The 288,358-nt window shown below is 35.1% G+C and overlaps 6 protein-coding genes and 1 non-coding gene across 9 annotated transcripts in view; 3 read left to right on the forward strand and 4 right to left on the reverse strand.

The window, feature by feature from the left end:
- Positions 1-6,228, reverse strand: part of LOC139864360 (uncharacterized) — a 13,443-nt gene extending 7,215 nt beyond the window's left edge. Inside the window, exons 1-5 of the mRNA XM_071852940.1 lie at positions 5,833-6,228; positions 4,661-4,877; positions 2,868-3,773; positions 2,560-2,618; positions 2,265-2,460 (exon numbers count right to left, since the gene is read on the reverse strand). Of these exons, the coding sequence (XP_071709041.1) occupies positions 2,265-2,460; positions 2,560-2,618; positions 2,868-3,773; positions 4,661-4,847 (1,348 nt within the window). The 5' untranslated portion in view covers positions 4,848-4,877; positions 5,833-6,228. The remainder of the gene's footprint in view (positions 1-2,264; positions 2,461-2,559; positions 2,619-2,867; positions 3,774-4,660; positions 4,878-5,832) is intronic.
- A 16,013-nt stretch (positions 6,229-22,241) lies between these two features.
- On the reverse strand, positions 22,242-132,468 carry LOC139864361 (uncharacterized). The gene is made up of 3 exons (XM_071852941.1): positions 132,094-132,468; positions 130,001-130,058; positions 22,242-22,702 (listed from the first exon to the last, which is right to left on the reverse strand). The coding sequence occupies exons 1-3, from the start codon at positions 132,466-132,468 to the stop codon at positions 22,242-22,244; spliced, it is 894 nt and encodes a 297-aa protein (XP_071709042.1).
- A 3,644-nt stretch (positions 132,469-136,112) lies between these two features.
- LOC139862954 (putative recombination initiation defects 3) lies at positions 136,113-141,787 on the reverse strand. 3 transcript variants are annotated; one of them, XM_071851585.1, is made up of 12 exons: positions 141,616-141,787; positions 140,248-140,425; positions 139,417-139,567; positions 139,170-139,304; positions 138,689-138,741; positions 138,393-138,587; positions 138,226-138,291; positions 138,091-138,137; positions 137,402-137,549; positions 136,977-137,058; positions 136,785-136,890; positions 136,113-136,343 (listed from the first exon to the last, which is right to left on the reverse strand). In XM_071851585.1, exons 1-11 carry the CDS (start codon positions 141,675-141,677, stop codon positions 136,790-136,792), a joined length of 1,218 nt encoding a protein of 405 aa, XP_071707686.1. In that variant the 5' UTR covers positions 141,678-141,787; the 3' UTR covers positions 136,113-136,343; positions 136,785-136,789. The 3 variants fall into 3 exon arrangements, with proteins under 3 accessions (XP_071707686.1, XP_071707685.1, XP_071707684.1); XM_071851584.1 differs by having other exon boundaries at positions 136,789-136,890; positions 137,402-137,558; XM_071851583.1 differs by having other exon boundaries at positions 137,402-137,558.
- Positions 141,788-203,280: 61,493 nt separating this feature from the next.
- LOC139865030 (signal peptide peptidase-like 4) lies at positions 203,281-209,466 on the forward strand. The gene is made up of 14 exons (XM_071853585.1): positions 203,281-203,579; positions 204,921-205,079; positions 205,236-205,347; positions 205,452-205,571; positions 205,753-205,904; positions 206,001-206,183; positions 206,277-206,311; positions 206,918-207,080; positions 207,213-207,266; positions 207,449-207,541; positions 207,629-207,771; positions 208,656-208,726; positions 208,827-208,910; positions 209,049-209,466. The coding sequence occupies exons 1-14, from the start codon at positions 203,430-203,432 to the stop codon at positions 209,156-209,158; spliced, it is 1,629 nt and encodes a 542-aa protein (XP_071709686.1). The 5' UTR covers positions 203,281-203,429; the 3' UTR covers positions 209,159-209,466.
- Positions 209,467-210,628: 1,162 nt separating this feature from the next.
- LOC139861245 (probable glycerol-3-phosphate acyltransferase 8) lies at positions 210,629-212,935 on the forward strand. Its single transcript, XM_071849562.1, has 2 exons — positions 210,629-211,350; positions 212,479-212,935. Exons 1-2 carry the CDS (start codon positions 210,712-210,714, stop codon positions 212,707-212,709), a joined length of 870 nt encoding a protein of 289 aa, XP_071705663.1. The 5' UTR covers positions 210,629-210,711; the 3' UTR covers positions 212,710-212,935.
- Positions 212,936-212,947: 12 nt separating this feature from the next.
- LOC139861246 (protein transport protein SEC13 homolog A-like) lies at positions 212,948-214,736 on the reverse strand. Its single transcript, XM_071849563.1, has 2 exons — positions 214,611-214,736; positions 212,948-214,078 (listed from the first exon to the last, which is right to left on the reverse strand). Exon 2 carries the CDS (start codon positions 214,031-214,033, stop codon positions 213,128-213,130), a length of 906 nt encoding a protein of 301 aa, XP_071705664.1. The 5' UTR covers positions 214,034-214,078; positions 214,611-214,736; the 3' UTR covers positions 212,948-213,127.
- A 71,610-nt stretch (positions 214,737-286,346) lies between these two features.
- LOC139865113 (small nucleolar RNA R71) lies at positions 286,347-286,453 on the forward strand. Its single transcript, XR_011764639.1, has one exon. It is a non-coding gene; the product is annotated as a small nucleolar RNA R71 (small nucleolar RNA).
- The last annotated feature ends 1,905 nt before the right edge of the window (positions 286,454-288,358 follow it).

Raw genomic sequence — 288,358 nt, forward strand, 5'->3', positions numbered from 1 at the left:
GATTGGTTAACATTCAAATGGTGAATGTAGGGCAAGGTTGCAACCAAGGTTCATAGATATTTGTGGGACACAAATATTGGAAGACCCGCTCTCAAGATTACTATATGGAACCTTTGTGGTTGATCACATGTAATCTTGAGTAAAGGAGAATATCATTATATCCTCTGACCTGAGACACATATTGGGTTCAGATATTCACCGAATATTGTGCCTTGATTCTTTCCTTCGCTATTCTGAAACATGGTAGTACATAAGGGAGGTTTCAGGTATGGTACGAAGTGTAATGTCTAGGACGTATGTAGTCAAGATGGAATTTGTCCCTCTTATTCGTTGAGAGTCAGATGTCTAAGGCCTGACAAAGTTAAATCTATAAGAGAGTGATCATTCTATGTCTCTTGGATTTAACATGACATCTAGGGCAAAAGGATATATTGAAAGATTCACCTAAATCATATTCGAAATGGAAACTCGAAAGGGATGATGTTATTGAATGGCACTAAGTCATAACATGTTGGGGGTGATGGACGGTCGTTAGGTGGTATCTGTCACTTGCATTAATTCCTTATGTTTCTCGTGCAAGTGGGAGATTGAAGGATTTTCTTGTGCCCGAGAGACATAATAAATTAATGTGGCTTACATGTTGTGATCCAAGTCGGGTCATACCCAATAACAAGCTATCAACACTTTATGTATTTGTTTTGACAATCGGATCATTAAAGCAAATACACGACACTTGAATTTTAGAAATTGGTTTTCTAAAATAAATGCTAGATATAATTATTTGGATAATTATAAGTTACTACATGTTGTATATTATTTATATAGGTTATAAATAATATAAAGTGTATGTAACATATGTGTGTTGCATTTTATTTTATAAAAGGCTTATAAAATAAAATACTTACAACTAAATGCATGTATGTTTTATAAGTATGTAATAAAATATAAAATAAATGGAAGGGGTGGGGGGCCATTTTTTTGAAGGCTCCTAGGTGCCAACCACCCTTCCTTGATTACTCCATATAATTATGACTAATACACATGCATTGGTGCAACTTTTAACACACTCTTTGACTCTAGCATTTTGAAAATAATACTTGCAATTTCCTCTCCTTTTCTTGGTTGATTTTTGCAAGTAATTAAGTGTCTAAAATCCTAACCAAGTCTTGGGTGTTGATTATTGCTTGTGGGTATCAAAGATTTGAGGCTTCAAGTTAGAAGTTTTCTTCATCTACATCATCTTCTTCATCCTAGTTCTTCACCTCCATTTTTGAGTAGGTATAAACATCTAACTAGCTCTATTTACATTTAAGTGTATTTTCAAGACTAGATCTTTAATGGATTTCAAATTTAAAAGGGTTAAACTTTACATGCATAAACTTGAAATTGCTTCCGCTTTATATATACATATACACACGAATTTATATGTAACAAAATGGGTTTGTGACTTTGTTTATGTATTGAAATCCATCAACTAGTACCCTTAAGGGGGCAGCTGCCCCGTTAGACCATAACACTAACGGTGACGTGTAGTGACTGTGACGTGGCAATGAAGTTAAACAGTGGCGAGTGTTAGTGGCAAGTGTTAAATTGAGTGAGTAAAAAGATTTTGGATGATGTGGTAAAATAAGATTGAAAGTTGGCATAAAATAAATAAATTAATAATACACAAAAGTATTTGGTGCATTCTGATTGGCTGAAAAAAAAAAAACACTAACGCTCACCTTTTTTCCGTTAGAGGCGTGACTGACGCCCCGTGGGCGTCAGATCTAACGCCGCGTCAAGCAGTGGCGAAAACAGAAAGAAAAAAAATTCATCGGGGGCGAAATTTTTTTTAAAGCTTAGCAACTTTTTTTAGGTAAATTATGGAGGTTTTGAGGAAAAAATATGGTGATTTTTGAGCAAAATGTGGAGGTTTTTAGGCAAAATATGAAGGTTTTAGGGTAAAATATAGAGGTTTTGGGGCAAAAGATTGAGGTTTTGGGGCAAAAGGTGGAGGTTTTGAGCCAAAAAAAAAAAAAAAAATCCACCGGGAGCAAAATCGAAAAACCCAAAATTTTTACACTAAAAATTGCAAATCGACTGGGGGCATCTGCCCCCTTGCCCTATGCTATTTCCGCCACTTGCGTCATGGGCGTCAAGGCGTCAAATTTTATGCCACCTCACATGCCAACTCAGATTTAGGGGCGTCAGCTTTCACTTTTGACGCAAGTCTTATAGATCTGCCTCTAATTACAATGAAGCAACAAAACAGGAAGACTTACTAGATCGAGAAATGGTTCTAGCAGGGCTAATATCATCATCTGAGTACAACGGCTCGAGAACAGATACAGGACTTGGTTTGCCATTTTTATCGTCTAAGGTACTCTCAATTTCTTCGATCTTTCTACTAATAGTAAGTGAACTTGATGAAGGAGATGCTATTGGAGAACAAGGTAACTCATCTTCAGTAATCAGTAAAATCCTTTATAGCAAAAAGGATATTTGGTTTAATTTTCAAAAGACAAAGCTGAAATAAGCAATAAAGCTGCTGCTTAAGAATTTTTTTTTTTTTTTTACCGTTGCATTAAAAGCTTCATTCTTTTCTGATGAGTGTGCTTCGATGATCTGTATAATACCTGCATATAGTCAAACCAATATGAATTTGTCAACATTATGTTCCTATTTCTAGATATTCAGTTTAGTTCAAATTTTGATAGTTTTGACTTTTAAGTCAAACTGATATAGTGATATTTTGAATTTCAAATTAAGGTTAACTTCATAATTGTTACTGTATTAATTATATCTAGTACGGAGTAGTAAATAGCTATTCAAGGGACTCTTTAGCTCAAACTGATAAAATTAAGCTAAATTGTTACTAATGGTACCTTCAGCCTGATGAACATCATCTGAAGTTTCTGATTCTTGACGATTGTCACCCTTCACTAACGGTTGACTTTCATCGACCATCAATGAATTTTTACGAGGTGAGTACTTGTAATTTGGAAAAGATAGAAGCTTTCCTAGACTTCTTGAATGACTCAACACCGTTAACTCCGTTTCTTCATCTCCATTGTTAAGCATCTCGGATAAATGTTTCTTTGCGTCCACATAGATGTTAGATATTCTATCACTCCTATCTCCAAATTCAACGCTAGATTTTCTTTCTGACTTGCATAATCTTGAAACCTCGTCCTTTTCGATAAACCCGTTAGAAATTTTAGAAAATCTTTCGGAATAAAAATGGTTTGTATTTGGTGAACTCCATCCACTATTTTTGTCAACAACAAGTTTCTCTTGACATTCTGAATATTTTGGAGATCTTCGAATAGCATTTTTGAGTTTTTTCTTGATTTCCATGAATGAAAAATTCGAAACACTTCTTTCGTGATGAAATTCGTTGGTTGTATTTGAAGGTAAAGGAGTACTATTGTCGTTTAACGATAAGCATTCGTGCGACTTGCTCCTCCTTTTAAAAAAGTTTCCATTTTTCCCTTTGAGCGGGTCTTCTGAGCTTGGATTGTTTCTTTTATGGTCTAACGAGTTTGATCTTTCGAGTGACTTTGGATTTTGTTCTTCATTTATTTGATGAATTACTAGAATCTTGTTAACGAAATCTTTAAAATCACAATCTTCGTGATCACCCGTTTGATCACAATGCATATCCTCTTCCATAAGTTCCTTTACTCTTGTACGTGTGGTTTCACTTTCCTTATTTTTTGACGAATCGTTATGTTGATGCAGTTCTTTTAAATCCATGAGTGAGGTTACTTCAGATGAGGAACAAGAAGGACCTGCGAAAAACCAAGATTGTAGTGAGCCATGGTTCATGTTTTCGATCCTGGTGCACTTTACAAAGCTAGATGGCTAAGCCACACCCTAGCATGTTCGTAATAGCTCTCCAACGCCAATACCAAGTTTGTCAAACGTAAAAAAGTTCGATTTTTTTTTTTTTATTCAATAACATGTCTGAACCTAGTATATAGAGGAGGCACGCAGTTGAACCGTTTGGCCATTTATGCAGAAATTTGTTGATATGGATTCTCCATTCATCTCAGACAGATTAAAAGATAAACCTTAAAGAGTTACGGTTTTGAAACAGAACGAATGGGTTAACAATCCGAAATTCGCCCAAGTTTTATTTCAAATGCATAAAGTTTACAAATTTATATATGTATAATGGATTTATATGTAAAAACATATAGCATATTTAATAAATTACTATATATGAAATACAATATAATATTTGTTGGTCAACCTGACTCCACACATATTGAATCACACTAAAAAGCTAGTCATCTTTACTGAACCCATTTCCAAACCCTGTACAACTTATTACCCAAACCATCAGTGGCGGAACTTGACCCCGACTCGAGAGGGGGCGAAACTAATTGAAGAGGGTAAGAAACTAATCGAAGGGAGGTAAACACTAAAAAAAACCTTATTTTTTCGTAAATTTTTTTTTTTTAGTGTAAATTTTTTTTTCCCGAAATCGAGGGGGGGCGGATACCGCTTTTGTCCCTTAAATGTTCCGCCCCTGCAAACCATTTCACCATGTCACATGGTGCACCAAGTTTAAGTTCCAGTAAGAGAAATCGAAACAGGCTCGAATTAATGAACCAGCAGATTTGCAACCAAAAATTCATGTTATACAACTAAAGAATTGGAGCAAGATAACTACCTATACTACTTTCAGTCAATTGTGGGCTATGATCCTCAAGCATTCGTCTTGTAATTCTGCCATGTCGGAAATCAAATACGCTTATGATTCCTGACATGCAACCTGATCTATCGTTATTATGTTGATCAAAACGTCGTTTTAGTCTTTTCGCCATTATAAAGTCACATTTTTTCAACTTCATGATCATTGTAGCGTATCAGGAGAACAACTGCAATGACTGTTAAGAATAAATACAAAAGAAACTGAGACTCTAAACAAATACGAGTATATATCAAAATATGAATATCAATAATTTATAATTTATCAATGTTACATTTAATCTATAAGCACAAAATTTTGTTATAAACAAACACATATAGTAAGATAAACATCAATAATGGGACTCAGATAGTAGCTTCCTTATTTTAAGTCAATAATAACCTTTTCTATTGGGAGTTGATCCGTACACCACCTTATTTTTGCCATACACCACCAAAACAATTATTTGGACATTTCTACCCTTTCTTTGAGAAGTTAAGGGGAGTTGGTGAATAAAATGAAGGGTAAAAATGTCCAAATAATTGTTTTGGTGGTGTATGGCCAAAATAAGGTGGTGTACGAATCACCTCCCTTCTCTATTTAAACTTACTTCCCTTTTCATATGTACAAACAATTATATATATATATATATATATATATATATATATATATATATATATATATATATATATATATATATATATATTCATTTTATGCATGATTTAATATAATTGTTTGTCCAGTGATTATGAATTATATATATATATATATATATATATATATATATATATTAAATAATTAACTCATAATCACTGACAAACAATTATATTAAATCATGCATAAAAAGAAATGTCACATTTTTTTCTTTTGAAATATAAAATAATAAACATACTCTGTTTTGCAAATGGATTGTTACTTTACTTTCAAGAATCAAAACTTCAATCATTTGTACAAATTTTAGATGGGCAATGATTTATGACCATCATGAATTGGTATAAGTGACTCTAAAAAAAATGTACGTTGTGCATTGAATTTTGTACACTGATCACATTCATCAGTTTTTTATCTATTAAAAAGAGGTTGATATTAAATAAGACAAAATTTAACTTAAATAGATTCACAAAATACAAGGATATATACAAACAAATGCATACCTTATATCAAAGCCTTGTGATGATATCATACAAGAAATGCAGTAAAGAAAGTCAAAATAACTTCCAATTTTGACTTTTCAGCTCTCAAGATGTCCAACTGAGCAAAGTCAAAATTTGTTTTCCTTTCCTTTATTGATCTAATATGACATGATTATTAGCCTATTAGGTCTAAATGATTGAAGATTGTAGTCACCAAGATTGAATATTTCAGAACTTTAAAAGTCAAGTTGTGGAAATATCTGACATGAATGATGAACATGCAAAGATTATTTTCCAAATTTCGCAGAAATTGAATCTTAATTCAATGTGGGTATCTTAAAGTTACAATCTTTATGTGAAAAAACAATAGCCTGATGAAACTTTAAGCAAAACTATAAGACTTGATGTTAAAAAGATAGAAGCTTTATGGTTTATGGATAAACACATACAAAAAAGAGATAAAAGGGTATCTTAAACAGACCAAAAAAAGAGACCCCAGATCGATTAAACAACAGCCCACTTATTATACACAAAAAAGTAGTTAAATTTATGATGTGGAAGCTATTAAAGATTGTGGAATTCAGTAATGGTGGTGGAACTGAAACAGAGAGAGGAAGAAAGAGTAATGGCAGATGATAAAGGTGTGAGTTTGAACTTTTTGTAAGCGAGTATGAAAGAATTAAGATGGTGATGAAAATGGGAGATGAAAGTTGACACCTGGGATGGTGCATTTGGTGGGACCAAGAAAACATAATAATACACACACTAAAAACACACACACGTGTACATTGTATAGTACAGTTTATTTGTATTTGTATATTGTATATACTACTACTATTGTTGAAAAAGAGGAAATTTTGGAATAAAGTTTGCAGTGTTTTAACAGCCTGCTTGTATTTGCAGATTCCCATGTTCAATCATCATCAGTTTCAACACCACCACAATCACCCCGGCCACTACCACTTTCAAGCTACTTTTTTTTTTTTTTTTTTTTGCGAAAAAAGGATTGATATGTATTGAAAGAGACGTCTTCATCAAACCAACGAAGAGTCAAAACAAGATACAATGACGGAGACAAGCTCGGTCACAAGAAAGGAATACAAGGAAAACATTAAACACCTAAAAACAAAAAAAATGAGTTTTGATCCCATACGTAAGCGTGAAGCTCGTTACAATAGTTGAGGTTTGTAGCTCAAAAAAATACCAATAGTTGATGATATTCAAGATTTCATTAGTCTTAATTGGGCTTCAATTATGGTTTGATTAATGAGACGAGGCAGAAAAATCTTGAGTTTTGTCATCCAATATAGCCAATGGAATCGAGAGTATACTCTTCTTTATGATTCAACACGAATCATCACATGTTTTTTGAACTTTTATTGCTCTGCTAATTCGGCAAAATCAATACTTGACAGAGCACGGTACCTTTATCAGTTTTTTAAACGTTTGATTTCATCAATACACAACATGATGTTAGGATTGTCTACTCATATTTGTGATAAATACACATTTATTATTAGTATATAAACATTTGAGGACATACATAATCATTTAAGAGTCAAGAAAGGGAATTGTGCATATGCCAAAATAAGTGGGAGAAAGGCCCCTACCAAAAAATTTATTTGATTGATACCAACATCATTTTCTCTTAATTACTAATATCAATACAAAACTACACTACTACGTCATCACCGTTGGTCGATCATAACTAACAGCATTAAATTTCACGGCATGCCGATTTGATGCCGGATCCATCTGTCACAAGGTAGATCTATCATTTTTCGTGGAATCTGCTAGTACCCGAATTACGAAGTACATGTTAAGGTTTAATTTATCACAAGGTTCTAGATGAAGATCTTAAGACCGCAACAACTCTCAGGTTAGATCTGAAATTCGAAACCTCTAGATGAAGATCTTGAAGATCCAAAGTGTGCCTTTGATTAAAAAAAAAAAAAAATCGATCTTGCATTTCTTGATTATTAGAACGGTTTCTCTTATTGAATTCTGATTAATCTTTTCCTCCTTAGTAATCGGCTTGTTTTTAGATTCAGATCCACCATTACTGTGACATGCGTTTCTATTTCTGTTGTTAGATTTTTTTGCTTTCTCTTTGGTTTGTTCAGGAACCTTATTAATAGCACCTTCTCTGTTTATCTTTTGATTTAAATCGAAATACTCTTTTATCATGTCAAACATACCGACATCCCCTTTTACACCAAAAGCATCGAACAACCAATCCCAGTCGAAACAATCTTTCTTTGCTGATAACAAGCATATCCGATATCAGCCTATCAATCAGGGTATTTGGGTTAAAATTGATCATAATAAGCAAAACTCACCTTCAAAAAACCCTAACCCTAATTACAATAACCAGCAGAATCCAACCCACCTTGTCCGATCCAAATCTGGTCTCAATCATCACTCGACAAGGTTAAACTCATCCTACAATCAATTATACAACAACTTCAAAATACGGGAATCAGCCACCAACCTTATCAATCGTTATGGCAAGCCTTTTCCAGATGCGAATAATTCTAAAACAAATCAATTGCCAAAACCGATCGACAAGTCTAGAATTACTTCATACCTCTTCCACAACTTTCCCGAACACTGGTGTTCAACGGACTTATGGGATGTTTTCAAAAAATATGGCAATATCCACGAGGTTTACATCCCCAGGAAGACCTTAAAAAACGGAAGGAAGTTTGGTTTTGTTAGATTCTTAGACGTTCCAGATTACCACAAAGATTCTCTTGCGAGGAGACTAAGTCTCATTGTTGCGGGTGACAATTTACTCAAAGTATACAAGGCCCGTGATCCCGAAGGAAAGAAACAAGCTCCACAGCCTAACAATGCAAAATCGGGTTCTAGGAACAATGTTAAGGTTGCATTTAACTCACCTGTAGACGAAAGGAATTTCAAAGAAGTGGTCCTAAACAAGCAGGCTACAAACTACGGCATCCCCTCGATTAAGGTAAATTCTAATGATGATCTTATCCAAATACTTGGTCAAGCGGTTATTGCCAAAGTTAAAGATCTTGAATTCCTTGAATATTTTAATGAAATATGTGAAAGTGAAAACCTTGGTGGGTTTACTATCAAATACCTGGGCGGGCATGATCTAATGCTTATATTTGAGGAACCCAACCCGGCCCTAGACTTGATTAACAATTCGGAACACCCATTATGGAAATGGCTTGAAGATATAAACCCATGGGATCCCGAAATTTACAAAACCTCTGGTAGACTTGTTTATGTTAACATATTCGGGGTACCTATTACTTGTTGGTTAGAATCCACATTCATTGACATAGCAAAAAATTGGGGCGAGGTAATTGAAACGTTTAATTGCTCTATAACCAATGAGAACAACCAAGATTTATCGCATGGCTCGGTAATTATCAAAACAAACAATTTCTCACCGATAAACGGCCAAGTTATTATCAACCCCGGTGACGTCAATCAATCTAAGGCTTACATCATTGAAGTTCAAAACTTTTCTATGTTTAACACTTATGGTGATATCGATAATTCGTCGAATTGGGATGATGAAATTCTTTCGGACAATCACATTTCTGACGAAGAGTCCCACTTGGATTGTGAAAATCGAGTTGAAGGAAACGCTGAAAAGACCACCCGTAACAACAACCACGATCCCACGCCTCCTCACCAAACCTCCTCTAATTCCTCTAAACGAATGGATACTCGTCCCTTTAATAATAATGCCGATAACCAATCTCTCCAATCTCCTAGCATATCGAAACCCATCAACCACTTTGACACCACAAACCCTCACACCCATAATCCTTCCAATCCCGAAACTGTTTTAAATAATACTAGCTCTACAAAAGAAACTAGCCCATCGAATGAAACTGATCCAATTGAACCACCTCCTATTCCTGATTTTAATACAGCAAGGCCATATAATACCACCTCATATCAACCAAAACCAAAAACCATCCCTTTGGAGTCCACTGTAATCACGCAGTCCATTACCACCAATACCCCCCCAAACCCACCAAGAGAGGATACCCTTGCAATCCCGCAGCCCAACACTGTTATTAACGGCCCATCGAATCATGTAAATGATACCCCTGTTACACCTAGCCACATCTCGGGTAAATCTAATATGGACAGCTCACCTCAACACATTCTAACAAATGATTTATGCTCACCAATAGTGACACAAGAACATGCAGATTCTGTTCCCGAAACCCTCCCTCACCATACCACAAACGACACCCCCTGTACTACCCCTTTAAACCCTCAATCCAACTCTCCATTAAATTTTATGCCTGCCCCTAACGCTACACAACAAACAAATTCCGATCCTTTCAACCTCGAACCTTTACTTTATACGGGTAAAGAAATTTCTAAAAAGAGAAAAATTTCTAGCACAATCGCCAAACCTATCATTAAGTCAAAAAACACCTCTCAAAACCCAGATTTTAAAAGACCTAGATCCAATATGCTTTACTTCAAACATCTAGCTAGAAGTGGCCAAAAGCTTAGAATCTCTCAACTGGCTAAACGTTGTAAGTCCTCGTCTAACGGTGGTGGTAGCACATCCTACTTCTCGAAGGGATCTCATATGGACATGGTACATAACAAAAAGACTAAAAAGACAGGTTCTACCTCTAACAAAAGCTTGGATACGTTCGAATTCGGGAAAAGCATCGGGATTCGTCGCAACAACCCATGAATCCACCTCCGTCACATCGATTCTGTAAGTTTTTTCTCATGTGTACGATTTCTCTTAATATTCGGGGTATTGGACAAACGGGTAAAATAAGCTGGCTTAAACGTATTTGCTATAAAGAAAAACCATCAATTCTAGGCCTCCAGGAAACCAAATGCGGCCAAACACGTGACAACACCATTGAATCTTTCTGGGGTAATTCTGATTTTAAATTCGTCCAAAAGGATTCGGATGGTGCTTCCGGAGGTATCCTAACTATTTGGGATACTAATATCTTTTCGTTCAACTATGCTATTGAGGGTGAATTCTTTCTTGCAATTTGTGGCACGTGGGCGGGTCATGACTCTGAAATTGCCTTCATTAATGTTTATGGCCCCCATTCCCATTCAAAAAAACTTAGACTTTGGAGCGAACTCTCATCCCTTACTAACTCCCTTAATTTCCCACACATTGTTTTTGGTGACTTCAACGAAGTAAGAAACAAAACAGAACGCATGAACACAGAGTATAATCAAAATTGGGCAGATAATTTTAATAACTTTATAAATAACTCTGGATTAATTGATCTTCCTTTAGGCGGTAAAAGGTTCACAAGGATTTGTGAAAAAACAATGAAGTTTAGTAAACTTGACCGATTCCTCATTTCCGATGGCATCTTCACTATCTGGCCCAACACATCCTCCAAAACTCTTGATCGGGACCTTTCTGACCACTGTCCCATTATCCTAAGAAATAACCTCCTCGATTCTGGCCCTAAGCCAATACGTGTCTTTGACACATGGCTAGATTTAAAAGATGCCGACACCATCATAGAAAAGGCTTGGTTGATCCCAATTAGTGGGAATAGGCCTGACTGCATTTTCCGTAACAAACTAAAAAACGTTAAATTAGAACTTAAAAAACATAGTAATCAACTTGATAACTTAGACTCCCAAATACGTGATCATCTTACTGAATGTAATAATTGGGAACAAACCGCCGAAACTAGACCTTTATCCGAAACTGAAAAACAAAAATGGATCGATGAAAAAATGCATCACATCGTCAAAGAAAAAAAGAAAACAAACATGCTTAAACAAAAATCTAGAATCAAATGGGCGCTTGAGGGTGATGAAAATTCGAAATACTTTCATAACTATATCAAAAGAAGAACAAGTAAAAACAACATCCACGGGCTTTCAATTAATGGTACATGGACTGAAGATCCTAATCTAATAAAACAAGAAGCATATTCCTATTTTAACAACATCTTCCGATCCAAACACTTACGTGACGAATGCCCTCTCGATCATGTTTCACATCTTGAATACATTTCTTCCTTGGACAATCAACTCCTAGAAGCTAAATTTAACGAAAAAGAAATATGGGAAGCCATATGTAATTGCGATAGCTCTAAAGCTCCTGGGCCGGACGGTTTCAACATGAGATTCTTTAAAAAACATTGGGAACTGATTAAAACCGACCTCATTAAATCTCTAGATTGGTTCTGGGAAAACTCAGAAATCTCCAAAGGATGTAATGCATCTTTTTTCACATTAGTCCCGAAAAAACCCAACCCAATCGGATTAAATGAATATCGCCCAATATGTCTAATAGGTAGCTACTATAAAATTCTCACCAAAATACTCTCCAATCGCCTTGCCATGGTCATTCATAAAATCATTGGTAGTGAACAAACAGCTTTCCTCAAAGGTCGAAATATCCTAGATAGTGTCCTAATTGCAAACGAAATAATTGATGAATTAAAACGTAAAAAACAAAAAGGTTTAATCTTTAAAGTTGACTTCGAAAAGGCATTTGACTGCATTGAGTGGGACTTTCTATTTAAAACCATGCACTTCATGGGTTTTGGTCCAAAATGGATTGGTTTCATTCGGGCATGCCTTTGGTCATCATCTATTTCTGTACTAATCAATGGCTCTCCCACCAAAGAATTTTCCCCTGAAAGGGGAATTCGACAAGGTGACCCCATTTCGCCATTCCTGTTCATCATTGTTGCTGAAGGTCTTAACATACTTGTCAAAAGAGCATTAGCCAATGGTCATTTGCAAGGATTAAAGATCGGACATGACAATCTCAATATTTCACACCTCCAATATGCTGATGATACAATCTTCTTCGGCGAATGGAATAAAAGAAACGCCAAATATATCTCCAAACTACTAAAATGTTTTGAAAATATTTCAGGCCTCAAAGTTAACTTCCGTAAAAGCAAACTTTACGGTATAGGTACATCTACGACCGAAACCGAACAAATGGCTTGCTACATGAACTGCTCTGCGGGTCATACCCCGTTCTCCTATCTTGGACTTCCTATTGGTGTACCCACATCTCACGCCTCCTCGTGGCAGCCGATCGTTGAGAAATTCGACAAAAGGCTTTCAGATTGGGCTGCTAAATCTATTTCTTTCGGAGGTCGACTTACGACCATCAAATCAATTCTTAGTAGTATCCCATTATACTACTTCTCCTTATTTCATGCACCATCCGCTATCCTTAAGGTACTTGAATCTAAAAGACGGAAATTCTTCTGGGGAGGATCTTCAAACGATAATAAAATTAATTGGATCAAATGGGACCAAATAATTTTGCCATACGATTGTGGGGGTTTAAACGTGGGGTCCCTCTTTGCTAAAAACATATCATTACTTTGTAAATGGTGGTGGCGTTTTAAAAACGAAGATAATGCATTATGGGTAAAAATAATCAAAAGCATTTATGGGCCGGGGGGAGGGTTGGATACTAACTTTTTATGCAGGAACATTTCAGGTCGCACCATTTGGAAAGAGATTATTAAAGCTGGAAAAGTTGCTGACAATATAGGCACAACCTTCACATCCTCGATTTCAAAGCGCATAGGAAATAGCACATCAATAAGCTTCTGGCATGATATATGGATCGGATCTGAGTGCTTAAAAGATACATTTCATAGACTATTCATGTTGGAATCCCGCAAAGAAGCAACTGTTGCTGATAGAATAATCAACGTTAACTCTACCTCGATCGGTAATTGGGATTGGTCCCGCCCTCCTAGTGGTCGTGCAAAGGATTATCTCACGGAGCTCAACAACCTAATAACATCTGTTATTATTTCAGATCGCCCCGACTCATGGAAATGTTCCCTTGACACATCCGGCATCTACACTTCAGCAGCACTGTCAAATCTGATCAATAAGCTTAAATACGGCACAAACTCTAGAAACCTTTCACTACCTCAAAACAAATTCGTTCCACAAAAGATATTCATTTTCTCATGGAGGGCCGTTCAACAAAAAATCCCGGTTAGAAGCGAACTCGATAAAAAAGGAATTGACCTTCACACCATCTTATGTCCCTTATGTGAGCACCAAATTGAAACCATTGATCACGCGTTGTTAAATTGTCAAAAAGTATCTTCAATATGGATACAATTTCTCGATTGGTGGAATCAAAACAACATAAGTATCTCTAACATCAATGATGCCATCATCTCGGATCAAGGCATATCACATAATTCCATTGGTTCTTCAATATGGCAAGCTGCTAAATGGATTGCGTGCTACATTATTTGGAAACATAGGAACTTAAAGATTTTTTCCGGAAAAATATGGAACCCCGCTGTGATAATCTCCGAGATCCAATCTCAAAGCTTTAGCTGGATCTCAAATCGTTCACGGAAGAAAACACCTATCGATTGGCATCAATGGCTACTCAACCCGTCATTTTACGTGTCACCTCCTTCAAACCGCATAGGCGTCGGTTAACATAACTTAATTCAAATCGGGATGGTTTCGTTATTCTATATAGCCTATGTGGGTTAGATTAAATGGGTTGGTAGTGTGTCAACTTTGTAGTCGCTTGATCGGCACGGTTGTCCCCTCCTTCCCCGCTTGTTGTTCTTTTACGCAAGTTCGTCCCTCGTAGTGTTATCTAGTCTACGTCTCCCCCGATCATAAGTCCAGATAATTATTCCATATTTTCTCAGCTGATCCGTTTCGTTTATAGCATTGTATAAAAGCATATAGGGACTTGTATTGTAATATTCCATATAATAATAATAATATTTTTGCTTTTCAAAAAAAAAAAAAAAAAAACTACACTACTACAGTACTATTTAAAGAAAATATATTATTTACACCAATATAAACAGATGGTGACGATATGATGGTGTAAACAGCCGTAGTAGAATTAACCGATTTCCGTTCTACTGGATTATGGTAGAATGAAAAACCCTAAATTGATTAACTATTTGTGTCAAGGGAGAGGTATTTTCTTGAAACGTTTCAATATCCATTGGAAACTTTTAAGTTGTACTTCATTGATGTTTATACGAAAGAGTTTCATGTTTCTGTATTTCCATAGTGCGTATCCACATATCCACTTTGATGCTTGCCAAAATGTTTTTACCAAGACTGAGCCGATAAGGCTATATTCGGATGGGAAGGCTTTTTCGATACTTTGAAATCTAGTGTTATTAACGTCCCACCATTTCATAAAGACATCTCATACTATTTTGACTTGATTTCAGTTGACTAAAATGTGATATGAAGTCTTTAAATCGTCATTGCAAAGTGAACACCAAACTGAATCCAAATTTATTATGTGTTTGTCAAGTTCAACCTGTACGTGAATTTGGATAGTCTTGCTTTTCCAAATAAAGATTTTAACCATTTTTGGTAGTTATGAATAGTTTCCAGTGGTGTAACCCTTGCGCTCAGGATGTGATCATCAATAATGTTAACTAGTACTTTTACGGACACAAGTTAATAATGTTAACTAGTGCTTTTAAGGACATAAGTTAACAAGAATTAATGATGTTTAATTCTCAAGAAAAAATTGTGCTAACGGTCCCTGTGGTTTGCTTAAATTCCACCAATAGTCCTTGACGCCTTGGCAGTCCATGTAGTTTATAGTTTTTGTGTCGACGGTCCAACCACAAACGTCTATAAACATTTAACATCCATGAACATCATGTGTTGGTCACGTGAGGTTATTTCCGTCTTAGTCTATGCAAACCACATATTATGTATTACAAATCACCTATCATTGTTACATCCAATTAAAAAAAAACCGACTTTTCAATTCCTTTAGTTTATTCCTACACTGTTAACCCTGAATCACGATCAAGGAATTAATGATGTTAACTAGTGCTTTTAAGGACATAAGTTAACAAGAATTAATGATGTTTAATTCTCAAGAAAAAATTGTGCTAACGGTCCCTGTGGTTTGCTTAAATTCCACCAATAGTCCTTGACGCCTTGGCAGTCCATGTAGTTTATAGTTTTTGTGTCGACGGTCCAACCACAAACGTCTATAAACATTTAACATCCATGAACATTATGTGTTGGTCACGTGAGGTTATTTCCGTCTTAGTCTATGCAAACCACATATTATGTATTACAAATCACCTATCAGTGTTACATCCAATTAAAAAAAAACCGACTTTTCAATTCCTTTAGTTTATTCCTACACTGTTAACCCTGAATCACGATCAAGGAATTTTTTGAAATCTAGCAGTTAATAAATAAAAAAATAGTCATAATGCCGTTGAATTTAAAAATAACTTTTTTATTTAAGTACAACCTATTTCATTCAACTATTTTTACTCAACTATAAATACAATCATTTCATATAGCATTTACACAACCATTTCATCAAGGGAGGTGATCCATACACCCTTCCTTTTATTCACTACCAACTCCCCTTAACTTCTCAAAGGAAGGGTAGAAATGTACAAATAATTATTTTGGTGGTGTATGGCAAAAACAAGGTGGTGTACGGATCAACTCCCTTTCATCAAACTTTCTACACAAAAACAAACCATTTCAACTAACTTTGTACATAAAAACAATTAATTACATCCAACTACTTTTCCAATTTAAAAAAAAAAAAAATGTCTCAACCCAACAACAATTCACCTAACGACTTTTACAACTATATGTTAAACAATCTTATCTTGACACCGAATAATTCGTTTTCCAATCAAGATAGCAATTCATCTCAAAGTCAAACAAGTTTTTTATAATTTGCACCAAATCAACATTCTATCATCAACCATCACCTTCAACCATCACAACAAATACAATCTTTATTTCACAATAACCCATACTTCTCACAACAACAACCATTTTCATTTAACCAACAACAATTTATCCACAACAATGGCATACATTCCACCACTACCAACCAAATATTGAATCCGTACCCGAAACACAACTCGAAATCAAACAACAAATAGCAAAAAGAAAAGGAAAGAAAAAGGCAAGTTAAACAAATAAACGCCCAAAACGTAAGTTATGCTTTAAACATCGGATGAAAAAAAAAATTGGTGGAAGGTTGGCACGATGCTTTGGAAATCCATCAATTGGAAACTAGCAAACTTACGACTCTTTTTGGAATACGGTTTTAATCCAACTATAATCGTGTGGTTGATCGCAAAAGGAACCTTGACCAACTAACGAGAAATGGGAGAAAATGTCAAAAGACGTTAAATTATTTATTTTTATTCGCAATAGCTATAAAAAGAAATGGCGAAGTGGAGCTAGCGAGTAGCAACTTGAACATCATGGAAGCTACATGTGCCGGATTTCGAAAGCGATCTCAGTTTTACGCCTGAAGAAGCATGGAAAGTACTTCTCGATTGTCCAAAATTTCACAGTCTGGAAGGCATAATGGACAACCTAAGACGTGCACAACTGGAGCACCGATCACTTTGGAAGATGGCGAACAAAACCCGAATCACGCAGATTTATTCGTGGATCACCCGATCCGTCGTCCATCCTGTCGAGGAGTTAACTGAAAAACTCATAAAAGTTCTGGTTCTTCCAACGCCACTTTCTCACGTTGCTCATCTGACGACGTTCGTTCTCAAATCATGTTAGGCCAACAAGAAATTGTTAAAACTGAACAAGAAAAACGTCAATAGTTAATTATAAGATGAAAGAATCGCGAGTTAAAAGTGCTCAATACAATCATCAATCCGAACTTGCCTACAAAAGAGCAAAAAGTTCTTAAATATTACCGCGACAAGCCTAAATCCGTATTGCCACCACCACTACTAAGAAGACAAAGACGAAGAATGCACGAATATTGACTAGTTTTATTTTGTTGTAAGTTTCGTATGGAGTATTATTTATTATTGTCTTTAATTATAATTATTAATCTAATATTTTATTTATTTATATAATGGTTTTTATTAGGGGGATGATTCTAACACACTCTTTTTTTATCCTCACACACCTATTTTAACCTTTTACTCTTCTAATAATACTCCATTTCTTTAAATTGGTGTGTGAGGATCAAAAAAGTTTGTGTGAGAATCATCCCCCTTTTTATTATTAATATAAAGTTTATTTAAATTAATGTAATGTTTAAGTTAAGAGAAGTTAAGTTAAAAAATACGAGTAGCTAAGTACTATTTCAGTGTCAACTCTCACACCACAATGTATTTAATAAATTCACTTACTTTATGTATTAACAGATTGTACTGTACAATCTATCGATGCAATGAGTGGATATTATCATATCACTACTAAAAAATTAATCACTCGATCTAATAGATAGAAGGAAATGAAATATCAATCACTCAATCTAATCTTATAGATAGAAAGTAATGATATATCAATCACACGCTAACACGTTATTATATATGAAAACAAATATTGAAAACTTGATCTAAGAAAACTGGATTTGAGGTCACTTTGTAAAGATGGTAAAAGTTTGATAGAAGGTTGTGGGTTCCTTGAAATTGAAGGCATTCTTTTTGACTTTTTGTTGTTAGGTAGTACACTATCAAAGTTGGATGCTCCTATATTTTTGTTAAAAAGCCTCCACCACATCTATAAGACTACGAGGATAATAAAAAGTACTTTAAAACACTTCTATATATATATATATTTTTTTTTTTTACTTCTGATTTGAAAAAAATCATCATCATATATTATAAAAAAGCTATTTTTTTAATTTTTTTTTTTGCGAAAACATAATAATATTATAATCGATCTGAAAATCAACAACTACAATCAATACAATGAATCTAAAACGAGTCATAACCAAACCAAACAGTCCTAAACAAAAACGACATCGCCAACATAGTGAGAATCCGTTTAACTAGGATGTAAAACAAGCAACAACTATAACATATGAAAATAATATATCGATTATACTAAACTACAAAACTAATAAACAACAACCAAACGGCGGTGACCCGGAGAACGCCAACCACCCCGTTACCAAATAAACTAAACTAAATCAAACCGCCATCCACCCACCCGTCATAGAACCGACAACCACCATCAAACATCAACAATGACCACAAGCCCAAAGAGGTCATAACAGGAGCCAAAGAGGAAGGTGCTAAATAGGACAGTCGCCAACCTCTGGCCAAAAAGAGGTCGGCCAAAAGCAACTCCGACAACAAGAACTGGTTAAGAAAACGGCCACCAGAGCCCTAAATATCATTTGGGAACTAGCCAACCACAAAAATCTAGCCATAAACACCACCATGATAGCATAACATCACAAGATGCTAGCCGAATGAAGCACGAAAGAGAGAGAGGCTGAAAAAAATGAACTCGGACAAGGTAAGCAGAATTCCGGCGAGGTATCCTCTAACCAAACCAACACACCGAGATCAACCAGAGTACTAAATAAGAGCCGAACACAGAAACACAAGGAGGCACGATACCTGCAAGGCTGCAAACACACTGAGAAAATCAACAACAAGGTTCTCGAAGTGAACTCGGTCGATAAAGGAGGAAAGAGTCAAACACTTTCAAGCTGTGATTCCTTCATCAATTAATGATATCAAGCTGTGATTCCTTCATCAAAGTTGTTCAAAATCAATCCATAAACACTCGTGAATCATTAACTAAAGCTGAATCATCACATAATTCATGAATTAATGATGAACACAAATAGTTGACTTTTTTCTCGAACCTTTGACCTTGAGTTTCTATTTCGTTTCTTCGATTTAGGAACTGAGATTTTGCAGATAGTTTCACGATGAGATTGTGAACACTTCTACATTTTCCCATTTCCTCAATTCGTTTCTGGTTCATCCGGAGACCTAATCGCCTTGACTTTTTAAAGAATGAAGAACACGAATCAAATAGCTTCAAATCTGTTGTTGTTGATTCAATTTGATGATGAACGGGGTTTAGGATTATGATATAGATCATGTATTTCAGCTCACTTCATTGTAAGAATCATCATGAGAATAAATCACAATTTGAAGGTGATGAAGACATACTGTTGCAGTCTGTTTGTGTAATCTGAAATGAATGGCTGAGCTTTATCTCTTAGATCTCAACTTAAATTAAGGATTCAAATGAATATTCCCCAACAACAATAATCAAATGCAATCATTTAAAAACACTTGATAACACAAAAAAATGACATGGTTGTTCACGTGAGAAATTGCCTACGGACTACACGTATTTAATTGTTGATATGTTGACGAATTTTGCTTGGTCAAGACAAACTAAAGACTGTCAAAGACATGAAAGACCATTAGACCACCAAAGTAGGGATGAAAAAAACCTCCAATGGAAAAATCCGAAACCTGATATTTTTGGGCCGGGTAAATGGGTATAGGGCCCGGTATGGAAATGGGTTCTAATTTTTCCGCTGGTCCAGGTCCGGGTCCGGGGATGGTTTTAGATACAAACCTGATTACTCGGTCCGTATACCCGAAAAAATCAGAGTCCATATACCCAGCCCGTAAACTTGATTACTCGGACCGTATACCCGATTACCCGAGCCGTATACCCTAAAAAAAACTCGAATACCCGAGGAAAAACTTGTTTAATGGGACCCGGATACCCGTTAGAAAACCCGTTTACCAGCTAGTTAATAACTAAATGAAGACCAGACATGTCTAAATTTAGGACGGGTTTTTTAGTCGAGTTCGGAGTTGAGATTACTTAAACCCGACTTAAACCTGACCTGACCTGATGTCATCCCTACACCAAACACATGCTAAAGATATGTCAAAGACATGCTCAAGATATGTCAAAGACATGTCGTTGGCTCTGAGCATAGAAATCCGAACACTTTTTATAAAATTGTTTATCTGCTTATCTTAAAAGAAATGAGCACTTAAAATGATAAAATTTGTTTATTTTTAATTGATACATGAGTTTAAATAAACAGCTCTAAACATGTAAAGTTAGACCTCATATTTAATGTTGTATTTACATTCATTGTCAGAGTTGAAGTCAAAATTTAGCAATAGGGGATGTGTCCCAAAATAATTAAATACAACAATAATTTTTTCACACGAGAATGTATTATTATTAATAAATAAATAATAATAACTATAAACATCTATGATAAAAACGATAAGGGGTATATATATACTCCATACATAAGTTTATTCAAAAACAGATTTCAAGAAAAGTAATATAGTATAGTATCAAATAAACCGCCAAATCAATAAAGAACTATACGAACTTGATATCACTAGTTGTGTTGATAATAAATTTTTAATGAATAGGGTTTCATGTAATGAATGTGAATTGCATTAAATTTTAATAATAAAAAAAACTAACCTTGTAGTTGCACTCGTATTTTTTCCTACGGAGAGTTTATGCGAATATGATATAAATGTGGCTAACTGCGACTAAAATACTGAATCGAGGGTTTTTGCAATTAATATAATTTTTTTTGTATGGGGCTTTTATTTATTTTGGGCCAATTAGGGAATGTTCCTTAAATTTTAGACTTAATAACATATACTAAATATGTAGATACTGAGCTTATTAAATATGTTGGGGGTGACATAGCCTCCCTTGGCTACCCTATTCCCTCCGCCTCTATTCATTGTTACGTGTGAATATGTGATAATCGTCTTGTGTAAAATGAGAAAAAATTAAACCAAGAAAAAAGGCAAGAAAATCAAATTACAATTTAATTTAACAATTACGTAAATGTAAATGTGAATAATGATCACTAATTATGTGTTTAAGGAAAGTTAGAAGCAATGGAATGATGTTGTGATCTTTAGCTCATCATGAAGATCCAACAACCATTTTGAGATTTCAAACTGAATTCCCTCCTGCATTTGACTTTGTAGTTGTTAGTTACAAAAATAAGTACTCATATTTTATTGTATTTCTTAATCATATGTTTATACATTATAAATAAATAAGAGTTTGACTAACTTATACCTTAAAGACACACAGGATCATTAATAAATTATAAATTTTTAAAATTAATTTAATGTATAATTAATATTTATGTATAAATGGAAATAAATGAGTTTAATAACTGTATTTTAAATTAAAAATGAAAATATATAAAGTATTTTTAATCCTCTTTATATTGTACGTTAGTATTTTGTGCCGTTAGGGCACAAGTGTTCAATTACATATGTACGCATTTACAATCTCATATCATACATGTATAATTAATTATAATAATCACTATATTTGATCTTACATAATATGCATATATATGTATTGGATATATCGGGTTTGAATGACTACGGGAACTTTTAAATTACATTATTTTTTCTAGTGTAAACCTAACGAATTATATATTAATGCTATATTATGTTTTCTTTAATGTTTATTTATTTTTTATTTTTGAAAAGCAAAGTAATTATATTATATAACTTCAAGAATACAACACTGATATATCCACAAGCATCGGATATATCCAAAACCGAACAAAACGAACCTATTTACAATTTAGAGAGCAAAGATTGCAACCTATGCGATTAATCAATTACATACAACCAAGGACTAACTAATCAACTATGCCAGTCGATGGTGACGCCTTTGATTCTAGCCGAGATCCAATCGAAAGATTTTACTTGAATCTCATTAAGAATCACCGGCGAGATACTACTTTTGCCTTGAAATACCAAAGAATTACGATTCCTCCATATCGAATAAGCGCATGTCCACTCCACGGCTTGCCAAATTTTTGAGCCAAAAGGAGACATATTAAGAGGATATTTCCCCCGAAGTAAATCACACGAGTTTATGTTGATATTGGAATTCCACCATTTGAAAACTCGAGCCCACACATCCGAAGAGAGCTTACATTCAAATAACGCATGATGAACCGATTCAAGATCATTATCACAAACGGGGCATCGAACACTATGCAAGTCAATGCCTCTTTTGTCAAGTTCAATCCGAATCGGTAATCTTTTTTTCAAGACCCTCCATACAAAAACTTCAAGTTTCTTTGGTGAGACGACCCGTCCTAATCCATAAGGACGAATACAATAACATATGATTACATCGCGAGGTATTTAACCTCTATATGATACATTTTACAAACATTGCATTCGTTTTTAAAAGACAAACTTTCATTACATCGAAAGTTGACGGCATGCATACCATTTCGTAATATATCCAACTATAATTGACTTAATAATAATCTTGATGAACTCAACGATTCGAATGCAACGTCTTTTGAAATATGTCATGAATGACTTCAAGTAATATCTCTAAAATGAGCAAATGCACAGCGGAAAATTTCTTTCGTACCTGAAAATAAACATGCTTTAAAGTGTCAATCAAAAGGTTGGTGAGTTCATTAGTTTATCATAATCAATCATTTTCATTATTTTAATAGACCACAAGATTTTCATTTCCATTTCTCATAAATATACGTCCCATGCATAGAGACAAAAATAATCATTCATATGGATTGAACACCTGGTAACCGACATTAACAAGATGCATATAAGAATATCCCCTATCATTCCGGGACATCCATCGGACATGATAAAACAACATCGAAGTACTAAAGTATCCGCTACAACGGATGGGGTTTGTTAGGCCCAATAGATCTATCTTTAGGATTCGCGTCAATTAGTAGACTGGTTTTCTAATTCTTAGGCTACCAAGCAAAAGGGGCATATTTGGCTTCGATCATTCAACCATATAATGTAGTTTCGATTACTTGTGTCTATTTCGTAAAACATTTATAAAAGTAGCGCATGTATTCTCAGTCCCAAAAATATATATTGCAAAAACATTTAAAAAGGGAGTAATGAAACTCACCATACTGTATTTTGTAGTAAAAATACATATGACGAAACTGAACAATGCAGAATTGACTTCAGATTCACGAACCTATATCATTTATATGTATATTAACATATATCCTTTAATCTCCATTCGGTAAAAAGCGGGCTGTTTTGGGTTGGGAATTAAAAACCTATCTTAGACTTTGAGTTCGAAGCTAAGACTTTGGAAATATGTTAATATATGTAAATAAGACTTTCAGTATTTTTTTCATGATTTTAGACAAAGTGAGAGTATTTTATCAAAAATAATATATTGGGTGGATGCCGGGATTTTTCCAAATCTGTCCACCGACACAAAAAGAGGGTAAAGCTCTAACAATTACTACTTAGGATGAACTTTTCGAATTGGTTTTGTAAAATTAACTTCTTAATGAATCCATAGCAATTTGATTTACTTTAAACGGAGTTGTAATGAATATTTAGCGAGCAAAACAAAATCTGCTAAAATTAACGTTGTATGGACGAAATTTATATTATAAAAACTATATTAACCATATCTTTGTTAACTTTTCCTATATCCTATATATATATTTAGACATGTTATCAGTAGTATAACAAAATATTATAATCTTGGTTAATTCTGTGATTGTATATATGTATAATAATATTCTTGGTACGTCCTAACACAATAAGTATACAATACATTTTGATAAATCCTAAGACAATACGTACACAATACGTCTTAGTTAATTCTAAGACAATACGTATACAATACGTCTCTGGGTTGATGCAAAGACAATACTATACAATACGTCGTGGGGTAATTCTAAGATTATATATATATATATATACCTATTATTGGACTATTGGACTTTTCGGACTATTTTGGACTACTAACATAAAATGTTAAAAATTATTATATAAGTATTCTATGAACTTGCTTTATTTTATTCATATGTCGTATTATTATGTGAATCGTTATTATTGTTATAGGTTCGTGAATCCAAGGACGACGGTCAAATTTTTAATAAGTTGAAACTTATTATTAATATACTTTTACTACTGTGAGTATATAGTCCCATTTTTAAACTCTAAAAATATTTTGGGATGAGAATACATGCATTTTATGTTTTACGCCATGGACACAAGTACTTAAAATATATTCTACGTTGAGTTGTACCACATTGCATATCTTCCCTAATAGTTTGGTAACTAATATTTACATGTTGTAAGAACATGTAAGCGCGAATCCTATTGATAGATCTATCGGGTTTGGCAACCCCAACCGGGCTAGTCGCTCTAGTATCATAAACGGTTGCATAGTACTTCATTTTTACTACACATGGTACAGTGTAGAGAGATTTCATAATAAAGAGAATATGCCACATTAATGGTTAAGTATGGTTACCGAAGCGCTCAACAAACTTTTAGAATACTTTTATACACTTGCGAGTGTACATATATTTATAACTATGAAATCTTGTGGTCTATATTTATATCGATGATAAACCTATATATCTCACCAACCTTTGTGTTGACTGTTTACGCATGTTTATTCTCAGGTCCTTAAGAAAGTCTTCCGCTGTTGCATTATCTGAGCAAGCTATGCATGGAGTCTCATACTTTTATTTAAATAAAGTGTTGCATTCAATAAAACCTTTATCATGTATTATATTCGACTGTTACTTCACGTGTGTAGTATTTGGAAACCGATGTATTTTGGGGATTATTTCTTAAATAATCGCCCACTTGTTTAAAACATGCATTATGTATAATAATGATGTGATTTTTATGAAACGAATGCAATATTTTCTAAAACGTATCATATAGAGGTCAAATACCTTGCTATGGGACCAATGAGAACGTACTGCGTTTATAGTAATATGGACAGGTCATTTCAGTTGGCATCAAAGCGGTGGTCTTAGCGAACCAGGTCTTGCATTAGCGTGTCTAACTGATAGTTGTTAGGATGCATTAGTGGGTCTGGACTTCGACCTTAGCTGTATGTCAAAAGTTATGCTTATCAATTTTTGTCGGAAATTACCTGCTTATCATCTTAAGTCTAGACGCGTCGTACTGAATTCATTGCATAGATAGTGTATAGACAAATTCATATCTTTGCATATCTATTACAGTAAACTTTGTCTGACATCTTTCGAAAAATCCTCCGTAACTTATGGGATTCTGGTATTATAAATACATATGTAAATTATGTATTGAGGAATACCAAACTAGTTCTATACATTATTTCATTTCAAAAATCTTTTCCCTACTCTGTACGAGATGGATCCTTCAACTGGTTCAAGTTCATCGGATTCCGACAGCTATTCCGATATGGATATTCATCTGAGCTCCGAAAGCAGTGTAACCAGAATGGATCAACCGATTAGCCATCATCTATTCTGGATGGATTGGGGATGGGTTCGTAGCTGACTCAGTCAATGGAGACGAGAAGAAGGCGATCCTTTCCACCCACCAAATTTCCCTCTTGGCGAAGAACCTGAAGCACTTACCGGTGAACCAGTCCGAAACACCATTTTCACCCTCATTTCTAGAGTATCTCGCCACGATTATATATTATCTAAACTTCTAGATCTTATTCATCCTCTCGTTCCAACCGCCAATCATCCCGGTGTACTAGAAGAAGTCAACGAGCTTCGCGCTAGAGTGATGGCTTTAGAGAATATGATGCAGAACTTACAAGCATCACAAGCCCCACAAGCACCAACTGCACCACCTGCATCCACACCAATGGTACCATTACCACCACCAACAACATCCGCATCGCAAACCCCAACATCACAATCTGTCCCACGAGCATCAACGTCATATGCCCTGTAGATATCAAGGAATACCAACAACATCAAACGATGAAGTATTGATTCATAACTTCATCGGAGAAATATTCTACGGTGATTATGTAATCTCTAAAGTTTTAGAGATTATTTATTCTAATCATAACCGTAAATCAAGATGAGTGGATGGATAGAGATGATAGAGGGGAGAATAGAAACCCTGACAGGAATGGTGCGTGCGTTACAAAATAGACTTGTTTTACAAGCAGCACCAGCAGTACCGACAACATCACCAGTACCAGCAGCACCTACAACATCACAAGCTCTGCCAGTTCCATAATCACCGACATCATTACAAATCAAGAACGAGCATATTGTATCAACGAGTTATGAAGTATTAACTCATTCCCTCTAGAAAAAAAAATTTATATGTATATTATATATATATATATATATATATATATATATATATATATATATATATATATATATATATATATATATATATATATATATATGAGTTTTTAAACCACAATATATCTTTTCTTACTAAGCTATTACGTATGAATGTTAAAGGGTAGATACTACTCGGTTAATTCATATTACTAATATGCTATGATGTACATCCTTCGTTAATGACTTAACAATCATTAATTATAATCTCTGCTTCAACTCAATAGATTCCATTTCATAATAAACCAAGTGTATTGTTCGAGTACGTATTAGATTTCACACTTTCATTTTCGATGTACTCGAAACTTTCTAGAAAACGTCATTCGTGTCTTGCGAAGTTCACAAGAATTCTACGAATACCAACATCAATCACCGAGGAAATATCAATAAAAATGAATAATGAAGTATTGATTCATAATTTCATTTATGTTGAAGAAATACTCCGCAAAAATTATGTAATCTCTAAAGTGTTAGGGGTTATTCATTCTAGCTCCAGCAAAAATCAAATGAGTTTAATAGTATATTAACTCATTAAATCTATATTACATCTGCAGAAAATATAAAAACATATATTTTTATAAAGACTGTAATAAAAATTCTCTTGTACAAAATATTACTTGTGAAACTTTAACGGGTAGGTAATACCCGAGAATTATACAAATTCACAATTAATATGTTATACTGTACATTCTTCAATTCTGATTCAATAATCATTAACCATACTCAACAATATACATTCTTTCATAGAAACCAGAATAACCATTCTCATTCAAATTCAATTACATATTCTAGTTTTGACATATCAGAATCCAAGTCAAGATTAAACAGACGACATCACTCTTAGATTCCTACATCCTTCAAAATCATACTTTAAATTCAAACTATACTAGAACATCACTTTCATTCACAAAACTCATAAAGATATTCGTATCATTCAAGATTCACGACGAATTCATTATACGGATATTGACGATGACAGCCTGCGTCTAAACCCTTCAAAATTCTTGAAAACACCTCAACTAAGGAACAATCGAGAGAATGAACCAATCACACGATACATACGAAGAATATATGCATATAGATATGCATCCGGAGGACACTTGGAACCTAAGCAAAGGTTCAACACATATCCGTGTGAGATCCTTTAGCATTATTATTACCCAAAATAATTATACAATCCCTTTTCAAAATAGCGAATTTTGTCACAGCTCCAACAAGACAACTTCGACTTTTCATCCGGAGTAGCCTTATTATAACCTTGATATATACGTTGTCTTTTCGCCATCGTTACCGGGGAACCTTTTATATTCCACCACATTAGTAGTAAGCTTGCCAGTAACTTTATTGCTCTTTGATCTCTCTGAAAGATCACTATAAAACCTTGTCATGTACCCACCTACATCTTGTAACAATAATTATCATACCAAACCCCAGGAAGCATCAATAATTATTCTTGAATCTCACATCATTTATGCATATACATATAACGTTATTTCCTGGAATTATAATTCTGAAATCTGGAATAGCACTTCAGCCTACGAATCAGTACTATGAAGTTTTAAAAAAGCTGAATGAAGCAGCAGAAACTGTAGACAACCGTAACACTCAAAAGTTGATGATAAAGAATATTGTGTTAGCAAAGCACAGAAAAATAGAAGGTTTGGAACTGGAAAACGGATTGAGCAAACCCTGAAGGAGGCTGTGGACAAATCACAAGGACGAAATCTACCTTCAAAGAATCCAAATGATTCCGTGTCTGCTAAAATCCTTAGCAAATACCTTGCTCCTTACTCTAAAACCCTTGCAGACAATATTCTTCATCATCCTCTTATCTTAAATATTCTAAGATATCATCGTATCTTCCATTATAAATATCCTTCATATTTCTTAAGATATTTTCATCACCATTCTTATCTGAAATCATTTATTCCTTCGCGTTATCTGTATCACATCATAAAGAAAACTGTTTTAGTTTCTAAATATCTGAAACCTCTGAGTGTAAAGTATGAATGTTTTTGAAGTAATGTTGGGAACTGAAGCATGAGTTAGTATAATATAATGACACTTGATCAACGTGATTATATTACAGTAAGTCATGCTGAGTTTCTAAATGGAACGTAATGATTCACAGACCATAACGTCATCATGTGCCATGTTACATGACTCTTACATTCAATCTAATCTCTAAACATATCAAGAACATATTCTATTGATAGTTCTATCTTTTCCTTTGGATTATGGTAATTTCACACGTCAAATTGTGCTATTACAATTTCTCTCTTAGAGCATTAGCTATGTTCATTCCGAATTTCATATCTATGAATTCTAGACCATTATTCGCTTGACTTGAAGTCGGAAAAAGAAGACGAAAGCATGAAACTCCAAAATATAAGGAAAAATATAAGCACGAAGACAACGCAGAAATTACAAACCGTGTATATTGATGCGTATAGCAATATAAAGACACGGGAAAACTAAGAACACTATAAACCCAGGAGCATAGTAGAAATTAACGAATTCCTCCGGTGGAAGATGAAAAAGAAGAATGACAGATGTGATAGTCAAGAATATATCAAGAATTAAAATTAGATGGAGCATATTGATGAATGTTTTGAAAGTACGAAGAAAGGAAGAAAGTATAAAAGATGGGAGATGTGGAAATAAGGAAACGTAGGAGGTTGATTTATAGTAAAATATCTGACACAGAAATCGAGACAGATTATTGCATTAAATCGAAGAGGATCATAATTTCATTAATCGCCGAAGAATCAAATCTTATATAGATTACAAAGATTTTCTGTAATTCGGAGATCAACCGTGATGACGTCAAAAGATAAGACGAATCCATATTTTCTCATTTCACTCTTTTATGATAGCTTTACTCATACGTTTGGAGTAATCAAATTATTTTATCCATATTTCTCAATCATGATAAAACCCTATGAATCAACTTATATTCGTCATAATAACATTCTTATTGTTAGCCATGACGACCTCGAACAAATTTCGGGACGAAATTTCTTTAACGGGTGGGTACTGTGACGACCCGAAAATTTCCGACCAAATTTAAACTTAATCTTTATATAATTCCGACTTGATAAGCAATGAATTTTAATAAATCTTGAACCTTCGGAAAGAGTTTTACACAACTTTTATTCCAACGATTCACGAACGTCATAATCTGATTTAATTGTTTAATTGTTTAATTATTGTGTATATATATGGATTTATATATATTTAACTTGAAAATATGATAATTAAAAATCTCATTAAGTATACTAACAAAGTATTATATATATATATTTTCATACTACTAATTTAAAGAGTTTTCAAACAATATATATTACTATTTAAACGACGTAATTAACTTATGTTAAAATGTATTTACATATAATGTATTACGAGTGTAAATACATCCTTACAAGTATTGAATACACTTTATAATATACCAATACATATAAAGGATAGCTATACTCGTATTTTCGTTCAATTTCCTCAAGAATTCTACTCGCATTCATACGGTATTTTTACCCGTATTATACACAGCTTCTAGAAGTATTTACTATTGGTATATAACAATAGCAATCTGCAATTATTTGTGTAATATGTCATCCATGACCTAATTAATTTAATATGTCATGCATGACTTAATACAATTCAACTTATCTTAGATATTTTCACTAAAATCCAAAATTATAAGCTTATAAATAAGGACCATTTTAACTCATTTTTACTCCACATTTTCTTAAACTAAAAACACACACTTGAATGCTCTCATATCATACTTTAATCTCAGCAACTTTCCTCTTCATAATCAAGGTAAAATAATTCTCAAAATCCTTGTTCAATTCCTTGTATAGTTGCTATCTTATTATACTTATAAAACTTGTAAAAACTAGAACATGTTTTGGTGAACACCAAACTTGATTGAAAAACTAATATAATCTTTCTAAATTAACTCTAATAACACTTATTTATATGTATTATGATGTTATATTAAGTTAATATAAGAACTTATAACTTGTACATATGAAGAACACCTTGAAACTTAACATATATCCTTTAATCTCCATTCGGTAAAAAGCGGGCTGTTTTGGGTTGGGAATTAAAAACCTATCTTAGACTTTGAGTTCGAGGCTAAGACTTCGGAAATATGTTAATATATGTAAATAAGACTTCCAGTATTTTTTTCATGATTTTAGACAAAGTGAGAGTATTTTATCAAAAATCATATATTGGGTGGATGCCGGGATTTTTCCAAATCTGTCCACCGACACAAAAAGAGGGTAAAGCTCTAAAAATTACTACTTGGGATGAACTTTTCGAATTGGTTTTGTAAAATTTACTTCTTAATGAATCCATAGCAATTTGATTCACTTTAAACGGAGTTGTAATGAATATTTAGCGAGCAAAACAAAATCTGCTAAAATTAACGTTGTATGGACGAAATTTATATTATAAAAACTATATTAACCATATCCTTGTTAACTTTTTCTATATCCTATATATATTTGGACATGTTATCTGTAATGACCCTGGATTTTCCAACGTTAATTATTAATAATTATTATTATTAATACGTGTGATAAAACGAATGTATGTTATTACATTTACATGTTGCCATGATTGCCCGTACTTGACTTTAATTACCCGAAACGTCTTTGTGACACGCGAAACTTTTACGAATAGTATTTTTGAATATTATTTACATTCATGATTAATTTATTAATCATTTTAATTAACTATGGTTATTAGTTAGTTACTTGGGCTTTAATTGGATTTATTTGTTAATTAATTGAACTTGGGCTTTATTAGTGTAATGGACTCATGATATTGGGCTTATAAGCCCACCCTACATTTTAAGTGGACTAACTAGCCCACTCTTGCATGTAAGTATCAAATTGAATGGAAACTAGTTAGTTAAGAACAATTGGAATCTTGTTAGCTCATAATCCCCATGAAACCCCATCTATTAACCACCCTTTTGAACTTTAACATGCTAGTAACCATAAAACATTTCCCTCCCCCTTTTGAACTTTAACATGCTAGAAACCCCATCTTCTGCCTAATGTTTTCTGGGTTCTGTAACATACCAGTACACCTGAGCTACTGTAACCTTGATTTTCAGATAGATCTTTTCGAGTCGATAATTTTTCATATAGGACTCGTCTTAATCCGAGTTACGGTTTAGGATTTATGGCCGTCCGATCGTCACTATGTCCATTTAACGTTGTGCTGAAAATTCTGACCTACTCGCACTTAGACCGTCGCCACGGTCAAACAAAGACGAGTTTGCTTCTGTAATTTTTTCCACAACTAAGGGACTCATATACGGAGCCATGGCCACTGGTCTCACCTTATTTCAGTAGGTATAGAGGCCGTGGTGACTGACCGAACTCAGCCTTTGTTTTAAACTACTTTCATGAACGAAACTTAGTTTACGCCTTTTCTTTGATGATGAATGATGATGACCCTTTAGACCTTATTTACATACTTTTAAACCTATTCGGATGATTTACTGACTTAGTACTATTTGACTTAGGTTGAGGACCCGTTTGGACAACCTTCATTACTTGCTTACTTTCTGAGTCATACTTTACCGCTACTTTATCATTGTGAGTTATAGCATTCCCTTTTTACTCTAAACTTATTTTGGGAACTGAGAATACAAGCGGATTTTATGTTTTACATACTAGGCACGAGTACTTAAACTTATATATGTGTGGGTTATATAACGGCAGAAACATTCCCTTTAGCTCGGTAACGTTTAGTCATTAGTTTTTGAACCGGTGAACGCGAATCTTAGATATGGATCCATAGGGTTTGACATCCCCACTCGGGCTAGTAGCGCTAGCATTTAACGAGTGTTTAATACTTCGTAAACATACGCACTTGCCAAGTGTACTTTCAGGGGGTATAAACGTTAAGTTAGTTACCAAGTGCCCACGGTTAACATATACTTTATCATACTATTTTGAAACGCTCTTTGTAGCACTGAAATCTCGTGGCCTACCTTACATACTGTTATACTTAAACTATAGCTCACCAACCTTTGTGTTGACGTTTTTAAACATATTTTTCTCAGGTGCTTAAGGTTATTTGCTTCCACTGTCGTGCTAGTCTTGCCGTAGACACCCGCTGCTCTAGTGTTATCACCGCATGAACTGTTTATCTTGCATTCAAACTTTAATACTTTTGAACTATGTTTTGTAACGACCTAAGGGTCACATACATTTATTCGTGCTTGCTATTCATAGAAGCATACTGTTGGTGTAAAACAATTGACGTCGGTTATGACGTCATCTTTTTATCGTGAATGCAACTTCTTTTATTACAGCATATAGTACTTAACCTTGTAATGATCCTGTTGTTGATGATTTGTACACGATGGTTTTGTACGGGGCATCACATTTGGTATCAGAGCATTGGTTGTAGGGAATTAGGATGCATTAGTAAGTCTAAGACCGACCCGAGTAGGATTCACTAATAGGACTAATCTACAACTTGCTAGTTTACTTGTTTCCGCTGAACTTACTGCATGATGCTGCTTATTTTTACTGCTATATGCCGTATGCTATTACATGATTTCACTACTGCATGATATTACTTGCTTTCGATTGCATGCTACTTCTATACGATTCGTTATTATTGCCATGCTACTTATTGTTATACATGATTTAAACTGTTGGCCTAATACGTGCTTGCTTTATGACTTACTGACATGGAAAATTTATTTTTCCTTGTTCAGATGTCGGATGTTCCACCTGCTATCGTTTTGGGCAGTTTAGACTCGTCAGCCACCCCACCTGCTGCTGCTGCCGACACACCGATCCCGCTACCCACGAGTGACCCCGGCGCTTCATCTTCCGGGACTAGCAGCTAGGCGCCTACACCAGTGGCTACTATTGACGGACACGTGGACCCTACGGAGATTCCAGCTCCGTCTGCTCCCGGATCCTCGGAGCCACAGCCCCGCGTCGGTGGTGTTGTGATTCCCACGGAGTTCGGGGAAGGGCCATTTCGTAACCATATGCGCATGCCGTGTCGACGCGCTCCTAATGGACGTTTAGTGCCGATTCCACCATTCAGATACAGACAGATGATGGCCGCCCACGAATGACCAGTTCAGCCACCCGTGCAGCCACCACATGATTCGGATGACTCATCATCCGCTGATTCTTCATCAGATGACTCTTCCTCAGATGACTCCAGTGATGATGAGGACCCTGCTGATATACCTATTCAGCCACCCTCCACCCCTCCGAAGAAGCGGTATCGCTTCGATGGTACCATCATTCCGGGGATCAACGGAGGCCGTGCTTTCACTGACGCATTTGGTCGGCATCGTAGGGTTACTGCTCGTAAGCGGCTTGTGCCGTACCCTGCCGACCCACAAGTGCGTAAGACACCCCGTTACGTACTGACTATTTCTGGAGCCGGAACGTCTGCACCCCGTTTCGTGCGGTCTGCACCACCCGTACCACCGGCACCACCCGCACCACCCGCACCACCTACACCGCCTGCCCCACCATCTCCCTCTAACGAGGAACTGAGGAGGGAGGTGGAAATCCTCCGAGCTCGGGTTACTGAGCTCGAGGAGCAGTTGGCTCAGGTTTTAGACATCCTACACCCACCTTCACCGTAGGACCTTTTGTATTAGATTTCATGATGTAATCTAGTTGTAGTTTCATATTTCACTTATGTATTGTACGAATCTATCATGATGTATGAAACTTATTATTAATGAATGGAAACTTTGTGATGTTACTTTTTGCACAAGTGTTCTATTTACGTTACTGTATGGTGTTTTGCGGTACTTGTATCAACTTGCGTTACTTAATTAACATGTATTGTGCTGTTTACATGTTGGTTGTTATATACTATATTATTATATATTGAATGCTGGATTTTGACTTGAGTCAAAATGTTTGTATAGAACACCATGGCTAACGGTCGATCCACACCTACTGCTGCTCAAATTGAAGAGATGATCCAAGAACGTGTAGCCGCAGCCATTGCAGAAATGCAACCCCAAGCTCCACCGCCACCGCCACCACCACCGGTTATTCAACCCATTCGAAATGGGTGTACTTACAAGGAATTCCAGAGCTGTAAACCACACAACTTCAGTGGAACCGAGGGACCGGTTGGTCTCACCAGATGTTTCTAGAAACTTGAATCAGTATTCCGAGTTAGCAACTGTTCGGAGGACAACAAAACCAAATTTGCTACTTGCACGCTGTCTGACGGTGCGCTCACGTGGTGGAACACAATGGCACAGGCACAAGGCATTGATGAGGCGTATGCTACACCATGGGAGGAATTTAAAGCGGCTATGATTGATGAGTATTGTCCGAGAACCGAGATACAAAAGATGGAAATGGAATTCATGCAGTTAAAGGCCGTTGGGAACGACCTTGATGGTTACAACAGGAGATTTTTGGAACTAGCCCTGATGTGTCTGACAATGGTCACCCCGGAATTTAAGTGAATGGAGAGATACTTCTGGGGACTCCCTAAGAGCATTAAGGGAAACGTCACCTCATCCAAACCACCAAATGTTCCCGAAGCGATGCGCATGGCGCATACTTTAATGAATCAGATAACCATCGATGAACCGGAGAAAACTAAGTCTGAAGCAGGTACTAGTGAGAAGCGCAAATGGGATAACCACAACAACAACAACAACAACAACAACAACAACAATAACAGGGGAAGAAACTATGAACAGAACCCGGCGAAACGACATGAGGGTTTCAGAGGAAACAACAACGGTGGAAACCCCAACCCCAACAACAACACCAACTCCAACCCGAACTACAAGGGAACCCTACCTCAATGCAAGAGGTGTTACAAACACCACACTGGGTATTGCAATGTTGTCTGCGAGAAGTGCCAACGGTTTGGGCATGTTGGAAAAGACTTCAAGGTCACCACTTTGAATGGGAAGCCGAACACCAACGGGCCGAAGAAATGTTACGAATGCGGGCAGACAGGCCATTTCAGAAATGCGTGTCCAAATAAGCGAAAAGATGGCGGACCACCGCGCGCTAGAGCTTTCAATGTTAATGCAAGGGACGCATGCAAAAACCCCGACTTGGTGACAGGTATATTCAAAATCAACAATCTTTTAGCTTCTGTCTTGTTTGATACTGGTGCGGATAGAAGTTATATATGTAGACATTTTTGCGATAAGATTAATTGGTCATTAGTCCCGTTAAAAGAAAGTATGCTTGTCGAGGTCGTCAATGGAAAACTTGAAAAGGTTGACCACATTAGTCGAGGAGCTATTATCAACATAGCTGGTGCATATTTCGAAATTGATTTGATACCTATCAAACTGGGAAGTTTTGACATGATCGTTGGTATGGATTGGTTGAGTAAGATAAGGGCCGATATTATCTGTGGAGATAAAGCACTTCGCATACCACAAGGAGATGGCGAACCACTGGTTATCTATGGAGAGAGATGTACCTCGAAGTTGAACCTCATTAGTTGCGTGAAAGCGCAAAAGATTATGAAGAAGGGACGTTTTGCTGTCCTAGCACATGTGAAAGCAGTAGAAACTGAGGTGAAAAGCGTGAATGACGTTCGAATTGTGAACGAATTTTCCGATGTCTTCCCTGAAGAATTGCCTGGATTACCGCCGCCAAGAGCAGTAGAGTTTCAGATTGATTTAGTACCAGGAGCTGCACCTGTAGCTCGTGCACCTTATAGACTCGCACCTTCCGAGATGCAAGAATTACAAAGCCAACTACAAGAACTACTTGATCGAGGATTTATCCAACCAAGTTTCTCGCCTTGGGGCGCACCTGTGTTGTTTGTAAAGAAGAAGGATGGATCCTTCCATATGTGTATCGACTACCGAGAGCTTAACAAATTGACTATCAAGAATCGGTATCCTCTCCCCAGAATTGACGATCTTTTTGACCAACTACAAGGATCGAGAGTTTACTCAAAGATCGATTTACGATCCGGTTATCACCAGTTGAGGGTGAAGGAAAGTGACGTGATGAAAACTGCATTTAGAACCCGTTATGGTCATTATGAGTTTCTCGTGATGCCATTCGGATTAACCAATGCACCTGCCGTGTTCATGGACCTCATGAATCGTGGCTGCAAGCCGTACTTGGATAAGTTCGTTATCGTTTTCATAGATGATATCCTCATCTACTCTAAGAGCGAAGAAGAGCATGAGCAACACCTCTGACTAGTACTTGAACTCTTGAGACAAGAGCAACTTTTCGCCAAATTCTCAAAGTGTGAATTTTGGTTGAAGGAAGTACAATTTCTGGGTCATGTTGTGAGCGACCAGGGTATCAAAGTTGATCCCACCAAGATTGAAGCTATCAGCAAGTGGGAGACCCCCCTACTCCGACGCATATTCGCCAATTTCTAGGTCTCGCCGGTTACTACCGAAGGTTCATTGAAGGATTTTCTCTGATTGCGCGTCCTTTGACCGCACTGACTCACAAGGGCAAGAAGTTCATTTGGGAACCCGCACACGAATCAACATTCCAAACTTTGAAGAAGAAGTTAACCACCGCACCTATCCTATCACTTCCCGAAGGCATTGACGACTTTGTTGTTTATTGCGATGCGTCGAAAAGTGGTTTTGGTTGTGTATGATGCAACGATCAAAAGTTATTACCTATGCCTCCCGACAATTGAAGATTCACGAGCGGAATTACACTACTCACGATCTTGAACTTGGAGCCGTTGTCTTTGCGCTCAAATTGTAGAGACACTATTTGTATGGAACTAAGAGCACTATCTTCACCGATCACAAGAGTCTCCAGCATATCTTTGATCAGAAGCAACTGAATATGAGACAGCGTCGATGGATCGAGATGCTCAACGACTACGATTGTGAACTTCGTTATCATCCTGGCAATGCCAATGTTGTAGCTGACGCTTTAAGCTGAAAGGAGAGGATGGCACCTCTTCGTGTTAGGGCTCTGAATATCACCATCCATTTGAACCTCAACAGCCAGATCAGAGTAGCCCAAGATGAGGCTCTCAAGGAGGAGAATATATCTCACGAACATTTGAACATACTTGTCTCTCGATTCGAGGTTAGGGAGTCTGGACTCTGATGTTATGCCGGAAGAATTTGGGTACCTCTTTATGGAGATCTACGGAACCTTATACTTGACGAAGCACATAAATCGAGATATTTAATTCATCCCGGAGTGGGCAAGTTGTACCACGATCTTAAAGAACAGTATTGGTGGCCGAATCTTAAGAAGGACGTTGCAACTTATGTTGGTAGTGTTTGACTTGCTCGAAGGTTAAAGCCGAGCCTCAGAGACCTTCTGGGTTACTTCAGCAACCAGAAATCCCACAATAGAAGTGGGAAAGGATCACAATGGATTTCATCACCAAGCTACCAAAGACGGTGGGCGGATACGATACCATCTGGTTTATCGTTGACCGTCTTACCAAATCTGCACACTTCTTGGCTATGAAGGAGACGGATACAATGGAGAGACTTGCTCAACTATACATCAAGGAGGTTGTATCTCGTCATGGTGTACCTTTATCGATCATCTCAGATCGTGATCCCCGTTTTGCTTCTAGATTTTGGCGTTCTTTACAAGAAGCCATGGGAACTCGTCTCGACATGAGTACAGCATATCACCCACAGACCGACGGGCAAAGTGAACGAACAATTCAGACCCTGGAAGACATGTTGTGTGCATGTGTCATCGATTTCGGAAAGGCCTGGAAAAGGCATTTGCCACTCGCCGAATTCTCGTACAACAACAGTTATCACTCGAGCATTAATGCTACACCTTTTGAAGCATTGTATTTCCGCAAGTGCCGATCTCCTATTTGTTGGGCCGAAGTAGGTGAAAAGCAAATCACCAGACCCGAGGTAGTCCATGAAACCACGGAGAAGATTGCTCAGATTCAAGCTAGACTTAAGACTGCCCGCGATCGCCAAAAGAGTTATGCTGATCTTAAATGTAAAGACTTTGAATTCAATGTTGGTGACCGTGTAATGTTGAAGGTTGCACCTTGGAAGGGTGTGATTCGCTTTGGAAAACGCGGAAAGTTAAACCCGCGATACATTGGTCCTTTTGAAATCCTGGAACGTGTTGGACCCGTTGCTTATCGTTTGGATCTACCAGCACAATTGAGCTCAGTTCATCCTACCTTCCACGTGTCAAACTTGAAGAAGTGTCTTGCTGCACCCGAACTTATCATACCACTCGAGGAACTTACGATTGACGACAAACTTCACTTTGTGGAAGAACCTGTTGAAATTATGGATCGTGAGATCAAAACTTTGAAACGCAACAAGATTCCGATCATCCGAGTGCGATGGAATGCCAAACGAGGACCTGAGTTTACTTGAGAGCGAGAGGATCGAATGATGCAGAAGTATCCTCACCTTTTTCCGACTCCTCCATCTACCTCAGCTTAAAATTTCGGGACGAAATTTTCTTTAACAGGTGGGTAATGTAACGACCCTGGATTTTCCAACGTTAATTATTAATAATTATTATTATTAATATGTGTGATAAAACGAATGTATGTTATTACATTTACATGTTGCCATGATTGCCCGTACTTGACTTTAATTGCCCGAAACGTCTTTGTGACACGCGAAACTTTTACGAATAATATTTTTGAATATTATTTAGATTCATGATTAATTTATTAATCATTTTAATTAACTATGGTTATTAGTTAGTTACTTGGGCTTTAATTGGATTTATTTGTTAATTAATTGAACTTGGGCTTTATTAGTGTAATGGACTCATGATATTGAGCTTATAATCCCACCCTACATTTTAAGTGGACTAACTAGCCCACTCTTGCATGTAAGTATCAAATTGAATGGAAACTAGTTAGTTAAGAACAATTGGAATCTTGTTAGCTCATAATCCCCATGAAACCCCATCTATTAACCACCCTTTTGAACTTTAACATGCTAGTAACCATAAAACATTTCCCTCCCCCTTTTTTTCTGCAGAAAACCGTGGCCTTTAGGCCTTGGGATGGAGTGTTTGGTTTCAATTTTTCATTACTTACTTCATTCTCATTTACTCACTCTCAAAACACACACATACTTGCTTCATCTTTTCTCTCATTTTTCTTTCTTTCTTGTAAGTGAATGGAACTTATTTTCTCTTCTTCTTTCTTACAAAAACCGAACCACATACGCATGTATCATCATCATCTTTTGTTACTTGATTATTGTTTACTTACTTGTAATTGTTAGTTCTAGTTGCTTACTTTGTTGTTGTTTATTTACTTTTTTTTTCTAAGAAGCAAACTTGTTAGTTTGATTCTCCATCTAACTTGTTCTTACAAGGCATACAAGAACATAAAGTTTCTAGCTTATGTTCTTCATTTATTGTTTCAAAAGTTTGTAAGTTCATAGTTGTTAAACTCATACTTGTAAGTCATGTTAGTAAACTTTAAAGTTTACTCTCTTAAAGATCAAACTTTGGTTTGAATCTTTAAAGTATGAACAACCATGAACCTTTTACTTGTTTACTTAGTTATTTCTTTGTATTATGTACTTTAATTTCATGTTTGTTGGTTGTTATTGGTCAAATGTTACTTGTTAACTTTGATCTCATTAATCTTGAACTAAAGTTAACTTTAAAAGTTCAAGAACATGTAAGTAAGCTTTCTTTAATTATAACTTTGTATACTTATGCATGATCTAGACTTTTGAGTCTTCGATCTTCAAGATCTAACTAAGAACTATGTTCTACAACTTAAGATCTTGATTTCATAAGTTCACTTTCAAGTTTGTAACTTATTATTAGTTTTAAAGTTCATGTATGTGTTAGATCTAAGACTTTGATGTAACTTTGGTTCATCAAAACACTTGCAACACTTAAGTGAGTTGTGCTTCATGTCTTAGACTTACACTTGGGTTATGATGGTCAAACCTTGGTAAAAATGATGCAAACAGATCAACGAGTTGTACACCTGAAGCTATATGCAGCAAGGATGAGAACCGTGATAAGCATCGAGCACGAAGACCACCGGAACCCACTATTTTTCTATTTTCTGTCTTCTGCCTAATGTTTTCTTGGTTCTGTAACATACCAGTAGACCTGGGCTACTGTAACCTTGATTTTCAGATAGATCTTTTCGAGTAGATAATTTTTCATATAGGACTCGTCTTAATCCGAGTTACGGTTTAGGATTTATGGCCCTCCGATCGTCACTATGTCCATTTTACGTTGTGCTGAAAATTCTGACCTACTCGCACTTAGACCGTCGCCACGGTCAAACGAAGACGAGTTTGCTTCTGTAATTTTTACCACAACTAAGGGACTCATATACGGAGCCATGGCCACTGGTCACATCTTATTTCAGTAGGTATAGAGGCCGTGGTGACTGACCGAACTCAGCCTTTGTTTTAAACTACTTTCATGAACGAAACTTACTTTACGCCTTTTGTTTGATGATGAATGATGATGACCCTTAAGACCTTATTTACATACTTTTAAACCTATTCGGACGATTTACTGACTTAGTACTATTTGACTTAGGTTGAGGACCCGTTTGGACAACCTTCATTACTTGCTTACTTTCCGAGTCATACTTTACCGCTACTTTATCATTGTGAGTTATAGCATTCTCTTTTTACTCTAAACTTATTTTGGGAACTGAGAATACATGCGGATTTTATGTTTTACATACTAGGCACGAGTACTTAAACTTATATATGTGTGGGCTATATAACGGCAGAAACATTCCCTTTAGCTCGGTAACGTTTAGTCATTGGTTTTTGAACCGGTGAAAGCGAATCTTAGATATGGATCCATAGAGTTTGACATCCCCACTCGGGCTAGTAGCGCTACCATTTAATGAGTGTTTAATACTTCATAAACATACGCACTTGCCAAGTGTACTTTCAGGGGGTATAAACGTTAAGTTAGTTACCAAGTGCCCACGGTTAACATATACTTTATCATACTATTTTGAAACGCTCTTTGTAGCACTGAAATCTCGTGGCCTACCTTACATACTGTTATACTTAAACTATAGCTCACCAACCTTTGTGTTGACATTTTTAAGCATATTTTTCTCAGGTGCTTAAGGTTATTTGCTTCCGCTGTCGTGCTAGTCTTACCGTAGACACCCGCTACTCTAGTGTTATCACCGCATGAACTGTTTATCTTGCATTCAAACTTTAATACTTTTGAACTATGTTTTGTAACGACCTAAGGGTCACATACATTTATTCATGCTTGCTATTCGTAGAAGCATACTGTTGGTGTAAAACAATTGACGTCGGTTATGACGTCATCTTTTTATCGTGAATGTAACTTCTTTTATTACAGCATATAGTACTTAACCTTGTAATGATCCTGCTGTTGATGATTCGTACACGATGGTTTTGTACGGGGTATCACATTATCAGTAGTATAACAAAATATTATAATCTTGGTTAATTCTGTGATTGTATATATGTATAATAATATTCTTGGTACGTCCTAACACAATAAGTATACAATACATTTTGATAAATCCTAAGACAATACGTACACAATACGTCTTAGTTAATTCTAAGACAATACGTATACAATACGTCTCTGGGTTGATGCAAAAACAGTACGTATACAATACGTCGTGGGGTAATTCTAAGATTATATATATATATATATATATATATATATATATATATATATATATATATATATATATATATATATATACCGATTATTGGACTATTGGACTTTTCGGACTATTTTGGACTACTAACAATGGACTACTAACATAAAATGTTAAAAATTATTATATAAGTATTCTATGAACTTGCTTTATTTTATTCATATGTCGTATTATTATCTGAATCGTTATTATTGTTATAGGTTCGTGAATCCAAGGGCGACGGTCATATTTTTAATAAGTTGAAACTTATTATTAATATACTTTTACTACTGTGAGTATATAGTCCCTATTTTTAAACTCTAAAAATATCTTGGGATGAGAATACATGCATTTTATGTTTTACGCCATGGACACAAGTACTTAAAAAATATTCTACGTTGAGTTGTACCACATTGCATATCTTCCCTAATAGCTTGGTAACTAATATTTACATGTTGTAAGAACATGTAAGCGTGAATCCTATTGATAGATCTATCGGGTTTGACAACCCCAACCGGGCTAGTCGCTCTAGTATCGTAAACGGTTGCATAGTACTTCATTTTTACTACACTTGGTACAGTGTAGGGAGATTTCATAATAAAGGGAATATGCCACATTAATGGTTAAGTATGGTTACCGAAGCGCTCAACAACTTATAGAATACTTTTATACACTTGCGAGTGTACATATATTTATAACTATGAAATCTTGTGGTCTATATTTATATCGATGATAAACCTATATATCTCACCAACCTTTGTGTTGACTGTTTACGCATGTTTATTCTCAGGTCCTTAAGAAAGTCTTCCGCTGTTGCATTATCTGAGCAAGCTGTGCATGGAGTCTCATACTTTTATTTAAATAAAGTGTTGTATTCAATAAAACCTTTGTCATGTATTATATTCGACTGTTACTTCACTTGTGTAGTATTTGGAAACCGATGTATTTTGGGGATTATTTCTTAAATAATCGCCCACTTGTTTAAAACATGCATTATGTATAGTAATGATGTGTTTTTTATGAAACGAATGCAATATTTTCTAAAACGTATCATATAGAGGTCAAATACCTTGCTATGGGACCAATGAAAACGTACTGCGTTTATAGTAATATGGACGGGTCGTTTCAGTAGTAAACAGTTAATTGGGTGACGGTTTAGATGGGTTTCGATGGTTACATGAAAAAGAAAACGAAGGGTAGCAGCAGGTTTCTTGGTAATGGGGGTTTAGCGAGCATGTAATTAATGAAGGTGGTTTAATGTACCTGTCAGTGGATGTCGAACAGCTGCAGTGACAGGAACAATATTAGGAGGTGATGGTAGCTGTGATTAATCAGGAAGAAAATGTAACAACCCAAACCAAACCGCGACCAGAATACAAAATAAAAAAAAAATTGTTGTACAGAGAAGTGGCGCGGCGCGCCATTCGGGCCTGTCCGGAAAGTTTCAAAATGCGAAAAAGATCGACCAGTTCCCGACATTTTTAGACGACACGCTTTTAACCACACATTCAAATATGTAAAACTAACACAATTCAAACGTAAAATAAGTTTTACAAAGCGGGGCCCACTTCGGCCGTTTTACGAGTTTAATACAAAATATGAGTTTCGACCGCCAAAAATTTTAAGTACCAAACTACACTACGAGCATGGCGTTTTGGATTAAACTACCCAAGTCTCGGTCAAACTCCAAGAACTAACACTTCCAAAAAGCGTCCCCTAATCAACAAGCGGGATCTCTAATCCATGATAATGCCCTTACCCTTATCCACAACCGAACCTATAAAAATAGTAAACAACGAGAGGGTAAGCAATGCTTAGTGAATGCAATAATTATACGAATATATATATAATTATACCTACTTGCATACACTTACACAAACCGCAAACATGATAACAAACACAATTAGCGTATCGTCGCAATAACAAGCTATAAACCTCCAATACCACAAGCTAGCATAACAACCGCATATAAATATAACTCGAATAATATAATATGCTTACCACACAAATAACCATGGTTAACCAATAGTACAAGGGAACGGCGCTCGCGAAAACGCCATCGGTGTTCACAACATCCGTTAGGGCACTTAACACCTCGCACCACTAACCCCTAGGGTGGCACCTTAACACCTCGGCACATCACCCCGAGTGGCATCTTAACACCTCGATGCATCACTCATTAATTTACGGAGTGGTATCTTAACACCTCGACACTACACTCCTAGGTGGCATCTTAACACCTCGATGCTACACCCGAGTGGCATCTTAACACCTCGATGCTACACTCTTCACGTGAAACATGGTGTCTTAGCACCTCGACACTACACATTTCACGCTACAACAAATAGATACATTATATACATACTCATATAATTATTCCACTCACCTCAAAGTCTTGTGAAAAGATACCCGAGCTTGCGAAACCTCAAAGTAACGTACCTATTACATTATACATATAATCAAACGCAAACTTAAGTCGGTCAACCAAACCCTTTCACCATTCTAAGCCATTTTGACCCAAGGTGCAATTTCAACCCATTTGCACCCTTAACCCTAAATTGGGTCAACACACACCAAAACCCTAATCATTCGTCAAGATGGGTTTAAAACACACTTAGGTCACAAGGCTAACTCGTTTTCATACTTGCTAGGCCGCTTAGGTCATTAAAGACTCATTTGACCCATTTCAAAGTCAACACACCCATTTGGGTCATCCATACCCAATAACACCCATTTATATATCATTAAAGTGTTCTAGTACTTTAACTAACCAATTAAGTTCATAATCATCAATCTAACACTTAAAAACCCTAGTTAGTCATCTTTGAGTCTTCATGACCCAAATTCATCCAAAAACACCTCATTCACCCACAAATGGGTTTTAAGTTCATCATTAACCCTAACTCTAACCCTTTCACAAATTAAACAAGGAAATCAAGATTAGAGCATACCACTATGATCAAAACGTAGCTAGAGGAAAGATGAACAACTTTAATACCCGCACTTTGATCCTAAATCGCCTCCTTCTTCCTTGATTCAAGCTTTCCCTCACTAAGAATGTAGTGACCCGAACTTTTCCATGTTTATATATATTAATTGAGATTGATATTTAAATGATTAAATGTTTCCAACATGTTAAGCAATCAAACTTGTTAAGACTTGATTAATTGAAATATGTTTCATATAGACAATTGACCACCCAAGTTGACCGGCGATTCACGAACGTTAAAACTTGTAAAAACGACATGACGATATATATATGGATATACATATGGTTAACATGAGATTATGATAAGTAAGTATCTCCATAAGTATATTAACAATGAGTTATATACATATAAACAAGACTACTAACTTAAGGATTTCGAAACGAGACATATATGTAACGATTATCGTTATAACGACATTTAAATGTATATATATCATATTAAGATATATTAATATATCATAATATCATGATAATATAATAATTTAACATCTCATTAGATATAATAAACAATGGGTTAACAACATTAATTGAGATCGTTAACTTAAAGGTTTCAAAACAACACTTACATGTAACGACTAACGATGACTTAACGACTCAGTTAAAATGTATATACATGTAGTGTATTTAGATGTATTAAAATACTTTTGGAAGACTTCAAGACATATATCAAAACACTCATACTTAACGAAAATGGTTACAGTTACTTTTCCATTCTTTTCTTTCATCAAGAATTCTAGTCGTATTCTTATTCGTATTATACACAGCTTCAAAACGTACTTACTATGAGTATATACCAATAGGAACTAGCATGGGATTCCACTCTTGATTATGTCATGTATGACTAATCAATTTTAACTTCTACCATGAGCTAGTCAACTAACTAGAACTCCTTTTAACCCCACTCACCACTCACCAATTACCACTCATCATTCACTCCATTTCACTTCCAATTCTCTTTCTAATTCTCTCTCAACATACACACACTATTATGAACGTATTTTTCCAGTAGTTAATCATCATATTCATCAAAAATCACTTCAAGGATCAAGCTATAATCATCATAGGAAGAACACTTCAAAAATCTCTTCAAGTTTACTAATTTACTTCCAAGCTTTCTAATCCATTCCAAGTAATCATCTAAGATCAAGAAACCTTTGTTATATACAGTAGGTTATCTTTATTATTCAAGGTAATATTCATATTCAAACTTTGATTCAATTTCTATAACTATAAACTATCTTAATTCGAGTAAAAATCTTACTTGAACTTGTTTTTGTGTCATGATCCTACTTCAAGAACTTTCAAGCCATCCAAGATCCTTTGAAGCTAGATCATTTCTTGTCACTTCCAGTAGGTTTACCTACTAAACTTGAGGTAGTAATGATGTTCATAACATCATTCGATTCATATATATAAAACTAACTTATTCGAAGGTTTAAACTCGTAATCACTAGAACATAGTTTAGTTAATTCTAAACTTGTTCGCAAACAAAAGTTAATCCTTCTAACTTGACTTTTAAAATTAACTACACACATGTTATATATCTATATGATATGCTAACTTAATGATTTAAAACCTGAAAACACGAAAAACACCGTAAAACCGGATTTACGCCGTCGTAGTAACACCGCGGGCTGTTTTGGGTTAGTTAATTAAAAACTATGATAAACTTTGATTTAAAAGTTGTTATTCTGAGAAAATAATTTTTATTATGAACATGAAACTATATCCAAAAATTATGGTTAAACTCAAAGTGGAAGTATGTTTTCTAAAATGGTCATCTAGACGTCGTTCTTTCGACTGAAATGACTACCTTTACAAAAACGACTTGTAACTTATTTTTACGACTATAAACCTATACTTTTCTGTTTAGATTCATAAAATAGAGTTCAATATGAAACCATAGCAATTTGATTCACTCAAAACGGATTTAAAATGAAGAAGTTATGGGTAAAACAAGATTGGATAATTTTTTCTCATTTTAGCTACGTGAAAATTGGTAACAAATCTATTCCAACCATAACTTAATCAACTTGTATTGTATATTATGTAATCTTGAGATACCATAGACACGTATACAATGTTTCGACCTATCATGTCGACACATCTATATATATTTCGGAACAACCATAGACACTCTATATGTGAATGTTGGAGTTAGCTATACAGGGTTGAGGTTGATTCCAAAATATATATAGTTTGAGTTGTGATCAATACTGAGATACGTATACACTGGGTCGTGGATTGATTCAAGATAATATTTATCGATTTATTTCTGTACATCTAACTGTGGACAACTAGTTGTAGGTTACTAACGAGGACAGCTGACTTAATAAACTTAAAACATCAAAATATATTAAAAGTGTTGTAAATATATTTTAAACATACTTTGATATATATGTATATATTGTTATAGGTTCGTGAATCAACCAGTGGCCAAGTCTTACTTCCCGACGAAGTAAAAATCTGTGAAAGTGAGTTATAGTCCCACTTTTAAAATCTAATATTTTTGGGATGAGAATACATGCAGGTTTTATAAATGATTTACAAAATAGACACAAGTACGTGAAACTACATTCTATGGTTGAATTATCGAAATCGAATATGTCCCTTTTTATTAAGTCTGGTAATCTAAGAATTAGGGAACAAACACCCTAATTGACGCGAATCCTAAAGATAGATCTATTGGGCCTAACAAACCCCATCCAAAGTACCGGATGCTTTAGTACTTCGAAATTTATATCATATCCGAAGGGTGTCCCGGAATGATGGGGATATTCTTATATATATGCATCTTGTTAATGTCGGTTACCAGGTGTTCACCATATGAATGATTTTTATCTCTATGTATGGGATGTGTATTGAAATATGAAATCTTGTGGTCTATTGTTACGATTTGATATATATAGGTTAAACCTATAACTCACCAACATTTTTGTTGACGTTTAAAGTATGTTTATTCTCAGGTGAATACTAAGAGCTTCCGCTGTTGCATACTAAAATAAGGACAAGATTTGGAGTCCATGTTTGTATGATATTGTGTAAAAACTGCATTCAAGAAACTGATTTCGATGTAACATATTTGTATTGTAAACCAGTATGTAATGGTCGTGTGTAAACAGGATATTTTAGATTATTATTATTTGATAATCTACGTAAAGCTTTTTAAACCTTTATTTATGAAATAAAGGTTATGGTTTGTTTTAAAAATGAATGCAGTCTTTGAAAAACGTCTCATATAGAGGTCAAAACCTCGCAACGAAATCAATTAATATGGAACGTTTTTAATCAATAAAAAGGGGACATTTCAGTTGGTATCCGAGCGTTGGTCTTAGAGAACCAGAAAATTTGCATTAGTGTGTCTTATCGAGTTTGTTAGGATGCATTAGTGAGTCTGGACTTCGACCGTGTTTTCTTTAAAAATGATTGCTTAACATTTTTGTTGGAAACTATATATTTTTAACATATGAATATTATGTGATATATTAATCTCTTAACGTGTTTGATATTATGTGATAGATGTCTACCTCTAGAACAAGTCCCATTGACTCACCTAATAATAATGAAGAGTCAAATGTAAATTGGAATGATTCGTGGACTGATTCACAAGTTCCCGAAGAGGAACCGGAAGAAGAGTCGGAACCGGAAGAAGAATCGGAACCGGAAGAAGAATCGGAACCGGAAGAAGAAATAGAACCGGTGGGGGAAATAATAAAACGGTTAAGTAAAAGAGAATCCTCAACCAACCGACCAAGGTTAATTATGGTCAATGGTGTTTCCGCCAAGGAAGCAAAATATTGGGAGGATTACCAATTCTTCGATGAATCGGATTCCGACGAGAATTCCGATGATGTTATAGAAATTACCCCAACTGAATTTAAAAAGGTAAAAGAAAATAATAAGGGAAAGGGCATAAAAATAGAGAAATCTAATTCCAACCCCGATGAACTTTATATGTATCGTCAACCCCCGAAGTCCTTAAGTTGTAACAATGACCCGGGAACCTCTAAACCACCAGGTTTTTCTAAACCAATGTGGACAACGACGGCTCGTATTAGGGGAACATCATATATCCCTAGAAAATTGGCAAAACGAACCAAAACCGAACAAGAAGAAACGAGTGAGTCGGAATAAGATAGTTGTATTCGTGTGGTGTAATATATGTAATATAGTGTGCTTATGCTTTATGATATATGTTAAAATTGCTTGTATTAATAAGTATTTTTTTTATGAATCTAACTCTTGTCTATTTTACAGTATAAAAACACAAAATGGATAGACAACCCAATATTTTAAGAGACCTACCCGGAGACATGATTGATGAAATCTTGTCTAGAGTCGGTCAGAATTCCTTGGCACAACAATTTAAGGCGAGATCAGTTTGTAAGACATTCAAAGAACGTTCCAAGAATGCCTTGGTTTATAAAAGGCTTTCGTTCGAAAGATGGGGGATATCACATTGGGAAATCCATAAGTTACGATGTGTTTACTTTGACGCATATATTGCGGGGAACCCAAATGCTATTTTACGCAACGGGTTAAGAAATTATTTTGACTCAGTATATCCGAATATAGGACTTCGTGATTTAGAAAAAGCAGCTAACATGCAACATAAAGAAGCATGTTATGCTTACGGGTTAGTAATGTTCGCTTCTCACCAAAGTGAGAACAAGAACATCGGGCTACAACTATTAAACAAAACGTTCCCACAAGTGACGGAGTCGGTAATTGGGGTAAGAAATGAGGTTTTTAGGTTATTACGAGACTGTTGGTCATTACGTAACCCTCGTCCCTTTGACGACGTTACGACACGCTGTCTTATCAACGGCCATAACGGTTATGTTCCACAAGACCAAGGATGGGAAGTAGTCCTAGTAAAACCAGAATGCATGACTTGTTTCTGGACGTATGAATTACGTGTCTTTATTGCCTTTGCTGAACGACTTGTGTACTAGCTAGAATTATCTTCACAACTATCTTGTATCAAAGTTATTGTGTGCTATATTTCATGCTTTATGTAAAATAAGCGGTATTGTAAGTTTGTAAAATATTGTATAAAAGTTTGAACGCGAAATATTATTACAATCAGTTTTTCATATAGAATTGTAGTAGTTGAATTGTATATTAGCTACTAAGTATGAACTTAACGGGTAGGTACTACCCGAATTTAAACTTATAAAACGCTAATATGAAGAAAAAGCTTTTATAAATGAGTTCATATTATGCTACGAAATACTATTAACTACTCTTAATATTCTGTATGATTAACTTGTTCCATTTGACTATTTTGAAGGAAATGGCACCGACTACTCGACACACCGTGAATATGAATGAAGAGGAATTCCGTACTTTTCTAGCTTCAAACATAGCCGCAGTACAGCCTGCGCTACATACCAACAATAACCTTGGATCTAGCAGTACAGGAAATCGTGTAGGATGCACCTACAAAGAATTCACTGCCTGCAAACCTTTGGAATTTGATGGAACCGAAGGACCGATTGGATTGAATCGGTGGACCGAGAAGTTCGAATCGGTGTTTGCCATAAGTAAGTGTACTGAAGAGGACAAAGTGAAGTACGCTACGCATACCTTCACAGGTTCTGTGTTAACATAGTGGAATACCTATCTAGAGCAAGTGGGACAAGATGATGCGTACGCACTACCGTGGTCAGCATTCAAGCACTTGATGAACGAGAAGTACCGTCCCAGAACCGAGGTCAATAAGCTCAAGATAGAACTTAGAGGGTTACGAACCCAAGGATTTGATATTACCACGTACGAAAGACGATTCACAGAATTGTGCCTATTGTGTCCGGGAGCATTCGAAGATGAGGAAGAGAAGATCGACGCGTTTGTGAAAGGATTACCGGAAAGAATCCAAGAAGATATAAGTTCACACGAGCCCGCCTCCATACAACAGGCATGTAGAATGGCTCACAAACTAGTGAATCAGATTGAAGAAAGAATTAAAGAACAGACTGCTGAAGAGGCCAATGTGAAGCAAGTCAAAAGAAAGTGGGAGGAAAACGGTGATAAGAATCACCAATACAACAACAACAGCAATTACAACAATAATCGCAACAATTATCCTAAAAAATGGAACATCAATCACAACTACAACAAACGGCCCAACAACAACAACAACAACAACAACAACAATCATCCCAACAACAATAATAACCGCAATAACAACAACAATCAGAAGCAGCTATGCCAAAGGTGTGAAAAGTATCACTCGGGGTTCTGCACCAAATTTTGCAACAAGTGTAAAAGAAATGGTCATAGTGCGGTGAAGTGTGAGGTCTACGGACCAGGGGTTAATAGAACGAAAGGAACAAATGGTGTCGGAACGAGTAATGGCGGAGCAAGTAGTGTCGGAGCAAGTTATGCCAATGTAGTTTGTTATAAATGTGGAAAACCGGGCCACATTATTAGAAATTGCCCGAACCAGGAGAACACGAATGGACAAGGCCGCGGAAGAGTTTTCAATATTAATGCGGCAGAGGCACAGGAAGACCCGGAGCTTGTTACGGGTACGTTTCTTATTGACAATAAATCTACTTACGTTTTATTTGATTCGGGCGCGGATAGAAGCTATATGAGTAGAGATTTTTGTGCTAAATTAAGTTGTCCATTGACGCCTTTGGATAGTAAATTTTTACTCGAATTAGCAAATGGTAAATTAATTTCAGCAGATAATATATGTCGGAATCGAGAAATTAAACTGGTTAGCGAAACATTTAAGATTGATTTGATACCAGTAGAGTTAGGGAGTTTTGATGTGATAATCGGTATGGACTGGTTGAAAGAAGTGAAAGCAGAGATCGTTTGTTACAAAAATGCAATTCGCATTATACGAGAAAAAGGAAAACCCTTAATGGTGTACGGAGAAAATGGCAACACGAAACTACATATTATTAGTAATTTGAAGGCACAAAAACTAATAAGAAAAGGTTGCTATGCTGTTCTAGCACACGTCGAGAAAGTACAAACTGAAGAAAAGAGCATTAATGATGTTCCCATTGCAAAAGAATTTCCCGATGTATTTCCGAAAGAATTACCGGGATTACCCCCACAGCGATCCGTTGAATTTCAAATAGATCTTGTACCAGGAGCTGCACCAATAGCTCGTGCTCCTTACAGACTCGCACCCAGCGAGATGAAAGAACTGCAAAGCCAATTACAAGAACTTTTAGAGCGTGGTTTCATTCGACCAAGTACATCACCGTGGGGAGCTCCTGTTTTGTTTGTCAAGAAGAAAGATGGTACATTCAGGTTGTGTATCGACTACCGAGAGTTGAACAAACTTACCATCAAGAACCGCTACCCACTACCGAGAATCGACGACTTATTTGATCAACTACAAGGCACGTCTGTTTATTCAAAGATTGACTTACATTCCGGGTATCATCAAATGCGGGTGAAAGAAGATGATATTCCAAAGACTGCTTTCAGAACACGTTACGGTCATTACGAGTTTATGGTCATGCCGTTTGGTTTAACTAATGCACCAGCTGTGTTCATGGACCTTATGAACCGAGTGTGTGGACCATACCTTGACAAGTTTGTCATTGTTTTCATTGATGACATACTTATTTACTCAAAGAATGACCAAGAACACGGCGAACATTTGAGAAAGGTGTTAGAAGTATTGAGGAAGGAAGAATTGTACGCTAAGTTTTCAAAGTGTGCATTTTGGTTGGAAGAAGTTCAATTCCTCGGTCACATAGTGAACAAAGAAGGTATTAAGGTGGATCCGGCAAAGATAGAAACTATTGAAAAGTGGGAAACCCCGAAAACTCTGAAACACATACGCCAGTTTTTAGGACTAGCTGGTTACTACAGAAGGTTCATCCAAGACTTTTCCAGAATAGCAAAACCCTTGACTGCATTAACGCATAAAGGGAAGAAATTTGAATGGAATGATGAACAAGAGAAAGCGTTTCAGTTATTGAAGAAAAAGCTAACTACGGCACCTATATTGTCATTGCCTGAAGGGAATGATGATTTTGTGATTTATTGTGACGCATCAAAGCAAGGTCTCGGTTGTGTATTAATGCAACGAACGAAGGTGATTGCTTATGTGTCTAGACAATTGAAGATTCACGAACAAAATTATACGACGCATGATTTGGAATTAGGCGCGGTTGTTTTTGCATTAAAGACTTGGAGGCATTACTTATATGGGGTCAAAAGTATTATATATACCGACCACAAAAGTCTTCAACACATATTTAATCAGAAACAACTGAATATGAGGCAGCGTAGGTGGATTGAATTATTGAATGATTACCACTTTGAGATTCGTTACCACCCGGGGAAGGCAAATGTGGTAGCCGATGCCTTGAGCAGGAAGGACAGAGAACCCATTCGAGTAAAATCTATGAATATAATGATTCATAATAACCTTACTACTCAAATAAAGGAGGCGCAACAAGGAGTTTTAAAAGAGGGAAATTTAAAGGATGAAATACCCAAAGGATCGGAGAAACATCTTAATATTCGGGAAGACGGAACCCGGTATAGAGCTGAAAGGATTTGGGTACCAAAATTTGGAGATATGAGAGAAATGGTACTTAGAGAAGCTCATAAAACCAGATACTCAATACATCCTGGAACGGGGAAGATGTACAAGGATCTCAGGAAATATTTTTGGTGGCCGGGTATGAAAGCCGATGTTGCTAAATACGTAGGAGAATGTTTGACGTGTTCTAAGGTCAAAGCTGAGCATCAAAAACCATCAGGTCTACTTCAACAACCCGAAATCCCGGAATGGAAATGGGAAAACATTACCATAGATTTCATCACTAAATTGCCAAGGACTGCAAGTGGTTTTGATACTATTTGGGTAATAGTTGATCGTCTCACCAAAGCAGCACATTTCCTGCCAATAAGAGAAGATGACAAGATGGAGAAGTTAGCACGACTGTATTTGAAGGAAGTCGTCTCCAGACATGGAATACCAATCTCTATTATCTCTGATAGGGATGGCAGATTTATTTCAAGATTCTGGCAGACATTACAGCAAGCATTAGGAACTCGTCTAGACATGAGTACTGCCTATCATCCACAAACTGATGGGCAGAGCGAAAGGACGATACAAACGCTTGAAGACATGCTACGAGCATGTGTTATTGATTTCGGAAATAGTTGGGATCGACATCTACCATTAGCAGAATTTTCCTACAACAACAGCTACCATTCAAGCATTGAGATGGTGCCGTTTGAAGCACTTTATGGTAGAAAGTGCAGGTCTCCAATTTGTTGGAGTGAAGTGGGGGATAGACAGATTACGGGTCCGGAGATTATACAAGAAACTACCGAGAAGATCATCCAAATTCAACAACGGTTGAAAACCGCCCAAAGTCGACAAAAGAGCTACGCTGACATTAAAAAAAAAGATATAGAATTTGAAATTGGAGAGATGGTCATGCTTAAAGTTGCACCTTGGAAAGGCGTTGTTCGATTTGGTAAACGAGGGAAATTAAATCCAAGGTATATTGGACCATTCAAGATTATTGATCGTGTCGGACCAGTAGCTTACCGACTTGAGTTACCTCAACAACTCGCGGCTGTACATAACACTTTGCACGTCTCGAATTTGAAGAAATGTTTTGCTAAAGAAGATCTCACTATTCCATTAGATGAAATCCAAATCAACGAAAAACTCCAATTCATCGAAGAACCCGTCGAAATAATGGATCGTGAGGTTAAAAGACTTAAGCAAAACAAGATACCAATTGTTAAGGTTCGGTGGAATGCTCGTAGAGGACCCGAGTTCACCTGGGAGCGTGAAGATCAGATGCAGAAGAAATACCCGCATCTATTTCCAGAAGATTCGTCAACACCTTCAACAGCTTAAAATTTCGGGACGAAATTTATTTAACGGGTAGGTACTGTAGATACCCGAACTTTTCCATGTTTATATATATTAATTGAGATTGATATTTACATGATTAAATGTTTCCAACATGTTAAGCAATCAAACTTGTTAAGACTTGATTAATTGAAATATGTTTCATATAGACAATTGACCACCCAAGTTGACCGGCGATTCACGAACGTTAAAACTTGTAAAAACGACATGACGATATATATATGGATATACATATGGTTAACATGAGATTATGATAAGTAAGTATCTCCATAAGTATATTAACAATGAGTTATATACATATAAACAAGACTACTAACTTAAGGATTTCGAAACGAGACATATATGTAACGATTATCGTTGTAACGACATTTAAATGTATATATATCATATTAAGATATATTAATATATCATAATATCATGATAATATAATAATTTAACATCTCATTAGATATAATAAACAATGGGTTAACAACATTAATTGAGATCGTTAACTTAAAGGTTTCAAAACAACACTTACATGTAACGACTAACGATGACTTAACGACTCAGTTAAAATGTATATACATGTAGTGTATTTATATGTATTAAAATACTTTTGGAAGACTTCAAGACATATATCAAAACACTCATACTTAACGAAAATGGTTACAGTTACTTTTCCATTCTTTTCTTTCATCAAGAATTCTAGTCGTATTCTTATCCGTATTATACACAGCTTCAAAACGTACTTACTATGAGTATATACCAATAGGAACTAGCATGGGATTCCACTCTTGATTATGTCATGTATTACTAATCAATTTTAACTTCTACCATGAGCTAGTCAACTAACTAGAACTCCTTTTAACCCCACTCACCACTCACCAATTACCACTCATCATTCACTCCATTTCACTTCCAATTCTCTTTCTAATTCTCTCTCAACACACACACACTATTATGAACGTATTTTTCCAGTAGTTAATCATCATCTTCATCAAAAATCACTTCAACAATCAAGCTATAATCATCATAGGAAGAACACTTCAAGAACACTTCAAAAATCTCTTCAAGTTTACTAATTTACTTCCAAGCTTTCTAATCCATTCCAAGTAATCATCTAAGATCAAGAAACCTTTGTTATATACAGTAGGTTATCTTTCTTATTCAAGGAAATATTCATATTCAAACTTTGATTCAATTTCTATAACTATAAACTATCTTAATTCGAGTAAAAATCTTACTTGAACTTGTTTTTGTGTCATGATCCTACTTCAAGAACTTTCAAGCCATCCAAGATCCTTTGAAGCTAGATCATTTCTTGTCACTTCCAGTAGGTTTACCTACTAAACTTGAGGTAGTAATGATGTTCATAACATCATTTTATTCATATATATATAACTATCTTATTCGAAGGTTTAAACTCGTAATCACTAGAACATAGTTTAGTTAATTCTAAACTTGTTCGCAAACAAAAGTTAATCCTTCTAACTTGACTTTTAAAATTAACTACACACATGTTCTATATCTATATGATATGCTAACTTAATGATTTAAAACCTGGAAACACGAAAAACACCGTAAAATCGGATTTACGCCGTCGTAGTAACACCGCGGGCTGTTTTGGGTTAGTTAATTAAAAACTATGATAAACTTTGATTTAAAAGTTGTTATTCTGAGAAAATAATTTTTATTATGAACATGAAACTATATCCAAAAATTATGGTTAAACTCAAAGTGGAAGTATGTTTTCTAAAATGGTCATCTAGACGCCGTTCTTTCGACTGAAATGACTACCTTTACAAAAACGACTTGTAACTTATTTTTCCGACTATAAACCTATACTTTTCTGTTTAGATTCATAAAATAGAGTTCAATATGAAACCATAGCAATTTGATTCACTCAAAACGGATTTAAAATGAAGAAGTTATGGGTAAAACAAGATTGGATAATTTTTTCTCATTTTAGCTACGTGAAAATTGGTAACAAATCTATTCCAACCATAACTTAATCAACTTGTATTGTATATTATGTAATCTTGAGATACCATAGACACGTATACAATGTTTCGACCTATCATGTCGACACATCTATATATATTTCGGAACAACCATAGACACTCTATATGTGAATGTTGGAGTTAGCTATACAGGGTTGAGGTTGATTCCAAAATATATATAGTTTGAGTTGTGATCAATACTGAGATACGTATATACTGGGTCGTGGATTGATTCAAGATAATATTTATTAATTTATTTTTGTACATCTAACTGTGGACAACTAGTTGTAGGTTACTAACGAGGACAACTGACTTAATAAACTTAAAACATCAAAATATATTAAAAGTGTTGTAAATATATTTTAAACATACTTTGATATATATGTATATATTGTTATAGGTTCGTGAATCAACCAGTGGCCAAGTCTTACTTCCCGACGAAGTAAAAATCTGTGAAAGTGAGTTATAGTCCCACTTTTAAAATCTAATATTTTTGGGATGAGAATACATGCAGGTTTTATAAATGATTTACAAAATAGACACAAGTACGTGAAACTACATTCTATGGTTGAATTATCGAAATCAAATATGCCCCTTTTTATTAAGTCTGGTAATCTAAGAATTAGGGAACAGACACCCTAATTGACGTGAATCCTAAAGATAGATCTATTGGGCCTAACAAACCCCATCCAAAGTACCGGATGCTTTAGTACTTCGAAATTTATATCATATCCGAAGGGTGTCCCGGAATGATGGGGATATTCTTATATATATGCATCTTGTTAATGTCGGTTACCAGGTGTTCACCATATGAATGATTTTTATCTCTATGTATGGGATGTGTATTGAAATATGAAATCTTGTGGTCTATTGTTACGATTTGATATATATAGGTTAAACCTATAACTCACCAACATTTTTGTTGACGTTTAAAGCATGTTTATTCTCAGGTGAATACTAAGAGCTTCCGCTATTGCATACTAAAATAAGGACAAGATTTGGAGTCCATGTTTGTATGATATTGTGTAAAAACTGCATTCAAGAAACTGATTTCGATGTAACATATTTGTATTGTAAACCAGTATGTAATGGTCGTGTGTAAACAGGATATTTTAGATTATCATTATTTGATAATCTACGTAAAGATTTTTAAACCTTTATTTATGAAATAAAGGTTATGGTTTGTTTTAAAAATGAAGGCAGTCTTTGAAAAACGTCTCATATAGAGGTCAAAACCTCGCAACGAAATCAATTAATATGGAACGTTTTTAATCAATAAAAACGGGATATTTCAAAGAATCTCTCTCTCTCTCTAGAAACTAAATTGGAAGAAGTGAAGTAGATGAAAATGGAGTTATGAGGCTCCCCAAAACTGATCTAGGGCCTTAAGGTCGGCCCTCAAGTGAATTTACCCAATTGCCCTCAAAATATCTAATTAAAAACAAAGTGAGCTGTCAGCCCGTAATGGCGCGGCGCGCCAAATGCCCAGTTCAGCTTCTTTTGCCTTTTAATTAAATACAACCTAAACCCCACAACTTGAATAACTTATACACACATAAGTACAATAAAATATTCGGGTCTTACAACTCTCCCCCACTTAGATTGGATCACGTCCTCGTGATCCGCACCAAATACTAGAAGTTAAGCACTTTACCGTGAACATTTCCGTCTCCAATGCGGAATTACACTTGTAGAAATCACTCATCCGGGTTCTCACTTCGTACACTAACGCATCATAATACAACAACCGTACTTCACACTTCCATTCGATCAAAATTCTCACCAGTCACTCGGAAATACACCGTGAAAACATCATAATATATCTTTCCAAAAGCCATAGCACTCCATCATTTCACGATATCGGGTAATCAACCCACGAGACCCAATAACTACAACCGTTTGCTCTTACGCCGAGTATCCAAACTCGTACCCTACACTCCACAATCATCCTAAAAGTAGTACAATCCACCGACAATCATTGTCGTCACGCCTATCAATCGTGGAATATTCGGGAATCATCCCAACACTTTTCGAAAATCTCTCGTATCCCTCTATCGGGAACTTCGCCATACCGTCTCACGTCGCTAACTACCTTCGCAATTAACTCCAAAGTCCAACTTGGGACTTTTTCGAAGACCATCGAAGCTTTCCTTTCCTAAATGAGCGACACCCGTTCGCTCATCACGTCTACTAGATAGGAACTTTTCCGCATTCTCCGGCATTGGTCATACTAAATAATCCTTCCAAGGACTCGCTATAAGATATTCGAACCTCGGTCTTTCAAATCATTTGAGTGTCAACGCTCGCTAAAAATCACACTATACCACCGTTGTAAATTCGAGTTTCTCACCGGTACCCAAAATCAAAGCAATCACATCATCGAGGTCAAAAGTTACACTAGTAGGTATAAGGAGGCACCTGACGTTGTGTTATCCAACTCCGATTACTAACACCGAGTCTCCCAGACTCGACCCTTACGGGGTCTACTCCTGATGTCACACGTCACCTAACTACACGCGGTCACACAAATCTAACGAACCTTACGGCTCGACACCCATGACTTCCTAGCGGCACCTGCTAGTCACTATCCACCTAGGACGCATAGCTAGTCTACTTATATTTCATCTCAACACTAAGGAGACACTTGGAACACCAAGGCTTACACCTTTCCAACTTGGTCCTAACCATTAACCCGGTTACCTACATACATAAGGATAGTTAACCACCAAGACTCTACTCGCACACGAACGCGATTAACGAAAATGCCTCTAGAACGGCACACCGCGTACACCCCCAAAATCATAAAAGAAAAGAGTGGCCGTCAAGAGCGTACAACACTCGCCACACAATCACAAAACCGCCATTGAAATCGAATCGTCAATTAATCATTAATTCGAAGATTATTCCAATAACTAAATACACACTTGCACGCATTACGAAACGTGCAATACACACAACATCCGAAGTCTATAATGATCACTTAGAATACACGAAGTCGTCCCGTATTCTTCCAACTTCTCTAGGCAATCATTCTCTAAGAGTCAACATTAATAACCAAATTGTCACCCGCAATTTACTAAAGTCTACAATTCCGAGCACAAAGTTTGCTCAATCCCTTATATCGGGAAGAACTTAACTTATCTCGTGCCAAGATATCAATCCCCTAGCGTACCCTTACCAAGTACAATGCTAAAAACCACCAAGTCTCAACCTAATGTCAACAACCTAAAACATGAAGGCCAAGTAAAAATGAATCCTTACGGATAACACCTTCCACCTAACACCCCTCTTAGTACGCATACACGGCTAATACGCATCTACCGCAAGTATTTGATCAGAACACGACTATTGTATCACTAGTCACACAACATGGTCCTCATGACTGAACCACCGGCGTATACAACCAGTAGTTTTCAATACTAACAATAAGAAGGTTATTCAATACAAAACTCAAGGTGTACAAAAACGGCTATCGTGATATATCCGTAGTGCGCAAAAACGGCTATTGCAACACTACCAATAATATGTGAGTGAAACACGGCTACCGTACTATTAATACCAATGTGTGAGTAAAACCGACTATTACTCACAACCATGTGCACAAAACGGCTATGTGCACAATTCCTACGGGCAATTAAAATCATAAATATACAAGTAACGGTTCTTCCCGAGAGCCGCTTGCCATCCATCACAACCAAGGGTGGTAACGAAGAGTTAATCCTTCCGGATATCCCTCATCACCTATCACAAGTCAAACGCGGTCAACAGAGAGATGACCCCAAATAAACATATATATCTAATTTCCTCGTAGTACACAAAATGGCTATTTTGTAACTACTACCCAAAGTATAAGACAATGAGGCATCGTACCCTTTCTCAAATCCCATTACGCTTCCTCGGTAGGAATATAAATCTTAATAAAGTCGACACAATTTCTTTGATGTAACACTACCAACTTCCCAACGTAGAACCTCGTTCCTAAATGAAATCGTCAAGATTACAAAGTCAAACGATTTCGCCATTTACCGTCGTACACGACCATACTTGGCGTCGGTCCCTCTTCCTGAATTCTCGAGAGCTCAATTCGATAATAATAAATACTAACATCTACCGTCACCCGATTGCACCACTAAAGTGATGACACAATGTCAACATAACACGTATCCTTTTAGAACGAAATTACCGCTACCCGCAAGGTAGACTTTTCCAACTATCAAATCCTTTCTACCCGTTACCACTACGAAAGCATCCGGTCAACGATACACACATGCTCTCAAGGGTTTCACCCACTTCACTACAAACGCGAACACGCGCTCACAACCTAACGCCAAAGTTCATTCTCATGGCTTAGTGGATTCATTTACCCTATCAATAAGAAATGCTTGGTTGCACCAAGTCTTACGCCCTCGTCCGTCAATACAAATGTCATCATAGGGTGTTTCCATTAGGAATGTCACCCGCATCAATACTACGTATTACCACTATGCATTCGTCCCAGGGCACGTTTCCATGAGTCAACGACTTAGGCGCTACCCCGGTGCACTATCATCAAAACCATCAACAAACCGAATCTTCACCGAGTTCACTTGAGTCTAAATAGATCTCGAAGCAAAGTTTAAGTCCCTAATACATACACGAATCCATCGGCACAAATAAACAATAATAAGGCATATTTGTACCAAAGACGAAAATACCTGAAACATCATCGTTGGACCCTTGCGCTCTACTGATCATCAGATAGTCACGCTCTAACCTCCTAACCCGATCTACAAATGATTCGGAATACTCCGACTTACGGTGTCCCTTCTTTTGGCAAATAAAGCACTTGATCGTGCTTAAAGGTACACTCGTACAATCCCGTGCAAAATGACCTCGTCCTCCACACCGAAAGCACGTAGGCCCATAACCTGTCTTACTCCTCTTCTTCACTTTTTCAACACCTCCGGGCGTACTTCTCGCCCTTTTACTAGGAGCACCTCTTGATTCTAACTTTCTCTTATCCAAAGAGTGATCAGCAAATTTTGAAGCATGAGATTCAGTCCCCATAGTTGCTCCTTCGTCACCGTCACCTTGAGGTTTAGGAAACCTCTTTTCTAACTCTTCCTTCACGACTTTAGGCACTCGGTCTCGAACCATCTCGGTCACTATTCCCTCGAACGACTCTTGGAGAACTTGCTTAACCTTGTTGGCGAAAATCAAGATATAGCGTTCGAACTCCGCCTCAATCCTTAATGTTAACTCATCCTTCCCCTCATGAATAGGCGCGTCCGTTCCGGTTCCATCTTCCGTCTTTATTCTAAAGAATGCATATAGATTAAACAACGAAACGAAAAGGAACGACCTACATATACCACACCGCCCCATCTTGGTTGATACTCGTCGTACATTGCTTGTTTGACACGTCTTGAACCCGTAACAATGGTAGCTAATCATTGTTACGCGAGCACGTCGCATTAACTTGCTAGTACAACGTCTATCTTGCTTGATGATTGCTAAAACAACACAAAACGATTAGTGCAAGGTTAGTTCACATAGACCTAAGCACTAACCAAATCCCCGGTCCGACCCGTCTCCTACAAGTCCCGCAAAAAGCGCATACACATTAAAGTCTAAGTCTAGGCACCTATCTCAAGTCGCCTAAATCCCTTAGACCATGCTCTGATACCACTTGTAACAACCCAAACCAAACCGCGACCAGAATACAAAATCAAAAAAAATTTGCTGTACAGAGAAGTGGCGCGGCGCGCCAGGATGGCCGCGCGGTGCGCCATTCGGGCCTGCCCGGAAAGTTTCAAAATGCGAAAAAGATCGACCAGTTCCGGACATTTTTAGACGACACGCTTTTAACCACACATTTAAATATGTAAAACTAACACAATTCAAACGTAAAATAAGTTTTACAAAGCGGGGCCCACTTCGGCCGTTTTACGAGTTTAATACAAAATATGAGTTTCGATCGCCAAAAAGTTTAAGTACCAAACTACACTACGAGCATGGCGTTTGGGATTAAACTACCCAAGTCTCGGTCAAACTCCAAGAACTAACACTTCCAAAAAGCGTCCCCTAATCAACAAGCGGGATCTCTAATCCATGATAATGCCCTTACCCTTGTCCACAACCGAACCTATAAAAATAGTAAACAACGAGAGGGTAAGCAAAGCTTAGTGAATGCAATAATTATACGAATACATATATAATTATACCTACTTGCATACACTTACACAAACCGCAAACATGCTAACAAACACAATTAGCTTATCGTCGCAATAACAGGCTATAAACCTCCAATACCACAAGCTAGCATAACAACCGCATATAAATATAACTCGAATAATATAATATGCTTACCACACAAATAACCATGGTTAACCAATAGTACAAGGGAACGGCGCTCGCGAAAACGCCATCGGTGTTCACAACATCCGTTAAGGCACTTAACACCTCGCACCACTAACCCCTAGGGTGGCACCTTAGCACCTCGGCACATCACCCCGAGTGGCATCTTAACACCTCGATGCATCACTCATTAATTTACGGAGTGGTGTCTTAACACCTCGACACTACACTCCTAGGTGGCATCTTAACACCTCGATGCTACACCCGAGTGGCATCTTAACACCTCGATGCTACACTCTTCACGTGAAACATGGTGTCTTAGCACCTCGACACTACACATTTCACGCTACAACAAATAAATACATTATATACATACGCATATAATTATTTCGCTCACCTCAAAGTCTTGTGAAAAGATACCCGAGCTTGCGAAACCTCAAAGTAACGTACCTATCACATTATACATATAATCAAATGCAAACTCAAGTCGGTCAACCAAACCCTTTCACCATTCTAAGCCATTTTGACCCAAGGTGCAATTTCAACCCATTTGCACCCTTAACCCTAAATTGGGTCAACACACACCAAAACCCTAATCATTCGTCAAGATGGGTTTAAAACACACTTAGGTCACAAGGCTAACTCGTTTTCATACTTGCTAGGCCGCTTAGGTCATTAAAGACTCATTTGACCCATTTCAAAGTCAACACACCCATTTGGGTCATCCATACCCAATAACACCCATTTACATATCATTAAAGTGTTCTAGTACTTTAACTAACCAATTAAGTTTATAATCATCAATCTAACACTTGAAAACCCTAGTTAGTCATCTTTGAGTCTTCATGACCCAAATTCATCCAAAAACACCCCATTCACCCACAAATGGGTTTTAAGTTCATCATTAACCCTAACTCTAACCCTTTCACAAATTAAACAAGGAAATCAAGATTAGAGCATACCACTATGATCAAAACGTAGCTAGAGGAAAGATGAACAACTTTAATACCCGCACTTTGATCCGAAATCGCCTCCTTCTTCCTTGATTCAAGCTTTCCCTCACTAAGAATCTCTCTCTCTCTAGAAACTAAATTGGAAGAAGTGAAGTAGATGAAAATAGAGTTATGAGGCTCCCCAAAACTGATCTAGGGCCTTAAGGTCGGCCCTCAAGTGAATTTACCCAATTGCCCTCAAAATATCTAATTAAAAACAAAGTGAGCTGTCAGCCCGTAATGGCGCGCCGCGCCATAAGGCCGCGCGGCGCGCCAAATGCCCAGTTCAGCTTCTTTTGCCTTTTAATTAAATACAACCTAAACCCCTCAACTTGAATAACTTATACACACATAAGTACAATAAAATATTCGGGTCTTACAGAAAAACTGGAAATTTAAAACACGTGTGATGGTGGTGGTCGAGTGTGCTTGGGGTAGTTCAGCCGTAAGAAAAAAAATATAACATAAGTAAATATGATCAGTTTTCATGGTGGTGGGTTGTCGTGATGGTGGTGTTTAGTGTGGTGATATGGTGGTCTTCGTTCAATAAACTGAAAGTGATGATTCATAACAGCGAAACAGGAGCTCCACATAGTTGTTTGAATTGCAAATGGTAGTCGAGCCGTTAAATGGGTTAGATGGTTGTTGTGTTTGATATAATAAATAAAAAGAACCGAGATGGTGATGGTTCAACGATGGAGTGCAGTTTTGTTGGGTGTCGAAATAAAGAAGGTGGTTTGTTAGATGGTTCCTGGACAGAAAAACATGAAGTAAGAAGATGGGTTGTTGATTTGGTTGAAATCATGCCTATGTATATATAGTATACATATATATATTATATATTCATATGATAGTGGATGGAAGAATATGAGCTGAAGTAGCAGTTTACACGAGCAGGTTGATTGTTATCAAGTAGCTAAGATTATTAGTGATAAGATGATAGAAAATGGAGGTGATAGGTGGTTGTACGTTTGTAAATATATATATAGAATGAGATGGTGATCGAAAGTGGTAACCGGTGGTGAAGTGGTAGTGTCCGGTTGATGATAACACGAAGGAATTAACAGTTCACGATGATGGTTGATCACGATGGTGAGGCTAGGATATCAAGTGGGCTGGGTGGTGATGATGGTTTTATATTTCTATCCATCTGTATGTATGTAGATATAGTATATATATATATATATATATATATATATATATATATATATATATATATATATATATATATATATATATATAATGGATGAAGATAGAACACTGATAATAATTTACAATAATAATATAATAATAATTAAAATCACACAATAATCAAAAGTAGTACATGAAACGTGGGGTTCTTATTATCTTTCTGAATATGTCTTAATAATATGTGTGTCATGTGTCTTCATTCAATGATATGTATGTATATATTACAATTATAAATATAATATACATATCTCTCAAGTGGTGAGGCAAAGAAAAATATGACACCATAAATCACGGCTGTTTATCCATCAATTTGAAACAAAATTTCTTTATATAATAATAATAATAATAATAATAATAATAATAATAATAATAATAATAATAATAATAATAATAATAATAATAATAATAATAAACGTGTAAATATATATTAGCCGTCATCTTTCACGGACTGAATTTCGTACCCGTTATTACATCAGTGGAGGATAAAAGTGTTCAGAAAAATCTCATATTTTTAAATTAACTATATTTATTTATTCTGGTCATTATGGTATAAAATTCGATAATTAACTATTAAATAAAATTTACATTAATTATTCACTCCTAACCCCAAGTAAAATATAAAAAGTTTTAAAATTCAACAAATAGTTCCTAAATACATTTTTGGTAAGCCTAAAATTTATAAAACCCATTTTCGAATCACCGTTTATTTTAAAATCACATAAGTTTGTATTTAACTTGCTTAATAGCGATCGACTGACAAACGAGTGCTGTTATTGTTTACTAAATAAATTCGAAACCATATAAATATACATTCAATATACCTAACATATATATATATATATATATATATATATATATATATATATATATATATATATATATATATATATATATATATATATATATATATATATATATAGATTTATTTTAATATCATATATTATTTTATTTACATTATTAATTACTTCATATAATATTTTTAATTAATATATATATATATATATATATATATATATACACACATAATGATTCGTGAATCGTCAGGAATAGTCGAAGGGTAATTGATTACATGAACACAGTTCAAAGTTTTTGAAATATCAACATTACAGACTTTGCTTATCGTGTCGGAAACATTAAATCATATAAAGATTAAGTTTAAATTTGGTCAGAAATGTCCGGGTCGTCACAGTACCTACCCGTTAAAGAAATTTCGTCCAGAAATTTGATCGAGGTTGTCATGGCTAATAATAGAAATGTTTTCATGACGAATATGAGTTGATAAATAGAGTTTTATCATCATTGAGTAATACGGATAAAATAATTCGATTACTCGAATAGTACGAATGAAGCTATCACTAAATAGTGAAATGAGAAAGACATGTTTCATCATAACTTTTGACTAGTCATGGTTGAATTCCGGAATTCAAGGAAAAAAATAGGACTATCAAGAAAATATGTTTAGAGATTAGATAGAATGTAAGAGTCATGTAACATGGCACATGATGACGTTATGATCTGTGAATCATCACGTCCCATTAGAAACTCAGCATGACTTACTGTAATATAATCACGTTGATCAAGTGTCATTATATTATACTAACTCATGCATCAATTTTCAACACTACTTCAAAAACATTCATAGTTTAAACTCGAAAGTTTACAGAATATAGAAACTAGCAGTTTCTTATATGATGTAATACTGATAGTGCGAAGAGATAAATGATTTCAGATAAGAATAGTTATGAAAGTATCTTCAGAAATATCGAGGATATTTATAATGAAAGATACGATGATATCTTAGAATTTCTAATATCGAAGGATGTTGATAGTGCTCCAAATGAACATATATTTAGTATCAATATCCTTCCAATATGTAAAGTTTTCAGTTGCAACTGTTCTATTTTCAAGTAATATTCGTTTAAATAAATAAGTGCAAAGACAAAAGGCGAAAACGAAGATTTGAAGAAGCAAACGTCCAAAAAGCTCAAATGTACAAGATACCATCCAAGTGGTTCAAATTATTGATAAGAAACGTCTAAAAATGACAAGAGTACAAGTTTCGGAACGCAAAGTACAAGATATTAAATTATACGAAAGGACGTTCGAAAATCCGGAACCGGGACCTGAGCCAACTATCAACGCCCGACGCAACGGACCAAAAATTATGAGTCTACTCTGCACAAGAATATAATATAATATTTAAATAATTATATAAATTATTTATTTATTATATATTTAATTAAATATAACGTCGACAAGCTAACAAACAAAGCAATTGGGCATGGCAAGGCTGGCCATGCGATCGCATGAGATTAACACTGAGAACTCATGCGATCACATGAGCCTCAGGATCAGACCACATCTATAAAAGGCAACGAGTTTTGGCCAGAAAAAATATATTGTAACACCCGTGTAATTATTGTACATAATGTTTGTATGTGTAATTATATGACTAGAGTTGTGGAGTTCATGTTTCATACATTTAAAAAGGGAAAATCATTGCTGAACTGGGGTCTGCGCGCCGCGCAGATGAGGCGCGCGCCGCGCAACGCGGCTGCCAGCTATTCCTTGTTTTTATTTAAATTTAAACGTGGGTATTTTGGTAAATTCACATCAAGGCCGAGTTTAATGCTTGGTTCAGTAGTTTGGGAGCTCATTTACTCCCTTGTTCACCAACCTTATCACCTCCCAATTTATTTTAGTGAGAGAGTGAGTTTTAGAGAGGGAAAGCTCACTTTGAAGAGGAAGAAGAGGGTTTCTTGCTAAAGTCCAAGTTCTAAAGTTGTTCATCTCGTCATTCGTTACATTTTGATAGTTGTGGTATGCCTTAACTTTCAATTCTTGTTTTGATTTCGTGTATGGGTTAGGGTTTGTGTGAAGATGAACATTAAGACCCATTTTTGGGTAAATTGGGTGTTCTTGGGTAAATTGGGTCATGTAGGCTCAATAATGGGTTAGCTAGAGTTTTAAAAGTATTAATTGTTGTCATGAAACCCTAATTGGCTAATAATTTGTTAGGACACCTTAAGGAAGAGTAAATGGGTGTGATTTGGGTATAAATGACCCAAAATGGGTGTATTGACTTTTATTGAGTCAAATGGGTCAAAATTGGACCAAGGTTGGTAAATGGTTGTGTTTTGTGATAAAACCTAGTAATCTAATGTGTAGGAAGGCCTTGAGTGCCAAGCGTTAGGGTTTTTGGTGAAAATGACCCAATTTAGGGTTAAGTGTCCAAATGGGTCAAGATGACCTAGGAGGGTGTGGGTTGTAAGATTAGACCAAGTTGATTGATTATATGCTTGTGAAAATAGGTACGTTACCTCGGAACTCAAGCTTGGTTTAATAATCACCGAAGGCATAAGGTGAGTGGAATAATTATGCGTATGTGTATATAATGTATTTATTTGTGTCGTATGAATGTGGCATTGTCGCGTTGTTTAAGACACCACATGGTAAAGAAGTGGATGTCGCGTTGTTTAAGACACCACAATGTAATGGAGGGGATGTCGCGTTGTTTAAGACACCATCCATCGTATTGAATGGCATGTGGAATCGTCGCGTTGTTTAAGACGCCACATTGTAAAGGGTGAGTAAGTCGCGTTGTTTAAGACATCACCCGGGGGATTAGTGACTACGCGTTGATTAAGTAGCACTAACGGATGTTATGAACTCCAACGGTCTTGTATGTACCGTTTCCCTTGTTCGAATTGGTTAACCAAGGTTGCGTGTGTTATGTATTGAAAGTATTTATTTATGAATCGTATGCTTTTGTATTATTAGCTACTTGTGGATTTGCGGTTTATGGTATATGCATAATATTGTGCATGATTGTCGAATTGTTGAACCGAGTATGATGTTGTGTAAGTGATGCAAGTAAGTAGATTATATATGTGTATGTATAATTATTGTGCTCACTAAGCTTTGCTTACCCTCTCGTTGTTTACCTTTTTATAGGTTCGTGTGTGGATAAGGGTAAGGGCATTACCTTGGATTGAGTTTCCCGCTTCGATGATTAAGAAGCGCTTTTGGTTTTGGCTTGGAGTTTGACCGAGACTTGGGTAGTTTAACCCCAAACACCATGCTCGTTGTGTCGTTTGGCAATTAAACTTTTGTGGTCGAAACTCTAATTTGTATTAAACATTGTATTTTAAACTTAGTGGCGTTTTGGGCACGTGTGGGCCCCACCTTGTAAAACTTGTTCATACCTTAGTTATGTGCTAGTTTTACATATATGAATGTATGGTTAAAAGCGTTTTGGCTAAAAATGTCGAGAACTAGTCAAACATTTTCGTTAAATTGACTTCCGGGGACAGCGGGCTGTCCAGGTGGTTTGGCGCGCCGCGCGGCCACCTGGCGCGCCGCGCAGATGGACTGCACCAGAAAATTTTTTTTTTGTTTGAAATTTCGTCGTGTTTGGTCGGTTACGGTTTGGGTTGTTACAAGTGGTATCAGAGCATGGTCTAAGGGATTTAGGTGACTTGAGATAGGCGCCTAGACTTAGACTTTTGTGTGTGCATTGTGCGGACTTGTAGGACTTTGGGTCGGACCGGGTCTTGGTTAGCGCATAGGTTTATATGAACTAATCATGCGTTATTGTTTGTGTTGTATAGCAATCATCGAGCGAAATGAACGTTGTACTAGCGAGTTAACGCGACGAGCTCGCGTAGTAATGATTAGCTACCCTTACTACGGGTGCAAATCGTGTCAAACAAGCGATGTACGACGATTGTCGAGCGAGATGGAGTGGTATGGTGTATATGTATATATGTGTCATGTCTTTAGTTTCGTTGTTTAATCTTTTCCGTTTTATAGAATGAAGATGAGAAACGGACACGACACCGATATTGGGGGCACGAGCGAGGACCCCGAGTTCACGGCCAAGGTTGAGGCCATCTTTCAACGCCAAAAGGCGGAGTTTCGCGAAGATGTTAAGAAGATGTTTCTCGAGACGATTGACGAACAAGTCGTCACTTTGGTTAAGGAGCAAATTAAGATTGCTCTTCAAGAAGAAAATGGAGGAAGGCGTGACTTTTTCTTCAAGAACTTTAGGGATGCTCAACCTCCTACTTTTGAGGGCGATCGGGACCCACTCAAGAGTGCCCGATTCATCTCCGATATGGAGGGGGCCTTCCGTACTTGTGAGTGTCCACCCGACAAGAAGACTAGGTATGGTTGTAGCATGTTAAGGGGTGACGCGAAATTGTGGTGGGATGCTAAGATCCAACTCTATGGTGAAGAACAATGTATGGACTTCACTTGGGAGGAATTTAAAGCGGAGTTCTTCGATGAGTACCGAACTTCGGCCGATCTTACAAGACTTAAGGACGAGCTACGTACCTTGAGGCAAGGGTCGATGGACTTGAACACTCTCAAATCCGTGTTCTTGTCCAAGACGCAATTTTGCCCGGAGTATGTCGGGAATGATAAAATGTTGAAAGAAGATTTCTATCGAACCTTGAATGATAGTTATCAAGAAAAGATTAGCGTAAATGTGGTAAAGAGCTTCGATGAGTTGTTTAATATGGCGAAAGGGTTTGAAGCGATTGTGTTAAGGAAGAGAAAGTTTGAAGGTTCTAGTCATTCAAATTTTTCAAGCAAGAAGTCAAACTTTTCAAAGAAGGGTGCAACCGAGAGTGTCGGAAGTGTCAAGAAGAGTGCGCCGGGAGAGTTTCGTTATACTTGCCATAATTGTGGGCGAAAGGGACATATGGCCCGTGATTGCACCAATCCCTCTACTACACCCAAGTTTACTTGTTTCAATTGCGGTAAAGAAGGGCACAAACGGCCCGAGTGTCCCGAGTTGCGTAATGATAATGCTAAGCGGATAGAGAAGACAGCGGGTACGGCTAGGGGTCGTAACTACTTGATGTCTAATGAAGAAGCTAAACAATCCAATGAAGTCGTTTCAGGTACTTTCATGGTTAATTCTAATCCGGCTCGGATACTTTTTGATAGTGGTGCTAATTTGTCTTTCGTATCTCCAAGATTTGTGCCTAAGTTAAATAAACCGCTAGTAAAGTTGAGTCGTCCGGTAGAAGTTGAAATAGCGGATGGCAAGACGGCGCTAGTGGTTGATGTGTGTAAAAATTGCAATGTTGTGTTTGGCGCCGAAAGTTTCGAAATTGATCTTATTCCGATGACTTTGGGTGATTTTGATGTTGTCGTTGGTATGGATTGGCTCGATCGTTATAGAGCCGATATTGCATGCCACGACAAGTTTATTCGTGTAAAGACACCAAGTGGGGGAGAGATGATTATTCATGGTGACAAACGAAGGAGATCGGTGCCGATATGCACTTTTGCTCGGACACGACGTCACGTTGTTACCGGTGGTATGGCTTTCCTTGCTCATGTTGTCGACACTCGTAATGAGCCACCACCAATTCGTGAAATTCCGGTAGTTAATGAGTTTGTAGATGTCTTTCCGGATGAGTTACCGGGTGTCCCGGCGGAAAGACAAGTCGAATTTCGCATCGAGTTGGTTCCGGGGGCTACCCCCATTGCTAAAACTCCTTATCGTTTAGCACCAACGGAGATGCAAGAGTTATTGAATCAAATTCAAGAATTGCTCGAGAAGGGTTTTATCCGACCGAGTGCTTCGCCATGGGGCGCTCCGGTCTTATTTGTGAAGAAGAAAGACGGTAGTATGCGTATGTGCATCGATTACCGTGAGTTGAATAAAGTGACGATCAAGAATCGTTATCCGTTACCTAGGATCGACGATTTGTTTGATCAACTTCAAGGCGCAACGTATTTCTCTAAGATCGACTTACGGTCCGGCTATCACCAAATGCGGGTCCGTGAGGAAGATATTGAGAAAACGGCTTTCCGAACGCGTTACGGGCATTATGAATTTGTAGTTATGCCCTTCGGTCTTACGAATGCACCGGCGGCATTCATGGATCTTATGAACCGGGTGTGCCAACCTATGTTGGACAAGTCGGTTATTGTATTCATTGACGACATACTAGTCTACTCGAAAAGTATGCACGAACATGAACGTCACTTGCGTGAAGTTTTGAAGACGCTAAGAAAAGAGAAGTTGTATGCAAAGTTCTCTAAATGTGAATTTTGGCTAAGGGAGGTTCAATTCCTTGGTCACATTGTGAACGAAAGCGGTATCCAAGTGGATCCGGGGAAGATTGAGACGGTGAAGAGTTGGGGACGACCGACTACGCCCACGGAGATCCGAAGTTTTCTCGGATTGGCCGGTTATTATCGTCGGTTTATCCAAGACTTTTCTAAGATTGCTTCTCCATTAACAAAGTTGACGAGGAAGAGTGCTAAGTTCAATTGGGAAAACGAGCAAGAAATTGCTTTTCAATTATTGAAAGAGAAGTTGTGTCAAGCTCCGGTGTTAGTGTTACCGGAAGGCGTCGAAGACATGGTGGTTTATTGTGATGCTTCCTTAAATGGGCTCGGGTGCGTTCTTATGCAAAGGGGTAAAGTCATTGCTTATGCCTCTCGACAATTAAAGGAACACGAAACGAGGTACCCGACTCATGATCTTGAAATGGCGGCGGTTGTGCATGCGTTGAAAATTTGGCGCCACTACTTATATGGTGTCAAGTGTACGATATATTCGGATCATAAGAATTTGAAACACCTTTTTACTCAAAGGGATTTGAATTATCGTCAACGTAGATGGATGGATGTGGTGAAAGATTATGATTGTGAGATACTTTACCATCCGGGTAAGGCGAATGTGGTCGCGGATGCGTTAAGTCGGAAGACTCAACATCCGGCGATACGTGTAGCATCGTTACGTTTGATTATCACTAATGACTTTCTTGAAAAGATGGGTGAAGACCAAATAGAGGCTTATGTTCACGATAAGCACGCAGAACGAATTGTGGGCCAATCGGAGTTTATTACTATGGGCCCGCGGGGTTTATTGTCGTTTCAAGGAAGGGTGTGGGTGCCTAAGACGGGTGATTTCCGACGGGTGCTACTCGATGAAGCACATAAGTCGAAATATTCCATTCATCCGGGCGCGACGAAAATGTATCATGACTTGAAGAAAGATTATTGGTGGCCGGGCATGAAACGCGATGTTGTAAAATACGTCGAACGATGTGTTACTTGTTTGCAAGTTAAAGCCGAGCATCAAAAGCCGTATGGTAAGTTGCAACCGTTAGAAATCCCGAAGTGGAAATGGGAGCACATTACCATGGATTTTATCACTAAGTTACCTAAGACGGCGAGAACTCAATACGATTCGATTTGGGTTATAGTGGATCGATTGACGAAAAGTGCTTTGTTTCTTCCCATTAAAGAAGCAATATCGTCGGAGGCCTTGGCTAAGTTGTTTATCAAGGAAGTGGTCTCGCGGCATGGCGTTCCTATATCTATTATTTCGGATCGAGATACCCGTTTTACATCTCGATTTTGGGAAAAGTTTCATGAAGATATGGGTACACAATTAAAGCTGAGCACGGCGTATCATCCTCAAACGGACGGTCAAACCGAGCGTACGAATCAAACTTTGGAAGATATGCTACGGGCGTGCATCATTGATTTTGGTGGTAGTTGGGATGAGCATTTACCTTTGGTAGAATTCTCATACAATAATAGTTTTCATACTAGTATCGGGATGCCACCTTACGAGATGCTTTATGGCCGAAGGTGTCGAACTCCCATTTGTTGGGGAGAAGTGGGTCAAAGATATATCGGAAGTACCGATTTGGTTTTAGAGACGAATAACAAGATTGATATTATTCGGGAGCATTTGAAGAAGGATCAAGATAGGCAAAAGTCGTATGCCGATAAACGTAGACGAACGATCGAATTCCAAGAGGGCGACATGGTTATGCTTAAGGTTTCGCCATGGAAGGGTATTATTCGATTTCGAAAACGGGGAAAGTTAGGTCCTCGGTTTATTGGACCGTTTAAAGTTTTGGCTCGTGTTGGTGAAGTTGCATATCGATTGGAATTGCCCGAAGAGCTTGCGGGGATCCATAACACGTTTCATGTTTCTCACCTCCGTAAGTGTCTTGCGGACGATTCCTCATGGATGCCTTTAGATGAGATCGAACTAAACAATAAGTTGGAGTATATTGAAGAGCCGATTGCCATACTTGATGAGAAGGTCAAACGATTGAGACATAAGGAGGTTAGGACCTACAAAGTTCAATGGCGACGGAATAAGGGTTCCGAGTTCACTTGGGAACCTGAAGAGTTTGTGTTGGTTTATCTTCCCGCTTGTCATGCGGCATGGATTGCGAGGACGCAATCCGAATAAGTGGGGGAGAGTTGTAAGACCCGTGTAATTATTGTACATAATGTTTGTATGTGTAATTATATGACTAGAGTTGTGGAGTTCATGTTTCATACATTTAAAAAGGGAAAATCATTGCTGAACTGGGGTCTGCGCGCCGCGCAGATGAGGCGCGCGCCGCGCAACGCGGCTGCCAGCTATTCCTTGTTTTTATTTAAATTTAAACGTGGGTATTTTGGTAAATTCACATCAAGGCCGAGTTTAATGCTTGGTTCAGTAGTTTGGGAGCTCATTTACTCCCTTGTTCACCAACCTTATCACCTCCCAATTTATTTTAGTGAGAGAGTGAGTTTTAGAGAGGGAAAGCTCACTTTGAAGAGGAAGAAGAGGGTTTCTTGCTAAAGTCCAAGTTCTAAAGTTGTTCATCTCGTCATTCGTTACATTTTGATAGTTGTGGTATGCCTTAACTTTCAATTCTTGTTTTGATTTCGTGTATGGGTTAGGGTTTGTGTGAAGATGAACATTAAGACCCATTTTTGGGTAAATTGGATGTTCTTGGGTAAATTGGGTCATGTAGGCTCAATAATGGGTTAGCTAGAGTTTTAAAAGTATTAATTGTTGTCATGAAACCCTAATTGGCTAATAATTTGTTAGGACACCTTAAGGAAGAGTAAATGGGTGTGATTTGGGTATAAATGACCCAAAATGGGTGTATTGACTTTTATTGAGTCAAATGGGTCAAAATTGGACCAAGGTTGGTAAATGGTTGTGTTTTGTGATAAAACCTAGTAATCTAATGTGTAGGAAGGCCTTGAGTGCCAAGCGTTAGGGTTTTTGGTGAAAATGACCCAATTTAGGGTTAAGTGTCCAAATGGGTCAAGATGACCTAGGAGGGTGTGGGTTGTAAGATTAGACCAAGTTGATTGATTATATGCTTGTGAAAATAGGTACGTTACCTCGGAACTCAAGCTTGGTTTAATAATCACCGAAGGCATAAGGTGAGTGGAATAATTATGCGTATGTGTATATAATGTATTTATTTGTGTCGTATGAATGTGGCATTGTCGCGTTGTTTAAGACACCACATGGTAAAGAAGTGGATGTCGCGTTGTTTAAGACACCACAATGTAATGGAGGGGATGTCGCGTTGTTTAAGACACCATCCATCGTATTGAATGGCATGTGGAATCGTCGCGTTGTTTAAGACGCCACATTGTAAAGGGTGAGTAAGTCGCGTTGTTTAAGACATCACCCGGGGGATTAGTGACTACGCGTTGATTAAGTAGCACTAACGGATGTTATGAACTCCAACGGTCTTGTATGTACCGTTTCCCTTGTTCGAATTGGTTAACCAAGGTTGCGTGTGTTATGTATTGAAAGTATTTATTTATGAATCGTATGCTTTTGTATTATTAGCTACTTGTGGATTTGCGGTTTATGGTATATGCATAATATTGTGCATGATTGTCGAATTGTTGAACCGAGTATGATGTTGTGTAAGTGATGCAAGTAAGTAGATTATATATGTGTATGTATAATTATTGTGCTCACTAAGCTTTGCTTACCCTCTCGTTGTTTACCTTTTTATAGGTTCGTGTGTGGATAAGGGTAAGGGCATTACCTTGGATTGAGTTTCCCGCTTCGATGATTAAGAAGCGCTTTTGGTTTTGGCTTGGAGTTTGACCGAGACTTGGGTAGTTTAACCCCAAACACCATGCTCGTTGTGTTGTTTGGCAATTAAACTTTTGTGGTCGAAACTCTAATTTGTATTAAACATTGTATTTTAAACTTAGTGGCGTTTTGGGCACGTGTGGGCCCCACCTTGTAAAACTTGTTCATACCTTAGTTATGTGCTAGTTTTACATATATGAATGTATGGTTAAAAGCGTTTTGGCTAAAAATGTCGAGAACTAGTCAAACATTTTCGTTAAATTGACTTCCGGGGACAGCGGGCTGTCCAGGTGGTTTGGCGCGCCGCGCGGCCACCTGGCGCGCCGCGCAGATGGACTGCACCAGAAAATTTTTTTTTTGTTTGAAATTTCGTCGTGTTTGGTCGGTTACGGTTTGGGTTGTTACATATATATATATCAATATCCCTCTGTAGTATATAATAAATATATAATATATATATATATATATATATATATATATATATATATATATATATATATATATATATATATATATATATATATATATATATATATATATATATATATATATATATATATATTGTATAGGGTAGATTTATATTAGATTAGTTTGGGTTATGTAAAAGTTATTTTACGGGTTTTGAAGTCGAAGTTCTGTCCGTGTAACACTACGCGATAAATAATCAATGTAAGTTATGTTCTTTTTTTTTTTGTAACTAAGTTATTATTATGCTTATTTAAGACGAAGTAATCATGATGTTGGGCTAAATATTAAAATTGGGTAATTGGGCTTTGTACCATAATTGGGGTTTAGACAAAAGAACGACACTTGTGGAAATTAGACTATGGGCTATTAATGGGCTTTATATTTGTTTAACTAAATGATAGTTTGTTAATTTTAATATAAAGATTTACAATTGGACATACCTATAAATAACCATATACACTCGATCGGACACGATGGGCGGGATATTTATATGTACGAATAATCGTTCATTTAACCGGACACGGGAATGGATTAATAGTCTATGGAATTATTAAAACAGGGGTGAAATTATGTACAAGGACACTTGGCGTAATTGTTAACAAAGTATTAAAACCTTGGATTACACGCAGTCAATATCCTGGTGTAATTATTAAACAAAGTATTAAGACCTTTGTAACGACCCTGGAATTTCCAATGTTTATTTATTAATAATTATTATTATTAATACGTGTGATTAAACGAATGTATGTTATTACATTTACATGTTGCCATGATTGCCCGAACTCGACTTTAATTGCCCGAAACGTCTTTGTGACACCCGGAACTTTCACGAATAATATTTTTAGATATTATTTGCATTCATGATTAAGTTTATTAATCATTTTAATTAACTAAAGTTGTTAGTTAGTTACTTGAGCTTTTAATTGGATTAACTTGTTAATTACATACATACTTGGGCTTTTATTTGAACTTGGGCCATAATTAGTATTAGTGGACTTTAGAAGCCCACCCTACACTTTAATGGACTTATTTAAGCCCACTCATTCATGTAAGTATCCATTTAGTTATAACTAGTTAGTTAAGAAGACTAGGAATCTAGTTACCTTATAATCCCCATGAGACCACATCTAATATCCATCTTTTGTAAGCTTTTCATCCAAGTATCCAACAAACAAACTTCTCCCTCCATTTTGTTGCAGCAAAACCGTGAGGTTGAGGGCTCCATATGGGGAGTTTTGATTTCATTATTCATCACTTCATTCATTTGCATTTCTCTCTCAAAAACACACACACATACTTGCTTCATTTCTCTCTCAACTCTTTTTGAAAACGCATATAGTACTTAACCTTGTAATGATCCTGTTGTTGATGATTCGTACACGATGGTTTTGTACGGGGCATCACATTTGGTATCAGAGCCTTTGGTTGTAGGGAATTAGGTTGCATTAGTGAGTCTAAGACCGACCCGAGTAGGATTCACTAATAGGACTAATCTACAACTTGCTAGTTTACTTGTTTCCGCTGAACTTACTGCATGCTGCTGCTTACTTTTACTGCTATATGCCGTATGCTACTACATGATTTCACTACTGCATGCTATTACTTGCTTTCGATTGCATGCTACCTTCGTACGACTTGCTGTCATTGCCATGCTACTTATTATTATACATGATTTAAACTGTTGGCCTAATACGTGCTTGCTTTATGACTTACTGACATGGAAAATTTATTTTTCCTTGTTCAGATGTTGGATGCACCACCTGCCAGCGTATTGGGCAGTTCTGACACAGACTCCACCACACCACCTGCTACTGTTGCTGATACACCGGTCCCGTTACCCACTAGTGATCCCGGCACTTCGTCTTCCGGAGCAAGTAGTAGTGCGCCGGCACCTGTGTCTACTTCTGACCCTACGGAGATTCCAGCTCCGTCTGCTCCCAGACCCTCGGGGCCACAGCCCCGCATCGGTGGGATTGAGATTCCCGCGGAGTTCGGGGAAGGGCCGTTTCATAACCACATGCGCACGCCGTGCCGACGCACTCCCGACGGACATTTAGTGTCGATTCCGCCAGGCAGACACAGACAGATGTTGGCCGCCTTCGGACTACCAGCTCAGCCGCCCGTGCAACCACCACATGATTCGGATGACTCATCATCCGCCGATTCTTCATCAGATGATTATTCATCAGACTCCAGTGATGACGAGGACCCTGCTAATATACCTATTCAGGCACCCTCCACCCCACCGAAGAAGCGGTACCGTCCTAATGGCACCATCATTCCAGGGGTGAATGGAGGTCGTGCTTTCACTGACGCTTTTGGTCAGCATCGGAGGGTTACTGCCCGTAAGTGGCTTGTGCCGTACCCTGCCGACCCACTCATACGTAAGGCACCCCATTACGTATTGACTATTCCTGGAACCGTACCGCCTAGATTTTGATACAGACCTTTCCCATCTAGGGACGTACCGTCTACATCCAAAGCTGGACCATCTACTTCAGCACCACCCACACCACCGGCACCACCCGCACCATCTGCCCCACCATCTCCCTCTAACGAGGAACTGAGGCGGGAGGTTGAGACTCTCCGAGCTCGGGTTACTGAGCTCGAGGGGCAGCTGGCTCAGGTTTTGGACATCCTACACCCACCTTCACCGTAGGACTTTTGTATTAGATTTCATGATGTAATCTAGTTGTAGCTTCTTGTATTACTTATGTATTGTATTCAGATGTATGAAACTTATTATTATTAATGGAACTTTGGGTTATTTAATTCTTGCACGATGTTCTATTTACATTACTGTACGATGATTCTGTGGTATTTGTACCTAGATGTGTTATTTAATAACATGTGATGTTTTGATTCCATGTTGGTTACTATATACTGCATTATTACTATTTGCATACTGGATTTTGACTTGAGTCAAAATGTTTGTTTAGAATACCATGGCCAACAGAAGAACCACACCTACCGCAGCCCAGATTGAGGACATGATCAACGAACGGGTCACTGCAGCCCTAGCAGAAAGAAATCTCCAAGCTCCACCGCCACCACCACCACCACTAGTTATCCCACTCGTTCGAAATGGGTGTACTTACAAGGAATTCCAGAGCTGCAAACCGCATAACTTCAGTGGCACCGAGGGACTGGTTGGTCTCACCAGATGGTTCGAGAAACTTGAATCAGTATTCCGAGTTAGCAACTGTTCGGAGAACAATAAAACCAAGTTTGCATCTTGCACGCTATCTGACGGCGCGCTAACATGGTGGAACACGTTAGCTCAAGCGAAAGGCATTGACGAGGCGTACGCTACGCCATGGGAGGAATTCAAGGCTGCTATGATTGATGAGTATTGTCCGAGAACCGAAATCCAAAAGATGGAGATGGAATTCATGCAGTTAAAGGCCATTGGGAACGACCTTGATGGTTACAACAGGAGGTTTCTTGAGTTAGCTCTTATGTGTCCGACAATGGTCACCCCGAAATTCAAGCGTATGGAGATACTTCTGGGGACTCCCTAAGTCCATCAAAGGAAACGTCACCTCATCCAAACCACCGAATGTTCCCGAAGCAATGCGCATGGCGCATACCCTCATGAATCAGATTCTCATTGATGAGCCAGAGAAGGCTAAGTTTGAAGCTGGAAGTAGTGAAAAGCGAAAGTGGGATAATAACAATAACAACAACAACTACAACAACAATAACAACAACAGGGGGAGAACCTATGACCAGACCCCCGCCAAGAAGCAAAACAACAACGGTGGAAACCTCAACAACAACACCAACTCCAACCCAAATTACAAAGGAACTTTACCACAATGCAAGAGGTGTTACAAACACCACACTGGGTATTGCAATGTTGTTTGCGAGAAGTGCCAACGGTCTGGGCATATCGGAAAAGACTGCAAGGTCACCACTTTGAATGGGAAGCCAAACACCAATGGACCTAAGAAGTGCTACGAATGTGGACAGACGGGCCATTTCATAATTGCGTGCCCAAACAAGCGAAAAGACGGAGGACCACCCTGTGGTAGAGCTTTTAATGTTAATGCAAGAGATGCACGCGATAACCCCGACTTGGTGACAGGTATATTCACAATCAACAATCTTTTAGCTTCTGTCTTGTTTGATACTGGTGCGGATAGAAGTTATGTATGTAGACATTTTTGCGATAAGATTAATTGGTCATTAGTCCCGTTAAAAGAGAGTATGCTTGTCGAGGTCGCCGATGGAAAACTTGAAAAGGTTGACCATATTAGTCGTGGAGCTATTATCAACATAGCTGGTGCAGATTTCGAAATTGATTTGATACCTATCAAACTGGGAAGTTTTGACGTGATCGTCGGTATGGATTGGTTGAGCAAGATAAAGGCCGATATTATCTGTGGAGATAAAGCACTTCGCATACCACAAGGAGATGGTGAACCACTGGTTATCTATGGAGAGAGATGTACCTCGAAGTTGAACCTCATTAGTTGCGTGAAAGCGCAAAAGATTATGAAGAATGGACGTTTTGCTATCCTAGCACATGTGAAAGCGGTAGAAACTGAGGTGAAGAGCGTGAACGACGTTCGAATTGTGAACGAATTTTCCGATGTCTTCCCAGAGGAATTGCCTGGATTGCCGCCGCAGAGAGTAGTAGAGTTTCAGATTGATTTAGTGTCAGGAGCTGAACCTGTAGCTCGCGCACCTTATAGACTCGCACCTTCCGAGATGCAAGAATTACAAAGTCAACTACAAGAACTACTCGATCGAGGATTTATCCAACCAAGCTTCTCGCCTTGGGGCGCACCTGTGTTGTTTGTGAAGAAGAAGGATGGATCCTTCCGTATGTGTATCGACTACCGTGAACTCAACAAATTGACTATCAAAAATCGGTATCCTCTTCCACGAATTGATGATCTTTTTGATCAACGACAAGGATCGAGCGTTTACTCAAAGATCAATTTGCGATCCGGATATCACCAGCTGAGGGTGAAGGAAAGTGACGTGATGAAGACTGCATTTAGAACTCGTTATGGTCATTATGAGTTTCTCGTGATGCCATTCGCATTGGCCAATGCACCTGCCGTGTTCATGGACCTTATGAATCGTGTCTGCAAGCCGTACCTGGATAAGTTTGTTATCATCTTCATAGATGATATTCTCATCTACTCTAAGAGCGAAGAAGAGCATGAGCAACACCTCCGACTAGTACTTGAACTCTTGAGACAAGAGCAACTTTACGCCAAATTCTCCAAGTGTGAATTTTGGTTGAAGGAAGTACAGTTTCTGGGTCATGTTGTGAGCGACCAGGGTATCAAAGTAGATCCCACCAAGATTGAAGCTATCAGTAAGTGGGAGACCCCCACTACTCCGACTCATATTTGCCAATTCCTAGGTCTCGCTGGTTACTACCGAAGATTCATCGAAGGATTTTCTCTGATTGCGCGTCCTTTGATCGCACTGACTCACAAGGGCAAGAAGTTCATTTGGTAACCCGCACACGAATCAGCATTTCAAACTTTGAAGAAGAAGTTAACCTCCGCACCTATCATATCACTTCCCGAAGGCAGTGATGACTTTGTTGTTTATTGTGATGCATCGAAGAGTGGTTTTGGTTGTGTATTGATGCAACGATTAAAGGTTATTGCCTATGCCTCCCGCCAACTGAAGATTCATGAGCGGAACTACACTACATACGATCTTGAACTTGGAGCCGTTGTCTTTGTGCTCAAATTGTGGAGACATTATTTGTATGGAACTAAGAGCACTATCTTCACTGATCACAAGAGTCACCAGCACATCTTTGATCAGAAGCAACTGAATATGAGACAGCGTCGATGGATCAAGACGCTCAACGACTACAATTGTGAACTCCGTTATCACCCTGGCAAGGCCAATGTTGTAGCTGACGCTTTAAGCCGAAAGGAGAGGACGGAACCTCTTCGTGTTAGGGCTCTGAACATCACCATCCATTCGAACCTCAACAGCCAGATCAGAGTAGCTCAAGATGAGGCTCTCAAGGAGGAGAACATATCTCATGAACATTTGAACATACTTGTCTCTCGATTCGAGGTTAGGGAGTCTGGACTCCGATGTTATGCCGGAAGAATTTGGGTACCACTTTATGGAGATCTACGGAACCTTATACTTGATGAAGCACACAAATCGAGATATTCGATTCATCCTGGAACGGGCAAGATGTACCACGACCTTAAAGAACAGTATTGGTGGCCGAATCTTAAGAAAGACGTTGCAACTTATGTTGGTAAGTGTTTGACTTGCTCAAAGGTTAAAGCCGAGCATCAGAGACCTTCTGGTTTACTTCAACAACCGGAAATCCCACAATGGAAGTGGGAAAGGATCACAATGGATTTCATTACTAAGCTGCCGAAGACGGTGGGTGGATACGATACCATCTGGGTTATCGTTGACCGCCTTACCAAGTCTGCACACTTTCTAGCGATGAAGGAAACATATACAATGGAGAGACTTGCTCAATTATACATCAAAGAGGTTGTATCTCATCATGGTGTACCTTTATCGATCATCTCGGATCGCGATCCCCGTTTTGCTTCTAGATTTTGGCGTTCTTTGCAAGAAGCCATGGGAACTCGTCTTGACATGAGTACTGCTTATCATCCTCGGACTGACTGGCAAAGTGAACGAACGATTCAGACCTTGGAGGACATGCTGCGTGCATGTGTCATCGATTTTGGAAAGGCTTGGGAAAGGCATTTGCCACTCACCGAATTCTCGTACAACAACAGTTATCACTCTAGCATTAATGCCGCGCCTTTTGAAGCATTGTATGGCCGTAAGTGCCGATCTCCTATTTGTTGGGCCGAAGTAGGCGAAAAGCAAATCACCGGACCCGAGGTAGTCCACGAAACAACGGAGAAGATTGCTCAGATTCAAGCAAGACTTAAGACTGCTCTGTGACAACCCGGAAATTTCCAACCAAATTTAAACTTTATCTTTATATTATTCCAACACGATAAGCAAAGTTTGTTAAGTTAAATCTCAAGAATTTTAAATTGTGTTCATGCATTCATTATAACCTCGACCAAATTCCAACGATTCACGAACCGTTATATATAAATAAATATGTATATATATGTATATATATTATAACTTGAGAATATTAATAAAGTATTAAACGTATAATACTTTACATGAACGTATTTGTTTCAATATGTTTATCGATGGAATTAGAAGATAATATCAAATGATTAATTTATCAGATACATTGTGATATGATTACGGGTCTATGTTATGAGGTCCACTGTGATTTAAGAAATCTATTCTTTTTTTACAACATTCGGAAAATGGTAAAGTGATTTATAAGTAAGAACGTGAAGTGTAACTAACTTAGATGTTGGATATCGACAAGTAAGTAACTCGACATTTTTCATTAAGATGATTTCATACGTTTATTTAACCTTTGAACTTTATCCCATGCTTCACCAACAGACTGTAATTTAAAAACTTGAAACCTATTATGAATATATATGATTCTACTTTTCTAAAACGTTTTATGATATAACGATTTCCATTATTTTAACCTTTAAACAAAATGATTCTTAAAAATATATTTGGTTTTGGAAAACAAAATTATTATATTTATTTGATTTAGTTTCAAACGTACAAAAACGTTTTCAGTTTAAAAAGAACTTTATTATTAAAACGTATATAACTTTTATAAATATCTAGAACCACTTTTGACAACTCATTACTTAACCAGTATGATAAAGATAACGATATTTATATTTTATTTTATTAAATATATATAACGATTTAAATTAATATTATATATATTTATACGCGTATTATACGTACAGAGTTTTATACTTTTACTATACTTAAACTTTACCTTTACTTTATTTTTTACTTTACTTTGACTTTAATAATTCACTTTAATAATTCATACTTTAATAATTCACTTTAATAATTTATACTTTAATAATTCACTTTAATAATTCATACTTTAATAATTCACTTTAATAATTCATACTTTAATAATTCACTTTAATAATTCATACTTTAATAATTCACTTTAATAATTCAAAAATCTATTATAAATAGAATTCAATAGGTTTCATTATTTCATAGAAACTTGAAAATATTTTTCTCTAAACTCTCTCAATCGATTTACATATATATATTTACTCCGTATTATTTCAAGATATTATTAGTATACATAAAATATTACGTCGGAGTGCGGTCCGGGTGATTTTGAAATTGTTTTTTGAGTGGGATTGGATTAAGGAAATTATGGGTTATAGCTATGGAAGTGATTGGGTATGGTTCATGGGTATGCTCATGAGGTCAATATAGTGTTTATCATCTCCGTTGCGTCTACGTACCTTTCCTGCAATATTGAATCTCAATATTGATACGTGAGTACTCATAATTTAACTTTTACATACTAATAGTGTATCCCTGACTAGTGCTCGAGTATATAGGATTATGCATGTTTGTACTTTTGATATTGCCTTTAGTTAAATTATGTTGAATCCTGAATTAGTTATATATGCGACTGAGATAAGGTATAAGATATGCATGTCGTTGGAAAGCTAGCAAAAAATTAAGAACTTTTTATTTAGATATCGAATGATTTCGATGAACGGATTTGAAGTTATAGTCCATCGAATTTTTGTATTATTATTAAAAATGATTATTATTATCGTCGTTATTATCGTCGTTCTAGTTTTATCTTATTATTATTATTATTATTATTATTATTATTATTATCTTTATCAATAAAAGGATTTATCATTAAAAATTGTTTTTTATTATTAATATTACTATCGTTATTATCATTAAAGTTATAATTAGTATTATTATTATTATTATTATTATCTAATTATTATTATTATTATCTAATTATTATTATTATTATTATTATTATTATCATTATTATTATTATCATTATTAATATATATATCATTATTTAAAAATGGTTATTGTTATTATTATTATTATTATATTATCATTATCGTTAATAATGTCATAGTAATTATCATTATTAGTATTATTGTAATTAAAACTAATATTAGTAACACCTAATTATTTTGATTACTATTATTATCATTATTATGAGCACGATATAAAAGACGATTAAAAGCTATTAAACGAAACGATTAGGAAATAATGAGTAAGAATATCATGATAAAATTAAAATATTATAAGATATTGATTTACATAAAATTATCGTTCTTATTATTTTTATCATTACTATTATTATTAAAAGTATCGTTAGTATCAAAACTATCATTTTAACAAAAATTATCATTTTAACAAAAATTATCATTTTAATAGAAATGTCATTGTTACTATAAAATATCATTTTTATTATCATTTTAAATAGAATTATTATTTTAAAGATAATATTAAAAATTATCATAAATATTAAAGTTATCATAATTAGAATTATCGTTTTATCATAATATCACCTTAGTAATTATAAATATTGATATTTTTATAATAATAATTATTATTACAAAATAATACAACTTTTACTTACTAACATTATAGATATTATTTATCAAATAAATATGTAATACAAACATATTTTACTACGTGTAATAAATTACTTTAATAATACCTATCATATTATCTTTATGATATTAAATGAACCCTATAAATTTTATTACTTAATATATATAAAAGTATATTTTATTATATAAATTTTAATATAAAATTTTATTTATTAATAAATGAATTATATTATTTACTCTAATAAATCTTTTAAAAATATTTAAAAATATAAAACGACGATATTTAAAATATATTATAATCATGTATAAATTTTGGAAATCATTTTGAGTCAAATTGACTTTTGTTGACTTTTGCATATTAGTCTCGAGCATTAGGATTGTGGTACACTATGACCTGACCTAATTGTTAGACAAATATTGACCAACATATAATTATATATAATTAATTTAGGTTCGTGAATCCGAGGCCAATCTTGCACTAGTTCAATGACGTTATATGTATTTTCACTACGAAATACAGTATGGTGAGTTTCATTTGCCTTTTTACCCTTTATATTTTTGGGCTGAGAATACATGCGCAATTTTTATAAATGTTTTACGAAATAGACACAAGTAATCGAAACTACATTATATGGTTGAATTATCGAAATCGAATATGCCCCTTTTTATTAAGTCTGGTAATCTAAGAATTAGGGAACAGACACCCTAATTGACGCGAATCCTAAAGATAGATCTATTGGGCCCAACAAGCCCCATCCAAAGTACCGGATGCTTTAGTACTTCGAAATTTATATCATGTCCGAAGGAGGATCCCGGAATGATGGGGATATTCTTATATGCATATTGTGAATGTCGGTTACCAGGTGTTCAATCCATATGAATGATTTTTGTCTCTATGCATGGGACGTATATTTATGAGAACTGGAAATGAAATTCTTGTGGTCTATTAAAATGATGAAAATGAATGATTATGATAAACTAATGAACTCACCAACCTTTTGGTTGACACTTTAAAGCATGTTTATTCTCAGGTATTAAAGAAATCTTCCGCTGTGCATTTGCTCATTTTAAAGATATTAATTGGAGTCTTTCATGGCATATTTCGAAGAACGTTGCATTCAAGTCATTGAGTTCATTAAAGATTATTATTATTAAGTCAATTTATAGTTGAATAGTGGATATTATGAAATGGTATACATGCCTGTCAATTTTCGATGTAAAGAAAGTTTGTCTTTTAAAAACAAATGCAATGTTTGTAAAATGTATCATATAGAGGTCAAATACCTCGCGATGTAATCAACTATTGTGAATCGTTTATAATGTATATGAACGGGTCCTTTCAGTTGGTATCAGAGCGGTGGTCTTAGCGAACCAGGTCTGCATTAGTGTGTCTAACTGATAAGTCGTTAGGATGCATTAGTGAGTCTGGACTTCGACCGTGTCTGCATGTCAAAAGTTTTGCTTATCATTTCTAGTCGGAAATCATCTACTTATCATCCATAGGAAATTACCTGCTTATCATTATTAGTCTAGACACGTCTTGCTACATTAATTGCATGCGTAGTGTATAGACAAAATTCATATCTTAGCGTATCTGCTAAATCATATCTTATCGTATCTGTTACTTTAAACTTTGCCTGACATATCCCGCAAATTCCTCCGTAATCTATGAAATCTTTTGATCTCTATATATAGATATCCTAGGTAAATAGAATACCACCCGATAGCCGAAAAATCATTTTATATCGAAAAATCCTTTATCCAATCGTACGAAATGGAATTTGTCATCAGTTCAAGTCACTCGGATTCCGAAATAGAATCTCACTCAAGCTCCGAAAGCAGTGTGACCGAAATGGATCAACCAATCAGTCATCACCTATTCTGGATAAATTGGGGATGGGTTCGTAGCCTCCTCAATCATTGGAAACAAGAAGAAGGCGATCCTTTCCATCCACCACATTGCCCTCTTGGCGAAGAACCTGAAGCACTTACCGGCGAACCTGTTCGAGACACCATTTTCTCTCTCATTTCCAGGGTATCTCGTCACGATTATATACTACATCAAATTCTAGATTTTATTTATCCGCTCGTTCCGACCGACAATCATCCTGGAATAATAAAAGAAGTCAACGAACTTCGCGCTCGGGTAGTGGCTTTGGAGAATATGGTTCAGAGATTACAAACACCAGCAGCAGCATCAGCAACATAACCAGTACCACCATCATCAACGCCAACAGTACCATTACCACCTCCAACCACAACCGCGTTGTAAACCTCAACTTCACAATCTGTCCCACGAGTATCAACGTCATACGTACCATAGATACCAAGGAGTACCAACAACAATAACTGACGAAGTATTAATTCATAACTTCATTGGAGAAACATTCCGCGGCGATTATATAATCTCTAAAGTCTTAGAGATTATCTAATCTAGCCCTAACCATAAATCAGTTAAGCGAACCAAAATGATAGAAGGAAGAGTAGAAACCCTGACAAAAATGGCGTGTGATTAACAAGTTAAACTTGTTTTACCAATAGCATCAACAGTACCGTCAGCGTCACCAGCATCGTCAGTACAGTCAACATCAGAATCAACAACACCTATAACATCACAAACTCCGTCAGTTCAAGAATCACTTTTTACATCATTACGAATCAATAACGTGTATATTGTATCAACAAGTTATGAAGAATTAACTCATTCCCTCTGAAGAAATTATATATATATTTTATATATATATATATATTTTGAAATAAAAAAATATATCTTTCCGTGTTAAAGCTATTGTGTGTGAATCTTAACTACTCGGTTAATTCATATTACAAATATGCAATAATGTGCGTCCCTCACCCGCGAATTAACCATCGTTAACTACAATCTCTGTCTCAATTCAACAAATTCCAATTCCTAATAAATCAAGTATATATTTGATTTTACACTTCATCATTGATGTAACCGAAACTTTTCAGATAACATCATTCGTACTTTGCGAAGTTCACAAGAATTTAACAAAAACCAGCATCACATCTCAACAAATAACGAAGTATTGATTCATAATTTCAATATTATTGAAGAAATACTTATGTAACCTCTAAAGCCTTAAAGGAATTATTCAATTCTTGTTCCAACCGTAAATCGAATGAGTTTAATTTAGTATTAACTCATTAAAATCTATGTTACATCTGAGAAGAATATATACATATATATTTTCATAAAGACTGTAATAAAATTCTTATGTACAAAATATTAATTGTGAAATTTTTTTTAACGGGTAGGTAATACCCGAGAGATATATATAAATTCACAATTAATATGTTACATTCTTCGAATCAGATTAAGCAAATTATCAATTATACTTCCTACTTTCACAATAATATACATTCTTTCATAGAAATCAAAACAACCATACTCATTCAAACCCAATTACATATTCTGATTTTAAAATCTCAGAATTCAATTTGAGATATAACCGGTACCATCACTTTTAGATTCCTACATCTTTCAAAGCTATACTTTGACTTCAAAAGTGTGTTAGAACATCAAATGTATACAAACGATTACAATCTGTGTTCAAACCCTTTGAAAATCTCTGAAGACACTTCAAATAATGAGCAATCGAGATGATGATCCAACCACATATTACCCACAGTTATGTACTTAAAAAGCTCTCGAAACCAAAGTCATAATTCAACACATATCTGTGTCAGATCTTTTGGCATTTATTAGCAAAAATAACCTTGCAATTCCTTTGCAAAGTAGCAAATTATATCACAGCTCCAGCAAGACAACTTCGATTTTTTCATTCGGAGTAGCCTTATCATAATTTTGATATATGTGATTACCCTTTTGTTACCGGAGAACTTTTCATATTCCACCACATTAGCAATAAACTTACCAACAACTTCACTGATCTTGGGCATTCTGAAGAATCATTATATTTATCGAAACCTCATCATTTACTCATCTGCCTCTTGTAACAAGAATTTCCATATGAATCACTGGGAATTAGAAATCAGTATTTTGAAATCTCACAGCATGTTGACGCCAACAGTTATACATAACGTCTATTTCCAAGGCTTACATACTTCGAATGTCAAGTTTCTGAAAAACACTCTGAACCGCGAACTAGTTCTCGAAATGCTGATGAAGTAACAAAAACTGTAAATGACCTTAGCAGTAAAAAGTTTGATGATAAAGATTAATGTATTAGCAAAGCTCAGAAATAGAGAAGTTTTGGAACTGGAAAACAGATTGAGCAAAGTATGAAGGAGGCTGTGGACAAATCACAAAGACTGAACTTGCCTTCAAAGAATCCAAATGATTCAGTGTCTGTTGAAGTCATTAACGAATACCTTGCTCCTGACACTAAACCCTTACAGACAACATACTTCATCATCCTCTGATATTAGAAATTCTAAGATATCATCGTATCTTTCATTATAAATATCCTCCATATTTCTGAAGATATTTCCATAACTATTCTTATCTGGAATCATTTATCTCTTTGCGCTATCTGTATTACATCAAAAAGGAAACTGTTTAGTTCCTATACTCTGTAAACCTTTGAGTTTAAAATATGAATATTTTTGAAGTAGTGTTGGAAACTGAAGCATGAGTTAGTATAATATAATGACACTTGATCAACGTGATTATATTACAGTAATTCATGCTGAGTTTCTAAATGGAACGTGATGATTCACAGATCATAACATCATCATTTGCCATGTTATACGACTCTTGTATTCTATTTAACCTCTAAAATATCAAGAAAATATTTCTTGATGATTCGGCTTTTTCTGAGGTATTCTGGTAATTTGACAAGTCAAGATCGTGCCATTACAATTTTCTTCCTAGAACATTAACAATGTTCATTCCAAAATTCACATCTGCAAATTCTGGACCATTACAAGCGGTGCTTAATCGCAAGAAGAAGAAACGAAAGGACAAAACTCCGAAATAGAAATTGGAGTATAAATTGCAGCAAATAAAAGAGAGCATTAACTGTGGATGACAATGATTATAGAAGATAGAAACAGAGACTTTGAAATATAAGGGAAGATATAAAGCCCAACGACAAACCAAAAGTTATAAACCATATATATCGATGCATATAGTAATATAAAGACACGGGAGAAGTAGAAACACTATAAACCCAAGAGTATAGTAGAAGTAAATAGATTCTTCTGGCGGTAGATGAAAAAGAAGAATGACCGATATGAAAGTTAGAAGTATATCGAGAATCAGAACTGGATGGAGCATATTGATGAATACTTTAAAATATGAGTTGAGGGGGAAAGAATAGAATGTGATGAAACATGATTAGGAACTTAGAAATCAACAGATTTAACTCACACAATGACGGAATAAGTGAATCAAACCCTCTAGTGAATAGGTTAAGCTTTTTGGGATTAATTTAGTCATACCATAACTAAATCAATTGTGATTAGATCAACACTTAGAGCTATTATTCACCACCTGGGTGATTTGGGTTGAGAGAGAATCGGAGGAGCTCACCAGATCTGAGTGTGTGTAACAAATGAGAGGCTTAACCTAAAATGAAGAACATAAGACTTTATATACCCCTGCTATTGACTCACCCGCACGATTCATCCATCACACATATGAGTTGGCTTCATCAGCCGTACGGGTGATCACTCACTCGTGTCTTCTCATTTAGGTTGTGATTGTGACTTAGCTCAGCATCAACCGTGCGTATGAGCCTGTCAGCCGTACGAGTGAGGCTTCACTCGAACATCTGACTAAGTCTAACATAGTCAAACATCCAAATCTCGTTCCTGCAATTCCTGTTACCACATACAAACATGGATAGGATAATAACGAACGATCATGGTGGCCTTTAAACTGTTGTACCTGCAATGGACGTGGGTAGATGTCTAGGGACTTGCATAAAATGCATCAACAGAAGGTGTGAGTTGTAAGAAAATGAAGGAGGTGAATTTATAAGAAAATTTCCGACAGAACAATTAAAATGGACGATCGCATTTAAAGCGGATCCTAATTCCCTTTGTTACCGGAGAATCAAATCTTATTACAAAGATTTTCTTCAAATCCCTTGAAATCTGGAAATCAATCATATCTACGTTAAATGATAAGATGAATCTACACTTACTCATTTCACTCTTCTATGTTAGCTTCATTCGTACTCTTCATATAAATGGATTGTTTATCCAAATTATTCGCTGATAATAAAACTCTAATTTTCAGCCTGTATGCATCATGAAAACATACTTATTATCATTCACGACCTTTCCACTCAAATTTCGAGACGAAATTTCTTTAACGGGTAGGTACTGTGACAACCCGGAAATTTCCAACCAAATTTAAACTTTATCTTTATATTATTCCAACATGATAAGCAAAGTTTGTTAAGTTAAATCTCAAGAATTTTAAATTGTGTTCATGCATTCATTATAACCTCGACCAAATTCCAACGATTCACGAACCGTTATATATAAATAAATATGTATATATATGTGTATATATTATAACTTGAGAATATTAATAAAGTATTAAACGTATAATACTTTACATGAACGTATTTGTTTCAATATGTTTATCGATGGAATTAGAAGATAATATCAAATGATTAATTTATCAGATACATTGTGATATGATTACGGGTCTATGTTATGAGGTCCACTGTGATTTAAGAAATCTATTCTTTTTTTACAACATTCGGAAAATGGTAAAGTGATTTATAAGTAAGAACGTGAAGTGTAACTAACTTAGATGTTGGATATCGACAAGTAAGTAACTCGACATTTTTCATTAAGATGATTTCATACGTTTATTTAACCTTTGAACTTTATCCCATGCTTCACCAACAGACTGTAATTTAAAAACTTGAAACCTATTATGAATATATATGATTCTACTTTTCTAAAACGTTTTATGATATAACGATTTCCATTATTTTAACCTTTAAACAAAATGATTCTTAAAAATATATTTGGTTTTGGAAAACAAAATTATTATATTTATTTGATTTAGTTTCAAACGTACAAAAACGTTTTCAGTTTAAAAAGAACTTTATTATTAAAACGTATATAACTTTTATAAATATCTAGAACCACTTTTGACAACTCATTACTTAACCAGTATGATAAAGATAACGATATTTATATTTTATTTTATTAAATATATATAACGATTTAAATTAATATTATATATATTTATACGCGTATTATACGTACATAGTTTTATACTTTTACTATACTTAAACTTTACCTTTACTTTATTTTTTACTTTACTTTGACTTTAATAATTCACTTTAATAATTCATACTTTAATAATTCACTTTAATAATTTATACTTTAATAATTCACTTTAATAATTCATACTTTAATAATTCACTTTAATAATTCATACTTTAATAATTCACTTTAATAATTCATACTTTAATAATTCACTTTAATAATTCAAAAATCTATTATAAATAGAATTCAATAGGTTTCATTATTTCATAGAAACTTGAAAATATTTTTCTCTAAACTCTCTCAATCGATTTACATATATATATTTACTCCGTATTATTTCAAGATATTATTAGTATACATAAAATATTACGTCGAAGTGCGGTCCGGGTGATTTTGAAATTGTTTTTCGAGTGGGATTGGATTAAGGAAATTATGGGTTATAGCTATGGAAGTGATTGGGTATGGTTCATGGGTATGCTCATGAGGTCAATATAGTGTTTATCATCTCCGTTGCGTCTACGTACCTTTCCTGCAATATTGAATCTCAATATTGATACGTGAGTACTCATAATTTAACTTTTACATACTAATAGTGTATCCCTGACTAGTGCTCGAGTATATAGGATTATGCATGTTTGTACTTTTGATATTGCCTTTAGTTAAATTATGTTGAATCTGAATTAGTTATATATGCGACTGAGATAAGGTATAAGATATGCATGTCGTTGGAAAGCTAGCGAAAAATTAAGAACTTTTTATTTAGATATCGAATGATTTCGATGAACGGATTTGAAGTTATAGTCCATCGAATTTTTGTATTATTATTAAAAATGATTATTATTATCGTCGTTATTATCGTCGTTCTAGTTTTATCTTATTATTATTATTATTATTATTATTATCTTTATCAATAAAAGGATTTATCATTAAAAATTGTTTTTTTTATTATTATTACTATCGTTATTATCATTAAAGTTATAATTAGTATTATTATTATTATTATCTAATTATTATTATTATTATTATCATTATTATTATTATCATTATTAATATATATATCATTATTTAAAAATGGTTATTGTTATTATTATTATTATTATATTATCATTATCGTTAATAATGTCATAGTAATTATCATTATTAGTATTATTGTAATTAAAACTAATATTAGTAACACCTAATTATTTTGATTACTATTATTATCATTATTATGAGCACGATATAAAAGACGATTAAAAGCTATTAAACGAAACGATTAGGAAATAATGAGTAAGAGTATCATGATAAAATTAAAATATTATAAGATATTGATTTAGATAAAATTATCGTTCTTATTATTTTTATCATTACTATTATTATTAAAAGTATCGTTAGTATCAAAACTATCATTTTAACAAAAATTATCATTTTAACAAAAATTATCATTTTAATAGAAATGTCATTGTTACTATAAAATATCATTTTTATTATCATTTTAAATAGAATTATTATTTTAAAGATAATATTAAAAATTATCGTAAATATTAAAGTTATCATAATTAGAATTATCGTTTTATCATAATATCACCTTAATAATTATAAATATTGATATTTTTATAATAATAATTATTATTACAAAATAATACAACTTTTACTTACTAACATTATAGATATTATTTATCAAATAAATATGTAATACAAACATATTTTACTACGTGTAATAAATTACTTTAATAATACCTATCATATTATCTTTATGATATTAAATGAACCCTATAAATTTTATTACTTAATATATATAAAAGTATATTTTATTATATAAATTTTAATATAAAATTTTATTTATTAATAAATGAATTATATTATTTACTCTAATAAATCTTTTAAAAATATTTAAAAATATAAAACGACGATATTTAAAATATATTATAATCATGTATAAATTTTGGAAATCATTTTGAGTCAAATTGACTTTTGTTGACTTTTGCATATTAGTCTCGAGCATTAGGATTGTGGTACACTATGACCTGACCTAATTGTTAGACAAATATTGACCAACATATAATTATATATAATTAATTTAGGTTCGTGAATCCGAGGCCAACCTTGCACTAGTTCAATGACGTTATATGTATTTTCACTACGAAATACAGTATGGTGAGTTTCATTTGCCTTTTTACCCTTTATATTTTTGGGCTGAGAATACATGCGCAATTTTTATAAATGTTTTACGAAATAGACACAAGTAATCGAAACTACATTATATGGTTGAATTATCGAAATCGAATATGCCCCTTTTTATTAAGTCTGGTAATCTAAGAATTAGGGAACAGACACCCTAATTGACGCGAATCCTAAAGATAGATCTATTGGGCCCAACAAGCCCCATCCAAAGTACCGGATGCTTTAGTACTTCGAAATTTATATCATGTCCGAAGGAGGATCCCGGAATGATGGGGATATTCTTATATGCATATTGTGAATGTCGGTTACCAGGTGTTCAATCCATATGAATGATTTTTGTCTCTATGCATGGGACGTATATTTATGAGAACTGGAAATGAAATTCTTGTGGTCTATTAAAATGATGAAAATGAATGATTATGATAAACTAATGAACTCACCAACCTTTTGGTTGACACTTTAAAGCATGTTTATTCTCAGGTATTAAAGAAATCTTCCGCTGTGCATTTGCTCATTTTAAAGATATTAATTGGAGTCTTTCATGGCATATTTCGAAGAACGTTGCATTCAAGTCATTGAGTTCATTAAAGATTATTATTATTAAGTCAATTTAGAGTTGAATAGTGGATATTAAAAAATGGTATACATGCCTGTCAATTTTCGATGTAAAGAAAGTTTGTCTTTTAAAAACAAATGCAATGTTTGTAAAATGTATCATATAGAGGTCAAATACCTCGCGATGTAATCAACTATTGTGAATCGTTTATAATGTATATGAACGGGTCCTTTCATGCTCGTGACCGTCAAAAGAGTTATGCCGATCTTAAACGTAAAGACTTTGAATTCAACGTTGGTGATCGGGTAATGTTGAAGGTTGCACCTTGGAAAGGTGTGATCTGTTTTGGAAAATGTGGAAAGTTAAACCCACGATACATTGGTCCTTTTGAAATCTTGGAACATGTTGGACCCGTTGCTTACCGTTTGGATCTACCAGCACAATTGAGCTCAGTTCATCCTACCTTCCACGTGTCAAACTTGAAGAAGTGTCTTGCTCCACCTGAACTTATCATACCATTGGAAGAACTTACTAATGATGACAAACTCCACTTTGTGGAAGAGCCCGTCGAAATTATGGATCGTGAGATCAAAACTTTGAAACGCAACAAGATTCTGATCGTCCGAGTGCGATGGAATGCCAAACGAGGACCTGAGTTTACTTGGGAGCGAGAGGATCAAATGATGCGTAAGTATCCTCACCTTTTCCCGACTCCTCCATCTACCTCAGCTTAAATTTCGGGACGAAATTTTCTTTAACAGGTGGGTGATGTAACGACCCTGGAATTTCCAATGTTTATTTATTAATAATTATTATTATTAATACGTGTGATTAAACGAATGTATGTTATTACATTTACATGTTGCCATGATTGCCCGAACTCGACTTTAATTGCCCGAAACGTCTTTGTGACACCCGGAACTTTCACGAATAATATTTTTAGATATTATTTGCATTCATGATTAAGTTTATTAATCATTTTAATTAACTAAAGTTGTTAGTTAGTTACTTGGGCTTTTAATTGGATTAACTTGTTAATTACATACATACTTGGGCTTTTATTTGAACTTGCGCCATAATTAGTATTAGTGGACTTTAGAAGCCCACCCTACACTTTAATGGACTTATTTAAGCCCACTCATTCATGTAAGTATCCATTTAGTTATAACTAGTTAGTTAAGAAGACTAGGAATCTAGTTACCTTATAATCCCCATGAGACCACATCTAATATCCATCTTTTGTAAGCTTTTCATCCAAGTATCCAACAAACAAACTTCTCCCTCCATTTTGCTACAGCAAAACCGTGATGTTGAGGGCTCCATATGGGGAGTTTTGATTTCATTATTCATCACTTCATTCATTTGCATTTCTCTCTCAAAAACACACACACATACTTGCTTCATTTCTCTCTCAACTCTTTTTGAAAACGCATATAGTACTTAACCTTGTAATGATCCTGTTATTGATGATTCGTACACGATGGCTTTGTACGGGGCATCACAACCTTGTTACAGTTTAAGTCCCCAATTAGTTGGAATATTTGACTTCGGGTATAAGGATAATTTGACGAGGACACTCGCACTTTATATTTATGACTGATGGACTGTTATGGACAAAAATCAGACGGACATATTAAATAATCCAGGACAAAGAACAATTAACCCATGGGAATAAACTAAAAATCAACACGTCAAACATCATGATTACGGAAGTTTAAATAAGCATAATTCCTTTATTTTCATATTTAATTGCACTTTTAATTATCGCACTTTTATTTATTGTTATTATATTTAATTGCACTTTTAATTTTCGTACTCTTTAATTATCGCAAGTTTAATTATCACAATTTTATTTATCGCAATTTCATTATCGTTATTTACTTTACGCTTTAAATTAAGTTATATTTATATTTAATATTTTACATTAGGTTTTAACTACGACTAAAGTTTTTAAAATTGACAAACCGGTCATTAAACGGTAAAAAACCCCCTTTTTATAATAATAATATTACTTATATATATTTGTATTTTTATAAATTAAAACTAATATAGCGTTAAGCTTTGTTTAAAGATTTCCCTATGGAACGAACCGGACTTACTAAAAACTACACTACTGTACGATTAGGTACACTACCTATAAGTGTTGGAGCAAGGTTTAGGTATATCCATTCTATAAATAAATAAATATCTTGTGTAAAATTGTATCATATTTAATAGTATTTCCTAGTAAAATATAAGCAATTTCATATACGCCTCGCATAACATCAAGTATTTTTGGCGCCGCTGACGGGGACAGTTAAACGCCGAAAGCGCAACGCTATAAAAAATAGATTTTTATTAATTTTTAAGTTTACTTTTATAAAAATACGTTTTTGTAAAAATACGTTTTAAAATATAATATTTTCAAAAATATAAAAAGAAAAATAAAAATTATATATTTTTAATAGTTTGTTATATATATATATATATATATATATATATATATATATATATTATAAAGTTTCTTTATTTTTATTTTAGTTTTTAAAATACAAGTTTTTATTTATATAATTATTTATTAAAACTATTAAAACAGAAAGAAAAAAAAAACTCTCAAGGCCCGGTACTGTAGCAGCCCAACCCTGGCCCGAAATCTTTATCCATGCGATCGCATGGATTTTGAACGTGAGGACCATGCGATCGCATGGCCCTGTCTGACACGCCACAGTTGACTTCCCAACAACAATAATTACGGAGTATATATTATTATTATTATCTAAACCCTAATTAGGGTTAGTTAGTTAAATATTTAATTTAGTTTTTAGAATTAATTTGTAAATTAAGTTTAATTAGTTTTAATAATTTATAAAATTAATACTTTTATAAAATAAATAATATAAAAATAATATTTTTATAAAAATTGCACTTTTTACAACTTTAAGTTTTATTTTTATATTTTGTATATTTTTATTTGTTTTAGCGTAATATTTGTACTTTTCACTCGTTTTTAGTTCTAAGTTATAGTTTTTGCCATAGTCATTTTTATTTCTAGATTTTTAGATTTTGCATTAAAATCCCTTAAGTACTTTTTCTTTAGATTAAGATTTAGGCGCTTTGGAATTTTACGATGCCATTTTTTGCTTTAGTTTTAAATAGATTTTAGTGCCTTTAAGTAATTGCCGTTTTCTGAATAAAATTGCATTTACCTTTAGACCTTTAGGCGCAACTTTTTAGATATAATTCTAAGACTTTTAAGTTTCGACGTTTTTCTTTCTTATTTTTATTTTTCGACGCACTTCTTTTTCTTTCTTATTTCTCGACGATCTAGTTTTTAGGACATAGAATTTTCTATTTCTTCTCTAAAATTTCAAAAACGAAAAATTATTTTAAGCAGTTAAATTGATAGACATCCAAATTTTCTGCTTCGTAGTAATAGTTGGATTTGTTAGTGGCTGAGTTGTGAGCTTCCGATTTAAAGGGTTCTGGATCCCTGCTGCATCTATTGGCTATTCGAAACGTGGGCAAAAGCAGAAAAGTTTATTAATTTGATAACTTATATAATTTTTATTTTTATAACTAATAGGATAATTAAGTAAATGCACCACATTGTAGCTAAAATTTGGTAATAAGCACATTATGGAAAATCTCGAGAATATTTTGGAAACTCTTTATGACATCCGAAATCAATTTAATCAATACTCTAAAACGGATGTTAATGACAATTCGTTCGGTCAATCTTGGATCACGAATGATGAAACAATAACTGGTTGTGAAATCTGTGGAGATTATCACTCAACATGGGAATGTTATTATTATGTTCCTATGGAAAATTACGCACCCACGGAACCTGAATGGAACGATTGTGAAGAATACAATTCAAATTGGGATTATTCCCAAGAATTTATCCAAACACAACAACCAGAAGACGGGGAGAATTATGTGTCTGAAAATCTTTTAGACAATATGAAAATCAAACTCGAAGAACTCGATGCTCAAAATGAACAAATGAGAGAGTTTGTAAATAGGCAAGCTGAAACTCTATCAGATTACACACCTGTTGATCTGAGGAGTATTGTTCAAGAAAGTCTCATATCATCGAATTTTGATGAATTCGAGAGCTCCGAAATCACCAACTATCCCGATGAAACTTTTTATTCAGCTTTACCAATTTCACAACATATCAACACATTAGCCTCTACCGATGAAATCATCGATCAATCAATGAATGAAGAAGAAGTAAGGGTGACAAATTGGTACTCTTGGGAAAATGATAACGTTGAAAACTTTACCCCCGAGACCAAAGTGGTGGGACCGATAAGTACCGTTAATGAAAAAGAATCTACTTCGATCCCGAAATTCACCATTCCACAACCTTCCAACCCATTATTCTCAATAGACGAGTCATCTACCGAAGATGAACTACGAGCTGTAATAGATAATGACACCTCGGATTTCACCCAATTGGGTAATAGAGGTGAAAACTTTGATCCAGAGAATAAACGAAAGGAAATGTTAGGAATTGTCCAACCTATAGAAATATGTATATCGGTGTATATCGATCCATTTGACCAAGAACCAGAAAAGAGACATATCCATTTACTAAAAGCTACACTTAAAAAAGAATTAAGTAGTGACGATCGGGTGGTTCTAAACTTTAAACCCATTGATATATTATACACCACCCGAGATGTAAATAACTGGCTCACTATTCTAATTCGTGGAACTTATTCTACCGACTTCACATGTCGTCAGCTAAGTGTGGGGAAGTCTAACCCCACTTAACGTTAAATTAGGGGTTCGGGTTAGTGCATAACTCGTCAACAAAAATGCATGATAAGTTAGGGTAAAATACGCATTTTCAAAGATTAGCAAACAGTTCAGAAAACAACCGTTTTTGAAAGAAAAAAAACATGTGTGATAAAACAAGAAGGAATGAACGTTGAGGCGCGCCATTTATCATTCGACGAGCTTTGTAATTACAAACTGGGTATTTTCAATCACTTTTCTACACTAATCACCCTCATGAATTTATAATTAGAGTCTGATTTCATGCAAATGAGGGCATTGCATGATCTCAAGTGTGGGGAAGGGTTATAAATTCTCTCGGGTTTATACTTGGCTTATTTTCTAAATATTGTGAAAATTTTAAAAAAAAATTCAACTAAATGAATTCAAAATCATGTTTATACATATTTATGAACGATAAAACTAGGTGTTAATGCCGAAATTATTGTTATCTCGGAAAGGACATAAATTGAGAAACAACTAAAACGCTTGAATTTATTTATTAGGATATAAAAAGGCAAAGAAAGAAACTAAGTGTGGGGAGAATGTACCAAGTTATTCAATTAAAAACTATCTATCACATGTTTCTGTAAAGTTATTGCAGGTACTTTTGTTTTGGACGATTTTAATCAGTTTTACCCGATTTACTGTAATATATTTGAAAGAAAAGATGGATCTACACGATGAATCAATTCCATCATTAAAAGGAAGTAAAGTCTTCCGGAAAAAAAAACACGCGCTTCTTGATTTAGGTCAAGAAGTTGTCGTCCAGACCAGCTGTAGGTTGACGAAAAATCTAGAGAAGTCATCTCTAAAATCAGCAGGAAATCCACGGACCTCAGCATCAAACAGGGTCGCCAAGTGGTCAGACTTATCCTAACCATGAGAGGATCTGTCTCGTAAAATGGGGAGGACGTCGTGCAAATTAGCTTGATAAGACTAATGAATCAGACCCCCAGAAAAGGATAATCTCATTAAAAGATCAAAAATCAGCTTTTAAGCCTGATATTACTCAATCCTAGAGATTGACCTTAAAGATTGAGAATTACAAACTCATGGAATTCGATGATATCTAAACTCGAGCTTGAACGAGAAAATATTTTGATCAAAATTACAAACCGATTTGTTTTCTGAAAAACTATTTTCAATGCGTTCATTACCATTGAACGTAAAATCCTAGGAATTCACCTGGAATTCATTAGGTCACCTGAACCAAATCGGGTGTCAACCGTAAGAACGGTGGTTGCATAGCATGGTCGAAGACAGGACCTTGTGCCAGACCGGAAAAAAAATCATAGGGTGAGCTTTACTATTGCTCCTACCAAGGATAGTAATTGCATCCGACACGTTATAGACCATAATTAAAAGCATGTCATGGGACATTGCCTTAACAGTTGCTTGTTCAACGCTTTCCTTTACAACCGGACGGTAGTTTACCAAAAGGTAATATACGGAGCAAGTATACTGGACGTGTTGCTTTTCCAATACAAGGTTAGCAAGTGGGTGACACAAAACCGCAAGTTTTGAGCTAAAATTTTCAAATCTGAAACCCACTAAACCCACAAAAATAATTTGAAAACACCGGTGAAGAGTTATTCCGGAAAACTTGTCTAAGGTAAAATCTAGCTTGAATTTTCAAAAGATCAAATGTTTTCATAAAGATCCAATTTCCTTAAGGATCTAACTTTTGATAGTCATGTTGGACTGTAAACCACATTGTTACTATCATTGTTTATACCGCCATATCAAAATCACTGATGTACAAAGTGTGAAGAATAAAGAATGATTCATGTGATGTATTATATTATTTCAAGTTCTGTATTGCTTGAGGACAAGCAACGTTCAAGTGTGGGGATATTTGATAGTGCTCCAAATGAACATATATTTAGTATCAATATCCTTCCAATATGTAAAGTTTTTAGTTGCAACTGTTCTATTTTCAAGTAATATTCGTTTAAATAAATAAGTGCAAAGACAAAAGGCGAAAATGAAGATTTGAAGAAGCAAACGTCCAAAAAGCTCAAATGTACAAGATACCATCCAAGTGGTTCAAATTATTGATAAGAAACGACTAAAAATGACAAGAGTACAAGTTTCGAAACGCAAAGTACAAGATATTAAATTATACGAAAGGACGTTCGAAAATCCGGAACCGGGACCTGAGCCAACTATCAATGCCCGACGTAACGGACCAAAAATTATGAGTCTATATGCACAAGAATATAATATAATATTTAAATAATTATATAAATTATTTATTTATTATATATTTAATTAAATATAACGTCGACAAGCTAACAAACAAAGCAATTGGGCATGGCCAGGCTGGCCATGCGATCGCATGAGATTAACACTGAGAACTCATGCGATCGCATGAGCCTCAGGATCAGACCACATCTATAAAAGGCAACGAGTTTTGGCCAGAAAAAATATATATATATCAATATCCCTCTGTAGTATATAATAAATATATATAATATATATATATCAATATCCCTCTGTAGTATATAATAAATATATATATATATATATATATATATATATATATATATATATATATATATATATATATATATATATATATATATATATATATATATATAGTATAGGGTAGTTTTATATTAGATTAGTTTGGGTTATGTAAAAGTTATTTTACGGGTTTTGAAGTCGAAGTTATGTCCTTGTAACACTACGCGATAAATAATCAATGTAAGTTATATTCTTCTTTTTTTTGTAACTAAGTTATTATTATGCTTATTTAAGACGAAGTAATCATGATGTTGGGCTAAATATTAAAATTGGGTAATTGGGCTTTGTACCATAATTGGGGTTTGGACAAAAGAACGACACTTGTGGAAATTAGACTATGGGCTATTAATGGGCTTTATATTTGTTTAACTAAATGATAGTTTGTTAATTTTAATATAAAGATTTACAATTGGACATACCTATAAATAACCATATACACTCGATCGGATACGATGGGCGGGATATTTATATGTACGAATAATCGTTCATATAACCGGACACGGGAATGGATTAATAGTCTATGGAATTATTAAAACAGGGGTGAAATTATGTACAAGGACACTTGGCGTAATTGTTAACAAAGTATTAAAACCTTGGATTACACGCAGTTGATATCCTGGTGTAATTATTAAACAAAGTATTAAGACCTTGTTACAGTTTAAGTCCCCAATTAGTTGGAATATTTGACTTCAGGTATAAGGATAATTTGACGAGGACACTCGCACTTTATATTTATGACTGATGGACTGTTATGGACAAAAACCAGACGGACATATTAAATAATCCAGGACAAAGAACAATTAACCCATGGGAATAAACTAAAAATCAACACGTCAAACATCATGATTACAGAAGTTTAAATAAGCATAATTTCTTTATTTTCATATTTAATTGCACTTTTAATTATCGCACTTTATTTATTGTTATTGTATTTAATTGCACTTTTAATTTTCGTACTCTTTAATTATGGCAAGTTTAATTATCGCAATTTTATTTATCGCAATTTCATTATCGTTATTTACTTTACGCTTTAAATTAAGTTATATTTATATTTAATATTTTACATTAGGTTTTAACTGCGACTAAAGTTTTTAAAATCGAAAAACCGGTCATTAAACGGTAAAAACCCCCCTTTTTATAATAATAATATTACTTATATATATTTGTATTTTTATAAATTAAAACTAATATAGCGTTAAGCTTTGTTTAAAGATTTCCCTGTGGAACGAACCGGACTTACTAAAAACTACACTACTGTACGATTAGGTACACTGCCTATAAGTGTTGTAGCAAGGTGTAGGTATATCCATTCTATAAATAAATAACTATCTTGTGTAAAATTGTATCATATTTAATAGTATTTCCTAGTAAAATATAGGCTATTTCATATACGCCTCGCATAACATCAGATGTTAAAGAAGATTTGTCTATAAAGATTTAGAGTCAGGAGTAAGGTATTCATTAATGACTTCAGCAGATACTGAGTCATTTGAGTTCTTTGAAGGCAGGTTTAGTGTTTGTGATTTATCCACAGCCTTCTTCTTAGTTTGCCCAAATCTATTTTCCAGTTCCATCTTTTTTGAGCTTTGCCAACATACTATTCTTTATCATCAATATTCCGACGGTTAAGGTTGTTTATGGTTGTCTACAGTTTCTGCCGCTTCATTCAGCTTTTTCACAACTCAAAAGACTGATTGCTAATTCTTGATATTTGGTACAGTAATTCTTGTTATCAGATGCAGATGAGTAGATGATAAGGTTTCAATGAATATAATAACTTTTCAGAAAGTCAAAGATCAATGAAGTTGCTGGTAATTTTACTGCTAATGTGGTAGAATATAAACGGTTCCATGGTAATGTTGATGAAAGGTAACTTATATATCAAAGTTATAGTAGGGTTTATTCGAATGAAAAGTCAAAATTGATTTGCTGAAGCTGTGACAAAATTGGCTACTTTGTAAAGGGATTGTAAAGTTATTTTCGGTAATACAACGCCAAAAGAGCTAGCACAGATATGTGTTAAACGTTTACTCAGGTTCCGAGTGTTTTCAGGTGTATAACTATATGCATCAATCTTTCCTTCCATAGATGAAGTGCGGTTGGTTCATCCTCTTGATTGAGGTGTTTTCAAGAATCATGAAAGGTTTGAACGCAGATTGTAATCGTCAAGATACAAATGAAGTTTAAAATGAAATCAAGTGGCAAACTTGAAGAATTGTTTAGTTTCATATGTTATAATCAATATTTTAATTCATTTTAATTGTTCAATGTTATTAGTCCACAGTTAGCAATTCAATAATTCATATATAATTTAATATATAATATTTGAATTAATTAATACGTGTCGTGACCCGTGTACATGTCTCAGACTCGATCACAACTCAAAGTATATATATTATTATAGAATCAACCTCAACCCTGTATAGCTAACTCGATCATTACTGCATATAGAGTGTCTATGGTTATTCCAAATAATATATATAGATGCATCGATATGATATGTCAAAACCTTGTATACGTGTCCCGATATTTAAAGTGCGTAAAATAAATAACGGAAATTAAATGACGATAAATAAAATTGTGAGAATATAAATTGCGATATTTAAATTGCGATAAATAAAATGTAATCAGTTAGCTAGGAACAGTTAGCTAGGAACAGTTAGCGTGGATTCTTAACAAATTTTTTTTTCATAGTTAATTTGTTTGTCCAATGTTTTCTTCATTATGCCACTTGTTGGATTCTGATAGGTCAAAATCCAAATATAAAATTGAATGAAAATGGTTATTCTGCGGTGAACGGATTCGTATCTTTGTAGATGTAAGTAAGATAGTAAATGAATGTTGAATCAGATTTGAAGAATGTACATTGTAACTTATTAATGTGAAATTTAAATATTCCTCGGGTGTTACCTACCCGTTAAAATATTTTCACCATTAACAGTTTGTACAAAAGAATTTTTAATTACAATCTTTATGAAAACATATATACATATATATTTTCTTCAGATGTAATCATGGATTTAATGAGTTAATATGATATTAAACTAATTTGATTTACCGTTAGAACAAGAATATATAATCTCTAAAACATTAGATATTACATAATCGCCATGTCGTACGAAGATAAATGATGTAGAACGTCATGTAGAACGAAGATAATCGATGTAGGACATCATGTAGTATAATGATTATGCTGGAGGTACAGACTGTGAGTTTGAGATGTGTAGTGTTGAGGCTTGTGCTGTGGATGTTGTTATTGGTGGTACTGGTGTTGCCGGTGGTGTTGCTGAAGCTGGTAGGTTTTGCACCACGTTTTCCAAATTGATTATTCGAGCGCGAAGATCGTTGAGTTCTTCCATTACTCCGGGATGATTGTTGGTCAGAACGAGCGGATGGATAAGGTTTAGAATTGTGGATAGAATATAATCATGTCAGGCTACTCTAGAAATGAGGCTGAAAATGGTGTTTCGGATAGGTTTGTCGGTAAGTGCTTCAGGTTCTTCACCAAGAGGTGAATTCGGTTGGTGGAAAGGATCACCTGCTTTTTGTCTCCAATGATTAAGTAGGCTACGAACCCATCAGATGAATTAGTTGATTCATTCTGGTGACACAGCTTTAAAAGCTTAGGTGAAACTCCATATCGGAATAGCTGTCGGAATTTGAGGAATTCGAACTGGTTGAGGGATTCATCTCGTACGATCAGATGAAGGATTTTCGATAAGAAATAGATTATAGGATGTAGATTAGTACCCTGCAATACATAATTTACATATGCATATATAATACTAAAAATCCCATAAGTTACGGAGGAATCTACGAAAGCTGTCAGGCAAATTTATAGTAACATACGCTAAGATATGAATTAACAGATATGCTAAGATATGAATTTTGTCTATACACTATTCATGCAGTCAATGCAGTAAAACGTGTCTAGACTAAGAATGATAAGCAGGTAATTTTCTAAGGATGGTAAATAGATGATTTCCAACTAGAAATGATAAGCAAAACTTTTGACATGCAGACACGGTCGAAGTCCAGACCCACTAATGCATCTAAACAACTATCAGTTAGACACACTAATGCAAGCCCTGGTTTGCTAAGACCACCGCTCTGATACCACATGAGACATCATGTGGGGACAACCACCGTCCCACCCAGTGCCTTCCCAGCTAACCGCCTGGTGACCACTGAGTGTACCTCATATTTACTGATTTTAGAGCCTGTCTCTCGGCAATTGCCAACCCTCGTAAGGGATCGCAAGGAGTAAGAGCCAATGCTTCGTCACAGGTAACACTGTGAGAACCTCCTTTACTACTAACCCGCACCAACATCGTTAAACCAGCTCTGATGCCACATGAGACGACCCGTCCTAATCCATAAGGACGAATAAAATAACATATGATTACATCGCGAGGTATTTGACCTCTATATGATACATTTAACAAACATTGCATTCGTTTTTAAAAGACAAACTTTCATTACATCGAAAGTTGACGGCATGCATACCATTTCGTAATATATCCAACTATAATTGACTTAATAATAATCTTGATGAACTCAACGACTCGAATGCAACGTCTTTTGAAATATGTCATGTGTGATGACCCGAAAAATTCTGACCAAATTTAAACTTAATCTTGTATGATTAACGTTTTTGACACGATAAACAAAGTCTATGAAGTTAAATTTCAAAATTTTGAACTGTTCAATTAATCTTCGATTGTTCTCAACGAAAAGCGAACAATTATATATAGATACATATACTATAACTTGAAAACGTAACAAAGTGTTGAGGATATGATACTGTGCATTAAACTTATTGGTTTAATTATCTGATTGATATATTTAACTACAGAGTTAAAAGATTATGCCAAACGATTCAAGTAAAAGATATTTACCGAGTCTCTTAAGAATTATGATATTATTACGAGTCTCTGTTGAGAGGTCCACTTGATTTGAGAAATCATTCATTTTAACGGTATTCGGAATAAATGGTGAATTATTTGTTTAAATAACGTAATTTGGACACATACAATAATAAGGAATATTAACTGTTAAGAATTAATTATATGAATAATTTGCGATACGTATTTTAAAACGTGTTTATAAATATTGAGAATAGATATTAACTTGGTTATGAAACGTTTGATAAATACTATTATATTAATAAATAACGAGACAATGATTTATAGAAGTAAATGACCAAAATACTCTAAAGTTTAAGATATACTCTGGGTGGTATAATTTAGGGATAATTTAAGGCTATATTTTGACAAAGGTACGTGTCTCAGAATGAAAATTACAAGTTTTCTCAGCGTACGAAGGGACACTCGAAAAACCGGAACCGGGACATAAGTCGCGTAACAACGTACGACTTATCGGAACAAAAATTACAAGTTAACTATGCATGTGAATTTAATATAATATATTATTAATTATATAAATTAAATATATTATATATATTATTAATTATTATGTCGACAAACAAAAAAACAAAAATATGTGAGCTGGATCTGACGGCCATGCGATCGCATGAGAAATAGGCATAAAACCCATGCGATCGCATGGGCATCAGAATCAGGAATTATGCCTATAAACACCAGGTTTCTGCGCGAGTTGTTTTACACATATATTACTATGTGTAAATTTATTTATTTAAATTATTATTATTATTATTATTATTATTATTATTATTATTAAGATTATTATTATTTATTTTATTATTATTAATAGTATTATTATTATTATTAATTATATCACTTAAAATACTACGACGAGGTCATGAGCGTGTCACTTTCAAAATGGGTTTTCAAGTGGGATAGAGCTAAGAAAACTATGGGTTATTACTAAGGAGGTTATGGGTATTGTTTGAGGGTTTTGCTCGTAAGTCAAACCTAATGTTTATCATCTCCGTTACTTCTACGTACTATCCTACAATATTGAATCTCAATATTGATACGTGAGCACTCATATTTTATCTTTTATATATTAATTGTGTATCCATGTCTAGTGCTCGAGTATATATATTTATACATACGTGTATGCTAAATTTCGTCGTTAAACAGTTTATAATAGATCATGAATTAAATACATATATTACTGGTAAAAGGTATATGATATACATGTTTTTGGAAAGCTGGCGAAAAATCAATAACTTTTCATTTAGATATCGAATAATTTCGATGAACGGATTAAAAGATATGAGCAACTGAATTATGATTGAAGTTAATTGAAATTGCTTTTGAATCTACAATTAAGATTTAAACAACTTGTTTACGAGATTGATAAATTGGATTTTTGAATATTACCAACCGAGTAAATGAATCCTTATATAAGGTACGTCTCGTTTTGTTAAACTATTGTCAAAATTGACTTTTTGAAACGACTTTGGATCACTTTTATATGTCGATCTCGAGCATTAGGATTGTGATACACTATGACTTGACCTAGATTGATAGACATTTATTGACCAACATATGTTCTCTAGGTTGAGATCTACGATTCTTTGATATACCGAGTTTCGGTTACATTACGATGAACAACTGTATGTGCTGCTAAGGTGAGTTTCATTTGATTCTCTTTTACTCTTTACATTTTTGGGACTGATAATACATGCGCTACTTTTACAACTGCTTTATTAAATGCTTTTGAAATACATTTTGAACTGCGAATACATGCAAATGCTTTATTAACTGATTTACAATATTTATATGTGTGAGTTTCATTTGCTCCCTTTTTAATTGCTTTTGCAATCTATATTTTTGGGCTGAGAATACATGCACTTTATTTTAAACGCAATGGATACAAGTACATACTAAATTCTACACTGAGTTTGAACCGAAAATCCCTTAGCTTTGGTAACTGTTAACTGCCAGTTATAAGAACTGGTGGGTGAGAGTAGTAGTATATGGATCCATAGGGCTTGATATCCCCGTCCGAGCTAGAGCACTAGCCTTTTAACGGACGTATGCTATTTGAGAAGCGTACACGTTGGTTTGCGTGTATTATTAAGATGATTATACAAAGGGTACAAATTATATATACATTAAGTTTAGTTACCAGGGTGCTCAATTTCATAGAATATTTTGATAAACGTTTCTGGATGAAACAACTGAAATCTTGTGATCCATCTTTATATACAGATTATGCGAAACATACAAACTATGAACTCACCAACTTTTGTGTTGACACTTGTTAGCATATTTATTCTCAGGTTCCCTAGAAGTCTTCCGCTGTTTGCTTATATGATAGACAAGCTATGTGCATGGAGTCTTATATGGCATATTTTTCAAGAAAACGTTGCATTCACCAATTCATCATCATGTACCTTATTTTGACTGCATTGTCAACGGAAGTACTATTGTAAACTATTATATACGGTGATTGTCTATATGTAGAAATTATCAGATGTCGAAAACCTTTGATTTAAATATTCATTTATGGTATGCCTTTTCAAAAGAATGCAATGTTTACAAAACGTATCATATAGAGGTCAAATACCTCGCAATGAAATCAATGAATGACGTGTTCGTCCATATGGATTTGGAGCGATCGTCACAGTTGGTATCAGAGCGTTGGTCCTAGCAAATCAGGTCTTGCATGAATGTGTCTAACTGATAGTTGTTAAGATGCATTAGTAAGTCTGGACTTCGACCGTGTCTGCAAGTTAAAAGTTTTGCTTATCATTTCTTGTCGAAAATTACATGCTTATCATTCTTAAGTCTAGACACGTTTTCCTGCATTTATTGCATAAATAGTGTATAGACAAAAATTCATATCTTAGCGTATCTGTTACTGTAAACTTTTCCTGATATCTTCCGAAAATTTCTCCGTGATTTATGGAATTTGGTATTATATATACATATGTAAATTATGTATTGAAGAATACCAAACTAAATTCTATAATCTAATTCATATCAAAAATCATCTCCCTATTTATACAAGATGGATCCCGTATCTAGTTCAAACTCTGACAGCTATTCCGATATGGATATTCACCTGAATTCCGAAGACAGTGTTACCGAAATGGATCAACCAATTAACCATCATCTATTCTGGATGAATTGGGGATGGGTTCGTAGCCTACTTAATTATTGGAGACAAGAAGAAGGCGATCCCTTTCACCCACCACATTACCCTCTTGGCGAAGAACCTGAAGCACTTACCGGCGAACCTGTTCGAGACAGCATTTTCTCTCTCATTTCCAGAGTATCTCGTCACGATAATATACTATCTCAAATTCTGGATCTTATTCATCCGCTCGTCCGAACCGCCAATCATCCCGGTGTAGTAGAAGAAGTCAACGAGCTTCGTGCTCGGGTAGTGGCTTTGAAGAATATGGTGCAAAGGTTACAAACACCAGCAGCATCACCGGCATCAACAGTACCACCGACAACAACACCAACAGTACCATTACCACCACCAACAACATCCGGATCGCAAACCTCAACTTCACAATCTGTTCCACGAGCATCAACGTCATACGCACCGTAGTTACCAAGAAATACCAGCAACAATAACCGATGAAGTATTAACTCATTTCCCCTGAAGAAATTTTATGTATATTTAATATATATGAATTTTGAAATCAAAATAAATATTTTCGTACTAAGCTATTACGTGTGAATCTTAACTGGTAGGTACTACTCGATTAGTTCATATTACTAATATGCAATGATGTACATCCTTCATTAACGGCTTAATCATCGATAACTACAATCTCTGTTTCAATTCAATGAATTTCATTTCATAATAAACCAAGTGTATTATTCAATAACATGGTTGATTTTACACTTTCATCTTCGATGCACTCGAAACTTTCTAGAAAACATCATTTGCACCTTGCGAAGTTTGCAAGAATTCCACGAATATCAACACCCTTCACCAAGGAATATCAATAAGAATAAATAATGAAGTATTGATTTCATTAGTGAAATACTCCGCGAAGATTATGTAATCTCTAATGTTTTAGAGATTATTCATTTCTAATTCAAGTTAAAAATCAAATGAGCTTAATATGATATTAACTCATTAAATCTGTATTACATCTGAAGAAATATACATACATATATTTTCATAAAGACTGTAATGAAAATTCTTTTGTACAAAATATTAATTGTGAAATCTTTAACGGGTAGGTAATACTCGGGAATATATAAGTTCACAATTAATATGTTACACTGTACATTCTTCAACTTTGATTCAAAAATTATTAACTATGCTCACAGCAATATACAATCGTTTCCATACAAATTCAATTACATATTCTGATATTGACGGATCAGAATCCAAGTCTAGATTTAACGGGTGACATCATTCTTAGATCTCTACATCTTTTAAAGCTATACTTTGACTTCAAAAATGTGAAAGATCCTTTAGCATTGTTATTACTGAAAATAATCTTGCCATCCTTTTCAAAGTATCCAGTTTTATCACACTTTCAACCAGTCAACTTCGACTTTTCAGATTAACCTTATTGTAACCTTGACATATACGTTTTTGTTACCGGGGAACCTTTTATGTTGTAGCGACCCCGACAAATCGTCAAGTGACGGCGTCATCTACGTATGGTCCCATTGCATGGTCATAAGCAATTATAACAAAGTTTGACCGAAAATATGTCGCATTCATTTCATAAAAGGATGTTTCAATGTTTACAAAAGTAATTCCCAAGACAAGTACATATCAAAAGTTATAGTTCATATGAAACACGTGCGACATAGTTTAAAGTAGCCAAAAAGATGCTCCACGTATGCAAGTATACTCGACATCCAATGCAAGTATCAAAAGTATGAGCGGAAGCATGTATCACTTAAGTTCAAGGACCTGAGAAAAACATAGAGAATCTGTCAACGAAAACGTTGGTGAAATCATAGGTTTAGTAAGTAAGTAAATGAGTAAGTAAGTTGAACCACAAGTGTTGTCACGTTGAAATAATAATAAACCATTCTAAAAGTTGATATCACGAGCACCCAATTATCAAGGCTTAACTATCACGAAACCCCATTAATATAGTGTCAGAACATACACTTATCCCCGAAAATATATTTCATTCGATTAACGGTAGCGAACCGTCCGAATGAGGGTTTGTCAAACCCGTATGGCCACACAACATAAGTTCTCGCTTACACCCTGCAAGTGTAACTAATGATAATTGAATTAAGGCTTTTTGTTCCAACTCGTACGTAGAATGTTTGTTTTCGCACTTGTGTTCACTTTGTAAAATGAAACGTTTATGTTTTCTCATCCCAAATATAAGTATAAAAGAGTAAAAGTGGGACTATGATCTCACCTTTGATTGCAAGAGCAAATAAGTACTTCAACAAGTAATGTGCGCTAAGGACAACGCTAGTCTCGACCTAAACAAATAGGTTGTGTCAATAACGATAGTCACGGAGGGTCAAAGTTGTTCAATTAGTCCTATGGCTCAATACGACTCGATTATGAAGCATGTGAAGCAAATAGTCAAGTTTCATGCAAGATACATGTATAGAAACAAGTTAGAAAGATTGCATAATCAATTGGTTAAGTTTGACAAAAAGTCAAACTTTGGTCGGTCAAAGTCAACGAAAAAGTCAACATGTTCGGGTCGGGTCCCGAACAAATTTTCTATGCTAATTATTCATATATAAGCATGTTAGAACAAATTGCATGTGAATTGGAGGTCTAGAACGTGCCAAACATTTTTCACATTTGGGACAAGGAGGTCAGAACCTGGCCCCCTTATATGTCGCGCCGCGACAGGAAGGGGCCGCGCCGCGGCAAAGGCCGGGTGCTGGTGCCTGGCCAGTCCCAAATGTTCAAGTCTCAATCCAAAACCTTTTTGTGCATAAAACACAAACCGCTAACACTTAGGACTCGCACCTTATATCGTTGGAAAGCTCTTTTGACGTAGAATGCAACTAAACACAATTCATCAATCAAAAACCTCATTTGTAACAACCGAGTTTTCAAACCAAGTGATCATTCAATGCACACATTAATGCTTCAAACTCACCAATGCACATTTAATGATTCGGGCATTCAATGCATACATATGACATGCCATTTTGTAGGTAATTGAGCATACAATACAACTAACAACTTACTAACAACAAATTATGGCAATCAATGCATCAAATAATCATTTCAAGTTCATTAAACCCTAGCTCAATTCCACCAAAAATCACTAAACAAGTTCTTAGAGTTTTCTCATGCAACCTATACATCAAAATGAAGCTAGTAACACTAGGAACACATTTAATACATGCATTTATAACATTTAACAACATTTAATCATCTAAAACTCAAGATTAAACACACCCATTTTGCTAGTTCATGCAAGTTACTTCCAAACAACAAATCAAGCAATTCAAACACATAATCTTGTTAGACTAGAGCCATAGACACTAATTAACAACCTTGTAACTCAAAAATCTCAAGAACACAAAAATTAGTGATTTTAGAAAGTTACCCAAATGCAATGAGATTGGTATGGAATCGAAGAGGAGATCACGAGGAGTTCAAATATGTAATTTGTTTGGCTCGAAGCTTGATCGATTTATTATGGATGATGATTTGCTTTATGGAGAATTTAGAGAAAATATGTAAGTAGTGAAAGAAAAGAAGAAAGAAATGAAAAGGAAGAAGATAAGGAGGTTGACTTAGTCAAAGCTAGTCACCTCTTTGTCTTGTTGGCGAAACTAGTCCCTCAAGTTATAATCGGGTGCGTTAAATTACCTAAACAAGATAATTTGAAACGCGTGTTAACGGGAGATGTTATAAACATATAACGGAGTTTAAAGTAGTATAAAGGAAAAGTAAACGGAAATAGGCGGAATGTTACATTACCTACTCCTTAAAAGAAATTTCGTCCCGAAATTTAAGAAGGCGTAGTAATCGTTGTTTCTTCCTCGGAATCCGACGATTCCGGAACCGGGAATAGATGAGGGTGTTTCTTTCGCATTTGATCTTCTCTTTCCCAAGTAAACTGGGGTCCCCTTTTGGCGTTCCAACGGACCTTAACAATCGGGATCCGGCTTTGTTTTAATTCCTTCTCGACGTAGTCCACAATTTCAACCGGTTCCTCCACAAAATGGAGTTTGTCATTAATAGTAAGTTCCTCGAGAGGGACGACGATATCGGGCTCGGCAAGACATTTCTTCAAGTTAGATACATGAAATGTAGGATGGACGGAGTTTAGTTGAGGCGGGAGATCTAAACGGTACGCGACGGTTCCAACACGCTCTAAGATCTCGAAAGGACCAACATACCGCGGATTCAGTTTCCCACGTTTCCCAAAACGAATGACACCCTTCCAAGGTGCGACTTTTAACATGACGCGGTCACCGACTTGAAATTCGAGGTCTTTGCATCTTTTGTTGGTATAGCATTTTTGACGACTCCGGGCCGTCCGAAGCCTATCTCAGATTTGAAGGATCTTCTCGGTGGTTTCGTGAATGAGTTCGGGCCCAAAAATTTGCACGTCACCCACTTCGGCCCAACAAAGAGGAGAGCGACATTTTCGACCATATAACGCTTCAAAGGGTGCGGCCTTTATACTCGCGTGATAACTATTGTTATAAGAGAACTCGGCGAGAGGTAAGTGCTTGTCCCAAGCTTTTCCAAAATCAACGACGCAAGCTCGTAACATATCCTCTAAGGTTTGTATGGTACGTTCACTTTGCCCATCGGTTTGGGGATGATATGCGGTACTCATGTCTAAACGCGTTCCCAACGCTTCTTGTAACGTACGCCAAAATCTAGAAACGAAACGGCCATCTCGGTCGGAGATAATCGATAAAGGTACACCGTGTCGGGCTACAATCTCCTTAATGTAAAGTCGTGCAAGTTTCTCCATTTTGTCGGTCTCTTTCATGGCGAGAAAGTGCGCGGATTTGGTGAGGCGATCGACAATGACCCAAATAGTATCATAACCGCCCGACGTTTTTGGTAGCTTGGTGATAAAATCCATCGTGATCCTTTCCCACTTCCATTGTGGGATCTCGGGTTGTTGAAGTAACCCGGACGGTCTTTGGTGTTCGGCTTTGACTTTAGCGCAAGTCAAACATTTGGCAACGTATCTAGCAACTTCCTTTTTGATGTTCGGCCACCAATATTGTTCTTTAAGGTCATGGTACATCTTATTGGCGCCGGGGTGAATCGAGTATCGTGATTTGTGGGCTTCGTCTAAGATGAGGTTTCGTAAGTCGCCATATCTAGGCACCCAAATTCTTCCGGCGTAATATCGAAGTCCGTTTTCCTTAACTTCGAATCGGGAGACGAGGATGTTTAAAAGTTCACGTCCGATGTGGTTGTCCTTAAGAGCCTCCTCTTGAGCTGCACGAATTTGGCTATTAAGGTTGGAGTGGATGGTGATGTTTAGTGCTCGGATGCGAAGAGGTACCGTTCTTTCCTTTCGACTTAAGGCATCGGCCACTACATTTGCCTTTCCAGGATGGTAACGAAGCTCACAATTGTAATCGTTCAAGGTTTCAATCCACCGTCGTTGTCTCATGTTTAGTTGCTTTTGATCGAAGATATGTTGGAGACTTTTGTGATCGGTAAAGATAGTACTCTTGGTGCCAAGAAGATGATGTCTCCATAACTTAAGTGCAAAGATGACGGCTCCGAGTTCAAGATCATGTGTCGTGTAGTTTCGTTCGTGAACCTTGAGTTGTCGAGAGGCATAAGCAATGACTTTCTTTCGTTGCATTAATACGCACCCATAACCGTTCTTCGAGGCATCGCAATATACAACAAAATCATCATTGCCTTCGGGAAGTGACAAGATAGGAGCGGTGGTTAGCTTAGTTTTCAAGATTTGGAAAGCGGTTTCTTGTTCGGATGACCAAATGAACTTTCGTTCCTTGTGAGTTAACGCGGTTAGAGGGCGAGCGATTAAGGAGAAATCCTTGATGAATTTACGATAGTATCCGGCGAGACCTAAGAATTGACGAATTTGAGTAGGAGTAGTAGGAGTCTCCCATTTACTAATGGCTTCGATTTTTGCGGGAACAACTTTAATGCCTTGATCACTTACAACGTGACCGAGGAATTGAACTTCCTTCAACCAAAATTCACACTTGGAGAACTTGGCATAGAGTTGTTCTTTTCTCAAGAGTTCAAGCACGAGTCGGAGATGTTCTTTGTGTTCCTCTTCGTTTTTAGAATAGATCAAAATATCATCGATGAACACGATAACGAATTTGTCGAGGCAAGGTTTGCACACGCGGTTCATGAGATCCATGAACACTGCCGGTGCGTTAGTGAGACCGAAAGGCATGACAAGGAACTCATAACTACCATAACGAGTCCGGAAGGCGGTTTTGGAGACATCTTCCCCTTTAACCCTTAGTTGATGATAACCCGAACGGAGATCGATTTTTGAATATACACGAGAACCTTGTAGTTGATCAAAGAGGTCATCAATGCGCGGAAGAGGATATCGGTTTTTAATCGTCAATTTGTTTAGTTCACGATAATCAATGCACATTCGTAGGGATCCGTCTTTCTTCTTAACGAACAAAATCGGAGCGCCCCATGGTGAATGGCTAGGTTGAATGAAACCACAGTCAAGTAACTCTTGGATTTGACTTTGCAATTCTTGCAATTCGGATGGAGCGAGTCTATATGGTGCACGCGCTATGGGTGCGGCTCCCGGAATAAGATCGATTTGAAATTCAACCGGTCGATGAGGTGGAAGACCCGGTAATTCGTCGGGGAATACATCGGAAAAGTCACTAACAATCGGCACATCATCGATGCGCTTCTCGTCGGCCTCGACTTTCTTAACGTGAGCAAGAATCGCGAAACAACCCTTGCGAAGTAGCTTTCGAACTTTAAGGCACGAAACGAGATTGAGTCCGGTGCAATTCTTGTCGCCATAGACAATCAATGGTTCACCATTCTCGATAGGAATTCGGATTGCATGAATATCGCAAAGAATGTGAGATTTATTTTTGACCATCCAATTCATACCGATTATTACATCAAAACTCCCTAGTTCCATGGGTATCAAGTCAATTTCAAATTCATTACCCAAAATATTTAAAGTACACCCCCGGTAATATGTGTCGGCACTTAAGAGTTTTCCATCGGCCACCTCGATGGAGTAAGTAGTATCTAAAGGGTGTGGTGGAGCGGAAAGAGTAGGAGCCAAAGTCTTAGACACAAAACATTTATCGGCACTCGAATCAAATAAGCAAGTAACATAAGTGTTGTTGAGAACAAACGTACCCGTGACTAGTTCATTGTCATCTCGGGCTTCCTCGGTGTTGATGTTAAAGGCTCGGCCTCGGTGGTTGGGGTTGGCTTTCTTTTTCGGGCATTCGTTCTTATAATGGCCCGTTTGGCCACATTCATAACAAGTGACCGTCCTTAGAGGATTGGGCCCCTTTCGAGCGACGGGGGCGGCACTTCTACAATCATTGGCCACATGACCATTCTTTTGGCACCGGTGACAAAATAAATTGCCACATTCCCCGTAATGATGTTTGTGACATTTGTTGCAAAAGGGTTTATTTCCACCATAACTTTTCTTGCCGTCATTGTTGAAAGGCTTATTGGTGAAGGTGTTGTTGTTGTAATTAGTTGATGGAGTGGCTTCCCATTTCCTTTTGTTGCCACCCGACTTGTCCTCGGCCTTAGGAGCCGGCACTACAATTTCGTCAAACGTCTCAATTAATTGGCGGGCCATGTTCATAGCGGCTTGATGAGTAGTGGGTTTGGATGACATCACCCCTTGTTTGATGCTTTTTGGAAGACCGTGCATGTAGAGCTCAATCCTTTGAGATTCGGGGCTAACGAGATTGGGACACATCAAAGATAGTTCGGCGAAGCGTAGATTGTAAGCCTTGAGGTCGTTCCCGACCGCCTTCAAAGCTCTTAACTCTTGCTCAAGCTTGCGGGTTTCTTCGCGCGGAAAATATTCAACAATCATCTTTTCCTTCAAATCGGCCCAAGAAAAGGCATGAGCTTCATCAGTACCCACCGATTGAACATAGGTGTTCCACTACGTGAGGGCGACGCCGGAGAAAGTGTGAGTGGAGTATTTGACCTTGTCTTGATCCCGACAACCGCTTATGCTAAAGACGGCCTCGGTTTGTTCAAACCAACGAGTAAGCACAACCGGTCCCCCGGTTCCATCATAAGTGTGAGGTTTGCACCCCGTAAAAGCTTTGTAGGAGCACCCTTCGCTAGAGTTACCGGCTCCTTGGTTGTTATTGTTGTGGTTGTTGTTATTGTTGTTGTTGGACGAGTGACCGGCCATGGCCGCATCCACGGCGGTGGCTATCATGCATTGCAAGGCTTGTTCGGGAGTTTCACGACGTGGCGCACGACGAGGAGGCATTGTTCCTTCAAAACAAAAGAATACCGTTGGTTAGTATTCTAAATGATACTAACCGTGATATGGAATAAAGATAGAGAGAAAATTATCCTTGACTCGCCTTAAATTCTTTATGTCATAATGTCGGCATGTTCATATGAGTCACCGTAATATAATCCCGAAAATTATATTACCCTAATTCATATGTGCATTCGACATTACCACATATAGTCAAGGTGGCGTGTCAATTAAATTATACAACGCAAGATTTAGATAGAATAAGAGTAGATATGAGTAAGAGAGCTCGAGTATAAATGCACATGTAGTCAAGTAATTCCTATGTCAAGTCTATATGCCGGTTGTAGTCTAGACCCACCAATGTACCCTATGACTCGGGGTTGACACCAATGAACTCTAAATCCCTACAACCAAGGCTCTGATACCACTTGTAGCGACCCCGACAAATCGTCAAGTGACGGCGTCATCTACGTATGGTCCCATTGCATGGTCATAAGCAATTATAACAAAGTTTGACCAAAAATATGTCGCATTCATTTCATAAAAGGATGTTTCAATGTTTACAAAAGTAATTCCCAAGACAAGTACATATCAAAAGTTATAGTTCATATGAAACACGTGCGACATAGTTTAAAGTAGCCAAAAAGACGCTCCACGTATGCAAGTATACTCGACATCCAATGCAAGTATCAAAAGTATGAGCGGAAGCATGTATCACTTAAGTTCAAGGACCTGAGAAAAACATAGAGAATCTGTCAACGAAAACGTTGGTGAAATCATAGGTTTAGTAAGTAAGTAAATGAGTAAGTAAGTTGAACCACAAGTGTTGTCACGTTGAAATAATAATAAACCATTCTAAAAGTTGATATCACGAGCACCCAATTATCAAGGCTTAACTTTCACGAAACCCCATTAATATAGTGTCAGAACATACACTTATCCCCAAAAATATATTTCATCCGATTAACGGTAGCGAACCTTCCGAATGAGGGTTTGTCAAACCCGTATGGCCACACAACATAAGTTCTCGCTTACACCCTGCAAGTGTTACTAATGATAATTGAATTGAGGCTTTTTGTTCTAACTCGTACGTAGAATGTTTGTTTTCGCACTTGTGTTCACTTTGTAAAATGAAACGTTTATGTTTTCTCATCCCAAATATAAGTATAAAAGAGTAAAAGTGGGACTATGATCTCACCTTTGATTGCAAGAGCAAATAAGTACTTCAACAAGTAATGTGCGCTAAGGACAACGCTAGTCTCGACCTAAACAAATAGGTTGTGTCAATAACGATAGTCACGGAGGGTCAAAGTTGTTCAATTAGTCCTATGGCTCAATACGACTCGATTATGAAGCATGTGAAGCAAATAGTCAAGTTTCATGCAAGATACATGTATAGAAACAAGTTAGAAAGATTGCATAATCAATTGGTTAAGTTTGACAAAAAGTCAAACTTTGGTCGGTCAAAGTCAACGAAAAAGTCAACATGTTCGGGTCGGGTCCCGAACAAATTTTCTATGCTAATTATTCATATATAAGCATGTTAGAACAAATTGCATGTGAATTGGAGGTCTAGAACGTGCCAAACATTTTTCACATTTGGGACAAGGAGGTCAGAACTTGGCCCCCTTATATGTCGCGCCGCGACAGGAAGGGGCCGCGCCGCGGCAAAGGCCGGGTGCTGGTGCCTGGCCAGTCCCAAATGTTCAAGTCTCAATCCAAAACCTTTTTGTGCATAAAACACAAACCGCTAACACTTAGGACTCGCACCTTATATCGTTGGAAAGCTCTTTTGACGTAGAATGCAACTAAACACAATTCATCAATCAAAAACCTCATTTGTAACAACCGAGTTTTCAAACCAAGTGATCATTCAATGCACACATTAATGCTTCAAACTCACCAATGCACATTTAATGATTCGGGCATTCAATGCATACATATGACATGCCATTTTGTAGGTAATTGAGCATACAATACAACTAACAACTTACTAACAACAAATCATGGCAATCAATGCATCAAATAATCATTTCAAGTTCATTAAACCCTAGCTCAATTCCACCAAAAATCACTAAACAAGTTCTTAGAGTTTTCTCATGCAACCTATACATCAAAATGAAGCTAGTAACACTAGGAACACATTTAATACATGCATTTATAACATTTAACAACATTTAATCATCTAAAACTCAAGATTAAACACACCCATTTTGCTAGTTCATGCAAGTTACTTCCAAACAACAAATCAAGCAATTCAAACACATAATCTTGTTAGATTAGAGCCATAGACACTAATTAACAACCTTGTAACTCAAAAATCTCAAGAACACAAAAATTAGTGATTTTAGAAAGTTACCCAAATGCAATGAGATTGGTATGGAATCGAAGAGGAGATCACGAGGAGTTCAAATATGTAATTTGTTTGGCTCGAAGCTTGATCGATTTATTATGGATGATGATTTGCTTTATGGAGAATTTAGAGAAAATATGTAAGTAGTGAAAGAAAAGAAGAAAGAAATGAAAAGGAAGAAGATAAGGAGGTTGACTTAGTCAAAGCTAGTCACCTCTTTGTCTTGTTGGCGAAACTAGTCCCTCAAGTTATAATCGGGTGCGTTAAATTACCTAAACAAGATAATTTGAAATGCGTGTTAACGGGAGATGTTATAAACATATAATGGAGTTTAAAGTAGTATAACGGAAAAGTAAACAGAAATAGGCGGGATGTTACATATGTTCCACCACATTAGCAGTAAATTTACTAACAACTTCATTAATCCTTGACCTTCTGAAAAATCATTATACTCATTAAAACCCTATCATGTACTCATCCACATCTTGTAACAATAATTGCCATACCAACTACCGGGAATTAGCAACCAGTATTTTGAATTTCGCAGCAATTCTACGCCAACAGTTATATATATACATATAATGTCTATCTTCTAGACTTACATACTTCGAATGTGAAGTTTCTGAAAAACACCCCAAACTACGAAACTAGTTCTACGAATTTTGGAAAAATGCTGATGAATCAGCAAAAACTATAAACGACTTTAACAGTCGAAAGTTTGATGATAAAGAGTAGTGTGTTGGAAAAGCACAGAAAAAGAGAAGGTTTGAAACTGGAAAACGGGTTGAGCAAAGTATGAAGGAAGCTGTAGACAAATCACAAGGACGAAATCTACCTTCAAAGAATCCAAATGATTCAGTGTCTGCTGAAACCATTAGTAAGAATCTTACTTCTTATTCTAAACCTTCACAGACAGATTTTCTGCATCATCCTCCGATATTAAAAATTCTAAGATATCATCGTATCTTCCATTATAAATATCCTTCATATTTCTGAAGATATTTTCATAACTATTCTTATCTGAAATCATTTATCTCTTCACGCTATCTGTGTTACATCATAAAAGAAACTATTTTAGTTTCTAATTTCTGAAAATTTCGAAAAATGGATGTTTTTGAAGTAGTGTTGGGAATTGAAGCATGAGTTAGTATAATATAATGACACTTGATCAACGTGATTATATTACAGTAAGTCATGCTGAGTTTCTAATGGAACGTGATAAAGGTTCAAAGATCATACCCTCATCATGAACCATGTTACATAACTCTTTCATTCTATATAATCTCTAAAAATATCAAGAAAATATTTTCTTAATGATTCGGTCTTTTTCAAGGTATTCTGGTAATTTGACAAGTCAGATTGTGCTATTACCGTTTCTTTCTTAGAACATTAATTATGTTCATTCCGAAATGTATAGCTACGAATTTAGGACCATTATTCGCTTGACTTAAAGTCGGGAAGAGAAAACGAAAGCATGAAGCTCCGAAATATAATGGAAAATATAAAGCCCGAAAACAACCCCGAAATTTACAAACCGTGTATATCAATACGTATTGCAACGTAAAGACACGGGAAAATTAATAACACTATAACCCCAAGATAAAAGTAAAAGTAAATAAAATCCTCCGGTGGTAAATGAAAGAGTAGAATGACAGATATGAAGGTTAGGAGTATATCAAGAATCAGAACTGGATGAAGCATTTCACAATCTTTTGGAAGTATGAAATGAGGAAGAAGATGTGGGAGTGGTGAAAATAATGAAACGGAAGTGGGCAATTTATAGCAAAATATCAGACATAACAATCGAGGCAGATTACGCAATTAATCAAAGGAAATCTTAATTTTCTTAATTCCCGAAGAATCAAATCTTATTTAGATTATGAAGATTTTCTATTCCTTAAATTCCGGAAATCAATCGTTACTACGTCAAGAGATAAGACGCATCTCTATTCTCCATTTCACTTTATTACGACGGCTTCTCTCATACGCTTCAAGTAATTGGATTGTTTTATCCATATTATTCAACGGTGATAAAACTCTATTTATCGACTCATATTCGTCATAAAAACTTTTTTTTCATTGTTAGCCATGACAACCTCACTCAAATTTCGGGACGAAATTTCTTTAACGGGTAGGTACTGTGATGACCCGGAAAATTCTGACCAAATTTAAACTTAATCTTGTATGATTAACGTTTTTGACACGATAAACAAAGTCTATGAAGTTAAATTTCAAAATTTTGAACTGTTCAATTAATCTTCGATTGTTCTCAATGAAACGCGAACAATTATATATAGATACATATACTATAACTTGAAAACATAACAAAGTGTTGAGGATATGATACTGTGCATTAAACTTATTGGTTTAATTATCTGATTGATATATTTAACTACAGAGTTAAAAGATTATGCCAAACGATTCAAGTAAAAGATATTTACCGAGTCTCTTAAGAATTATGATATTATTACGAGTCTCTGTTGAGAGGTCCACTTGATTTGAGAAATCATTCATTTTAACGGTATTCGAAATAAATGGTGAATTATTTGTTTAAATAACGTAATTTGGACACATACAATAATAAGGAATATTAACTGTTAAGAATTAATTATATGAATAATTTGCAATACGTATTTTAAAACGTGTTTATAAATATTGAGAATAGATATTAACTTGGTTATGAAACGTTTGATAAATACTATTATATTAATAAATAACGAGACAATGATTTATAGAAGTAAATGACCAAAATACTCTAAAGTTTAAGATATACTCTGGGTGGTATAATTTAGGGATAATTTAAGGCTATATTTTGACAAAGGTACGTATCCCAGAATGAAAATTACAAGTTTTCTCAGCGTACGAAGGGACACTCGAAAAACCGGAACCGGGACATAAGTCGCGTAACAACGTACGACTTATCGGAACAAAAATTACAAGTTAACTATGCATGTGAATTTAATATAATATATTATTAATTATATAAATTAAATATATTATATATATTATTAATTATTATGTCGACAAACAAAAAAACAAAAATATGTGAGCTGGATCTGACGGCCATGCGATCGCATGAGAAATAGGCATAAAACCCATGCGATCGCATGGGCATCAGAATCAGGAATTATGCCTATAAATACCAGGTTTCTGCGCGAGTTGTTTTACACATATATTACTATGTGTAAATTTATTTATTTAAATTATTATTATTATTATTATTATTATTATTATTATTATTATTATTATTATTATTATTATTATTAAGATTATTATTATTTATTTTATTATTATTAATAGTATTATTATTATTATTATTATTATTAATTATATCACTTAAAATACTACGACGAGGTCAAGAGCGTGTCACTTTCAAAATGGGTTTTCAAGTGGGATAGAGCTAAGGAAACTATGGGTTATTACTAAGGAGGTTATGGGTATTGTTCGAGGGTTTTGCTCGTAAGTCAAACCTAATGTTTATCATCTCCGTTACTTCTACGTACTATCCTACAATATTGAATCTCAATATTGATACGTAAGCACTCATATTTTATCTTTTATATATTAATTGTGTATCCATGTCTAGTGCTCTAGTATATATATTTATACATACGTGTATGCTAAATTTCGTCGTTAAACAGTTTATAATAGATCACGAATTAAATACATATATTACTGGTAAAAGGTATATGATATACATGTTTTTGGAAATCTGGCGAAAAATCAATAACTTTTCATTTAGATATCGAATAATTTCGATGAACGGATTAAAAGATATGAGCAACTGAATTATGATTGAAGTTAATTGAAATTGCTTTTGAATCTACAATTAAGATTTAAACAACTTGTTTACGAGATTGATAAATTGGATTTTTGAATATTACCAACCGAGTAAATGAATCCTTATATAAGGTACGTCTCGTTTTGTTAAACTATTGTCAAAATTGACTTTTTGAAACGACTTTAGATCACTTTTATATGTCGATCTCGAGCATTAGGATTGTGATACACTATGACTTGACCTAGATTGATAGACATTTATTGACCAACATATGTTCTCTAGGTTGAGATCTACGATTCTTTGATATACCGAGTTTCGGTTACATTACGATGAACAACTGTATGTGCTGCTAAGGTGAGTTTCATTTGATTCTCTTTTACTCTTTACATTTTTGGGACTGAGAATACATGCGCTACTTTTACGACTACTTTATTAAATGCTTTTGAAATACATTTTGAACTGCGAATACATGCAAATGCTTTATTAACTGATTTACAATATTTATATGTGTGAGTTTCATTTGCTCCCTTTTTAATTGCTTTTGCAATCTATATTTTTGGGCTGAGAATACATGCACTTTATTTTAAACGCAATGGATACAAGTACATACTAAATTCTACACTGAGTTTGAACCGAAAATCCCTTAGCTTTGGTAACTGTTAACTGCCAGTTATAAGAACTGGTGGGCGAGAGTAGTAGTATATGGATCCATAGGGCTTGATATCCCCGTCCGAGCTAGAGCACTAGCCTTTTAACGGACGTATGCTATTTGAGAAGCGTACACGTTGGTTTGCGTGTATTATTAAGATGATTATACAAAGGGTACAAATTATATATACATTAAGTTTAGTTACCAGGGTGCTCAATTTCGTAGAATATTTTGATAAACGTTTCTGGATGAAACAACTGAAATCTTGTGATCCATCTTTATATACAGATTATGCGAAACATACAAACTATGAACTCACCAACCTTTGTGTTGACACTTGTTAGCATATTTATTCTCAGGTTCCCTAGAAGTCTTCCGCTGTTTGCTTATATGATAGACAAGCTATGTGCATGGAGTCTTATATGGCATATTTTTCAAGAAAACGTTGCATTCACCAATTCATCATCATGTACCTTATTTTGACTGCATTGTCAACGGAAGTACTATTGTAAACTATTATATACGGTGATTGTCTATATGTAGAAATTATCAGATGTCGAAAACCTTTGATTTAAATATTCATTTATGGTATGCCTTTTCAAAAGAATGCAATGTTTACAAAACGTATCATATAGAGGTCAAATACCTCGCAATGAAATCAATGAATGACGTGTTCGTCCATATGGATTTGGAATGATCGTCACATCATGAATGACTTCAAGTAATATTTCTAAAATGAGCAAATGCACAACGGAAGATTTCTTTCGTACCTGAGAATAAACATGCTTTAAAGTGTCAACCAAAAGGTTGGTGAGTTCATTAGTTTATCATAATCATTCATTTTCATCATTTTAATAGACCACAAGATTTTCATTTCCATTTCTCATAAATATGCGTCCCATGCATAGAGACAAAAATAATCATTCATATGGATTGAACACCTGATAACCGACATTAACAAGATGCATATAAGAATATCCCCTATCATTCCGGGACATCCATCGGACATGATAAAACAACATCGAAGTACTAAAGCATCCGCTAAAACGGATGGGGTTTGTTAGGCCCAATAGATCTATCTTTAGGATTCGTGTCAATTAGTAGACTGGTTTACTAATTCTTAGGCTACCAAGCGAAAGGGGCATATTCGGCTTCGATCATTCAACCATATAATGTAGTTTCGATTACTTGTGTCTATTTTGTAAAACATTTATAAAAGTAGCGCATGTATTCTCAGTCCCAAAAATATATATTGCAAAAACATTTAAAAAGGGAGTAATGAAACTCACCATACTGTATTTTGTAGTGAAAATACATATGACGAAACTGAACAATGCAGAATTGACTTCAGATTCACGAACCTATATCATTTATATATATATTAACACATATAATCGTAATCGAATAAATATATATTATTATTAGTGATGTAATTTATATATTTAATAATTTATAAAATCCATTATTTATATATTTTCATTATATATATATATATATATATATATATATATATATATATATATATATATATATATATATATATAATTGTCAATATAGTTAAGTTATGTGTATTAAGTACATTTATATATATATAATCTTTACTTATAACCTTATTAACGTCATTAAAACCTTTATTTTCATAATCAATATTATTTTAATAAATGACATAGATATTACTTGATAATATAATTAATGATAGTTTTAATGGTAATAAACTAATAATTTTTTTTTTTTTGTAAAAATGATAATAATAATAATAATACTAATTTTTAATAATAACCATTTTAAATAATAATATTCATACTTATGTTAATAATAATAATAATTATAATTATGATAATAATATCAATATTAATGATAATAATAATGTAAATTCTAATACTAATGTTAGTAATAATAAAATAACTTTTATTAATCATTTTAATACTAATGATAATATTAATAATAGTAATACTAAATAATAACACTTGATAATGATAATAGTATTAGTAATAATAATATTAGTAATAATTTACTTACTATACTCATAATAATAATATGAAGTGTTTATTTAATAATACTAATAATTATAATACTAATAATATTAATAATAATCAAAACAATGATAATAATAATGACAATAATTATACTAATAATGAAAATATCAATAATAATAATAATAATAATAATCCTAATATTCATAACATTTAATAATAATAATATCAACAAATAATATTTAATAATAACAATGATATTAATAATAATGAATTTTAAAAATGAAACTACCTTTAAAACTAGCTTGTAAAAATAAATATCCAGAATGAGACTCGAACCCTTGAACTCCCATTCTCCTACACACGCCCAAACCATCACGCTGTCTGTTTCTTTCGAATTTAATACCTAAACTAATTAATATAACTCGTACTTCCTCAGCTTCTTTCGGCCCAAGAGCAGGTTCTTAAGCCCAACTGTCCAACCAATACTTAGCCCAATATTTCACCCAATTCACGGCCCAAACTTATTAAGTGATCCAATTAACTTAATCCTTAATCCAGTAAGGAGAATAAATCGTAACTGATAATGGTAGGGTTTAATTTAATATGTAAGAATAAAATAAGATCATAGTGGCAGACAAAAAAAAAAGGAACTTCGTTTCTTCTTCATCATCATATGTCGTTATTGTTAAATACTATTCATCGTCTTCTTTATAAATCATGTTCCCATAGTAGCAGCAACAAGGGTTTCGATTTTTATTATTTCTCGCACAGGAACAGAAATAAAGCAACAGCAATTTCGTTCGAGATGGTTAAGGTTTTTAAATGGATCATGAAAAGAAACGGCTACAGCATTGCTGTTATCCTTTACAGAATAGAAACAAATCAACAATAAAAAAAAATATAGCAACAAGTAGTTTAAAGGGGTGACGTTTTGATGGTGGTGATGTGGGTTTTTTGTAGGTCAAAACAAAACAGAAATTGACAGAAACGAGCAGCAGCAGTAAACAGTTAATTGGGTGACGGTTTAGATGGGTTTCGATGGTGACATGAAAAAGAAAACGAAGGGTAGCAGCAGGTTTCTTGGTGATGGGGGTTTAGCGAGCATGTAATTAACGAAGGTGGTTTAATGTACCTGTCAGTGGATGTCGAATAGCTGCAATGACAGGAACAATATTAGGAGGTGATGGTATCTGTGATTAATCAGGAAGAAAAACTGGAAATTTAAAACACGTGTGATGGTGGTGGTCGAGTGTGCTTGGGGTAGTTCAGTCGTAAGAAAAAAATATAACATAAGTAAATATGATCGGTTTTCATGGTGGTGGGTTGTCGTGATGGTGGTGTTTAGTGTGGTGATATGGTGGTCTTCGTTCAATAAACTGAAAGTGATGATTCATAACAGCGAAACAGGAGCTCCACATAGTTGTTTGAATTGCAAACGGTAGTCGAGCCGTTAAATGGGTTAGATGGTTGTAATGTTTGATATAATAAATAAAAAGAACCGAGATGGTGATGGTTCAACGATGGAGTGCAGTTTTGTTGGGTGTCGAAATAAAGAAGGTGGTTTGTTAGATGGTTCCTGGACAGAAAAACATGAAGTAAGAAGATGGGTTGTTGATTTGGTTGAAATCATGCCTATATATATATATATATATATATATATATATATATATATATATATATATATATATATATATATATATATATATATATATATATATATATATATATATATATATATATATTATATATTCATATGATAGTGGATGGAAGAATATGAGCTGAAGCAGCAGTTGACACGAGCAGGTTGATTGTTGTCAAGTAGCTAAGATTATTAGTGATAAGATGATAGAAAATGGAGGTGATAGGTGGTTGTACGTTTGTAAATATATATATAGAATGATATGGTGATCGAAAGTGGTAACCGGTGGTGAAGTGGTAGTGTCCGGTTGATGATAACACAAAGGAATTAACAGTTCACGATGATGGTTGTTCACGATGGTGAGGCTAGGATATCAAGTGGGCTGGGTGGTGATGATGGTTTTATATTTCTATCCATCTGTATGTATGTAGATATAGTATATATATATATAGATATAATGGATGAAGATATAACACTGATAATAATTTACAATAATAATAATTAAAATCACACAATAATCAAAAGTAGTACATGAAACGTGGGGTTCTTATTATCTTCCTGAATAAGTCTTAATAATATGTGTGTCATGTGTCTTCATTCAATGATATGTATGTATATATTACAATTATAAATATAATATACATATCTCTCAACTGGTGAGGTAAAGAAAAATATGACACCATAAATCACGGCTTTTTATCCATCAATTTGAAACAAAATTTCTTTATATAATAATAATAATAATAATAATAATAATAATAATAATAATAATAATAATAATAATAATAATAATAATAAACGTGTAAATATATATTAGCCGTCATCTTTCACGGACTGAATTTCGTACCCGTTGTTACATCAGTGGAGGATAAAAGTGTTCAGAAAAATCTCATATTTTTAAATTAACTATATTTATTTATTCTGGTCATTATGGTATAAAATTCGATCATTAACTATTAAATAAAATTTACATTAATTATTCACTCCTAACCCCAAGTAAAATATAAAAAGTTTTAAAATTCAACAAATAGTTCCTAAATACATTTTTGGTAAGCCTAAAATTTATAAAACCCATTTTCGAATCACCGTTTATTTTAAAATCACATAAGTTTGTATTTAACTTGCTTAATAGCGATCGACTGACAAACGAGTGCTGTTATTGTTTACTAAATAAATTCGAAACCATATAAATATACATCAATATACCTTACATATATATAGATTTATTTTAATATCATATATTATTTTATTTACATAATTAATTACTTCATATAATATTTTTTATTAATATATATATATATATATATATATATATATATATATATATATATATATATATATATATATATACACACACACACATAATGATTCGTGAATCGTCGGGAATAGTTGAAGGGTAATTGATTACATGAACACAGTTCAAAGTTTTTGAAATATCAACATTACAGACTTTGCTTATCGTGTCGGAAACATTAAATCATATAAAGATTAAGTTTAAATTTGGTCAGAAATTTCCGGGTCGTCACATTTGGCACAAGATTGTTTCTTAAAGTCTCATGTGATGATTGAGACTCGCTACCAAGTACCTCCAAATCAATGAGTTTCGATAATGTTTTGACCGCAAAAATACTGTTACTTGCAAGAGACCAATTCCATGATACTTGACGATTAAAATCAAAGGAGATTGACCTCAATAAGTTACACAATTCCTCAAGCTCGCCCGCCGTACGCCCTGTGGGTTTTCTTGACCATTCCCAAACCAAACGAATCAAGGACCTGCTCGAATTATCCAAACTGCCTGAAGGTTGAATTGTCCGACTGTTATGAGCTGTACCTGACTGACCAGTTGCCCCTTCTTCGCCTACTGCCTCAGAAACTTCACCCAAACGAACACCTCGATGCTGACCCCTGGACCCGAGAAGAAACTCGTATGACCCATTTCCAATTCGTGCTGCTGCCATTGTTTGACCCGTCCAGAAACCATAACCTCTTTATTTTTCTCGAGCCTGTATAGCCTAGGAAAAATGTTTTTGAGGCTATCCAAACCGCACCACACTTCGTTCCAAAATTCCGTTGAGCTGCCGTCACCTATGGATTTCCTGAACGAACTTATGAAAGGGATATTTACTCCTTCAATTTGAGATCCTGCAAAAATAATGTTGTTCCACGTTCCCGAAGTCGAGAGATGAGCAAGCCCACCTCCCGGCCTCAGTCCACCGTCAATTCCATAAATACTTCGAATAACATTGACCCATAAGCAATTGGTTTCGGTTTTAAACCTCCACCACCACTTGGTCAAAAGAGCAAGATTTTTACTTTTAAACGACCCAATGTTCAAACCCCCCGCCCATAAGGTAAGCAAGTAATGTCCCATTTAACCCATGACATTTTAGAACCCGAAAGATCCCCGCCCCAAAAGAAATTTCGCCTTACACTCTCAAGAATTTTAAGCACACAAGGCGGAGCACGGAAGAGCGCGAAATAATACAATGGAAGACTATTAAGAACTGATTTTAGGAGAACCAACCGACCATTAAAGGATAACGAACGCATTTTCCATTCCGAAAGTCTCTTCTTATCTTGATGATTACCGGATACCAATCTTTTACCTTCTTCATTTTAGCACCAATGGGTAATCCTAGATAAAAAAAAATGGGAATTTACCGGCTTGACACCCCATTCATCTAGCTAGACTTTCAATTTCACCCGATTTGACCCCCACTCCATAAAGACAACTCTTGTTAAAGTTCACTTTCAAACCCGAAGCTAATTCGAAGCATTTCAAAATGTAAGTGAGATTACGCGCATTAACTTTAGACCATTCACCAAGAAACATCGTGTCATCCGTGTATTGCAAATGTGATATTAAAACCTTGTCCCTCCCAATTTCCACACCATTAAAGCGACCTCTAGATACCACGTCTTTGGTGAGTATGTTAAGACCTTCCGCGGCAAGAATGAAAAGAAATGGGGATAATGGATCCCCTTGCCGGACGCCACGTCCAAGACTGAACTCACGAATTGGAGATCTTAATGAGAATGGAAATACTAGCCGATTGTAGGCAAGCAAGGATCCACTTACACCATTTCTCACCGAAACCCATACATCTCATGACTTCAAGAAGGAAATCCCAATTCAAACTATCAAACGCCTTTTCGAAATCAACCTTAAAAATAAGTCCCTTCTTTTTATTAGATCTTAAGTATTCAATACTTTCGTTTACCACAAGAACGCCATCAAGAATATACCTCTCCCTTAAGAACGCGCTTTGCTCCGCACCAACAAGTCTAGGAATGAACTTCCGTAACCGGTTGGAAAGGATCTTGGCAACTATTTTGTAAAAACTACCAATTAGACTTATAGGCCTATAGTCGCCAAGCGTGATGGGATCATTCTTCTTAGGAATTAGAGTAACAAACGAGGCATTACAACCCTTCGAGAACTCCCCTTTTTCCCAGAACCACGAGATTGCCTTAATCACATCTCCTTTAATAACATCCCAGAACTTCTTAAAAAATCTCATGTTGAAACCATCCGGACCCGGTGCTTTCCCACTACCACAATCGTTAATTGCCTCTACTATCTCTGATTCCTCAATGGCCACCTCTAACCCGTATGCCTCCTCGGTTGATAAAGTCGGATAGTTTAAATCATCAAGGCTGGATCTGGCTCCCGATTGTTCACTAAAGATGTTTTTAAAATGATTGAAAGCCGCCTCTTTAATTTCAAGAGGATCCTCACACCACACGCCATTAGTATTTAGACCCCTAATATTGCACTTATTGTAACCTCTTTTTATTACCGAATGAAAATATTTAGTATTCTCATCACCCTCGAGAAACCAACGAACCCTCGCCTTTTGTTTCAACATGTTAGATTTGATTTTCTCCCTTTGAAACCATTCCTTCCTAACATTCAACCAATCAACTCTTTCCTCATCATTTAATTGACCCAATTCGGCCCGAAGTTCATACATGTTGGCCACTGATCTGAATAACTCTATCTCACCCTCTAAGTTGCCAAATTTTTGCGAACTCTTTGTCTTTAAGACTATTTTGGTTTTTTTAAGCTTGTTCCTTAAACGACAATCTAAACGAGAACCACCGCCAACATCTTCGGCCCAAATATCTTTTATACACTCCTCTACACCCTCAATTTCTAGCCAATCATTAAACATCTTAATCGGTTTCGGCCCAAAATTCCTAATATCATCTTTTAAAATGATCGGGCAATGGTCTGAATTCCCCCGTTCTAATGCAACCACCGATAAGCACGACCACAAATTATGAAACAAATCGTTTACAAGAAATCGATCAAGCTTACTGAATTTGAGACTGTCATCTTTAATGTTTATTTTTATTTTTTATTTTGGCAAAAAAACAATGGAGTTGAATATAAATCAAAAACGGCTAGCCATCAAAAAATGACTTGACCCATTACATTTTTTTAATGTATATATTATTGACAAAGAAAAGTTATTTAATGTACAAAGAAAAGTTAAACAGTACAATTGATTGATAAATTATACTCCGTATATTATAAGAGATGAGATGTTCGCAGAACAAATTTGTCTATTTTCGGAAAAAATCATAAATGTATATGTAATTTTTAAAGGTAATTTGAGGTGCAAATGTAAATGAAAGAAATAACATTAATCTATACTATAAATCAATTTTCTAATGTGAATCTACTCGTGTATGAAAACCTCCATAATTTAAGAGTTTGTATAGTTCTCTCGCAATTTTGTTACTCCGTAGTTCTTATTGATTTCATTTTTTACTCAATACTCCATGGAATGATGGTTTCATTTTTTTTTTTTTTTTATCTCAAATTTGTTTTATATTTTCAATATACTCCGTATTTTAAAAGTTACAATATTCATTGCAGTTACTAAGGTTAACGCTATAAGATGTTTATATGCAAAGAATATAAATATAATTTTAACTTAATTTTACTGTTTCATGAACCATCAAGTTTCTAGTCAGTCAGTATCATGTTTAAATGTATCAACTCATATACCTAGGACCACAATGGAATCCAATAAAGCTTACAACTTTCCTCAGCCACGTGAAATGTACATTTCGCAGGTGCCAAAATGGTTAGAACAACAATGCCAAATGTCATAATTGTCGACAAATGAAACAATATTGCTGTAAAAATAGACCAATTATAGTGACACTCACTCAAGTTAGATACTCATTACAGGCAAAGCCCATAATTTGACACTCACACGCTCTTGTATGCACATGAATTACTAGGTCCAACAGACCCAGAGGGACATGAAGATAAAAAACCCAACTATACAAAAGAGATCAATGAGATTTATTTGTAACTCCTGTAAATCTATCTTAATAGATATATCAACACTATAATTTTTATTTTCTATTTCTATTTCGTACTTGATCATCAAAGGATAACGTAGTGTTTAGGTCTTAGGTCTTGATACTGAGGTCTCAGGTTCAAATCTTACAGAAATAAAGTCGGAAAATTGATCAACCAGATGTAGGAGCTGACATACCCAATCCAGTTAAGGACAAAATGGTCAACGAGTTATAAACTCATAAAAGTATATTGCTGAGTTAATTCCAAACTGGCAAAGTAGAAATCATTTAGCAATGAAACTTGGTGTCATAGGTTCAAGTTACATAAGTAGTATCTTAGCTTATTAATAACTTGAAAGAGTATTTTGTCCACTCTAAATCTTTAAATGATCGAAACTATACGTAAGCTCTAAACTACCGTATCCAATATACGCTTATTCTGTCATTCACAGAGTATATCTCTAACGTACCTATAGGCTATAGATATGAGCATCGATGCATCCCACTTATACACCTGAAATAAAGACACCAAAAGCAGCAAACCAATTATATAACGATCCAAAAAGTTAATGATACCAATGGGATTGGTTACTTTGCAGCCAAATAAGGAAATAGAAAGTGTACTTAATACAACCTTTACTCCTTCAAAATCTCAAATAACTAGAGCTATAAATTCCACTACAAGTAACTACAAAATAAAACTTTTCAAAGCCAAAATCCACAATTACAATTATCGTTTTTGAGGTGTAGCTGTTTTCCGTAACATCTCATAGGTTAACACAATAATCAATTATCAAGGAAAGAAACTTAACACGACTTACATATCAAAGGGGGATACTAATATTGGGACAAAGAAATATAACATAGAATATGATTCATTGCATGCTATAAGGCAGAATAAACGTGTTCTAGTTGACATGGTAATTTAGTATAATAACAGAAAGTTTAGGCTTACCAACTTCAATTTATAATTATAGTATTGCAGTGTTTTCTTTTTCGTCTCCTTGCTTTCCTTAGCATACGTTCAGTTTCTTCCTTTGCTTTATCAATCAGAAACTTCCCTATATCATAACAGATAATGTATGTTAGCAGAACACAAGTAGTACATTAAACAGTACTATTCTGGTTTCAGAAGATGTGTACTGACCTGTTTCGTTTTCATCTGAAAAGAAGGTGAAACCTCCATTGATATCTTCATCAGATTCAATATCAACTCTCAGTTCTCTTTCCTACATCATATAAACGTTAATTCTTGATTAATCATGTGTGCAGTATGCGAATAATAATGTGTGGATGTATGTGTATATGCAACAGTATATGTAAAGACATACATGTATTATCGATTTCTATATTGTCAGCAGGATGCTCTCATACAAACCATCTAATTTCTCATATAATGACTAAATATACCAATTATTATCAATAAAATATTAATGAGATTGTCATGTAATTGTGCAACTTATCACAACTCCTGAGAACAAGATATAGAAAGATTTATATATAAATAAGCATGAATCTGTAACCTGTCTAACTCGAGTGCATTATTACTGAATGCAGAAAGACTGTATATACCAGTTCAGTCTGAGATACTGGGTTGCATTTGTGTTCCTCGTTGTAAACTCTACTTTTAAGATTAGCATGTTCACGTTTAACTGAGTTCCAGCTGCCCATTTCTACTTTAATCTGAGTTCCCAGCTGGACCTTAGGAGGCACTGCAGGACTGAAATCCCTAAACAATTGTTAGCCCATTTCAGTGTTAGGAAAATAATACCGACTTAATAATAATTACTAGTAGAAGATGAAATTTCGACCCGCTTATTTATGAATGGATCAAGTTGGGTTTAATATTATCTCTATAGGCAAGAAGATAAAAAAAGGGTTCAAAGGAAATGGGTCAAGATTTAATGCACAAGACCCCGTAAATCATTTTATTCAGAAAATAAGACAAATATTAAAGTAACAAGACTTAGGTATATCATATTCAGAAAACAGGACACATATAAAAGTTGCTATGATTTGTTGATTAAACAATGTTAGTAGTAGCAGGAAACAGATGACATGATGAAAACAGCAGGTTATATAATAAAAAAAAGAAGGTAGTAACTTGTCAATAAAACTAGAATATTCTTCAAGATCGTATGAATGGAAGTTGCTACCTATTAATTTAGATGAATCTGTTGTATTTATATATTTCATTTTTTTTCTTCTACTTAGTACAGAATGAGATACCCGAAAATCAAGAAATAAGAACATGAACATACTTCTTTTGAGGGAACATTCCCTGAGGATTGACACAATTGCTGACAGCCTGCATAGGAACACAACATATGTTGTAAGCCATAATTTGTTGTCCTATCATTATATGAAACAGAAGGGGCTAAATATTGACACGCTACCCTTGGTGGGAGAAAAGTGGGTGGTGGATTTGTATGGTCCAACGCTTTAAGCTTGCATCCCAGTGCCTGTAAGTAGTTAAATGATCATTTGAAACGTTATTATTAGAAAATATGATTATCTACTACCCATTTTTTACATGAGAAACGCATATAAGATTTTTGCATACCCGGATTTCATTAGTGAAAGACTTGGACAGATCATTACGTAAGTTTAATATGAATACACCAATTTTTTCTTGTAAACCAGAGAGCATGTTTGATATCTCTTGTGAGTTCTGGTGACGTATATCTTGTTTGAGTTGATCAGAAATCGACTTCAATTCCCCATGAAGGCTAGATTTTACATCTTCTTGCCCCTTGTTCTGGTTATAATAACTCACTTGAGTTAGCTACATATCAATGTTTCAATGAATTGAGAAGTTGAAAAAAAACATATTTCTAGGGAGAATATAAGTAATCTAACAATTGTCTGCAGGGAGTTGTCTTGTGCAATCAACTTCTGACGTATGCTTTCCACTGAGTATCAACAAAATAGAGAGAAGAATTTCAGTATGCCATACGATACCACCTCAAATTTCCACATATCTAAATCTAAACTATAAATAAAACAAAGAATTTTATTTGGCATCTTTTCATTTCTCCGTACTTGGTCACTATGATCTATTGTTTATGCAAGTCCCAAAACACATTATCAAAGCAAAGACAAAGGTTCGCTAAGACTTATGTGATATAAGTTATTTGCTTTTTACATGTGTTGAGTGTGGCTCTAACAGTATATGTTCAAAGAAAACCAAGAAGCATTCAAGAACCATATAGTTACAAACTTAATTACTATTACAGATTTGCAATCTGCTAGTTAGTTCATACAGAAGTATTGGAAAGTAGAAACTAACAATAATGTTCCACTCTTGGGATCCCTTAACTTAAAAGGTTAAGGTACTTACTATCAATTGCTAATTCCTTTGTTCCTTTATTGACTTGCAATATATCTGTCTGAAGAGATTCTAGCATCATCCCAAACTTGCTTAGGGAGCCTTCCATTGTTCCTATTCTGTGCTCAAGTTCTTCACTCATCTGACCTGCACATGCATTTCGAAACATAAGCAAAACCTTGGACCAAAAGGCATGATTCTGAGCGCCATACAAACTAGTGGCAGATAAGCGAAATTTTACACTTAATTAATAACTTACTTTTTTGTTCAGAAATACCTGACCCCCATTTACGCATTAGACCTTTAGAAGATCGGGACATCTGCATTTGATTTTCTTCACGTGTCTGATTGACAAGGGGTAAGCTTGAAAACCGTTTCACCGAATTCTCTCTATCTTGAGAAATAACCAGCTGTAAAGAGTTTAGTTGGAGAAAGTAGAATATATTAACTTCTCTTATGTTAAGTAAAATGTTGAAATAACATTGTATTCTTTAGGGAACATGAAATGAGGACAAGCACAAATGTTACAACCATATAGATCAATCTATATTCATGTATGGTTTAGAAATTTATTCTTTACTGTACAAATCAAGTCTAGTTCTATTCATCTCGGTTACTGTGTTTATAATGTGTGAATTGTAATATTTTATCTTAGAAGTGAACTACAAAAACGTGGAAGAATCAATATACATATTTGTCAACAGTCACAATGTCTCATGTGTTGCATTTTTGATAAAAAAGAATACTCCATCTCCTATTTTACCATTGAGTACAAATATCACAGAACATGATGAGAATCTAATAAACAATGAAGGCCACATTAAATGGTATGTCATGATTTTATGCTCCTTAAAACCTGACGCAGAGAAATATGCACAAAATTGAGGTTATATGAATTCATATGTACTCTTTTCAAAATAGATTCATAAAGAAACCATTGATCACAAGCTCAGCGATAGATATTTCTGACAGTGTGCACAAGAAAGAACTTAAAGAATCAAATGCAGTGTCAAGGAAACATTTCAGACAATAAAAACATGAAAATACACCAAGCAATGTATATAATATCCCTATCTAATATCAGATAAACCTGGTCATTTGTCAACGTCTCATCTTGAGAATTCTGCGAGAACTGAGAGATAATAGCATTGTGCTGAGACGAAATTCCCTGAGAAAATGATTGTTGTGACCGCTGCGGTTGTGATGGTGGTTGGCTGTTCCTTAAAGTCGAAGACATATCTCGCAGGCTACATGAGACACCTCTTCGTCTGGATTTCATAACATCACCAAATGAAACACGAATATTTAGCGCGCACACACAAGACAATATCATATGACAGTAATCCATGCCAGTCTCAACTCTTCACATGGATAATAAATTCTTTCAACATCACCCAAATAGACTATATTGCAAGCACATATATGTCATCCAGTCACCCAAATAGATACAAATATAGCTGATATCACATTAAACGCACACACAGCCCATGCATCACAAACAGCAATAACTATACACAGGTCAAACTGTAAAAGTATCCTAAATGTTTCAGAATTTGACAATTTGTACAAAATCTTCTACATTGATTTTAGTTATAATCTAATCATTAAATTCCACATATAAAGCCTTTTAACACTAAATATCAGTTTCGTACAAGCAAAAAATAATATTGTGCAGACGAACATAATAAGTCTCAGCGGGATTGGGTACTGTCGCCTACATTCTAAACATATATACAGCTGTTAGCTGTTACAGATCAATATAATTTACATTTCACCAGAAACACACATATACGAATAAGATAATACAGAGTATATACTTATACAGATCCGAGTAATCAACATGCCGAGACTCGATTCCTTCACATAACAGATGGATAAAAAAATCCTCCTAATATCACACTCACACATAATGCGACTCACGTGTAAATACTTAAACATCAGTATAGATCAATGACCGTATACAGCCATACCGAAATCAGTTTATTAAGCACATGTATTAAGTATTTTAGTACGCAATGTCAGTTTATTACACAAGAAACCGAAATTTCACACAAACGAACCTTATTCATATACAGCACACAATCATTCATTATCAGTTTATTCCCTTAATAATCACAATTTAATCCTGGAATTATTTACAAATTACAATTCAGGCATAAATACAGCTGTATATATAATTTAGATCTCATCACTTCCACGTAATCATAAATCAGACAGTGCTAGCATGTGAAATCACTCGATTCAACTCATACACACTTAAAATTCAGCTCCATCACACACAGAGCAGAGTTTGGTACAATTAGGTCACAAATAAATGAACATTCACATGATTACAAGTTGTTCAGTATGACGCACGAAAATACAGATCGTATAACACGCATAGTTGCATACTTTCGTATTCGATAAAATGTATTGAGCAGACCTACGGTAATTATGAGAATTAAAAGTGAAATTGAACCTTGATTGAGGTGGAAGAACAGAAATTGAGCTTAGATCACACGCCTTATTGATCTTCATCATTTAGGTTTTAGTTCAATTGCTGAATTGGTATTTTGCTACCAGATGTGCCGTTAATCGAAACGGTGTTTTGTTTTGAATTTGAGGGAAAGTGACTGTGCAGATTTTGAGTTCGAGCCTTATATAGTGTGATGATATACTCCGTTTTTTATGTGTGTAAAAAATGTGTTTACTCCCCTTCCTATTATATAAAATAAATACACACAAGCCGCTCAACTTTCAATTATTGTCATTAACACCCTTTCGTCAAATTATTCTTTGTTTTGCAATATTTATTAATAAAATAATAACAGATGATATTTTTTCAACATAACTTTTATTTCTTCCACCATCATTTTATAATTTTTTTCTAAAATATCTCTTATTAAATTATATTAAAATATTTTTAAAAGTTAGTACAAGTGTATTGTTAAGGTCAGTTTAAACATTTTAGGTGAAAGAAGTAAAAGTGATGGTGAAATTATTAATCTCCAAAAATAATAAGGATTATTCTGTTTGTAGTGCTAAGTGCTATGGAAAAAATTATGCGAAAATATTTTGTACATTAGGTTGGTTTATGAAAGTTAATTATAGAGAGTGAGTAGGTAAACATGGTGCATGTCATAATTTTTTTTAAAGATAGTTCCTTAAGGATATTTTTATATAAATTCTAATGCTAATTACCCCTTATATACTAAAAGTGGTGGTGTTTTATACCCTTATATATTATAAGTGGTGGTGTTTTATGTAGTTTCAGTTATAATTGATTGTAGTTTTGAATTTACGTTCACATTACAAACGGTCCCTCAACTCCGGCTATATTTACACAACAATCTCTCAAATTTACACTTTTTTCAAGGGTACAAAGTGTAAATATATAATTTTATTAAAATAAAAAAAAACTAATTCCACCCGAATTTATAACGGGCCCTATCTTCTCGCTCGGTGCGAATTAAATTTTTCCGAGACCACCTTTCAACTCGAAAAAGTCTTACGAACCCAACGGGACTAACTATATGCGAAACGACCACTTCTCAAAAAACGCCAAACACGTCGGGTTATCTCCAATACATTTCTTTCTGTTAGCCGCGAGTTAAAATTTTCCGACAGCACCGTTACACTCGAAAAAATTTATTGAACAAAACAAAATTAACTACGTTCAAAACGGATACTTTTTAAAAACGCTTAACACAACGACATCTAAAACGGCGCTTAACACATTGGCCGTGTTCCCCTTCGTAAAATACACAACGCTACGTTAAATATTAATACACAGGCCGAAATCCTCCGCCGCAACGCGCGGGCCGGTCCGGATTAGTTATTTATATAATAACTATGTAATTTGATTTGATATGCACACCCTATGAACTTATTATATAAAAATTACAAAATTCTTATTCTACAAAATACTTTTAATCATATGAAACGACGAATTTTTTTTATCACTATACTTGTTGCTTTTAAAAAAAAAAAACGTTTTCTATAACAATGTCAATTCATCAAAAAATGAAAAGACGAACAAGGATAAAATCGAATAACAAGCAACAAGGCTCGAGACTAGTAAAACTAACCAAAAAACTATCTGAGCAACATCTAACTAAAGCCGAGCCAAGCACACCAGAACAATAAGCAAACCAAACCTATCATACTAACCAAACCATCTGATATGTGAAATCGTACCTTAAAATAACTAGCTAAAAACTTAACATTTATCACACACTTACAGGCAACTATAACCCGATCATGCGTAATCTATAAGTAATTGACCAGTTCGTTCCACAGAGAGCAGTTTAATCAAGATCTTCACACTAATAATTATCCTAGAATTCAGTTTAAAAGTTTTGGTTTGTATTTCAATTCACGCAATCAACGCGAAGTAAAACGAAATAAATTAACAATAAAGATAAAACAGTGTCCACTTGAATGATTCACTACTCGTATGGATTGTCCTTGCAATTATTACCGATTATTATGTTTTGAATATAGTTGTATGACTTTTCACAAAGTACTAATCAATCAAAGCCGGTAAACTCACATAAACTCACTTCAATAGATTAAACTATATTTGATAGAAACTAATGAGACTTGATTTGGACTAAATTCACATAAAGTCCTAATTGTCACAATCACTTGTAACAATTTCACTTTCATGCAATTCACTAGTCTTTCAATTACTAATTAAATCAATGACACAATCACTTGAAATCACCTCTTTAATTGTCTAGATCACCTAAGTGTTGAAGCATATATTGCATCTCAAATCTAACTCACATTAAATGATTAACAACCTATGTAATTGAATATATAACTAAGAACATGCATAAGAATAGATCTTTAACCAAACAGAATCAATTTCAATCATCAAAACATTAAATCCATAAGATAGAACAATCCAATACTTGTAGTTTCACATTCAAGCAAACACTAAACTAATTTAGCCTAGCATATTAAAATAACAAAGAACAATCAAATAATAAAAAGCAATAGTATTCATGATTACAAGATAAACTGATGATAAAAACGAGTACCAATTATAATGATTAACTGAATAGAAGTAAATAATGAGCAAGTCTTCAATGGTAGGGTTTAGATCTTCAAAGAACCCTTCAATTCGTAGCTGAAAAACTGCACACCCCTTTAGGGTTAAAAACCTCGAGTATTTATAGTAGAACAAAAAGTCACCAGTTCGAGCCCGCATCGCGATCGTGATAGCCTTATCGCGACCGGGATCCACAAACAGCATCGCGACCGCAATGCATCTATCGCGACCGTGATCAACCAATTTCAAATTCTGCCAATCCCTGCCAACCTATTACAACTGGGACACCACCTATCACGGTCGTGATACCCTCCAGACTCAGCAAAACTTCATTTTTTTGCATCTAAACGTACTTTAAACTCAAATATCACTAATACTTAGCAAGAAATCACAAAAAAAACTAACCCGAAGACCTCTGGAGCTATATTTATCATTTTAGCTCAATAAATAACAAAAGTCTTCACATTTCTTCGAATAAACAACAATAAAGAACCGATATCGAGATAATAAATATGTATAATTTGAGCGATATCAAATCTCCCACACTTGAACCTTGCTTGTCCTCAAGCAAGTCTATCTTCAAATAAAATCAACTAATGTAGGAATAAACAAACTTGGACAAGTCTTCAAGAATTAAGAAATCAAGACATACCGATATCAAACTTTAGAAGCAATAATTCAATACCGCTTAGTCTTCAGCATAACAAACACAAGGATCAAGTCTTCAACAAACCATCAAATTAACTACAATTCAAGCCTAAATCTACCCATCACAACCATTCCCCCGGTCAAAGTCAACTCCTTCTTCACAAAGGTCATCAAAAACATCAATCATCAAATATAAAATATCAAAAACTCAAGCTTTTGACCTCCTTGACTTTGACCAATTACGTAGGATTCACGGGATAGCCATCAACTCACAAAAATTAACTCAAAATATCAACAAGATATATATCATAAGCTCCAATCACCATGAAATCATAATGTAAAATCCCAAGAATGAACAAGAGTCATAAATATCATAAAAATTACCGTTCACCAAGGAATCTATCGTGCATAAGGTATACGCCATCAAAAAGTATGTTCCTCTCATCAACCCCGGTATGGCTATCCCTCTTTCACCTCCATGCCCCCGAAACACCAATGATTATTCCATATATAAACCGTCAATTCCAGAATTTGGGTTAAGGTGGGTGCGCCAAAGCGTAGGGGACTGGTTACCCCTATCTTTATGGTCAATCCGGGCACAGGATAACCGGCAGTCATCAAGCTTTCTATCACAACTCTATGGTTTCTCTCATAGTAGGGCGAAAGCATTGACGGAGGTTCGTGGAATTAGTGCCCCACGTGGCTAATTAAGAGGTCCATCAATTCCATGATTTGTCTTAATAGCCGGTGTGCATACAAGCCTTCCCGATTATGGGACAGCCGCACGGGTAGTTGCACTTAAGCGACCTACCTTGGGTGTAAATTTTCGGTGGGTCTATTGCACGAAACCTGAAAGACTTTACTTTCAAGCAATGGTCTTTTGAAACAAACTTAACTTGCAAGACTTTACTTACAAGTTCGGAAGACTTTACTTCCTAAGAACAACATGGGAGGACTCGATTCTCCCGGAAGTGTTTAAACACTTTTAATTTATTCAAGGTCCTTGGACCCCACTTCCCACGCATCTAGCTTTTATGCTAGTTTTAAGAAAATGTAGGAAGCAGATACTACATTTCCGTATTTTAAAGGGTACCATGGCTTTTGGCCATGGCGTGCGTTGTCTAGACAAACGCTAGTACAAAGCCATTGCTCTTACATAAAAAGACAGCACGGTTGAAGCTCAAGGCTCCTCTTCTCACAGTATGAAACATCGGTGTAATACATCGTGAAATGAAGTATTAACCAATGCCAGTATGAAATGATGTAGATTAGGAAGTCTCCTACACCAAGTAAGACGGGCATTTGGAAGACTTGACTTCCTTTATGGATGGACTTGAATCATCCTACAATTTGGATTTTAAAATCCTGGAAGACTTTGCTTCCTTATTTTTTTTTTTTTTAACAAAAACTTAATCAAAAAGTCCATAAAATTTTCAAATTGGCGAAAAATGTCCACGAGGATTTATCTCCCCCCCCCCCCCCCCCAAACACTTAAGATCATGTAATGCCCTCATTTACATAAAATCAGATAATCAAAGATAAATTCAAGAGGAAAATAGTGAAAAGGGAAAATAAAAATAAAAACCCGAATTTTTAGATCCGAAGATCATGGAGAGACGGTGCACGATGGCGCTGAACTCACTGCCAGCATAAGAACATCAGCATCCACTCGAACATCAACCACACAATTATCATCAAATGCAATAAATTGCTGAACTTAATGTCATCTTTGAAATTTAACAGCACGCGAAATATCATAACCTGCAAATAATCAAAACCACGCATGCAAGGATGGGGTGGTACCACCGCGGTACCGAAACACCCCATCAAAATAACCAAGTACATAGTTTAAAAATATCAAAAACAGTTATCTAAAATAGAAACAGACAGCAGTGACTAAGATAAAACAAGTGACTTTCTCATCCCGCAAATGACTAAGATAAAACAAATCAGCAATGCTGACTTTCTCTGTATTCTGCCATCCCTGATTAATGGTATTTGCAATAAACCGCTGGATGATACGAAGACGATTATCTTTTATCAATGTGTAGGAGCTGCTACTCGGTTTGTAACTGTGCTTATGAGTCATGTTGTATCAAGCTACCTCATGCTGAAACGAATTAGTGAACCGCTTACACCTAGTAAGATAATAACCCAAAGTATCAACATCCACCTCGGCATCTTCATAAATCGTAAGTGCATTAGCCATGTCCATAATAGTCATGGCGCGCATTTGACCACCTAACTGAAAACTTAATAACACATCATCATAACGTATGTGTAACGACCCAACTACGTTTTACCAAAAACACGACTTAATTTTTTTTTTAACAGACAATCTGGACGGCGTCCAGTTATCTGGACGGCGTCCAACAGTGAAGACCAGGACGGCGTCTAAATGAACTAAAAGTTTCTGCTCAGTTTTTCAAATTCACGCTGGCGGAAAACCCGCTTCCCAACACTTTTAAACGAAACGGTTTTCACAACACATTAGTATAATTATAATTAAGAGATTTCCACAATAAAATTGAGTTTTACAACACCGGGCCCACATCGATCCAAATTACGAACAAGTGACCATTTCGACCCATTTATATATATTGACGGATCAGGACTCTACAACCCAACCCGATACCATGAGCATAATCCCGGGGACTACCAAATCCCCCATCCGCGCTCAATTATCCGAAAGCTACCCCATCAGGCCCAAGCGCTCCAGCACGTCTAGTCTAACAACTAGCTAGAATCAATAACACAATACCTGTAAAAAGGTAAACAACGAGAGGGGTAAGCCTAGGCTTAGTGAATGCAATAATTATACACATACATATATAATATACCTACTTGCAAACACTTACTCACATACAGCATACATGCTAGCAACACAATTAGCTTATCATCACAAGTACAAAGCTATTAACCTCCAATACCACAAGCTAGCATAACAATAGCATATATATATCCCGAACAATATAAAATGCTTACGCTACAACACAATAACCATGGTTAACCAATAGCACAAGGAATGGTACTCGAATTTCCCATCGGTGTTCATAACAACCGTTAGAGTACTTAACACGTCGTACACTAATCCCACGGGTGGCATCTTAACACGTCGATACTTCACCCTGGGTGGCGTCTTAACACGTCGACACTTCACCCCGAGTGGTGTCTTAACACTTCGACACTTCACTCTTCATTTTACTTGAGGTGGCATCTTAACACGTCGATACTTCACTTCGAGTGGCGCCTTAATACATCGGCACTTCACCCTTCATCTTACTTGGAGTGGCATCTTAACACGTCGATACTTCACCCCGGATGGCGTCTTAACACATCGACACTTCATCCGTTAATTTCTTGGACTGGCATATTAGCACATCGATGCTTCACTCCGGGTGGTGTCTTAACACATCAACACTTCACCCCGAGTGGCGTCTTAACACATCAACACTTCACCCTTCATATTACTTTGAGTGGTGTCTTAGCACATCGACACTTCACTCGTCACGTGAACGTGGTGTCTTAGCACATCGACACTTCACATCTCACGCTACACAAATAAATACATTATATATCTACGCATATAATTATTCCACTCACCTTGGAATGCCCGCACAAGTCATGTACAACATGATCTTCGTCCTCAAATCCGAGCAAGTAACCACCTATATCACATGTAGGTACCATATACACATAAATAGCCATTCTCTAGAAGAGAACTCGACACAAACATCCCTTAGCCGAGGGATCACACCTTGCTCGTCAAAACCCGCCCATTTAACACCTAATGGACACAAACCAATTACCACTTCGGGTGGTAATTCAAATCAACACAACAAAGTACAATTTAACCCAAAATCATACTTTACCCCAATTAGACCAAACCTAGATCTTAACACTATATTACTACTTAGGTAGTAATCATTTCAAACGCCAATTGTACCAAAACCCCAACACGTGCAATATTGACCCATATTGCTTTTGACCACGTTTGACTTATGTTAAAAATATCATTTTAATCCAAAATCACTTTTCGCGAGTAATTACATCCAAAAACATCATTTAACGCTTAACAAAAGCATTTAACATTCATTTAATCCAAATTAGTGTCATCCTCAATTTTGACCTAATTCAAATTACTCATTTTGACCAAAGTCATAAAACGCCCCATAATCAATAACAACTAGTGGTTATAATTCCAAAACATCAATTAACACCTAAATCAAGTATTTACATACTTGATTCACCAAAATTTGACTCCAAACTTAATTTGACACCGAATCAAGCTTACTTGACCCAAAATACCCATTTGACCCATTTTGACCTAAATTAGGGTTTACACCCAAAAATCAAGTCAACACAAGTGTTCTAAGGTTTAACCAACACATGCAAGGTCCAAACTAACAATTTCATCAATTGAAACCCTAAGTCACCCATTTAGGCTTACTTACATGAATCTTACCCAAAACCCCCATATTTCACAATAAATGGGTTTATAACTCTAACTAACACAAACTCTAACTCAAACAAGAAATTAAACACTACAATTCGGATTAGGGTTTACCTCAAGCACCAAAACGAGCTCTAATAGCTAGAATCACCAACAAGCACCAAGAACCACTCCAATTTGGGCAAAAATCACCACCTTCATCACTAATCCAAGCTTCCTCTCTCTAGAAACTTCTCTCTCTCTAGGGTTTGGTTGGGAGTGTTTGTGGGTGAAAATGAGGATAAGGGTGAGTTTAGATCAGTTTTGATGGCCCAAACGACCCCCAAGTGAAAAGACTCAATTACCCTCTTTTAAAAACTTCAAAATATCACAGTTGGCCCATCAGGCCTTTTGGACGGCGTTCAAAAAGGTTGGACGGCGTCCAGATTAACTGAATCAGTTTTCTGAACTTGTTTTGGTCGTAACTTTCAAACCGTAACTCCGTTTTCGATGAATCAAATATCGTTAGAAACGTAATGAGATTTCCTTTCTAATGGTAAGGTTTTGAAACATCAACTCAAACTTTATTTGGGATCCAAATATACGCTTACATGCCTAGTATTTCGAATGACGTTCGAAATAATGCGTAACTGAAAAACAGGGTGTTACAACTCTCCCCCTCTTAAATTGGATCACGTCCTTGTGATCCGCACCAACACTAGAAGTTAAGCACTTCTCCCTCGAACATTTCCGCTTCCAACGCGAAGTCACACATGTAGTAATCAAGCACCCGAATTCTCGCTTCGTGCACTGACTCAACATTTAACAACAATATCGGGTAATCAACCCTCGAGTCAAAACAACTGCAACCGTTTGCTCTTACGCCGAGTATCCAAACTCGTACTATACACTTCACAATCATCTTAAAAGTAGAGCATTTCACCGACAACCATCATCGTCGTGCCTTTCAATCCTACGAAACACAACCAAGCCCGACATCCATACCATCTTCCTGAATTTTAAGATCTCACCACATGCTAATAATCACTAGCGTGCACTACCGCAACAAGCGATATCTCACACACTCAACGTCCAGAATTTCCATTTAGGAAAATACAAAAAACACCACATATCCCTTCAGGTTCTCACTACAACTCGCAACAAGCTACATTCGTAACCATATCACTCAATTAATCAATCCGCACACGACCATCCGTCACTGGATTAATCCAGGATGACAATAATACACCACATGCTGAGCAAAACATCAACACTCGACGCATGGTTCCTCCTCTAAACCCTACCACACAACCACACAAGACCGCTTCCTAGTACTAGCATGGAGACTAATCGTATACTAGAATCCCGTCAATGGCAAATTATCATCACGAAATTTCTGCAATTCGCCACACGACTCACAGAATATTTACCAACGCCGGGTGAACCTTCCTACCTAGACCGTCCGTTAAGGATGACCTCGACATTTCAATGCAACCTACGGGTCACATCACTAGGGTACACACTCTCGCAAACAAACAACATCCGCGTGTCTCTACGGGAGACAGTCAGAACCGACACTCTCCGCCTTACAATCGTCCATAAAGTGGAATGATCCATTGACAATTTCTAAGATCACTTTTCTCGACAGGGAAAATACAGTATTCGCCACAATATCGAACTCGTTCCCATCCACTAATCCTATCCAGGTTTCATGACAACCCAGATTTTTCACTACGAGAGCACCCGCAATGACAGCTTCCTTTTCTCACTTCCGTGGTCTCCAACTGCATACTTTGTCTCATACTTTGTCTCACACCACGCTCGATTCTAACATCCCAATCTCCACACATATCATTCCGGAATCGTAACTCACAATCGTAAATACACGATCTCGAGTCGACATCACCAACCCGTCACTCTTATTCGTTAGGAAATCCGAATTCCTGCTGAGGCCTAGCACGGTACACCCAGCCATTTCACTATACAAACACCTCCGAAGCTTCCTCGGGCGGCAGTAAAAACTCCCCCACTAAGGATTCAGCTCCACATTCTCACCGCCAAGATGATAACATCCCGCGAAATTGTCGTTCCACGGAACACATGATCATTCTCATCGTTGGTCACATACTCCACATTACTCCAAATTCACTTCAGGCTCTCAGAGCCAACATCCACATTCACTTGGAATGTCGTACACGCAACGACATCACACCTTCTTACCACAATTCACAGTCAACTGCCTTAATCGTTCGCAAAGCGAACTCCACCAAAGTCCCACATACGCCTCTAAGCCTAGGCATATGCCACTCCGCTTAATCAGTCGTGCATCTCAGTCGAGATCACCCGACCTTCCACTCAACGAACCTTTATCAATAATGGCTCGCTCTTATGATGAAGAGTGACCAATCCGACACGATAATTGCGTCGATCGCAATATCAACAATTCATCGAAATCTTCGGCCTAACCGAAGATTAAGTACATCACCGGCTCACCGGTTATCTTTACCCATCCATCACTTAAGAGCAACAAGATTCACTCATCCGTCACTTCATAAGAAGTATTCATCACAATGCTCTTAAACTTCGACTTTCGCAACCGTCAAATTACTATCACCCGTCGATCACTATTATAATCTCCGATGCTTCCAAGGGTATTTCACGGGCACCCTAAGCACAAAGTGATCACACCACTACCGGAGTTGAACATTACACTAGCAGGTATAAAAAGGCACCTGACGTAGTGTCATGCAGACTCCCACCACAATCAATCGAATTTTAGAAAATCGATCTTTAGGTTCCATACACCCGATGTCACCCATCTCTCCACAATAATGACCCAAAGTCATACCTACCTGACAAACCTTACGGCCTATTGTCTTATCAAAAGTTCCTAGCAATCACATGCTACCCACAATTTCCACAAGGCCAAAACGATATAGCCTAACGAAGCCCTTCATCTAACACTAAGGAGATGCTTGAGAACACCAAGTCTTACACCCTTCCACATATCGGCACAATCACAACAACAGGGGTATTCCGTTAGGAATGTTACCCTATAATCCACAACACACTAACACACTATCGTAAACATCATCATATGGGTCCCACTCCCATGAGTTTAATGACCTGAAGACTCCTCGATTTGCCAATTCCAAGGCGACTCAAAATTAGAATCCTAACACGATTCTCTAACCACACACACTCTACCGAGTGTAGCCGAACTACAATCATTAGACTCATCGCATTCCTTTACGGAATTCAAGTCCTCGACGCACACACGCACGCACATAAATCGGTCATCCTAGTTACGATATATAACTACAACCAATGACAATCTCAATAGTGCACCCACTACATAGGGTGACTAAGTACGCACCAAACTTGTGAGTTGGTCACTCACTTAACTAACCGAATCCATCGTAACACTTCCCGGCTCGCAATGAACCCAATGTGACTACAAGCACATCACCCGAGACAACCATACCTTAGGAACCAATAAAAGATTCCTTATTTATCCCGAATCTACCCCAACCATGCCACGTTTCCTCCGTTCGGTACTTGTCATGTCATGCTTAGTGTCAAGATACACTTTCGTAATAATGGTGATCGGTCATTATTACAAATGCGTACCTTACCATTTCCACATGGTCACGCAACGTACATTACCCGGACTGACGCAACATTCACACAAAATAACACGCGATAACTCCTAGTACCCGAATGACCAAAGTCCTTACCGTGAACTTGATCACTCAAAACCGCCAAACATACGAATCTCTCCAATAGATTCATCCCTAGGATACCGCACAAAAGATACCTGTATATATATACACATACATATATACAATATAATAATAAATGTACACAAGTACACCGCAACCACAAGTCAACCTACATCCTAGGTGACTATCGCTAAAACAATGTCCAAGTTCGCCTACTTACATTAGGCACTAGCTATCTAAGGTACTAATTCACACACGAAATAAGGCCCCACATAATCACACTTTGGACAAAAACAAGTCCTAGTTAGTCACCTACTCTAAGGCACTAACAAAGCTCAATCCGACCTGTATTCCTACAAGTCCCGCAAATAACGCACAACCGCCAATAAGTCTAAGACTAGGCACCTATTCCAAGGTCACCTAATTCCCTTAGACTATGCTCTGATACCACTTGTAATGACCCAACTACGTTTTACCAAAAACACGACTTAATTTTTTTTTTTTAACAGACAATCTGGACGGCGTCCAGTTATCTAGACGGCGTCCAACAGTGAAGACCAGGATGGCGTCCAAGATTCTTGGACGACGTCCAAATGAACTAAAAGTTTCTGCTCAGTTTTTCAAATTCACGCGGGCGGAAAACCCGCTTCCCAACACTTTTAAACGAAATGGTTTTCACAACACATTAGTATAATTATAATTAAGAGATTTCCACAATAAAATTGAGTTTTACAACACCGGGCCCACATCGACCCAAATTACGAACAAGTGACCATTTCGACCCATTTATATATATTAACGGATTAGGACTCTACAACCCAACCCGATACCATGAGCATAATCCCGGGGACTACCAAATCCCCCATCCGCGCTCAATTATCCGAAAGCTACCCCATCAGGCCCAAGCGCTCCAGCACGTCTAGTCTAACAACTAGCTAGCATCAATAACACAATACCTGTAAAAAGGTAAACAATGAGAGGGGTAGGCCTAGGCTTAGTGAATGCAATAATTATATACATACATATATAATATACCTACTTGCAAACACTTACTCACATACCGCATACATGCTAGCAACACAATTAGGTTATCATCATAAGTACAAAGCTATTAACCTCCAATACCACAAGCTAGCACAATAATAACATATATATATCTTGAACAATATAAAATGCTTACGCTACAACACAATAACCATGGTTAACCAATAGCACAAGGAAGGGTACTCGAATTTCCCATCGGTGTTCATAACAACCGGTATGGTACTTAACACGTCGTACACTAATCCCACGAGTGACATCTTAACACGTCAATACTTCACCCTGGGTGGCGTCTTAACACGTCGACACTTCACCCCTAGTGGTGTCTTAACACTTCGACACTTCACTCTTCATTTTACTTAAGGTGGCATCTTAACACGTCTATACTTCACCTCGAGTGACGCCTTAACACATCGGCACTTCACCCTTCATCTTACTTGGAGTGGGATCTTAACACGTCGATACTTCACCCCGGATGGCGTCTTAACACATCGACACTTCATCCATTAATTTCTTGGAGTGGCATCTTAGCACATCGATACTTCACTCCGGGTGGGGTCTTAACACATCGACACTTCACCCCGGGTGGCGTCTTAACACATCGACACTTCACCCTTCATATTACTTTGAGTGGTGTCTTAGCACATCGACACTTCACTCGTCACGTGAACGTGGTGTCTTAGCACATCGACACTTCACATCTCACGCTACATAAATAAATACATTATATATCTAAGCATATAATTATTCCACTCACCTTGGAATGCCCGCACAAGTCATGTACAACATGATCTTCATCCTCAAATCCGAGCAAGTAACCACCTATATCACACGTAGGTACAATATACACATAAATAGCCATTCTCTAGAAGAGAACTCGACACAAACATCCCTTAGCCGAGGGATCACACCTTGCTCGTCAAAACCCGCCCATTTAACACCTAATGGACACAAACCAATTACCACTTCGGGTGGTAATTCAAATCAACACAACAAAGTACAATTTAACCCAAAATCATACTTTACCCCAATTAGACCAAACCTAGGTCTTAACACTATATTACTACTTAGGTAGTAATCATTTCAAACGCCAGTTGCACCAAAACCCCAACACGTGCAATATTGACCCATATTGCTTTTGACCACGTTTGACTTATGTTAAAAATATCATTTTAACCCAAAATCACTTCTCGCGAGTAATTACATCCAAAAACATCATTTAACGCTTAACAAAAGAATTTAACATTCATTTAATCCAAATTAGTGTCATCCTCAATTTTGACCTAATTCAAATTACTCATTTTGACCAAAGTCATAAAATGCCCCATAATCACTAACGACTAGTGGTTATAATTTCAAAACATCAATTAACACCTATATCAAGTATTTACAAACTTGATTCACCAAAACTCGACTCCAAACTTAATTTGATATCGAATCAAGCTTACTTGACCCAAAATACCCATTTGACCCATTTTGACCTAAATTAGGGTTTACACCCAAAAATCAAGTCAACACAAGTGTTCTAAGGTTTAACCAACACATGCAAGGTCCAAACTAACAATTTCATCAATTGAAACCCTAAGTCACCCATTTAGGCTTACTTACATGAATCTTACCCAAAACCCCCCAAATTTCACAATAAATGGGTTTATAACTCTAACTAACACAAACTCTAACTCAAACAAGAAATTAAACACTATAATTCGGATTAGGATTTACCTCAAGCACCAAAATGAGCTCTAGTAGCTAGAATCACCAACAAGCACCAAGAATCACTCCAATTTGGGCAAAAATCACCACCTTCATCACTAATCCAAGCTTCCTCTCTCTAGAAACTTCTCTCTCTCTCTCTTTCTAGGGTTTGGTTGGGAGTGTTTGTGGGTGAAAATGAGGATAAGGGTGAGTTTAGATCAGTTTTGATGGCCCAAACGACCCCCAAGTGAAAAGAGTCAATTACCCTCTTTTAAAAACTTCAAAATATCACAGCTGGCCCGTCAGGCCTTTTGGACGGCGTCCAAAAAGGTTGGACGGCGTCCAGATTAACTGAATCAGTTTTCTGAACTTGTTTTGGTCGTAACTTTCAAACCGTAACTCCGTTTTCGATGAATCAAATATCGTTGAAACGTAATGAGATTTCCTTTCTAATGGTAAGATTTTGAAACATCAACTCAAAATTTATTTGGGATCCAAATATACGCTTACATGCCTCGTATTTCGAATGACGTTCGAAATAATGTGTAACTGAAAAACGGGGTGTTACAATATGGCAGTTGGGACAAACTTAGCAGTTGAGAAAAACTCCAAACACCACACTTTGTAGATCGGACGATCCAGGTGAAAGAACTCATATCAATAACTAAAACTAATACGTTCCCCAGGACCTATCCTATACTGTTGAACCAACATTTAGCGTACCTCCTCAGCTAAACCAACCTCCTCGAGAGGTTCCCAATCAGGATAACGCGTAGATATAAACTTACCGTCCTCTATTTCAGTTAACACATCCATCCATTCTGTATAATTTTCATTAGTACGCTCCCAAACCAAGTAAGGATGCAAATCCTTAGGGAGCTTATGAGCCCTTGGATGAACGGGTGCCGTTGGCACATTTTGTGAAGAACTAGGTCTTTTTGGTCCCTACAAAAACAAGCACAAACACAAGAAACAAAATGGGAGAAAGAAAATGTTAGCGTTAGTTTAAAACCAAATAATATCTCATCTTCCACAATTTCTTGCATGTTTAACAAATAACCTCCATATTCAAAAACTCAATTAACAAAAACCTACATCATCATATAAACGCATAAAAATCATCCTCACATAATGCCAATATCATATTTCATGAAATAATAGATAAAATCAATTTAACGAATAACACATGAATTAGGCATAGTACATTCTCACAATTCAATCTCAAATCAAAGGTCAAACTGAGTCAAACTTAGTCAACTAGTTCAAAATAACCCAAATTGACATGAACCCTAATTTTTAAAATCAAGTAATCACATGATTCATGACAATTAATAACCAACAAACTTGATAACTAGCATAACTAACACCAATTCATAACAATTAATAAACAAAATCAAAATAAAGGCCAAACTTCCACATACTCAAAACCCTAGAATCAAAACTAACAATTTAGGATCAAATAGCATATGAAACTAGATTCTAGCATGTTATACAATCATAATCCAAATCAAATTCGGCCAAAAACAAACAACCAACACCCCCACACTTGATTTCAACAAAACCCATATGAACACCCAATTAGAAATCAAAATTAGAAGAAATTGCACATAGAAAGGATGTTAAAATCATTACCTATGTCTTAGGAGGCATGATTAATGATGGATTTGATGTTGAATTGAAGTGAAAATCGATTAGGGTTTGGTGTGGGAGCTCAAGAAATTCGGCGGGTGTATGTGTGTGTGTTTTTTTGAAACCAAAACAGTAATTAAAAGAAAAAACGATTTTGAGCTGGGCTCAAATCGCGATCGCGATAGTTGGTGTCGCGGTCGTGATAAGCACATACCTGGTACCAGTTTTTTCTGATTCCTGGATCGTGATCGCGATGGGTCCTATCCCGGTCGCGATAGACCAATTTTCTGGTAGTCCAATCCCTGTCATTTGACCGCGGTTGCGATGGGTATTATCCCGGCCTCGATACACCTCCCAACTTTTTTTTTTCAAAGTTTTATACTTTTTATGTTTTTTCTGTTTTAAGAGTGTATGCAAAAATAAAAATAAAATAAAAATAAGAAATAAAAACAAACTTACATATGAACAAAAGGTACAGATGTGAAAATTTATTATAGAGTCTATCACATGACTCGTATCCACGTTAGTTAACTCTTCGGGTTAAGGGTGATGCCATCATACTTATCGACAACAACTCCATCAAAATAGAGTTTAAGACGATGACCATTCACCTTAAACTTATTGCCGTTCCCTACTAACTCAACATACCCTGTTGGAAATGCTCTCTTTACTTCATAGGGTCCCGTCCAACGAGACTTCAACTTTCCGGGGGAAAACTTAAACCGCGAATTAAAAACAAGAACCTTATCCCCCGGAGCAAACTCCTTCCTATCTCTTAAATGGGCATCTTGCCATCGTTTAGTCTTTTCTTTATTTAAAACGGAGCTTTCATATGCGTCTTACCTTAATTCATCCAACTCATTTAATTACAACATCCTACTTTCACCTGCTTTTTCTAAATCCATATTACAATTTTTCAACGCCCAATATGCTCTATGTTCTAATTCTACCGGAAGATGGCACACTTTTCCATAGACAAGTTGAAACGGAGTGGTTCCTATAGGTGTTTTGAACGCAGTTCGGAAGGCCCACAACGCGTCATCTAATTTGCGTTGCCAAATTTTCGGATTATCACTAACCATTTTTTCGAGAATACGTTTTAGAGCACGATTAGTATTCTTCACTTGCCCACTCATTTGCGGGTGATAAGCGGTGGAGAATATATGAGTAACACCATACTTTTTTAACACCTTTTCAAGGAGGTTGTTAGCAAAATGGGTGCCACGATTGGAAATGAGCGCCCTTGGGATTCCAAAACGCGCAAAGAGACTTTTTAAGAAGTTCACCACCACCCGCGCATCATTAATGGGTAGAGCTTTGGCCTCCGCCCACTTAGACACATAATCGACGGCTACTAAGATATATTTGCAATTATGAGAACTCGGGAAAGGACCCATAAAGTCAATTCCCCACACATCAAAAACTTCACACACTTGGATGCCGATTTGAGGCATCTCATCACGTTTTGTAATTGTGACCGCTCTTTGGCATGCATCACAAGTGCGTACAAAAGCATGAGCGTCCTTAAAGATGGAGGGCCAATAAAAACCCGCATCAAAAAACTTTCCTAGCGGTATGGTTTGGTCCGTAGTGACCACCGGTGGGACCTTGTTGACAATGCTCAAGAATTTGCTGAGCTTCTTTACCGTATACACACCGACGAATCACTTGATCCACACAGACTCGAAAAAGATGGGGTTGATCCCAAAAGTAATATTTCAAATCCGCGAAGAATTTCTTCTTTTGCTAATAAGAAAATCCTTTCTGAACAACACCCGAGGCTAAATAGTTTGCGTAATCAGCAAACCAAAGAATTTCTGAGTCATTATCGACCTGCATTAAGAATTCATCAGGAAACGTGTCTTTAATATCCGACACATTTATCTTTTCCAAATTAGGATTCTCGAGTCGAGATAAATGGTCAGCAGCGAGATTCTCGGCCCCCTTTTATCACGAATCTCAATATCAAATTCTTGCAATAGAAGAACCCAACGAATGAGACGTTGCTTGGCATCTTGTTTAGCAAAAATATACTTAAGGGTCGAGTGGTCAGTATAGACTATGGTCTTGGACAACACCAAATAGAGACGAAATTTATCAAATGCGAAGACAACCGCGAAGAGCGCTTTCTCAGTTGTGGTATAATTAATTTGAGCTCCCGTTAGTGTCCTACTCGCATAGTAAATTGGACGAAAATGATTATCATGGCGTTCTCCTAAGACGGCTCCCAACGCATAATCGCTTGCATCACACATAAGCTCAAAAGGTAAACTGAAATCCGGTGATACAATTACAGGAGCTTGTGTAAGATTGGTTTTCAAAATGGAGAAGGCTTTCTTGCAATCATCATTAAAATCAAAAGGGGTGTCCTTCTCAAGAAGTTTGGTCACGGGGCGAGCGATTTTCGAAAAGTCTTTTATGAAACGCCTATAGAAACCCGCATGACCAAGGAAACTACGAATGGCCTTGACATTTGATGGTTCAGGTAATTTAGATATGACCTCTAATTTGGCTTGGTCTACCTCAATCTGTGCACGAGATATTTTATGGCCTAGAACTATGCCTTCTTTTACCATGAAGTGACATTTTTCCCAATTTAAGACCAAATTGGCCTTCTCACATCGAATTAGCATACATTCAAGATTGGAAAGGCATGCATCAAAGGAGTTCCCGAAGACAGAGAAGTCATCCATAAAGACTTCCATACACTCCTCAATCATATCATGAAAAATCGCCATGATGCATCTTTGAAAAGTTCCAGGTGCATTGCATAACCCAAAAGGAATGCGGCGATAAGCGAAAGTACCAAACGGACAAGTAAAAGTTTTCATGATAAATCCCCTCAACAATTCTTCCAATGGAGGCATCTTATTTTCTGATTGTTGTACTGGTTGTATCGGTTGCTGAAAATTTCGAGGCAGGGCTTGCTGATTTCTGTTGTTAAACCCAGGCGGCCTGTACGGATATACCTTCTGATTACCTTGATAAACCTGATTACCACTCTGATAATTGTTACCACCCGAATTACCCGCTTGGTTAAAAAACTGTCTCCCACTCGGAAAATCACTAAGAGCAAAATCATCCTTTTTAACATAACCCAGATAATTAGCCTGTTCCTCTATTGACGCTTGATCACAATCTTTCGTCAGATGCGGTCCCTGACATAGCTCACAACCTACCTTGATAGCGTGCATTTCTTTAGTCATAGACTCCATATGTCTCTTAAAAGTTGCAAGTTGAGCTTTTACTGCAGCAAGCTCGTCACTAGTTTCGGTACTAGCAACATGAGAAGATCGAGAGACATCCATTTCTTGATGCCAATCATATGAATGCGTAGCAGTTTCGGAGATAATTTCATAAGCTTCATCCGGAGTCTTTTTCATCAAAGAACCACCTGCAGCAATATCAATTTCTTTCCTAGTCGGCACATTAACACCCTTGTAGAAAATCTGGACCTTATTGAAGTTGTTCAACCCGTGTTGAGGACAATTATGTAACATTTTACCAAAACGTGTCCATGCATCATAAAGTGTTTCATGTGGCTTCTGAACGAAGTGATTATGTCACTTTGCAATTTAGCAGCCTTAGAAGCTGAAAAGAAACGCTGCAGAAACTTATCTTCCATCGTAGTCCAACTATCAATCTCACCTTTGGGCAATGATTCTAACCAATCCTTGGCGTCATCTTTCAAAGACCAAGGAAAAACCCTCAAATAGATAACTGTATCCGCGACATTTGCAATCTTGAACAAGTTGCAAATGCTTTTGAAATTCCGAAGATGCTTGAATGCATCCTCTTTCGGTGTACCCCTGAATGGACATTGGTGAGTTATCATATTAAGAATCTGTCCTTTGACCTTAAAATCTGTAGTGACTGGTGGTTGCCTAATAGCATGTCCGTTACCAGCCCTTGTGGCTTTCATCATTGCTTCCATAGTCTGACCTGCTGCTCCTTCAGCCATATTAACTTCTTCCTAAATATACTCAAAATTCGGAATATAAAAAGGTAACTCAGCGAAACCTTCGGCGATTTCCTGTTCTTCTTTAGCTTTGCTGCGTCTATAGTAAACTCTAGACGGTTCCAGAGTTATTGGCACCTAACCTGTAATCACACCACAACAAAACCACGCGTAAAACCAAAATAAAAATAAATGACAGAAAAATAACTTTTGCAAGAATTGCTTCTCACAAAGGATCGAATAATCAAAAGCAAACTTAAAATCCCAATTTAGAACAGCTCCCCGGCAGCGGCGCCAAAAAGTTGATATGTGAAATCGTACCTTAAAATAACTAGCTAAAAACTTAACAATTATCAGACACTTACAGGCAACTATAACCCGATCATGCAGTAATCTATAAGTAATTGACCAGTTCGTTCCACAGAGAGCAGTTTAATCAAGATCTTAACACTAATAATTATCCTAGAATTCGGTTTAAAAGTTTTGGTTTGTATTTCAATTCACGCAATCAACACGAAGTAAAACAAAATAAATTAACAATAAAGATAAAACAGTGTCCACTTGAATGATTCACTACTCGTATGGATTGTCCTTGCAATTATTACCGATTATTATGTTTTGAATATAGTTGTATGAGTTTTCACAAAGTACTAATCAATCAAAGCTGGTAAACTCACATAAACTCACTTCAATAGATTAAAATATTTGATAGAAACTAATGAGACTTGATTAAGACTAAATTCACATAAAGTCCTAATTATCACAATCACTTGTAACAATTTCACTTTCATGCAATTCACTAGTCTTTCAGTTACCAATTAAATCAATGACACAATCACTTGAAATCACCTCTTTAATTGTCTAAATCACCTAAGTGTTGAAGCATAGATTGCATCTCAAATCTAACTCACATTAAATGATTAACAACCTATGTAATTGAATTAAGAACTAAGAACATGCATAAAATCTTTAACCAAACACAATCAATTTCAATCATCAAAACATTAAATCCATAAGATAGAACAATCCAATACTTGTAGTTTCACATTCAAGCAAACACTAAACTAATTTAGCCTAGCATATTAAAATAACAAAGAACAATCAAACAATGAAAAGCAATAGTATTCATGATTACAAGATAAACTGATGATAAAAACGAGTACCAATTGTATGATTAACTGAATAGAAGTAAATAATGAGCAAGTCTTCAATGGTAGGGTTTAGATCTTCAAAGAACCCTTCAATTCGTAGCTGGAAAACTGCACACCCCTTTAGGGTAAAAACCCTCGAGTATTTATAGTAGAACAAAAAGTCACCAGTTCGAGCCCGTATCGCGACCGCGATAGCCTTATCGCGACCGGGATCCACAAACAGCATCTCGACCGCGATGCATCTATCGTGACCGTGATCAACCAATTTCGAATTCTGTCAATCCCTGCCAACCTATTACGACCGGGACACCACCTATCACGGCCGTGATACCCTCCAGACTCAGCAAAACTTCATTTTCTTGCATCCAAACGTACTTTAAGCTCAAATATCACTAATACTTAGCAAGAAATCACCAAAACACTAACCCGAAGACCTCTGGAGCTATATTTATCATTTTAGCTCAATAAATAACAAAAGTCTTCACATTTCTTCGAATGAACAACAATAAAGAACCGATATCGCGATAATAAATATGTATAATTTGAGCGATATCACCATCCTAGCGAGCTAGCATATATCAATGTAAACAAACGAAAGAAAAAACACACAAAATAATGGGCCAAAGACAAACTAACTTACACAAACAAAAAGGGAAAACTAACTACTCGACAACCAACTTACTCTTCTTACTTTTTATGATTGGCTTTACAGCCTTTCCATCCACCGTCATACGAACTAAAGGCTTGTCCAAGTGATTTTCAATTGAATAAGATAGCACATTTTCCGAAGCACTGCTAATGAGAGAACCCAGCGATGGGGGAATCAAATCAAGCTTCGCCAATCTATCATAAAACTCTTCGTTCTCATCTGCCTCGTTGTTTAAATCTTCATCCTATAACTTAAAGTTAAGCTCATCTGTCGAGACCTTCGAACACCCGGGTTGTTCGAACAATGACGAATCACCTATATTACGTGTATCTTCAGCTGAAATACTCTCATCAATCATATCGCATTTTAAAGATTCAACATTGGGAGGCAGAGCATCACGACATGAACTTGAAGGTACACCATTCAATCAAAAACTTCAGGCATAGAATCGAATCTCAAACTTGAGCCGTTCTCATCCGAACATGGAGGATTAACCGTGAGAGCACGCGCCATATCAACAACAGAAGGTGTCATGGGCCTCTTGCCTAAAACGGAATCAGAATGTGAAGCATAAATCGAAGTTGAGGGGTCAATAGAATTACCATTCATGTTCAAATCATCGTGATGAAGAATGGACCCTTTGGTTCCCAGATCACTTGCACTCACAAATGGATTCGTAGACTCAAGAAGCTGCTTATCGAAATTCTCAAACAAAATCCGACCAAGACAATTCAAGTCATTGACTTCATTTACCCACACACTACAAGTCGAACACACTACTTGTTGTTTTTTGGGATGACATTGAGTTGAATAATAATCGAAATCGACAAAATGGCTTACACTTCGTGATTTATTTAAGTTATTATGTTGTAATAGATAACTACTACAGAGTATTATTTATTTGTTTTTACATTATATATAAGGGAGGTGATTCTCTCACACACACACACACACACACACACACACACACACCACCCTTTAATCCATATATACACCTAATTACCTATTATATCCTTAATTATACTTAGAATAATAATATCAATTTAACTCCCTAGATTAATCCAGATGTATAATGTATAATTGTGAGTTTATCTGACAAAAGTATACATGTATCAAAAAGTGGTGTGTGGATCACCTCCCTATATATAAGAAATGTAAATTTTTATATAGAGATTCAAATTAAAAGCTTCAAGTGGATTGCGAAAAGATGCAAATTCAAAAAAATTGATTGGGACAATTGACTTCACAATCCGCAAATGTTTATTGTGTAATTAGATATTTTTGTATTGTTATAGGCGCAATTGTATAAGATTCTATCTTGGCATCCTTTCAATTGTGACTCATTATGTTCCGAGATTCTATGTTCAGTAGGTGGGAAACCCCCACTGTTTCATTGTACATATTTTTGAGAATTAATAAAAACTATCTGCTTTTCAAAAATAATATATATATATATATATATATATAAAGCTATATCTATAATGCTTTTGCATATCTGTAAGCTGTACGGAGTATCAAAGGACATATGACACATGTTTAATAATTAATAATATCTATAACATTATTATATTAATATGTAACAATTAAAAATTATTTTAGCAATACTAAGGGTGGTCAGTATTTGGTTTGAAACCGTTTAATTCGAAAACCAAATCGGAACCAAACAAAAAAAACCGAAACCAAATTTGAAAAACGTTTTTTGGATCGAGTAAAACCGAAACCAAATTTGAATTCAGTTTTTAGTTCGGTTTCGGTTTTGAGAATTCCGAATTCGGTTAAACCGAAAACCGAATTCAAAAATTAATATATAATTTGTATATTTATGTTTTAATGTCATTATATTTTGGGATTTAATCATCTAAATAGATTCTCATTCATATGACGATTAAGTGGCCTAAATTATATTTATGTTACTCAAATTACTAAGTTCATGTTCTTAATAACGGAAGCAGTAAACGTCACAATTAAATTGTAAATATTAATAAAACATCGAATTTTTGATTATTTAATAGTACGTCATTGTTTTAGGTTGTAAATAACTAATACATCAGTAACGTCACAATTAAACCGAATTTGAATTCGGTTTTCGGTTTCGGTTCGATTTTCATTTTGAATTCGGTTTTCGGTTCGATTTTGCCCAAAAAAATTTCAAAACCGAATACACTGAACGGAATACACCGAACAAACCAAAAACCGAACCGATAAACACACCTAAGCATTACCATTAAATTAGTAGTAGTATATGTTTAATGTATACTCTTTGTAGTAATATTGTCGGTTATAAGTTGACATATATATCGTAATTTTTTAATGCAATAAATGCTATTAAGTCAACTTTGTTAATGTGACGTGTGGAAATAAATTAATAATTCGGGTCATTATTAAAACATTATATCAAGTTGATTTTCAACAAAAATTTGATCCCTATCTGATAGAGCCGATAATGCTTAAATACTCTTTTTTTTTTGTTAAATCGTGGTGAATAGAAGGGTTTTAGCGACCCTACTCTTAGATGGCATATGTCCAAATATAATAGTACGTCAATTTAAATGCCTAACAATAAAAATCCACAATTTGATCGAAGTTTGAGAGCTCATTTGAAAATAGCATATGTCCAAAAATAATAGAATGCTTTCCTAAATGAAATAATTCCATATATGATTAATTTTTCTAATGGAGATAACTTAGCATGTGAGTTATTTTGCTCATAACGCCATAAGCATGTTGCGTTGCCTCATCATGTCCTAACTCGTACCGAAAACCAATTCGCACATTTAATATTTGATATGTTCACTGAACGTAAACTTAATTTGTTCCATCATTAGGTTTAAAATTACTATAGAATAATTAATGTTAATCATGATAAAAGCGTAAACTTATGTGCATTGATATATACATTATATTGACAATAACAATACATACATCTTGTATGCAGGAAGCCAGGAACTCTGTTTCAGTTTCTATATCATTAAATTTCATGTTAAAACTAGCATCTTATCATCATGTAAATATATGACTGTCCATCATATCTTTCTCATACAACTCGACGAGTCAGGTTAATAATGTAAGATATGAAAATAATTAAAATGTATAGTAATAGGTGAAGCGACCCGTACTAATTCATAAGGACGAATACAATAACATATGGTTACATTGCGAGGTATTTGACCTCTATATGATACATTTTACAAACATTGCATTCGTTTTAAAAAGACAAACTTTCATTACATCGAAAATTGACAGTCATGCATACCATTTCATAATATCCAAACTATAAATGACCTAATCTGTCATTTACTTAATAATAATCTTTATTGAATTCAACGACTTGAATGCAACGTCTTTTGAAATATGTCATGAATGACTCTAAGTAATATCTTTAAAATGAGCAAATGCACAGCGGAAGATTTCTTTATTACCTGAGAATAAACATGCTTAAAAGTGTCAACCAAAAGGTTGGTGAGTTCATTATTTTATCGTAATCAATCATTTCCATAATTTTAATAGACCATAAGATTCTCATTTTTCATAAATATCATTACACTCGCAAGTGTATAAAATCCATTCGTATGATGAACATCTGGTAACTGACATTAACTTTAATGCATATAGAATATCCCCCGCATACTCGCAAGTATGCCATATACTGACAATCGCAATCACCATTTAAATTGAAGTACTAAAGCAGTTCAAATTCTCTGACTGGGACTGGTCAGTGCCCGTAGATCTACCTTTAGGATTCGCGTCAATTAGGGGCCATTTCCCTAATTCTTAGGTTACCAAGTTAAGGGGAAATATTCGGTATAGTAATCCAACCATAGAATGTAGTTTTAAGTACTTGTGTCTATTTCGTCAAACATTTATAAAAGCAGTGCATGTATTCTCAGCCCAAAAATATATATTGCAAAAGCATTTAAAAAGGGAGTAAATGAAACTCACAATACTAAATTTTGTAGTAAAAATACATATGACGGCATTGAACAAGTGTAGGGTTGGCCTCGGATTCACGAACCTATATTAAGTATATATATTTATATGTTGGTCAATATCTGTCTAACAATTTAGGTCAAGTCGTAGTGTATCAAAATCCTAATGCTCGAGATTATCATGCAAAAGTCAACAAAAGTCAATTTGACCAAAATGACTTTCAAAATCTGTACATGTTTATTATATAACTTAAATATAGTCGTTTTAAATATTTAAATATATTTATCGGATTTAATTAGAGTAAATAATACAAGTCACACATTAATAAATAAAAATTTATATTAAAATTTATATATGATAAAAATATACTTTTATATATCTCAAGTAAATAAAGTTTTTACAGTTCACTCAATAAAAAATATAATGGTATGTATTATTAATGTAATTATATTACATGTGGTAAAAATATCTTTGTATCACATATTTATTTGATAAGATAATATTGATAATAATAATAAATAAAAGTTGTATTATTTTGTAATAATAATTATTATTATTATTCTACTAATAATAATAACAATATTTATATTTACTAATAATGATAACAATTATGATAAAATGATAATTCTAATCATGATAATTTTAATAATAACGATACTTTTTAATAATAATATTTTTATATATTAATAATATTTCTAAAAATGATAATTTTTAATAATAATACTAAATTGATAATAATAATGATATTTTATAATAAAAATGATAATTTTAATGAAAATGATACTTTTAATATTAATGATACTTTTAATAATAATAATAATGATAAATATAATGAAAACGATATTTTTATTTAATTCAATATCATACAATATTTTAATTTCATCATGATACTTATACTCGTTATTTCCTAATCGATTTGTTTAATAGCTTTTAGTCCACATTTAAATCGCATTCATAATAATGATAATAATAATAGTAATTATAATAATTAAATGATACTAATATTAATTTTAATGAAAATGATAATAATAATAATAATAAATATTATAATAATATTAATGATAATAATAATAATAATAATAATAATAATAATAATAATAATAATAATAATAATAATAATAATAACGATAATATTAATAATAACTTTAATAATAATAACGATAGTAATAATAATAGCAATAACAATTTTTAATGATAATACTTATATTAATAATGATAATGATAATAATAATAATAATAATAATTAATAGATAATAATAATAACGACGATAATAACGACGATAGTAATAATAATAATAATAATCATTTTTAATAATAATACGAAAATTAATAATAATTCAGTTGGTCATATCTTTTAATCCGTTCATCGAAACCACACGACTTCTAAATGAAAAGTTATTAATTTTTCAACAGCTTTTCAACGACATGCATATCAAATACCTTATCTCAGTAGCATATATATTAAATTCATGATTTATCATAAATTATATAATGACGAAAATAAACATTCAAGCATGCATAATCATATATACTCGAGCAATAGTCAGGGATACACTATTAATATATAAAAGATAAGATATGAATGCTCACGTATCAATATTGAGATTCAATATTGCAGGAAAGTACGTAGATGCAACAGAGATAATAAACACTAGATTTGACTCATGAGCATACCCCCGAATAATACTCATACACTCCATAGCTATAACCCATAATTTCCTTATCTCTATCCCGCTCGAAAAACCCGTTTTGAAATCACTCGAGCATCACTCCGTCGTAATATTTTATGTATAATATTAATACTACTAATAATAATAATAAGTTTAATAATTTTTGATAATAATAATAAATAAATAAATAAATATAATACGGAGTAAGATTGAGAGCAGAGAGATAGATGAATTGAATTCGAGCAGAACACGACCGAGTTTTATAGCCCAGTTTTGGAACCCACAGCTCCGCGATCGTGGTACTTTGCAAGCATACACCTCCGCAATCGCGGAGGTTCCTGTCTCAGTTTGTCCATGATTAAAAATGTGGGCTGCCGACAGTTTTTATATTATTATATATAATATATTTAATTTATATAATTAATTATATATTATATTATAATTTCGTGCATAGTTATCTTGTAATTTTTGTTCTGATGACTCGTACGTGGTCACTCAACTTATGTCTCAGTTCTAGTTTTTAGAACGACGTTTCGTACGCTTAGAAAGCTAGCACTTTACGTTTCGCGACGTGTACCTTTATTAATAAATAGACTTAAATTGCTAATAAACTATATCACTCGAAACGTAACTTGAATATTTGAGTGTTTTGGTTCTTTGCTTCTATAAATCAAAGTTTCGTTATTTATATGTATGATAATTTAAATCAAAACAATTTATATCTATTTAATATTATATTTAATCACTTTGTAATATATATATATATATATATATATATATATATATATATATATATATATATATATATATATATATCTTCATTTAAAAATATATATTTTACATATTACATATATTTAAAATATTTATTTAATAATATAATAATTAGTTTTTCAAAACTAATTATATTTTAAAGTTCATCAAATTTTATATTCATCAACATATTATCTTATAAAACGTTTTAATAATATAGTTCTTTTTAAACTGAAAACGTTTTAGTACGTTTAAAACTAAATCAAATAAATATGATAATTTTGTCTTCCAAAACTAAATATATTAGGAATCATTTTGTTAAAAGGTTATAATAATGGAAATCGTTATATCATAAAATATTTTAGAAAAGTATATACACATAATAGGTTTTAAGTTTTTAAATTATCATTTGATGAATGTATGAAATCATTTTAAGGTAAAACGTCGATACCTATTTTCCAAGTTATCTATATTCAATAACTTTACTTCCATCTTAAATAATATTAAAGTTAAATGGTTGACGCATATAAATAAGACATCAAACAAAAACTACACTAACCCTTGTCTAGTTTCCGTTAATTGACACTTTTGTTCTTACTTGTAAATCACTTTACCAATTATTCCGAATACCGCTAAAAAGAATAGATTTCTTAAATCACAATGGACCTCACAACAGAGACTCGTAATCAAAGTGAATCTTGATAACTCAATTATTTGATATCATATTGTAATTCCGTTGATAAATATATTGAACAAATATGTTCATATAAAGTATTATACGTTTAATACTTTGTTAACATTCTCAAGTTATAATATATATATATATATATATATATATATATATATATATATATATATATATATATATATATATATATATATATATATATAATCATATCCATTTATATAATGGTTCGTGAATCGTCGGAATTTGGTCGAGGTTAAATGAATGTATGAACACAGTTTAAAATTCTTGAGATTCAACTTAACAAACTTTGCTTATCGTGTCGGAATAATATAGAGATAAAGTTTAAATTTGGTCGGAAATTTCCGGGTTGTCACAGTACCTTCCCGTTAAAGAAATTTCGTCCCAAAATTTGATCGAGGTTGTCATGGGTAACAATAAGAATGTTTTCATGACGTATACGAGCTGAGAATTAGAGTTTTATCATCATCGAGTAATATGGATAAGACAATTCGTTTATGTGAAGAGTACGAGTGAAGCTATCACAAAATAGTGAAATGAATAAATGCATGTTTGTCTTAACCGGTGACGTAGTCACGGTTGGTTTCCGAAAATCAAGGAATTTAGAGTAAATCTTCGTAATAAGATTTGGTTTTTCGGTATTTAAGGAAATTAGGATCCTCTTTGATTAAATGTGATAATCTGTCTCGACTGCTCTGTCGAATATTTCACTATAAATCCATTCCCTTCATTTCCTTATTTCCACAGATCACACCTTCTATTATTTCTCCCTCAATTCATACTTTAAAGTATTCGTCCATATGCTTAATCCAGTTTTGATTCTTGATATTTTCTTGGCTATCGTATCCTTCATTCTCCTTTTTCATCTGCCACTGGAGGAATTTATTTTCTTCTACTATTACCTTGGGGTTATAGTATTCTTAATTTTCCCATGCCTTTACGTTGCAATACGTATTGATATGCATGGTTTGTAATTTATCTGTCATTGTTAGGCTTTATATTTTTTATTTTAAGAGTTTCATGCTCTTATCTCCTCTTCCCGACTTCAAGTCAAGCGAATAATGGTCCAGAATTCGTAGATACGAATTTCGTAACGAACATAGTTAATGTTCTAAGAAAGAAATAGTAATAGCACAATCTGACTTGTCAAATTACCAGAATATCTAGAAAAATAGAATTATCAAGAATATATGTTCTTAATATGTTTGGAGATTAGATAGAATGTAAGAGTCGTGTAACATAACACATGATGACGTTATGGTCTGTGAATCATCATGTTTCATTAGAAACTCAGCATGACTTACTGTAATATAATCACGTTGATCAAGTGTCATTATATTATACTAACTCATGCTTCAGTTCCCAACACTACTACAAAAACATTCATATTTTAAACTCGAAGGTTTCAGAATTTAGAAACTAAAATAGTTTCTTTTATGATGTAACACAGATAGCACGAAGAGGTAAATGATTTCGGATAACAATAGTTATGAAGATATCTTCATAAACATCGAAGATATTCATAATGAAAGATATGATGATATCTTAGAATATCTAAGATCAGAGGATGATGAAGAATGTTGTCCACAAGGGTTTAGAGTAAGGAGCAAGGTATTCGCTAATGATTTCAGCAGGCACTGAATCATTTGGATTCTTTAAAGGAAGATTTAGTCTTTATGATTTGTCCACAGCCTTCTTCATAGTTTGCTCAATATGTTTTCCAGTTCCAAACCTTCTCTTTTTCTGAGCTTTGCCAACATACTATTCTTTATCATCAAACTTTTGGCTGTTAAGGTCGTTTATAGTTTTTGCTGCTTCATCAACATTTTTCAAAAATTCGGAGAACTAGTGTGATGACCCCGTCAAAACACTTAACGGATCCATCAGTTGGTCCCACAGCTTGATCGGACTTAAATGAATTAAATAAACAAAGTTGCATTCTTTTATTTCAAAAGTTTCCCAAAAAAGAAACAAACCAAAATATGTAGTTTTAAACAACCAACCATAGTAATAAACTAAAAGTTGACACAAAACCTTGCCAACAAACCCACAAGTTTAAATTATCCAAAAATAGAATGCAAGCTTAAGTTTCATAAAATGTTTCATAAAATCTGCCCCAAATGCATGCAGACTCTTCTAAACACAGCGGAAGCATCACAAAACTCAAGTACCTGTGAAAACATGCAAGTAAACTGTCAACACAAAGGTTGAGTGAATTATAGGTTTAAATAAATAAGTAAACTTTAGACCACAAGATTTAAAAATGTTAGAAAACATTAAACATTATTCCATTACCAATGAGCCACCTGGTAACCACTTAACCCTTTATTTACCCTTGCCAAACACAATAAAAATATACACTTGGACAGTGTATCTACAACAAATTATGAAGTACTAAACATTCCGATTATAAATTGCTAGCGCGACTAGCTCGAAATGGGGTTGTCAAACCCGATAGATCTATCCGTAGGATTCGCGTTCACCGGTAGAAACCAATGATTACAGTTACCAGACTAGGGAATATTTTTGTCCAACTCACAATGAATAATTAAATTTGACTGTTACTTGTGTCTAAACGTAAATGAAAATGCATGTAATCACATCCCAAAAATATACTTTGAAAAGTATGTAAAAACGAGACTATAACTCACCTTAAAAGCAACTGAAGAAACTACACAAACAAGAGAACAGCAAATAGAATAAAGTGATCAGGAATGATCACAACGCCGACCTATAAATAAAGCAGGTCGATATAAATAACTAACTTAGGTCAAGTCTTAGTATGATAGTTATTGTACATGTTGCAACTAGACATAGAACAATACTCGGCAAGCATCGGTTTGACTGGAACAGCGTACGGACACATACATTCTATTCTTAGAAAGTTTCTATTTTTAGCAGGTTTCCATTTTTGGGAAGTTTCTATTTTAGGAAAGTTTCTATTTTTGGAAAGTTTCCAAATTTAGAAAGTTCTATTTTTAGAAAGTTTTTAAGTTAGGAAAGTTTCCTTATTTAGAAAGTCAACAAAAGTCAACTGAAAGTCAAAGTCAACCGAAAGTCAACTCAAAAGTCAAACTTGGTCAAACATAGTCAACGTTAATTTAAAAAGTGTAAGTTATAATAATAACATAAGTTATAATGTTTATTAAAGTTAAAAGTGTATAATTATGTCATAACATAAGTTTAATTAAATAAAATGAATTATTAAAGTTAATATAAGTTGAAATGATATAATTAATATAACATAAGTATTTAATTAATTAATTAAATATTAGTCATAATATAAATATTATTAATTAATAATAAATTTTAAATCATATCATAAGTATTATTAATTAATAATGAATTATTAATCATATCATAAGTTTCTAAATATAATTATTAAATCATAAGTATTTAATAATTAAATCATAATTAAATAATAATTAAGTCTTATAATAATTAAATAATTATTTAATCTTCATTATAAGTCTTATAATAATATTCTTATAAAATAAATTTAATACTTATCATAAGTATTTTCCATTAATAATAAAAGTGTCATTAATCATAAGTTAAATTAAAATGTTAATTAAATCATAAATAATAATTAAATGATATAATAAATATTTATATCATAATTCTTAAATAATAATAATTACTTCTTTTATCATAATTAATTAATTAATAATGAGTTTCATTATTTTTATCATAAGTTTTAGAATTAATCATAAGTTTTAATTCAAAAGTTCATCGGGTCGTATTTTGTGCCCCGGGTGTCGATTTCTGGCGAGTCTTATATGCATCTCCGCCTATTCAAACCACCCGACATAATGGTGCACTCAAGAACACACCAAGAACAGTCCACAAGTCGTGGTAATCAGCCATGACACCACTTGGACCTTCAATTTTCTCAAAACCGTGTTTTAGTCGTAACGGGTGAACCGTGGCTCGGATTTAGGTGACCCGAACATGAAAGTTCGTCCCACCATCAGTCCTAACACACTAACACACCCTAAAGACACCAAGGAAGGTCACAAAGTCAGACCAAACCTGTTTCATGTCAATCCACAATTCAATTTTAACAAAATAGTAATTTGATCATAACTAGGGCTCCGGGAATCGAAACGACATGAATCCGGAGTCTAAAATTAATGTCTTGATGAGAGGAAATCATCTAGATAGCTTATTTTAACTTTTATATCAGTCACAAACCCAGAATACACGAAATAGCTGCTGTCCAGAATTTTATAAACCGAAAACATGCAATTATGAGTACATCTATGCATACAAACACCATTACAATAATCCACAAACATCATACTACTAAATAAACATCAAAATACAGAAAATAATTAAAAAATTGAAAGTTCTAGGGTTAGGGTTTATACCCTAATCGAGAAACGATTTATGTAATCGCGTAGAGAAGAACGAGAGGAACGCGTTGGTATTAATCAATCCTTGATCCAAGCTTTAATTTTAGATGATGATGGTGATGAATGGTGGTGGATGGGCGACGGCCAAGGCAAGGGGAAGAGAGAAAAAGAGAGCAAAATTGAAAGCTAGGTTTTAGGGATATTTTGGTGGAATGAAAAATAATCTCCAAAAAAAGAAATCAAGGGAGTAATACTCCCTCCCTCCCCCATTCGGCCAAAATTTTCAGTGGGGTGGGCCCCACTTGGTCCATCTCACTTAAATGTATATTCCTTGTGGCCCGAAAGCCCGAACGAGTCCCGAAACGCGAAAACGCACTTACGCGATTTAAAATCCGGAAAGATAACAAACGCGCGACGAAAAATAAATATAAATACACTATATAATAATATGATCTTAAAATATCATATTTAAAATATTTAGGATTTAAATATCCCAAAAACTCGACCGTTGGTTTGAAAACCAAAAAGATTCGCCGGATGGAAATCCGCGAGACGTAGAAACGTATAAATTAAAATATGAATACAAATATTCACATAACACATAATAATTAATATATATATATATATATATATATATATATATATATATATATATATTATAAAAATAATAATATAGGTCATAGAAATGATGTGGCACACTAACCGTTAACGGTCGTTAAATAATTAACTGAAAAAGATAACGGAAAAAGTAGGGTCGTGACAGTACCTTCCCGTTACGGAAATTTCGTCCCGAAATTTAAGCAGGCGCAGGGGTTGACTCGGCATCTGAGAACAAATGCGGGTATTTCTGCTTCATCTGGTCTTCACGCTCCTAAGTGAACTCGGGACCGCGTCTAGCGTTCCATCTGACCCGAACAATAGGAATTCTGCTCTGTTTAAGAGTCTTAACCTCTCGGTCCATGATTTCAACAAGCTCCTCAATAAAATGCAATTGCTTATCAACTTGAAGTTCCTCCAAAGGAATAGTCTGATCAAATTCAGCCAAGCACTTCTTTAAATTCGAAATATGGAAAACATCGTGAACAGCACTGAGTTCTTGTGGCAATTTCAAACGATAAGCCACCGGTCCAACTCTTTCAATGATCTCAAAAGGTCCCACGAAACGAGGACTTAACTTCCCTCTTTTACCAAAACGGATTAAGCCCTTCCAAGGCGAAACCTTTAACATAACACGATCACCAACTTGAAATTCAACATCTTTCCTTCCCTTATCGGCATAACTCTTTTGCCGACTTCTAGCAGTTCTCAACCTTTCTTTAATTTGTACAATCTTCTCAGTAGTCTCGTGAATAATCTCTGGACCTGTAAGTTGAGCATCCCCAACCTCATTCCAACAAATAGGAGACCTACATTTCCTACCGTACAAAGCTTCAAACGGTGCGGCTTTAATACTTGCGTGGTAACTGTTGTTATAAGAAAACTCAGCTAGCGGCAAATATTTATCCCACCCATTTCCAAAATCAATGACGCACGCTCGCAACATATCTTCTAATGTCTGAATGGTCCTTTCACTTTGACCATCCGTTTGAGGATGATAAGCGGTGCTCATATCCAACCTAGTACCCAAGGCTTCCTGTAAAGATTGCCAAAACCTTGACACAAATCGACTGTCTCGGTCGGAAATAATGGAAACAGGAACACCATGCCTAGAAACAATCTCTTTCAAATACAAACGGGTGAGTTTCTCCATCGAATCCGTTTCCCTAATCGGCAAAAAGTGAGCCGACTTAGTGAGTCGATCTACAATCACCCAAATCGCATCATAGCCACCCGAAACTCTTGGTAACTTAGTAATAAAATCCATAGTGATACCTTCCCACTTCCACTCGGGAATTTCTGGTTGCACCAAAAGTCCAGACGGTTTTTGATGTTCAGCTTTGACCTTAGCACAGGTCAAACACTTAGTCACATACTTAGCTACATCACCTTTCAAATTATGCCACCAATATAGCTCCTTAAGATCCTGATACATCTTTCCTGAACCAGGATGAATAGAGTATCTAGACTTATGAGCCTCATCCAAAACAAGTTGTCGAAGACCTCCAAATTTCGGAACCCATAGACGTCCCGCAAAATACCTAGTACCATCAGCTCGTACTTCAAACTTCTTAGCTACCTTTTCTACATTCTCCTTCACGAAATTCTCCTCCTTTAAGGCTTCTTGTTGTGCCTCAAGAATCTGCCTTGCGAGGTTTGATCTAACTGTCATATTCAAGGCCCTAACCCTGCGAGGTTCAGTCCATTCTTTACGACTCAATGCATCAGCCACAACATTGGCCTTACCCAGGTGATACAAAAGGTCACAATTATAATCATTCAACGTCTCAATCCATCTTCGTTGTCTCATGTTCAACTGTTTCTGATCGAGGATATGTTGAAGACTCTTGTGATCGGTGTACACAGTACTCTTAACACCATAAAGATAGTGTCTCCAAATTTTAAGCGCAAAAACAACAGCCCCCAACTCTAAATTATGAGTTGTATAGTTCTGTTCATGAATCTTCAACTGTCGTGACGCATACGCAATAACCTTCTTTCGTTGCATCAAAACGTAACCATAGCCTTGTCGCGATGCATCACAATAAACAACAAAGTCGTCATTACCCTTCGGTAGTGACAAAATCAGAGCGGTAGTCAACTTCTTCTTCAAAATCTGAATAGCATCCTCTTGTTCATCCATCCACTCATACTTTTTCCCCTTATGCGTTAAAGCAGTCAGAGGTTTCGCAATACGAGAGAAATCCTGAATGAACCTTCGATAGTAACCTGCCAACCCTAAGAACTGACGAATCTGAGTAGGAGTTTTCGGGGTTTCCCACTTTTCAATCGCCTCAATTTTAGCAGGATCAACTTGTATTCCCTGTTTACTAACAATATGACCAAGGAACTGAACTTCTCTTAACCAAAAAGCACACTTAGAGAACTTAGCGTACAACTCTTCTTCCTTTAACAAATCAAGCACTAACCGCAAGTGTTCTTCGTGCTCTTCATCACTCTTAGAATAGATAAGGATGTCGTCGATGAAAACAATAACGAACTTGTCCAGATAGGGTCTACACACACGGTTCATGAGGTCCATGAACACAGCAGGTGCATTTGTCAATCCGAACGGCATAACAAGAAATTAAAAGTGACCGTAACTGGTGCGAAAAGCAGTTTTCGAAACATCAGATTCTTTAACACGCAACTGATGATAGCCAGAACGAAGATCAATTTTTGAATAAACAGACGAACCCTGAAGTTGATCGAACAGATCATCAATTCTCGGAAGAGGATAACGATTTTTAACAGTGAGCTTATTCAGTTCACGGTAATCAATTCATAAACGAAAGGAACCATCTTTCTTCTTAACAAACAGAACGGGAGCTCCCCAAGGGGACGAGCTAGGACGAATAAAACCTTTGTCTAACAACTCACGGAGTTGACTCGACAATTTTTGAAGTTCGGAAGGCGCAAGACGATAAGGAGCACGTGCTACAGGAGCAGCACCGGGAACAAGATCAATCTGAAATTCTACCGCGCGTTGCGGCGGAAGGCCAGGTAAGTCATCGGGAAACACCTCGGGAAAATCCCTAACAATGTGAACGTCATCAACGTTCTTTACTTCCTTACTAGGATCAACAACATGAGCAAGAATAGCATGACAACCTTTGCGGAGATGTTTACGAACTTTCATAAAGCTAATAAGGTTTAACTGTGTGCATTTCTTATCTCCAAAGACCATCAGTGGCTCTCCAATCACATCAGTAATACGAATAGCCTTATCATAACACACAATCTCAGCACGGTTCGCAGACAACCAATCCATACCAATAACAATATCAAAACTACCAAGTTCAATCGGTATCAAATCTATCTCGAAATCCTTACCACCCAGATTAATGTTACACTTACGATGTACAGTCATAGCAGTAAGTTCCTTACCATTAGCTACTTCAACAACATAAGTATTGTCTAAGAGAGTTAACGGCGTTTTGATTCTCGAACTTAATTTACTCGACACGAAACTTAAATCAGCCCCTGAATCAAATAATACATAAACTGATAAATCGTTGACTGAGAACGTACCAGTAACAAGCTTAGGATCTTCCTCCGCATCCTTAGCATTAATGTTGAACGCTCGGCCGCGTGCAGTCTATGCAGTCTTCTTGTTGGGACAAGCATCTCGGAAATGCCCCGGCTTCCCACACTCATAACAAACCCTTGGATTACCTCCATTATTCGATTTCCCATTACCGTTACCGTTACCACCTCTATTACCAACATTATTATTATTACCACCAGTCGCGAGAGTAGCAGACCCCGACAAAAGCACTGTACAATCTTTAGCAATGTGCCCTTGCTTAGAGCACCTCTTACGAGTAACTGTGCAGTAACCATCATGAGCTTTATAGCAACGAGGACACACACGCTGATTTCTGTTATTAGCACCTGAGGTATCCTGTTTCTTCTGCTGACCCTGGTTTTGATTGCGGTTGTTATCCCACTTTCGTTTCCCATTATCAGCCTTCTTGACAACCTCCTCACTACTTTCAACAACTGTAGTCTTGCTTCTTCTCAACACCTTGTCATTAAGTTTGTGGGCCATAGACATAGCCGCCTCAATAGTCTGGGGTTCACAAGACTCAACCCCGTGTTCAATCTTCTCGGATAAACCATCAATGTAAGCCTCAATTTTGAGGTCCTCATCCGCATAAACCCTAGGACACAGCAAAGTTAACTCAAAAAACCTTCGTTCATAGGCATCTAACTCGGTGCCATACATTTTCAAATTCTTGAGCTCAACCTCTAGCTTCTTAAGCTCACCCCGAGGTCTATAGCGGGTGATCAATCTTTCCTTAAAATCATTCCAGGCCAACCCATAAGCTACATCGCTTCCCAAACTACTAACCAGATTGTTCCACCATGTCAAGGCACTATCCTTGAGAGTGCAACTAGCGAAACTAACTTTGTCCTCTTCACGGACCCGACTGACCCTGAAAATAGATCCGATTTTCTCGAACCAACGAGTAAGCCCTATTGGTCCTTCCGTACTACTGAATTCTTGGGGTCGACCAGCCATGAAAGTTTTGTGGGAGCATCCCACGTTGTTGTTCGCATTGGCGTTAACATTAGCATTTGCTGCCATAGCAGCAGCAATTCCTTCATTGATCAGGCGTTGCATACGCGCTTCAGTGGACTCTCTTGGGGGCATGATCTTCAAAATAGAATAACACATCCGTTAGTACCAAGAATAATACTAGTGTCATAAAGGAATAGATCAAAACACGAAAAGATTAACCATCATAAATAATAGTTAACAAACACTATGAGTAATAACATGACAGTTATGATTGTTATAGAAATAACCATCACATGCATACATATTTTATGATAACATCATACAACATACATAGCACCTAACATACATGAATATATATTACGCATAATATAACATGCCAAGAGCCACAACATCAGAAATAAAACATGATAATGATAATAGATGACATAAAAATAACCATCCATACATAATGAAAAAAAAATATCCCATAACAAAATCTTAATAAAATCCTCGGCAAAACGCCGTACATAACCCAAAATGTATGTATAAAAAGGACATTAAGTCTGATGAAATAGATAATCAATATGAATAATCATATCACATTCGCTTAGAGCGGGTGTGATAAGCTGGTCCAGCATGAGTCTAGGCAGGATCCTCATACTTACGCAACTTCCCTTTCACAACATCCAACTCTTCCTTCAACACACGAACAGTGCTCTCGAGAGCCTCGAACTTAGCCTTAACTTCTCGATCACGCTTACGGTTCTCATCCTCAATCCTATGCTTGAAAGTGATAAAGTTACCCATGTCGGCACGGATCTCGCCCATAACTTCATTATGTGGCAAAGTGCGCAAACAATCACTAAGGGCGTTAATACGTGTCACCTCATTATAAGCCCGGTTCATATGAGTAATGGTAGAAAAATAGTAATGAACAGGATCATCGATCTCTGGTTGATTAGCATGACGTCTAGCAGGAGACGGTGGAGCAGGAGCAGCAACGGAGTTATCGCTCGAAGTCGACATCTGCAAACAGCAAAACCGCAAACCACATACCAAAAAGATATAAAAGCTAATAATATAACTTATACGAAATGAAATGCATATTAATGCTATAGCAAAAAGGTCGGGTTGTAGACTAGACTCTAATGCACCCTAAAAACCACGGGTTGACCACATTAAGACCGCCTAGTTCCCTACAACCAATGCTCTGATACCACATGTGACGACCCCGTCAAAACACTTAACGGATCCGTCAGTTGGTCCCACAGCTTGATCGGACTTAAATGAATTAAATAAACAAAGTTGCATTCTTTTATTTCAAAAGTTTCCCAAAAAGGAAACAAACCAAAATATGTAGTTTTAAACAATCAACCATAGTAATAAACCAAAAGTTGACACAAAACCTTGCCAACAAACCCACAAGTTTAAATTATCCAAAAATAGAATGCAAGCTTAAGTTTCATAAAATATTTCATAAAATCTGCCCCAAATGCATGCAGACTCTTCTAAACACAGCGGAAGCATCACAAAACTCAAGTACCTGTGAAAACATGCAAGTAAACTGTCAACACAAAGGTTGAGTGAATTATAGGTTTAAATAAATAAGTAAACTTTAGACCACAAGATTTAAAAATGTTAGAAAACATTAAACATTATTCCATTATCAATGAGCCACCTGGTAACCACTTAACCCTTTATTTACCCTTGCCAAACACAATAAAAATATACACTTGGACAGTGTATCTACAAAAAATTACGAAGTACTATACATTCCGATTATAAATTGCTAGCGCGACTAGCTCGAAATGGGGTTGTCAAACCCGATAGATCTATCCGTAGGATTCGCGTTCACCGGTAGAAACCAATGATTACAGTTACCAGACTAGGGAATATTTTTGTCCAACTCACAATGAATAATTAAATTTAACTGTTACTTGTGTCTAAACATAAATGAAAATGCATGTAATCACATCCCAAAAATATACTTTGAAAAGTATGTAAAAACGGGACTATAACTCACCTTAAAAGCAACTGAAGAAACCACACAAACAAGCGAACAGCAAATAGAATAAAGTGATCAGGAATGATCACAACGCCGACCTATAAATAAAGCAGGTCGATATAAATAACTAACTTAGGTCAAGTCTTAGTATGATAGCTATTGTACATGTTGCAAGTAGACATAGAACAATACTCGGCAAGCATCGGTTTGACTGGAACAGCGTACGGACACATACATTCTATTCTTAGAAAGTTTCTATTTTTAGCAGGTTTCCATTTTTGGGAAGTTTCTATTTTAGGAAAGTTTCTATTTTTGGAAAGTTTCTATTTTTGGAAAGTTTTCAAATTTAGAAAGTTCTATTTTTAGAAAGTTTTTAAGTTAGGAAAGTTTCCTTATTTAGAAAGTCAACTGAAAGTCAAAGTCAACCGAAAGTCAACTCAAAAGTCAAACATGGTCAAACATAGTCAACGTTAATTTGAAAAGTGTAAGTTATAATAATAACATAAGTTATAATGTTTATTAAAGTTAAAAGTGTATAATTATGTCATAACATAAGTTTAATTAAATAAAATGAATTATTAAAGTTAATATAAGTTGAAATGATATAATTAATATAACATAAGTATTTAATTAATTAAATAAATATTAGTCATAATATAAATATTATTAATTAATAATAAATTTTAAATCATATCATAAGTATTATTAATTAATAATGAATTATTAATCATATCATAAGTTTCTAAATATAATTATTAAATCATAAGTATTTAATAATTAAATCATAATTAAATAATAATTAAGTCTTATAATAATTAAATAATTATTTAATCTTCATTATAAGTCTTATAATAATATTCTTATAAAATAAATTTAACACTTATCATAAGTATTTTCCATTAATAATAAAAGTGTCATTAATCATAAGTTAAATTAAAATGTTAATTAAATCATAAATAATAATTAAACGATATAATAAATATTTATATCATAATTCTTAAATAATAATAATTACTTCTTTTATCATAATTAATTAATTAATAATGAGTTTCATTATTTTTATCATAAGTTTTAGAATTAATCATAAGTTTTAATTCAAAAGTTCATCGGGTCGTATTTTGAGCCCCGGGTGTCGATTTCTGGCGAGTCTTATATGCATCTTCGCCTATTCAAACCACCCAACACAATGGTGCACTCAAGAACACACCAAGAACAGTCCACAAGTCGTGGTAATCAGCCATGACACCACTTGGACCTTCAATTTTCTCAAAACCGTGTTTTAGTCGTAACGGGTGAACCGTGGCTCGGATTTAGGTGACCCGAACATGAAAATTCGTCCCACCATCAGTCTTAACACACTAACACACCCTAAAGACACCAAGGAAGGTCACAAAGTTGGACCAAACCTGTTTCATGTCAATCCACAATTCAATTTTAACAAAATAGTAATTTGATCATAACTAGGGCTCCGGAAATCGAAACGACATGAATCCGGAGTCTAAAATTAATGTCTTCATGAGAGGAACTCATCTAGATAGTTTATTTTAACTTTTATATCAGTCACAAACCCAGAATACACGAAATAGCTGCTGTCCAGAATTTTATAAACCGAAAACATGCAATTATGAGTACATCTATGCATACAAACACCATTACAATAATCCACAAACATCATACTACTAAATAAACATCAAAATACAGAAAATAATTGAAAAATTGAAATTTCTAGGGTTAGGGTTTATACCCTAATCGAGAAACGATTTATGTAATCGCGTAGAGAAGAACGAGAGGAACGCGTTGGTATTAATCAATCCTTGATCCAAGCTTTAATTTTAGATGATGATGGTGATGAATGGTGGTGGATGGGCGATGGCCAAGGCAAGGGGAAGAGAGAAAAAGAGAGCAAAATTGAAAGCTAGGTTTTAGGAATATTTTGGTGGAATGAAAAATAATCTCCAAAAAAAGAAATCAAGGGAGTAATACTCCCTCCCTCCCCCATTCAGCCGAAATTTTCAGTGGGGTGGGCCCCACTTGGTCCATCTCACTTAAATGTATATTCCTTGTGGCCCGAAAGCCCGAACGAGTCCCGAAACGCGAAAACGCACTTACGCGATTTAAAATCCGGAAAGATAACAAACGCGCGACGAAAAATAAATATAAATACACTATATAATAATATGATCTTAAAATATCATATTTAAAATATTTAGGATTTAAATGTCCCAAAAACTCGACCGTTGGTTTGAAAACCAAAAAGATTCGCCGGATGGAAATCCGCGAGACGTAGAATCGTATAAATTAAAATATGAATACAAATATTCACATAACACATAATAATTAATATATATATATATATATATATATATATATATATATATATATATATATATATATATATATTATTATAAAAATAATAATATAGGTCATAGAAATGATGTGGCACACTAACCGTTAACGGTCGTTAAATAATTAACTGAAAAAGATAACGGTAAAAGTAGGGTCGTGACAACTAGTTCGCAGTTTAGGGTGTTTTTCAGAAACTTCACATTCGAAGTATGTAAGTCTAGGAGAAAGACGTAATATGTGTATATATATAACTGTTGGCGTAGAATTACTACGAAATTCGAGAATAATGATTCAAGCTTTTTGGTATGGCAATTATCGTTACAAGATGCAGATGAGTACATGATAGGGTCTCAATGAATAAGTATAGTGATTTTTCGAAGAGGCTTAAGTTAAAGGGTAACGAAGTTGTTGATACGTTTACTGTTAATATGGTGGAATGTAAAAGGTTCCCCGGTAATGATGGCGAAAGGGCAACGTATATATCGAAGTTATAATAAGACTGTTTCGACTGAAAAGTCGAAGTTTACTTGTTGAAGCTGTGACAGAATTTGCTACTTTGAAAAGGGATTGTAAAGTTATTTTTGGTAATAAATGCCAAAGGATCTGACGTAGATATGTGTTAAACTTTTACTTAGGTTCCAAGTGTCCTCCAGGTGCATATATTCTTCGTATGTATCGTGTGATTGGTTCATCCTCTCGATTGTTCCTTAGTTGAGGTGTTTTCAAGAATCGTGAAGGGTTTGAACGCAGATTATAATTGTCAATATACATGTGATGTTCTGGAATTTTTAATGATACGAATATTTTTCTAGGTTTTATGAATAGAAGTGATGTTCTATCACAGTTTTGAAGTCAAAGTATAGCTTTGAAGGATGTAGAAATCTAAGAGTGATATCTTCTGTTAAATCTTGACTTGGATTTTGATTTTTCAAAATCAGAAAATGCAATCGAATTTGAATGAGAATGGTTGTTTTGATTTCTATGAAAGAATGTATATTGTTGTGAAAGTAGGGAGTATAATGGATGATTTGCTGAATCAGAATCTAAGAATGTAACATATTAATTGTGAATTTATATATCTTTCGGGTATTACATACCCGTTAAAAGTTTCACAAGTAATCTTTTGTACGAGAGAATTTTATTACAATTTTTATGAAAATATTTATATGTATATTTTCTTCAAATGTAATACAGATTTAATGAATTAGTATCATATTAAGCTCATTTGATTTTCAGCTGGAACTAGAAATGAATAATCTCTAAAACTTTAGAAATTTCGTAATCTTCGTGGATTATCACTTCGACCTAAATGAAATTATGAATCAATACTTCATTATTCATTTTTATTGATATTTACTCGGTGAATGATGTTGGTGTTCGTGGGATTCTTGTGAATTTCGCAAGGTACGAATGATGTTTCTAGAAAGTTTCGAGTACATCGAAGATGAAAGTGTAAAATCAACATGTAATTGATTAATACACTTGATTTATTATGAATTGGAATTCATTGAGTTTGGAACAGAGATTGTAGTTAACAATGGTTAAGTCGTTAACGAAGGATGTACATCATTGCATATTAGTAATATGAATTAACCGAGTAGTATCTACCCTTATTTAATTCATTCATAATAGCTTAATATGAAAAGATATACTATGGTTTCCAAAATTTATATATATAAGTTATACATATAATTTCTTCAGTGGAAATGAGTTAATACTTCATAACTCGTTGATATGACATACTTGTTGTTGATTAGTGATGTTGTTCGCGGTGATTATAGGTTTGGTGAAGCTTGTGATGTTGTAGGTGCTGTTGATGCTGGCGATGCTGATGGCACTGACGGTGCTGGTGATGCTAACAGTACCATTGATGCTGTTGGTAAAACAAGTCTAGCTTGTAAATCGTGCACCATTCCGGTCAGGGTTTCATTTCATCATTTCTATTCGCCCACTTATCTGGTTTATGACTAAGGCCGGAATAGATAATCTCTAAGACTTTAGAGATTACATAATCACCGCAGAATGTTTCTCCAATGAAGTTATGAAGCATTTCTTCATCGGTTATTGTTGCTGGTACTTCTTGGTAACTACGGTGCATATGACGTTGATGCTCGAGGTACAGATTGTGATGTCGAGGTGTGGAATGCGGATGTTATTGTTGATGTGGTAATGGTACTGTTGGTGTTGATGATGGTGGTACTGTTGATGCTGGTGATACTGCTGGTGCTTGTGGTATTGAGGCTTGCGATGTGGATGTTGTTGGTGGTACTGGTGTTATTGATGGTACTTGTAATCTTCGCACCATATCCTCCAAAGTCACTACCTAAACGCGAAGCTCGTTGACTTCTTCTATTACACCGGGGTAATTGTTGGTTCGGAAGAGTGGATGAATAAGATCTAGAATTTGAGATAGTATATAATCATGACGAGATACTCTAAAAATGAGAGAGAAAATGGTGTCTCGAACAGGTTCACCGGTAAGTGCTTCAGGTTCTTCGCCAAGAGGGAAATGTGGTGGATGGAAGGAGTCGCCTTCTTCTTGTCTTCAATGATTTAGTAAAATACGAACCCATCCCCAATTCATCCAGAATAGATGATGGCTAATTGGTTGATCCATTCCGGTCACACTGCTTTCGGAGCTCGAATGAAACTCCATATCGGAATCCGAGGAACTTGAACTAGTTGAGGGGTTCATCTCGTACGATCAGGGAAATGAATTTTTGAAATGAATTTGATTATAGGACTTAGTTTGGTATTCTTCATTATATATTTTACATATGTATATATAATACCAAGATCCCATAAGTTACAGAGAAATTTTTGAGAGATATCAAACAGAGCTTACTGTAATAGATATGCAAAGATATGAATTTGTCTATACACTATCTATGCAATGAATGTAGTAAGACGCGTCTAGATTAAGAATAATAAGCAGGTAATTTCCTAAGGATGATAAGCAGATGATTTTCGACTAGAAATGATAAGCAAAACTTTTTGACATGCAACTAAAGTCGAAGTCCAGACTCACTAATGCATCTTATCAACTATCAGTTAGAGACACTAATGCAAGACCTGGTTCGCTAAGAACACCGCTTCGATACCACATTAAGCGACCCGTCCTAATCCATAAGGACGAATACAATAACATATGGTTACATTGTGAGGTATTTGACCTCTATATGATACATTTTACAAACATTGCATTCGTTTTAAAAAGACAAACTTTCATTACATCGAAAGTTAATAGGCATGCATACCATTTCATAATATCCAAACTATAAATGACCTAATCAGTCATTTACTTAATAATAATCTTTATTGAACTCAACAACTTGAATGCAATGTCTTTTGAAATATGCAATGAATGACTCCAAGTAATATCTTTAAAATGATCAAATGCACAGCGGAAAATTTCTTTATTTCCTGAGAATAAACATGCTTAAAAGTGTCAACCAAAAGGTTGGTGAGTTCATTAGTTTATCGTAATCAATCATTTCCATAATTTTAATAGACCACAAGATTCTCATTTTTCATAAATATCATTACACTCGCAAGTGTATAAAATCCATTCGTATGATAAACACCTGGTAACCGACATTAACTTTAATGCATATAGAATATTCCCCGCATACTCGCAAGTATGCCATATATTGGCAATCGCAATCACCATTTAAATCGAAGTACTAAAGCAGTTCAAATTCTCTGACTGGGGCTGGTCAGTGCCCGTAGATCTACCTTTAGGATTCGCGTCAATTAGGGGCCACTTCCCTAATTCTTAGGTTACCAAGTTAAGGGGCAATATTCGGTATAGTAATCCAACCATAGAATGTAGTTTTAAGTACTTGTGTCTATTTCGTCAAACATTTATAAAAGCAGTGCATGTATTCTCAGCCCAAAAATATATATTGCAAAAATATTTAAAAAGGGAGCAAATGAAACTCACAATACTGTATTTTGTAGTAAAAATACATATGACGGCATTGAATAAGTGTATGGTTGGACTCGAATTCACGAACCTATATTAAGTGTGACAACCCAGAAATTTCTGACCAAATTTAAACTTTAATCTTTATATATTCCTGACACGATAAGCAAAGTTTGTAAGTTGAATCTCAAGAATTTTAAATTGTGTTCATACACTCATTTAACCTCGACCAAATTCCAATGATTCACGAACCATTATATGAGCGAACATGATTTTATATGTATATGTGTATATATTATAACTTGAAAACATTAACAAAGTATTAGACGTATAATTTTATATAAACGTATTTGTTTCAAAATATATTCTAATAGTTATCAATGGAATTAAAAGATGATATCAGATGATTGAATTATTAGATACAATGATTTATAATTACGAGTCTCTGTTAAGAGATCCACTGTGATTTGAGGAATCTATTCTTTTTAACGGTATTCAGAATAATTAGTAAGTGATTTATTAGAAGGAACAAAAGTGTCAATTAACGGGAACTAGACAAGGGTTAGTGGAGATTCCCGTTTTTTTTTTTTTTAATTTATGCTTTACAATAATTGTCTCGTGACTTTTGATAAGATAAACTATTAAACTTTTATATTAATTAACGTGGAAGTAAAATTGTAGAATATAGATAACTTAGAAGATGGATATCGACAAGTTAAGTAAATTAACGTTTTACATTAAAATGATTTTATACGTTTACCTAACCTTTAGATTTTATATCACGTTGCACTAACAAACATTAAAAACTTGAAACCTATGAAAAGTATATTTAATCTTACTTCTCTAAAATGTTTTACGATATAACAACTTCTACTAATATAACATTTTTAACAAAACGATTCTTTAATATACTTAGTTTTGGAAAGCAAAGTTTTCATATTTATTTAATATTGTTTCAAACGTACAAAAATAATTTTTAAAGAACTGTATTAGTGAAACGTCTTATAAGATAAATTGTTCACAGGTTTTAAGGAACTAATTAAAGCTTGTATTATAAATTATATATATATATATATATATATATATATATATATATATATATATATATATATATATATATATATATATATTGTTTCAAAAACGTAAAACGTGATATGACATAATATTTCTGTTACTTAAACGTTTTGAACTTTGAAATATAATTAGATAGATATTTCAATTATATATGAGATATAAAAAATTATATTTTAAGAATATATATATATATTTTACAAACGCGTTAATGTATAATTTAAAACGTTTTGATATTATTAAACGTATTTTAATAATCAAACAAGACTTTGATTTATAGAAGCAAATAACCACAACACTCAAATGCATAAGTTACATTTTGTGTAATATTGTTTGTTAATGATTTAAGACTATATTTTGATAAGGGTACGAGTCATTAAAAGTGAAAGACTAGTTTCTCAGCGTACGAAACGTCATTCGAGAAACCGAAATCGAGACACTAGTCGAGTGACAACGTACGAGACTTTGGAACCAAGATTTTAAGTTAACTATACATATATATATAATATAATATATAAGTAAATATATAAATTAATTAAATATATATTAAATAATTAATAAAAGTGTCGGCAAGGAATTTGATCTTGCAAGTGAGCTGTCAAGACTCCCCATGCGATCGCATGGGGAATGAACTACAATGTCATGCGATCGCATGACAGTAGGATTCAGCAAAAGTCTTTAAATGCAATCGGGTTCGGTTTGTAACACACACAAATATATCAAACGATATATTACTCCCTCTGTATAAATATTATTATTATTATTATTATTATTATTATTATTATTATTAATTAAGATTAATGTTATTATTAATCTTATTATTAGTAGTATTATTATCAAGTTTCTACATAAATTACTACGACAAGGGTACGCGCGAGTTATTTTAAAACGGATTTTATGAGTAGGATAGGGCTAAGGAAATTATGGGTTATAGCTATGGAGGTGATGGGTATAGTTCATGGGTATGCTCGTGAGGTCAATCTAGTGTTTATCGTCTCCGTTGCGTTTACGTACCTTTCCTGCAATATTGAATCTCAATATTGATACGTGAGTACTCATAATTTAACTTTTACATACAAATAGTGTATCCCTGACTAGTGCTCGAGTATATAGGATTATGCATGTTTGTACTTTTGATATTGCCTTTAGTTAGGTTATGTTAAATCCTGAATTAGTTATATATGCGGTTGAGATAAGGTATAAAATATGCATGTCGTTGGGAAGCTAGCGTTAAATTGAGAACTTTTCCTTTAGATATCGAATGGTTTCGATGAATAGATTTTGAATTATAGTCAATTAAAATTTAGTATTATTATTTAAAAATGGTTATTGTTATTGTTATTATTATTATTATTATTATTATCATCATTAAAATAGTTATTAGCATTATTAATAACATCATAGTAATTATCATTATTAGTATTATTGTAATTAAAACTAATATTAGTAACACTTAATTATTATGATTACTATTGTTATTATCAAAATGAACGCGATATAAAAGACAATTAAAAGCTATCAAATGAATCAATTAAGAAAATAATGAGTATGAGTATCATGATGAAATTAAAATATTGTAAGATATGAATTTAGATAAAATTATTGTACTTATTATTTTATCATTACTATTATTATTAAAAGTATTGATAATATTAAAACTATCATTTTAACAAAAATTATCATTTTAATAAAAATGTCATTGTTATTATAAAAGATCATTATTATTATCATTTTAATTAAAATTATTATTTTAAGGTAATATTAAAAAGTATCGTAAATATTAATGATATCATAATTAGAATTATCATTTTATCATAATATCATTTCTAGTAAATATAAATATTGATATTTTTATTAATAAGATAATAATAATTATTATTACAATATAATACAACTTGTACTTATTATTATTGTCAATATTATTTTATCAAATAAATATATAATACAAATAATATATTTACCTTAATAAAACCTATCATAATATTTTTATGATATTAAATGAACTTTATAAATTTTATTACTTAAGATATATAAAAGTATATTTTTTATAAAGTTTTAATTATTAATAAATGAATTATATTACTTACTCTAATAAATCTTTTAAAAACATTTAAAAATATAAAACGACGATATTCAAGTTATATGATAATAATGTATAAATTTTGGAAATCATTTTGAGTCAAATTGACTTTTGTTGACCTTTGCATATTAGTCTCGAGCATTAGGATTGTGATACACTATGACCTAAACTAAATTGTTAGACAAATTTTGACCTATATATATATATATATATATATATATATATATATATATATATATATATATATATATATATATATGTTCGTGAATCTGAGACCAACCTTGCACTTGTTCAATGACGTTATATGTATTTTTACTACGAAATACAATAGGTGAGTTTCATTTGCCTTTTTTACCCTTTATATTTTTGGGCTGAGAATACATGCGAAATTTTTATAAATGTTTTATGAAATAGACACAAGTAATCGAAACTACATTATATGGTTGAATGATCGAAGCCGAATATGCCCCTTTTTTAGCTTGGTAGCCTAAGAATTAGGGAACTGGCCCCTAATTGACGCGAATCCTAAAGGTAGATCTACGGGAACTAACAACCCCCATTTTGGAATTTGGAATGCTTTAGTACTTCGATTTTATCATGTCTGACGGGTGTCCCGGAATGACGGGAATATTCTTATATACATCTTGTTAATGTCGGTTACTAGGTGTTCAATCCATATGAATGATTTTTGTCTCTATGCATGGGACGTATGTTTATGAGAATTGGAAATATGAAATTTTGTGGTCTATTAAAATTATGAAATGATTATTTATGATAAACTAATGAACTCACCAACCTTTTTGGTTGACACTTGAAAGCATGTTTATTCTCAGGTATTAAAGAAATCTTTCGCTGTGCATTTGCTCATATTAGAGATATTACTTGGAGTCATTCATGACATATTTCAAAAGACGTTGCATTCGAGTCGTCGAGTTCATCAAGATTATTACTAAGTCAATTATAGTTGGATATATTATGAAATGGTATGCATGCCGTCAACTGTCGATGTAATGAAATTTTGTCTTTTAAAAACGAATGCAATGTTTGTAAAATGTATCATATAGAGGTCAAGTACCTCGCGATGTAACCAAATGTAATGTATTCGTCCAGATGGATTAGGATGGGTCACGACATTAAGTATATATATTTATATGTTGGTCAATATCTGTCTAACAATTTAGGTCAAGGCGTAGTGTATCAAAATCCTAATGCTCGAGATTATCATGCAAAAGTCAACAAAAGTCAATTTGACCAAAATGACTTCCAAAATCTATACATATTTATTATATAACTTAAATAGAGTCGTTTTATATATTTAAATATATTTATCAGATTTTATTAGAATAAATAATACAAGTCACACATTAATAAATGAAAATTTATATTAAAATTTATATATGATAAAATATACTTTTATATATCTCAAGTAAATAAAGTTTTTACAGTCCACTCAATAAAAAATATAATGGTATGTATTATCAATGTAATTACATTACATGTGGTAAAAATATCTTTGTATCACATATTTATTTGATAAGATAATATTGATAATAATAATAAATAAAAGTTGTATTATTTTATAATAATAATAATTATTATTATTCTACTAATAATAATAACAATATTTATATTTACTAATGATGATAACAATTATGATAAAATGATAATTCTAATCATGATAATTTTAATAATAACGATACTTTTTAATAATAATATTTTTATATATCAATAATATTTCTAAAAATGATAATTTTTAATAATAATACTAAAATGATAATAATAATGATATTTTATAATAAAAATGATAGTTTTAATGAAAATGATAGTTTTAATATTAATGATACTTTTAATAATAATAATAATGATAAAAATAATGAAAACGATATTTTTATTTAATTCAATATCATACAATATTTTAATTTCATCATGATACTTATACTCGTTATTTCCTAATCGATTTGTTTAATAGCTTTAAGTAAACATTTAAATTGCATTCATAATAATGATAATAATAATAGTAATTATAATAATTAAATGATACTAATATTAATTTTAATGAAAATGATAATAATAATAATAAATATTATAATAATATTAATGATAATACTAATAATAATAATAATAATAATAATAATAATAATAATAATAATAACGATAATATTAATAATAACTTTAATAATAATAATGATAGTAATAATAATAGCAATAACAATTTTTAATGATAATACTTATATTAATAATGATAATGATAATAATAATAATAATAATAATAATAATAATAATAATAATAATAATAATAATAATAATAATAATAATAATAATTAATAGATAATAATAATAACAACGATAATAACAACGATAGTAGTAGTAATAATAATAATAATAATAATAATAATAATAATAATAATAATAATAATAATAATAATAATAATCATCATTTTTAATAATAATACGAAAATTAATGATAATTCAGTTGGTCATATCTTTTAATCCGTTCATTGAAACCACACGACTTCTAAATGAAAAGTTATTAATTTTTTGACAGCTTTTCAACGACATGCATATCATATATCTTATCTCAGTAGCATATGTATTAAATTCATGATTTATCATAAATTATATAATGATGAAAATAAACATTCAAGCATGCATAATCATATATACTCGAGCACTAGTCAGGGATACACTATTAATATATAAAAGATAAGATATGAATGCTCACGTATCAATTTTGAGATTCAATATTGCAGGAAAGTACGTAGACGCAACGGAGATGATAAACACTAGATTTGACTCAAGAGCATACCCCCGAATAATACTCATACCCTCCATAGCTATAACCCATAATTTCCTTATCTCTATCCCGCTCGAAAAACCCGTTTTGAAATCACTCGAGCATCACTCCGTCGTAATATTTTATGTATAATATTAATACTACTACTAATAATAATAAGTTTAATAATTTTTGATAATAATAATAAATAAATAAATAAATAAAATACGGAGTAAGATTGAGAGCAGAGAGATAGATGAATTGAATTCGAGCAGAAACGGTCGAGTTTTATAGCCCAGTTTTGGAACCTACAGCTCCGTGATCGTGGTACTTTGCAAGCATACACCTCCGCAATCGCGGAGGTTCCTGTCCCAGTTTGTCCATGATTAAAAACGTGAGCTGTCGACAGTTTTTATATTATTATATATAATATATTTAATTTATATAATTAATTATATATTATATTATATTATAATTTCGTGCATAGTTATCTTGTAATTTTTGTTCTGATGACTCGTACGTTGTCACTCGACTTATGTCTCAGTTTCACTTTTTCGAACGACGTTTCGTACGCTTAGAAAGCTAGCACTTTACGTTTCGCGACGTGTACCTTTATTAATAAATAGACTTAAATTGCGAATAAACTATATCACTCGAAATGTAACTTGAATATTTGATTGTTTTGGTCATTTGCTTCTATAAATCAAAGTTTTGTTATTTATTTGTATGATAATTTAAATCAAAACAATTTATATCTATTTAATATTATATTTAATCACTTTGTAAAATATATATATATATATATATATATATATATATATATATATATATATACACACACACACACACATCTTCATTTAAAAATATATATTGTACATATTACATATATTTAAAATATTTATTTAATAATATAATAATTAGTTTTTCAAAACTAATTATATTTTAAAGTTCATCAAATTTTATATTCATCAACATATTATCTTATAAAACGTTTTAATAATATAGTTCTTTTTAAACTGAAAACGTTTTAGTACGTTTAAAACTAAATCAAATAAATATGATAATTTTGTCTTCCAAAACTAAATATATTAGGAATCATTTTGTTAAAAGGTTAAAATAATGGAAATCGTTATATCATAAAATATTTTAGAAAAGTATATACACATAATAGGTTTTAAGTTTTTAAATTATCATTTGATGAATGTATGAAATCATTTTAAGGTAAAACGTCTATACCTATTTTCTAAGTTATCTATATTCCATAACTTTACTTTCCTCTTAAATAATATTAAAGTTAAATGGTTGACGCATATAAATAGGACATCAAACAAAAACTACACTAACCCTTGTCTAGTTTTCGTTAATTGACACTTTTGTTCTTACTTGTAAATCACTTTACCAATTATTCCGAATACCTCTAAAAAGAATAGATTTCTTAAATCGTAATGGACCTCACAAAAGAGACTCGTAATCAAAGTGAATCTTGATAACTCAATCATCTGATATCATATTGTAATTCCGTTAATAAATATATTGAACAAATATGTTCATATAAAGTATTATATGTTTAATACTTTGTTAACATTCTCAAGTTATAATATATATATATATATATATATATATATATATATATATATATATATATATATATATATATATATATATATATATATATATATCCATTTATATAATGGTTCGTGAATCGTCAGAATTTGGTCGAGGTTAAATGAATGTATGAACACAGTTTAAAATTCTTGAGATTTAACTTAACAAACTTTGCTTATCGTGTCGGAATAATATAAAGATAAAGTTTAAATTTGGTCAGAAATTTTCGGGTTGTCACAATAGGCTCACGTAAATTTTTTCATTACAAAAGATAGGCTAATCATACTAGTTATTGAATATGAAAAAGTCTGAAGATAATACTCCCTCTGTTCAAATTTTATTATCCAATCTCTCGTTTTAGGCTGCTTCTATTATTATATATAGATGCACACCCTCAAGAAAAATAGGTAGCCCACAATCAAGTACCTGACCAACAAGCATGGACTGTAAACAGTGATCGTATGCTAATCGGCACTTCATTAATCCATTCCATGATATCGAATAGTGAGATAGAAAACAATGAGAGAGAGAGAGTACGAAATCATCACAGGTCGAGCACAACTGATCGAGTACGATACAATGGTGGATTTAGGGATCGACTAAGAAGGCTTTTCGGAATCCATTTGACATCATTCATGTTTTTCAACTTTCCTGAAAGTTGGGGTGTTTCGGATCTATGGCGTAGCTTCAAACCCTATGGTGAAATCAGAGACATGTATATGGCGGGCAAAAGATTGAAATGAGGCCAGAGATTTGCCTTTGCAAGATTCAGCAAAGTAAATAACGAAGAGTTACTGTTACAATCGCTCAAGAACATACGTTTTGATGGGAATCCTATTCGTGTATTCAAAGTTGTGGAACGAAAGGTTGAGGACCAACCGTATTCCAGTCGTAATCATCCACTTAGGAATCAACAGAATGCCAACATGCGAAATGCAAGCAACACTAATGCCTTCAGGGACCATAGGTTTTATAGGGATTTCATTGATAATAATGCTCCAGGAAGACAACAAGATCTGCGAGATACTTTAAAGAACAATGACCTGAGGAAATTCCTCAACAAAAAAGCAGGTGAAAGGGTACCGGATAAGGAGATGAAGGATATGAATAACGTCATCAGGATTAGTGTTAAAAGGCAAGATTGTAGTAACAGACATCTCATTAAAAGGTTACTAGTGGGAATCTTAAAAGATTGGAAGAACATATCTCAAATGGTCAAATTGAGTAGGGCTGAAGGTTTGGGTAATTGTGATATTAAATATCTTGGTGGTAATGAGATCATGTGGGTATTCTACTCTTCGTTTGAAGTTGAGAAGATTATGAATAATTCTGATCATGCTATTCGTAGATGGTGCAATAAGGTTATGTTTCTTGAAGACAACTACCATTGTAATACTAGGCTGCTCCGGCTAATTGTCAAGAATGTGCCAACAGTATGTTGGAATGAGGGGTTTTTTAAATCAATTGGCAACAAGTGGGGTGAAGTGGTTGGCATGAAAAATTGTGACTTCTACCATGATAACCAAAATTTGGATCATGGTGTACTAATCATTCTCTCCAGGCATAAGCAAGCTATTATGGATGTTGTCTTTTTGTCTATTGATAATAAGGATTACCCAGTCCTTGTTATGGAGGATGTTCACCATGTTTTATGTCTAGATCTAGAGGATTATCCCATCGAATATGAGGTGATTGGGGATGAGAATAACTTCAATGAAGAGGTTAACGTAGAAGCAGATGATGATGATCATCCATGTGACGATGATGATTTTGTTAATGAAGATGAAGAGTTCGTAGAAGATACATTTGATTTATGATGGAAGTACCAAGTCTGAGTTTGGCGGCAATATTAACGATTTAAACCTATGTACTGATCCTGCACAGGAGAAGGAATTAAACTGTCCAATTGCTGATTCAAATTTCGATAAGGTTGAATGTCCTGGTAATTTTCTGACTGAGGTAGAAGATGGAGAGGCAAGTTGTTGCCTAGGTATGAGAGAGTTGTTTGAGGAAACCAATGTTGGGAAGAGTGAGAGGCGTAAGAAGAAATCCTTTGAAAAAAGTGGTAATGATGAGTGTGTGTCTCCAGGTTCTTCGAGTTCCAATAACGCTAGCCCTAATTGTGCTGGTTACGATACGGCTGATGACTCAGATAATGATATATTATTGGGCCATGAAACAGATAATGTGAATAATGTTACTTTAGGCCTTGATGAAGTGGGCCGTAACGACGCGCGCCAAGAGGAAACAGGTATTGGGCAAGGAACAAGTAAAATTGTTAATGGTAATTTAGGCCCAGAAGAAGTGGGCCGTAATGATGCAAACCATAAATCTATTGGGGGATCTGGTAATCAAGCCTAAGAGGATGATTGTGGTATCGACGCAAGATGTAATCGCAATTCGGATTTAATTGGGAAAAAAGGGAAAGTAAATCAAAATCAAACAGGTCGTCAAAACAGGTGAAACTCAAGTCACATGAACGTGCTGAAGGGATTGAAAAGAGGCGAAAGTGCTGTTGGTCCAGTATGTACCGATGGAAGGTGACGTCAAGGCTGATGAGTATCAAGAACAGCGCTAGAACAGCAAGTACTGATCGACCTGTTCGATCGAGGTGCTCCTCGTGTGCCAATCGAGTAGGCGATGCAACAAAAAACAATCAATCACAAGGTACCAACTCTAATAGCAGTGAGTCTCGCTAGTCGAATGAGGTGAGAAACTATGGCAGTAAGTTGGGACTGAAGTGGAAACCCAAGTTGCCTGATCAGTAAGTCTATCTCCTTCTGTCGAATTTTTTGTTATCATGAAGATCATATCCTTAAATATCAGAGGTTTTGGGCTTGGGTCCAGAGAAAATAAATTCGATTGGGTCAAAAAATTAATCATCACGAATAAACCAACATTCCTAGCTATACAGGAAACACGTTTGAAACTGATGAATCGAAGTTGGATTCAGTCTCTGTGGGGATCATCCGACTGTGATTTTTATCAAAAAAACGTGTTGGCTTGTCAGGCGGGCAGTTACTAATTTAGGACTCAAGGTATTTCGAAGCTTTGGATTGTATCTGCAGTGACAATTTTATGGGTATTCGTGGTCTGTGGAAAGATTCGGGCCGTAATTTTAACTTCATTAATGTCCATGGACCTCACGAGGACGTGGGCAAGATAAAACTTTGGGATGAACTTTCTTACCTACTATGCAGGAATAATGAGGGTTGGATTATTTGCGGGGACTTTAATGAGGTTCGGGTTCAATCAGATAGGTTAAATTGTGAGTTCATCGAATATCGGGCGAGAAGGTTTAATGACTTCATTGAGAACAATGGGTTGATGGAAGTTCCAATAGGCGGAAGGAACTTTACACGAATTAGTGATGGCGGCCTCAAATTTAGCAAAATCGATAGGTTTCTTGTGACCGAGTCCTTTTTCAACATGTGGTCTGACCTCACGGCGGTTGTTCTAGAAAGAAAGTATTCAGATCACTATCCAATTATGTTGAATGATGAAGAAAGAAACTTCGAACCTAAGCCTTTCAAATTCTTTGATGCTTGGTTTGATGAAGAAGGAATCGATGACATTGTAAAAAACTCGTGGATTCTTTCGGTAGGGATTAGTAACAGGAAAGATTGTTCGTTTCGCAACAAGTTGAAGAATGTTAAGAATGCTTTAAAGGAATGGAGTGTGAATAAATTCAACTCTCTTGATGGTGAGATCGAAGCTTTGAAATCACTATCACTTAACTTTGCATTAAAGGCGGAAAATAATCAGTTAAATGAGGTCGAAAGGGAAAATTGGCTTCTTACAAGGAAAAAGTGGATGGATAAAGAAAGAGTGAAAACGAGTATGTTAAAGCAAAAGGCACGTGTGAAGTGGATTCTAGAAGGTGATGAGAATTCCAAATATTTTCATTCCGTTATTCGAAGAAATTACAACAAAAGCTACATAAGAGGCTTGAATGTCAATGGTATTTGGGTAGATTCACCTTACACCATTAAAGATGAGGTTTTCAAACTTTTCAAGCGAATGTTCGAAGAAGGGGATGATGATAGGCCAAGTATGGAAGACCTCAATTATCCTTGTCTCTCCATAGACAATGCTTCTGATCTTGAACTTCCTTTTTCTGAGATTGAAATTAAAAATGCGGTTTTTGATTGTGGGAGCTCTAAGGCTCCCGGTCCCGATGGTCTTAACATTCGCTTTTATAAAAGATATTGAGAAGAGTTAAAGGGATATCTTACTCGTGCAATTGAATGGTTTTGGGAAAAGGGGGAGATATCTCGTGGTTGCAACTCATCGTTTGTCACCTTAATCCCAAAAAAGGCTGACCCCATTGGGCTTAGTGATTATCGCCCGATTAGTTTGATCGGTAGTTACTACAAAATACTCGCAAAGCTTCTCTCTAACCGGTTGAAAAAGGTGATCCCTCACCTTATTGCCTCGGAGCAAAGTGCATTTATTAAAGGTAGATTCATCTTAGATGGTGCGTTGATTGTAAATGAAAGTGTTGACTACCTAAGAGCTTCCAAGAAAAAAAGCATCTTGTTCAAAGTTGATTTTGAAAAGGCATTTGATTGCCTTAATTGGAATTTCTTATTGGATGTGATGAAAAGTATGGGATTTGGGTGTAAATGGAGAAAGTGGATTCATGCATTTCTAAAGTCCGCGGCTATTTCAATCTTGGTAAACGGGTCACCTACAAAGGAGTTTTCATTGGGAAGAGGTATTCGGCAAGGTGACCCACTTTCTCCGTTTCTCTTCAATTTAGCCGCGGAAGGGTTGGGTATTTTAATCAAAGCCGCCATCGAAAGGGGATTATATAGAGGGGTTGAGATTGAGAAGGACAAAATATGCATTTCGCATCTCCAATACGCGGACGACAAAATATTTATTGGGGAATGGAGTCATGAAAATGCATCAAACATTCGGAATCTCCTTAAATGTTTCGAATTGGCTTCGAGTTTAAAAGTGAACTTTCAAAAGAGTTGTTTATATGGGATCGGGGCAAGTGAGGTAGAACTAAACCATTTTGCATCTCGTTTGGAATTCCAAGTGGGGAACTTTCCTTTTACTTACCTTGGACTTCCAATTGGTGCAAAAATGAATAAAGCGTGTAGTTGGAACCCGATCATTGATAAGTTCAAATCAAGACTTTCTAATTGGAAAATGCGGACATTGTTGTGTGGAGGAAGATTAGTCCTAATTAAATCGGTCCTTAGTAGCCTTCCATTGTATTACTTCTCGATCTTTCGTGCTCCGACTTGCGTACTCAAAATCCTTGAGAGTGTGAGAAGAGAGTTCTTTTGGGGCGGGGCGGAGGTTAACTCTAAAATTTCATGGGTTAAATGGGTTAATGTGGTTAGTTCATATGAAAATTTGGGGGGGGGGGGGGGAGTTAAATTTGGGTCTTTTAAAAAATAAAAATCTTTCTTTATTGGGTAAATGGTGGTGGAGGTTCAATACCGAAACCAACTCTTTGTGGGCACGTATTATTAGAAGCATTTACGGTTCTTGCGGTGGTATGGATTTGGAGGGCGAAGCAATTCGTTCTCTAAGTCCTAGTGTGTGGAAAAATATCCTTATTGCAGGTACTCACATTCAAGAATTGGGGGTCGATTTCAAGGAATCCTTCATCATGAAAGTGAATAAAAGATCGCAGATGAGTTTCTGGGACTCCAAGTGGCTGATTAATGGCAAATTGAAGACAAAATTCCCAAGACTGTTACGCTTAGACTCTGATAAGGATGCACGAATTACTGATCGGGTTCGCGAGTCAGATTCTGGTATAACGGTGACAAGTTGCTAGTCGAGAAAGTCTTCTGGTCGCACATTGGGTGAACTTTCTGAGCTACAACAACTCGTGTCAGGTTATTGCTTCGAAGAGACGGGTCGCGATACGTGTTCTTGGGCATTATCACATAATGGTATTTTCACTGTAAAATCTTTATCTCTTATTCTTGATGATCTTTCAATTGAAAATACTTGTGTCGAAGAAACCACGCGTAATAACTTGGTTCCAAAAAAAGTCAAAATATTCGTTTGGCGGTTATGTAAAAAAAGACTCCCCGTCAAAACCGAGCTTGACAAAAGAGGTATAGATTTACATAGTGTAAGATGCCCGTTATGTGATGATGATCTAGAAACCGTTGAGCACTCGTTTATTTTTTGTAAATGTGCGATGGACGTTTGGGATAGAGTTTTTGGGTGGTGGGGCCTTGGTGCCATGTCCAACCGTAGTATTGCCGAATTAATGAGAGGAAATGGCCCCACCTCTTACACCACGATCGTGAAGAAAATTTGGCAAGCGGTTGAATGAGTTTGCGCGTACTTAATTTGGAAGAATAGAAATGAGATGGTGTTTCGAAGTAAATGTTGGAGTGCACCGGTAGCTTTGAACGAGATTCAAGTTAAGTATTTTGATTGGGTCTCCAAAAGGATAAAGAAGCGGAAACTCGATTGGCTAACGTGGTTAAACGACCCGAGGTGTTATTTAAATGCATTATAATTTGTGTAGGCTCGAGTCATGTACCCTTCGTGTATAGTTTTTAGCTTTGGGTTTGGTTTGCTACCTTTGCAAACCTTGTATTCATTTGGGTCATGAGTCATGTATTGGCAAGCCATGTTTGTGCTTGCCCCCGTTGTACTTTCCAAGTTTTAATATATGCTTGCTTTTCAAAAAAAATTGTAATATATAGATACATATAATAATATATTTTTTTATTTTTTTAATTGATATACTTATAAAATAAGAAATTTACATAAATGTTAATGATATAATTGATAAGAGCACCGGGTGTCGTATGAAATCACTGATGTTTTCATTGATCGATGCCAGAGATAGGATGGAAAACGACACTGCGCCAACGTCCTTGGCTCACCGTCGGCAAATCGACACTGAAGTTCAGCACATTTTATTGTTGATAAATTAAATTTTTAACCGTGTGTTATTATGTTTAATCAATTTTTCACACTTATATAAACACATAACCATTTCACATTTTCTACACACATTCACTCTTACTAATACTCGTACATATTTTATATACACTCTCACTAAAAACAATTTAACCATTCATGGCTTATTGCATTACTTTTGACGTTCATTCCGGTGAGTTTTTACCGACGATATGAAGAAACATTACGGTGGTTCGAAACATACGTTGGAAAATGTTGTTGTTACTGGCTTTAATTTGTTTACTTTGTTCGATTATTTAAGACGAAACGTTGATCGAGGCATCCGAGTTTACGTTTTGGGATGAAGACTCGTAGGAATTCGTGTTTCTTAAGGACCATAATAAATGTGTCGAATTGCTCGGAAAACAATATTAACTCGTCGCGAATTGTGTTGTATACCCCTAAAAATACCTTATGTAATCGTATTATAATGTTAATATTATTAATATAATATTTAATATTTAATTCTCTATTAATGTACTCTGTAATATCTTATTTACATTTAATTAAGTATTACTTTTATTTGATACTCCGTAGAACATAAATTAAAATTAATTTAGTTAAATGTTAAAAATAAAAAATAAAAAATCACATCGAAAATCGAAAATGAACGCCAAAAAACACCTTCAATTTCTTTTATCTCAATCAATTTCAATATCTGGACCACTGAAATTAATATTTAATACAAAATAAAATTAATAAAAAGTACGGAGTATATGTGAGTGTGACAATAAAATTAAAGTTAAGGACTGTGCTTGCCTAACACGCGATGTATTGCGCGTGGGTTGCCACTAACTTAATACGAGTCCGTACAATAGAATAGAAGCAAGTGAAAAGAATCACACATATAGGTACACGCCTCCTGTACGTATATATATATTTTATTTCGTACCATGTTCATCTCCACCATCATCTAACCACGATAACGACCAAAACAACATAAATATAAAACCCTAATCTGACTTTTTCTTCAATTAAATCGTATTCGTCTACTATATCTATATCTATATCTATATCTATTTTCTCTGTCACTAAATCAACAATCAATTAATGGAAGTAGCTTTAAAACGAAGCCTAATCGTACTTGAGGTAGTTGTACTTTCACTACTTTGCAGTATATCGTTAGTTTTCTCTGGCGATATTGTTCATCAGGATGACGTGGCGCCTAAAAGACCTGGATGTGATAACAATTTCGTTCTGGTATACTTAAATTTCACCTAACGTTTTAGTTAATTGTTAATTTGTTGATAGTTTATGTTTTGCTTATCAGATTTATGGAGTAATATATTGGTAGGTTTTTTGTTTACTGATAGACGCAGATATTGTAATTTAATAATTAATTAATTTATTACTAATAAAATGTTAAATGTTAGTCCTTTGCTAGCCTAATTCCTTGTCTGTTTGCTAGACTACCATATCTCGCTTTAAGAATCAATTTAGTTTTTTTCTTTTTCTTTAATAAGTGTTGAGTGTAATTTATCTTTACATTCCACCTTTGTGTGTGTGTGTGTGTGTGTGTTGTATATTTTACTGTATTGTATTCTGGTAAATAGTTTGAAAATCCTTTAGCTGTTATCTGTGAGTTTAGGGTAGAATATGCCCAAATGGAACGTTAGTTAATGGAACTTGCATATTCAGTGTGCTTGCTTTATTTAGTGCTACAGTGGTTTTACTATATGGAAACTTGATTTTTTGATTTACTCCTTCAATGGGTTATTTAGTTGAGACGTTTCACTTTTATAGTCAAAGGTTTATTTTTTTCCGAATGGCGATATCGGCATCAACAATAGGTGACTTAACCACCTTCGGGATCATATGCCACCCACACACACGTTAGTAGGAAACCCAATTCGTGACGATGTTGGCAGTACCATCGAAGGTTGGGAAAACCCCCCGAGACCTTTCCAATTCGCATTGATGTTGGCAGTACCATCAAAGGTTGGAAACTCCCGCTTTGAGTGGGAATCGAACCTGGGTTGGCAGTACCCAAGTTGGACCCCCACCCCATACCACTCAAGCCAAGACTTCGGTGGTTATAGTCAAAGGTTTATTGTTTGACCTAGAATCTCGTGTCTTTAGCACCCGGAAGGCTTGAAAATGTCAAGTTATTCTGAGATACACAGGTCAAAACTTAGATGAAAAGGATTGGACACCATAACCTTAAAAGGCCTTTAGAGAGAGTGTATTTAGAATATATAAGGTCTCCACCTATAACAACATCTTTAAACAAGATAATCTGAAGTCTTGCAGTTTCATAATACAAGAAGCCTAATTCTCTGCGCATATTAATAGTGCTAGGTCGATCTTGGCCCCCACATAATATAGAACATCTGGACAACTCTATGATACTAGAAAATTCTAGTTCTGTCAAGTGGTCATCGTTAACGTACTATAGAACATTTGGCTTACTTGGTATGCTCTTTTTTCTGATCATTTCATCATAATTGCAACTCTTATTTGTATATTTTTTATTTTAGGGTATTTGCTTCAAGTGATTTTCTATCTTTGTTTTAATTTCTTTGCTGACCCGTTGCATTATAGGTAAAAGTTCCTACTTGGATTGGTGATAATGAAGAAGAAGAGTTTGTAGGTGTTGGTGCCCGATTTGGTCCTACATTGGAATCAAAGGAGAAGGATGCTAATAAAAGCAAGGTTGCCCTTGCAGACCCTCCTGATTGTTGTAGTACACCTAAAAACAAGGTTTACTTTTCTCTCTTTCTTACCCTCCCTCTGTCTACATCTCTCTCAATAACTTGATACATGTCACTGATGAGTGTATGAAGATTGTTATTGAAAGTTTTTTCAAGTTTGCTACTTATATCAGAACTCAGCATTCGGCGGTCTTATTGTCTGTAGCTTACCGGTGAAGTAATCCTGGTGCACCGAGGTAATTGCAGTTTTACGACCAAGGCGCATGTTGCTGAAGCTGCAGGAGTTTCAGCGATTCTAATTATTAATAATCAAACAGGTACATCCTTTTACATGGCTTTTCCTCACTTCTCTAGTTGTTCGACAAATTTTTAAATATTGTGTATACCGTCATGTGGAAGCTAACGTGACATCCTTCTACAGAACTCTTCAAAATGGTGTGCGAAGCAGATGAATCAGATGTGCATATTCACATCCCTGCAGTGATGCTACCACAAGATGCTGGTGCGAGCTTGAAAGAGAATCTTCAAAACAAATTAGATGGTATGTGGAACAATTCTCTGTTCTTGTAAATTGGTAGGCCTCCGTTTGTTTGCCTGATCTTTGGGCAATATCTCTTGTCAGGCTACATTTTGCTTTTGCTTGCGATTTATCGATTATGTGTGCGATGTCGCCTAATTGTTCCTTTGCTTTTTTGTAACCATTGAAGTTTTGTTTTTCTCAGTTTATGTGCAGCTATACTCTCCAAAGCGCCCACTGGTTGATGTTGCAGAGGTGTTTCTGTGGCTTATGGCTGTCGGTACCATATTATGTGCATCTTACTGGTCTGCCTGGAGTGCTCGAGAAGCAGCTATTGAACAGGACAAAATATTAAAGGTCATACAAACCTTATGATAAGAATGTATTCTTCTTATACATAGAGAAAACACTAATAAGAGTTTTACTGAGCCTTAACAATAATGTTCTTGTCAGGATGCTTCTGACGAGTACTTGAATACAGAATCTTCCCGGTCAAGTGGTGTTGTGGATATTAACACAACTTCTGCAGTTCTTTTTGTTGTGATTGCATCCTGCTTCTTGGTCATGCTTTACAAGCTAATGTCGTACTGGTTTATTGAAGTCCTGGTTGTCCTCTTTGCCATTGGTGGTGTTGAGGTGCATTTTCTCTCACAAAATTTAGACACTTACATTTGAATACTTTGATTACCGTGTTGATAATAGATAAATTTTGATCCTTTTCACTTTCAGGGTCTGCAAACTTGTTTGGTGGCTTTGTTGTCCTGGTAGGCAAGTTTTTTTCCTTTTTTTTAATTATTGTAGTTACTTGTTTATGCAAAACAATAACTTTCGTGAGATACAAAACCAGTGTTGCAGAACTCTTAATTATTATGGCGAGTACTCGGTCAAACTGGGTCAAGCTTGGTCAAACTTAGTGAAACTTTGTCAATCTCGGTCAAAACTCAGGATTAAGCAGAAAATCGTTCAAAACTTGGTCAAAATTTGGCCAAAACTCGGGATTACTCGTAAAATTGGTCAAAACTCGGTCAAAGTCATACTTGGTCAACATCCGAGTACTCTCCGAGTTTCCGAGTACTTCCTAAAAATTCCCGACCAAGTACTCCCGAGTAGCGATTTTTGCAACCATGTACAAAACTATAAACTTATACATGTCACACACCGGCAGTTATGGTACTGATAGCTATTATAGGTGTGAAAATGGTCACTGCTACTGTAAACTACTAGTATTGGCTATATTTGCTGACTGATGTTCTTTGATAACTGGAGTTCTTGCTGTGCCAGTTACATAAGTTTTGAACCATCAATAGCTTCGTTAATATGTTTGTACAAGTCTGTAGTCTAATGTCTGAACCAACTGTTATACGTTGCAGTTTCAGATGGTTTGAACATCCTGCAGAAACATTCGTCAAGGTTCCATTCTTGGGAGCTGTGTCCTATCTTACTATCGGTGTTTCTCCATTCTGCATAGCATTTGCTGTCGTATGGGCCGTTTATCGTAGAGTTTCTTTTGCATGGATAGGTCAAGATATACTTGTAAGAACTTTATTCCTTGTATGATCACTCTTAGGCTTTTTGTAACATAAATAATACAATACAATAGATTCGGCATTTAAATAAGATGGTTTAATTTTCTGAAAGTAAATTCTCATTCTCTTCTTGAATCAGGGTATCGCGCTGATAATTACAGTAATCCAGATAATACGAGTGCCCAACCTTAAGGTAGTTGTCTAAATTTTATTTCCAGCTACTTCAAAAATGTGTTTTTGTGTGTGTGTGTGTGTGTGTGTGTGTGTGGGTGACAAATGAGAGCATTCGATGTCAATATCGCCGTTCAAAAATAAAATAAAATTTCGAAGTGTTTTTCCCGTTGTCTTTGAAATCTACATATTTTATGAATATAGGTGGGGACAGTACTCCTCAGCTGTGCGTTCTTCTATGACATATTTTGGGTGTTTGTTTCCAAATGGTGGTTCCATGAAAGTGTAATGATAATGGTGAGGTTCTACGACTACTGACCACAATTGCACTAGTATTAGTTTTCGATATTGCTACTTCATGACTGATTCATCTTCTAAATACAGGTGGCTCGTGGAGATAAGAGCGGAGAAGATGGAATCCCGATGTTACTGAAAATTCCACGAATGTTTGATCCTTGGGGTGGCTATAGCATCATTGGATTCGGTGACATTATATTACCAGGGCTATTGGTAGCCTTTTCCCTAAGGTTTGAACTGTTATTTTTTATGAAATAATTATGCGGACAGTCCCTATGGTTTGCTCAGAGTTCACATTCTATCCTTGAACTTTGTTTTTTTTTTTTTTTTTGCTTGGGGAGTCCTCGTGGTTTGCACATAAACAACAGATACTGCACACGCAAAACGTGCATACCATGGACTCCCCAAGCATAAAAAGAAGTTCATGCACTGAATGTGTAATCTGAGTAAACCACGGGGACTGTCCGCATAATTATGACTTTTTGTTGGACTCTGATCGGTACTGCCGGTAGAGGTGGCTAAATAGTTGGACTGGGACACTGGTGCGTTGGGGTCTGAATGTATAGTTTTAATTCGGTTGAACACGAGTTGGGCTGGGTTGTTTCACCAACATTTCCCATTTAGCGTATAACAAATGATGTCTTAAAAACTAATTGCAAAATCTACATTCTTTCAGTCTTGTTCCAAATTTTAATTTATAAAGAAGTGATTTTGTGAACATATTAATACACCTTTGGTCTCTCTTGAGCATTTGACCCATTCATTTTCACCAAGTTTATAAAGCTTACCAGGTTGATACGGTACTGGTAAAGTAAAACCAGAATCAACTTATTTCAACGTAATATGTGGTTGGTGTTGTTACCACTAACTGCCACTTTGTTAACAATTAACCATATCATAATCATTTACTTCTGCAAGCAGATAAAAACTGCTTTGACCTGATACGTAGTTTCACTTGTAAAATTCGTTAACATCCTCGCAAAAATTCAAATGTAACATTTATCTGGTTTTAAGTAACTGTAAGATAAAATCTTTTGATAAAAGGAAATATTGCAATCCATCGGATATGTTATCTTTAGTTTTTAATATAATTCTCTTAAATATTTGATATTAGGTATGATTGGTTGTCAAACAAGAGTCTGCGAACCGGATACTTCTTATGGGCAATGATTGCTTATGGATTAGGTATGCAGAACTGAAAGCATGTTTTTTGAAAATGATAATTTGTTGTATTGCTTGGTATTGGCGTACTGAATTATTGGTACATGTCCTGTATGTTCTTCAGGTCTCTTAATTACATATGTAGCTCTGAACTTAATGGATGGACATGGTCAACCTGCTTTGCTCTACATTGTTCCTTTCACAGTTGGTAAGGCCCATTCGAAATTTTGTTTACAGCTAAAAGATCAACCATGATGATTGTAAATAGTCAATTCGAATGCAATACTTGAAGAGAAAAAATATGTATGCAACGTTGATGTTAAGTACCGAGTGTTTGAATTTGTAGGCACATTGTTGGTGTTAGGGAAGAAACGTGGCGATCTGAGACATCTGTGGTCGAGAGGAGAACCAGACCGGCTTTGCCCTCATGTTCAGCTTCAATCTTCTGAACAATAAAATAAGGAATGATACCTATATAGTATGCAAATAAGTGATCCCTTTCAGACATTATTCTATATCTGTAACTACACATATAGATCAAGAAACATTATATTTAGATACTTAGACTAGAAGACTTTGCGCTGCTGCTTATTATCGCGATTAGTTCATTTCTTCGTATATTTATACCCCAACCTGTTATGTTTCACTAGAGCAGATACTACATCAGTAATTTCTTAGGAACTTAAATTGGGCAATTAAACAAGGCTATGCGTCATGTCATTTGATTATCGGCCCATGTGTAATTAGATAGTTATCAGCAATCACAAGATTATAATCACGATAATCTATGTTTATGGATATAAGTAGTTACTAGTCGCATATCTTTAAACAGTCAGCTGACTAAGGGATGTTTTGAATTGTGATTGGGATATTATCTGATTATAGAGTTAGCAAAACGTTAATAATCAACAAAAAGTGTTACGCAAAAAAGTTATTAAAAGTTATTATCTCCGTTTTTGTTAAAGAGAAATGCAGTTTTGTAAAATCAGGTTAAGATACTCTATTTGAAATCATAATCTCAAGCACCCTCGAAACCATGATAAGATGATAACTTGAATTTGCTAGTGTAAAGTTTATTAACGTGTAAGGTTTTCTCTACTCAAGTTAATCGTTAAAGATTGAGTATTTTTACTCAGATGTCACTTTAACCATAGACTTCTTGTGAGGGTACCACTACTCTAAACCATCAACATCTTGGGATGATTAAAGTTTATACATAATAATGTTAATTATTGTTGTATTATATACATTGTATCAAGGTTAGAGAACTTGGATCTCGGAGATCTCGTTTGGACATTTTTGGGGAGTTATCGGCATCTCGGAAAAATTTCGGGAAGATCTCGGACGTTGAATTACGTTGACTTTTTAGTTTTTTAGTATAAATTTATATATAAATAAATATATGTATAAATATATACATTTTTACAAGATTTCACAAAAAAATCTGAGAAATGAAAGAAAATCCGAGAAATTACGAGATTTTACAAGAAAATCCGAGAAATGAGAGAAAATCCGAGAAATTACGAGAAATTCCGAGAAATGAGCAAGAAAATTCAAGAAATCGTGGCTTTGACCAAGTTTGACCCGTTGATCGGAAAATCTCGGAATAGACATCTCGTCTCGATTGTCTTCTAAAAACGAGATCTCGGAGAGATTTTAGAGAAAAATAAATAGATTTACAACATTGCATTGTATGTATACATACTTTCATGTACACATCAAATTTAGTGATAGACCTCATATATTTTTCATAATTCATGATTCTTTTTAAGTAAACAATCAATCTTTGAATTACAAAATACTTCTCGAATTATATAAGACCCATTTGAATTTCGATTCCAAAATCGCGGTTGCACACTTGCTTACGGATATAAATATCTTTTCATGACTAGTAAGGGCATTCTCGTAAGTTTTTACAATCAATCAAAATTAAATTTCATAGATCACACATAAAACAAAACCTTATCTATTTCTCTAAATACAAAATTAGTTAGTTAGAAAGAGTGGAAATGCTGCAGCCGGAGCTAAAACAAAGCAACATAATGTTTCCTCCAATATCGGAATGCAACCTATCCACCATAAACCACCGTTCGATCGCGGCAGACCTTGACGGAACCCTACTAAGAGGAAGCTTTTCATTTCCGTATTACGTTCTCATGGCAATCGAAGCCGGCAGTCTCCTCCGCGGCTTAATTCTATCACTCTCCATTCCAATAATCACGATAATCTTTATCTTCATCTCCGAAGATCTCGCCGGTAAGTTAATAATATTCATCACGTTCACTGGAATCAGAATCAACGACATCGAATTCGTCTCACGTGCCATTCTACCGCGATTTTATGCTGCGAATGTGAGGCAGGACAGTTTTGAAGTGTTCGATAGCTGTGAACGGAAGGTAATTGTGACTGCGAATCCGGTGGTGATGGTGGATGTGTTTGTGAAGGAATGTTTAGGAGGTGTGAAAGTGATTGGAACGGAGATTGATGTTGATCCGGTGACGAAAAGAGCTACTGGATTTGTGAAGGAACCTGGTTTTTTGATCGGTGAATGGAAGAAGATTGCGGTTGAGAAAGAGTTCGGTGATGATTTGCCGGATATCGGAATTGGTGATCGGGAATCTGATTATGATTTCATGTCTATTTGCAAGGTTAGTTCTTACCTCCAAATCATTATTTTGATTATTTGAAAAAGTTATACTTAGTTTGATATTCATTATGAATGAACTATATGAAATGAATGAAATTACCTTATTATGGTGTTACACGAATTAAAAATTCAATATGCTTGTTTGTTAATTGTTCTTGATATGATTTGAAGAGGATATTACAGACAAATTATGTGCTTAATGGTTAAAAAGAGTGTTTTAACTCTGAATTGTTCAGTACTGAATGTTGAACCATTCAGCATCATATGTCATTCAGAGATCCGAAACAAACGCGCAGAATACTGAAGCATTTAGCGCTCAATCATTCAGGGGCAAAGAAACACACCCTTAATTTCTTATCAATTAATTGTAAATCTGAGTTATGTGAATGACATTGGGAGATGTGTGATTTGAGTAAGTGAGGTTAGAGGATGTAGGAGAAAAGCTATTAACATATGTTTGTGGCTTCTATGTTTTACTCATCTCTACGTCACTCACTTGTCTTCAATTTGCGCATGATGCATGCATTTCATTTTTAGACAATTAAGAACAACCAAACCATCCGAGATAGCTTGATAGCTTGGTGGTTAGGCTCTATATTTTCATAAGAGATCTCATGCTCAAACATCGTTGCCTATATTGGTGTGGCCAGAAAAATAGTCGAAACAGTCACGGGATAACCCGTTAGTGTACATCTGAGTTAAGTACTCTCCTTCCCCGGGAGCCTGTATCCGTTTACCCGTTTATCTATTTTTTTTTCATTTAACGGCGATATCAACATCGAATGCTCTCATTTGTCACCCACACACGCGTTAGGAGGAAACTCAATTCGCAATGATGTTGGCATATACAAATAAAGAAAAACCAACTATTCAAAATGTTTAAAATGTGAACTTTGGCATGATACATTCCCCTTTCAAAATGTTAAAAGTTCGCATTTGTTGAACAAACCAAACATTCCTGTGGGTTGAAATAAGAGTCATCAAGCATCATCTCAATCTTAACTTTGCTGTGTTAGAAATTGAATTTTAGTAATTACTTGATCATTGAGACACTAAACTATACAAAATTGAAAAAAGTATGACTCGTATTCTTTTCATGTAACCTAAAAGCTCATCTGTCTATTTGTAGGAGAGTTACCTGGTACCAAGAGACCATTCTGCAAGCGTATTATCACCAGATCGTCTGAAAAAGCAGCCCATTTTCTACGATGACTACCTAGATCAACCACCACACCCTATGTTAACCTACTTATGGCTGCCATTCAGATTCGTTCTATCCCTATTTCCCGCTTACTTCAATCTCTCGATAGTGGAGGGAATTGTTAAATGCACCTATACTCGAAGGTGGTCATGGTTGTAGGAAGCAAAAGAGGAAGATACCATTCCTTAATAGATGCCAGAAAATTGAAGGTGCATATATGTAGTACAGTATATAGATACATTCAATTTAAAGTGTTCCATGTTTGGAATACAACATATACTGTGAACAGTTCATTGAAAGACATGTTGTGTACAGGTATTGTTATCCAGTTATGGTTGGTTAAGACTTGAGATGGTTCGACATTCGTCAGCTTGTATTTGTTATGTATCACTGCATCTATAAAATCTTAAAATATATATACTATAAAGATAAACATTGATCCATTAAATATAGGTAGTGACATGGTTAAGACCAAATCCAACATGGTTTGAAGCAAGTCGAATCAAAACAGATCAGGATAACACAAAATATAGTGTGCGAAAAACGTAAACAAATCTGAAAAAAAAAAAAAAGTTATCTAATCAACGGTTGTCACCTGTTGCCATTCTCCATCAACAGCTTCTTTCCACAGAGTGACATTGTTATCACCAGCAGCCACCGCCAAAAGGTTTCCAGTTAAAGACCACGATACCCTCCAAACCGGGACCTTGAAATCATACAAAACCGTACCATTCCAATTATCACCTTCTTTTCCAACAGTCCATATCACAACAGTACCATCCTCTGAAGCACTTGCAATTGTTGATTTCGGAAGTCCAAGATTCGGGGCCCACGCAACAGCACGAACCCAATCCGTATGCATTTGCAATGCAGGAAAACAGTCCATTTTCCAGATACCATTAGAAAGCTTCCACACTTTCACAGTATTATCACAACCACCAGAAGCCAGTTTTTGTACAGGTTCAAAAGTACCAGATCCAACAAGGGCCCCAGGAGCCATTGACGGGGCCCATGTAACTGAGGTTACTCCAATAGGATGAGCCTGATCGATCCTTGTAGTGTCCCACCCACCATCTGACCTGGCAGTATGAACTGATATGTTCCCATCAGAAGAGCCACAAGCCAAGCATAGACCAAGCTCGTGTGGGGCCCAGGCAATGGAGTTGACTGAAGATTTATGGTCGTTAAAAGTATGGAGCTGGGTCCACTCGTTTGGGTTACCTTCCTTCCAAATTATAACGGTTGCATCATAGGAACAGGATGCTAGGAGTGACCCAAATTTGGGGTGGGCCCACGCAACTTGCCATACTGGACCGTTGTGACCAGTTAAAGTCGTGAGGTGCTGCGAAGTAGAGTTGTTTCCGACACCAATTATTTTGATGGTGGCATCAGAAGACGCAGACGCCACTCGCTTCCCATAGTAATCCATGCACACATCATGGACAGTATCCGTATGACCTGTTTCAATCTTTTGTGCAGGCATGTTTTGCGATTCTCTCTTTTTTAATCTTATATAATAACTGAATTCCTACACTCCAGATAACATTCAGCAAAATCAATACAAACACGGATGATAAATAAATGAAGATCGATGTAAAAGATTCACCAGAGTTTCATATATTGGCTACATTATATTGGATTATATTCTAAACAGAATTAATGTGTATAAACTTAACAGTGCCAAGTCTTATAGTTAAACAATTAAACATACTCCACAAATCAAGATTAGTAACAAATTTTTAATCTAGTCTATTTTCATATCAGTAACCTATTAAATTTGAGATTTTATATTCCCGGATGGATGAGATACACACATAATTGAACCAGATCAAATTAGGGCTTTTTTTTTTTCTTTTTTTTTTATGTAAGAACATATCACAATTGTTGTTAGGATTCAAATGAGGTGAATTGAGCTCATAAATATACAGAATTACGAAATGATTAATCTGATTCATAATAAAAAATCAAATAATTAAACCGATCTGGAAGCTAAATAGCATGCAACAAACGAAATGATGTATAGATCGGAACATCGATATAATAACGATAAGGATAGATACCTGTAAATTATTAACACCGACTTAAAATCCAAAGAGTAACAGAATTAGTTCCGGCACCGATCAACGGGTGAAGATGCAGATTACCTGCAGGTAGACGGAGGTTTTCGTTTCGGAAAATAATACGGAGTAAATAAATAGATAAAAATAATGTAAAAGAAAATCAGTGTAAGGCTGTTGTAAAAGTTGCTAGTAGGGACGCATCGGTTGAGATTTAAAAAGAACGCATTGGTCGAATCGGGGACGCGTCGGAGACGCATCGGTTGTTGACCAACGTTGACTTTATTAATAATTTCTTAAATATATATTTATATATGTATAAAATAGCTGATTCTGTACCATAAATTTTTTAAATAAGAACTTGAATTTTAAAACAATCAAACTGTAAACTCAATTAATATTATCGAGTACATAATGAGCAAGGACACAGAGAAAAGAGCGGCCCAAAAAATGAAACAAACCCTAATTTTAAAACATATCACATCTTGACGAAAATTTGACTGATTTTGACCGTTTTTTGACCAACTTTGACAGACTTTGATCGAACTTTTAGCTTTGACCGTCTTTTGAGTCGTTTTCAGAAAAAAGGGACGGAGAACCCAAAAAAACTTTTACAACACTGCTTGTAACAATATCTTATATCTAGCGACGGAGCTTGAACACTTACAATGAGGGGCCAAAAGAACTCAATCAAAAAATGTATTCTTTTAATTTGATAACCAATGATTGATAAACCGTATGCTAGACATTCAAATATTAATTTGATGGGGCCAAGATTGAATTTTGACATATTTAGTCCCTAAATCTATACAAATTGCTAGTAAAGACTAAACGTTTTGGGGGGACCATGACACCTCCCTGCCCTTACAATCCTTCGTCACTGCTTATATCGTTATTAGTTTATTACGGAGTATTATTTTAATTTTAATACTGTTATTATTATTAATTATTAATGTAAAATGTAAATAAATATAACATAATATTTATTTATATTTTTATTACAGGGGAATAAATAATTATGATAATGAAACTAATGAACTCATATAACATACTGTGTTGTCGAGATTGTAAAATTTTGCACATAATAATGCACTTATGTTACATAATTGAACACACTGTGAGATCGAGTTTGTTTTTAAGTGAAAGAAAATGGATGAAAAGAGTGAGAAAAACCGATGAAAAAAGAGTAATATAGAATATGTTACATGATGTATTCTTGAGTTTGAAGAAGTAACAAAAAAATAAACTAAAAAAATAGTGTGATAAAGATTAATATCATTGCTAGTTTGATGATAGTAAAGGTACCCAATTTGAACAGTATTTTCCATTTTTTTTTTTTACGGAAATAACGAAATAACTTTATTAACCAATAGAAGTTTCATTAGAAAATGAGACCTTCTAGAAACTTACAAACCGAAAAAGCAGAGCAACACTAAACTAGACCAAAACAAGCTCGCCAAACCAACAAAATACAAAAGGAATACGAGACTCAAAAGAACTCGACCACACTACGAAAAAGATGATAACCTAACCAACCGATCATCGGAAAATAAATAATCTAAAGTCAAAAAACATTCAAGAATCTTTGACGAAATCACCAAACACTTCCACCTCCTCTTCATGAGAAATCTTCTTTTTTCTTTCATTTCTTGGCCTTTTAACAACCGTTGGTGCGGAAGGCGGCACGCTAGAATTAATGACCCCCTTTTGAACATCTTCCATATTGTCCATTACATCGATGAAAGCCGCGATAGGATCGGAACAAACCGGTTTTTTTTTACCAATAGCTTTGTTGAAATTGGACATGACCGATTGAAAACCACAAGCTTCCTTAACCAAACCCTCCTTCAATCCAGTGACAACACAAAGGCTCGGCCCATCAGAGGATGAGCCCAAATGCTCTGGCCCAGAACCCAAATCTTCTTTTGCCCCACAAAAAATGCCAGAACCCTCAACATCAGAAGCGACCATATCAATGACTACATCTCTCGACACCAACTCAGGAGTCAAATCAACCAAATCATCATCAAGCTCGTCAACGCAATCAAAAACTGAAAGCTCCAGGTTAACAATTTATGGAATCGAATCTACAACATCCGAAGTGGGAATGCGAACACTACCGACAAACAATTCATTATATAGGATAATAAATGACATAAAGTATAATTAAGTGAGACTTTATTAGCACCACTTGTGCATTGCCGTAGTGGTACCTGATATTCGGTGGATGCGACACGTCCCAGGTTCCATCTTCAAGGGGTTTTCCTAATGCGGTTTCCTCCTGACACGTGTCATGGATATAAGCCTGATGTGCAAAACGTGGTATATGAATTGTTGTATGAAATATAATGGAAAAATACTGATTAAAGATTGCTACACACTAACGGGCAGTGTACCCGATCGTGTAGTAGTATAGATAATGGTTTAGTTCCGTGTATCGTTCCAAGGACAATTTGTACGAGTCAAACTACAATTAGAAACTATATTATGATCAACTAATTAAATGAAATGAAAGGTACGAGATTTATGGTTTTGTGGCTATTTAACGATTAGCCAAATCAGAGAAGGTTAAAAGTAAAAACAATATTTTTGGTCTTTTAAATTTATAATGAAAACAAGTGCAAAGAAAACAAATAAGATAGTTTGATTTAGATCAAAGAGACGAAATGTTCATCTAGATATTTTACCCTCGGTATTGGATGTAAGTTACATTGTTAAGACCCGATTGAATGAATATGTGTGTAAGTTATCTAATAGGTTCACCAAGAGTTCTCTTTAGTAAACACGCAAACACAATTACAAGATCAAGGGTTCCCTTTTCACTGTAGTTCTTGTATTTATAATCGGATAACTTAACTAGTTCTAAGGCTTGAAACTTGACTTCTATGTTCATAGTTATCAATAATTGTACAAACGTTCATTGCATACAATTCATCCTTATATCGTCTAACCAATTGAATCTAATTTACCCCCTTGGTCCGGTTTAGTAAACAATCAATCTAAGACAAGTTGATTGTAAATCAATATGATAAATTAACAAGAGTTCTCTTTATCAACAACATATCAATTAACTAGATACACATGATTTTTAACATCAATAAGCATGTTCTTGATTCAAGCATTAAAACTATCACACAAATTACATTCAATCAATAAGTTTACATCCAATACTTTGGTTATTAATCTAGACAAACATTATAGAACTAGCCAACAATCATGATAACAAGCAAAATAACAATCAAATGATAAGTAGAATTCATTGTTTGAGAATAAGAAAACAACCTACTAGAAGAATGAATCTTGGATGGAGAAGGTTTTGATTCTTGATTCTTGGATGTTAAGCCTCTTCAAAGAGCTTGGAATTCTCCAATTTTGCTCTCCAAAACGTTCCTAGAACTCCTCTGATCGTATCTATCCACTGGTCTCTCAATCATTCACTTTTTAAAGTGGTTAAATTGGGTCAAAAGTCAAAAGTAGGCTAAAACCTACTACTGGACGGCGTCCAAGATACTGGACGGCGTCCAGTTGTAAAGGGCTGGACGGCGTCCCACTGCTTTGGATGACGTCCAGTTGAACTGATGTTCACTGTCTCGTTTTTTCATAATCTCCCTTAATTTGGACGGAGTCCCAATCATTTTGGACGGCGTCCAACATATCTGAGGCCTTGTTTTATCATTTTATAGCGCTAATTTGACCATAATTTGTATCTGGATCAACTATGATGAAATCACAACTTATAGAACGGTAATAATTCACCAAAACTCTTTATAAACCACTTTCCGATACACTTTACATACCTTTGTGTATTACTTGTAGAAACCGCCTTAACTATCCTTGATTCGAGAGTATTTCACACGATATTGCGAGATATATATATATATATATATATATATATATATATATATATATATATATATATATATATATATATATATATATATGATGTATTGGAGCAATATCAAAACACCCCACACTTAAACACTGCTTATCCTCAAGCAAATCTTAATATCAAACATACTAACACAATATAGAGTACAAACATTACACAAATCACTTGAAAAACACGAAACATAAACGTTTATATGAAACGCAACTCACGCTATATGAAACACACGCTTTAAGTATAACACACCTTTATTGTAATCACACTCACGCTATATACACAATGAGAACACACGCACACATTTTTGGGAGATTAGAGCCAAGTATCCGAAAAATTTGATCCTACGAAAATCAGGACCTTATGAAAACGTTTTATGTTTTTGAAAATATAATGCTAGTTTTAACACTAGGCACGTTTTCCGATTTTTGTCGGATTTTCTGAATTTTGCAAAATGAGTGCGGGTTTTCCGCTATTGGTCAAGCCAATCCCTCCCACAGTACCTAACATCACGAGATGTTGGTAAGAAAATAATGTGCATAGGAGGATACACATTACGTCCGGATATCATCGATAATTATGAGGTAATCATCTAATCCGTTAAATCAATCATGAAGATTGAGGTTCATCAGTCTTAAAAGCTGATATTTTACCTTTCCGGAGGTTATCCACTGAGGATCTGCTCAATCACAGATATTTTGTGTATCATGGAGCGCTCCCCATTTGACAAGACAGATCTCCCTCATCGAGATAAGTCTGACTACCAGTTTTCCTGTTTGATGTTGAGGCCTGGTAGATTTCCAGTCGATGTTAGCAATGACTTTTCAAGATTTTTCGTCACCCTACAACTGGTCTGGACTACAACTTCTGAAATAAATCAGCAAGTGTGTCGATTGGGAGACTTTACTCCTATGGGTTATACAAAGTGGTCGAGCGCATGCATTACCCTGGTTCTGAACAATGAAGACCGTCCTTAGGTTTTTGATCTAGCACGAGGTCCGGTTTCTGACCAAGCTATGCAATCACCGCTCTCTCACGGTTTACACTCGTTTTGGTACAAGTGACCTACAAGTTAGCTTTACTAAACTAGTAGGATTTTCATCCAAATAATTGAATGATAGTGCAACTTCAAAGACTATTAATAATTTAAAACATAACTCAACATTTCTTTTAATAGTTTTTAGGACAAAATGTATGTAAAATGGTTTTTGGACAATTTTCGTTTCTAAGGCTACCTTAAAGTTTTAAAATTTTAATCATAAACGCCTTAATTTTTGTAAAACGAATTCCCGATAAATTTCTAATCTCCCACCCCACACTTGAGATCATGCAAGGCCCTCATTTCATGAAATCAGAAAAAGGATTAAATTTAGAGGCCAAAGTGATAGGGTGATTGTAGAAATTTTCAAATTTTTAACTTGTAAATCGTGGAACATGTAGACGGATGCCGCTGAACTTACTGCCAGCATAAGAGCATTGTCCACTCCGCGATTAGCATCAAACATTCATCATAATATCAAATGTTGCTGAACTTAATGCTAGTCTTTTGAAGTTCAATCACGCTGCACAAAATAACAAACCAAACAAATAATACTAAAAATAACGGTGTTTCTACAACCACAACCATTATCAAATTAGTTTAAAAATACAAACCAAACATTTGTTTAATACACACCATAACAAATAAATAAATTGTCTCAAAGTAATGTAACAAAATGATAATAGGCACGCAGGCCTTCAGTTGTCGTATGGTCAAAAGTAATTTCCTGAGCCATCTCTGCTTGGGCGTCCCTGCGGGTATTGCTGCTCAAACCTGTTCCTGGCATCCTGCAACGCAGCGTTAGAATCATAAATTGGGTAATGAGGAGGTGAGTTTTGAGGATCAGTGTAGTATGTGGGTGTCAGGCGTGTTGTCCCATAGTACTGATCGGGGTTGGAATAAAATAACTCGGTGTTATGGTTATTCCAATCAATACCATAACTGTTCCACCCCTGATTATGTCCTTGAGCAATCTGGCGTTGCTCCATTCTCTATTAACTATCCCACATACGATCGTTATGAGTCCTCTGCTCATTCGGACTCAACCTCATGTTGTTCACACTATTAACCAAATTATCCCAACTAGTTTGGGATGGATTCCAAGGCCCTTGATCATGAACATTAGTTTGAGCTTCCATTTTCTCTTCCTCTTCCTCTTGTTGTTCCCGTTGAACATTTGCTCCACTACCACTTGCTCCACCTGCGACGAAAGGCACTAAACGCCTATTTCCTTCGTACATAAGAATCTCAGCATTTATATAAGAAACTTTCTTTATAGCTTTCATGGTGTGATCACACTCCATCAATCGGCTGAAATCAATATTAAAGTGACGAGCAATCCTTGTGATATAGTGGCCCCCAAGAAGCGGCTTTTCTCTCCGTGTCTCAGTGGCGATTGCTAGAAAATAGTTGCCTATCATCCCCAGAACATCAGTATAGCAACCCCATTTTATTTGATCCATTATCCATAGATCCATCGTTTTAACCTTTTCATTTCCCTCGACTCTCGCATTGAAAGTGCATGCGATAAGTCGATGAAGAAGTCTATCATCAGGGCTTGCAATTTCATTATACCGGTGCCTACTTGATTTAAATGGCCTAGATGCATTCGGCCCACAAATTCTTCGCCAAAAACCTATCTCATTAAAGGGAACTCTACCATGGTAATCGGAAGTTGTCAAGTAAATTCTCAATTGGTTGTCGTTAAGCTCCTCGAAAATGCCCAACACTCTACATAACCCCACCCTGCTTAACCCTCTATCTACACCCCCTAGTCAAAACTAAAGAAATTCATTTGACAAAGGATCACGAACGTTATTAAACCTTAAAGTTGAGTAAAATTCATTTAATAACACTGGATAAATTTGTTCGCGGATGCTAAAAACGTGCTCCCATGCGTAGGAAATGATCCTATCGTAGGGAATGGCTAATAGGCGGGAAACATGGTTGTGGATACCCGCCTCATCCATTGGCGCCCAAATAAAATACCACGTGGCATTTATTGACCTACTATTTATCCTATTAAAAGTCTCTGCGTAATCTTCGTCGTTCTGAATTTGTCTTAACCAAACTTGAGGATCATTTAGGTCCTCCTCTTCTTCTTCGGAAGATGATGTATAATGTTGTTGTGGTGGTGGTGGAACGTTTCTTGATGTTCTGCCCCTTTTTGGTTGTCCACCTCGGCTAGATTGTCCCTGCAAAACACAATAATACCAAACCAAAAGAACATAGAAACCGTTGTGTTAGCATTAGCTAATAACATAACCGAGTGGCAAGGGAATTTAGTCATTCCATTCAAAGTTCATAAGCATTGTGATTCATATAAGAAAAGGTGTATGTTCAAAATATTTAATCAAAGTCAACCAAAGTCAACATAAGCTTGCAAATACACTTTCAAAAATGTGGATAACAAAATTAACAATTAGGCATCAACTTAGGACTCAAGCCTGTTGCGTTCATAAATCTAGGTCATAACATGTAGAACTTGTATGCAAATTATATCCATTACAATCATAGCACAAGTATCACAATTTAGTTCAAAATGACTATTATCTTTCCATAACGCAACTACATTATAGCATGTCGTACCATCAATCCACTTCAACAGGCCTAAACATGTGAAAATCAAGCATACATCTTTCATAAGAACATTACAATTCAAAGCATGCTAGAAATTCAAGAAAGTTCAATTCATGACCCTGCCATTTTGACATCATTAACACCATCAACATATTAAGCATTCATAATCTTCATAAATATCACAAACAAACCTAAAAGTCTAAAGTAAAAGCCCTAATTTCGGATTTAATCACTACAAACCCTAGATTCATGAACACACCCATTAAATATGTAATTATTGCAAAAATCAAGACATAATGGGTAATTAAACAACTAAGGCATGTGAATCTAATCAAAAATCATGCAAATCAAACACCCCACACTTATCTTTCACCAAATTATACATATAAACATACAAATTAAGTAATTAAGAAAGAAAAGTGTGAAAAGGGAGTAGCAATACCCTAGAAAACATGATTCAAGCTTGGATTTGAAGGAAGAAATCACGAAATTGAAAGAAGAAATTAGGGTTTTTGAGAGTTGGTTCATTTATGGGAGAGAAAAATAGAGAGGAGTGTGTTTTGTGGTTGAAAATTGGGGTGAAAAGATATAAAACGCGTTTATTTTTTTCTGGGTCAGGCCGTCTGGACGGCGTCCTAATTGTTGGACGGCGTCCAAGTGTGAAGCGTGGGACGACATCCCAATTCCTGGACGGCGTCCAGTTGTTAAGGATGGGACGACGTCCAGTATGTTTGGACGGCGTCCAAATGTACTGAAAACTTCTGATCAAATTTTTAGACACTCGCAAGTTAAAAATCCCAACGTATATCATTTTGCACAAAATAAAAAAATCGTACAAGTAATAAACACACAATTCAAAGTATTTACAGTCGTGAACCCTTTTTTAACGAGTCATTCACCCAACTCGTCCCCATTTTGATTTAAGCTTTGTTCTCGAAGTTGAGGCTAACCTCATCTTCGATTTATAGGGGACCATCGACATAGTGTTTGACCCGGTGGCCATTCACTTTAAAAATGTCGCCCTTCCAGTTCACCACTTCAATTGTACCATAAGGGTACACTCTTCTAACAACGAATGGTCCCGACCATCGAGACTTAAGCTTTCCTGGCGATAACTTAAAACGAGCATTATAAACAAGGACGCGATCTCCTTCCATGAATTCCCTTGGATTTTTCAATCGCTTATCGTGCCATTGTTTGGTCTTTTCTTTATAAATTAGAGAGTTGTCATAGGCTTCAAGCCTCAACTCATCTAATTCATTCAATTTGGTCAAACGTAACTGTGACGACCCGGAAATTTCCGACCAAATTTAAACTTAATCTTTATATAATTCCGACTTGATAAGAAATGAATTTTTAATAAATCTTGAACCTCCGGAAAGAGTTTTACACAAGCTTTTGTTCACCCTTTTATTCCGACGATTCACGAACGTCATAACTTGATTTAATTGTTTAATTGTTTAATTATTGTGTATATATATGGATTTATATATATTTAACTTGAAAATATGATAATTAAATATCTCATTAAGTATATTAACAAAGTATTGTATATATATTTTCATACTACTAATTTAAAGAGTTTTTGAACACTATATATGTTACTATTTAAACGACGTAATTAACTTATGTTAAAATGTATTTACATATAATGTATTACGAGTGTAAATACATCCTTACAAGTATTGAATACACTTTATAATATACCAATACATATAAAGGATAGCTATACTCGTATTTCTGTTCAATTTTCTCAAGAATTCTACTCGCATTCACACGGTATTTTTACCCGTATTATACACAGCTTCTAGAAGTATTTACTATTGGTATATACCAATAGAAATCTGCAATTATTTGTGTAATATGTCATCCATGACCTAATCAATTTAATATGTCATCCATGACTTAATACATTTTAACTTATCTTAGATATTTTCACTAAAAGTCAAATTTTCAAGCCTATAAATAAGCACCATTTCTAACTCATTTTTACACATTCATTTTCCAAATTTTACTTCCAATTTTCACACACACTTGCAAGAACTCTCTCAAGTTTTGTTCTACTACTTCTTTCCAGCAACTTTACATTCTAAACTTGAGGTAAAAACTCTACTTCAACTCTTGTTCAATTCATATGTTTATAGCTATCTATATAAGAGTTTATAAACTAGAACATAGTTTAGTTGATTCTAAACTTGTTTGAAAAACTAATCTAATCTTTTTAACTTAACTCTAATAATACTTATTTATATGTATTATGATGTTATATTAAGTTAATATAAGAACTTATAACTTGTACATATGAAGAACACCGTGAAACTTAACATATATCCTTTAATCTCCATTCAGTAAAAAGCGGGCTGTTTTGGGTTGGGAATTAAAAACCTATCTTAGACTTTGAGTTCGAGGCTAAGACTTTGGAAATATATTAATATATGTAAATAAGACTTCCAATATTTTTTTCATGATTTTAGACAAAGTGGAAGTATTTTATCAAAAATCATATATTGGGTGGATGCCGGGATTTTTTCAAATCTGTCCACCGACACAAAAAGAGGGTAAATCTCTAAAATTACTACTTGGGATGAACTTTTCGAATTGGTTTTGTAAAATTGACTTCTTAAGGAATCCATAGCAATTTGATTCACTTTAAACGGAGTTGTAATGAATATTTGGCGAGCAAAACAAAACCTGCTAAAATTAACGTGGTATGGACGAAATTTATATTACAAAAACTATATTAACCATATCCTTGTTAACTTTTTCTATATCCTATATATATTTGGACATGTTATCATTAGTATAACAAAATATTATAATCTTGATTAATTTCGAGATTGTATATATATAATAATCTTGGTACGTTCCATGACAATACGTGCACAATACGTTTTGATAAATCCTAAGACAATACGTACACAATACGTCTTAGTTAATTCTAAGACAATACGTATTCAATACGTCTCTGGATTGATGCAAGACAATACGTACACAATACGCCGTGGGGTAATTCTAAGATTATATATATATATATATATATATATATATATATATATATATATATATATATATCGATTATTGGACTGTTGTACTTTTCAGACTATTTTGGACTACTAAACTTGACAACTTAAATAATCACATGTGATTGAAAATATAAACTTAAATAATCACATGTGATTGAAAATATAAATAATCACATGTGATTGAAAATATAAACTTAAACAATCACATGTGATTGAATATATGATATGAACTTGCTATATTAATTTTGTTCACATGTATTATTATCTGAATCATTATTATTATTATAGGTTCGTGAATCCAAGGACGACGACCATATTTTTAATAAGTTAAAAACTTATTATTAATATACTTTTACTACCGTGAGTATATAGTCCCATTTTTAAACTCTACAAATATTTTGGGATGAGAATACATGCATTTTATGTTTTACGCCATGGACACAAGTACTTAAAATATATTCTACGTTGAGTTGTACCACCTTGCATATCTTCCCTAATAGCTTGGTAACTAATATTTACATGTTGTAAGAACATGTAAGCGCGAATCCTATTGATAGATCTATCAGGTTTGAAAACCCCAACCGGGCTAATCGCTCTAGTATCGTAAACGGTTGCATAGTACTTCATTTTTACTACACTTGGTACAGTGTAGGGAGATTTCATAATAAAGGGAATATGCCACATTAATGGTTAAGTATGGTTACCGAAGCGCTCAACAACTTATAGAATACTTTTATACACTTGCGAGTGTACATATATTTATAACTATGAAAATCTTGTGGTCTATATTTATATCGATGCTAAACCTATATATCTCACCAACCTTTGTGTTGACTGTTTAAGCATGTTTATTCTCAGGTCCTTAAGAAAGTCTTCCGTTGTTGCATTATCTGAGCAAACTGTGCATGGAGTCTCATGCTTTTGTTTAAATGAAGTGTTGCATTTAATAAAACCTTTGTTATGTATTATATTCGATTGTTATGTCACGTGTGTAGTATTTGGAAACTGATGTATCATGGGGATTATTTCTTAAATAATCGCCCACTTGTTTAAAACATGCATTATGTATAATAATGGTGTGCTTTTTATGAAATGAATGCAATATTTTTCTAAAACGTATCATATAGAGGTCAAATACCTCGCTATGGGACCAATGAATAACGTACTGCGTTTATAGTAATATGGACGGGTCGTTTCAGTAACTGACCCGCCTCTTTGTAATTCAAATTACATGCCCTTAGCGCCCAATGCGCTTTGTGTTCAATTTTCAAAGGGAGATGGCATGCTTTCCCGTATACCATTCGGAAAGGAGTGGTTCCAATAGGTGTTTTGTAGGCCGTGCGAAAGGCCCACAATACATCGTTTAACTTAATAGACTACTCTTTTGGATTTGCACCAACGGTCTTTTCAAGTATGCGTTTTAAAGATCGATTGGTATTCTCCACCTGCCCACTTTTTTGGGGATGATAAGATGTTGAAATTGTATGGATTACTCCATATCTTTTCAACACATTTTCTAATTGCTTATTGCAAAAGTGGGTGCCTCGGTCACTGATAAGGGCTTTTGGTGTGCCAAACCTTGAGAAAAGTTCCATCAAAAAGGTTACTACAACTCGGCCATCATTTGTTGGGAGAGGTTTTGCCTCCGCCCATTTTGAAACATAGTCTATGGCAACAAGTATGTAGAGATAAGAATGAGACTTTGGAAAGGGCCCCATAAAGTCAATTCCCCACACATCGAACACCTCGCATACTTGGATGCTTTGTTGCGGCATTTCATCCCGTTTAGTGATTTGACCGTCCCGTTGGCACGCATCACAAGCCTTACAAACAGTGTAGGCATCTTTGAATATTGTAGGCCAATAGAAACCGGCCTCGTAAACTTTCCTCCCCGTGATTTGGGGACCAAAGTGCCCACCCGTTGGACCAAGGTGACAATCACGAAGAATTTGAGTGCATTCCTTTCTCGAAACGCACCTGCGAATAACTCCATCCGCACATCGCCTAAATAGATAAGGGTCTTCCCAAAAATAGTATTTTAGGTCACTAAAGAATTTCTTCCTTTTCTGATGTGACCAACCAGTTTTTAGGTACCCCCAACAATGTAATTGGCGAAATCAACATACCACGGGTCTTCCACCTTCTCTACTCGTATGAGGTATTCATCGGAAAAATCATCTTTAATACTCGATTCATGGAGTACTTCAAGATTGGGATTTTCAAGTCTAGAAAGATGGTCAGCCGTGAGATTTTCGGCACCTTTCTTGTCCTTAATCTTGATATCAAACTCTTGCAAGAGCAAGACCCATCTTAGCAATCGAGGTTTGGCATCCGGCTTAGAGAAAAGATATTTCAATGCCGAATGATCGGTGAAGACAATTGTTTTCAATAGGACAAGATATGATCGGAATTTGTCAAAAGAAAAGACGATAGCAAGGAGTTCTTTTTCTGTTGTTGTGTAGTTCAATTGGGCTCCTTGTAAAGTCTTGCTTGCATAATAAATGGGTTGAAAACGTTTCTCAACCCGTTGGCCCAAAACTAAACCAACTGCAAAATCCGATGCATCGCACATTAGCTCGAATGGTAATGACCAATTTGGAGCTATGATTATTGGTGCGTTAACAAGTTTTTGTTTTAAAATGTTGAATGCCTTAGTGCATTCACTTGTGAAAACAAAGGGTGCATCTTTTTCGAGAAGTTTATTCAATGGCGTTGCAATTTTTGAAAAATATTTAATAAATCGCCGATAAAACCCGGCATGCTCAAGAAAACTTTTCACACCCTTCACATTTGAAGGAGGTGGAAGGTTGGCAATGATGTCAATCTTTGCTGGATCCACCTGAATACCAACACTTGAGATTTTGTGCCCCAAGACAATGCCTTCTTTAACCATAAAGTGGCATTTCTCCCAATTTAGCACCGAGTTTGATTTCTCACACCTAATTAGCATTTTCTCCAAATTTAGAAGGCATGAATCGAAAGTGTCACCGAAGACTGAAAAGTCATCCATGAACACTTCCATGCATTCTTCAATCATATCATGGAAAATGGCCATCATGCACCTTTGGAATGTTGCGGGAGCATTACACAGACCAAAGGGCATTCGGCGGTATGAAAAGGTGCCATAGGGACACGTGAAGGTAGTCTTTTCTTGATCCTCGGGGGAGATGGGAATTTGAAAGTACCCCAAAAAACCATCTAGGAAACAATAAAAGCTATTTTCCGCTAGTCTCTCTAACATTTGATCAATGAATGGTAGCGGAAAATGGTCTTTTCTAGTGGCATTGATGTTATGCGAGGTGTATATAAAATAGTATTATTTTTACAACGAAATACTATTAAATACGATACAATTTTACACAAGATATTTATTTATTTATAGAATGGATATACCTAAACCTTGCTACAACACTTATAGGCAGTGTACCTAATCGTACAGTAGTGTAGTTTTTAGTAAGTCCGGTTCGTCCACAGGGAACTCTTAAACAAGCTTAACGCTATATTAGTTTTAAATTTATAAAAATACAAATATATATATATATATATATATATATATATATATATAAGTGATATTATTATTATAAAAGGGGGGTTTTTACCGTTTAATGACCGGTTTTTCGATTTTTAAAACTTTAGTCGTAGTTAAAACTTAATGTAAAATATTAAAAATAAATATAACTTAATTTAAAGCGTAAAGTAAATTACGATAATGAAATTGCGAAAGCGTAAAGTAAATTACGATAATGAAATTGCGATAAAATAAAATTGAGATAATTAAAGAGTACGATAATTAAAAATGCAATTAAATAAAATGACAATAAATAAAAGTGCGATAATTAAAAGTGCAATTAAATATGAAATATAAAGAATTGTGCTTATTTAAACTTCCATAATCATGATGTTTGACGTGTTGATTTTTAGTTTATTCCCATGGGTTAATTGTTCTTTGTCCTGGATTATTCAATATGTCCATACGGATTTGTCCATAATAGTCCATCAGTCATAATCATAAAATGCGGAAGTCTTCTCCAAATTATTCTTATTCCCGAAGTCAAATATTCCAACTAATTGGGGATTCGAATTGTAACAAGGTCTTAATACTTTGTTTAATGAATACACCAGGTTATCGACTACGTGTAAACCAAGGTTTTACTACTTTGTTAACAATTACACCAATTACCCTTGAATGTAATCCACCCCTGTTTCAACAAGTCTATTAGCTATTAATCCAATTCCGTGTCTGGTAAAATGAACAATTATTGGTATTTATAGATATCCCGCCCACCGTACCCAGTCAAGCGTATGTGGTTATATATAAATACGTCAAATTATAAGTCTATATATTAAATTAACGAGGTATCATTTAGTTAATATAAAGCCCATTAATAGCCCATAGTCTAATTTCCACAAGTGTCGTTCTTTTGTCCAAACCCCAATTATGGTACAAAGCCCAATTACCCAATTTTAATATTTAGCCCAACATCATGATTACTTCGGCATTAAATAAGTATAATAATAACTTAGCTACGAGACATTAAATTAAAAATAACATTAACCATAACTTACAGTGATTAAAAATAGCGTAGCGTTACACGGACAGAAATTCGACTTACACCCTTACAACATTCGCTAACATACCCTTATTATTAGAAATTAAAATTAAAATTAAAATTATAATATAAATATAAATATATATACGAGTGAGAGATTGAAAGGAAAAAGATGTGTTTTTGGTGCAGAATTCGTTGCCTTTTATAGGCCCACTTCGTACTGTAGAGTACCGCGAGTGCGGTAGTTTCCTTCACAAAAGTACCGCGAGTGCGGATATGTGGATTCCAGCTCACTCTTTGATTTAAACGTGGGCTGCTGTAATTTTTTAATATATATATATATATAATATATAATTTATATAATTATATATATATATATATATATATATATATATATATATATATATATATATATATATATATATTATATTATATTATATTCTTGTGCATAGTTGACTTGTAATTTTTTATCCGTTGCGTCGAGCGTTGAAAGTTGACTCAGGTCCCGGTTCCGGATTTTCGAACGTCCTTTCGTACGATTTAATATCGTGTACTTTGCGTTTTGCGTCTTGTACTCTTGTAATTTTGAGACGTTTCTCATCAATAATTTGAACCACTTTGATTGTATTTTGTACTTTTGAGCTTTTTGGTCGTTTGCGTCTTCAATTCGTCGAATCTGTATTTTGTCTTCACCTTTTATTATTTAAACGAATATCACTTGTAAATAGAACAATTGCAACTAAAAGCTTGTCTTTCTTGAGGGATAATGCTATGAAATATATGTTCATTTTTATCATTATCAAATATTTTCACACTTGAGCGTTGCTTGTCCTCAAGCAATATAGTCTTGAAATAAAAATACTAGAATCACTTCTTTATTCTTCACACTTTGTACATCAGTGATTTCTATACGGCGGTATAAACAATGGTAGTAACGTTGTGGTTTACAGTCTCACATGACTATGAAAATTTAGATCCATTAAGGAAATTGGATCTTTATGAAAACATTTAATCTTTTGAAAATTAAATCTAGCTTTTATCCTAGATAAGTTTTCCGGAATAACCCTTTACCGGTGTTTGCAAATTGTTTTTGTGGGTTTGGTGGGTTTCAGATTTGAAAATTTTAGCTCAAAACTTGTGGTTTTGTGTCATCCACTTGCTAACCTTGTATTGGGAAAGCAACATGTCCAATATACTTGCTCCGTACATTACCTTTCGGTAAACTACTGTCCGGTTGTAAAGGAAAGCGTTGAATAAGCAACTGTTAAGGCAATGTCCCCTGACATGCTTTTAATTATGGTCTATAACGTGTCGGATGCAATTACTATCCTTGGTAGGAGCAATAGTAAAGCTCACCCTTATAATTTTTCTTCGGTCTGGCACAAGGTCCTGTCTTTGACCATGCTATGCAACCACCGTTCTTACGGTTGACACCCGATTTGGTTCAGGTGACCTAATGAATTCCAGGTGAATTCCTAGGATTTTACGTTCAATGGTAATGAACGCATTAAAAATAGGGTTTTCAGAAAACAAATCGATTTGTAATTTTGATCAAAATATTTTCTCGTTCAAGCTCGAGTTTAGATATCATTGAATTCCATGAGTTTGTAATTCTCAATCTTTAAGGTCAATCTCAAGGATTGAGTAATATCAGTCTTAAAAGCTGATTTTTGATCTTTTAAGGAGATTATCCTTTCTGGGGATCTGATTCATTAGTCTTATCCAGCTAATTTGCACGGCGTCCACCCCATTTTACAAGACAGATCCTCTCATGGTTAGGATAAGTCTGACCATTTGGCGAACCTATTTGATGCTGAGGTCCGTGGATTTTCTGCTGATTTTAGAGATGACTTTTCTAGATTTTTCGTCAACCTACAGCTGGTCTGGACGACAACTTCCTGACCTAAATCAAGAAGCGCGTTTCTTTTTTCGGAAGACTTTACTTCCTTTTAATGATGGAATTGATTCATCGTTTAGATCCATCTTTCTTTCAAATAAATTACAGTAAATTGGGTAAAACTGTTTAGATTAGTCTAAAGCAAAAGTATTTTCAATCATTTGTTACAAAAATATGTGACATATGTTCAAAATAACTTGGTAATTTTTCCCACACTTGGATTTTATTTTCCTTTTTATTGTCCTCTATTCCATATTAAATGAATTCTAACATTTTGAGTTGTTTCTCAATTTATGTCCTTTCCGAGGTAACAATAATTTCGGTGTTAACACCTAGTTTTATCGTTCATAAATATGTATAAACATGATTTTGAGTTCATTTAATTGAAAATTTTTACTAGAATTGGGTAGTCAGTATATAAGACTAGGGCTGTTCTTTATTATCAGAGAGCACTAGATTCTAATACAACTACTGCGTTACTAGTATTTTTAATGGTAACCAAGTGTTTAAGTTAAAAATTTTAAAAATCCGAAAGAATTTAACCCCTTCCCACACTTAAGATCTTGCAATGCCCTCATTTGCAAGAAATCAGTAACAATTTAAATTATTGAGGGTGATTAGCGTAGAAAAATGATTAAATTTTACCAAAGTTTCCAAACATATTGGCGTTTGTTTGCTGAATGATAAATGGTGCACATCATTTGTTCATTCCGTCTTGTTGTTACATCACATTTGTTTTTCATTTTGTCGTCAAAAGTACTAGCTTTTGCTGAACTTAATGCCAGTCTTTGAAAATGCGCTGTTTTACCCATTTTTTTACATGAGAAAAACTACAAACATATATATACATATTTTTGAAGTTGGGTATATCACCCCACATTCAAAAATTATTAAAAATCTAATAATAAAAGTTAGAAAATAAAAACTATTAAAATATCAAAAGAAATATTAAAAGTATAAAATTACAAGTTATCAAATAAATAAAAATAAAAATAAAAGAAATCAGGGTTGATAAGGCTGGTGCCAGTATGGATCCCATTCATAGCTGTATGTACTATAGAATGCTTGAGCTGGGTCATATGTAGGGTACGGTGGTCGGGTCTGTATAATCCAAGGAGGAAATACGGGCATTGGAGTCGCAATGTAAGTTGCATTTATGTGTGCACGATGACTCATGATTTGGTTTTGATGATACTGCCAATCTTGAAATGCTCGTTGTCTAGCCATTTCATACTCATGATGAGCCATAAAAAGTTGCATTTCTGTCATCTCATTCCCCCCTCCCGCGTTACCTTGCTGCTGATCTCTTTCGACCTGTGGGTGCGAGCCCTCATATGGTGCTGCAGCATTATGTTTTTTTCTTTAAAACCTTAGCACCATGATATACTTTTAAACCAATTGTATCACGGGGTTTCGGTGCTACAATTATTAATCCCCCCCCCCCCCGATTTCTATCGACACCGAGATACTCAGCAATTAGGGTAACAAAGATACCACCTCCTATTATCCCATTAGGCCGTATACTCTTAACTATAGCTGATAAATAATAACCTACACAATAAGGTATACTCACAGCGCTTTGTGGGTCTCGAATACACATGAGATAAAATAAATCATTCTCATTTACTTTCTCTTTGTTCTTACCTCACTGTGTAATCGAATTTGCTAAGAACCTATGGATTACTCTTAGCTCAGCTCTATCAATATCAGTATAAGAGTTATTCCCCCCACGAAATCGTGTATGCCTAATCATTCTACTCCATACACCATTCATATCAAAATTCTCATCAATTCTCCTACCATTAAGTATCATCCCTTGACAATCAGTAGATGCCAACTCCTCAGGCGTATATATACACAAAGCCTGAGCCATGTTTAGTAGAGACATATGGCGCATCACACCTCCTAATAAAAATCTAATAAAACTACGATCGGTTAAGGTAGATACCGGATCATTTATTTTAATACTACATAATAACTCCACACACCATTCTCTATATACACGTCTACGTATATTAAACAAACGTTCCCAATCAGTAAAAGTAGAATTACCATACCTTTGTGTAAGTAATTCTCTGATTGGACCGGCTAATCCAACTGTTTCTAATGGTTCCCAATCTATGACTCTAGGTACTTCAACAACATTAGACTGAAGGGTGTGCAAGTTCCTCTGGTATTTTGGATAATCTATCCAATTTCGATCAAACCTTAAATTAGGATGTAAATCTGCCAATTCTATATTTGAATATGGAATGTATTGATGTGGTAGTTCTTGTCTATATAGGTCATTAATCTCCTGTTCTGCTGCATTCTCAGGAGGAGCATTGTGAGCCTGAGATGCGGATGAAGATTCACCCCTTTCAGTCTGCAAAACATATCAAACACAATTTTTGTGCATCTAAATATACATTAGTGTTAGCAAAATCATAAATCAAAACAATTACAATGACATGTTTAATCTATATTAAACTCTATACACATTTTCATAATATTAACAATTCTACACTTTTACAAATGAACATATATGAGAATGTGTACAATGATCTTTAGCTTTTATCTCAAATAACATGTCAAAATAATCATTACTAGCAATTAAACAAGTTCCAATTGGCATTCATATCAATTAAATTGAGTTCATGCATTTTTGACTCAAAAAGTCCATTTTAATTCTTGAAAATCATGTTTAGGATCAAAGTTTTGATCATTTAGCAACCTAAACATGTTACACTACTCAATTTAGTATAGACTAACAACAAAATTCGGCCATAACCCGTTTATATCAAAAAGCCCCAATTTTGCTCAAGAACACAAACCCTAGATTACTCAAAATTTAAAGTTTAAGGCTTCTAATCATGTTAAATAGCATCAATCTAGGTTATACAGGCACAATATACAATCAATTCAAACACAATTACACTAGAAATCATCAAAATCAAATTATGAATATATTTGTTCAAGAACACTAATAACCCGAATTAAATGGTGTTTAGATGTAGAAATTACCGATTTTCTTGAGTAACTTCTTGGTAGCATCCTTCTCAACATGATTTTAGCAAAAAATTTGATGTTTATCGGTGAAAAATCGCGAAATTGGGAGTGGTTTGTGTGTATTTTTCGCAGAAAAAAATACAATGGGATGGGGTGTGGAAACTGGTCTGTTCGACCAATTTATCTGACTGGGTTTTGCACCCTCCGCGAGTGCGGATGTGGGTACCCACAAAGTACTGCGAGTGCGGTTGTTTTTTTTTATATAAAACCTTTAATAATAAAACAATTTATGGAGTAATTTAAAATTTTGTTTTCCTTTTTTATTTAGGATGAGGTTGTTTCGGTATGTTGACCTAGTCCATCCCTCGACAAAATTTTAAAATTTCGTCATTTTAAAACGTTGTTTTAAAAGCAAACATTTTTGAGTTTTTTTAATGTTTTTGGCATACTTTAAGTCAATAAGATTAAAAATAATGATAATAAAAGTTCTCGTCCCTCCCTTAGGTAGAGCAATTTCGGTTCAACGACCAAGTCTTCAACTCACGACGAATTTTAAAAATCATATTTTTAACTTAACAAAATAAAGTACATTTTTGTTTTTAAATTCACACCAAACTTAAATTTAAAAATGCATAACTTTAAAAATTCATATTAATAAAATTTAAAAATTCACACTAAACTTATATTATATTTTTGGTTTTATACATACAAACTTATATTAAAAATATTAATTTTCCAAATATTTACAAACTTAAATATATTGATTTTAAAAAGTTTAAAATATCAATTTAATATTTATATATTAATTTTAAAAACAAAGTAAAAATAAAATTAAAAATCTTTTTGGCTTTTATCCCACTTTAATCAATCAAATATTATCAAAAATATGCGCCCCTCTTTTCGGTAAAGTAATTTCTTTTTCATAACCTAGTTTAACTCATGACGAATTTTTGAAATATTTTGGGTTGATTGATTAAAGATATTTATACCTTAAGAATAAAAATTTCATAGTGATGTAATAAATTTTTGTATGATATCAATAATTTCGGTCGCAAGACCTAATTTTATCGAATACCAATTTAATACTTTATAGCGAACGATTTAGCGTTTATTATCAAAAGCTTAAAAAAAAAAAACTGTACATACTTACCTGTGAAATAGATTTCTTAGTGATATGCTCTAGCCCACTCATAAGATAGTCAGACTAATTGGTTTTCCATAGCTACATAGGCGTAACCACGAGCATTCAACGTTTTTTCTTCTAAACATATGAATGGTCCATCTCTGCATAAAGTAACAAACTCGGTATTGGAATATGTCTGATTCGTCGAGCATTTTCTTTCGTGTGACCATTTTCCGCATTTGTGACATCTTTCAAGGTGTCGTGCTCTTCTTTTCGCTGCGGATTTTGATTTTCCTTTACCAAACTGTAACTTATTATTTTCGTTCCTGGATTCTTTTCTTACTCTGTCCAATTTACCTCTGATTAATGATACTATTTCACTTGAAAGGGTGTCATTATTACGTTTAGTAATTAAAGCGTGTAGCATTAGATCATGGTTTAATTCACAGGAAGTCTTCATCTCGTAAAACCTAAAAAAAAATAAAAATTCAGAATGGGGGAAGAAGACTAGTTCTTTAGGGTCTGCTAGGGAAAGACCATTCGGATTCCATTCTCGAGAACTACACGAAAATAGAACATCTAACTCTAACAGAAATACATATTACCCTAAAAAGATTCGAACCACCCTACACTTAGTTAGATGTGGTGTTGAAATTGTGATTAACGTTATTTTCAATTGGATTATCAACAATTTGTATATCTCTGACTTTTTCTTCAATCCATTTGTTGATTTCGTCCGTAGCTTTCACAAATTCAATTAACATCGCCTTTTCTTTTGGCGATAAATTGGATATTAATCGGTTACATAACTTAAAGTTTCCCTTAATCTTAGCATCGTGAATCCGTTTATAAAGTTTCTTCATTGAACTGTTAAAAATAGGTTCATCTAATTTCTTATCATCAACGGGGTTCTTTGTGATCGGATCATCATTAAGTGTTTCTTCATCTTCCCCACACTTATGCGTTTTTATTGGTTTAACAGTTTTGGTTGGTGGAGATCTAAACTTTCGGTTCACAAAGGTGATTGATGTATTACCATCCCTAAGTGTCATTCTACCTTCTCTTACATCAATGAATGCCTCGGTGGTTGCTAAAAATGGGCGACCTAAAATTAGAGGAATATCAAGGTTTTCCTCCATATTAATCACTATGAAGTTTGGCACAAAGGTCAAACTTCCCACGTTAACAAATAAATTATTTGCTATTCCAACCGGGTGTTTAATGGTTAGGTCAAATGATTGAACACCTATTTTGGTTGGTTTTAATTTACCCATACCTAATCTTTTGTATAAGGAAAGAGGCATAATATTTGCACTTGCTCCTAAATCTGCGAGTCCATTATATACAGCACCATCATTAAGCAAGCAAGAAATGATAAATTCACCCGGGTCTCCTGCTTTAGTAAGTCGAGTTGGTTTGTAAACCTTTTTCGGGTGTTCTTTTCTTGGTTCTTTCACTTCTATTTGAACTTCTTGTTCACATTTTTCTTCATTTCTTGGAATGGGAGGTTTGTATAAGAATTCTTCTTCATCACTCCAATTTGAATCCTCCCTATTTTTCAATTATGATTTTTCATATGTTGTTGATAACATATTTATGTTTTCATTTTTAGGGTTTTCTTGGGTGGTGAAATTATGATTGACTTCATTGTCAACTTCCATCGGACCATGTATGTAATGTTTAACTCTGTGACCATTAACTTTAAATTCAATCCCATTTGAATTTATTAACTCTACTGTTCTATATGGGAAAACTCTTTTGACTATGAATGGTCCAGACCATCTTGATTTCAATTTTCCAGGAAATAGCTTGAATTGTGAATTGAAAAGAAGAACTCTGTCTTCTTCTTTAAATTCTTTTGAACTTCTGATTCTTTTATCATGCCATTTCTTCGTTCTTTCCTTATAGATTAAGGAATTTTCATATGCTTCATGTCTTAATTCTTCTAATTCGTTTAATTGACTTAACCGTAGACGTCCAGCTTCATGTAAATCAAGATTACATGTCTTCAAAGCCAAAAATGCTTTGTGTTTAATTTCTACTGGAAGATGACATGCTTTTCCGTAAACGAGTCTAAAAGGTGTGGTTCCAATTGGAGTTTTGTAGGCTGTTCTAAAAGCCCAGAGTGCATCCTCTAATTTAATGGACCATTCCTTTGGATTTGATCCTACGGTTTTCTCTATAATACGTTTTAAAGCTCGGTTGGTATTTCCAACTTGTCCACTTGTTTGTGGATGATATGCGGTGGAGATTTTATGAGTTACTCCATATCTTTTAAGAAATTTCTCAAGTTGATTATTACAAAAATGAGTTCCCCGATCACTTATTAAAGCTTTCGGTGTTCCGAACCTTGTAAAAAGGCATTTTAAAAAGGTGACTACAACTCGTGCATCGTTGGTTGAGAGAGCTTGTGCTTCCGCCCATTTAGATACATAATCAATGGCAACGAGAATGTAGAGATTATTATGAGATTTTGGAAATGGACCCATAAAGTCAATACCCCAAATGTCAAATACTTCACATACTTGAATGACATTTTGTGGCATTTCATCACGTTGACTTATCTTTCCGGCCCTTTGACAAGCATCACAGGATTTGCAAAGAAGGTGTGCGTCTTTGAAAATGGTAGGCCAATAGAATCCAACATCATAAACTTTTCTTGCTGTAAGTTGAGGCCCATAATGCCCTCCTGTTGGTCCTGTGTGACAATGGTTTAAGATTTGAATAGCTTCATCTTCGAATACATATCGGCATATTATTCCATCGGGACAACTTTTAAACAAATGTGGATCTTCCCAAAAATAGTGTTTTATATCACTAAAGAATTTCTTTCATTTTTGGTACGATAATCCTTTTTCAAGGAATCCACATACTAAATATTTTGCAAACTATGGAATTTTATTATAATCTATCTTCAATAGATATTCATCAGGAAAGTTGTCTTGTATGGCCGATTCATTTAGAACTTCTAATTCGGGATTTTCTAGACGAGAAAGATGATCAGCGGCGAGATTTTCTGCTCCCTTTTTATCTCGGATTTCAATATCAAACTCTTGTAAGAGTAAGATCCAACGGATTAATCTTGGTTTGGCATCTTGTTTTGAAAATAGGTATCTAAGAGCAGAATGGTCGGTATAGACCACCGTTTTAGCTAGAACAAGATATGAACGAAATTTGTCAAAAGCAAAGACAATAGCAAGGAGTTCTTTTTCAGTAATTGTGTAATTTGTTTGTGCTCCTTGTAACGTCTTACTAGCATAATATATAGGTTGAAATCGTTTTTCAATCCTTTGTCCTAAAACGGCTCCCATTGCAAAATCACTTGCATCGCACATAAGTTCAAACGGTAGATTCCAATTTGGAGTTATCATGATCGGCGCATTAGTGAATTTTTCTTTAAGTATATTAAAAGATTTGATGCATTCATCTGAAAAGATGAATGGAGCATCCTTTTCTAGGAGTTTATTCATAGGAGTGGCAATTTTAGAAAAATCTTTTATGAAACGTCGGTAAAAATCGACATGCCCTAGAAAACTCCTAACTCCTCTAACATTGGTGGGATGTGGAAGTTTAGCAGTTACATCTACTTTAGCTCTATCCACTTCAATTCCTTCATTTGAGATTTTATGTCCAAGAACGATGCCTTCTTTGACCATGAAATGGCATTTCTCCCAATTAAGAACTAGATTTGATTGTTCGCATCTAATAAGCATTCGTTCAAGATTAACTAGACATGTTTCAAATGTATCACCGAAGACTGAAAAGTCATCCATGAAAACTTCCATGCATTCTTTTATCATGTCGTGAAAGATCGCCATCATGCACCTTTGAAAGGTTGCAAGGGCGTTGCAAAGTCCAAATGGCATGCATTTGTAAGCAAAAGTACCATATGGGCACGTAAATGTGGTTTTCTTTTGGTCCTTGGGTGCTATTGGAATTTGAAAATATTCAGAAAAACCATCAAGAAAACAATAGTAACTATTTCCGGCTAATCTTTCCAACATTTGATCAATGAAAGGTAAGGGAAATTGATCTTTTCTGGTGGCGTCATTTAATTTTCTATAATCAATACAAACACGCCATCCTGTTACAGTCCTAGTAGGAATAAGCTCATTTTTCTCATTTGTGATGACAGTTATGCCACCCTTCTTAGGTACGTATTGAACTGGGTTTACCCATGGACTATCAGAGATTGGATAAATTAAACCTGCATCCAGCAGTTTAATAATTTCTTTTTTAACAACATTTTGCATATTAGGATTTAGTCTTCGTTGGCGTTGCACATATGTTTTATGACCTTCTTCCATAAGGATTTTATGTGTGCAATACGAATGACTTATTCCTTTAATGTCATGAATCTTCCATGCAATGGCTGGTTTATGAGCTTTTAGCACAGAAATGAGTTTAGATTTTTCATTTTCAGTAAGAGAAGACGAAATTATTTCAGGTAATTCAGACTCACCATGTAAATAAGCGTATTCCAAAAGGTTTGGAAGTGGCTTTAACTCTAATGTCGGTGGTTCTTCTATCGATGATTTATATCGATATCTGTCTTCTTCTTTTAGCATTTGAATTTCTTCTGTTGTTGGTTCATATCCATTAGCCATAAGTGTAGCTAACATTTCAGTTTCATCAATTGGTTCAGTTCCTTCTCCTAAAGAACATTCTCCTGTTCCTTGTAATTCTGGAAATTCTTCTAACAATTCTACATGTGATTCTATAGTTTGAATATAATAACATGTATCATCTGCAAATTGCGGTTGTTGCATGGCTCTATCAACTGAAAAGGTAACACTCTCGTCCTCTATACTTAGGGTCAGTTTCTTACCAAACACGTCTATTATTGCTTTGGCCGTGTTTAAGAATGGTCTTCCTAATATGAGAGGTACTCGAGAATCTTCTTCCATGTCCAGAATAACAAAATCTACTGGAAATACTAAAGTACCAACTTTAACTAGCATGTTCTCCATTATCCCTCTAGGATATTTTACTGATCGATCGGCTAGTTGTATGCTTATTCGTGTTGGTTTCAATTCTCCAAGGTCTAGTTTAATGTATAGTGAATACGGCATTAAATTTATACTAGCACCTAAGTCTGCCAATGCTTCTATTGAACTAAGACTACCCAGAAAATATGGAATTGTGGAACTTCCTGGATCTGATAATTTTTCTCGTATCTTATTCAACAGCACTGCAGAACAATTAGCATTCATAGTAACAATCGAGAGTTCTTCCATTTTCTTTCTATTTGTGATTAGATCTTTCAGAAATTTTGCATATCTAGGCATTCCTGAAATCACATCAATGAAAGGAAGATTGACATTTATCTGTTTAAACATATCCAAGAATTTGGATTGCTCGGCTTCAAGTCTCTCTTTTCTCATTTTACTCAGGTAAGAAAGTGGTGGTTGGTATGGTTTAACATAAGGTTTAACCTTAACTGTGTTATCTTCATTAACCTTTTCAACTACCGGTTCTTTTTCCTTATCTTGATCAGATTGTGGTTCTTGTGGAGTAGGAATAGCTTCATCAGAAATTATAGGTATTTCAGGTGGTTTAAGTGTAATACCACTTCTTGTGGTAATGGCTTTAGCTGTTTCATTCCGGGGGTTAGCATTTGTATCACTAGGTAGACTTCCCGGTTTTCTTTCACCTATCAACCTTGCTAGGTTACTTACTTCTTGTTCTAAATTTTGAATAGAAGCTTGTTGATTTCTAAATGCTTGAGCATTTTGTTCATTAGTTTGTTTATGAGATGTGAAAATTTGTATTTGAGAATCAACTAGCTTCGACGTCATATCTTCTAAATTTGGCTTTTTATCATCGGTTTGTGGTGGTTTATTTTAAAAATTAGGTCTTCGCTGATTGTAAGTATCGTTGGATACTTGTTGATTGCTAGGACCTTGTTGGTTGTTGTATGGAACATTTCGGTTATAATTCTGGTTTTGATTGTATATTGGTCTTGGCGGTTGATAATTATTCTGATAATTATTTCCAGGCCTTTGGTTTATGTATGAAACATTCTCTCTTTGTTCCATTGTTAGTTCAATACTGAGACAATCTTTTGTCAAATGTGGTCCTCCACACTGCTCACAACTAATTCGTATTGAGTGGATATCTTTAGTCATCTTTTCCATTCGTCTCTCGACAGCATCTATCTTTGCGGAAATGGAATCTAAGTCATGGCTAGAATCGGCTCTAGCTGCTTTAGATGATCTAACGATATCTTTTTCTTGGTGCCACTCATGTGAGTGGGAAGTAGTGTTATCAATAATTTTGTAAGCATCAGTTGCTGTTTTCTTCATAATGGAACCACCAGCTGCTATATCGATGTCTTTTCTTGTTGTGATGTCGCATCCTTGGTAGAATATTTGTACTATTTGACAGGTGTCTAAACCATGTTGTGGACATCCTCTTAATAACTTTCCAAATCTTGTCCATGCCTCATATAGAGTTTCATTTGGCTTTTGTGTGAACGTAACAATTTCTCCTTGAAGTCTCGCGGCTTTAGATGCCGGAAAGAATTGGTTTAAGAAATTTTTCAACTAAAACGTCCCATGTATCAATCGCCCCTTCAGGTAACGATTCTAACCAATCTTTGACTTCTCCCTTTAAAGTCCAGGGAAATAACATGAGATATATCTGTTCATCCTCCACTTCTCTTATTTTAAATAGTGTGCAGATCCTATTAAAGGTACGAAGATGTTCATTTGGATCTTCCTTCGGCGCACCACTAAATTGGCATTGATTAGTTACCATGTGTAGAATTTGTCCCTTGATTTCATAATCTGGCGCATTTATGTCAGGTTGAGTAATTGCGTGACCTTGGCCAGTGCGTTTAGCTCTCATTCGGTCTTCCATACTTAAAGGTTCCAGATTCTCCATGATTGAATTTGTTGAATCTGAATCACTAGAGGATTCTGATTTAATGGTTCGTTCCTCAACAATCTATGTTTGAATGATTGGTGGTTCCGGAGGAAAGATTAATGGTTCAGGATCTCGGAATCGTCCCTGAATATTCTCCGGATTCTCAATTGTGAGGTCGGGTTCAAAAAATGGATTATCGGAAATTTGAGTGGAGTATTTGGTCGACTAGATGACGATTCTAAAGAAAAATCAACGGCGACAATATTTGCTAGATGTCTTGATCGAGTTATAGGTGGTGAACGTACAAAAGGTGGTGAACGTTTTGCTCGGTGCATTTACTGAATATCCTATTAGTTTTTAAAAAGGAAGAAAAATTATATAAGTTATCAAATTAATAGACTTTTCTGATTTTGCCCACTTTTCGAATAACCAAAAGATGCAGCAGAGGGGCAGAATTCGTTTGGTCTCAATATAATTGAGTACTGTTTGGCTCCAATAACCCGGTCCACGTACAAATCCAACTATTACTACGAACCAGAAAATTTTGATGTCTATCAATTTAACCACTTTAAAATCATTTTTCGTTTTGAAATTTAAAGAAATTTTAGATAAGAAATAGAAAAAATCTAAGTCCTAAAAACTAGATCGGCGAGAAATAAGAAAGAAAAAGAGCGCGTCGAAAAACGTCGAAAAATAAAAAGTGTCGAAAAATAAAAATAAGAAAGTAGCGCGTCGAAACTTAAAAAGGAACTAAAAACTAAGAATTAAAAGTTGCGTCTAAAAATATTAAAGCTTAAAAGAAAAACTAAATCCAAAATGGCAATAACTTAAAAAGGTACTAAAACTTAAAAAGGCGTCGTAAAATTCTAAAGCACCTAAATCTTAGTCTAAAGAAAAAGCACTTAAGGGATTTTACGGCAATGCCTAAAAATCTAGAAATAAAAATAACTATGGCAAAAACTATGAATTAAAACTAAATACGAGCGAAATTTACAAATATTACAAATAAACAATTAAAAAGATACGAAATTTTAAAAATAAAACTTATAGTTGTAAAAAGTACAATTTTTATAAAAATATTATTTTTATATTAATATTTTATAAAAGTATTAGTTTATATATTTAATAAAACTAATTATAACTTAATAATACAAATAAATTAAAAACTTAAACTAAATATTAATTTAATTAAAACCCTAATTAATATTAATAATAATAAAATTAACCGTAATTTCGTAATTAATGCTGGCTGTGTTGACCTGTCAGAAACCTCCGCGAGTGCGGATCCTAGCTGGAAAAAAGTACCGCGAGTGCGGATATTCCAAATTCAGATGAGATTAAGGTCGATTTTTATGCAGGCTCAGTTTTTTTTTTGTTTTTTTTTTACTTTTTATGTTTTGTTTTTTAATTTTATGTTTTTATTTTATAGAAAATGTTTTATAATATAACTAAAACTTATAAAATAACTTATTAGTATTTTATAACTAAAAATACCTTCTTTTTTTTTTGACTTAAAGATATATATTTTTTTTATGTTTTTATATTTTTGATATTTAAAACTTATGTAAATATATTTTTACAAAAATAACGTAAAAACTAATTTTTTTTATATATATAGCGTCTCGCTTCGGCGTTAAGTGTTGTCCCCGGCAGCGGTGCCAAAAATACTTGATGTTATGCGAGGTGTATATAAAATAGTATTATTTTTACAACGAAATACTATTAAATACGATACAATTTTACACAAGATATTTATTTATTTATAGAATGGATATACATAAACCTTGCTACAACACTTATAGGCAGTGTACCTAATCGTACAGTAGTGTAATTTTTAGTAAGTCCGGTTCGTCCACAGGGAACTCTTAAACAAGCTTAACGTTATATTAGTTTTAAATTTATAAAAATATAAATATATATATATAAGTGATATTATTATTATAAAAGGGGATTTTTACAGTTTAATGACCGGTTTGTTGATTTTTAAAACTTTAGTCGTAGTTAAAACTTAATGTAAAATATTAAAAATAAATATAACTTAATTTAAAGTGTAAAGTAAATTACGATAATGAAATTGCGAAAGCGTAAAGTAAATTACGATAATGAAATTGCGATAAATAAAAGTGCGATAAAATAAAATTGCGATAATTAAAGAGTACGATAATTAAAAATGCAATTAAATAAAATGACAATAAATAAAAGTGCGATAATTAAAAGTGCAATTAAATATGAAATATAAAGAATTATGCTTATTTAAACTTCCATAATCATGATGTTTGACGTGTTGATTTTTAGTTTATTCCCATGGGTTTATTGTTCTTTATCCTGGATTATTCAATATGTCCATACGAATTTGTCCATAATAGTCCATCAGTCATAATCATAAAATGCGAAAGTCTTCGCCAAATTATTCTTATTCCCGAAGTCAAATATTCCAACTAATTGGGGATTCGAATTGTAACAAGGTCTTAATACTTTGTTTAATGAATACACCAGGTTATCGACTGTGTGTAAACCAAGGTTTTACTACTTTGTTAACAATTACACCAATTACCCTTGAATGTAATCCACCCCTGTTTCAACAAGTCTATTAACTATTAATCTAATTCCGTGTCTGGTAAAATAAACAATTATTGGTATTTATAGATATCCCGCCCACCGTACCCAGTCAAGTGTATGTGGTTATATATAAATACGTCAAATTATAAGTCTATATATTAAATTAACGAGGTATCATTTAGTTAATATAAAGCCCATTAATAGCCCATAGTCTAATTTCCACAAGTGTCGTTCTTTCGTCCAAACCCCAATTATGGTACAAAGCCTAATTACCCAATTTTAATATTTAGCCCAACATCATGATTACTTAGGCATTAAATAAGCATAATAATAACTTAGCTACGAGACATTAAATTAAAAATAACATTAACCATAACTTACAGTGATTAAAAATAGCGTAGCGTTACACGGACAGAAATTCGACTTACACCCTTACAACATTCGCTAACATACCCTTATTATTAGAAATTAAAATTAAAATTAAAATTAAAATTAAAATTAAAATTAAAATTATAATATAAATATAAATATATATACGAGTGAGAGATTGAAAGGAAAAAGATGTGTTTTTGGTGCAGAATTCGTTGCCTTTTATAGGCCCACTTCGTACTGTAGAGTACCGCGAGTGCGGTAGTTTCCTTCACAAAAGTACCGCGAGTGCGGATCTGTGGATTCCAGCTCACTCTTTGATTTAAACGTGGGCTGCTGTAATTTTTTAATATATATATATATATATATATATATATATATATATATATATATATATATATATATATATATATATATATATATATATATAATTTATATAATTATATATATATTATATTATATTCTTGTGCATAGTTGACTTGTAATTTTTTATCCGTTGCGTCGAGCGTTGAAAGTTGACTCAGGTCCCGGTTCCGGATTTTCGAACGTCCTTTCGTACGATTTAATATCGTGTACTTTGCGTTTTGCGTCTTGTACTCTTGTAATTTTGAGACGTTTCTCATCAATAATTTGAACCACTTTGATTGTATTTTGTACTTTTGAGCTTTTTGGTCGTTTGCGTCTTCAATTCGTCGAATCTGTATTTTGTCTTCACCTTTTATTATTTAAACGAATATCACTTGTAAATAGAACAATTGCAACTAAAAGCTTGTCTTTCTTGAGGGATAATGCTATGAAATATATGTTCATTTTTATCATTATCAAATATTTTCACACTTGAGCGTTGCTTGTCCTCAAGCAATATAGTCTTGAAATAAAAATACTTGAATCACTTCTTTATTCTTCACACTTTGTACATCAGTGATTTCTATACGGCGGTATAAACAATGGTAGTAACGTTGTGGTTTACAGTCTCACATGACTATGAAAATTTAGATCCATTAAGGAAATTGGATCTTTATGAAACCATTTAATCTTTTGAAAATTAAATCAAGCTTTTACCCTAGATAAGTTTTCCGGAATAACCCTTTACCGGTGTTTGCAAATTGTTTTTGTGGGTTTGGTGGGTTTCAGATTTGAAAATTTTAGCTCAAAACTTGTGGTTTTGTGTCATCCACTTGCTAACCTTGTATTGGGAAAGCAACATGTCCAATATACTTGCTCCGTACATTACCTTTCGGTAAACTACTGTCCGGTTGTAAAGGAAAGCGTTGAACAAGCAACTGTTAAGGCAATGTCCCCTGACATGCTTTTAATTATGGTCTATAACGTGTCGGATGCAATTACTATCCTTGGTAGGAGCAATAGTAAAGCTCACCCTTATAATTTTTCTTCGGTCTGGCACAAGGTCCTGTCTTTGACCATGCTATGCAACCACCGTTCTTACGGTTGACACCCGATTTGGTTCAGGTGACCTAATGAATTCCAGGTGAATTCCTAGGATTTTACGTTCAATGGTAATGAACGCATTAAAAATAGGATTTTCAGAAAACAAATCGGTTTGTAATTTTGATCAAAATATTTTCTCGTTCAAGCTCGAGTTTAGATATCATTGAATTTCATGAGTTTGTAATTCTCAATCTTTAAGGTCAATCTCAAGGATTGAGTAATATCAGTCTTAAAAGCTGATTTTTGATCTTTTAAGGAGATATTATCCTTTCTGGGGATCTGATTCATTAGTCTTATCCAGCTAATTTGCATGGCGTCCTCCCCATTTTACAAGACAGATCCTCTCATGGTTAGGATAAGTCTGACCACTTGGCGACCCTGTTTGATGCTGAGGTCCGTGGATTTCCTGCTAATTTTAGAGATAACTTTTCTAGATTTTTTGTGAGGCCCCGTACAAAACCATCGTGTACGAATCATCAACAACAGGATCATTACAAGGTTAAGTACTATATGCGTTTTCAAAAAGAGTTTGCATTCAATAATAAAGTGATGTCTAAACTAACATCGAATGTTTTACAATCCAAAAGCATGCTTCACTAAGTAGAAGCAAATAATAAGTGTACGTGACCCCAAATGGTCGTTACAAGTCATAATTCAAAAGTACTAATGTTTGAATGCAAAGTAAAGTAGTTCATGCGTGGACAACTCTAAGCAGCGGGTGTCTACAGCACAACAAGTAAGACAGCGGAAGCAACCTCAAGAACCTGAGAAATACATGCTTAAAAATGTCAACACAAAGGTTGGTGAGCTATAGTTTAAGTATAATAGTATGTAAGGTAGGCCACGAGATTTCAGTGCTACAAAGAGCGTTTCAAAACAGTATGATAAAGTATATGTTAACCGTGGGCACTTGGTAACTAACTTAACGTTTATACCCCCTGAAAGTACACTTGGCAAGTGCGTATGTATATGAAGTATTAAACACTCGTTAAATGCTAGCGCGACTAGCCCGAGTGGGGATGTCAAACCTTATGGATCCATATCTAAGATTCGCGTTCACGGTTCAAAAACCAATGATTAAACGTTACCGAGCTAAAGGGAATGTTTATGCCGTTGTATAACCCACACATATATAAGTTTAAGTACTCGTGCCTAGTATGTAAAACATAAAATCCGCATGTATTCTCAGTTCCCAAAATAAGTTAAAGTAAAAAAAGGGAATGCTATAACTCACAATGATAATGTAGTCGTAAAGTCGGTTCGGAAAAGGTGTGCAAGTAATCGGTCCGAAGGTCCTCAACCTAAGTCAAATAGTACTAAGTCAGTAAATCGTCTTAATAGGTTTAAAAGTATGTATTTAAGGTCTTAAGGGTCATCATCATTCATCATTAAACAAAAGGCGTAAGGTAGGATTCGTTTATGAAAGTAGTTTAAAACAAAGTCTGACTTCAGTCAGTCACCACGGCCTCTACCCTTACTGAATTAAGGTGAGACCAGTGGCCATGGCTCTGTCTATGAGCCTCTTAAGTGTGGTAAAAATTCCAGAAGCAAACTCGTCTTCGTTTGACCGTGGCGACGGTCTAAGTGCGAGTAGGTCAGAAATTTCTGCACAACGTTAAAGGACATAGTGACGATCGGAGGGCCATAAATCCCAAACCGTAACTCGTATTAAGACGAGTCCTATATGAAAAGTTATCTAATCGAAAAGTTCTATCTAAAAATCAAGGTTAGAACAGCGCAGGTCTACTGGTCTATTACAGAAACATCAGATCAGTAGCTTTTGGACAGAAACAGTAAGTTTAAAAGGGTTCTGGTGGTCTTGGTGCTTGATGTTCATCATGGTTCTTATCCTTGATGCATATAGCTTCAAGTGTACAACTCATTGATGTATCTACATCATCTTAACCAAGTCTTGACCATCATAACCCAAGTGTAAGTCTAAGACATGAAGCACAACTCACTTAAGAGTTGTATGAAGTTTGATGAACCAAAGTTACATCAAAGTCTTAGATCTAACACATACATGAACTTTAAAAGAAATATTGAACTATAAACTTGAAAGTTAACTAACTAATCAAGATCTTAAAATGTAAAACATAGTTCTTAGTTAGATCTTGAAGATCCAAGACTCAAAAGTCTAGATCAAGCATAAGTATACAAAGTTATAATTAAAAAGTTTCCTTTATATGTTCTTGAACTTTAAAGTTAACTTTAAGTCCAAGATTAATGGGATCAAGACTAACTTGTAGTACTTGACCATTTAATCTAATTACATGAAATTAAAGTGCATGAAATGAAGTAGTAAACTAAATAAACAAGAAAAAGATTCATGGTTGTTCATACTTTTAAAGATTCAACCAAAGTTGATCTTTAAGTAAAGTAAACTTTAAGTTTACTTCCATGACTTACAAGTATGATTTTATACAACCATGAACTTAAATCTTTTGGTGCAACATATGTAGAACATATACTAGTAAGCTTAGTTCTTGTTTGTTCTTGTAAATACAAGATAAAAATGAAGAATAAACTAGGTAGTTTGATTCTTGTAAACTAAGTAAGTAAGAAACATACAACAAAGACAAGTGAGTAACTAATTAACAAACAAGAAACCAAACAACAAGAACAAGTAACAAGAGATGATGATGATGATATAAGTAGCATATGCTACGGTTTTGATAAGCAAGAAAGGAAGAAGAAAGGTTCCAAGTTGCTTACAAGTATAAGAGAAAAAGAGAGGAAAGTTGAGAGGATTTCAAGTGTGTGTGTGTTTTTGAGAGAGGAATGTAAGTGAGATGTAATGAAATAATGAAGTCCAAACTCTCCTAATACCTCCCCAAGGCCGACGGCCTGCTGTCCATCAAGGGGAAGAGCTTTGCTCTTTGGTCACATGCAAGTAAAGCTTATAAAAGTTGGTTAAAAGGGATAGTCTCATGGGGATTAAGAGAACTAGATTCCATTTGCATGTAACTAACTAGTTACCATTCAAATTAATACTTACAAGTGTAACATGGGCTAGTTTACCCATTAACATAAGTAGGGTGGGCTTGGAAGCCCAAGTTCAAGAGTCCATAACACTAATAAAGCCCAAGTACAATTAATAACAAGTTAAGCCAATTAAAGCCCAAGTAACTAACTAATAGCCATAGTTAATCAAAATGATTAATAAAACTAATCATGAATGTAAATAATACTTGAAAATATTATTCGTGCAAGTTTCGGGTGTCACAAAGACGTTTCGGGCAATTAAAGTCAAGTTCGGGCAATCATGGTAACATGTAAATGTAATAACATACATTCGTTTAATCACACGTATTAATAATAATAATTATTAATAAATAAATATTGGAAATTCCAGGGTCGTAAGTTCCTCAAGTGGTATGATAAGTTCCGGTGCAGCAAGACACTTCTTCAAGTTTGACACATGGAAGGTAGGATGAACTGAGCTCAATTGTGCTGGTAGATCCAAACGGTATGCAACGGGTCCAACACGTTCCAAGATTTCAAAAGGACCAATGTATCGTGGGTTCAACTTTCCACGTTTTCCAAAACGGATCACACCTTTCCAAGGTGCAACCTTTAACATTACACGATCACCAACGTTGAATTCAAAGTCTTTACGCTTAAGATCAGCATAACTCTTTTGGCGATCACGGGCAGTCTTAAGTCTAGCTTGAATCTGAGCAATCTTCTCCGTCGTTTCATGGACTACCTCGGGTCTGGTGATTTGCTTTTCGCCTACTTCGGCCCAACAAATAGGAGATCGGCACTTACGGCCATACAATGCTTCAAAAGGTGCAGCATTAATGCTAGAGTGATAACTGTTGTTGTACGAGAATTCGGCGAGTGGCAAATTCCTTTCCCAGGCCTTTCTGAAATCAATGACACATGCACGCAACATGTCCTCCAATGTCTGAATCGTTCGTTCACTTTGCCCGTCAGTCTGAGGATGATAAGCAGTACTCATGTCAAGACGAGTTCCCATGGCTTCTTGCAAAGAACGCCAAAATCTAGAAGCAAAACGGGGATCGCGATCTGAGATGATCGATAAAGGTACACCATGACGAGATACAACCTCTTTGATGTATAACTGAGCAAGTCTCTCCATTGTATCAGTTTCCTTCATCGCTAGAAAGTGTGCAGATTTGGTAAGGCGGTTAACAATAACCCAAATAGTATCGTATCCGCCCACCGTCTTTGGTAGCTTAGTAATGAAATCCATTGTTATCCTTTCCCACTTCCATTGTGGGATTTCTGGCTGTTGAAGTAACCTAGAAGGTCTCTGATGTTCGGCCTTAACTTTCGAACAAGTCAAACACTTCCCAACATAAGTTGCAACGTCCTTCTTAAGATTCGGCCACCAATACTGTTCTTTAAGGTCGTGGTACATTTTGCCTGCTCCAGGGTGAATCGAATCTCTCGATTTCTGTGCTTCATCAAGTATCAGGTTTCGTAGATCTCCATAAAAAGGTACCCAAATTCTTCTGGCATAACATCGGAGTCCAGACTCCCTAACCTCGAATCGAGAGACAGGTATGTTCAAATGTTCGTGAGATATGTTCTCCTCTTTAAGAGCCTCAACTTGGGCTACTCTGATCTGGTTGTTGAGGTTCGAATGGATGGTGATGTTCAGAGCCCTAACACGAAGAGGTGCCGTCCTCTCCTTTCGGCTTAAAGCATCAGCTACAACATTGGCCTTTCCAGGGTGATAACGGAGTTCACAATCGTAGTCGTTGAGCGTCTCGATCCATCAATGTTGTCTCATATTTAGTTGCTTCTGATCAAAGATGTGCTGGAGACTCTTGTGGTTCGTGAAGATAGTGCTCTTAGTTCCATACAAATAATGTCTCCACAATTTGAGTGCAAAGACAACGGCTCCAAGTTCAAGATCATGTGTAGTGTAGTTCCACTCGTGAATCTTCAATTGGCGGGAGGCATAGGCAATAACCTTTGATCGTTGCATCAGTACACAACCAAAACCACTCTTTGATGCATCACAATAAACAACAAAGTCGTCACTGCCTTCAAGAAGTGATAGGATAGGTGCGGTGGTTAACTTCTTCTTCAAAGTTTGAAATGCTGATTCGTGTGCGGGTTTCCAAATGAACTTCTTGCCCTTGTGAGTCAGTGCGGTCAAAGGACGCGCAATCAGAGAAAATCCTTCGATGAATCTTCGGTAATAACCGGCGAGACCTAGGAATTGGCGAATATGCATCGGAGTAGTGGGGGTCTCCCACTTTCTGATGGCTTCAATCTTGGCGGGATCAACTTTGATACCCTGGTCGCTTACAACATGACCCAAAAATTGTACTTCCTTCAACCAAAATTCACACTTGGAGAATTTGGCGTAAAGTTGCTCTTGTCTTAAGTGTTCAAGCACTAATCAGAGGTGTTGCTCATGTTCTTCTTCGCTCTTAGAGTAGATGAGGATATCATCTATGAAGACGATAACAAACTTGTCCAAGTAAGGCTTGCAGACACAATTCATGAGATCCATGAACACGGCAGGTGCATTTGTCAAACCGAATGGCATCACGAGGAACTCATAATGACCATAACGGGTTCTGAATGCAGTTTTTATCACGTCACTTTCCTTCACCCTCAACTGGTGATAGCCGGATCGCAAATCGATCTTTGAGTAGACACTCGATCCTTGTAGTTGATCAAAAAGATCGTCAATTCGTGGAAGAGGATACCGATTCTTGATTGTCAATTTGTTGAGCTCACGGTAGTCGATACACATATGAAAGGATCCATCCTTCTTCTTCACAAACAGAACACGTGCGCCCCAAGGTGAGAAACTTGGTTGGATAAACCCACGGTCTAACAGCTCTTGTAGTTGACTCTGTAATTCTTGCATCTCGAAAGGTGCGAGTCTATAAGGTGCGCGAGCTACAGGTGCAGCTCCTGGCACTAAATCAATCTGAAACTCTACTGCTCTCTGCGGTGGCAATCCAGGCAATTCCTCTGGGAAGACATCGGAAAATTCGTTCACAATTCGAACGTCGTTAACGCTCTTTACCTCAGTTTCTACCGCTTTTACATGTGCTAGGACAGCAAAACGTCCCTTCTTCATAATCTTTTGCGCTTTCACGCAACTAATAAGGTTCAACTTCGAGGTACATCTCTCTCCATAGATAACCAGTGGTTCGCCATCTCCTTGTGGTATGCGAAATGCTTTATCTCCCCAGATAATATCGGCCTTTATCTTACTCAACCAATCCATACCGACGATCACGTCAAAACTTCCCAGTTTGATAGGTATCAAATCAATTTCGAAATCTGCACCAGCTATGTTGATAATAGCCCCTCGACTAATGTGGTCAACTTTTTCAAGTTTACCGTTGGCGACCTCGACAAGCATACTTTCTTTTAACGGGACTAATGACCACTTAATCTTATCGAAAAAATGTCTGCATACATAACTTCTATCCGCACCAGTATCAAACAAGACAGAAGCTAAAAGATTGTTGATTTTGAATATACCTGTCACCAAGTCGGGGTTATCGCGTGCATCCCTTGCATTAACATTAAAAGCTCTACCACGGGGTGGCCCACCATCTTTTCGCTTGTTGGGGCATGCATTTCTGAAATGGCCCATCTGTCCACATTCGTAGCACTTCTTAGGTCCATTGGTGTTCGGCTTCCCATTCAAAGTGGTGACCTTGCAGTCTTTCCCGATATGCCCAGCCCGTTGGCACCTCTCGCAGACAACATTGCAATACCCAGTGTGGTGTTTGTAGCACCGTTTGCATTGTGGTAAGGTTCCTTTGTAGTTCGGGTTGGTGTTGGTGTTGTTGTTGGGATTAGGGTTTCCACTATTGGTGTGCCTCTTGGCGGGGGTTTGATCGTAGTTTCTCCCCCTGTTGTTGTTGTTGTTGTTGTTGTTGTTGTGGTTGTTGTGGTTGTTGTCCCATTTCCTCTTTTCGCTACTACCAGCCTCAAACTTAGCCTTCTCTGGCTCATCAATAAGAATCTGATTCATGAGAGTATGCACCATGCGCATTGCTTCGGGAACATTCGGTGGTTTGGATGAGGTGACATTTCCTTTGATGGACTTAGGGAGTCCCGAGAAGTATTTCTCCATGCGCTTGAATTCGGGGGTGACCATGGTCGGACACATTAATGCTAACTCCAAAAACCTACGATTGTAACTGTTAAGATCGTTTCCCACGGCTTTCAACTGCATAAATTCGATCTCCATCTTTTGTATTTCGGTCCTTGGACAGTATTCCTCAATCATAGCACACTTAAACTCTTCCCAAGGCGTAGCATACGCCTCATCAATCCCTTTTGCTTGAGCTAACGTGTTCCACCACGTTAGCGTGCCGTCAGATAGCGTGCAAGATGCAAACTTGGTCTTATTATCCTCCGAACAGTTGCTAACTCGAAATACTGATTCAAGTTTCTCGAACCATCTGGTGAGACCAACTGGTCCCTCGGTGCCGCTGAAGTTATGCGGTTTGCAGCTCTGGAATTCCTTGTATGTACACCCATTTCGAATGGGTGGAATAACCGGTGGTGGTGGCGGTGGAGCTTCGAGATTTCTTTCTGCTAGGGCTGCAGTGACCCGTTCGTTGATCATGTCCTCAATCTGGGTGGCGGTAGGTGTGGATCTTCCGTTAGCCATGGTATTCTAAACAAAATTTTTGACTCAAGTCAAAATCCAGTATGCAAGTAGTAATAATACAGTATATAGTGACCAATATGGAATCAAAACATCACATGTTATTAAATAATGCATCTAGGTACAAATACCACAGAATCATCGTACAGCAATGTAAGTAGAACATCGTGCAAGAATTAAATAACGCAAAGTTTCATTCATTAATAATAATAAGTTTCATACATCTGAATAAGTTCGTACAATACATATGAAATACATGAAACTATATCTAGATTACATCATGAAATCTAAATAAAAGGTCCTACGGTGAAGGCGGGTGAACTGCTCCTCGAGCCAACTGCTCCTCGAGCTCAGTGACTCGAGCTCGGAGAGTCTCAATCTCCCTCATCAGTTCCTCGTTAGAGGGAGCTGGTGGGGCTGGCAGTGCAGGTGGGGCGGGTGGTGCGGGTGGTGCCGGTGGTGCTGATGTAGATGGTCCGGCTCCGGATGTAGACGGTACGTCCCTAGATGTAAGTGGTCCGTATCTAAATCTAGGTGGTACGGTTCCAGGAATAGTCAATACGTAACGGGGAACCTTACGTATCTGTGGGTCGGCAGGGTATGGCACAACTCGTTTACGAGCAGTAACCCTACGACGATGGCCAAACGCATCAGTAAAAGCACGACCTCCATTCACCCCTGAAATGACGGTGCCGTCGAAACGGTACCGCTTCTTCGGTGGGGTGGAGGGTGCCTGAATAGGTCTATCAGCAGGATCCTCATCATCGCTGGAGTCGTCTGATGATGAAGAATCGGCGGATGATGAGTCATTCGAATCGTGTAGTGGTGACACTGGTGGCTGAGCTGGTAATCCGAAGCGTCCGAAGGCGACCAACATCTGTCTGTGTCTGCCTGGCGGAATCACGACTAAACGTCCGTCGGGAGTGCGTCGGCAAGGCGTGCGCATGTGGTTACAAAACGGCCCTTCCCCGAACTCCGCGGGGATCTCAATACCACCAATGCGGGGCTGTGACCTCGAGGGTCAGGGAGCAGACACTGGGGCAGGTGCACTAGTACCAGCTCCGGAAGTAGAAGCGCCAGGATCACATGTGGGTGTCGGGGCCGGTGTATCAGCAGTAGCAGCAGCATGTGTAGCAGTAGGTAGGGCGACGGGGTCTGAGTCTGTACTGCCCGAAATGCCAGTAGGTGGAACATCCGACATCTGAACAAGGAAAAATAAATTTTCCATGTCAGTATGTCATAAAGCAAGCAATTAATAGGCCAACAGTTTAAATCATGTATAACAGTAACTAGCATGGCAATAACAGCAATTCTTATGAAAGTAGCATGCAATCAAAAGCAAGTAATAGCATGCAGTAGTGAAATCATGTAGTAGCATACGGCATATAGCAGTAACAGTAAGCAGCAGCATGCAGTAAGTTCAGCAGAAACACGTAAACTAGCAAGTTGTAGATTAGTCCTATTAGTGAATCCTACTCGGGTTGGTCTTAGACTCACTAATGCAACCTAATTCCCTACAACCAATGCTCTGATACCAAATGTGATGCCCCGTACAAAACCATCGTGTACGAATCATCAACAACAGGATCATTACAAGGTTAAGTACTATATGCGTTTTCAAAAAGAGTTTGCATTCAATAATAAAGTGATGTCTAAACCAACATCGAATGTTTTACAATCCAAAAGCATGCTTCACTAAGTAGAAGCAAATAATAAGTGTACGTGACCCCAAATGGTCGTTACAAGTCATAATTCAAAAGTACTAATGTTTGAATGCAAAGTAAAGTAGTTCATGCGTGGACAACTCTAAGCAGCGGGTGTCTACAGCACAACAAGTAAGACAGCGGAAGCAACCTCAAGCACCTGAGAAATACATGCTTAAAAATGTAAACTCAAAGGTTGGTGAGCTATAGTTTAAGTATAATAGTATGTAAGGTAGGCCACGAGATTTCAGTGCTACAAAGAGCGTTTCAAAACAGTATGATAAAGTATAGGTTAACCGTGGGCACTTGGTAACTAACTTAACGTTTATACCCCCTGAAAGTACACTTGGAAAGTGCGTATGTATACGAAGTATTAAACACTCGTTAAATGCTAGCGCGACTAGCCCGAGTGGGGATGTCAAACCCTATGGATCCATATCTAAGATTCGCGTTCACGGTTCAAAAACCAATGATTAAACGTTACCGAGCTAAAGGGAATGTTTATGCAGTTGTATAACCCACACATATATAAGTTTAAGTACTCGTGCCTAGTATGTAAAACATAAAATCCGCATGTATTCTCAGTTCCCAAAATAAGTTAAAGTAAAAAAAGGGAATGCTATAACTCACAATGATAATGTAGTCGTAAAGTCGGTTCGGAAAAGGTGTGCAAGTAATCGGTCCGAAGGTCCTCAACCTAAGTCAAATAGTACTAAGTCAGTAAATCGTCTTAATAGGTTTAAAAGTATGTATTTAAGGTCTTAAGGGTCATCATCATTCATCATTAAACAAAAGGCGTAAGGTAGGATTCGTTTATGAAAGTAGTTTAAAACAAAGTCTGACTTCAGTCAGTCACCACGGCCTCTACCCTCACTGAATTAAGGTGAGACCAGTGGCCATGGCTCCGTCTATGAGCCTCTTAAGTGTGGTAAAAATTCCAGAAGCAAACTCGTCTTCGTTTGACCGTGGCGACGGTCTAAGTGCGAGTAGGTCAGAAATTTCTGCACAACGTTAAAGGACATAGTGACGATCGGAGGGCCATAAATCCCAAACCGTAACTCGGATTAAGACGAGTCCTATATGAAAAGTTATCTAATCGAAAAGTTCTATCTAAAAATCAAGGTTAGAACAGCGCAGGTCTACTGGTCTATTACATAAACATCAGATCAGTAGCTTTTGGACAGAAACAGTAAGTTTAAAAGGGTTCCGGTGGTCTTGGTGCTTGATGTTCATCATGGTTCTCATCCTTGATGCATATAGCTTCAAGTGTACAACTCATTGATGTATCTACATCATCTTAACCAAGTCTTGACCATCATAACCCAAGTGCAAGTCTAAGACATGAAGCACAACTCACTTAAGAGTTGTATGAAGTTTGATGAACCAAAGTTACATCAAAGTCTTAGATCTAACACATACATGAACTTTAAAAGAAATATTGAACTATAAACTTGAAAGTTAACTAACTAATCAAGATCTTAAAATGTAGAACATAGTTCTTAGTTAGATCTTGAAGATCCAAGACTCAAAAGTCTAGATCAAGCATAAGTATACAAAGTTATAATTAAAAAGTTTCCTTTATATGTTCTTGAACTTTAAAGTTAACTTTAAGTCCAAGATTAATGGGATCAAGACTAACTTGTAGTACTTGACCATTTAATCTAATTACATGAAATTAAAGTGCATGAAATGAAGTAGTAAACTAAATAAACAAGAAAAAGATTCATGGTTATTCATACTTTTAAAGATTCAACCAAAGTTGATCTTTAAATAAAGTAAACTTTAAGTTTACTTCCATGAATTACAAGTATGATTTTATACAACCATGAACTTAAATCTTTTGGTGCAACATATGTAGAACATAAACTAGTAAGCTTAGTTCTTGTTTGTTCTTGTAAATACAAGATAAAAATGAAGAATAAACTAGGTAGTTTGATTCTTGTAAACTAAGTAAGTAAGAAACATACAACAAAGACAAGTGAGTAACTAATTAACAAACAAGAAACCAAACAACAAGAACAAGTAACAAGAGATGATGATGATGATATAAGTAGCATATGCTACGGTTTTGATAAGCAAGAAAGGAAGAAGAAAGGTTCCAAGTTGCTTACAAGTATAAGAGAAAAAGAGAGGAAAGTTGAGAGGATTTCAAGTGTGTGTGTTTTTGAGAGAGGAATGTAAGTGAGATGTAATGAAATAATGAAGTCCAAACTCTCCTAATACCTCCCCAAGGCCGACGGCCTGCTGTCCATCAAGGGGAAGAGCTTTGCTCTTTGGTCACATGCAAGTAAAGCTTATAAAAGTTGTTTAAAATGGATAGTCTCATGGGGATTAAGAGAACTAGATTCCATTTGCATGTAACTAACTAGTTACCATTCAAATTAATACTTACAAGTGTAACATGGGCTAGTTTACCCATTAACATAAGTAGGGTGGGCTTGGAAGCCCAAGTTCAAGAGTCCATAACACTAATAAAGCCCAAGTACAATTAATAACAAGTTAAGCCAATTAAAGCCCAAGTAACTAACTAATAGCCATAGTTAATCAAAATGATTAATAAAACTAATCATGAATGTAAATAATACTTGAAAATATTATTCGTGCAAGTTTCGGGTGTCACAAAGACGTTTCGGGCAATTAAAGTCAAGTTCGGGCAATCATGGTAACATGTAAATGTAATAACATACATTCGTTTAATCACACGTATTAATAATAATTATTATTAATAAATAAATATTGGAAATTCCAGGGTCGTTACATTACCCACCTGTTAAAGAAAATTTCATCCCGAAATTTTAAGCTGAGGTAGATGGAGGAGTCGGGAAAAGGTGAGGATACTTCCGCATCATTTGATCCTCTCGCTCCCAAGTAAACTCAGGTCCTCGTTTGGCATTCCATCACACTCGGACAATCAAAATCTTGTTGCGTTTCAAAGTTTTGATCTCACGATCCATGATCTCAACAGGTTCTTCCACAAAGTGAAGTTTGTCGTCAATCGTAAGTTCCTCAAGTGGTATGATAAGTTTCGGTGCAGCAAGACACTTCTTCAAGTTTGACACAGGGAAGGTAGGATGAACTGAGCTCAATTATGCTGGTAGATCCAAACGGTATGCAACGGGTCCAACACGTTCCAAGATTTCAAAAGGACCAATGTATCGTGGGTTCAACTTTCCACTTTTCCAAAACGGATCACACATTTCCAAGGTGCAACCTTTAACATTACACGATCACCAACGTTGAATTCAAAGTCTTTACGCTTAAGATCAGCATAACTCTTTTGGCGATCACGGGCAGTCTTAAGTCTAGCTTGAATCTGAGCAATCTTCTCCGTCGTTTCGTGGACTACCTCGGGTCCGGTGATTTTCTTTTCGCCTACTTCGGCCCAACAAATAGGAGATCGGCACTTACGGCTATACAATGCTTCAAAAGGTGCAGCATTAATGCTAGAGTGATAACTGTTGTTGTACGAGAATTCGTCGAGTGGCAAATGCCTTTCCCAGGCCTTTTCGAAATCAATGACACATGCACGCAACATGTCCTCCAATGTCTGAATCGTTCGTTCACTTTGCCCGTCAGTCTGAGGATGATAAGCAGTACTCATGTCAAGACGAGTTCCCATGACTTCTTGCAAAGAACGCCAAAATCTAGAAGCAAAACGGGGATCGCGATCTGAGATGATCGATAAAGGTACACCATGACGAGATACAACCTCTTTGATATATAACTGAGCAAGTCTCTTCATTGTATCAGTTTCCTTCATCGCTAGAAAGTGTGCAGATTTGGTAAGGCGGTCAACAATAACCCAAATAGTATCGTATCCGCCCACCGTCTTTGGTAGCTTAGTAATGAAATCCATTGTTATCCTTTTCCAATTCCATTGTGGGATTTCCAGCTATTGAAGTAACCCAGAAGGTCTCTGATGTTCGGCCTTAACTTTCGAACAAGTTAAACACTTCCCAACATAAGTTGCGACGTCCTTCTTAAGATTCGGCCACCAATACTGTTCTTTAAGGTCGTGGTACATTTTGCCTGCTCCAGGGTGAATCGAATATCTCGATTTTTGTGCTTCATCAAGTATCAGGTTTCGTAGATCTCCATAAAAAGGTACCCAAATTCTTCCGGCATAACATCGGAGTCCAGACTCCCTAACCTCGAATCGAGAGACAAGTATGTTCAAATGTTCATGAGATATGTTCTCCTCTTTGAGAGCCTCAACTTGGGCTACTCTGATCTGGTTGTTGAGGTTCGAATGGATGGTGATGTTCAGAGCCCTAACACGAAGAGGTGCCGTCCTCTCCTTTCGGCTTAAAGCGTCAGCTACAACATTGGCCTTGCCAGAGTGATAACGGAGTTCACAATCATAGTCGTTGAGCGTCTCGATCCATCGATGTTGTCTCATATTTAGTTGCTTCTGATCAAAGATGTGCTGGAGACTCTTGTGGTCGGTGAAGATAGTGCTCTTAGTTCCATACAAATAATGTCTCCACAATTTGAGTGCAAAGATAACGGCTCCAAGTTCAAGATCATGTGTAGTGTAGTTCCGCTCGTGAATCTTCAATTGGCGGGAGGCATAGGAAATAACCTTTGATCGTTGCATCAGTACACAACCAAAACCACTCTTCGATGCATCACAATAAACAACAAAGTCGTCACTGCCTTCAAGAAGTGATAGGATAGGTGCGGTGGTTAACTTCTTCTTCAAAGTTTGAAATACTGATTCGTGTGCGGGTTCCCAAATGAACTTCTTGCCCTTGTGAGTCAGTGCGGTTAAAGGACGCGCAATCAGAGAAAATCCTTCGATGAATCTTCGGTAATAACCGGCGAGACCTAGGAATTGGCGAATATGCGTCGGAGTAGTGGGGGTCTCCCACTTTCTGATGGCTTCAATCTTGGCGGGATCAACTTTGATACCCTGGTCGCTTACAACATGACCCAAAAATTGTACTTCCTTCAACCAAAATTCACACTTGGAGAATTTGGCGTAAAGTTGCTCTTGTCTTAAGAGTTCAAGCACTAATCGGAGGTGTTGCTCATGTTCTTCTTCGCTCTTAGAGTAGATGAGGATATCATCTATGAAGACGATAACAAACTTGTCCAAGTAAGGCTTGCAGACACGATTCATGAGATCCATGAACACGGCAGGTGCATTTGTCAAACTGAATGGCATCACGAGGAACTCATAATGACCATAACGGGTTCTAAATGCAGTCTTCATCACGTCACTTTCCTTCACCCTCAACTGGTGATAGCCGGATCGCAAATCGATCTTTGAGTAGACACTCGATCCTTGTAGTTGATCAAAAAGATCGTCAATTCGTGGAAGAGGATACCGATTCTTGATTGTCAATTTGTTGAGCTCACGGTAGTCGATACACATATGAAAGGATCCATCCTTCTTCTTCACAAAATAAAAGTATAAAATTACAAGTTATCAAATAAATAAAAATAAAAGAAATCAGGGTTGATAAGGCTGGTGCCAGTATGGATCCCATTCATAGCCGTATGTACTGTAGAATGCTTGAGCTGGGTCATATGTAGGGTATGGTGGTTGGGTCTGTATAATCCAAGGAGGAAATACGGGCATTGGAGTCGCAATGTAAGTTGCATTTATGTGTGCACGATGACTCATGATTTGGTTTTGATGATACTGCCAATCTTGAAATGCTCGTTGTCTAGCCATTTCATACTCATGATGAGCTATAAAAAGTTGCATTTCTGTCATCTCATTCCCCCCTCCCGCGTTACCTTGCTGCTGATCTCTTTCGACCTGTGGGTGCGAGCCCTCATATGGTGCTGCAGCGTTATGTTTTTTCTTTAAAACCTTAGCACCATGATATACTTTTAAACCAATTGTATCACGGGGTTCCGGTGCTACAATTATTAATCCCCCCCCCCCCGATTTCTATCGACACCGAGATACTCAGCAATTAGGGTAACAAAGATACCACCTCCTATTATCCCATTAGGCCGTATACTCTTAACTATAGATGATAAATAATAACCCACACAATAAGGTATACTCGCAGCGCTTTGTGGGTCTCGAATACACATGAGATAAAATAAATCATTCTCATTTACTTTCTCTTTGTTCTTACCTCGCTGTGTAATCGAATTTGCTAAGAACCTATGGATTACTCTTAGCTCAGCTCTATCAATATCAGTATAAGAGTTATTCCCCCCACGAAATCGTGTATGCCTAGTCATTCTACTCCATACACCATTCATATCAAAATTCTCATCAATTCTCCTACCATTAAGTATCAACCCTTGACAATCAGTAGATGCCAACTCCTCAGGCGTATATATACACAAAGCCTGAGCCATGTCTAGAAGAGACATATGGCGCATCACACCTCCTAATAAAAATCTAATAAAACTACGATCGGTTAAGGTAGATACCCGATCATTTATTTCAATACTACACAATAACTCCACACACCATTCTCTATATACACGTCTACGTATATTAAACAAACGTTCCCAATCAGTAAAAGTAGAATTACCTTACCTTTGCGTAAGTAATTCTCTGATTGGACCGGCTAATCCAACTGTTTCTAATGGTTCCCAATCTATGACTCTAGGTACTTCAACAACATTAGACTGAAGGGTGTGCAAGTTCCTCTGGTATTTTGGATAATCTATCCAATGTCGATCAAACCTTAAATTAGGATGTAAATCTGCCAATTCTATATTTGAATATGGAATGTATTGATGTGGTAGTTCTTGTCTATATAGGTCATTAATCTCATGTTCTGCTGCATTCTCAGGAGGAGCATTGTGAGCCTGAAATGCGGATGAAGATTCACCCCTTTCAGTCTGCAAAACATATCAAACACAATTTTTGTGCATCCAAATATGCATTAGTGTTATCAAAATTATAAATCAAAACAATTACAATGACATGTTTAATCTATATTAAACTTTATACACATTTTCATAATATTAACAATTCTACACTTTTACAAATGAACATATATGAGAATGTATACAATGATCTTTAGCTTTTATCTCAAATAACATGTCAAAATAATCATTACTAGCAATTAAACAAGTTCCAATTGGCATTCATATCAATTAAATTGAGTTCATGCATTTTTGACTCAAAAAGTCCACTTTAATTCTTGAAAATCATGTTTAGGATCAAAGTTTTGATCATTTAGCAACCTAAACATGTTACACTACTCAATTTAGTATAGACTAACAACAAAATTCGGCCATAACCCGTTTATATCAAAAAGCCCCAATTTTGCTCAAGAACACAAACCCTAGATTACTCAAAATTTGAAGTTTAAGGCTTTTAATCATATTAAATAGCATCAATCTAGGTTATACAAGCACAATATACAATCAATTCAAACACAATTACACTAGAAATCATCAAAATCAAATTATGAATATTTTTGTTCAAGAACACTAATAACTCGAATTAAATGGTGTTTAGATGTAGAAATTACCGATTTTCTTGAGTAACTTCTTGGTAGCATCCTTCTCAACATGATTTTAGCAAAAAATTTGATGTTTATCGGTGAAAAATCGCGAAATTGGGAGTGGTTTGTGTATTTTTCGCAGAAAAAAAATAAAATGGGATGGGGTGTGAAACTGGTCTGTTCGACCAGTTTATCTGACTGGGTTTTGCACCCTCCGCGAGTGCGGATGTGGGTACCTACAAAGTACCGCGAGTGCGGTTGTTTTTTTTTTATATAAAACCTTTAATAATAAAACAATTTATGGAGTAATTTAAAATTTTGTTTTCCTTTTTTATTTAGGATGAGGTTGTTTCGGTATGTTGACCTATTCCATCCCTCGACAAAATTTTAAAATTTCGTCATTTTAAAACGTTGTTTTAAAAGCAAAGATTTTTGGGTTTTTTAATGTTTTTGGCGTACTTTAAGTCAATAAGATTAAAAATAATGATAATAAAAGTTCTCATCCCTCCCTTGGGTAGAGCAATTTCGGTTCAATGACCTAGTCTTCAATTCACGACGAATTTTAAAAATCATATTTTTAACTTACCAAAATAAAGTACATTTTTGTTTTTAAATTCACACCAAACTTAAATTTAAAAATGCATAACTTTAAAAATTCATATTAATAAAATTTAAAAATTCACACTAAACTTATATTATATTTTTGATTTTATACATACAAACTTATATTAAAAATATTAATTTTCCAAATATTTACAAACTTAAATATATTGATTTTAAAAAGTTTAAAATATCAATTTAATATTTATATATTAATTTTAAAAACAAAGTAAAATTAAAATTAAAAATCTTTTTGGCTTTTATCCAACTTTAATCAATCAAATATTATCAAAAATATGCGCCCCTCTTTTCGGTAAAGTAATTTCGGTTTCATAACCTAGTTTAACTCATAACGAATTTTTGAAATATTTTGGGTTGATTGATTAAAGATATTTATACCTTAAGAATAAACGGTAAATTTCGCAGTGATGTAATAAATTTTTGTATGATATCAATAATTTCGGTCGCAAGACCTAATTTTATCGAATACTAATTTAATACTTTATAGCGAACGATTTAGCGTTTATTATCAAAAGGTTAAAAAAAAACTGTACATACTTACCTGCGAAATAGATTTCTTAGTGATATGCTCTAGCCCACTCATAAGATAGTCGGACTAATTGGTTTTCCATAGCTATATAGGCGTAACCACGAGCATTCAATGTTTTTTCTTCTAAACATATGAATGGTCCATCTCTGCATAAAGTAACAAACTCGGTATTGGAATATATCTGATTCGTCGAGCATTTTCCTTCGTGTGACCATTTTCCGCATTTGTGACATCTTTCAAGGTGTCGTGCTCTTCTTTTCGCTGCGGATTTTGATTTTCCTTTACCAAACTGTAACTTATTATTTTCGTTCCTGGATTCTTTTCTTACTCTGTCCAATTTACCTCTGATTAATGATACTATTTCACTTGGAAGGGTGTCATTATTACGTTTAGTAATTAAAGTGTGTAGCATTAGACCATGATTTAATTCACAGGAAGTCTTCATCTCGTAAAACCTAAAAAAAATAAAAATTCAGAATGGGGAAGAAGACTAGTTCTTTAGGGTCTGCTAGGGAAAGACCATTCGGATTCCATTCTCGAGAACTACACGAAAACAGAACATCTAACTCTAACAGAAATACATATTACCCTAAAAAGATTCGAACCTCCCCACACTTAGTTAGATGTGGTGTTGAAATTGTGATTAACGTTATTTTCAATTGGATTATCAACAATTTGTATATCTCTGACTTTTTCTTCAATCCATTTGTTGATTTCCTCCGTAGCTTTCACAAATTCAACTAACATCGCCTTTTCTTTTGGCGATAAATTGGATATTAATCGGTTACATAACTTAAAGTTTCCCTTAATCTTAGCATCGTGAATCCGTTTATAAAGTTTCTTCGTTGAACTGTTAAAAACGGGTTCATCTAATTTCTTATCATCAACGGGGTTCTTTGTGATCGGATCATCATTAAGTGTTTCTTCATCTTCCCCACACTTATGCGTTTTTATTGGTTTAACAGTTTTGGTTGGTGGAGATCTAAACTTTCGGTTCACAAAGGTGATTGATGTATTACCATCCCTGAGTGTCATTCTACCTTCTCTTACATCAATGAATGCCTCGGTGGTTGCTAAAAATGGGCGACCTAAAATTAGAGGAATATCAAGGTTTTCCTCCTAATGTTTTAGCAGAGTAGTATATAAAATAGCTTATTTTTAGCAGGAAATACTATTAAATACGATACAATTTTACACAAGATATTTATTTATTTATAGAATGGATATACTTAAACCTTGCTACAACACTTATAGGCAGTGTACCTAATCGTACAGTAGTGTAGTTTTTAGTAAGTCCGGTTCGTTCCACGGGGAATCTTTTTAAACAAAGCTTAACGCTATATTAGTTTACTTTTATAAAAATACAAATATATATAAATAAGTAATATTATTATTATAAAGGGGGGTTTTTACCGTTTAATGACCGGTTTGTCGATTTTAAAACTTTAGTCGCAGTTAAAACCAAATAAATACAAGACTTTAAATTAAAGCATAAACTAAATAACGATAATGAAATTGCAAATAATAAAAGTGCGATAAAATAAACTTGCGATAATTAAAAAGTACGATAATTCAAAGTGCAATTAAATACAATAACAATAAAAATGCGATAATTAGAAGTGCAATTAAATATAAAATAAAGGAAATTAAATATGAAATAAAAGAATTATGCTTATTTAAACTTCCGTAATCATGATGTTTGACGTGTTGATTTTAGTTTTATGCCCATGGGTTAATTGTCCTTTGTCCTGGATTATTTAATATGTCCGTCTGGTTTTTGTCCATAACAGTCCATCAGTCATAAATATAAAGTGCGAGTGTCCTCGTCAAATTATTCTTATACCCGAAGTTAAATATTCCAACTAATTGGGGACTTAAACTGTAACAAGATTTTAATACTTTGTTTAATAATTACATCAGGATGTCGACTGAGTGTAACCCAAGGTTTTAATATTTTGTTATCAATTATACCAAGTGTCCTTGTACATAATTTCACCCCTGTTTTAATTATTCTAGTGGCTATTAATCCATTCCCGTGTCCGGTTAAATGAACGATTATTCGTACATATAAATACCCCGTCCATCGTGTCCGATTGAGTGTATATGGTAATTTATAGGGACGCCCAATTGTAAATCTTTATATTAACATTAACAAACTATCATTTAGTTAAACAAATATAAAGCCCATTAATAGCTCATAGTCTAATTTCCACAAGTGTCGTTCTTTTGTCCAAACCCCAATTATGGTACAAAGCCCAATTACCCAATTTTAATAATTAGCCCAACATCTTGATTACTTCGTTTTAAATAAGCATAATAATAACTTAGCTACGAGACATTAATGTAAAAAGGTTGAACATAACTTACAATGATTAAAAATAGCGTAGTGTTACACGGACAGAATTTCGACTTACACCCTTACAACATTCGCTAACATACCCTTATTATTAGAATTATAATTAAAATTAAAATATAAATTATAAATATATATATATATATATATATATATATATATATATATATATATATATATTTTACGTATGAATGAGGAGAAGAAAAAGATGATTTTTTACGATCAGAATGCGCGAGCTTTATAGGGAGTTTCTGAAATTGGGGTTCCGCGACTCGCGGCCATTTTGGCCTTCAAACTCCGCGAGTCGCGGAGTTTACTTTTACAGCTCACACAAGCTTGGCTCTTTGTTTACCGACGGTTTTAAATATAAATATAATATATTAAATAATTATAAGAATTATTAAAATATTATATTATATTTATGTGCATAGTTGACTTGTAATTTTTAGTCCGTTGCGTCGAGCGTTGAGAGTTGACTCTGGTCCCGGTTCCGGATTTTCGAACGTCCTTGCGTACAATTTAATATCTTGTACTTTGCGTTTTGAATCTTGTACTCTTGTAATTTCGAGACGTTTCTTGTCAATAATTGGAACCTCTTTGATTGTATTTTGTACTTTTTAGCTTTTTGGTCGTTTGCGTCTTCAATTCATCGAATCTGTCTTTTGTCTTCACCTTTTATTATTTAAACAAATATCACTTGTAAATAGAACAATTGCAACTAAAAGCTTGTCTTCCTTGAGGAATAATGCTATGAAATATATGTTCGTTTTTAGCATTATCAAATATTCCCACACTTGAGCGTTGCTTGTCCTCAAGCAATATCGTCTTGAAATACTAGAATCACTTCTTTATTCTTCACACTTTGTACATCAGTGATTTTCTATACGGCGGTATAAACAATGGTAGTAACGATATGGTTTACAGTCCCACATGACTATAAAAATTTAGATCCATTAAGGAAATTGGATCTTTATGAAAACATTTGATCTTTTGAAAATTAAATCTAGTTTTTACCCTAGATAAGTTTTCCGGAATAACCCTTTACCGGTGTTTGCAAAATATTTTTGTGGGTTTGGTGGGTTTCAGATTTGAAAATTTTAGCTCAAAACTTATGGTTTTGTGTCACCCACTTGCTAACCTTGTATTTGGAAAGCAACACGTCCAGTTCACTTGTCCCGTATATTACCTTTCGGTAAACTATCGTCCGATTGTAAAGGAAAGCGTTGAACAAGCAACTGTTAAGGCAATGTCCCCTGACATGCTTTTAATTATGGTCTATAACGTGTCGGACGCAATTACTATCCTTGGTAGGAGCAATAGTAAAGCTCACCCTTATAATTTTTCGGTATGGCACAAGGTCCTGTCTTTGACCACTATGCAACCACCGTTCTTACGGTTGACACCCGATTTGGTTCAGGTGACCTAATGAATTCCAGGTGAATTCCTAGGATTCTACGTTCAATGGTAATGAACGCATTGAAAATAGGGTTTTCAGAAAACAAATCGGTTTGTAATTTTTGATCAAAATATTTTCTCGTTCAAGCTCGAGTTTAGATATCATTGAATTCCATGAGTTTGTAATTCTCAATCTTTAAGGTCAATCTCAAGGATTGAGTAATATCAGTCTTAAAAGCTGATTTTTAATCTTTAAGGAGATTATCCTTTCTGGGGATCTGATTCATTAGTCTTATCCAGCTAATTTGCATGGTGCCCCCCCATTGTACAAGATAAATCCTTCTCATGGTTAGGATAAATCTGACCACTTGGCGACCTTGTTTAATGCTGAGGTCCGTGGATTTCCTGCTGATTTTAGTGATGACTTTTCTAGATTTTTCGTCAACCTGCAGCTGGTCTGGACGACAACTTCTTGACCTAAATCAAGAAGCGCGTTTCTTTTTCGGAAGACTTTACTTCCTTTTAATGATGGAATTGATTCATCGTGTAGATCCATCTCTTCTTTTCTTTCATCGGGTAAAACAGTTTAGTTTAGTCCAAAGCAAAAGTATTTTCAGTTATTTGTTACAGATATATGTGACATATGTTTAAGATAACTTGGTAAATTTTCCCACACTTGGCTTTTATTTTCCTTTTTATCGTCCTCTATTCCATTTTAAATGAATTTTAACATTTTAGTTTGTTTCTCAATTTATGTCCTTTCCGAGGTAACAATTATTTCGGTGTTAACACCTAGTTTTATATTTCATAAATATATATAAACATGAATTTGAGTTCATTTAATTGAAAAATTTTACTAGAATTGGGTAGTCAGTATATAAGACCAGGGCTGTTCTTTATTATCAGAGAGCACTAGATTCTAATACAACTACTGCTTTACTAGTATTTTTAATGGTAACTAAGTGTATGAAGTAAAAAAAATAAAAATTTAAAATCCGAAAGAATTTAACCCCTTCCCACACTTAAGATCTTGCAATGCCCTCATTTGCAAGAAATCAGTAATAATTTAAATTATTGAGGTTGATTTGTGTGAAAATGATTAAATTTTTACCAAAGTTTCCAAATATATTGGCGTTTGTTTGCTGAATGATAAATGGTGCACATCATTTGTTCATTCCGTCTTGTTGTTATTTCACATATATTTTGCCTCTTGTCGTCAAAATTAGTTGCTTTTGCTGAACTTAATGCCAGTCTTTGAAAATGCGTTGTTTTACCCTGTTGTGTACATAAGATAAACTGCAAACATATATACATATTTTTGAAGTTTGGTATAATACCCCACATTCAAAAATTATTAAAATCTAAGAATAAAAGTTAGAAAGTTATAAAAACTATTACAATATTAACATAAGTATTAAACGTATCAACATTACAAATTACAAAATAAAAAAAAATAATAAGTAAACTAGGGATGATATTGATACCAATAGGGGTTCCAGGCATAACCATAGGTGCTATAGAATGCTTCGGCAGGGTTATACGTAGGATACGGTGGCTGCATCTCTATAGACCAGGGAGGGAATATGGGTTTCGGTGTAGGAATATAGTTTCTACCTATATGTTGGCAATGAGCTATGATTTAGTTCTGATGAACTTGCCAATCTTCAAATGCTCTCTGTCTAGCATTTTCGTACTCCTGAGAAGCTATAAACCTTTGCATTTCTTGCATCTCATTCCCCCCTCCTACATTACCTTGCTGTTGGTTTCTCTCAACCTGTGGATGTCTACCATGGTATGGTACTGCGGCGTTATTTCGCCTCTTCAAAACTTTCGCACCATGGTATACATTTAAACCTATATTATCGCGGGGTTCTGGTTCTTCTACTAATAATCCCCCCGACTTATATCCACACCGAGATATTCACCAATCAAAGTAATAAAAATACCACCTCCTATTATGCTATGCGGTCTCATCTCCCGAACCATAGCTGATAAATAATAACCCACACAATACGGTATACTTACAGCGCTTTGTGGGTCTCGAATACACATATGGTAAAACAAATCCTGTTCATTTACCTTTTCCTTGTTCTTACCCCTTTGTGTAATCGAATTAGCTAAAAACCTATGAATCACTCTTAATTCGGCTCTATCTATATCCAAATAAGAGTAATTTCCCCCTTTGAAACGGTGATGGCTTGTCATTTGACTCCACACACCGTGTGTATCAAAATTTTCATCTATCTTTCTACCGTTTAGTATCAACCCTCTACAATCGGCAGATGCTAACTCCTCAGGCGTATATATACGTAAAGCCTGAGCCATGTCTAGTAAAGACATGTGGCACATCGAACCGCCTAACAAAAATCTAATAAAAGAACGATCGGTTTAACTAGCTACCCGATCATTCAACTCTATACTACACAACAATTCTTCACACCATACTTTATATACAGGTCTACGCATGGTGAATAAACGTACCCAGTCATTAAAAGTAGAATTACCATACCTCTGTATAAGTAATTCCCTAATTGGCCCGGCCAATTCTACAGCTTCTAAGGGTCCCCATTCTATGACCCTTGGTACCTCCATGTGACCATTTTCCGCATTTGTGACATCTTTCTAGGTGTCGTGCTCTTCTTTTTGCTGCGGATTTTGATTTTCCTTTACCAAATTGTAACTTATTATCTTCGCATCTGGATTCTTTTCTAACTCCGTCCATTCTTTCTCTGATTACTGATACTAGTTCACTCGGTAGTATGTCATTATTACGTTTAGTGATCAAAGCGTGTAGCATTAGACCATGGTTTAGTTCACAAGAAGTCTTCATTTTGTAAAAACCTAAAAAAAAAATAAAAATTCAGAATGGGGGGAGAAGACTAGTTCTTTAGGGTCTGCTAGGGAAAGACCATTCGGGTTCCATTTTCGAGAACTACACGAAAACAGACAATCTAACTCTAACAGAAATACATATTATCCTTTAAAGACTTGATTCTCCCCACACTTAGTTAGCTGTGGTGTCGAAATTGTGATTAACTTCATTGTCGACTTCCATCGGACTATCTATATAATGTTTAACTCTGTGACCATTAACTTTAAATTCAATCCCATTTGAATTTATTAATTCTATCATTCCGTATGGGAAAACTCTTTTGACTATGAATGGTCCAGACCATCTTGATTTCAATTTTCCAGGAAATAGCTTGAATCGTGAATTGAAAAGAAGAACTCTGTCTCCTTCTTTAAATTCTTTTGAACTTCTGATTCTTTTATCATGCCATTTCTTCGTTCTTTCTTTATAGATTAACGAATTTTCGTATGCTTCATGTCTTAATTCTTCTAATTCGTTTAGTTGACTTAATCGTAGACGTCCGGCTTCATGTAAATCAAGATTACATGTCTTCAAAGCCCAAAATGCTTTGTGTTCAATTTCTACTGGAAGATGACATGCTTTTCCATAAACAAGTCTAAAAGGTGTGGTTCCATTTGGAGTTTTGTAGGCTGTTCTAAAAGCCCAGAGTGCATCCTCCAATTTAATGGACCATTCCTTCGGATTTGATCCTACGGTTTTCTCTAGAATACGTTTTAAGGCTCGGTTGGTATTTTCAACTTGTCCACTTGTTTGTGGAGGATATGCGGTGGAGATTTTATGAGTTACTCTATATCTTTTAAGAACTTTCTCAAGTTGATTATTACAGAAGTGAGTACCCCGATCACTTATTAAAGCTTTCGGTGTTCCAAACCTTGCAAACAGACGTTTTAAAAAGTTGACTACAACTCGTGCATCGTTAGTTGGGAGAGCTTGTGCTTCCGCCCATTTAGATACATAATCAATGGCTACGAGTATATATAGATTATTATGAGATTTTGGAAATGGACCCATAAAGTCAATACCCCAAATGTCAAATACTTCACATACTTGGATGACATTTTGTGGCATTTCATCACGTTGACTTATTTTTCCGGCTCTTTGACATGCATCACAGGATTTGCAAAGAAGGTGTGCGTCTTTGTAAATTGTAGGCCAATAGAATCCAGCTTCATAAACTTTTCTTGCTGTTAGTTGAGGCCCATAATGCCCTCCTGTTGGTCCTGTGTGACAATGGTTTAATATTTTACTGGCTTCATCTCCAAATACACATCGGCGTATTATTCCATCGGGACAACTTTTAAACAGATGAGGATCTTCCCAGAAATAGTGTTTTATTTCACTGAAGAATTTCTTTCGTCTTTGGTACGATAATCCTTTTTCAAGGAATCCACATACTAAATAGTTTGCATAGTCTGCAAACCATGGAATTTCTTTATAATCTATCTTCAATAGATATTCATCAGGAAAGTTGTCTTGTATGGCCGATTCATTTAGAACTTCTAATTCGGGATTTTCAAGACGAGAAAGATGATCAGCGGCGAGATTTTCTGCTCCTCTTTTATCTCGGATTTCAATATCAAACTCTTGTAAGAGTAAGATCCAACGGATTAATCTTGGTTTAGCATCTTGTTTTGAAAATAGGTATCTAAGAGCAGAATGGTCGGTATAGACCACCGTTTTTGCTAGAACGAGATATGATCGAAATTTGTCAAAAGCAAAGACAATAGCAAGGAGTTCTTTTTCAGTAGTTGTATAGTTTGTTTGTGCTCCTTGTAACGTCTTACTAGCATAATATATAGGTTGAAATCGTTTTTCAATCCTTTGTCCTAAAACGGATCCCATTGCAAAATCACTTGCATCGCACATTAGTTCAAATGGTAGATTCCAATTTGGTGTTATCATGATCGGCGCATTAGTAAGTTTTTCTTTAAGAATATTAAAAGATTTGATACACTCATCTGAAAAGATGAATGGAGCATCCTTTTCTAGGAGTTTATTCATAGGAGTGGCAATTTTAGAAAAATCTTTTATGAAACGTCGGTAAAAACCGGCATGCCCTAGAAAACTCCTAACTCCTCTAACATTGGTGGGATGTGGAAGTTTAGCAATTATATCTACTTTAGCTCTATCCACTTCAATTCCTTCTTTTGAAATTTTATGACCAAGAACGATGCCTTCTTTAACCATGAAATGGCATTTCTCCCAATTAAGAACTAGATTTGATTGTTCGCATCTAATTAGCATTCGTTCCAGATTAACTAGACATGATTTAAATGTATCACCGAAGACTGAAAAGTCATCCATGAATACTTCCATGCATTCTTCTATCATGTCATGAAAAATCGCCATCATACACCTTTGAAAGGTTGCAGGGGCGTTGCAAAGTCCAAATGGCATGCGTTTGTAAGCAAAAGTACCATAAGGGCACGTGAATGTGGTTTTCTCTTGATCTTCGGGTGCTATTGGAATTTGAAAATATCCGGAAAATCCATCTAGAAAACAATAGTAACTATTTCCGGCTAATCTTTCCAACATTTGATCTATGAAAGGTAAGGGAAAGTGATCTTTTCTGGTGGCGTCATTTAATTTTCTATAATCAATACATACACGCCATCCTGTTACAGTCCTAGTAGGAATAAGCTCATTTTTCTCATTTGTAATGACAGTCATGCCACCCTTCTTAGGCACGCATTGAACTGGGCTTACCCATGGACTATCAGAAATTGGATAAATTAAACCTGTATCTAGCAGTTTAATAATCTCTTTCTTTACTACATCTTGCATATTAGGATTTAGTCTTCGTTGGCGTTGCACATACGTTTTATGACCTTCTTCCATAAGGATTTTATGTGTGCAATACGAAGGACTTATTCCTTTAATATCATGAATCTTCCATGCAATGGCTGGTTTATGAGCTTTCAACACAGAAATGAGTTGTGATTTCTCATTTTCAGTAAGATAAGACGATATTATTACAGGTAATTCAGATTCACCATGTAAATAAGCGTATTCCAAATGGTTTGGAAGTGGCTTTAACTCTAATTTCGGAGGTTCTTCTATCGATGATTTATATCGATATCTGTCTTATTCTTTTAGCATTTGAATTTCTTCTGTTGTTGGTTCATATCCATTAGCTATAAGTGTAGCTAACATTTCAGCTTCATCAATTGGTTCATTACCTTCTCCTAAAGAACATTCTCCTGTTCCTTGTAATTCTGGAAATTCTTCTAATAATTCTGCATGTGCATCTATAGTTTGAATATAATAACATGTATCATCTGCAGATTGCGGTTGTTGCATTGCTCTATCAACTGAAAAGGTGACACTCTCATCCTCTATACTTAGGGTCAGTTTCTTACCGAACACGTCTATCATTGCTTTAGCCGTGTTTAAGAATGGTCTTCCTAATATGAGAGGAACTTGAGAATCTTCTTCCATGTCCAGAACAACAAAATCTACTGGAAATACTAAAGTACCAACTTTAACTAGCATGTTCTCCATTATCCCTCTAGGATATTTTATTGATCTATCGGCTAGTTGTATGCTTATTCTTGTTGGTTTCAATTCTCCAAGGTCTAGTTTATTGTATAGTGAATACGGCATTAGATTTATACTAGCACCTAAGTCTGCCAATGCTTCTATTGAACTAAGACTTCCCAGAAAACATGGAATTGTGAAACTTCCTGGATCAGATAGTTTTTCTGGTATCTTATTCAACAGCACTGCTGAACAATTAGCATTCATAGTAACAGCCGAGAGTTCTTCCATTTTATTTCTATTTGAAATTAGATCTTTCAAGAATTTAGCATATCTAGGCATTCCTGAAATCACATCAATGAAAGGAAGATTTACATTTATCTGTTTAAACATATCCAAAAATTTGGATTGCTCGGCTTCAAGTTTCTCTTTCTTCATTTTACTCGGGTAAGGAAGTGGTGGTTGGTATGGTTTAACATAAGGTTTAGCCTTAACTGTGTTATCTTCATTAACCTTTTCAACTACCGGTTCTTTTTCCTTATCTTGATCAGGTTGTGGTTCTTGTGGAGTAGGAATAGTTTTATCAGAAGTTACAGGTATTTCAGGTGGTTTAAGTGTTGTACCACTTCTTGTGGTAATGGCTTTAGCTGTTTCATTCCGGGGGTTAGCATTTGTATCACTAGGTAGACTTCCTGGTTTTCTTTCACCTATTAACCTTGCTAGGTTACTTACTTCTTGTTCCAGATTTTGAATAGAAGCTTGTTGATTTCTAAATGCTTGAGCATTTTGTTCATTAGTTTGTTTCTGAGAAGTAAAAAACTGTGTTTGAGTTTCAACTAGCTTTGTCATCATATCTTCTAAATTCGGCTTTTTATCATCGGTTTATTGTGGTGGTTTGTTTTGAAAATTAGGTCTTTGCTGATTGTAAGTATTATTGGATACTTGTTGATTGCTAGGACCTTGTTGGTTGTTGTATGGAATATTTCGGTTATAATTCTGGTTTTGATTGTAAATCGGTCTTGGCGGTTGATAATTATTCTGATAATTAATTCCAGGCCTTTGGTTTATGTATGAAATATTCTCTCTTTGTTCCATTGTTAATTCAATACTGAGACAATCTTTTGTCAAATGTGGTCCTCCACACTGCTCACAACTAATTCGTATTGAGTGAATATCTTTAGTCATCTTTTCCATTCGTCTCTCCACAGCATCTATCTTTGCTGAAATGGAATCTAAGTCATGGCTAGAATCGGCTCTAGCTGCTTTAGATGATCTAACGATATCTTTTTCTTGGTGCCACTCATGTGAGTGGGAAGCAGTGTTATCAATAATTTTGTAAGCATCAGTTTCGGTTTTCTTCATAATAGAACCACCAGCTGCTATATCTATGTCTTTTCTTGTAGTGATGTCGCATCCTTGGTAGAATATTTGTACTATTTGACAGGTATCTAAACCATGTTGCGGACATCCTCTTAACAACTTTCCATATCTTGTCCACGCCTCATATAGAGTTTCATTCGGTTTCTGTGTGAACGTAACAATTTCTGCTTGAAGTCTTACGGCTTTAGATGCCGGAAAGAATTGTTTAAGAAATTTGTCAACTAAAACGTCCCAGGTATCGATCGCCCCTTCAGGTAACGATTCCAACCAATCTTTGGCTTCTCCCTTTAAAGTCCAGGGAAATAACATGAGATATATCTGTTCATCCTCCACTTCTCGGATTTTAAATAGTGTGCAGATCCTATTAAAGGTACGTAGATGTTCATTTGGATCTTCCTTCGGCGCACCACTAAATTGGCATTGATTAGTCACCATGTGTAGAATTTGTCCTTTGATTTCATAATCTGGCGCATTAATGTCTGGATGAGTAATTGCGTGACCTTGGCCAGTGCGTTTAGCTCTCATTCGGTCTTCCATACTTAAAGGTTCCAGATTTTCCATAATTGAATTTGTTGAATCGGAATCACTAGAAGATTCTGATTTAATGGTTCGTTCCTCAACAATCTCTGTTTGAATGATTGGTGGTTCCGGGGGAAAGTTTAGTGGTTCAGGATCTACGAATCGTTCCTGAATATTCTCCGGATTCTCAATTGTGAGGTCGGGTTCAAAAAATGGATTATCGGAAATTTGAACTGAAGTACTTGGTCGACTGGATGACGATTCTAAAGAAAAATCAATGGCAGTAATATTTGCTAAATGTCTTAATCTAGTTACAGGTGGTGAACGTACAAAAGGTGGTGAACGTCTTGCTCGGTGCATTCACTGAATATCCTATAGTTTTTAAAAGGAAAGAAAAATTATAATAAGTTATCCAATCAATAGACTTTACTGATTTTTCCTACGTTTCGAATAGCCAAAAGATGCAGCAGTGGGGCAGGATTCGTTTGGTCTCAATATAATTGATGACTGTTTGGCTCCAATAATCCGGTCCACATACAAATCCAACTATTACTACGAACCAGAAAATTTTGATGTCTATTAATTTAACCACTTAAAATAAATTTTCGTAATTTTAAGAAAATTTAGATAAGAAGTAGAATAAAAATCTATGTCCTAAAACTAGAATAGCGAGAAATAAGAAAGAAAAAGAGTTCGTCGAAAAAGGTCGAAAAATAAAAATGGTTGAAAAATAAAAGGTGACGAAAAAATAAAAGAAACTTATAACACTTAAAAACACTTGACTAACCTAACCTTATTACTACAACTAACTTAAAATTATAATCGCAAATTGAGATTACTAATTGGAATGATAATTGGTACATAGTAAAAGGTGTCTAAAAATATTAAAGCTTACAGGAAAAACTATATCCCAAATGGAAATAACTTAAAAAGAAACTAAAACTTAAAAAGGCGTCGCAAAATTCTAAAGCACCTAAATTTTAGTCTAAAGAAAAAGCACTTAAAGAATTCTACGGCAAAGCCTAAAAATCTAGAAGTAAAAATAACTATTGCAAAAACTAAGTTTAAAACTAAATATGAGCGAAAAATACAAATATTACGCTAAAACGATTGAAAAAGGACAAAATATAAAAATATACAAAAAGTTGTAAAAAGTACAATTTTTATAAAAAATATTATTTTTATATTATTTATTTATTAAAACTACTAATTTTATAAATTAATTAAACTAATTAATACTAAAAAAAACAAATTAAATAAAAAGAAACTAAACTAATTAATAAATAACTAAAACCTATTTTAGGGTTTTTAATTAAATAATAATAATAATTATTATTATTACACCGTAATTAATGCCTGATTAGGGCTTCTGTCGCGTGTCAGAGTACCTCCGCGAGTCGCGGTATTTCAAACAGCAAACCCCGCGAGTCGCGGGGTTCAGAAATTCAACTCGGGTGCAGTTTTAAATCGACGCGTTTTTTTTTATTTTTTTTTTATTTTCTGTTTTAAATTTTTCTATTTTATAATCTAAAATTTATATATAATAAAAACTTATATTTAAAAACTAAAATAAAAATAGAATTACTTTATAATTTTATAAATAAAAATCTTAAAACTAGATTTATATATATATATATATATATATTTTCGGTTTTTATATTTATAAAATATATTTATAAAATAAATTAAATAAAACTTATATTTTTACAAACTAAAGAAACTTTATAAAACTTAAATATTTATCAAACTCCTAAAAATATTTATATTTTTGTTTTTCTTTTTATATTTTCGAATATTTAAAACGTATTTTTATAAAAACGAATTTTAATAAAAGTAAACTAAAAATCTTTTTTTTTTATTAGCGTTGCGCTTCCGGCTTTTAAGAGAGTCCCCGGCAGCGGCGCCAAAAATACTTGATGTTTTAGCAGAGTAGTATATAAAATAGCTTATTTTTAGCAGGAAATACTATTAAATACGATACAATTTTACACAAGATATTTATTTATTTATAGAATGGATATACTTAAACCTTGCTACAACACTTATAGGCAGTGTACCTAATCGTACAGTAGTGTAGTTTTTAGTAAGTCCGGTTCGTTCCACGGGGAATCTTTTTAAACAAAGCTTAACGCTATATTAGTTTACTTTTATAAAAATACAAATATATATATATAAGTAATATTATTATTATAAAGGGGGGGTTTTACCGTTTAATGACCGGTTTGTCGATTTTAAAACTTTAGTCGCAGTTAAAACCAAATAAATACAAGACTTTAAATTAAAGCATAAAGTAAATAACGATAATGAAATTGCGAATAATAAAAGTGCGATAAAATAAACTTGCGACAATTAAAAAGTACGATAATTAAAAGTGCAATTAAATACAATAACAATAAAAATGCGATAATTAGAAGTGCAATTAAATATAAAATAAAGGAAATTAAATATGAAATAAAAGAATTATGCTTATTTAAACTTCCATAATCATGATGTTTGACGTGTTGATTTTAGTTTTATGCCCATGGGTTAATTGTCCTTTGTCCTGGATTATTTAATATGTCCGTCTGGTTTTTGTCCATAACAGTCCATCAGTCATAAATATAAAGTGCGAGTGTCCTCGTCAAATTATTCTTATACCCGAAGTTAAATATTCCAACTAATTGGGGACTTAAACTGTAACAAGATTTTAATACTTTGTTTAATAATTACATCAGAATGTCGACTGAGTGTAACCCAAGGTTTTAATATTTTGTTATCAATTATACCAAGTGTCCTTATACATAATTTCACCCCTGTTTTAATTATTCTAGTGGCTATTAATCCATTCCCGTGTCCGGTTAAATGAACGATTATTCGTACATATAAATACCGCGCCCATCGTGTCCGATTGAGTGTATATGGTAATTTATAGGGACGCCCAATTGTAAATCTTTATATTAACATTAACAAACTATCATTTAGTTAAACAAATATAAAGCCCATTAATAGCTCATAGTCTAATTTCCACAAGTGTCGTTCTTTTGTCCAAACCCCAATTATGGTACAAAGCCCAATTACCCAATTTTAATAATTAGCCCAACATCATGATTACTTCGTTTTAAATAAGCATAATAATAACTTAGCTACGAGACATTAATGTAAAAAGGTTGAACATAACTTACAATGATTAAAAATAGCGTAGCGTTACACGGACAGAATTTCGACTTACACCCTTACAACATTCGCTAACATACCTTTATTATTAGAATTATAATTAAAATTAAAATATAAATTATAAATATATATATATATTTTACGTATGAATGAGGAGAAGAAAAAGATGATTTTTTACGATCAGAATGCGCGAGCTTTATAGGGAGTTTCTGAAATTGGGGTTCCGCTACTCACGGCCATTTTGGCCTTCAAACTCCGCGAGTCGCGGAGTTTACTTTTACAGCTCACACAAGCTTGGCTCTTTGTTTACCGACGGTTTTAAATATAAATATAATATATTAAATAATTATAAGAATTATTTAAATATTATATTATATTTATGTGCATAGTTGACTTGTAATTTTTAGTCCGTTGCGTCGAGCGTTGAGAGTTGACTCTGGTCCCGGTTCCGGATTTTCGAACGTCCTTGCGTACAATTTAATATCTTGTACTTTGCGTTTTGAATCTTGTACTCTTGTAATTTCGAGACGTTTCTTGTCAATAATTGGAACCTCTTTGATTGTCTTTTGTACTTTTTAGCTTTTTGGTCGTTTGCGTCTTCAATTCGTCGAATCTGTCTTTTGTCTTCACCTTTTATTATTTAAACGAATATCACTTGTAAATAGAACAATTGCAACTAAAAGCTTGTCTTCCTTGAGGAATAATGCTATGAAATATATGTTCGTTTTTAGCATTATCACCTCCATATTAATCACTATGAAGTTTGCAACAAAGGTCAAACTTCCCACGTTAACAAGTAAATTATTTGCTATTCCAACCGGGTGTTTAATGGTTAGGTCAAATGATTGAACACCTATTTTGGTTGGTTTTAATTTACCCATACCTAATCTTTTGTATAAGGAAAGAGGCATAATATTTGCACTTGCTCCTAAATCTGCGAGTCCATTATATACAGCACCATCATTAAGCAAGCAAGAAATGATAAATTCATCCGGGTCTTCTGCTTTAGTAAGTCGAGTTAGTTTGTAAACCTTTTTCAGGTGTTCTTTTCTTGGTTCTTTCACTTCTATTTGAACTTCTTGTTTACATTTTTATTCATTTCTTGGAATGGGAGGTTTGTATAAGAATTCTTCTTCATCACTCCAATTTGAATCCTCCCTATTTTCCAATTTTGATTTTTCATATGTTGTTGATAACATATTTATGTTTTCATTTTTAGAGTTTTCTTGGGTGGTGAAATTATGATTGACTTCATTGTCAACTTCCATCGGACCATGTATGTAATGTTTAACTCTGTGACTATTAACTTTAAATTCAATTCCATTTGAATTTATTAACTCTACTGTTCCATATGGGAAAACTCTAGATATCATTGAATTCCATGAGTTTGTAATTCTCAATCTTTAAGGTCAATCTCAAGGATTGAGTAATATCAGTCTTAAAAGCTGATTTTTGATCTTTTAAGGAGATTATCCTTTCTGGGGATCTGATTCATTAGTCTTATCCAGCTAATTTGCACGGCGTCCTCCCTATTTTACAAGACAGATCCTCTCATGGTTAGGATAAGTCTGACCACTTGGCGACCATGTTTGATGCTGAGGTCCGTGGATTTTCTGCTGATTTTAGAGATGACTTTTCTAGATTTTTCATCAACCTACAGCTGGTCTGGATGATAACTTCCTGACCTAAATCAAGAAGCGCGTTTCTTTTTTCGGAAGACTTTACTTCCTTTTAATGATGGAATTGATTCATCGTGTAGATCCATCTTTCTTTCAAATAAATTACAGTAAATTGGGTAAAACTGTTTAGATTAGTCTAAAGCAAAAGTATTTTCAATCATTTGTTACAAAAATATGTGACATATGTTCAAAATAACTTGGTAATTTTTCCCACACTTGGCTTTTATTTTCCTTTTTATTGTCCTCTATTCCATATTAAATGAATTCTAACATTTTGGGTTGTTTCTCAATTTATGTCCTTTCCGAGGTAACAATAATTTCGGTGTTAACACCTAGTTTTATCGTTCATAAATATGTATAAACATGATTTTGAGTTCATTTAATTGAAAATTTTGAAAATTTTTACTAGAATTGGGTAGTCAATATATAAGACTAGGGCTGTTCTTTATTATCAGAGAGCACTAGATTCTAATACAACTACTGCGTTACTAGTATTTTTAATGGTAACCAAGTGTTTAAGTTAAAAATTTTAAAAATCCGAAATAATTTAACCCCTTCCCACACTTTTTAGGAACACAATGGACCGGGCTTATCCATGGACTGTCTGAGATTGGGTAGATTGGACATGCATCTAGCAATTTAATGATTTCCTTCTTGACAATATCTTGCATATGAGGATTTAGTCTCCTTTGACGTTGCACCATTGGTTTGGAATTTTCTTCCATTAAGATCTTGTGAGTGCAATAAGAAGGACTAATTCCTTTTATATCATGGATTTTCCATGCAATAGCCTGTTTGTGGGCCTGTAACAAGGAAACAAGACGTTCTTTTTCATGTTTAGAAAGAAGTGAGAAAATAATTACCGGAAGCTTCGAATCTTCCTGAAGGAAAGCGTACTCAAGATGATCAGGGAGCGGCTTAAGCTCCAAAATTGGAGGTTCCTCAATTGAGGGTTTACTCCGATACTCGCTATCCTTGTTCAGTTGTTCTAACTCCGCCTCAGTTGGTTCATACCCATTTGCCATCAGTGTAGCCATCACATCTATTTCTTCTTCAAGAAATTCTTCATCTCCACTCGCCAAATCGTATACACCTGTTTCATCTGATTCAGGAAATTCCTGCAAGAACTCATAATGCGAATCTATACTTTGCATAAAATAAAAAGTATCATCTGAAGATTTTGGATATTTCAATGACTTGTCAATTGCAAAAGTCGCACTAGCTTCACCAATTCTAAGGGTCAACTGCTGGTCATAAACATCAATGACACATCTTGTGACACCGCTAATTTTTTTTTTTATTTTATTTTTTTTCATACGTGGCGGAAGCATTAACATTAATTAAATACGATATCAACAATTGTACAAACCGATGTCACGTGTCATTAAAACAAATTACATATTAACATGAAAAGATGTAAATACATTCTGTTATCAAAAGTACACGGTTCATATTCCAAAAGACCACATCAGAGTTAACCCTGTCAAACATAACATCGTCATGCCCGTCTTCTCCCCAAAATGCGTCATTTACAAAAGCTAATAACCTGCAGGGAGGAGATGGAGGGGAATTAGCACGAAGCTAAGTGAGTACGACTAACTACATGCCATAGCATACACAAGTGTTATACTAATCATGTCACATAGTCTAACATACAAACATCACCCAAGTGCCGTCTACAGAGACTCTGGCGGCTCGGCCAAACCATTAACCACCAACTGATCGGACTGGGGCTTACCAGAAGTTCCTCCACCACCGTATGTATATACATAATCCACACGCGACGGACGCGTCTTTCACATATATATACACCACGGCTGTCTAGGCTACCACAGAGGAACCCAACCCGCAGGTTGATCTCTCCTACCGAGGCTACCACACAATAGGGACGCACTGGGCTCCAGCAGACAAGCATCAACTAACATGCAGTCATCACAAGAACTAACTAACCACAACAATAAGTATATCTAACAAGCATGGCAATCATAATATAACATGCTTCTATATACTATATTCTCGAGTTAGTCCCACTCACCGATTACCAGCAAACGAGAAGGTATTCAGCTATCTAATCACTGAACCTTCTCTTTCTCCTTTTCTCCTGAGAAAAACATATCCACAAGTTAGTTTCTGTTCGTTAACATCAAATAACACAATATAAAAAATTTTGTCAGAAAAAGTGTCCGCTAAAACTTTTTGCTTAACACTTATGCACTTTCAAAATTTACATCAAATCATCAAAATATAAACGGGCAGCATAACGGATAAAAATCAACACTTAGGTAAAATATTCTGCCGTGGACACTCAGTCGGTCGACTGACTCTTACAGTCGGTCGACTGTCGACACAACCGGTCGACTGACCTTCCCAGTCGGTCGATTCATTTGGTATTACATCAATCGGCCGAAGGTAAATCTCAGTCGGTCGGTTCACTCAATAGTCGGTCGGTTGTCTTCGTCAATCGGCCGGTTCAACCCTCAGTCGGTCGACTGTCGACCGACAGTCGGTCGACTGTGTTCATCTTCATCAGAAACTAAACAAAGGCTACGGACTTCACGATGAAATCCTTAAATCTCGATCTAGAGCTCGTTTTAAACACCAAAATCGACTACAACTTATTCACTACTTGTTATAGACTCAAAACCCACAACAATTTGACTATAACAACACTTAAATCACTTGTTTTGACACAAATTTACACTTTTATGAAAACTAACACAAAACCTTAAATTTCTCAAAGATTAGAGCATGGAAGCTTGTGATCCTTACCTTAAACGAATCAGTGAATCACAAGGAACACAAAGATATGAACAATTTGAGCTCTAGGTAAAGATTAAGGATTAGGGTTTGATTGTAGGTGGAAGGAAAAGTACGGTGTTTAGAGAAGAAGGGTCTAGAAATGGAAAGAAAGAACACGGACTAGTCACTAAATTGGGTTTAATTCCCACACTGTACGATACACGGCTATTTATCAGTTATCTGATATCTTTCGTACGTCATTTGGCAACCCAAACGGAGTCCAAATTAAATAAACAAACCTGTTCTGTGACCCTTGTCACAAACTGATCCTAACCACATCATTATTTAATAATAAATATTAAATAAAAATAAAAGCATATAGTAACACAATACAAACTTAAGGGCAATCTAGTAATCTTACATCTAGGCCTGATTGAGGATGTTACACATCTAACAGTATTTAAAAATGGTCGACCCAAAATAATTGGTATTCTTTCATCAACTTCCATGTCTAAAACCACAAAGTCTACCGAAAAAATCAGATTGCCGGTCTTAACTAACATATTCTCTATTATTCCTCGAGGGAATTTTATAGAGCGATCAGCTAGTTAAATAGCCATTCGTGTGGTATTGAGTTCCCCAGGGGCTAATTTAAGGTAAATCGAATAGAGCATTAAATTTATACTAGTCCCCAAATCGGCTAATTCCCTCATACAATCAAGGTCACCCATTAGACATGGAATAGTGAAACAACCCGGATCTTGAAGCTTTTCGGGAAGTGTATTGGACACCAGCGCTGAACATCTAGCATTTAAAGTGACCGATGGAACGCTTTCCATCTTCTTGCGGTTAGTAAGTAAGTCTTTTAAGAACTTAGCATACTTGGGCATACCTGAAATCACATCAATAAAAGGCATATTTATGTTAATTTGTTTAAACATATCTAAAAATTTTGACCTTTCGGCTTCGAGCCTTTCTTGTTGTTGCTTCCTTGGGTATGGGAGCGGTGGTTGATATGGCTTCACTACGGGTTTCTCCCATTCTTCCTTCTCAACCACTTATTCGGGCTCCTTAACCGGTTCATCATTTTTGTTCAACGGAACACTGAAATCAGAATCTTCGGGCATTATTGGAGCTTCATATGTTAGACCACTCCGTGTGGTGATAACATTGGCGTGCTCAATTCGGGGGTTATTAGTAGTATCGCCCGGTAAACTCCCTGGTTTTCTTTCACTAAGTAAACTAGCCAAACCACTCATTTGCTTCTCCAAATTCTGAATTGCGGCTTGTTGGTTTTTAAATTGGTGTTCATTTTTCTCGTTTGTTTGGCTTATATTGGTAACAAGCTGGGTTTGAGATGCAATTAACTTCTCCAACAAACTCTCCTTATTTGACTTTTTCTCTTCGTTTTGGGGTTTTTGATAGAAACCCGGAGATTGTTGTTGGAACCCATTACTTGACCCTTGTTGGTAATTAGAATTTTGACCTTGAGGGTTGTATGAGTTGTTGAAGTTTCGGTTAAATTGGGCTCTTCCTTGAAATTGATTATTATTTCTTTGGCTTATGAAAGCCACTTCTTCTTTCTGAGCCATTGTTAAACCGGCATCACAATCTTTTCCTAAATGGAGACCACCACAGTATTCACAACCTACCTTCATACTATGGATTTCCTTGTTGATCTTTTCCATGTTTCGAGCAACACCGTCTATTTTCACACTTAGGGAACTAAGGTCATCATAAGCACCTGCGCTTTGGACTTGAGCATGACGAGTAATTGGTCGTTCTTGATGCCACTCATGAGAATAATCAGCTTGCTTCTCGATTATCTCATAAGCTTCTTGCTCGGTTTTGTCCATGAGTGAACCTCCGGCCGCTTGATCAATGGAAATTCTGGTTGCAACATCACAACCCTTGTAAAAGATTTGAACTTTTTGGAAGGTATCCAAACCATGGTTTGGACAACCTCTTAGCATTTTGGAAAATCGATTCCATGCTTCATACAAGGTTTCCATCGGCTTTTGACAAAATTGGGTAATTTCTTGTTGGAGTCTCGCGGACTTAGAAGCTGGAAAATATTTCTTAAGAAATTTTTCCAACATACCGTCCCAAGTTTCTATCGTAGCCTTGGGCAATGAATCTAACCAACTCCATGCTTCCCCGTGGAGTATCCATGGGAAAAGTCTTAAAAATATGGATTGATCAGTGTTCGGTTGAAGCTTGAATAGAAGACATATCTCTTGAAAAAGATGAATATGCTCATTTGCATCTTCATTCGGACCACCACCAAATTGACATCTGTTGTTAATCATTTAGAGAATAGGTCCTTTTATTTCAAATTTTACCTCACCAGGTGTCTGAGTAATTGCACTTCCTTGTCAGGTTCGGGTTGCCATCATCTTGGCCGCCATTGATTGTCTTGGTACCACCGGTCTTGCCTCTCCTTCCGTTTCAAAATTTGGAGGATGAACGGGTTCACCAAATTCAGAGTATCTTGGCTTGGTTGTACTTGATTCTGAATCAAAAGTTTCTTGATTTGATGAAGATTCAAAAATTTCAAGTACTTCTTTTGGAATTCTACCAAGCTTTCTATCAGGTTCTGTAAGCGGTGTAAGTAATGGAGAATCTGAACTTCGGGTATGTGGCATATGCAACCTAAAATCTGTCAATCACACAACTAACAAAACTATTAAACGCACCGATTCTATAAGTTTAAAAATCAAAGACTATTAATAATTTAAAAAAAAATTAAGAAACTACTTAATCACAAATTAGTTAATAATTCTATTTTGACACAAAACTGTCCCCGGCAGCGGCGCCAAAAACTTGATGTGCAAAACATGGTATATGAATTGTTGTATGAAATATAATGGAAAAATACTGATTAAAGATTGCTACACACTAACGGGCAGTGTACCCGATCGTGTAGTAGTATAGATAATGGTTTAGTTCCGTGTATCGTTCCAAGGACAATTTGTACGAGTCAAACTACAATTAGAAACTATATTATGATCAACTAATTAAATGAAATGAAAGGTACGAGATTTATGGTTTTGTGGCTATTTAACGATTAGCCAAATCAGAGAAGGTTAAAAGTAAAAACAATATTTTTGGTCTTTTAAATTTATAATGAAAACAAATGCAAAGAAAACAAATAAGATAGTTTGATTTAGATCAAAGAGACGAAATGTTCATCTAGATATTTTACCCTCGGTATTGGATGTAAGTTATATTGTTAAGACCCGATTGAATGAATATGTGTGTAAGTTATCTAATAGGTTCACCAAGAGTTCTCTTTAGTAAACAAGCAAACACAATTACAAGATCAAGGGTTCCCTTTTCACTATAGTTCTTGTATTTGTAATCGGATAACTTAACTAGTTCTAAGGCTTGAAACTTGACTTCTATGTTCATAGTTATCAATAATTGTAAAAACGTTCGTTGCATACAATTCATTCCTATATCGTCTAACCAATTGAATCTAATTTACCCCCTTGGTCCGGTTTAGTAAACAATCAATCTAAGACAAGTTGATTGTAAATCAATATGATAAATTAACAAGAGTTCTCTTTATCAACAATATATCAATTAACTAGATACAAATGATTTTTAACATCAATAAGCATGTTCTTGATTCAAGCATTAAAACTATCACACAAATTACATTCAATCAATAAGTTTACATCCAATACTTTGGTTATTAATCTAGACAAACATTATAGAACTAGCCAACAATCATGATAACAAGCAAAATAACAATCAAATGATAAGTAGAATTCATTGTTTGAGAACAAGAAAACAACCTACTAGAAGAATGAATCTTGGATGGAGAAGGTTTTGATTCTTGATTCTTGGATGTTAAGCCTCTTCAAAAAGCTTGGAATTCTTCAATTTTGCTCTCCAAAACGTTCCTAGAACTCCCCTGATCGTATCTATCCACTGGTCTCTCAATCATTCAC

The sequence above is a fragment of the Rutidosis leptorrhynchoides genome, chromosome 8, assembly GCF_046630445.1.
Source record: "Rutidosis leptorrhynchoides isolate AG116_Rl617_1_P2 chromosome 8, CSIRO_AGI_Rlap_v1, whole genome shotgun sequence".
Classification (NCBI taxonomy): domain Eukaryota; kingdom Viridiplantae; phylum Streptophyta; class Magnoliopsida; order Asterales; family Asteraceae; genus Rutidosis; species Rutidosis leptorrhynchoides.

Excerpts from the sequence above, each read along its gene's own strand:
- LOC139864361 (XM_071852941.1), bottom strand. The coding sequence starts at position 132,468 with ATGGCAGCAGCACGAATTGGAAATGGGTCATACGAGTTTCTTCTCGGG. Across the intron at positions 130,059-132,093 it reads CGAAACTCATTGATTTGGAG|ATACCATCACCTCCTAATAT; the intron begins GTACTTGGTAGC and ends GATTAATCACAG. Across the intron at positions 22,703-130,000 it reads TATTCGACATCCACTGACAG|GACGGGTCGTCTCACCAAAG; the intron begins GTACATTAAACC and ends CTTATGGATTAG.
- LOC139862954 (XM_071851584.1), bottom strand. The coding sequence starts at position 141,677 with ATGATGAAGATCAATAAGGCGTGTGATCTAAGCTCAATTTCTGTTCTT. Across the intron at positions 139,568-140,247 it reads AGACGTTGACAAATGACCAG|CTGGTTATTTCTCAAGATAG; the intron begins GTTTATCTGATA and ends AACTCTTTACAG. Across the intron at positions 137,559-138,090 it reads GGAATGTTCCCTCAAAAGAA|GGATTTCAGTCCTGCAGTGC; the intron begins GTATGTTCATGT and ends ACAATTGTTTAG.
- LOC139865030 (XM_071853585.1), top strand. The coding sequence starts at position 203,430 with ATGGAAGTAGCTTTAAAACGAAGCCTAATCGTACTTGAGGTAGTTGTA. Across the intron at positions 205,572-205,752 it reads TCTTCAAAACAAATTAGATG|TTTATGTGCAGCTATACTCT; the intron begins GTATGTGGAACA and ends TGTTTTTCTCAG. Across the intron at positions 207,772-208,655 it reads TTGGTAGCCTTTTCCCTAAG|GTATGATTGGTTGTCAAACA; the intron begins GTTTGAACTGTT and ends ATTTGATATTAG.
- LOC139861245 (XM_071849562.1), top strand. The coding sequence starts at position 210,712 with ATGCTGCAGCCGGAGCTAAAACAAAGCAACATAATGTTTCCTCCAATA. Across the intron at positions 211,351-212,478 it reads ATTTCATGTCTATTTGCAAG|GAGAGTTACCTGGTACCAAG; the intron begins GTTAGTTCTTAC and ends GTCTATTTGTAG.
- LOC139861246 (XM_071849563.1), bottom strand. The coding sequence starts at position 214,033 with ATGCCTGCACAAAAGATTGAAACAGGTCATACGGATACTGTCCATGAT.